Below are 284,382 nucleotides of genomic sequence, written 5' to 3' on the forward strand. Positions count from 1 at the left end.
CTTAACTCTTACCACAACATAAAAGACTTCTACAATCAAACATTTTAATTGATAATTGAACAAACATATGACCAAAACACACTTTATATACTCATATACAATTAACGCGAACGCAAACACTTAAATGAACACTCTTCTAAAAATACACAAATTTTAATTCATGACCAGTATTAAGCATGACTTTTACACTTGTAATTTGTGAAGATTGCAACTTCACATCAACTTACCATATATCCTCTTTTGCGGACACCCGTTTTTCAAATAATTTCATGGGCTAAAAAAGGAAACCCGGCCATCAAATACACCAACCACAACAACCATATTTTTCATGGTTATACCAACACCGAATTATTTTTTATTGTTTTCAAAAACATTAGAGTAAGAACTGTAAAAACTCGCAAACTATATAACAAGTAACTTGCTATTATAGGTAATTTCAATCCAAAAAAGTGTGAAATTTCAGAAAACACCTTTTATTATTGGTTTTATTTATGAAAATTAGTATTGGTATTATTATAATAAAAAAATTAAAATATTATATTATTTACGATAATTTTTCTTATTATCTTTTAAGACTTAGAAAACTTTAGGTCCATTTTCTACGTGGATTACCCTAAACAAAAACAAACAAGGGACTCTTTTATTAATTCTATGTAAGAAAGTGCATGAACGGACTACACATATAAGATTATATTCATTTTTTGTATAATTATATTTTGTGGACAACATATATAATATTGATGGAAAGAACAACTAGTGTAAATTAGTTAAATTTCTATATCAAAATAAATGCACATATCAATCAAAATTCAATATATCATTTAACAAATTCAGCCTAAAAATGGCCCATGATTTATGGGTCTCACCATCAAGAAATTTTTCTCATTCTTTTTTTTAGTCTGATTTTATCAAATTTGTCTCAATTTTATATTTTTTCTTTAGTTTTCATCTATATATTTAATTTTTTTTTATATCATCCATTCATAATATTTATTTTTTTGTCTTATTTTTTACACTTTCCTATTTATATATAGGGCAAATTAATAGTACTAGTATGTAACAATATTACAAACCTACATATATAGTTTTGATGTATATGTAGGTTTGTAATATTGTTACATACTATGTCTAGAAGGCTACAAGTTGCAATTTCACAACAAAAGGACGTGCTCTAACTTTAATGAATTGCTTGTCTATTTTTGAAAGTGCTTTTAATATATGTATTTATAAGCAATATCATTCATAGAATCAAACTTGAGTAATTTGCATGATATTGATATTTGGTTTTAATCAAATAGTAATGGGGATTTAAATGATAAGATATAGAAGTACATATTAAGAAAAGCTTGAATAATTGTACTATTAAAGACAAACAAAATCAATTATTGACGAATTAGTGAAAAATTTAAATAAGCACAAATTAAGTTTTACCGAGTTAATTTGAAGTTGTATACAAGTATATATTTTTCGATCAAATGAACACTCGTAAGTAGTTTATTATTATGTCAAATTAATTAGATATTTTAGCTCTTGAATATAAATAAATTTTGAGTTTCAAGTGGATTTTTTTTCATAGTTTGTACCACAAAAAAATGTGAAGGCAAATTGCATGCTTGGGCATTAGACAAAAGTACACGGCTTTTTGGTCCATTTGGGTTTATTCAATAATCTTCATACCACACATACGTATGTTAGGCCATCACTTTTCCATTTTAAAAGGTCCCATTTCATAATGAATTACTCCTTCCATCATAAAGAAATAACCATAAAGGTAAATGGGTAAAAATTAAGAAAATAAGTAAAATAATGTTCATTATAAAAAGGTATATTTTATCAATAAATAGAAAAAAATGTATTAATAATAAATTTAATTGTTTGGGTGGAGAGAATTGTACTCCATGATTTTATGAATTACGTATACATCTTCATAGGACTACTTCTATCAATTATGAAAATTGATAAACTACCACAAATCAATCACCTTGAACTAATTTTATTTTGATATAGGAGTAAATGAATTGTCAATTTTATATATATTATCTTTAACAAATAATTTATAGGACTATAATTAAGAACTAATTTGATAGTTAAATTAAAATTTTAAATTTAAATGAAATTACCTTTAAAATTTTAATTGGGAAAAATAATTCATTTCATATAGATTTCAGGTAATATTTGATACCAAAATTCGTAAATTTTATTTGAGAAGAATATATAATTAATTTACAATTATTGATTAATTAAAAGCCACAAATTATGTTGATAGAAAGAAAAAACAATAAATGATGACCGGCTCCCATTGTATAGGCATGTCTCAATGGAAGGGAGCATTGAGTGACGCAATGCTTTGGAGATTCTTTTCCTCCTCTAGGATTAGGGTGTCATGCATGCTTAAATTATAGACTAAAACAAATACTCAATTATTATTATTATTATTATTTTAATTTATGTGGTACTATTATGGAGTAGTAGTTTTCTTTCCCAAAATAATGATCTACTTTTTGGATAAGTTAAAATAATTTCTTAAAAAAATTACTATCAATGACTTTGGGATAGAATAAATGAAATTTGGATTGGTTTTGGGTTGTTAGTTTGTCAAAAAAATTAAAAAAAGTTTGTTTAATGGTTTTTCAACAAGTTGAAGAAGCTAATTTTATTAACCTTTATAAATGACAATTAATTTAATGACTTATTTTTCTTTCAATAAAAAGTCAATAATTAATACTTAATTTATGAAATATTTTTATGTTTCCAACAATCTAACTTTACTAGCTAGTTTAAAATCCAATAAAAACAACTAATATTTTTAATTAATTAAACAAGTTAATTTTAAAAGTCACCAATCAACACCTCTCCAAACCTTTAACTTTTTTGTTAGTTTAAAAGTTAATAACAACCAATACTTTCAACTGGTAAAACCAATCAATATAAAAAACACTAACCAACAACCTAACATGATTCTCCAAACACCCTCCTAGTTTAAGCTTGTAATACAATATCCTTAATCTTACTTAGGAAGAAATATATTTGATTGATTTTTATAGGATAATAAGAAAATAATAAGTTGATAGTATAATGTGAATAAATATGAATGAAATTAGGAAATAAAATATAAATATAACATAATTAATACAATTAGGGATGGAGCAAAGATTTTGGAAGCCTATTTGTTTTTACAATGTTTTTTAAGATAGGGCCATTTATTATATTAAAAGATAAAAAAGTTCCACTTCAAAAAAAATAATTTAAGACAAAATATATTGTAACAATCGAATATAAAAAAAGTTTACAAACAAATCATTTAAAAAATATTGTTTGAAAACTGAACCTGAACAATACCATTAAATTTAATATTTTAGGCTCCTTATTTCGAGCACCCTAAACAGTCAGCTACTCAAGATCCCCAAGAACTTCGGCCATGAATACCATAAATAAAAATTTAATATAGCAAAAGAAACAAATACAATTACATTAAATTTTAGACGATTTGATAAAGTTAATAATCTAATTCCAATAAAAGCTAAGGAGCTTATTCCTATAAATATGGTGGTGCGTGCCTACGTGGGACAGTTGCTAGTTGCTACATGTGGCTGCATGTGCAATTGACGTGAAGGTGTCAAACAGCTGCTGCTATTTATCTTAGTAACGTAATCCATATGTTTTACAATATTCATTACGATTAATATCTATTTGCACAATAATTAATAAACGTAATTTTATGAGATATTTTACTTTATTTATGTCATATATTAAAATTAACTAAAGCTTAATTTTGGTATGACATTTATCAATTTCGAATTTTAATATTTGGATAAGTTAACATTTTTTAATAACATTCTTGCATTTCATTAATTAATGAAACAATGAAATTCATTTATTCATTTAATCAATCAATTAGAAAAATTTTTTATAAAAGAAAAGAATTCAAATGTTATCGATAAAGAAAACAGTTGTCAAAAATTAAATATGTAACCAACATTGTGAGCATATATATAGGTGCTAGAGGGTGGTTTTGTTGCATGTACATTGTTCTGTTTTGTATTGGGTTTTAGTTTGGTGTTAAAATTGTACCCGTGTTGTATTCAAATCCGCTTGTTTTGAATGGTCTAACGCAATGTTGGGTCTTGGTTTTAATAGCTTTTTCCCCTCTTTAGATTTTTTTTTAATGTTGGCAATGCAAGCTTCCATTATTATGGTTTTATCAATGTCATCATCATCATCATACCCAGTGTATCCCGCTCATAGAAAACTATAGTCAGGGTCTAGGGAGGGAAGAAAGACGACAGCTCATACCCATAGAGGAGAGTGCGGTCACCCTCGGCTCGAGAAAGGTCTTCAAAGAGAGAGAAACCTGCAACTTACAAATAGAATAAATAAAATACGTACAAATAACTAAAAAAAGATAAAAGTAAAGAAGGAGGTAAAGAGCGATAGTTAAGGCAATAAATGATAACAAACGATGTGTAAAAGGGACGGGTTTAGTAATCTAAGACGTGGATAAGGCGCCGCCAACTGCCCCTATCTCTGATCAGGTCCTTGTAGAAGTAAAGTTCATGCATGTCACTTTTAATCTGTTCCTCCCACGTTCTCTTAGGTCTTCCTCGACTTCTCTTGCCCTTCACTATGATACATTCAATCCTTCTTAATGGGGCGTCGTGTGTCTTTCTTTGCACATGCCCAAACCATCTCAACCTGTTTTCCCGCATCTTTGCGGAGGTGTAACCCCTAACTTATCCCTGAACTCCTGGTTTCTTATCGTATCCATCATAGTATTACCGCACATCTACCTCAGCATACGCATTTTTGTTAGTTCCATCCTCTGTTCATGTACCTTCTATAATGGCCAGCATTCTGTCCCATAAAACAATGCCGGCCTAGTAGCAACGCGGTAAAATTTACTTTTTAATCTTATCGGGAACTTTTATCACAAAGCAGCCCAGTTGTTGCTCGCCACTTAAGTCAACCCGCTTGTATACGATTAGTAACGTCTCCATCAATCTCCCCATTACTCTGAATCACCGATCCTAAATATTTGAACTTGGACGTACATGCAACAACTTCTCCCCCTATGGTCACCTCTGGCTCTCCTATCGATTCTGTCCCACTAAAATTGCATCGCAAGTTTTCTATCTTCGTACGGCTTATGCGCAACCCCTAACCCTCCAAGGCTTTCCTTCGCTCTTCCAATTTACTATTAGCCTCCTCCTTTGTTTCTACGACCAAAACTATAACATGGGTGTAAAGCATGCACCATGGTACGATCTCCCAGATGGATTTAGAGATTTCCTCCATAATGACCGTAAAAATGAAAGGACTTAATGCTGATCTTTGATGTAGTCCCACTTAATTGGGAAAGACTCTGTCATACCCACTGATGTATGTGTGTTTGTCAACACTCTGTCATACATGTCCGGAATTACCTCAATGTACCTTCGTGAAATACCTCTATTCTTGAGGCTATCCCAAACGATGCTTCGTGGTATGCTATCGTACACCTTCTCCAGGTCGATGAACACCAGATATAATTCTTCTTTCGCTCCCTATACTTTTCCATCAGTCTTCTCAAAAGATGAATTGCCTCGGTGGTTGATCTTCCTGGCATGAATCCGAATTGGTTCTCTCTTGTTCCGGCTGTTGAGAGAACAATCAACACTCTCAACTGAGGTGATGAGAGTGTCTTTTAAGGTTCACAGTAGATATGAACCACTGGGTAGGTCTGAGTCGCTTTCCTGGCTATTTCACTATGTTCTCCTGCACAAGGTAGCAAACGAGGGCCGGAGAGGGGTCCTCCTAGGGTCCTCCTCTGATGATTAAGTCAGTAAAGGTCTTGAGAAGATTGTTGTTAAGGCTCAAGAGAATATTTTGTACGGGTTTCATACGTTACCCTTGGTGATGCGTAGCACCGTGTATTTATAGCAGTGGGCCTTAGGAGAGGATCTCAAAACCCTAATAGTCGTTTTGGCTTTTACCTTGAATGAAATATTTTTGGAAATCAGTGGAGACTGGAGAGAGAAGTAAATATCTCGTAAGCCTATGTGGCATTTGGTGGTTTGCTAATCTTTATACCGTTATCCCCACTCTCTGTCTTTTTTAGTACGTTTTTCTAGGTAGGGTATGAGGTAGGTGTGGTGCCTTGCCTTATACAAGTGTTGACAACTTTTTTTGAGTACGACTGCAGTTGTCTCATGCCACATTATTATATCCGTTGCTATCATCCTGCAGGATTAACCATCCAGCAAGTATTTATGTTCTTAAACTATCCTGCGGGTATTCGTGCTTCTTTATTTTCTGCAGGGTAAATCACCCTGCAGGTATTTATGCTCCTCCTTTAGGGTCTTAGGGTTAGACGTAATGTGTTCCAGCACATACATCTCTAATCACCGTCTCTCGTCTAATTCTTTTCTTAATCACTTTTTCCCACAGTTTCATAGTGTGGCTTAGAAATTTGATCTCTCTACTGTTCCCGCATACTTATGCATCAGCTTGTTTTTGAACTGTAGGATAAGTGTGCTAATCCTCCAATCTTCTGGCATCTTACTAGTCCTCAAGATGACAATAAAGAGGTTAGTAAGCAAATGTATTTATCAATGTATTTTCCACTTTTGAGAAAAAAAAATAAAAAATCATTCCTAGTTCCTAGAGTATAATTTGCAATATGAAGTAGATTATATGCAATAAAAATATGCTAAAACCTCAAAAAATTAAAGTAAATTATGAGTCACATAAAAACATTTAAGTAACTAATTATGTTGGTGTGCAAGGTTTATAATATATTAATATCTTTAATGGAATTTTACAATTTTACTTTTTTTTGTTTTTATAATTATGAGTCCGCCACAATTAATTTTTATATAAGTTTTGATCCTTTTTATCCATACTTATAACACATGTAGTGTCCAAACTTCTTATATAAATTCAGAAAAAAAAAGTTTTCTGCATTTTAAAATTGTCCCTACTTGTAAGTTGTAAGCTCATCATGCAGTATACAGTATACTCCATAATTATATACTTCTATCAAATTTAAATAAGGCAGATTTTAGACAGTTGGAAAAAGAACTATAATTGTCTTGTGTTCTTATTACATTTTTATTTCAACATTACTTTTCTTTTTTATTTCTGCTGTAATTCCCATATTATTGGCAATGATGCGATGATGCAATTATATAATTTTGACATTTAATTTGTACGTATGTATGATTTTAATTGTACGCATTTTGCTGTACCAATAATGTAACTATCAAACTATATATTACTCTCTCCGTCCACCTTGAAATGCACCAATTACATTATTTTATATATGAAATTTAGTAAAAAGAAAAATTAAGTTGAAAAATAACATAAAAGGCAAATAAATAATAAAAATGAGCAGTTAAGATTAAAATAGAAAATAAATTTATAGGTAAAATTTATTAAAAAGAAAAGAGTGATGCTATTTATTAAAAAGATAGTGTGCAAAATTATTATGACTTTAAAGTGCTCAAAGATTATATTATTTTACTGTATATCAATATATGTTATAGACTCTATCAGTATTGACATATAAAATTAGAGAAGTTGAAAAGCAATTTAAATTGCAATTATTTTTTGAGAAATGAAATTTCAACTTTAATTTTGTCCTTACAACTAGAGTCACCTTCCTTTATAAATTGAATTGTACATGCAAATTAAAACTTTAAATTGTGCATGCAAGAGATGTTTAGTTTATAAGTTTGTTTTATCTTTTAATTATTTAAAAAATCAAATATTAATTATGTTGAAGGACCAATTCAATTAATCTAAATATTAACCTTATAATTGAAACAATAAAAATGATTTTATACCTTTTATACGCTTTATCAATTGTTGCTAATTGCTAATATATTCCACTAATAGGAGTAAATGGTATTTTATATCATATATAATATATATATATATATATATATATATATATATATATATATATATATATATATATATATATATATATATATATATATATTAAAAAATTAACTCAATCAAAAGGCTCTCAATTTCTACCATCACATAATGCTTGCATGAATTATAATTAAATTTACAACCAAAAGTAAAATTCTCAATTTCTTTTTTTTAGGTGCATGATAATTCATAAACCAAAATTTCATACTGAGCTCCCTCCCTCTCGATAAGATTGCTAACACTTAACTTCACTATTTTTATTCTTATTCACATACTTTCTCTGTTCTGTTTTTGTTGCTATATTTATATGGGCACAAGAATTAAGAAAATATGAGTACAATATATAATAGAAAATTATACCCTCCATTTTAATTCTAAATTGAAAATGAAAAAAATAGGAAAATAACTTTTGTACTAAAAATAGGGATAAAGTAGATATTTATATAGTAGATATAAAAGTTAATGAGGTATAGAGTAGGATAAAAATAGGGGTAAAATAGATCTCTATATGGTTGTTTTATTACAAAAAATAGAAATGTAGCAAGTAATATAAAATTATCAAGAATGAAAAATGTAACAAGTATTGCGGAACGGAAGAAGTACATTCTCTTTTTTTTTTCTTTTATCAGTACAATTTACTTATCCCTACTAAATTACTTACACTTTTTTTTTTAATTTTTATCTATACATTTAATTTATTTTTTCATCTGATCAACACATTTCTCCAACTTTTTCTCCATAAAATAAAATTTTTTACCGCTATACTTATTTTCCTTATTTTTCACTACATTTGTACTTGAGACTAATTCTATACGACAAAGGAAGTATGTATATAAAGGTGGAGTACTAATTGCAATCTCTTGGAGATTGAGGGAAATATTAGCCTTCAGATGTGATATTACTATAGACTAACAGTACAGTGTCAAATCAAAATAGTTAAGTACTCCTATGACATAACATAGGTACAACTCAATATGATACTATACATAATTATTCTAGAACCAACTAGAATGCTTAATTGTACTTTAATTCTCAACATTAGTCTAAAAGAGTGTTAAGAGTTGGATCACAAGGGGACCATATACTAACCATGTTTAATTAATTATTAGTTAAGAACTAATTAATATTACTAATTTTAATAATTAAAATTACTATTAAACACCCACTAAAGTGCACCAACTCAATTGCAAGGGTGGCAAATGAAAATAATTACTAAGTAAGAAGTCTAATTAAGATATCATAATCATTCCTAATTGATACAAGGAGAATCAGCATCCAAGGAAAATTATTGTGATTTTCTACTTGTAAGTACTAGAAGTATATTTTACTATACTCTTGAACACTAAAAGCCAATGAGAAGAGAAGATTAAGAATAGGAAGGTAGGAATGGCCTCCCATTATATATCAGGGATGTTCAAGTCTAAGGAACCACAAAGTGTGCCATTCTAAAGATTCTTTTCTGATATAATCATTATTATTCGGTGTATCTCGCTCATAATAACTATAATCGATATATAAGGACCAATCAAAGAAGACAAATCATACCCATAAAAGAGTATGCAATCAAAGAGTCTATTGGCTCAAAAAAGACCTGCAAACAAAAGCAAGACAAGACAAGACAATGAGTTTAAATATTAAGGCTTACAAAATTACAGATATAAAAGCTGACATAAAGGCCAAAATAGAAAATAAGGTATAGGTGTAGGTGACTATTTAATGTTTAGGAAATCAATACGACATTTGCTAGTGATTTATCCTTAGTTAACTCCTTAGAAAGGCGCAATTTGCTTATGTCATTCTTAATTTGCTACTTTAACGTTTTCTTAGATCTATTGTGACTTCCTTTTCCGCCACCAATGATGCTTTCCACCCTTTTCACGAGTCCGTCAATGAGCTTCCTTTGCACATATATAAAATATCTCAATCTAATTTCCCGCATCTTTGCAAAGATGATTGTAACCCCTAACCTCTTTCTCAAAAACTAATTCTTATCCATATTGATATGTTCATGCATCCACCTTAGCGTTGGTGCACTCATTACAAGGGTTTTACAAATTACTCCTTTCATCCCAATAATATTGCAACACCAGTAATTGACATGAACACAAAATGTCATGGAGATATTAAAGTTGTGTGAATAATATCCGATAGAATATATAATATATCGTGGGACTTCAACTATCAAGTTAAACTTTTGATTAAGTTGATATTCTGACATAAAATTAAAGCCAATGTGACTAAAGATCTAAATCTCATCCACCCCTTATTAAAGTGAAAGGTTTAGTACCATGTATGAGATTCTCCCACTTGAGTATTTATTAAATTCACCCATCTTGAGTATAGTACATCTCTGAATTACTGGTCCTAAGTAATTAAACTTGACCGTTATTTACACAATTGCAAGATCTTCTCCCATTTGCCTTTCTCACTAGAATTGGCCAATGATGTCAAATATATTACGTTTAATTAAATTCAAACATACAAATTCTGTTTATAAATATAATTTTGAAATTTGCAAAAACTATAGAATTTAAGCAAGATGGGCAGATCACATGATGAACTGCATAATTGAACAGAAATTATGTTGCATTATCTAAATATTATAGCATAACGAAAAATCCATTTGTCAGCAGTATTCTCTGAATATTATCAGAGAAAGCCGTTCTATTCTTTTGAATAATTCTTAACAATCATACAACTCAATCCATTTCCTATAAAAATATCTGATATTTCATCTTGTATGAAACTAACTCACCATCAAACGTACAATTAATAGATCTGTCTATTCTTATGTATTGTACTTCGTTTTAACCTCCTAATAATGTACTTCGCTGTTTCATTTAATTGGACCTTTTGATAGATTAGTAAATAGAGTTAAGTGGAATCTTGTTTGAATTATTTAATTGAATACTTTCATAATATATAATTTTTATAATTTTTAGATGTGTATAGTTCTGCATATAAATGATCAAAATAAAACATTAATTTGCATAAAAAATCAAATGTAGCAAGTATAGTGAAACAGAGGAAGTACTATATAAGGAATAAAACATTAAATCTTTTTAACAACTCTCATTTCTAAGTGGTTGAATTTGGGCACTTGTTAATTTAATATGCGATTGAAAGATTATAAAAAGATGAAAATAGTACTACTACTTAAATTGTACAAAGGTACAATATACTCTTGTAAAAAAATACACCTCTACGCAGTACACATAACTCATAAGCAAATGATTTACTCAATATCTGTAATGTAGATAAGTTAAAACATATATAAATAGTTTTTAATTTAATATTTATAATGTAGCAAAATTAAAGAAACTTTAATGTATAGGATTTCAAAATCCTTTTGGGCAAATTTATTACCCTAATTATTTGGAAGTTAAACTAGTCTAATCTTTAAGTGTATATGTATTATGAGTTAATTAATTAACTCAACCAAGCGTTTAAACAAGCGTTTAAGCTGAAATTGCGCTCTATATATACTCTTATCACGTTGACTTCAGATACCATGTTAACAAATCAACTCAACTAAAAATTTAATTAAATTAATAGTTCTCCAAAATATATTACTCCCTCCTATTCAGCTTAGGTGTCCCATTTACTTTTGAGACACTGTTCATTTATCACTCTTAAATTGCATTTTATTATTAATCTATAAGTTAAAACATAGTCATGTGGGATCTTATTTGATTCGTTTTGACGTAAAGATTATTAATATCAACTTTTTATAATTTTTAATTATACATAACTCGATTTATTAAGGATTGAATAAGCACATTGGATAGAGTGCATAAAGTAAATGAGACACTTAAGATGAATAGGAGGGAGTATAATATTTCGTACCCTCAAATAATATGTTAAAAATTTAAATACATATATAGATTTCCTGTATTACTTTTTCGTTGATAAAATGTTATGTCCCCTATAATTCACATGGTTGTATTCCTTTCTTGGGATTATAAAATTAATTATGCTTGAAAGTTGAGAAAAGTAAAAGGAAATGAAGAGAAATAAAGGAATAAACCACCTAAAAGCTAAAAGAAACTCTTTAATTATAGAATCCTAATTTAAACATGGACAAATTTACTTTTTAATTTAGTTTATTTTGTTGCTCCTAATTAACTTTATTTATGTTTGCTATAATGATGTTGGTTCTTCATCTCTTTAGCACATGTATCAAACTATGATTTTTTGAGTGTAAAGTGAGCTCAATTTATGCACATGTATTTTAGCCTTTTCATTTTCTTCTAGGTTTGCTTATGACCGGAGCTAGCTAGCTATACTCATTTATTATATATATATATATATATATATATATATATATATATATATATATATATATATATATATATATATTGTTGCTAATGGAAAAGAATAGAGTTTATAATATTAGCATAAGTTATACTATCTATTATGTTACTCTATGATGCCCTACTATATAATAGTATTTTTATTAGAAGTGTGTGAAAACGATGCTATATTAGAGTTCGAACAATGTGTTTCAAACTCCAATATTGCCAAGATCGAATGTATGAGGTTTTGTGACAAACAAATTAAGCTATCAATGATATCGATGTTTGTAGGAGAAAGTAAAGCAATAAAATGACACAAAAATTTAACGAGGATCACCCAACTTAGGCTACGTCATCCGGTGTGTAGTATCTCTTATATTATCAAAGGAGTTTAAAGAACTCTCAAATATGGAGAATTACAATAGAGAAGAGATATAGGCTAGTGTTTGGCTTGGGGTGTATTTTGTGGATGATTATATGTGTGAATGAGATCTCACTAAGTAACATTAAGTACATTAAAAAAACTATGAATAAATGATAATGAAACATCCTCAAATACTTGAAGAGTAAAAAACAGCATCCTAGGAGTATCAGAGACTTTGCTCGACCAAAAGAGGGGCTTGCTCGGTTGAGCGGGCTACAGGAAGTTTCTGGTTGCATTCTGTATGCTCGCTCGACCCATTCTGAGCTCGCTCGGTCGAGCGAGCTGGTCGAGCTGCACTTCAGAAGGCTTCTGACAGTATTGCTCGACTTGCATAGTAGAGCATTTTGAATTAAACCTTTGCACTTCTTCATTAAATCCCATAACTCCCATGAATAACTCATACTTCATTACCTCATTAATCCATACTCTTAATCACCATCATAAACCACAATCATCCAGATTCAACTTAATACACCTACATTAACATACTTATTGGATTCTAAACTCAAGAGTCACACATAAATGCACACACCAAATGTGCACACAAAATATGCACTTAAGTCACACCATTCAAACAGTGTGAATCCAGCATAAATTATTCTCATAATATTTAATATTTTGTGTTTTTTTTGCTTTTAAAATTAAAACTTTTCTAAACCATAACCTTATCAGATACGTATATTTTATGACTACAATTCGAAATTATCCTTATGACGCCATAAAAATTATTTTTAAATTTCAAGCATTAAAATAAAATCATTAAAATAAATGTTAAGTAGTCAAATAAGAATTTCAAGCATTAAAAAATTTAAGGAGGGCCGACCCCGGCCTGCTAACGATATTGTCCACATTGATTCGAACACACTACGACAATTAATTGATAACAAGATTTAGAAACTTTAATGCGAGAGACAAGAGTAAAGTATTATAAATAGAATTATTAATTTGCGTATTATATTTTTAAAGTTGAACTTTTATGAATTACGATTTTAATGTTATTCTTTTGCAAATTATATTAAAATATTAATGTCTAAAGCATTCATATTAAATCATAGAATTTCGATTAATTTAGTGTTCGGAATTTTCGGTTAAATGAGTGGAGTTGCGCAGACACTGATACTTTGCTGAATAATTATCATATAAATACAATTGAAATTAGAAACTATAGGAGTAACATCTAAATTATATCATCATCATAAGATTTTAGGATGGGTTCCTCTCACATAATAGAAATATCAAAAATCTAATATATTCACCTATTATTGGAATAAAAATATTTGAGGTCATATATATTTTATATTTTTAAAAATATTTTAGGACTGAAATTTAGTAATTGAACTAAAAGTAAATAATATAATTTTATATAAAAAGTCTATTAATTAAAATGAACATGTACGGTCGAACATTTTGTACATATCAGCTTCATCATATACTTGTTTAATTCCAATCAAGTCATATATTTATCTCAAAATATTAAAGTTTACTACACCTTTTGTTTTTGTAAATTTGCACTATTTATATTAAAAAGATCTCGTATATTTAATTTATAGGTAAAAATTTAAAAATTAATAAGGATAAGGGAGTAATAACTTAAAAGTGGTTGTATTTGTGTCCAATAAATTTGGATCTCAATCATAATTAATTAGACTTGCAAGGAACATGAACTTCACCAACTTATAAATACAAGTGTAAATAATTTATATAACATGTGATGTGCTTTTACTAGAACATACCATTCCTCTACGTGCACTTTATATACAACTAACTAAATGCATTGGAGTATATTGGAAGGGAATAGTTTGGCTCTTTAGTTCAAAAAAGTATTACACATACTAGTTATTAAAATTTTAAATATTTATACAATGGGATTTATTCATATGGTTCTATATTCTCATTTTTTGAATTAATATCTTGATTATTTATGGTTAAATAGAAGCATTATGGGAGTAATTGATAAAGTTCTTAATTCTCATTTTGTAAATTAATAAAAAAAATAACCTAACACATTTTATGTATATATATATACACGCATGGTCAGAACTACATCGTGTCATTTAAACCCATTTAAATTTATAATTTTTAAAATTTTTCCCATAAAAATTAAAATTATTCTATTTTTACTTATAATGACATCTTAATGGATTAATTTAAAGCCAATAATATTATTTTGACCCAATGCACATATTTTATCATACTACCTCTATATATAAAATGGTGTTTAGCGAATGTTTTTTGAATCGGTAAAAACGCCAAAAAACATATTTTGGTACTAGATGAATCCGAATTTGATGACTTTTTAAACCCATCCGATATAAGGTCTGAATCCCAAGTAAACTACAACATAATTTACTTTTAGTAGGATATATTTAATGACATTTAATTTAAATATTACTACTTTAAATTTCTAATAGTATATATAGTGGATTTAGTGATGTATATTAGATCCTTTATTGGTATAATAAAAAATCATGTTAAAGATTTTTACGACATAGGATCTAGTGACATTTCTCATAAATATCACTCTAAACTATAGTAACAATTACATATGCCCCTAAAGGCCAAATAAAGTGTCACTAAATCACTTTATAATGGAATATAAAATAAAAACCAACAATCATTACACTAAAAATATAAATCAGTGGCAGTTTTTTAATGCTACTAAATCCAATATCACAAAAAGTTAAATTTGTTTGCGGTATTTAATTTTATTGTCATTACCATTATTTAATACCAATAATAATCTAAAAGATCCTTAGAGTTTAATAAAATTGCTTTCTTCAAACTAAAAAAAGAATCCAGATCTACAAAGAAATGTAACTTCAAACGAGCAAAAACATGTCTATAATCATGAGAGGAGCATTAATGCTTAACGTTCAAAATACTTTGTAACTGGATAACATTTTCTAATATTTTTCAAAAATATAATACCTATATATTTTTTTATACTATATACTATAGTTAAATATACATTATATTGAGCTAATCTTTATTCAAACATTAATTCTTAAAGCGTGTAATAATAACTACTATACTAAATTAGTATTCATTTTATTAATTAGTAATTACTCATTTTGTTTGTTTGTTTTTTTTTATTACAGTTTAGGCGGAAGAAATAAAAGGTTAGATGATAATCAAATTCATCATTTATTCAAAAAATAGTATATAATGTCCTATCCAATTGAGATAAGACTCGATTTTATTTGTTTCCATTTTACCAAAATATATATTCATCTAATTAGAAGCAACAAAATAATAAAATTTTAAGATTCAATATAATTAAGATAATGCTACTAATAGCAATTTACTAGTAATAAATTAACTACTAGCTAGATACGATAATTGCATTTTATTGTATATTTTTCTTCTTCATCATATCCAGTGTTTCACACTCATAGAAATACTATGATTAGAGTTTGGGGTGAAAAAGAATATAACAACCCATATCCATAAAGAAAGATGCAGCCAAAGATTATTATATATTTTTCTTGATACCATAAAATAAATCACATGGATTGTTGATCTCATAATTGTTAAAATGAAGTTGAACTTATTGTTAATGTCAAAATGTTATTGGGGAAATACGAAGTGTACACACTACATAATTTAAGGAGATATCATTTTAAAACCATAGATGAGGCGAGGAAGACTCCAATGACTTATAAAGTGTACATACCATCTTTAATTCATTGATAGGGGGCAAAAACCATCTCAACAGCCCTCACATGTGAACCCTCTTCGGCTCAAAGACCATGTTAAATTGAGTTGGGCATAATGTTAATGCCAATATATTATCGGGGAAATACGAAGTGCATATACTCCACAAGCCATAGAGATACCATCTCAAAATCATAATGGCAATGAGAGGAACGACTCCAAAGACTTACAAAGTGAACATACCATCTTTATTATTTATTATTAAATTATTAAAATTCACTTATTATTACTACTCATTTTTTTTGGTCTTTTATTTTTATTTGTAAATTTTCTTTAAGTGAGGGTCCAACAAATCGCAACTCACAACTTCTTTTTCTCCTTTAATAAGCATATAAATTGCTGTTTATATATTCTCTTTGTATCATATCTTTTGTATCATATTTTTTATAAGCGAGATATACTAAGTATTATGATAAGATGACATGCTAATCAATAATTTGAAGTCTTTGGAAATCATATGAAGTCATGAAAATGGGCAAGAGATGGCCAGCTTGAAAACAATTGGCATAGTTTTTGATTGTTCTGACTACTTATAACGGGAAGAGAATAATATTTGGGATTATTTATTAATTATTTGCAAGTAGCGAATTAAGATTAAATAAAAAAAAAAAAGACATTCTAAGATTAGTAGTAATAAAAACATTGTGATTGGCCAAAATCTGATTATTATCACATGATCTCTGCCATACTTTGCATCATGCTTTCACAATTGAATCCCCCACCTTAACGTGCAAGCTAATTATGTCCGTACCTTCTATTTTGTTGAATTTGTTACGTTTTGATTAAAAAAAATCTCATAATTTTAGTTAAAATATAACTAATTTAATAAAATGAAAGAAGTATTATTTTATTTCATATAAATTGAAAAGTATTTTTTTAAATATATGTATGAAATTTATAATTTTTTTTTATATAAACAAGTCAAGGTATAAATACATACAAGAAAACTTTTAAAATTTTATTTATTATTTTTTTTTTTTGTAATATTAATACAAAATAATGTTTACGACCCCTAGTTTTGGTAAATTTCATGGCTCAATAATATGGGCTTGACTGTTTTTACTTTTTAAATATGTTTTAGAAAATGAAAAATTTGTGTAAGATGTGAACTGTAAAAATAACTAATTTTAAACTCTTTTGTAAAGTTGGCTTTCTGAAGAGAGTGAAAATCAGCTCGTCTTATATGAAACTTTCGTCATAAGACGAGTCTTTATAATTACCTCATTTTTAAAATTAATCGCTTTAAAATTGTACTGTAAAATCATATTCCAATAGAAATGACTTTACCATGAGATAAATTCATTTAAGAATTTGTGATCTACCTATAATCATTGGGCAAATTAATAATAATAGCTTAGATGGTTCGAACACTCAAATTTGCTTGTGCGCTGAACCAAGTCGTTATATTACACAATTAATATAATGATACGAGTCTACAATATAGACGGATCTAACCTGGGCTTACTATTCCCCCGAAAAAATGACATATACTCTAACTGAGATAAGATACTATTCTATATAAAGAAATTTATGAAGCAAATACTACTTTTTTTTTCATCATCATCAAAAGTAGAGGTGCTCAAAACAAACCCGATTATTCGATATTCACCTGACCTTATAAACGAATTGATTTGACCCCACTTATAAATAAATTTACAATTACGTAAAAACCAATGTGAACACAAAACCCAATTTTAAACCGACCCGAAACACCTGACCTGAAATAAATCCGATGACCCAAATGAATACCTCCTATAGTCAAAAGTCAAAACCTTAATATTTTATTTTGAGAAAAAAAATCCATTTTGGTTGTTATTTTTGGATAATATTTCACAAAAGTATAAATTAAGTAGGAAAATAAGTCAATTTATACACTTAAAAAATAATCCCTCAGCCCCCAAGATATTGTTATACTTATTTCAAATATTATAAGTTTGATTGACACCTTTAAATTGTGTTAGTATTATTAAAAGTGAAAAAAAATAAATAGTGTAAATAAAAAATAAAGAAAATCCCTTGCTCTTATGCAGATGAAGAGTGGGCTGAGGACACCCTTCCTAGAAGGTGGGCTTCGGTTTCATATTCATGCAAATTAAGTAAAGCAAAATCCTTGTCTGAGATATTAGTTAGTTCTAGTGAATGAAAGAATTTTTATTTGCCCAAAAAAAAAAAAATAAAAAAAATGATGAGAACACTATCTATAATAGAAATTTTATTATAGAGATAAAGAGTTAAATTAAAATAGAAATTGTAACAATTTATTAGAGACAGAAGAAGTAATAAATTGGAATTATCTAAAATATACAAGAACAAAACTTATATAACAAATTCCACATTTTTTTTAATATAACAAATTCCATAAAACAATTACAATTTGACAAATTCTTATCTTTTTCTACAAATTGTTATACCATCACCAATTGGTACTAAACTAATGCTTATACGCTCATCTTCAAAGATAGCCCTATTGAAATTTCTGAGACTAACAGTTCTAGAATCAGTCTCTAAGGGATCAGCAACTTTCCCGTACCAAAGTACATTATCGATTACGATAACACCACCGACCCTTACGAGCTTTAACAACAACTCGAAGTACTCCATGTACGCTTTCTTATCTGCATCAATGAATGCAAAATCGTAGCTTCCAGCTTCTCCGTTCAAAATCAATGTATTCAAAGTATCTATGGCGAGACCATGTACAATCTTCACCTTATGAAGAACCCCAGCTCGCTCGTAGTATCTTCTTGCAACTTCAAGAGCCTTCTCGTCTCTCTCACAGGCGACTAAGTAACCCGATTCTGGAAGGGCGAGGGCAACAGCCAAGGAAGAGTAACCAGTGTAAACTCCAACCTCAATACACTTCTTTGCCCCGAGAATTTCGACTAGCATAGTGAGTAGCTGAGCTTGGTCGGGAGCAACCTGCATTTGGCTTCCACGCATTGTAGCAGTCTCTTCTCGCAGCTCCTGTAACACTTTTGGCTCTCTAGTATTGCTCAAAATATAGTCGTACAGCCTTGGATTCAAAGTAATCACTTGTTTGTTCACATACTTGTCATTGTTCACGGTAACAAAGTCATTGATCGAACAACAACTGATAATGTTCAAGGACTTGAGAGGGATGGATGTGACGATGAGGTTCTTCTTAGTTAGCGAACGAGGGACTGCCAGCACAGGCTTCACAAAAGAACAGCTTAACGTCATACTGGCTTGTCAGATGCAGATCCTACTGCCAAAAACGAGTCATGTTCATTTTCCCGTCAACTTTAATCTAACACGAATGGTTTGCAAGATATCAATTTTTTAGTCGGGGTAAGATTGGAGAATCAACTACATGGGAAGAAGGTTATCAATCCTTTCTGTAAGTGGTGAGAAACAAAACCTCGTCACTAGGGTAAAAGGAAAAGTCTTCATCCACCAGGTCAACCCATGATTCTGATTCTCAATTTTATTGGACGTCATTATTATCACTAGCCACTTTAGTTTAGAGATTCAATCAAGGAACATATTGTTGATCAGTATATGAAGTCTGATGCAATTATGCAAATACAGGCAGGGGGTAAAGGAGAAGATCAGACAAGAAACAAATTGCTTGTTTTCAATTTTACCAGGCTGCATGGTGAAGTATGTGAATTCAAAAGAGGCATCATTTTCTTGATCTCTTCTCTATATTATTTAATGCTTTTTCTTAAGCATGTAAAGTATACAATATCCAGCAGCAATTTGCATTTCTCAAAAAAACAACATGATTTGATTCTCTAACCTCATAATTCTAGGAGTACCAGCAATTTCATTAATACTATCAGTTCCTCCATGGCGAGGCATATATTTACGAACACGTAAAGCACATGGATAACCGCTACTAGTATTTTCTGTAGACTACACACAAATATTACCCATTTGTTTCATATTTTTTGTTACCACTCTCACATTAACAAACAATATGAAACGGAGAGAGTTATTTTCACTGTACGCAAACATAAGAACCTCAATGTAACTTCTCAGCATGTTCCAGATTGCCTATTGCAATTCACCGGTAAAATATCTTGAAGGATATTGTATCAACCAAAAACGAACACAATGTTCAAACTAAACAATGACCTAGTTCTATTATTGACGACTAAAATCCAATAAAATTGACCTAATAAAGAATCAAATTTAGCATGTCAAATAATTGAAAACAAAAGAAATCAGTCATCTGCATTGGAGTAATTAGCAATTGTAATTGTTAAAACACACTGATCAAGTCACTCAACATAGAAAGAGAAGGAAAGCTACGAAAGAAAAACTAAGAAGATAGCAATACTTGTAGGAAGCCACAGCAAAACTTGAAATTGGAAGAGCAGATTGCATAAAACCCTTCCAAAAACTTTGAAATTGGCAGAGCAGATTGCAAATCACGAATCACAGTATGAGTTCAAGAATTCGATATAGGTTTGAGAGTTGAGGAAACAGAATTGGGAATTTAGGGTTTATGTTTGGGAGTTGGGGAAAAGAGAATTTAGGATGTGATTGGCTGTTAGCTATGGTGGAATTGTAAACGTATAGCTTTCCCTATAATTTACTTCTAAATAAGACATTAACCAATTCTTCGAATATCTATAAAAAAATAAAAAATATAAAGCCCTAAATTTAATGATCATTTTATCACTTTTAGTACTTCTAGTCTAGTTGATTTATCAAAATGATGTAATATATTTGAATATCAAATAGCTAATCAATATTTTTTTTAAATATCTAATAGTTAATCACTTATGCCATTCTTAATATTTAAATATTTAAAGATCAGATAGCTAATCCATATAGCCAATAATGGAGTCATTCTATGGACATAATTTTTTTATAATTTACAGAGACTACTAAAAAAATCTTCTCCTTCATTAAATTTACTATATTTTTTTTAATATAAGTTCAAAGGAACAAATAAGCATCTAATAATTCAGTACCAACCAACCCAAGCTTTATACCTTATTTTTTTAAAAAAATCGAGTAAACCACCACCAATTCTTATAATTTCTTTTAACTTTCCCAAGGTATAAACATAATAACAGATCCTTCAAATCTTAGCTCATTACATAGCTAAAAATTAGTTAAGAGGCAGCCATTTTACCCTTCTTGGCGGGTGTCGGACGGGCATCATAGGTCTCTTTCTTTATTTTCGATATATCGACATTATTCTTCTTGTTTCTGCTGCGGCCGTTCTTTCTATTGTTGTTGTTACTGCCAATAGTCGTTGCGGGCTTGCTCTGAGCTCGTAATGCATCTTTTGCAAGCAGTTTTAACCTCCATAATGTAGTTTCAGACTGCACATGTGGAAAACAATGTAAACTAATATTGTGATGATTAAATTCCACTTCAATTAAGCATCAACATTCCGAACTAAGGCATCCAGTCGAGCGAGCTACTTTATGGTCGAAATTAGGGGTGTTTAATGGGCCGGATAACGGCCCTTTAAACTTAATATGGGCTTTAAATGAGCGGGGTTTTAAAAGCAAGGCCCGGCCTAACCCGACCAATTTTTATTCCTAATAATTATTTTAATCTCCATTTATCAACTTGTAACAATTAAATTATCATTTATAATAATTAAATTGATAAAATATTAATAATACTCATTGACATTGTTATTTATAATATTTAAATCCTACATTTATTATGCTATTTACCAAGACCTCTTTCCGACCTTTATTCAGCCCTTTTATAGCCCGCTTTATTTTAATTATAATAGAGCCCGTTTAGGTTCGGCCCATTTTTGATCCGGCTTTACAAAGACCTTCTAAAAAACGAGCCGGATAAGGGTTCTGGCCCATTAACAGCCCTAGTTGGAATATATCAGTCGAAATACAAAAGTAAATCGCATCAACAAAGAAAAGACTACTTGATCAACTACGGAATAAAATGTACAGAAGGAAATAGTACCAGAGCATCGACATCAAGGTCCACTTCTTCAGCATTTGGTGTGAAAGTGGGATTACTTTGGGCAACAACATCTAAAGCTCTACTGAGGTCCTCAACTGAGAGCTGCGTAAGGGCTACGGCTAGCTGCTTTTTCTCTTCCTTTGACATTTTCCTGAAATTCGATGAGCTAAAATTCAGCTATAGAAGATGCCAAAATATATAAAATTTAGATCATGTGAAAACCAATTAAAGTGGTGAAAACTGAAAACAAGTGTATATACAAGCTTAAAAGGTGTATACCTCAGTATGAACACCTTTTGCCACGACATGTATATCTCAGTCTCATTTTCAGTTTTCACTTCTTTAGTTGTTAATTCAGTTTGTACATAGATAGGAATTACTAATTTACCAGCGTCTTTGAACCAATTGTTCCCTAAGTTTATCCAACATCAAATTGGCGGCATTAAGCTGTATACAAGGATTTACGAGAGAAAAGAAAGTTAAGACCGAAGCAAATTACAGAAACCCAAAAGCAGGTTAGCATCTAGAGCATAAGCTAATCTACATTTACATCAGTACATAAAAAAAAAGAGTTTCAAAAACATTCATGTATGTTGAATATGTATAATTATTATCGATGTTTAACACCATTTCATTGCCCCAATGCCACCAATTGGCCAGGCTGGCCCAACCTAGGAGGGTTTAGGACAAAAGAGTCGAAGCTACGTAACCTTATCTTTGTAGTTTGTAATAACCGGTGTAACATGATTCGCAAATTAATTCGCTTTTCGAATTCGCGATTCGCTCAAAATGACATTTAAATAGCCCAAAACCAACCATAATTCGCTTTTTTTGATTCGCGATTTGAAAGGAGATTAGTGAATCATGTGAAAGTGGTAATAACAACGAAGTTGTTGGTAATTAACCCTTAATTGCAAACATCAAACAACCTAACATACTAACTACGAAGCACACATGATTTCAGTCATTCAGAGTATGTAATAGGGCATAATGTATAAGGCTTTTCTATTCTAAAAGCTCATTTGGGTCTGTTCTTTTAAAGAAAAACAGTAGAAAATGGAAATCAAATCATTAATATCTTGATTGTTAAAGAATATAGACAACATAAAGACATCTTTGTAACACGTACCAGAAATGTTATCAAACGACATTTTCAAGTACACCCCTATATTGTCTAGCATTTTAATTATTAAAAGAAATAATTGCTAGTAGTGGAACTCAGTGGAAGTTTAGTGAACACGAAGCATGTTTTCCGGCATCCAAGCCTAAATGTTTCAATGGAACAAATTCTAGTCATGGTGAATAAAAGGAACACACCTCACTGCTCATTTCCCTTGCCATTTCGGCGTAAGTAGCCTCTTGAGCTACCTTAGCATTCTCTTCTTCTCGTTTTACTTCCTACAACAACAAGCTGCTCATTAACAAAGTAAACCAATGAAAAAACATGCCAATGACATAAAACATTGATTAGAAACCCCTAACAAATAACAACTGGACTCATCATACTCATAGAAGCTATGATCAGGGTCTGGGGGTTATAGGAAGGGATAAAAGACAACTGACCATACCCTTTTTGGGGTGTTTGGCAATTGACTGTTGGTTATTGGCGATTGTCTTTTTTAGTTGGCTTGTTTGACCAGCTGAAAATGTTGGTTGTTTTTGTTGGCTTTTAAGCTAGTTGAAAAAGCCATTGTTTGTGGAGATGTTTTGTAAATTTAATTATTAGTTGTTGGCTGTTTATTAGAGAAAAAGTGGGTCAACAAGCCAAAAGCCAACTAAAAAAGCTAGCTGGAGCAGCCTTTTCATTTTGGCTTAAAACTCAGCTGAATTAAAAGTCATATTTACCAAAACTTTTTTGGCTGTTTGACCAACCAACAAGCTAAAAGTCAAAAGTCAACAAAAAAAACTAAGCCAAACCATATACCAAACACCCCCTTTAAAGAAGGTTCTGGTCAGTGAGACCCTCTCGCTTGATAAAAACATGTAAAAGAAAATAAATAAGGTGTCACCTCTTTTGTAACGTTTGGCAAAAACTTCAGCCACTTCTCTTCAAATTTGTCCAACAAGAATCTTGCCATGATATGGACATCATTCGTTTGATCATTATATACCATCGCATTCTTGAAAATCAATCTCACATCTGCACAAACCTCCCGTACATGCTTATAACCGCTACCATTCTTAGCTACCATTTTTTTCTTTATTGTACTAAAATCCATAGGTGTTTTAATAACCTGGAAGAGATAGATGAAAACTGAGGAGGTAGAAAATCCTGACAGCCAAGATATAACTCAAAAAGGCATGCAAAGTGACCAGACAAAGCAGACATGTAAATGAGTAAGAGTGTTCTGGGGACCCATTAACCAAAACTTACATCTCCAGAATGAAGCAACAACATTGTCAAAAACTCCTCCCTTACATTACAAAATTCTTATTTCGTCCATATGTGCTTTACAAACATTTCATTACCCCAACGGCATGTTTGGTAGGTGATAATGGGAATGAAAAACTAGTGTAATTTTGATTGAAAAATATTTTGGATACCTTAATGACCATGCTTGTTCAACTTTAATCATCTCATTTTTTTCATGAAATTCATTCCAATACATTACCATTGACAGAGATGGTATTAGGTGGTAATGAAAATTTGTAAACAAAAAAACTTTTTCGTGATCAAAGTTTCATTACCATGAGAATGATATAGAACTTTTGATGATATTTTACACAATATTACCACCATTTAATACCACTAACCAAACGGGCCGCAAATGCTTTATTCTGTTGAAAAAGAGGTTATTCTGTAGAAAAAGAGGTTATTAATCCTGATAACAAACATAATCGGCAACTTCACATGAATATTGACAAATACTTCCTAGTTATTCTATATATATTAGTAAAATTTGAACAAAAATAGAGCTTAAAAAGATATATCTAACAATAACATTCTTAAAAAATAATTAGCAAGTTAACAAAGACAAAATATTTAACGAAGCTTATTTCTAACAAGAATTAATTAACATATTTCTTAGAAAAAAAAGAGCACTATACAAACATTGAAATAAAAGGAGAAATGAAAAAGGATATGAATTTACCTCATAATAATCATACAAACAAAGGTTCACCACATCTACTGGCTCCAAAAAAGGCCTAGCCCACTTATGCTGGGTAATCTAAAACAAATACATGCAAAATGGGTTACACAACCATCATTTCCGGTTCATAACGTCCACAAGGTTACAAATTCGGAAACAAATATGACCATATCTTATTTTATCCTTAGGAAACCTACATGGAGATACTTCAAGAAACATCATGTGAGTTGATTTGGGCAGCAACCCTAACCCCCCTTTCCCTAGACACTAAGAAAATGATTAAAAAAAAAAAAGTTCCATATGATAGCATCGAACTTTCATGAAATGGCAGTGATAGCATTTTTGTACGATTTTTCCACATGGTAACGTCCAGTTTATACCTTATCTAATTGCCGACTGCCGTGGCATTTTACGTTAAATTCTTATCAATTTCCATTTAATTTATCATTTTAACGTTTCTACCCTTATTAAGTGTTGGTTGTTGTCTTTACATAGGAGTTAAAAGATTAATGTGAATAAGATACTTTTTCTAAATTTGCAAATAAGGAGTACATCAAAATAATTAGTACAATTTGCTTCAAACAAATAAACATAGAAACAAGAACACAAAAATCATCCACCTCATTTATTATACCGCCAAACTTATGTATAAGATTTTGCATTCGCTCTGAGGCAGATGCTTCCTTTCTGATATGAGCAGCATTTCTATCTTTACCATTGTTTTTGCACTTAGAGCCAGACTTGCCTTTTGAGTTGTTTGCTTGTTTTTTACCGTTGTTTGAGTAGAACTGCTCTATTTCATTAAGTTTCTTCTCTATCTGCATGTAGATATTTAATCGCAAATCAATGAAAGCGAATTGTAGATAATTTTGGGCTATTTTACGATCATTTTAAACGAATCGCGAATTTAAAAAACAAATTAACTTACAAATCATGTTAGACTGGTCTCTGACTTAGCTATTTTACATAAAATCTTTTATATTTTGAACCAAAATTAAAGTGTCAAGTGTCATAGCCATGTTCGAGTGCCAAAGCTCCAACACGGGTACTTGAGTTAAAGTCTAACAATCAGGTAATATGGATTAGAGCTACTCGATTGATGCATAGAAAATCCAAAACTGGGTATTTCTTTGTAGGCCTCTAAGCTAGCATTTTACACAACCAAAATTCCTTTTATGTTATGTTTAGGAATGATAATTTCATTTAAAAATATTAATTTGACTCAAATTTAGTATTTGAAAAACAAAAAAAATTCAAATTTGGATTTCAGTCGAATCTACAATTGTTATAAAATTGATTATAGATGAGGATTTGAAAATGACTTCCAAAATATTGTCATTCTCAAATTCTTATTTATGATTTTATAATTGAAATTTACAGTTTAAAATGAAATATTGATTTTCAAATGTAACCTTATTTTATTTTTGCTAAATTTCAAATTATTAAGCAACTTAAGCACTACAATTCAATTTCAAAACCAAACTCACCCCATTGACTCGTGAAATCACGCCATCAACACGATCATTGTAATCTTTCAAATCAACCGCATTATCACCCATTTTCTCAATTATCAATTGCATCCCTTCACCTGAAAATTTCATCAATATACAAAATAATTATAAAAAAACCATGAAACAAATACAAATATTCATTAAAATTTCATTTTAACAAAACCCTAATCAAATTGAACATATTTTCCAACATAAAACAAAAATTTCCTACCTTTTTCAAAGAATTGTTTTGATCATAAACAAAATCAAATTCTTCAGATAGATAAAACAACATTATGATACTAAATTACACCCCACAGAAAAATGAAAATCAAGAAATCAAGAAATTAGGAAAGTAATACAAAAGCATTGTGTCGATTCGACAACAAAAGAGATTCAGAAAGAAAAACAATAATATCAAAAGAAAATCATTCAAACAATTAAAATTAGATGAATTAGTACAAAAATACTTACAAAATGTAAAGCAGATTAAACCAGCAATTTCCCAATGACAATTGGAGAAAAAGATTTTGGGAGTGTAAAATCTAGTAGAGTTAGAAACTTGTTATGCAAATACTACTATTCATAGAAACATTTCCGTTTTTCTTGGCATTTTTTCTTATAACCGCCTATGAGAAAATTGTGAGTTGTGACTATCAAAAGGATTCTTTTAACAAACTTCCTAAAGATACTTTTCAAAAAAATATATACTTTTTTATTGTTTAAAGGAAAAAAAATATACACTAATTTTTAAATGGGACGGTTATACGGTGAGACCATTTCTATTAAGATGGCGCAATACACACTTTTTACCGTAAAACAATCAGTTATAATTATAAAATAATTAATTTTTTATAGTTTTAGAGTTAATACTTATAACCTTAAAAAAATTTGTGATAATATACTAGGGATAATGAGAGAGTAATACTAGTTTGTGGCAATAATTGCTATGTTTTTTAAATGAAATAAAAGAATTTGCCTATGTTTTTTTTTTTAAATTAAAGATATTATGTTTTTTTTTTTTTGGTAAAAGTTTAATAAACACTTGATCTATATTATTATAATATCGTGCACCTTTCCTTAATGTTTCATATTCAAGCTCATAGTTCTTAATCTTTACTCAACTTAGTCCCACTTTTTTAACTCACAATCCTTAAGGTTAATTTGTTGCACTATATTTGCATCCACTGAGTTCATATAAGACATACATAAAATATCGTTTTTTTAAAAAATAAAGATAATAACACGAATTCGTATTGTAAGTGGTATATTCTAAACAAATAATTTATTTGCTATTGCACAAATTGTATGAGGCGGATTCAATTCTCAATATGACTCGCCTCAATATATATGTTATTAAATACTGCAACTTATATAAATAATGAGAATATAAATTTCTTATTTGACATTATCTCACTTTGAGACGGTTATCCGACGCTGAGATTATAAACATTTTGTCTATTCAAAATCAAAACTAACAATATGATTACAAATTTAAAACGTATCATATGAAATTTATGATATGAATTATGAAGTTCATGTTACAAATGCTTAACTTTAACAAGTTCAATATCAAAAATAAGAGTTCCTAATGTTGAACCTTCTCCATTGGCAAGGCGTGTAGGGTTGAAAATTGTAGTGAACAGCCTTTGCCTATCAAAAAACTGGTACAACATAATCCAATAATTAGCTTAGAATTGAAAATAAAATATATAACAATAATAACAATGCCTGAAACGCAATATAAATTCGATTACATAACCCAACTCGATGACAAATACCAAAACCTTAAATCCAATTCATATCCACCGAGTGAACTAGTGACAAATAGTTACAATAATTTCAAAAATACATATATTTAATTGATCTTTCTTAAAATTTAATTTTCAAGCTCATACTATAAACAATTTGAAAAAGTATATAACATATCTTAAAGCTTAATTCAAGGTTTTAAGTAAATTAGTTCAGTGATAATATGGTATCAGAGTCAATATGACGAAAAGTCAAAATTTTGAATTCTAATGTTATCTCATGCTCCTTTATAAATGTCATTATTAGATCTATGTGTTTTGCACCCACATTCTAGCTTTAAGGTCTCTTTTGTTATGAGACATGATAGAGTAAAAAATATATTTTTAAACCTCAATTATCAGTTTAAACTATTAATTGAGTTGATTCTGTCGTACAAAAATCGCAAATTCATGTTAGAGAGAATAAGGAATAATTAAAGTTAAGATGACGATGACATACATTGGGTGGAAGAGGTTCTTGGGTTGTGTTTTGATAACCTTGTGATGGTGGAATGATTACTCTTCGAATACCTCCTACTTTCATTGTTCTTATGGCTGCTTCAATCCCTGAAATTACCTATTCACATGTTTACTACTATTCTTATATTTTCAAAAAAAGACACATAAAAAAATTGAAAATACAAAATCAGGCTTTGTTTCAACAGGAGTAAATATAGACTTTCTCGGGTAAAGTTGTAGGATTGATTCTCAACTAACTCTTCTTTTCTCTTAGCCAATCAACCTACCCAGTAATTTTTTTTTAAAAAAAATAATTTTGTGAGAGACGGTTTTTCAGAGAACATTCTTAATTATGCCGACCCGTGAAGAAAAATTTAAATTAAAAGTAGACACTAAGTTTTCACGTATAAGGTCTAAGAGACATCTTTCAGAGAGACAGTCTTTCAGGACACCGGCTGAAAAAAAAAAAAAAAAAGAATTGTAAAGAATTTTTATACATACATTGGTTGAGCCAAGGATGAAGATGAAAGGAATTGGTTCACCGGTTGAATCTTTGTGATCATAAGTTGAATCAAATCTCCATCCTTGTTTTGCTGCCAATCTTCCATAATAATGTATTGCTACCTTCTCATTCACAGTAAATTCTCATGTCAACCTAAATTTCATTTGTTCAAATCACCAGAATTGGAGGTGTTCGGTGTGAAAGAAAATATTTATTTAAAATTATTTTTTATTGTACATTTTGATTTAATAAAAAATTCAAATGAAAAATAATGGTGGATAATAGTTTTCCAAGGATTTTTGTGAGAAACAAGAGACGATCACTAAATTAAAGCCCGTATTTTTATATTCTCTTTAATTTATATTAATTTTATTTAGTCCATATATCTAATGTGTTTCTCAGATAGACTATTTTTTATGACAATTTGTGATAGTTTTCTATTTTAAACAATTCCCAACAATGAAAGAAACTAATTTTTTCTATTTTCTTATTAACTACTCCCTTCGTTCGGAAATTCTCACTTATCATTTTGGGGTTCTATTTGTTGTTTCATAAAAAAATTTTCCATATATATCATAAATTTTGGAAAAAAAATTACTTTATTCATCCTCATTTTAATATTCAATAATGTTCATGGTCCTCACCTATTATTTACTAATTTTATTTTAAAATTCTTATATTTCTTATGGTCTCCACATTTTCCAACTAATTTTATAAAAAAATATTTTTAATTAGTTGTGGTCTCTATATTTTTTCCACTAACTTTCTTTTAATATTTTTTTAATATTTATGATTCCTACTTTTATTTTATTAAATTTATTATTCAATAAAACAATATTTTTAATTATTTAAAAAATTTTATTTTTCTTAAATTATATGAACATTTCTTATTACAATACAAGTTATAAACCATGCATCTCTATTTCTCCTCCTTTTAGAATACTCTTATAGTTTTCCATCAAATCAAATAAAACATAAAATAATATATTGCATTTTAAAAAAAAAAAACTATTTTGAGGAAGTTTGCTTCACGCTTAGTCACTATTTGAAGCAAAATAATCAATACTAATGTTATATTTTCCTAATGTCATGACTCACGAAGCTATTTTAGGTGAAATTTGAAGGAATTAAAAAATTTATAATGTCATTAAGATTATATATATGTACTGTTGGAGTATATAATATATTTTGAATCTCAGATATTAACTTAAACTTTTAATTTAGCTGATTTTTTCACATAATATTAAAAGCCAATATAAAATTTAAGTTTTTAGTTGAAGTCCCAAAAGTCAGAATATACATATATTCTAACATGAACATTAGTCAACTATACACATGATTTTATCATGACATTAGGATCAATTGAAGCTATCAAAAATAGTTTAATTAGAAAGTATAACACAATCATGAAAAAAATTGTTTTCAAGTTATCATTAATAAAAAAAATCATAAAACGACAATCAAAAACAAAATTTAACAAGAATATCATTAATTTAAAAAATAAGTTGAAAAGAACATATTCCGACCCAATTCTAACCTGATCACCATCGATAGGGGTGGGGCCGGTACCAAAACGAAGGTCTAAGGCCTTGACTCCACCAGAATTTGGGATCTCAAAGAATTTAGCAATGGCTTCACTAGAATTAGTAGGAGTTAATGAAAAAGATTCACCAGAAAATGAGAAGAAAGTAGTAGATATAATGATACATTTCGAGAGTAATGATCTTCTATTACTATTTTTACTTGTTGATTGTTGTATTTGTATATGATTAGGATTGGATGAACAATTTATAATTGACACATTTTTTGATTGGTATGAATTGATGGTAGGATTGCAAGGTACATGGAAAGATATCATGGTCATGAATGTATCTAATAATCAATTCAACTCTTTTATCATTTTATCTCTGTTTTGTTATATGAATGGACAGGAATTGTTGTTGAAAGGGCTTTTAAAGATTGGGTTTATTTATATATAGTTCCCTTTTTCATTGTAGCCTTCTAGGTACCACTTTCTAATTAAAATTTTGGGTTCGACTCTCATGTAATTCATTTCTCGACCTATCATATAATTAAAAAAGGTTATTATAATATAATTTGCTTTTAGTAGAATATATTTAGTAATATTTAATTTAAGTGTCACTACTTTAAATTTTTAATAGTATACATAGTAGATTTAGTGACATTTATTAGACTCTTTAGCAGGATAATAAAAAAATATACTAAAGTTTTTTGCATCACAGAATTTAGTGACATTTCTAATAAATGTCACTATAAACTATAGTAACAATTATATATGTCCCTAAAGGCCATATAAAGTGTCACTAAATCGTTTTATAGTGAAACTTGAAATAAAACCAACACTTAATAAAAATTAGTGACTTTCTTTTTAATGTCACTAAATCCAATATCGTAAAAAATTAAATTTGTTGCAATGGGTTTATATGTGGTTCTATTTTCCAGAGTAACTAGGTACTAGTTAGAGGTGATCAAACACCGGGCCGGGCCGAGAGGCAAAAATCTGCCCATTGATGCGGGACGGGCCGGGCCAAAGTGCGGGCCAAAAAGTTCTTGCCCAAACCCGTACTTTGCGGGCTTTTGCGGGCCTATGTTATATATTATTTTTTTATTTTAAATTAATTTTAAGATAACCATGATTATTTCACTATAACTTAAAGCACTCATCCATAATGCTTTAAATTAAAAACTCTCATTTTTTTATTTAATAATTTCTAATCAATCACCGCGATTTGTAAATAACCAAAAAAAATAAAAATATAAAACTAAAATAAATAAAACCAAAAAAGACAAAGAAATTCACAAAATTACAAATACAATTGTTGCATATTATACATAATTTAAAACACAAATTAAAAATAATTGAAATAATCAAATACAATTGTTACATATTATACATAATATAAAACAAATTAAAATGCAAATCATGAACACACACTTTTTCGGGCCGGGCCGCGGGCCAAACACCAAATCCCAAAACCCGTCCCAAAAAAAATCGGGCCACTTATTTTCTACCCAAACCCGCCCATCGGGCCATATTTTGACACCCAAACCCTCACTTTTTCGGGCCGGGCCGCCCATGATCTCGTCTAGTACTAGTACTACTTTCCGGTTAAGGTTTATGATTCAAATATATTTCCTTCTCTCGACCTACTATCTAATCAACAAATGGATTTATACGTGGTTTGACAAATATTACTTTTGCGTGGCCTATTTTAAAAATAAAAATAAAATTAAAATGTATAAATTATTAGAGGTTTTTGTTTCTTTAATCCTTCATAATATTTTAAGAGGTATTTATTTTTATCACAAATCACAATGTATCAAATCTAAGGAGATAAAAGCGTAGAAGTATTTAGTCCAAATTAATAATCTTTCACAAATGTTATTAAAAAAATAAATAGGATGGAAATGTTACAATATAATTATCATTTGTATATATATACTAAGGTGAACTTTGGCCACAATTGTTATTGAAAATTGTTATATATATATATATATATATATATATATATATATATATATATATATATATATATATATATATATATATATATATATATATATATATATATATATATATATATATATATATATATATAATCTTTCACTAAAAATTATTTTAATTTTACATATATGTGCGATGATTTATCTGTCTACATAACAAAATTACTCAAACATTTTAAAATTTTGGTAATTTAATGCTCTCATGCATGAATCGTTTTTGTGATCGATGTTGACATGAAAAATTTTGCTTTCCGTCACTTAAATCTTGACTTCGCCAAATTTATATTAATGTATACTCCACTCTCTATCTCTAAAGTTTGTTACACAAAGTGATAAATTTCTTTCATAATATATATCATATTAATGTATATGTCGTTGTATACGTAAAACATTTATCACAAGTAATTCTGGTACAAAATCGTCGGAAAAAGATTAAATTAGTTCTAATTTGGGAGAAATTATTAAAATTAACTAGTAATCCGACAACATTCATCTGGGAGGATTGAAAAGGCATTGAACATATGTTGTAATATTGGTGCATGGGAAGGTCACGTGCGGTTAGAAGACACTTGTCAACCATAGAAAAACATTATAAGCTAGTGGGACATGTGTTAATAGGAAAAACAAAGTATGCCATGAAAAATAAAGGAAAAATCATCAAAGTAAAGAGGAACTTGACATGTCCAAGACAACTACAGTGGCATTCAAGGGAATTTTGGGGATTGATGAAATAACAGAAGAATGTTTTACATGCACAATCATAGGCTATAAATACTCATTAAGGAGCATATAAATGAAGTAATTAATTTCTACTATTAAGAAAAAAACACAAAGTACTCAAAGTAATTTATTGTTGAGGAGTTAATACCACTTATTTTCAAGTACCCACATTGATTTTCAGATGAATATTAATAGCATAATCACAAATCTAAAAGTAATTGCAATTGTTCTGATCAATCTTCAAAGAAACATTTGTCAGATATTAAATAAAAAAGAGCTCACGTCTAAATAAGTCCTAAGTAGTAATTCACCTTGTATCGACAACGCTACTGGAAGGACCTATTAAGCAACTTGACTTAAACTGATACTGACTTGGGCATCGGAGTGAGTCCCCGGAAAAACGTTTCGGGCCCTACTAACCCCTTGTTGCATTTTACAGGAACAGTCATCTTCTCGAACAATCTTACTGCATAGTTTGGCAAGATAGCAAAGACAGGCTTCCACCAGCACTTAATCTCTGATTAAATACAAAATAGGGGATTAAGTTCTTAATTAATTGTTCTACAAAAGTGGATAGGAGTCGTTATAATCATTATACCCGGTGTATACGTATATGTATATTTGTAATAAGGTAGCTAGTCCAAACAAAAAAATTTCTACTCAGCAATGGGTTCAAGTACAGGTTCCCAAACCTTACAAAATGACCTCTTCCCACCCAAATTTATCTTCACCAACCCCTCCAAACGACTCTCACCAGCAAAACCAGTAAACCCTAATACAGGAGACACCTTAAAACCGCCACGTGTCCTTCTACCAACAGTCTCATCACAATAAGAACAAATCAAATGCTCAAGAGCAGCCAGTTGCAAGTCAGTCAACCTAGAGTTGACTTTGTCAAATGGTACCAACAAGTAAATTTTACCACCAAGTAACCTATTATCAGCCCTCATTGCCGGTATCCGGCGAGTCTTCCGTAGGTCTTCTATCAAAGTAACTGCGAATCCTGGATTCTCAACCATTAACTCTGCCGCAGTTATTGGTTGCTCTACTAGTTTTACTTGCCCATGTGAATCTACCAATTTTGCTACATGATTTGTGTTTGAAGGATTATAGGGCTTCATGCATGAACTAAAATTTCCCATTTTTAATGTTTGTTGGGTGTTTTGGTAATTGGCTTTTTAATTGACTAATTTTTATTTTTGGCTGGTTAATTGGTCAAAAAACCAAAATAAAAAGTTGTTGTGATTGACTTTTGTTGACTTGTTGACCACTTCTTCTCTAATAAACAATAAATAGTGCTTAATGCATAATTCTAACATATATTATCTCTCAAAATAGACAATTTATCTTGCTAGTTAGAGTAAAAGCTAACCAAAAAAAATCTCAAACAAGCCATCACCTTTAGCTATGTTTATGTGTGGTTTTATTTTTAGTAAAGAAGAGTAAAATGAGGTTATATATATACAGATTAGGGGAACGCAAAAGGGTTGACATGATGTTGAGTGGTGGAGTTTGTGTGGTTAAGGTGGAATGTTCATAAGTCAAAGAGTAAAAATAGATTAAACGAGTGTTGACTTTTGAATAGTGGAGAAAGATATTTGATAAATGAAAAACATATGTGAGAAATTAATAAATTCTTTTCATATACTACTATTAAATACTGATGCCGCGTATATGTAAGAGTTGATCAATTAGTAATCATACTTTAAATTATACTCCCTCCGTCCTTTTTTGATCTTCCACTTTGGGTTTTTCATACATATTATGGAAGATAAAATTTTTGGGTTGTAGTATGTATTATTTTAATTTAATAGTAGTGTGAAGTAATGATTGTATTAGAAGTATGAGGTTGTAGTGGGTATTATTTTAATTAAATAGTAGTGTGAAGTAATGATTGTATTGGAAGTATGAGAGAGAAAATAAATATAAATAAAAGAAAAGGGGTACATTAAAAGAAAAGGGGTTTTAAGGTGGGATAAAAACTTTCTAAAAATAGAATGTATTCTAAAGTGGAAGAACTTTTGAAACTACCCGTTATAGTAATGTAAAAGATCAAAAAAGAACGGAGGGAGTAATTTATATAGTATTCAACTATTCTTATTTCCAAGGAGTAGCGTTATTACTTATTTAGAGCGGAACTAATAGTTTGTCTAAACAGATAAATAAAAATATTAAAAATCTAATATTATTGTCGTAGACTGTAAAATAAACTTAGTTAATTGGGTTGGTAGACAATATTTTATTGGTCGGAAAATTATATATTAAATATTTTATAAATAGACGAGATGTGCCATTAATTTGGTGTTATTAGAAAATCTAACTTATATGCTTCATATTGTTCAACATCTCACAAAATCTATGTTAAGTTTATAAAACTAACTCTTGATATAATATTCTGATTTCCTTATTTTCATTGAACTCAAGTTCAACTTTCAATCTTATCCCTTATCGGCTAAGATGCGTGAAAATAGGTTAAGATGGTTTGGACATGTGAAAAGAAAGTCAGTCGCCTCTCCCGTCAGAAGAATAGAAAGCTTAATAGTTGAGGGTAAGAGAAGTCAAGGAAAGACCTAAGAAAACGTGGGTGGAGCAAATCAAGAATGACTTGAGAATTGGTTAGTTGTCTTTCTTGCCTAATGTCTAGTTGTTGCTTTCCTGTTCATTTTGTCTTCTTACCCATTATATTTATTATTTTGTTTCAGAATTGGTTTACTACATATGGCGTTTTGTGCTAGGTAACTTTACTCTTGAGGCAATAATGTCACTCCAAATCCTTTTTATTCAGGGCTCTTTTCTTCTTTGGGTAAAATTGACCGCATTCCTTTAGTTTTCTCTTTGAAGGGAAGACGGGTATGGAGTGTCTGTCTTCTTTCCTTACCCAGACTTTATTTACAGACGGAATATTAGATTGATGATAATGACGATATTTTGTGAATAATTGTATCTCTAAGTGTAATTCTAGTTTTCTTACACCTAAGTATTGCGGTGGGAAGAATTTATACTTAAGAAAACACTTCAAATCAAGTTTCTAAGGACATTATCACTCATCAATTAATTGAATTAGATTAAATTTTATTTGGAATCTATATGTGATTGAAACGCCATAAATTAAATGTTATATAAAACAGTGTGTAAAAATGTAGGTGTAAATGTAAAATTTCATTTAGAATTTTCAAAAGTTCATCAAAGCTAATCATAATCACGAATTGGCAAAAATCAAATCAAATTTGTGTATTTTCTTTGTACAAATTATTGAAAAAATATGCTATCTAACCAACTAGTCCAATAACATTACACATATACTTCTATAAAACTACTATTAATTCTAATTTTCTAGCATATATAATCTAATAAATTAAATAATTTAGCAACCCTCTAAAATGGGTTCTAAAATAGGTTTCCACCCCTTAGAAAACCTCTTTTTTTGACCATTTTCACACACACTCTTATTCCTACCCAAATCCTTCACCAAATCCTCCAAACTCTCATCATTCCTTAATACAGGAGACACCTTAGACTTTCCACTTAACTTTCTACTCATCTTCCCATTACAAGAAGAAAAAGTCAAAGCCTCAATAGCAGCCATTTGAAAGTCAAACAACTTAGAGTTGACTTTTTCAACCGGCACAAGTAGGTATACTTTCTGACCTATCAACAAGTCATCAGCCCTCATAGCCGTTATCCGGTGACTCTTTCGAAGTTCTTCAACCGAAGCAGTGGCGAATCCAGGATTCTCGAGCATTAACTCAGCAACCGTTATAGGAAGTTGTACTTGTTTGATTTGCCCTAGTGAATCTATCAATTTTGCCTTGTTTTTTGAGTTGGATGATTTTTGGGTTTTGAAAAATGCATTGAAATATCCCATAGCTTTTTTATTTTAACTTAATAACAGTAGTGGATGAGCGGAATATACTGAATATGATGATAATCAGTTGAATAAGATTAATTTTATGAGCGAAATATATCGAGTACGACGATAGTTGAATATAAGAATGTTTTGTAGTTTTTGTGAGTTTGAGAGGGTGAGAGCAAAGTAAGGTTATATGTCTATATATAGTAATAGATATATATAGCTAATATGGAGTGGAGTACGTGTGGTATAGGATAGATATAAAAGTCAAAAGTAGGGTAAAAACGAGTGTTGAAGTTTGAATGATTAACTAGAATTTGGCTTATTTGTGATATGAGTGGAAACGTGTTATGGAGGAAATTGCTCTTTTAAACATTAATTTTTAGAAGTTGTATGATTAGTAGTCTCTTCGTCTCATTCATTTTATATTAATTGTTATTTTTGTTTGTTCTATTTATTTTACATTATTTATATTTTTGGATAATGGTCCATCACTTTTTAAATTTCATTCATACATTTTAATTTTCTTTTAATTTCATTCACACAATCTATTCTCTTTTCATATATTAACAATATCTACTTTATATTGAAAATCTCTCTCTTTCTCTTTAATGCAAATCTATCCGAACAGTCACAGAGCAGTAGTGAGTAGCTACTGACTTGTTTCAAACTCTTAGTTGAAAAGCGATTATCATCATTTTTTTTAAGATTTTCGGATTGATATTCACCTAATTTTCTTTTTTCTTTAGCGTATTCTATAATGGAATAAGGTCACTTGTCTCATTGTGTGTTTCTTAATTGTGTCGATTTTAATCAAGAAAAAGAAGAGAAATAACAAGCGCAAAGAGAGATAAAGTTTAATAATTTGCATTCAAGTGATTATAAAAGAAAATATATCGCAATTAATTTTAGATAAAGAGTGTAATTTTTATTAATTTGTACGTCACAAAAAATATAAAATTTAGTAAAAATTCAAAATAAAGTTCGGCTTTAGTAATATGATACATGCTCTAATTGATATAAAGCTCAATTCAATAAATTAAAACGTGGTAAGAACTCTGGAATATTAAGGATCATCCAAACAAAACCAATATTTATTTCTTCTGAAGAGTTTCCAAATTCTGAAGCTGATAAAATTTGTTAATTTTACTGCAACTTACAAAAAATTAATTTGATTCTCCATGCAGAAAAAGGCAGAAAATTCATAATCCCAGCCAATTAATTTAGAAAAACAAATTTCAAACTAAAAGATGAATAACATCAACCTCTTTTAACCTCAATTCATTCCCTAAACTTCTCATCCCTGTGTAGAATTTCGAATCTCATCGATCATATTATCTATTTGATGTACTGCGACATCCACTTGAACCCTTCCCCATAACCCATTTTACGGACAATACTGCACATGAAAACCTCCAGGGCTCGGACATTGGAATCGGAGAGGTTTACTTTCCCTTTGCCGGTTGTACAGTTGGATAAACCAAGATGGAAACGCAGCTCGTCCTCTGATGCGGCATATGGTATGTCAATCTTGTTACCGAGGATGAGAAATGGAACGCTAGCTAAGGCTTCATCGGATAGAAGGGCATCTAATTCTTTCTTTGATTCCACAAACCTCTCCTTATCGAACGCATCGACAAGGTACACCACTGCATCTACCTGCAGCGAAAAATACATATATATATTCATATTTTGCACCGTGTAAAATTTGGGCGTTAGAAAGGTGTTTATCGAGAATCCACAAGAAAAACCCTGGAACAGTTGACAGGCTAGAGCTGAGATCCAGCTTTAGGAATCGGAGTAATCATATTTTTGGGGTGAAACGTATGTATGTCGTGTCCAATAAACATGGACGCCAAGACCAAGACAAAAATCGGTCTACAAGTGTATACCGGCCACAGTACTGACTACACGTCCAAATATAGCCTGCCCACTTGAACAAGGTTAAAACAAAGTTGATTGACATGTTAGAAATACTTCACATGTGAGGAAGATCCCACATCGCTTAAATAGTGGGTTGTAGACATGTATATATAGCTTGACGGGTAATCCTCCTAATGCCATATAGTTTTGGTAAAGAGTGAACTTCATCAAGAGTGTATGTAAGTCAACACTCATTACCCGTGGGTTTGTGAGCCCGAGCCCATGGGTGCCCGTGGGTATATCCACACAAGTGGGCCCACAGGGTCATTAACGAAATTGTCACGGCCTAGCACGACAAACCATATTTTACTAAGAGTGAGGATAACTGTTGATGGTATTTAGAGCATCAAGCATGTAAATATTATGAGCTGGGTGGTTAAAGTGCTAAACTCGTAAGACTTTACTTTGTGGGATAAGACAGTATTCTAGACAGCCTCAGTCCTCATGACCGTCTCGTGAAGGGCAGTTATCTTTCGACACAACTGCTCTTCTGGCCAGATGAACTTAAGTCTATACAACAAAATCATCAAACTACCAAGTAAGTCGATTGATCTGTATTAGGTCTCTTGAAAAAATCATCGAAATTATTCCCATGGCAAGTTCATACTCTTGTGATCTCTCTTCTGCACCATTCCGGCATAACTAACGGGAAAATCACCATGAATAATACAAATATTCACTAATTTCCGTACAATAATATCAACTTTTGATTAACCATGAATAATACAAACTTAGGGAATGTTTGCCTAGAATAATACCAACTTTGGTTTATAGCATATTATTTGCAAAAAAACAAATTTAAATTAATGGTTAAACAAAAGTTGGTATCATTCTAAGAAAATACACACGTAAGTTGGTATTATTCATGGTCAATCAAAAGTTTGTATTATTGTAGGGAAATCAGCAATGCTTGTATTATTCACGACAACATTTACTAAATAATATCTCCGAGCCGACACCAACCCACTAGTTTGTCAGTTAAAGCTAGACTTATTGTCCCTCTTAAACAAACACATATGCTAACCACGGCTAATAAACAGAGAAAAACCATAGCAATGAATCAGGCAGGAAGAAAATAATACTAGCACCAGGACAACCTCAAATTACCAACCTAACTGCTAACATTAAACTGCACATACTATGATGCTTTACCATACCCTTCAAAATATCAAGAGATCAAGCCCGAAAGACCACATTAGTGCATTACCACAATCGATCGCAACAAAAATGACACTGCTATTTTCTCAACCAAACAAGAATCTCCAAAACCCTATAAACTAACTAGTGCCTCGTCAAACTGATTTAACAAACCATTTGGCTTCTAGATCTTAAAAAATAATTGCTCATCATGACATTCAACGTATTCGAATGATGCAAAATATGATGGCCGACCCCAATGAAACATATTTTGCTAGTTAGTCTGCCTTTTGGATTCACGATTTGCTCAAAATGGTTCAAAAATAACCTAAAACCGACCATAATTTGCTTTTTTTGATTCGCAATTCGCAAGGCGATTAGCGAATCATGTGACACTAGTCGACCCCAAGAAGTAGAGCATTATGATAAAATAAAATAAAATAAGCTTAAACATTTAAGCAAATATATTCACTATATTTACCTCACCCAAACAAAAAAGCAAGTAAAATCCATCTATTTGTATTCACTAGCAATCATCCAAATCACAGCTAGATGAACAAACAATTTTGAGCTTCAATAAATTGTAAATGACATCATGAATACATATCAGCTCAATATCAGACCAAGTGACCAACAAATGTACCTTAGCATAGTAATCCTTCCAAACTCGACGAGCAATTTGGTGACCTCCCAAATCAAAAGCTTTGAACTTGATTTTTCCAATGCTCAACTCTTCTGATGTGGGGTGCTGTGTTGGTTGATGTTGAACAAGCCTCTGCATTCACCGATTAGCTATAACAATAATCAAACACCAAATATCCTCCAAAAAGAACCTCCCATTAAAAATAACTTGAATTTACCATCATCCAACAAATTATACTACTCAAACATACTCAAAGACACCCATCCATATTACTCATAGAGTAGATCATATCACTTATCAAAACAAAAACTCATCATCATATCCATTGAAGAGAATTTTATCATCATCAAAATCATCCCAATGAGTCTGGGTCTGAAGAAGACTTTATATGAACGACAAATGGAATTGAAATTGAATTCATGTAGCAATCCTAATCTTTTCGGATTAGAGCTTTAGCATTGTTGTTGAATATTCATAGACATGAGAATGGCATTCCAAAATTCATAAAAATGAGATGGGCATTCACAAGCTCCTGTCAATTCCTCTTGATTAACAAATAGGTATTCCAAAAATCACAATTTTTTCCAAGAATATTCATTAACATGAGATGAGCATTCCAAATTGAATCTATCCCTGATATAATTCATAAAATTGAGATGAGAAATAAAAAAATTATTAATTTTCCCTTGATTAGCTAAATGGGTATTCCAAAAAGTTGAAAATTTTTCCAAAAATATTCATATACATGAAATGGGCATTCTAAAATTTCAATCTACCCCTAAAACATTTCATAAAATTGAGATGAAAAATAACAAAATCTATTCATTTTCTCTTGATTAGCAAATTGGGTATTCCAAAATATCATTTCCTATAAAATTCATGAACAAAAGAAGGGCATTCAAAAATTCAATCATTCCCTAACAAAAATCCATAAAAAATTGAAAAGGGCAACTACATAATTAAATAATTTGAACAGAAAATCAAGTAATCATGATAAAAAAAATCCACATTCAAGTTATTCGGATCAGAAAAACATCAATGAAAAAAGAGGCAAAGAGAAGGACCTCATCTTTGAGCATATGAAGAAGGGTAGTTTTCCCAGCATTATCAAGACCTAAGAACAAGATTTTAGCCTCTTTTTGCCATAACCCAAGAGAGGCTAAGATCCCATAAAACCAATCAAAAAGAAACATGATTTGTATTGGAAATTAAAATTTCTGGGATCTGAGCAAATTGAAACTCAACGTTGGATCAAGGAAACTTGGATGATCAAGGAAACTTCTTAGAAATAAATGCAGCCGACAAGTAGTTTCATTGGAAAGAAATGGAGTGATGCAAATGTCTGGAGAGAGAGAGAGAGAGAGAGAAATGGAGAGGTGATGCGATACTGGTGTAAGGCTGTGTCATGTCCTCGTGGGTAAACCGGGTGTTCGAACCCGTTTTAGGTACGGTATTACAAATCGAGTTATTTCGTACTCAATTTGATTTGATTTTTGACTTGTAAATAATTTCACCTCAGGGTTCCTTGAATTAATCTTAAATATTTAAAAAGTAAAAATTCAAACTAATAAAATAAAGGTTAATAGAAGTGCAAATAAAGTATTTTCTTCGTTTTTTTAGTATTTTTCACATTTAGAATATTTCACCTTAAGGAGAGAAAAATTTAATTAATGTTTTTGACGCATATTTAGAAGATAAAATATATTCATTTGAGATCTCGTTAGATTCGTCTAAATATATACTTTTTTATTATGTATTTTTTATAATTTTTTTGTTATATGTATTTAGAGATTTTGAAGTTTAAAATTTGCATTGAAAACTTTTCAAAAAGTAAATGAGAAGAACAAAAAGAAATGGAGAGATTAATTAATATACTTTAAAAGATATAAAATAAGAGTAACTAAAAAATTTAAATAAATAGTAAGGATGATTTTCTAGTATCAAGGAAAGTGTTCCCCCACCCCTAGGTTAATTTATACCTAATATGAGGAAATCAATTGTTATTTTATTTATTTTTCATTATTTTCTAACTAATTTTTTCACCTCTCTAACAATTAAATTCATTTAACTTTATATTTAATTAAGTATGTTTTTTTACTTTGATTTTTATTTACCTTTTAATATTTACACTCAATTCAAGCAAGCCCTTGAAATTATTATTTAATACTCCTATTACAATTTTTATTATCTATTTGCTCCCAGCACACCTAATGAATTAAAACCACCATTGCCACACCCCTTGAACCACCACAGCCCTACCTCCCCTCCCACACCAATATGCTAGGAACAAATACATCTTGAAGAAGATTATTAAAAATGATCAATATGTGAGATTATTGGTATTGGATGAGTAAAAGGTTAGATTTTTCTTAACAATTTTTTCGAATTTTTAATCATATCATTTTCGATTTTAATTGATCGGATCAAATTTAGATAACAAATTCTTGTTTGTGGGTCTGATCGTAAGATAGTCTTATATTAAACAAAAACTACCCAACTAAATTAATTACGTCATATTAGACGCTAAAATGGACACTTTGAATATTACACGTACACAATTAATTTAGTTATTTAAAAGTGTAACTTTTTGAATCTCATTGTAAAACAGACTAACACAAATATGGATAACCCTTTAGGTAAAAAGTTGATATATTTTGTACTCCTGTTACTTATTAATAACCATGTTAAAATTGTTAATTATGACAAACTTTCAAACCTTTTTCAAATACACATTTGTTTAGATCTCAAAAATACACTTTTAAAGGCCAAATAAATACACATTTTTCAAACTAATGAACACTAAAATAAATCAATTCCTATTTTATTTAATTTATATCGAAGATTCAAATTTAAAAGACGTGCATATGATACAAAATTCTATTTAATTTATGTTGTTGCAAAGCATTTTATTATTTGATATTATTTTATAAATAAAAAACAAGATAGTTTTAAAACACATTTACACTCTTCATTGCTATATTGAAGGTCAAAATTTATTAACCTTTGCTAAAAATATTTTTATTTAAATCAAATCAAATAACATTAAAATCTCATGTGATTTTTGCAAATAATCATTGATAGCATAATCCCTTAACATTGAATCCCACATGATTTTAGCAAATGATTATTGCTAACATATTCCCTTGCGAGTACTCTTCCTTATAAATACACTCATACAATAGTAAAGGCATTCATAAAGTGTCCTAATATTTCTATTTTTCTTGATAAAAAATTCATAAAATAATTAATTATATTGAATATGATGAAGAATTCTACTATTATTGTCATTTCTTTAATGCTCATATTCTTGGTCATTTTTCCTACTGGTAAGTATGTTTTTCATGTATAAAATATAATTATGTAAATTAATTAACTAACAACTAATAACTAACAACTTATCATATAAATTAACGCAAAGGAGGACTTAAATTTTTCCTTTTTATTTATTCTTAAATTGATTTTAGTTTGAAGCAAGGTTTATTAAATTATTATTTTTTTACATTTAAAGATGAAAAATTAAAGGTTAATTTAATAGTAGTAAAATAACTATCTAAATGAGGTGAATAATTTTTATTATTTAAAGGAATTAAGACTTCTAATACAATAGCGAAATCATCAAAGTTTTAAACACTTATTTAGTTATGATCTCCCTCTTATTATTTAAACACTCTTTAAGACAAGGATTGATTCTTACTATACATACAAATATACCAATTTTCTGATCTCCCTCTTGTCTGTACATTTTCTCTATCTAACCTCCGAATAAAAAAATTATAAATAAAAAAATTATAATTGATGAATAATATATATTTATTAATATATAATTAACGAGATAAAATGGAAATCAATGCAGGAAGCTTGGGTGAGATATGTAAAGATTTATATCCAACAACAGCAGCTTGCACAAGAAATGTATGTAGAGGATTGTGTAGGAATTCTAAGGTGTTTCAGCAGTTGATAGGTGCAATTTGTTCTAGTAAAAATTTATGTCAATGTATAGGTACATGCCCATACATATAATAAACCACACAATTCATATGAATAAATGTTAAATAAATATAAAAATAAATGTAAAATAAACGTTATGTTTATTTTTATAATCACAAAACTTACAATAATTGAATACAGTATGATTTCATATGAAATTATTTGTATTTTTTATTAGATGAAATTATTAATGATATTTACTATTGATTGTTGATCAAAATAATTTCTTATTATTATTACTAAGCCTTAAAGATAAGTATCATAGATATCGATATAAATAGTTATTAGCATCCGAGTGATTACTCCGTATCTTTTGATATTTTTGCCTGCTTTTTATTCCACTAATTTTAATCTTATGTGAAAATATTGTATTGATGACTATAATTATAACTATTGATCGACTATAACTATTCTAATATAGCTTTTAAAACTTTAACAACCAAATTAATTCACATATCTCATACAAATACATCACTTTACACAAAGACAAAGGACTTACTCTAACATACTTTCTCATTTTTTTTTCGGATTACAAGATATGCTTAGGAAAGGGAAGACTTGGTGGGAATTGAACTTGTAATTTTTTTTGAAAAGTAATATTTACTCTCTAAATGAAAAAACCCCGATTCTCACACTCTTAGTTAGCAACATAAAACTTAAAAAATATGAGAATTTTTTAGTCATACATTGTAAATTCAAAGTGACGGTAAAATAAGTAATAGCCTTAGTTAACTGTTCTTAGGATGCTTCACAACCACCACAGGGCACTTTACTTGTTTGGCACATTCCTGACTTACGCTTCCTAGAAGAGCCCTGCCATCACAATTTAGATTTAGCAGTTGGCTTATTTGACTAGATGGCTAAGCGGTAATTGTCGTCAATGATAATATTTGATAAAATAAAATATTATTTATTTTTATATATATTATATATTATTATAAAAGTGAGTCAATAACAAAAAAAACAATGATATTTGAAAAAAAAATTTTACAAAATAAGCTTAAAATTCACCTTTTCAATTGAACTAAAATCCAATATAAATCAGTTTTTAATTATTTGCCCGATCAATAAACAAAAACCAAATTCAATCAATTAATTATCCAAAATTCGAATCTTTAAGTCCGTCTATTATATTCCATACAATGATTAGAATATGTACATAGTTTATAGATGTAAAAACTTTTTTTTTCCAAATACTTTAAACAAAATATTATATTGCTTAGTTTGAGATAATTAGAAATAATATAAATATAATTACCTCTTAAAAAATCCGTAGTCATGGCTTCCCATAACCAGCATATGAGCACCTAGTTTTTCAACTGTTCCACATATGACGCTTTTGGGATCACCACTACCAACTTTCTTTTCCACCTTAATCTGATTAACATGAGAATATTAAGAAAATTATTGATATACAATAAATTTATTAAAAATATTCAAAGTAACACAAAAACTTGTATACGGCCGTCTCATGTGTACGACAAAAAAATTATATTCTTGCCGAATTTAAGCTTTAAAACACCTACTTTAAGCCTCAATTTTCCTATTTCAAAGGCAATTTAATTTTTTAACTATCGACTTCAATCTTTAAAACATTCATTCCACCACTTAAAATGTCAATTCTAACTCTTAAACTCCTACCACAACTGTTAATTTTATATTTTACTTTCCTACTCCAACCGTAAAATATCCTTTTTGAGACTTTGAATGTATATTCTAATGGTTTAAAATTTGTCAAATTCAAGACGTAAAATGCTTATTACAAGGTCCAAAATGTTCAATTAAAGTTTTAAAATGATAATTCTAAAATTATAGGCTGAATCTGTGAATGGTCAGATCGCCATCTCAAACGAAAATTATACATTAAGTATTTAAATTAGTAACCAAAAAAATAAATAGGTAATAGAAGAAGTATATACGTTAATGTTGGACTCCATACAAATTTTTTGGGCTTTAGTCATTACTGAATCAACAAGCTTCCTTGAGTAATTTTCCAAGGTTGCTACACCATCATTTCCAAACAAGTATCCTGCCAAACAATAAATGTATAATAGAAATTAGAAAATTAAGTACTCATTTCACAAATTTAAAATTTAAGAATATTTAAATTAGGAAAAATGAATTTTAGATATCATTCTTCAATTTTATACATTACACAAATATACTATCACTAACTGAGTTTTTAATTAAATGATTTTAGTCATAGCCTAGGCAAGACCCATGTTTAAATTTTTCCTACGTACAATATAATTTATTGTGTGCTAATTATATGAGCTTTTGAAACATTATTTTTCAACAAATATATTTTCCGTCATATCAAATATTAGGTTAAGAAATCAATCCAACTAAAAGCTTAGTTAATAATTGAGGCACGCACATATATTATATATTCAATCATGCTCTATCACGCTAAAAGCTTTTGAATTAGAAGTGTGAATATATCCCCTGAATTAGAAGTGTCAATATATCCCCTCATATTTACCGCACATAATTCCACTTAAAATAAGATTTATATTAAGTCACTGACTTGGGCTTATTTGCGTGAAAAATCATTATGCTTATATGACAAGGCCTCATAAATTATTAGCCTTTTTTTATTTTTATTTTAAGATCGTTTCATCGAGAGAACACAAATTAATAGAGGTGTTCAAAACATATTTAATGACCTAAAATTCACCCGACTCTACAATCGAACCGAAGATCGGAGATCGGACCGGTTCGAACCGGTCCGATCCCGGTCTAACCCGGTTTCCTTCCGGTCCGGTTCGGGTTTAGACTGGAAGTAATTTTTGTTACCAAAAAAAATTAAAAAATTGAAGATTTGAAAATAGTTGAGCAAATTAATTATCATATTAGAATATTTGAGTTAAGAAAATTATTTTGTGTTAGAAATAAAACATATAAAATTCTTTAAATAAGTATATACATGAAATTCTTAAATATTATTTCCCTTTAAAATTAGTTTTATGTACATTCGGTCTAACCTGAATTTTTTATTAACTAAATAAACAGCAAGTCTTGTATGAGACCGTCTCACCATGAGACGGGCCTATACAAGCAACCCAAAGTTAAACTTACAAAGCAGTTAACTAAATAAAAACAGTTTTTGATTAAATTTTAAAAAAATTTTAAATTAAATGAATCCATATTAAGCCGTCTCACAATAAAACGGTCAAGAATTTGTCTAATATATAATATAAATACACCCTAAAACTAGGAAAAGTGAGTTGAACTAACCAGCAACATCAAAAGCAGAGTAAGCAGGAGGAGGGGGCTTGACATAGAGAAGAATAAGAATAGTAGAATTTGAAGATTCTTGATTAGGAAGTGATATTATGTTATTAATACACCATGATAATGCATACATGCTTTCCTCGCTCTCATCTATGGCTACCACTATTTTCTTCTCTTCTCTTTTTTCTACTCCCATTTTTTTAATTACTTAATTATTTTTTCTATTTTAATTATATTATTTCTTTTTTTCTCACTCTAAAATTTGAATTTTTTAAAAAAGATAATAATTTAGCAAGTGAATAAAAAAAGAGATCTTTTGACTATATTTATAGAAAGGAAGATAAGGTGGTATTTTTTTGGTTTTCCATTAGCTTTCTTTTGTTTGTTTTAAACCCAAGGTTTTATGAGTTGTTTGGATTGTCTCTTTGTTGATTTTTCTTCCACTTGTTTAGTTAAAGTGTCTTAAGCTCCTTTACTTGAAAATGGTATCTATACTTTGTAATTAAATTATATATTTAAGAAAAATTAAATAAGAAAAAATCTAAAAATATAAAGAAAAATTAATTTATGTATAATTTAATGGCAATTTCATATTTTTAAAAATATTGTAACCTAACATACAAATCGTTCAATAAAACGCACTTTATATATGGTTAAATAGTCTAACTACAATAAATTATGAAAATTTGAGCTCCTTACGCTGAGATCGTTTCATTAAGCCCAATTATAATTAAATGAGATGATCTCTGACAAGAGCAGCAACAACAAATATAAGTTTAAATTCAAATCTAATTAAACTCAAAATTTATTTAGATGAAGATATCTAATGTTTATTTTCTATATCCTTAATTTATCTCATTTTTTATTTTAGTATATTTCAATGATATTGTCTCATTCTTACTTTTTGATATAAATCACCACTTTTTACTCTATACTTTCTCGTTTATTTGGTAATACTCCACTATAACTAACTGTATCTATTTTTTTTATATTTATGTGAAAATTACGAAATATAAAAGTATTATTTATTACAAATATAAGCAATGTGGGCCGAGTTTTGGGACCTCGGCTATTATGTTTTGTGTTTTATGTTATGTGAATACTGTGAATATAGTCTTCTTTTAAAATAAATGGGAATGAAAGATTGGAAGCAAGACAGGTGGCTACTTGCAAAATGCCAATTAATCCATTCAATCCACTCTCAAATGATTTAAACTACGTTAGCCAGGTGGCTACTCTCTGTCGGAAATGTTTAAAATTCATCTGATTGATATCAATCTAATCTAATTGAATTCGAAATAAGCATTTATGAAAATTAAAATTTAATTGTGAAGATATTTATATGTATTTAAAAATCAAAATCAAAATCAAATTAATTTAAAATATTATATTTAAAATTCACCTTAACATCCAAATAAACACCTATAATTACTCTCATCGGAGTGCTCTAAATTTGTTTGTATTGCTATTATGTTGTAATATATATATATATATATATATATATATATATATATATATATATATATATATATATATATATATATATATATATATATATATATATATATATATATTATCATGTCTCCTTCACACGAAATTTCTTTACGATATAAGTGTTGATGCACCACATGATTTTCATAACTTAGTGCTAATAATTTCTCTTGAAAAGAGAGATGAATAAGATTCAAACTCGTAAGCAAGTCGTAACCTAGATTTTTAATACCACAATTGATTATTCATAAGGTGATGATTAAAGCCTAAAATATATTATATTTCCTTCATTTCATAATACTTGTTATATTTTTCTTTTTCATCTGTTTTGTAACACCATAACATTTTATTTCTATTTCAAACCTCATTTACTCTTATACTTTATTATTATTTAAGGATAACAATGATATTTTGTTATCCAGCTGGTCTTGGACGAGACGACCTCATAATGAGACCGTCAATTTGGGTTGGCCCAATTCGCGCGTATAACAACCTGGACATTTTTTCCAGTTTCTGAGCATTTTTTAATTTTGATATCAAAGATATCAATTTTGACCTTAAAGGTATCAATTTGAAAATTGATACCTTTAAGCTCAAAATTAATAAATGCCAAAAAAATTAAAATATTGTTACACGCACAAATTAGGCCGATCCAAATTAACAGTCTCATAATAAAACCGTTTCGTTATAGTTTTTGTGTTTGTTATCAACCAATTACTTTGTTAATAGTTATGTCAAATCGAAATAATGCAAATATCATAGAAGGGAGGTAGTATAGTGGATTTGTTTTTCAATCACAAGAATCAAACTCTTCTATGTGTTTGGTATTTCCAAGTGGGTGATGCAATAGCTCCCACATTGATTGATGTGAAAGCGTAGAGAGACTAATGCGTTTCACTATCCTCATTAATGGGAGTTAAGTTGCGTAGATTCTAGATGGATAAAACGAGAAGAAAGTGTGTACACAAACATCACTTTCATACTTTTCATCAATTTTGATTAAATTTTGTTAAAAATAGTTTATTTAGTTTTAACTTTAATAATTATGCTTATTTAAACGAATTTTAAAATTAGCTTTTATTTAGCAAATTTTTATATATATTATTTCCCTTGCTAACATGATTTATATCTGACCATTATCCTGAATTGGCAAGATCTATATACAATTAATCAGAAAACTATTTAAATTTTGCTCATCAATTATTGAACATTCTCTATTATTTATCTCATGCAATTTTTTCTTTTCTTGAATTAGAACAACCCAAACTTCATGTCCTCATAATTATGTGTATGGTTAATTATCAAAAAGTATATTTATGAAGTAACAAAAGATTACTACTATTCTTGATTTTTGGGGATATTGGAGTATAAGGTTAGGGATGACATTGAAAATGGACAATATTCCCTAAATATCTAAAAAGTATATTTATGAAGTAACAAAAGATTATCCCATCAATTTTGTGAAGTTAATAAGTACTACTCCTATAATTTTATAAATTTTAATTACTTGATAGAAAATAAATAGAAAATAAGTACTACTCCTACAATATTCCCTAGAATCAGAAATTGTGTTCCTTTGAAAACTTTAATATAAGATCATCCCAAACTTTCCTCCTCGCGACATACTTTGCAACCCAAGCAATCCTACCATTTTCTCCCCTGATTTTGTTCCATCATATTCTTCCTCAAATTCTAAGCGATTATCGAAGCCAACAATCATCTTTGTTCCATCTGTCAAGGAACCAATTCAACCAAAAACTTAAGCTGATGGTTGAAGCCCCAGGATATGTTATATACTCTAACACCATCCTTTTCCTCTGATTTTCGAGTATAACAAACAAAACAACAACAGGTATAATCTTTCCTCTCTCTTACTTAGATTTCGAAGGTAATTGCAACAAATCATCTTCATTTTCTTTTCTTTTTCTTCTTGAGTCATTGATATTCCTTCTACCCTTGAATCAGTCGAACAACCATAACCATGGGCTTCATGATTGTTTTTCGAAAGCTGCAGAAAATATTCTGAAATTTGGGACTAGAATGCGAAACAGACATTGTTGTGTGCCGTTTGTTTCATTCAAAGCAGGGCCATTATCCTACTAATTAAGGTAATGGCTTTTGTTGTCAACTCTTATGTATTCACCTAGATTTCTTTTTGTACATATTCTTTTCTTTCTCTTGCATTTTATTTCATTTGCCTATTTTTCTATGAAGTTTCAATCAAAGATCAAAGTATTAAGCCAAGATTTGTATTATACTTGTTTTAATTATCTTTGGGCCAAATTAAGATTAGTAACAAGTAGTCTTTGTGGAAATGTTGGATTCTTGTGGAAATTATGAAATTAATTAGAAAATAACGGTGATGGTAAATATTGAATAACTTGATATTTTGGATGGATAATTAGATTTTTTTGAGTATTGGTGATTGTAGGTTTGAATGGCTACCTTTGTGTTAACAAAACATATATAAAGGGTTAATGATGTTAGATTGATTTTGATGGATTTTGATAATTAGTACAAAATTATGAAAATATTAGAGAATATGGGCGTTGTTGAGAAATTTTTAATACTAGTGTTGTTTAATATTAGTCAAGTGTGAAAATTGAGATTTATAGATTATTATTGAGGAATATTCGTAGAGATTAAATATTAGTTAATTGACATTCTTGAAATTGATTACTAAATTGTATTGGGGTATTGTTGAATTTCGACTAAGATGTGTAAATTGTGTCTTGATTAAAATTGGAGACTAGTTATATTGGGTAATTTGATATTTTTGAAAGGACTATTACATGATTATTGATTTCGGGTATGAATAATTGTGTTTAATTAAAATATATAAAGAGGATGATGAGTGTTGAGAAACCTTTAATAGAATGTGAACAATGCTAGACTCCCGAATCATAAAGTCTTTGTGAGGTTGCAACATTAGAATAAGAGTCATAGTTAAAATTAGTTGTAGAAGGAGATGTAATAAGTTATATGTTAGTTAATAGCATCGAACGCCTTTTAGTGATGTTGTGTTTGTCATGCTTAAGGATACGACTACGCGACGAGCCCTTTTAGTCAACTGCAGTGAATTGGTCTTGACTCTTGAAGCTATATTGTCGGTGAGTAGTAGCAGTCCCTTAAAGGGTCTGGCCAGACTACAATTTTGAAAATTGTTTTATTAAAGCTGTGAATTTTATAATGTTGAGACAAATTTGTTATGAATGATTATGCTGATATTGATATGGTCAATGAATCGGGCTCCGAGCTGGTCATTGACGGAGTAGAGGGAAAATCTCCCTTACTCCCTATTTTGAGGTGAATTGTCATTCAAATATTGATGAGCCTCACCTGAGAGTGAAATAGCCTTTGAGCTATGGATGTTCCCTTCAACTAGACTCCCTGTGCGCACATAGATCTAGGAAATTGATGTTGCTTTTAAACTTATATTTTGAATTAGTGTGTCTTGTTGTTTTGGATTGTTACTTCTCATTCAATTTAACCTGACCCTCTGGTGTTTCCATCTTTTAGACTGTCTACATATCGGAACCGGTCGGAAACGATGGGTTAACGGTGATGATTAAAGTTAAATGGATGTTAAATTGAGATGAGTACGTGAGAAATTATAGCTTTGTATTAGGTTTTGGTAAATGTATATTGGACTAGATTGTATTGGTTATGTTGGACTTATAGAGTGACTTTTATGATTACTTTGTATTTTAGCTAGATGTTTGGTTTGAGAGTTAGCTAAGTTAGTTACGTTGAAGAATTTATGGCAAGAAAAAAGTCAACAAAGCTGAATTGGAAAAGAAATGCATCCTTTCAACACTCCCTCTAAACTTGTGACTCTTTTGCTCAAGTTTTGAAAGTGTGATTTAAGTTTTTTAGGAAATAAAACCCGTGATAATCCTGTTTACTCAGTCAACGGTAAATCGGGTTGCTACATTGAAAGTGTGAGTAAATTATAAAGAAACAAAATTGTGGGCATGTTGCTCTCAACATATGTATAATTTCTGTGACATTTGCCTAAATATTCCTTAAATGATATCTTTTATTTTTTTTCATAAATAAAAAACATAAATGCTTGATGAACTTTCAACAAACAAAACAAAAAAATTTCATTATCTACATTTATAATCAGCACACTTTCTTGACTATGCACAAAAGCCTTAAAACCCTTATCCATAATAAATATCTAGATACTTATATAATGATTCTGGTTTAAGATAACCTAACAAGTCTTGTATGAATTTCTTTAATTACATGATGAGTTATATAATTAATCACTTTAAATTGTAAGTGATTATTTTAAGGTTATAAGTGATTATTTTTTGATCACTTTAAAATTATAAAAAGTGATTAATTTAAAGTTATTAGTGATCGTGTTAATATTATATGTGATTTCCTTAAGGTTACAAGTATCTCTCTTTAAGACTACAAAAAGTTATCAACTTTAAAACTTTAGTGATCAATTCAGGTTATAATTGGTCAATTTTAATTTTGTAAGTGAACATTTTAAAGTTATAAATGATCACTTTAAAACTGTAAGTGTATATTAGATCAGCACAATAAAATGGTTTCAAGTGTAAAGGTTAATCCATATTAAAACCCAAGTAAATGTGTGGGCTTTTGATACTCTATAAACCATTTCATATTTGGGCTTTTAAGCAAAACTCAATGTTTTTGAGTTTAGCCTAATTAGACTCAGTTGGAGCAAATTTGAAACAAATAAATAAAAAAATATAAAAAATTTACATTATAGCAAACTTTTGAAATTATTTTTCAAGATAAGTAGTTTTTATTCAGATTTGAGGTTTGGCTTATTCGCACTTAGTAACAATGAACACATGCAAGGGTTCAAAAAAGATAAAGGATATATTCGATGTTACTAACAGCGAACAAAGCTAAAACCTGGTCAAACAGGGTCAAAAATGAGAAAGTTTTTAGTACCCATCTGTTCACTGTTACTAACAGCTGACAAAGACTGGAGGTCAAAAATAGTCAAAGTCCAGGAAACAGACTATTTGACTTTTTTTGACCTCCAGTTTTTGTTCGCTGTTATTAATAGCAAACAGTCCCAAATTATAATTTTGGAAAAAAACTATTTGTTTTAGAAATTATTTTGTAAAGTTGGCCATTATGTGTATTTTATATATTTTTTTTATTATTTGTTTCAAATTTTCTCAGTTTGAGAGGGTACTTTTTGTTCTTTCATTGGATAATAAGTCATTGAAACGATTTCAAAAATAATACACAAATTCATTCAAGATGGATCAATCACGATTGTTATAAATTGGGATAAATAGCTTATCTAAATAAATTAAAATATCAACGTTAATAATTTATATAAATATTTATTTTTAATTGTTTAATATTTAAGACGTCATTTTAGATGTTAAAATTGAAAATTTAGATATCATAAATACCCACTTATCTAATTATGGCTCCTCGTTTGGTTATGTTTATTGTGAGACAATCTCATACAAGAAATGTTCAAAATAATTTTCATGTCAGGATCATTTTTTAAATTTGTGCGAATTAGAGTAAAAATAAAATTGGTTTAAAAAAAATATTCCTATAAGTGATAAGAACGAAATTCTTATATTAAAGGAGTGGGAGGAAAAACTTTGAAATGCTAAACCAATCTATAATACTAGAAAGTTATATGTATTTAATTTAAATGTTCATTTAAGAATTATTGGCTGACTTAAAAATTATTTTTTTTTGAACTTTTCATGTAATTTTACTTAGATTATAATATCATATATGATTCATTTCAATATATATAATAATACTTTCAACTCATTATAATTTTTAATTTTTAATTATGATCAACTCGCAACAAAAAGTATTACGATTTAAAATATTGCAAGAAATAGCTTAAAACAAAAATTAAGCATGTCAATTACGTAAATACTTGAGTCAACGTTGTGTGCATCAAGAAAACTCATTTTATGTTGGTTGCATAATGGTGGCCAAATGATTATGTAATCATCCATATTATAACAACCAAATGCCTATGTTTATAGACGTGACAACTCAATAATGAGAAAAAATTCGTCCAGTGGCTTTTATCATAAGTATAATAATGTTGAAAATAAAAAATAGAAAAAAATAATTAAAAGAGTGTAATTTATAAAAAATTGAAAAATATGTGTGAATGAAATAAAAAAGTAAGTTAAATATAATTAAAATTTTAAAAAAATAAATTATAATAAAATTAAAATTTACTATATTTAAGGAGATGAATTAAAATAGAAAATTTAACAAGAGTCATGAGAGTAGTATACTTTAAAATTAAAGGTTAAGATAGGAATCTAAAAATGTGGATGTGAGACCCACATAAATATATTAGTGAAAGTAATTGACGATAAGAACAATGGAAAGGATAAGCATTACTTTTTAAGCACTATTATTACACTATTGTTATAAATTAATTTAACATTTCATTTTTATTTTTTTAAAATTGTACTATTTAACTTAAAACCTTTTATATATTGAGTTAAAAAATGTTACTCATAAGAATAGAGAGAATATGTAGTAAATTATACTCCTTTATTATTATTATTGATATTCCCATAAAAATGTCTATTTAAGAAGAGAGAAATTTATACGTAACTTTTCATGTATATTTAGAAGTTAATATATATTAATGCAAGATTTTATTAATTTTATCTTGACATATAAATTATTATTATATATTTTTGATAATTTTTATTGAATATATTAATATTTAGGCAAAATGTTAAAAAACTACCTAGTATATACCCCATTTTGCAAAAAACTACCTTAAATAAAAATTTTTGCAAAAAACTACCTTATATATTACAATTGTTTGCAAAACACTACCTTATAACGGATTGTGGCCTTTGACCGCTATCTTTAACCATTGACCCGCATGTGAGACGCACGTGATGCATTACTGTATTTAATTTTTATTTTTATTTTATTTTTAATTTTTGTTTTTATTTTTATTTTTATTTTTATTTATTATTATTATTATTATTATTTTAAAAAAATAAAAATAATAATAATAATAATAATATAAAATAAAATAAAAATAAAAACAAAAGAAAAAAAAAATAATAATAATAATAAAATAAATAAAATAAAAATTTAAAAAAAATTTAAAATAAAATTATTTTTTTATATTTTATATTTATTATTATTATTATTATTATTATTATTATTATTTATTATTATTATTATTATTATTATTATTATTATTATTATTATTATTATTATTATTATTATTATTATTATTATTTTAAATAAAAAAATAATAATAATAAAAATTAAAATTAAATTAAAAATATAAATAAAAGTAAAAATAAAAAAAATAATAATAAATATAAAAATTAAAAAAATTAAAAAAACTAATTTTTTATATATTTTTTATTATTATTATAATTATTTTTTTTATTTTTAATTTTAGTTTTATTTTTATTTTTATTATTATTATTATTATTATTTTATTTTTTTTAATTTTAATTATTATTATTTTTTTTAATTTTTGTTTTTATATTTATTTTTTATTATTATTATTATTATTAATTTTTTTTTTAAATTTTTTTAAAAAAATAATAATAATAATAAAAATTTTAAATAAAATAAAAATAAAAACAAAAGTAAAAAAAATAAAAATTAATTTTATTTTAAATTTTTTTAAAATTTTTATTTTATTTATTTTATTATTATTTTTTTTATTATTATTTTACTTTTGTTTTTATTTTTATTTTATTTTAAATTATTATTATTATTATTATTATTATTATTATTATTATTTTTTTTTTTTTTTTATAAAAATTAATACTAATAATAATAATAGTAATAATAATAATAATAATAATAATAATAATAATAATAATAAATAATAATAATAATAATAAAAATAAAAGTTATATACAGTAATGCATCAGTGCGTCTCACATGCGGGTCAACGGTTAAAGATAGCGGTCAAAGGCCACAATCCGTTATAAGGTAGGTTTTTGCAAACAATTGTATTATATAAGGTAGTTTTTTGCAAAAATTTTTATTTAAGGTAGTTTTTTGCAAAATGGGGTATATACTAGGTAGTTTTTTAACATTATGCCTAATATTTATAGATATTTTGCCTCAAACATAATTTTTCATAATCAATCAATTGTATGAAACATAATTTCCAAGTACCTCCTATAATTTGAAATCGGTATTTTTTGGAGTTATAACTTGATAAAAAGTACTAGATTTGTTTTTAATGGATTGATATATTGGTTTGTTTTTATAATTTATTAATATAAATAGTATATAGAAGTAGATTTTTGTACTAAGGATTAGTTACATTACAAACCTATCACTTCGTCTCTATGGGAATTGTTACATCACGCTTAAGGGAAGATAATGACTCCACAAGCTTAACGACGTACCATTTCTTATCAAATAGGAGAAAATGGTTGAACGAGAGATTTCATTGAATAAATTTTCCCAACAGTTCTTGCAACATATTAACTCCGTTTGGAAATATTCGTAATTAATTGTGACATATACTATATATCGTAATTTTATTCTATCATGTCATCTTACACGAGAGTGGATTAGAAGCTAAAAGCGTGGATATAACACTGACACGTGCATATATCCTCCTCATACATAATAATACTTTTTCACTTCAAATGAGAGCTTGATGAAATTTAAATCAATAGCCTTTTATCATATTTGCTCTGATACAGTGTCTAAAAATATTTGGACCAACATTTAAAGAACATTGCAGTCGCAAGTGACGTCCACTCAACGTCATTTTTTATCGTTACAATCTACAGCGCTATATATGGTTAGCGACGACGCGTATAGTAACATCATGAATCTTGTCATTGATACATCACTAAACCCTTTTTGGCGACAAAGCAATGGCATATTTTGTCTTCGCTATTTCTCTGTGTTTTTGTGTAGAGAATTTAAAGAATATGCAAGATGAAAACTAATTATATAAATAACAATATTAAAAAATTAAAAGGACGAGGATAAAAAAAAATATAAGATATTTAACTTCACTTTCTAATTCTAAATGTTTCACATTTTGGGCCAAATTAGTCGAATTGATCTAGTCTTAATCCGATGGATCCGCTACTAGTATATTTATTTCCAAATATTATATTTTACCTGGTTTTTTAAATTTGCTACACAACAATTATAAAAATTTCTTTAATATGCGGAATATAATGTTTGGTTTGGAGTTAGCTCTAAAATTAGGGTACTCTCATGTCCACTTGGAGGGCAATGCTCTGAATGATATCTCAACCACAATAGGTCTTTTATCTTGCTATTAGATTTTCCATGTTCAATGTTACCTTTGTTAGTAGAAATAACAATATCGTTGCTTATGTTAGGTAGTTGGAGGAATTTAAAGGTGTTCATTCAAGTCATCGAAGTGAATTCAAAAAGGTGTTTAGATCGATTTGAAATTAAACTTTATGTTCATGTTATTTTTTTATAATTATAAATTATTCTTAAAGTCAGATAAAATCGAATTCAATCACAAAATCAAATAAGTTTTAGATTAGTAGATTTGTTTTGAAGACATTATGTGTTATTGTCAGAAAAGGTCTCTATGGCCCTCCCTTTCCCAAAATCTATGTACTTTGGCCAAGTTAATTTTAATATAAGTAATTAAGTATTTCCATTTTTTTTTAAATGGCATGCCAAATACTCCTAAAAATTAGTAAAACCGTAGAGAAGAGCGCATAGGCCTTGGGTGTTCTCCGCGTCCAATAACCCATCACATATTTGGAGATGCTTTAATTATTCGGTGAGACCGTGTTTTCATATACTCATACCTCATTAAATACTCCGCCTAATTTGTCTCATTTATTTTTTGATATTATTTATTTATCACTTTTAAATTATATTTTATTTTTAATCAATAATCATATTCTAAATTTTTGTACTCCTTTTTTTATTTGTTCATTTTAAGTTTTTTTATATTAGGAGAAAGAAATTTAAATTAGATTTTTGAATTATATATTATAGATAAAATATATGTGTGTGAGATCTTGTTAAATTTAACTTAATGCAAAGTTTTTTAATATGTATTTTTTACAATTTGTTATGATGTGTACTTATAGATATTGAGGCTTAAAATTTACCTTTAAATATGTATAAAAAGTAAAGTGGACAAACAAAAGAAATATATTAAGTAATTTATCACCTCAATTCCTATGATTAATTTATTACCTCAGTTTGAAATATAGAGAGTAATTTATACCTCAGTTCCTATGATTAATTGATTATATTATATAGATATGATTAAAAGGTAGAAAATATATGAATAAAAATAAAAAAAAATTAGTGAAAATATTATTCAAAATTGAAATGTTGGTTGGCATTGGCAATAGGATCTTTATCCTACTTTTGGTGTATAAATGAATTTTATGGAAGTAGAGCAACTATTATGGCAAAAGCTTCGAGCGTTTGCTATTGCAAGTTGTACATATTAAAGAGCAAGTTTGAAAATAAAATAAATAATGAAAATGATATAATATGTTTTAATAGAAGTATATAATTTTGTAATAAATTCCGTTAGCAAGATCTAAATATAAAATTTCTAATCTTAAAGAGTTATATTTAAAAATATAAAATAAGAGTATTAACTACCCGTGTTGTAGGTAGTAATAAACGGTGGTAATAGAAATGAAAAATTAGTGTAATTTTAGTTGAAAAATCTCTTGGCTGCCTTGATGGTCGTGCTTATCGAACTTCAATCATCTCATTTTCTTCATAAAATTCATTCCAATGCATTATCATTCGGAGAAGTAGTATGGGGTGGTAATAGAAATTTGTGAACAAAAAACCTTTTTTGATCAAAGTTTCATTACCATGCAAAATGATATGGAACTATGTTAATTAACACATAACTTGTACGTTGCTTATTCAGTTTAAACTTAATATTATTTTAAATAATGTAATAATCCTCATACTCCCTCTTCTTTCATTTATTATTCTCATTCACTTTTTTCACATATTCCAATTTAAATTTAAAAGTCAATAATTTGAATTGTGAGTTTTTAAAAATTCTAAAAAGTTAATATTTAGAAAATATATATTGAGACGAATCAATCTAGATCCCAAATGAATATATATTTTCATATAGATTGATGAGAAATCTTAGTCAACATTTGATACTAAAAATTGTGAATTCTATTTGAAAAGAATATATAAAAGCGGAGGGAGTTTACTCCCTCCGTTTCTTTTTGTTTGTCTACATTAAGTTATTCCACTTTATGAGAGAAAAACTTAAATTTGATTTTTAAAGTATATGTTCAAGACAAAATATATTTATGTGGGATTTTGTTAGATTCGTCTTAATGCAAAGAATTTTAATATATAAGCTTTACAATTTTTTATTATGCGTACTATAGGATATCGAGGTTTAAAATTTGCTTTAAAATACGTGAAAAGTAAAATGGATAAATAAAAAGAAACAAAAAGAGTATTATTTTAGACTATATATATAACATAACCCTTAAAAATACTTGTTTACGGTAGGATGAGGATGATATTAGGAAAAATACATCTAACAATATGATATAAAAATATTAGAGATTTAACAATGTCTAAATAAAAAAACTGAGCTATATTTTTAGCTTATATTCAATAACTACAAAAGACAAAAAGAAAATATTAATTCTCTTACACTTATTATATCAATTCAGTTTTTTGTCTCTAAACTTGTGATCAATAATTCTTAAGATTAATTGAACCATGATGAAGCTTAATTAAGTGATATATTCTGTACACTCCTTCAAAATTGTTATTAATTAATTGTGATATTTTCCCTTACAAAATATCATTAATAATAAAAATTTTAAAATGATAAAAAGGCTTAACATTATAAAAAAATGCAATTTATTTTAATATGAGACGGCTCTAATGGGACCCACTACTCACAACACCGTTTTTCTATGTTGTGGGTGGTGCAAACATTCTTCTAAAATTTGTGCACTTTGCTTTGTTTGGGAATATATTCCTTACAAATTTTTGACGTGTGTCGTGGAGCTAATGCATTATTATTATTATTATTATGAAAAATTATTGAGAATAATTCCCATTTTTTATATTTGTCTGTGAATAATTTTTATTTTTGATTATTTATGAAAAATCTAAATTTTTCACCTTAATTGCTTACAGCACCTCACCAAAATTATGACCGACTACAGCAGATTGAAAAGCTGAGTTTAATGTCTTCACTAAAATAACCTTTTTCAACATTCAATTCCATGCCATTTTGAATTATATCCTAATTCATTTCACCCCACAATTCTAGGGTTTATATTAAAACTCACACTTTACATTTTCCCAATTCTAGGGTTCATCAAAATTCACTCCCAAATTCAAAGAAGGGAGGTTGAATCCGGTTGTTTTTGATGCTGTTCTTCATAAAAATGGTAAGCTATTATTCTCATGGAGGTTTTGGTATTATTATTTGCGAATTTCTACTATTTTAATGCGCGAATTTATGTTTTATTTTCGAATGTAATCCCCAAATGTGCTAATTTTCGAATGTAAAGGGATGAACTGAATTTTCACTCCCCTAAATTTGGATTTAACAATGGAGAAATGGAGTAGAAGGAGGAAGAAGATGGCAGCAATAAGGAAGAGAACCGGTTAGAAACAGCCCTATCACCTGCGGTAGTCGATCACATTTTCGATGGGGGTGCTGTGAGCAAATAAGGTGAAAAGTTCGGATTATTCAGGAATCATCAAAAGTAGGGGTTATTAATAGGAAAACGTAAAAAGTAGGGATTATTCTCAAAAATTTTTCCTCATTATTATTATTATTATTATTATTATTATTATTATTATTATTTTCAATAAGGTATTCCATTTCAATAAAGAGATTTTATATAATGTTGGTGAAAAGTCAAGCAACAAGTTCAGCATCCAAACCTTTTTAAATCTTTTAAATAAAAAAATAGTCTCTGATAAATTTGGACAAAAAGCTAGATTCTATGATAATAAATATTAATATATCTAAAAACCTAAAGTCTAATTTACAAATTAAAATTGTTTTATTCTTACTAGCTTAAATAAAATAATGATTTTACGTAGGAAAAAGTGAGAATTATATTGTTTACTAGTAATAACATGAGAAAAGATCAAAAAAAATATTGCATCATGTAATAGTAGATCATTTAATGCAAAATGTGGCTACAACGTAACATGTTTGACTTCATTATTTGGTTACTTTTCCTTTCAAATTATTCTGCAAGACTTGAAACATTCTATAGCATTTAATGATGGTCTTCCACTCCTAAATTATATATCAAATGGTCAAATTTTCTTAAACGCGTCGTCTAATCTATCATACATGAATTACAACCCAAGAACAACTTGGGCAACTGCAAAGATGAGGAGACAAGAGAAGCAAACATGAATGAACATAGTTTAATCGTGTACTAGTATGCTTAGGTAAACTACCTATCTTAACTTTAACAACACCCAACTAGATTGATCCCTCCCCTTTTACAATATATTATAAAGTTTTAAAAAGTCGGTTTTTGTAATCTACTTTTTAATAATAACAAATGAGTTGTTCCTAATTGATCCTAAAAGCAAACGTATTTTGCAACATTATAATATTATCTAATAATATAATTTATAATCAATGAACATCAAATATTATAAGTTTGATGAATATATGTTTGCTGAATTAGTTGGTTAGTTTGACTAATTTGAAAATATCAAGATTTGTTTCAATTGAAGCTCAGATAAGATTTTGGGTTCCATTTATGCTACCCTATTTTTTAGCCTGTCATTTTTTCAGTCTACTATGTATGCAAAAGAGTTGACTATTATTGAAATGTAAAGTATAAATTAATTGTTGATTGTTGACTATTTATTGAAGAAAAAGTGAATCAAGTTATGTTAGCCTTTTTGTTATAATTTAGAAGCCAAAATCAATTGACTTTAAACTCATTTATTAATTTTTTTTATCGTCTGACCAACATAAAAATTAAAAGCCTAACAAAAAATTTATTTATTGGTCACACTTATAGAGTAAGTACTAATACTAATAATGTCATTAAAAAAAACAAAAATATTGTTGAAATACATTCACAATTTACTTTGTAAAATACTTAGTTGTTAAACAACAAATGGTACTTCCGGGAATGAGGAATCCAAGTGATGCAAACTCTGTTTTGTACTTCTACCTTAGATTCACAAACTAATTAGAGAGAGAAACAAACAGCTAAGACTGCCAAAGTGGATACAAACAATGGATAATACTTTATCCGTCCCTTATTTGTCTCATTTATTTATTTAATTTTAAAAAACTCTTACATAGAAAATAAAAAAGACAAATTTAACATTAATTTTCAATTCAGACAATTTTATGAGGAGACTTTTTTTTGATGGGCTGACCCATTAATTACAATAAAATATGACAGTTATAATTCTTAAAATTTAGCGTATTGTTTTGTAGATCACACTGTCTCTTAAAATTAAATTTAATTATTTTTTTTTAAATATATGCATAACTTGAATCTTAAAAAATAAAAAATTTTGAATGTTTATATGAACCGGGTGATGATGAGACGGTTTCATAAAAGATGCGCTGTAAATTCAATAGCAACTCTTGTGAGAGACCGTCTCAAAAAAGACGATCCCAAAATAAAGAAACCCACACTTTCTCTTTATTTTGTATCAATTAGATTATTTAACTTATATATCTAATAGATCTCTCGGAGAAACCATCTCTCCTAATAATTTGTGTAAATTCAAAAGGAGAGACTAGAGAGTAGCGCGCGCATATATATATATATATATATATATATATATATATATATATATATATATATATATATATATATATATATATATATATATATATATATCCATTTCCAAATACCCACTCAAAAGGATACTTTTGGAAATTCCCTCTTTCCTTTTGATTCCCCCTATTTAAACTCCCATTTCAGAACATCACATAGCAAACAACATCAACCTAAACATATTCATTGAAAACCCAAAATAAAAAACAGAGCAAAATCTTTTTTTTTTTAATATATTCAAGAAAATTATATTGATCATGGGAGAAATCATATTATATATGGATGAATTTGATTATTCATCATCCTCTTATTGTAGAATTTGTCATGAAGCTGAGTTTGAAAGCTGCAGAAAATTAGAAGTTCCTTGTGCTTGTTCAGGATCAGTCAAGGTAATTCACTATTTTTTTTTTAATTTTAATTTATGGGTTTTAATAATTATATATTTTTAATTCTTAACAGTCATAGAGTGTATAATAAGGGTCTGAGGAGGAATAAACTACAGGAAATTAATTAAACTGTTTTATTGGGTTGTAATTTTAGTTTTTTTTTTTTTATTTTTTGATGACAGTTTGCTCACAGAGAATGCATACAGAGATGGTGTGATGAAAAAGGAGATATAATTTGTGAAATTTGTTTACAGGTTTGTTTAATTTCCCCTGTTTTTCTCTGTTTAATAATTTTTTTTTTGAGTATATAAAAAATAATTTTTGTAAATTAATTCTTCTTATTCTGGCTTTTAAAACTGTTTTTTGATAATTAAATTCTGATTATAGTAGTAAAATTCTTGTATTTAATTTTTTCTTTTTTGTTGAATATGATGGTAATTGAGTTCTGGAATTTGAATTTTTGGACAAAGGATGATCAAACCCATAACTTTGACCCACCTTTCTGCAATTCTCAACTTATGTTTCTGTTGACTTTTTTGAGTGCATACTTTTTATTAGGAGTATAAAATATGGGTTCCCAAAGGCCATAATCATGTATTCATGTATGATATAACTGGGAATCAAGTCTTGTGTCCGCCCGGCTATAACCCGAGTCATTTGATCAAGTAACTTGCAACATGAGACTCATAATTGAAGTAGTTTTATCACGTATATAAAGCTTAAATGTTTGACGCATCATATATTGAATTTAATAAGAATGATTTCATTTTAGTTTTTACTTATTTTTATTCACATTTTATGATCAATGTTTTTATCAGATTGTATTTTCTTATTGGAAATTTAAGTTTTTAATTACTAAAAGTGGGTTGATATCATACAGAAATATGAACCAGGTTATACCGCAATACCGAAACAACCTAAGAAAGTTGCTATACGAGATCAAGTTGTGAGCATAAGGTAACATAAATTTCCCTCAAGATAAACTTAGATAAATTTTCGATTTAAACAGTATAGTAACTAAACTCGCAATTTACAATTATATTCTATTCTATTTTCTTATAAGTTACAAGGTACAATGTTGTAAACATGAATGTTACACCAAAACTTCCAATTAGATATTCACCATAAATAACTAAGTAGCCCTCTTAACAAACAATCAACCAAAATAGATGGTTCTCTAAACTAGTAATCTACCAAGCACCAAATTTGTAAACCTTGTTTGGGTAAAGATGGAAATAATTTTCATCAATTATTTTGTGCAAGTGAAATATATTCTTCTTGACTAATTATACAAATCCAAATTTTTTTGTCAATTTGTTAAATAACTCCCAAGTCCCACCTAAAAAATACTTGTAAAATGCATGCTTATTGAAGCTATGTGTTCCATTCATGTTCTCTTTACTATTAAAAATTTGGATAATATCTAGTGGTGCAACTTGCAATTGGCTTCTTTTTATTTTATTATTATTATTATTATTATTATTATTATTATTATTGTTGTTGTTTAAGACTTTTGTTTGTAACTTATTGCCAAGTACGAGAAATCCTAGGTATTAAAATAAAATACTTCATTTCACACATACTACCAATAATCAAATATTAGAAGTACTATTTGAACTTCATACTATATTCTTAGCTTTCTTTACTCTGCGTAGACAAAAGCCACTTAATATGTCTTAATATGTCTGATCAGATTAATTTAATAAATTGTAATCAAAATATATAATAACTTTTATCTTAAGGGTTTATAATTGTTTGTCATGTATTTGTATTCTAACGATATAAGTTTTATAATAGGGGAAGTTTGGAAGTTCCAAGAATAGAACAAGAAGAGCAAAATTCTGAGCTAATAGCCATAGCTGAATGTTCATTAGAAGCAGAAAGAAGTGCATCTTGTTGCAAAAGAGTAGCTCTTATTGTAAGTTTCTTATTTAGTAACTTTTTTATATTTTTTAAATTATTAAAAATCATAATTATACCCAATTCGTGCCAATTTTTTTTACATCAACCTAAATTAAGGATAACGTTGTACTGTTTTATCTTTTTGAGTTTGCCTCGTTGACTATTCTATGTAAAATCTTTTTTTCGTCAAAAGGGGCAAATTTTAAGAGACGAACAGAAGGAGTAATCAATAAAGTACTTTTGTGAGAAACTGTCTTTCAGTAAAACAAGCTCAAAATAAATAGTTTATATGCTGATAATTTATATTAATCGAACTATTTAACCTATAAATAAGGTATATCTCACAATAAGAGTATGAGATATCTCATAGGGGGAATTAATTAGCTTAGAATACATGTCTTAATCCTAAGAATGGTCCACAAATTGTGTTGGTCCATACATACAAAGAGCTGTTGCACACCATTAAATCATCTAATTTTTTTAATACAAAAAAATTGATGGGCATGCTAATCTGTTTGGCTAATGATAATGATCACTGAAGTCACTTTCTTAACCTTTTGCTAACCCATCTCTTAACCCATACTTACATTACATACATATTACATACCAATTACCAGCTGGCTCTTAAGCATCATCTTTTTTGTTTTAGTGCCTAATTCATTTCTACTTGCCTCATTAATTATATTTTTTCGTTCTGTCTCTTTGAATTTGCAAAATTTAATTTTTACTTGGTTCATTTTTTATAGACTTGTTTTGTCTTTTTAAGTTTAAAATACTTATTGAAAAAACGTTTTATATTTTAGTTATTTGTTAGAAATTTAAAATGGCAGAGAAAATACCTTTCAAAAAATAAAGCAACATCATCCTATTAACTATTTCTATTGCTTCAAAAAACTTTTGATACATTTCAGTCATATAATATAATTTCAAAGCGATAGATTTAATATAAATTGACAACACTTAATTAAAAGTCTTGCACATGTTTCAATCCTCTTTTGGAAATTTAAAGAAACATAAGGATGTACTTTTGTAGTTTAATATGTTTGTTAGTTTGTACAAGAGTGGTTTGAAATTATTTTGTGTAGTTTTATTGGCTTTAAATGCATTAATGAGTAGTGAAGAAAATAAAAATTCAAAACTCTATTAACTTTGATTGCGAATAATTTTGTTTAAGACCGTCCATATTGACTAATCGGAAAGGTTGGCTTACTTTATGAGCTACTTTGGTAAAAAGCCGTTTTTCGGTGAAATAATAGTTGGGTTATTCGACCAATATATATGACGCGTCTCAAGGTGAAACTGTCTCATACAAATTTTTTTTACTTTTTTTCTATAAGTTACCTTAAAATTAGTAGGGTTCTATCTTTTTGGTCAACGACCGCGTTCCTTTGCCTTCTCTTTGGAGGGGATACACCAATACAGTTATAGTCGTTTGTATGTCTTTTACCTTCAAACGCTAATTTTATAAGTGGGATTAGTTGGTATAATGGTATGGTATGATATAGGATGAGGTTAATTGTACATATTTTATCTTAAAATTTGTTTTGCCTTGAAAATTCTCAGTTTACGATTCTTCTATTGTTGAGACATCTGCTTGAAGTGCTACTTGGAGGAGCAGATCACCCATTCTCTCTTTTAACTGTAAGCTTTTTCAATTTTCCTCCTATTTTCAGTATATATATATATGACTAAAACTTCACAGATTCTTTCAATTTGACCCGACTTTAAAAATTCATTTACAACTATGTAAAAACCAATTGATTCGATGACCTAAATGAACACCTCTAATTTGTAAGAATCTGTAGGTACTAATCTTGCGAAGTTGTGGAGTAATTGTTCCAATGTACATAATCATTCGGGCAATTTCAGCAGTTCAAAACAACATCAGACGACATCGAATTCTTCATGTAACTATCTACGCCTTTTTAATTTAGTAATATCGTTCTTAACATTTTAAGGACCGTAACTAGCAAACAAAGGACTCTTCTTATATAGATAGTATATCCTTATCTATTCACTTCTAGCACGAGTATCAAATTCAAAATTTTAACTACGAAGATCTTTAAATTAATTATAATAATTAAAAAAAATATTTATTATTTTTGTAACTAATTTTCTTGAGAAATTCAACATAATTTATAATTTACAGTGGGCCTGCTAACCATAAATTATATTTATGTTGAATTTCTTAAGAAAATAAATATTTTTAATTTAATTATAGCCATTTTTTACTCTTTTAGAAACGGCATTGACTTTTAGAATATTTTTATGTTAATTTTTTTTCAAGTATAAATATATTTGTAAAATAATAAGTGACACTATAATTTTACAAGTTAAATTATATAGTGATTAAGAAAGATTTAATTTAAGCCATAATTAGTTTAATTTTGTTAGCTAATGAAATATTTGTTTTGGTGTGTTTATCAGGAAAATCTAATGCAAAATAGCAATGATGAAAGAAATATAGAAGACGAGGAACAACCACTTCAAAGATAGTATAAAAAAGACTTGCACAGTTCATTATTGTTTTCCAGCTTGTAACACACCAATGTACAGCAATATACTTGGAGACTATAATCTTGACTAATATACCAAACAAATTTACTTTTTACATAAATATTTCTTCATTTATTATTTGTAAATTGTAACTATGTTCTAGAATTGGAATAAAAAATCCAATTACATGTATTTTATATTGTTGCATCCACAATTATCCTTTGACTAAAAAAATTAGACTCGTCTTAAAAATAAAAATTTAACCCACATTTAATTATTCAGTTTTGATCAGCTTATAACTTTTGAGTGACTTTTGACTTCACCTATTGGTCGGAGAAACAATAAAAAAACATAATTGGTATTAGACTATTAGTCGAGTTTTTTAATAAAAAATCATGTTTTAAAATTTTTTTTATTGGTTTTTAGCTAGTTGATCGGCTTTTTCTTTAATAAAATCTAACATCTTTATTTACGATTAATTTAGCAAACAACGTAAACTATTAATGGTATCAACTAATCAAACAAGCTAACTATACTCATCAATTTAAGCCAATCGGACACTCTAATCGTCGAGTCAGGTTTTACATATTCATTATGTTACTTAATAATCTCCATTTTACATTTGAGTTATTATCGAGTCGGATTAATTTTAATTCAATTGAATATCTCTACTCGAAACTGTACGGCGGCGGAAAACAAACTTAGCTTGCTTCTTAACTTGGGACTTGGAGAAAGTAGATGAACAAACTCAACGAATTAACCTACTTTTTTGCTTGTTTTACGTGACACAAAAGATAGTCCCTAAATCTTGGAATGAACTTAAAGGTTATTTTGTAATTAAAAAAAAAAAACCTCCCAGGTCCCCGAAAAGTACTGTTAGATGAGCAGGCAAAATCTGGCAACAAACTACGTTACCTTCAATAAAAAAAAAATACTTTTTGACACAAATAAAATAATTGACTTTAAACTTTAATCCGCAACAAAAGAATAAAAAATTTAAGATTCTTAACACTTCCAAGAAGGAGGTGGGCGAGACTTAAGGGTTAAACAACTAATAGCTGATAATTGATTGGAGTGATTGATTTTATCAATTAGTGAAAATAATTGATATTAAATCCGCTACTTGAAGCATCTTGTTCAAAAATAGCTAATTTATAACAATTTGTTTCAAGGAGTTGATAAGTAATCAAACACTAACATTAACTGATTTGACCACTCAAGCAAGTATTTATTTATACTAAAATAAATTAAATTTATCCAATAAATTATTTTACCAAACAACCATTAAACTTTTAAGTAATAAGGATTGCAACAAATCTTGTGAGTTGATCACGAATGGCCTGGTTCTATACTGTAGTGCCCAAATTAGTAACCAAATACGATGTAGAATTTGTTATGTAGCCCAGCCCGACAACCCCCATTTCTTCCTTCGTCCCTCTATTCTTTACTTAGGCCCATTATTCATTGTCAATATCGGAAAATTTGAAAATAATAAGATAAAAAATTAAAAAAAGAACAAAATAGTATAACTTTCATCTTATTTTCAAAACTAAGCGTAAGAATTCCAAACCTATAGTTTGGGTCTGTTCGCAGTTAGTAACTGCGAACAAAGAGCTCCACAAATACTCTGTAGCTTCCTTTCGTTTTCATTTTCCTATTTCTCAAAACCCTAGCTTAATACTACTCGACACTCTCCTTTCAAAACCAATATTAGACTAGCTTGAATCCATCAATTGTTGTGTTCCTCTTTCAATTTGGCACTTCAAAATTAGTCTGGGATACTTTAGATCGCACAAAGGTAAATTTTTATGCGCTTTTTTAGTGTATATATATATATATATATATATATATATATATATATATATATATATATATATATATATATATATCTATTTTTAGGGTTTTGATAAAGTTTGGTGGTTTTGTCAAATGTAGGTTACTAGTTCTTTAAATCAACACTCTTCTTAATCATCCATAACTATTCAAGGTAATGTGTAATTGTTTTTATAGCTTTATGTTGTTTTTTGAAGTATTGTTGTTGATGAGCATACTGAAATAGTTAAATTTGATGTACATTATACATTATAAGAAATGTTGATGTTGGTATTAGAAATATCATTTATGAACCTATTAATTGATTTATTATTTGGATTTTATGTGCAGTATATATGTATGAACTTAGTTACATTATGGACTTTATTAATTTGTATACCAAAAAAGATTATAATCAAATGACTATAATGTACTTATATGGGCATGAAGTTGTTGATGATGTTGATTTTGTTTGTATTAATGTAGAAAATGACATCATTTCGCATCACTATAGTATGTTTTTGGAATGGTTGTAATCGAGAAAGTAATGACAAAGTTTATTATGTTGAGGGAAGACGTAGGTTGTTCGCATGCAACTCGAACATGGATTTGAACCAATTTAAACGTTTTATATGTTCTAAGATTGGATTGGACCCCACTAGAAGTACCTTAAATATAAGCTTTAAATATGACATGAGTGGAAAATTGCTTGCCTTTCCTGTTGAGGATGATGAGGCTTTGGATACTATGTGGGAGCATTCAAAGTCCACTCAAATTTCCTCTTTGGAGTTATATAGAAGAACTACCCTTAGGAAATGTAGTTGCTTCTAATCCTACTCCAACCCCTATGCCTATATCAACTCAGGAAACTCTTAATCCTTTTGTTCCTTCCGCATCTTGTACATTTTCTCAACCCCCTACGAATCAAGTTCCAATTGATTCAATGGTTAACTTAGGAGAAAGTGACAAGATGGGACCTTGGGATGATGGAAATGAGCGTAATGAGCTCATTGACGATCCTTCTGAAGATGATGTGGATGTCGATGAGGATGCGCTAGCAATTGACATGACCCTATGCAACATTCCTACAATCATTCCTCCTACACCTTATGCCCTATGTCCACCTCTAGACGAGTATAAGGAGGACAACTCATGGAGGACTTGGGCTTGTGATACTACTTACACCGAAGAAGGAGAGTTGGAGAAGGGTATGATGTTTGATAGCAAGGAAGCGTTGTTGGAAACTATCAGAGTGTATCATATTCGTAGAAATGTGGAGTACAGAACGGAGACCTCGAACAAAACTGTCCTTACCTTGAAGTGTAAGCGGGGCTGTTCATGGAGACTTAGGGCTACGTTTGATTCATATTTATCTTCATGGCGTATTGTTATGTATAAAGATAAGCATGGGTCTTGTGTTTTAGGTAGTGACACTGTTTCGGCTATTAATTGCAGGCACAGGGTGCGGCAGCAAAGATGCAGTACAGCCACGAGGAGCCGGTGAGGGAGATTGTGCAAGGCATGCTCGTCAGCACGCAGTTCCAGCACTTCATACCGGAAGTCGCTGCAGAGTCCTCACCGGCTACTACCCATACGCACGTCTCATCTCCTGCTTATGACTATCATATGGAGGAGATGGACCTTTCATACCCCATAGACGTTTCGGAGACCTCCAGAGCGACACCCAAACGCCTCTTACTACCATAGGAGGCGTAGGAGACCAACTCAATTGGATAGGGTAGATGAGGGTTATGAGCGTTAGCGTTTCGCTTTTGTGTATTTGGATCGACTATATATATATATATATATATATATATATATATATATATATATATATATATATATATATATATATATATATATATATATATATATATATATGTATATATGTATATATGTATATATATATATATATATATATATATATATATATATATGTATATATGTATATATATATATATATATATATATATATATATATATATATATGTATATATATATATATATATATATATATATATGTATATATATATATATATATATATATATATATATATATAAGTATGTGTGTGTGTGTGTGTGTGTCTATATATATATATATATATATATATATATATATATATATATATATATATATATATATATATATATATATATATATATATATATATATATATATACATATATATATACATATATACATATATATATATATATATATATATATATATATATACATATATATATACATATATACATATATATATATATATATATATATATATGTATATATATATATATATATATATATATATATATATATATATATATATATATATATATATATATATATATATATATATATATATGTATATATATATATATATATATATATATATATATATATATATATATATATATATATATATATACATATATATACATATATATATATATATATATATATATATATATATACATATATATATATATACATATATATATATATGTATATATATATATATATATATATATATATATATATATATATATATATATATATATATATATATATATATATATATATATATATGTATGTATGTATATGTGTGTGTGTGTTTATTTAGTTGTATATTTCAAACATTTGTATGTATTTAGTTGTATATATATGTTTATTTATTTTATCATAGCCTTCAAGCTTTGACTTATGTCGAAGTTTTGGCGATGAATCATTCCGCCTGAAACATACATTGAGTTGTAGTTACTTATTCTAATGTCACTAATGCAAATACAACAAATAACAACTCAAAAATTAGGAAAAAAATTATGTAATATAGCTGTTCGTAGTTACTAACTGCGAACAGGTCAAACAAAGTCAAACAGTTTTTCGCAGTTAGTTACTGCGAACAACTATTTTGTCTTTTTTGACCTGTTCGCAGCTAGTAATTACAAACAACCCCAACCCTAAGATTTGGAATATTCACGCTTACTTTTGGAATAAAGTTGAAAGTTGTACTAATTGGTTTATTTTTTTGATTTTTTGTCTTATTGTTTTCAAATTTTCTCAATATGGCATCAATGCTTCTTTATTTAAATTGTCTCGATGAGACCGTTTGAATTGGACTGGTCCAAATTATAATTATTTTTAAAAAAGATAAAAACAAAAAAAGCCTTAAGAACGGTTTTAGGAAATTAATGTAAATCAGTTAACAAATTTCCTTTATATAATTAGGTTACTTTTTTGGTCCATTTCATAATAAGACAGTCTCATACAAGGTGAATTGGTACTAACTGCTCCCTTCATTTTTTTTGTTTTTCTCGTTTACTTTTTACACAATTTCAAACCAATTTATAAACCCAATATCTCTAATTACACATAATAAAAAATTATAAAAAATGTATGAAAATAAAGTGTATATTAAGATGAATCTAACAAGATCTCAAATTAATATAATATTTCTTCTACATATCTCTCAAAAATCATAGTCAAACTTCTCTCTTTAAAAAGGAGTATTCTAAATGAGAAGAACATTAGAGAACGTAGGGAGTATTAGCCTATTACCTATAGTCATGCCCATATTCACACAAATATCCACGAGACAAATATTAAGCAAAACTCTCTTAAATTTCAGCCGCTCTTGTATGAGATTGTCTCATCATGAGACGAGCTCTTACAAAAGGTCCATTATGTTAAAAAGTTCTATTATTGGACTATTTAACCTAATTATAGAGCGCGTTTTAATGTGAAACCGTTTCATACAAAAACTTGACTAAATTTTACCCGTTAAATTTGGTAATAGTTAGAGCGAAACCCATATCTAAAAAAGTCTATGCTAATAAATTTGTCCATTTCTATTATTGAATATGATCCATTGATCCAACCTTTTTTAATCTTCATATTATTTCTCTTATTTTTAAATACTCTATTTCTATAACTTTAACTCATTATATCTAATTTCTTAATCTTCATATGATAAGCGTGACTTTGCTGGGACAAAAGAGTAGAAAATAGATAGGCTTCAACCCAAGAAGCAAATTCTGACCACTCATTGGCATACCCTAAAGATCCTTGCAGCGTGCAGACAATACATTACATTATAAGCTTATCCTCACCCTACTTAGTGAACATACATACAGCATAAACCAAGCTTCCTCTTCCTCTTCTTCTATACTTTCTGTATCTCACATCAATGGCTTCCTTTTCTGCTGTAAATGTTAAATTCCAGCCTACAATCTCATCTATTCACAAAATTTCCCAGGTAATTTTTATTTTATCTAAAAATATAACATATTTTACCGCTACAATTTCTTGTTAAATTCGTCTCGACATATTCTACAACTAATAGTTTAAGCTTTTAATTGCGATTTTGGTTGCCCAATGTTTCAATTTTGTTTCGTTAATTTTTAATTGTAAATTTCTTTTTTTTTTTTATGAAATGTTGATTAACAGTTAAATTAGGCTGAACTTGTTGTGAATGCCAACACATTAACGGGGAAACACGAGGTGTATATACTTCATAAGCCAAAGAGATATATATTATCCCAAAATCATAAGGCAATGGTGAATAGGAAGAACGGACTCCAATAACTTATAAAGTGTACACATCATTTCAATTTGTCGATATGAGATAAATCATCCCAATATTATCACTACTATTTTTTTTTATTGATTTTCAATGTCAACATCACTAATTGTCATATTAAATTGATAATGCTTGTCCATTTATATGATTATAAAACATTATACTTTTTCTGTTTCATTATACTTGCTATTGATAGTGACATATCTTCATTAAATATGTAATCATCAATAGTAAGTATTTCAGAACAGAAGTAGGTATAAGTGATGTAGAATACTAGAATGATAATGATAGAATTATGATATATACTTGAGTGGTATTACTTCTTTTCGATAATGTGCAACAAATTATTTGGATTGTACATGGTTTAATTCTCCCCTTTTATGTTAATTACTACCTCTGTTTTTATTAATAAATACACCTTCATCATTTCACGTGTGAATTTTTTTAGTAAAAATAGATGTAATATTAAATATCCTTGATAATTGATAATATGAATTTGGAGGGTATTTTTGGAAAAAAAAAGTTATTGCTAATATAATACTCGCTCAACGTCTTTGAGTTTGCACCTAAAGAATTTAAAAACTCTTATATATTTGAGTTTTAATTGTGCAAATTTAAAGTGACTATATATTATTTTTGACAATAAATTTAGAAGGGAAAACTATGGTAAACCATGAGTAGGATTAATTATATACGACTCTATATTGACTTCTTCTGTTCCTCTGATAAAGCACTATTTAACAGAAAATATTAGAGAAAAATAATGCTTTTTTGAAAGGTCAAAGGAAATCTATAAAAAAGAATAAATATCAAATGACTTTAGCAGTTATCAAAGACTTTATATTTATATTTTTGTCACACTTATTTGAATTAATACGCAGGGAAATGGAAGACTTTCAAGTATAGTATCCCTAGGATGGAACAAAAGCAGTCTACCAACGCTAAGGACTTCACGTCGTCTCCAAATTTGTTGTGTATGTTTCATTATTAATTTCTTATTTATGTGAAGTTGTACATGTTATTTGTTATTAAAATTTTTCGTTGTTTTTTCATTAACAGGCGTAAAAATTGTGTTTATCCGACCTTTTTAAAACCCACCTTAAGTAAAAGTCACTTAATGACTTGGGGTTAATGAAATGTTGAAATGTTCATGTTTCACCATTATCAAACAATTTGTTTCATATTCCTCAGTACCAAATTAGTTGTAGTCTTGTAGCATATGGAGTAATATTTTAGGCCGTTCAAAAAACATTCACATATTGATTTAAAATAGTAGGTTTATTGTGAGATTATATACGTATTTTGGAGCAATCTAAGTTATAGTTAATTTCTTGACATAGTATCAGAAGTTAATGTCACGGAATATTATATGTTCAAATTGCATCTACTCCTCAAAAGAAATATTTAACATCATGTATAAAAGCAGTTTGTGTTGCACTAACACTTTTAGCCTCCCCTGTGATGGGTGTAATAGGGTAAGTAACATATTCGAAAGACGACAACCACCAACTTAAACTTTTGGTTGACTTGATTTTAATGTGTAATTGTATCTTACGAGTATTAGCTTGTAGCGAGTTAGTTCATACTAACCATGAAAATAATTGGCAGGCAAAGAAGGAGACAGTTGACAAAGTTATTGCAATTGTAAAGGAGAAATTGGCATTGGCAGCTGATGTTGAGGTAACAGCTGAATCCGATTTCACTCAACTTGGTGCTGATTCCTTGGACACGGTAAGTACATCCACATTCACTTGTACGTAATTTTACCTTTGTATAACAAAAAAGTCGTTTTCGATTAATATAGATAGCTTATCCCTTATTTACATTCTGAAATGCATTAACTGTAAAAATAAATAACACCAACATGTATATTTACATTCTAAAATGAAATAGTTTATGCTTGAATATTTACTCATAAACAACAATAATAAGACACAATTCATCTTAAAATCAAATAAATATACTCTATTAAAAGCGAAAAATTAGATATGAAATGCAAAATTTGATTATACAATAAATGTTATCTTATAACTAATTTGGGCCATAATCTTTGGGCCCTAAATGATCAGGCACCCCAAATGTGCCTAGAATTGCCCATGTCAATAATCAAATGAATATATTAAAAGCGAAAAATTAAGTATAAACTATAAAACTTGATTATACAAAAAATGCATCTTAAAACTAATTTAGGCCCTAATTTTTGGCCCTAAACAATCGGGCACCCCGAATGTGCCTAGAATCGCCCATATCAATAAGGACAATGTTGCACATATTCAACCTCAAAACCCCATCCTAAGTTGTCAACTCAAAACTAAGGCGAAAAAAACAAGGTTTTAGCAATTTAATGCGACAATGTGTTACTTGATGACATTAAGATAATGAAATATTGTTCAACCACGCGCAGGTTGAGATCGTGATGGATCTAGAGGAACAATTCAATATCAATGTGGATGAAGATAAAGCTCAAGATATTACAACAATCCAACAAGCTGCAGATGTTATTGAGTCTCTTCTTGAGAAGAAAGCTTAATTAAAATCTATATTATTATCTAAATTATGTTCTCTAAGTTAGCTGCCCGTTTTAAGTCTTGAATGGGGCAGTTAGCTAGCTAGCTAGAGATTCTTGTTCTACTTATCCTAAGGCTTTTTTTGGCTTCCATTTCTCTCAATTCTTGTTGATTCTATTCGCACTCCCATTTTTGGACTCTATTGTTGTGAGCCTATGAGTTGTTTTGTTAGTCAAAAAGATTTGATTTTTTGATGTGTTCAAGACAATCTTAATGTTTCTCACTCGACATTTTCCTTTATTTTATTATCATTTTAGCTATTATCTCATCGATATTGGGTAGCAAATTGAGACGCAAGAAGAATCTAGACTCAAGTCTGTCTAAGTTACGGCCTTGGTCATTGATTAAGAGATGTGTATCATATAAATCAAAGACAATAATAGCCGAGTTAGTTCAATTTATCTTTTAAAATTAAGGCTCTGGCATAATTGTTTTTGTCTTTTGTTTCTAAAATGAGCTTATCATTTGCATAATGAATTTATAACAAGAAAAATTACGTAGAAAAATCTAAACTTTTATTGATTTTCCTATAATAATTCAAATTTTTGATTAACCATGAATAATTCCAATTTTAGTATCACTTACCAAAGAACATTGTTGTCCAAATGGTGATCGAAGTTTGCAAGTAATTGCTAACAAAAAAAAATAAAATATTAAAATTCATAAGATAAAATCAAAAAATAAACTTATTTAATTTCTCTTTTGAATTTTCTAAAATTTTTCAATTTTTTATAATTTAATTTTGCATTTACTTTTTTATTTTTTATGCAAAATAACTTGTTGTATAGGTAAGAACTAAGAAGTCATCTTGGTGCATTCTTAGTAAGCACCCCTTATAGTTGGAGTTATTCATATTTAATCAAAAGTTGAGATTATTGTAGGGAAATGAGTAAAATGTTAAATTATTCCGCATAATTTTCTTTATTATTTACTTCTTCCTTTTTTACTTACACACAAATATCTTTTTACACAATCTACTAGACTTGTTGAATTATTTATATGTAAAATTATATACAATTAAAAATTATAAAAATTTAATATTAAAATATTATAAGACGAGCTGAATGATACAAAATTTTATCAGATCTTATCCGAAAAAGACGGTATTTAGGATGGAGTGGTAGTGAAAATCCTCTTAATTATTGAACTGCACTTTACACTACTATTGTTGACTAAGCGCTGACTGGCCAATATAAAGTTCCTGCACAACACAATTCTCCAGCTTTTTCTCTCTAGTGATCTTCAAGGTTTTCGAACAGTCTAAATTGTAAGAACCCTAAGTCTTTATCTTTTCTTCTATACAATTTCATCTACATTTTAGTTAATTTTTTTTATATTGGCTTACTGGCATGTATGATCGTCTTATCTTTGTTTTAGGTTTCAGTTTGATTTAGTATAATCCTGATTTAGTTGATGAAATTAGGGGTTTCTGTGTTTTTTAATCTTTTGTCTGCAATTTCTGGGTAATAATTTGATTTCTGAACTTTGCAATACTTTACCCTCGTGCAAGTTCTACTGTCATGGAGTACTTTTTAGGGAAGTTGATCACTTACAAGCATTTTTGGCCCCCATTTAAGCTTTGATTTTCTTGTTTCTTAATTTTGATGGTAGAAAAATCATTTTCCTTGCATCTGTAGTGATGGAGTTAAAATTCTTGATCATAATATGTAATGCTTCTTTATAACTTTGTGTTAATCGAGAATCATGGGTTAGTCCATTTAAAATGATAATTGTGATATACTGATATATAGGGTCCGTCTCCGTTATTTTTTCAAATATCCGTTAAAGTTTAGAATCAACCCTTCATAAAGAGACCCCATTTCTTTCGATTTACCTAGGTCCAAAAAATACCAGAAACGGCACTAGTTGAGAGATTTTTCTTTCACTCTAGAATGAGGTTTGATACTCAACACCTAAAGGAATTATTAGTTCACTCCCCTTGCCCATATTAGAGATTCTCTAACCTATCCCTGAATCAAAAATCAAAAAAAAAAAATACTTTGTGTTGATTGTTTAGGTTTTTTGCCTGAATACATTCTAATTTATCCATATTTTGAATTTGAAAATCCGAGAAAGGGATAAGAAAACAAATGACAATGCTTAAGACTAGATCAGAGGAGGAGGTGGTAATGCTCGTGGACGCGGAGGAGGAAGAGGAAACGGAATCCGATGAAGATGAGAGTGAAAGCGAAGAAATATCAATAATGCATTATGCATCATCACAAAAGATATTATTAGTAGGAGAAGGCGATTTTTCGTTTTCCCTATGTTTAGCCCGAACATTCGGGACATCGTACAACATAGTCACTACATCTCTTGATTCTCTTGAGATGTTAGGAAAGAAATACAGCAATGGAGTAGAGAATGTAAGGGAATTGGAAGAGCGAGGGTGCATAGTAATCCATGGTGTTGATGCAACCGAAATGAGCCAACATTACTTTCTTTCTACTCAAAGATTTGATAGAATCATCTATAACTTCCCTCATGTTGGGTTTATGTTCCCCGAAAATAGTTCGTGTCAAATCGAGATGAACAAAAGGCTTGTGACAGAGTTCTTAAGGAATGCGAAACTACTACTGACGAAATCAGGAGAAGTACATGTAAGCCACAAGGAAGGACAGCCCTATAGCCAGTGGAACTTAGCCAAGAAGGCTGAGACAATTGGACTTAGATTCCACCTTAAGGTGCCTTTTCGGAGGGCGGACTACCCTGGATACTCGAACAAGCGTGCTGATGGTTTCTTCGCGGATGAGTCCTTCCCGTTGTTCCCTGCTTCCACCTTCATCTTTCACCTTGATGACATCTCTGCTTGAGACTTATGTCTCCAAAAATGGTTTTCTGGTAATAATTCCCCTGAACTTTTCTTGAAATTTAGTTTGTTGGGTTCGAATTATAATCAAGTATTTGGTAAAATAGTTTATTTGGCCATTTTAGCTTATTTTGATACAAATTGAGGGTTGGGTGGTCAAACTATCTGATGCTAATGTTTGATAAATTAACTGGTTAAAACAGTTTATTGTTATGAATAAACTGTTTTTGAACAAGCTGCTCATAGCAGTGGATTCACAATCAGTTGGTCAAACCAATTAATAAAATCAGCTAGTCAAATTAGCCGATATGATCAGCTACCAGCTATCAGCCGTTTGTCAAACACCCTTTATATTAAAATGGGTCGTTTGATCATGTGGTAGGTTTATGAGTCTTCTTTGGCTTATATATTTGATGATCTTTTTAGGGTTTCTAACCTATTATGTTTAAACTTAGTCAGTTGAAACTTGTGCAAGCATACAGCAAGTCATATAACTGTTTTCATCAATTCATTTGCCCGTTTGAGAAATTCAGCAACTGACCGGGAAGACTTCTCGTGCAGCGATGCAGGTTTCCGTTGTCCTTGATGAGGTTGTTTGTACCTTCTGGACGATGCAGCTCTGGATCGAGCCAAAGGACGCAATTTTCTTTTCTTTTCTATTTCTTATCGACTGTACAAGATGGGATTTGATCATTTGCATGAGCAGACACTAATCTTATTTGAAATATTGTTGAATGTATATAGATCATTGATCATTGACCATATTATCTCAACTTATCATAACCACAAAATCAATCTCTCTTCTTACGTAATCTGCTTCTTTCTTTGCTTTTTAAATGTTCTATTTGCAATTTACACGTTTACTAATGCACTAATTTAATCTTTAATATCTCTAATTGTGCATAATTAAAAATTATAAAAAATAGACATTAATACACCTTATGTTGAGATGAATCAAACAACATTCCATTTGACTATGTATTAATTTATAGATATAGATTAAGAAGAAATTTACAAATTAAGAATAATTGCAAAATAGCACTCAAAAAGCAAATATGACATTTGAAAAGAAACGGAAGAGTAAATAATATAAATTGTAAAATAAAGCAAAATCATCGGGGACACAAAAGTATAAAAATGTCGATATTCGTACAACAAATTCATATAATCTTATCATAAACGTTCAAATATCATTGTGGCATTTTACAACCTAATAGTAAACCCAATAAACAATATATTTTAGTTTGCACTTTTGACCAATAAATCACACCTCAATAAAAACAATGTCATGTACTTAAATTTTTATTTCTCTTCAAGAATGTCGAGTCAGTGCCAAGGACAACCTTGACCCAGCAAAGCAAATGTAGCAAAGTGAAATAATGCCGGAGATCATCTTTCACGGAACCTATGCTGGACCATTGTTTTGAATCGTCAACGCGCACATGTTCTTCTCGCCAGGGAGTTCTCGACATGCTCAAACACGCGAGTTCGTGTAGGTGCGCCAAATGCATTCTGGGAAATATTAATAGCCAGGAAGGGAAAGAAAGAAATGATGTCAAATGTGTGCAGATGAAAAACGTGCAAAAACGAGTTGCAGAATGTTGAATCTTTGTAATTTAACTCGTTAGTCACGATCTAGAGCTGATCAGATCGGCTTGGGGAAAAGCTCATTCAAGCCGACTTGATGATTAGCTCTAGACCGTCTTCAATTCGATTATCAAAAAAAATTTAAAACGGGAAGGGATATAAAACGAGTTATCGAAGGCATTAAGTTCTCGGAGAACAGAAATTACCATAACGAAGACCTTGGAAAAGAACAACCTCCATCCGTTGGTTCCTCCATTTCGGCAACACCACTACCGGTTGCAGATATCACTTTGTTATCGGGATTTCCTTCGCCCTCGTCTTTCTTAAGGGAGGTAGCATCTGCATTAATTTTAGAGGTATTTGAAACGCAATGCTTTTGCAGCCACCGGTCTGTCTCCCAAAGAAGATGCATGATGCTCTCTCTAGCCGAATACCCATGACTCTCATAAGGAAGAATTACTAATCGGCAAAGGGCTCCATGACCCTTCAAAGCGGTGTAGAATCGTTCCGACTAAAAAATTTTGCAAGTGAATGTAATAAGTAAAGGACAGTGATTCAATAAGATCTAAGCATTTCAAAACTAGCCTCGATAGTCCTACAGTGAATTGGATATTCAGCCGTGGAAAATTACAGTAAATGAATATTATTGTCAACTTCTTTGATATCCCACCTCTCCGACTAACTATAGTTTCTTCACGCCACTCATCTATCAAAGTTCTGACAATTCGTTTCATTAAATATGAAAGGGTCCATCAAATGGTTGTTGGGGGAACTATTGACTGCTTGACTAGCTAAAAGTGTTTGTTGATTTGCTAAAAATTTAGCCAGGTGTTCAAGCCAATTGTAATGGAGATGTTTGGTAAATTTTAGTTGTTTCGCTGTTGGTTGTTTGTTAAGAGAAAAAAGCGAGTCAAAAGGCCAAAATTCAATGAATAAGCTACTCACTATAGAAATTTGGTCCGGATTTTTAGTAGGCTTAAAAGCTATTTGTCCGAAACACTTTTTTGTTGTTTAACCAGCCAAAAATCAAAAAGTTAAAAGCTAGACAAAAATACAATAAAAAAGCCAATTTCCTTGCACACCCGAAGAATAACATGTATCATACAACATTCAACAGAATACAAAGGTGAAAATCAGACGGAAATTACCTGCATTGTCAATGTTCCTGAGTTGTTATCTTGTTCTCCATGAACAAGCAAAATGGGCCTCTTGATCTTACTAGCCGACATAAAAGGGCTCATTTCTATATAAGTGTTTGTCGCCTCCCAAAGTGTTCTATCCTCATTCTATAAAATCAAAAACATCAATACCAAAACACTCGTTGAAATAAATAGTATTTGACGATGACGGAAAACAAAATATGTACCTGAAATCCAAATGGTGTTAGAGTTCGATTATATGCTCCGGATCGAGCAATTCCACAGCAGAAAAGATGAGAAGCATGTGCCAAAAGGTTTGCAGTCATGAATGCTCCATAAGAGTGACCTCCAACAGCTATCTTGTCCGGATGAGCAACCTTCAAAAGCAAAGCATGCCTAAGTAAATGTATTCTAAATTTTGTCTATGCCATAATATATGCTCATTGCTTAGTTCATATAAATGGGACGGAGGGATTAAATGATCGACAAAAAAGCTTACCCCTCGTCGGATAACTTCTTGCACAGCAGCCTCGGCACTAGCAATGAGTTGTTCTACATACCTAGTGAAAAAATCTTCAGTCCGGAAAGGCTTTAAAAATATGCTTAAGGGATTGAACAGTAAAGAAATCTTCCAATGTCGATATTTATAACGATCGCTAAAGACAAGAAATCACATTGTAATTTGAAAATAAACATGATGGAGTAACACTGTATGCATGTTTACCGGTCATTAGCTTCTTCATCACCCTCGCCAATGATAGGAATGGTAGGTCCCGACAAAACAGCAAACCTGTTGATAGGCACGACTTGGTATATTCAGTCTAAATGATGGAGATATAATAACTTAACAAGGGCATACCAAGTAAATGTGCATAATCTCGAAGAGGATGACACAGACCTTCTAGCCAACCAGAGAAGGGGCGAGGTGGGACCTATGCTAGCAAACTCGTTGGGAGAACCGCGAACTTGCCCAGCGGCATCTTTACTTTTAAATTCTCCGGGATATGACCAGACGAGACATGGAAGAGGTCCATCTTTAGAGGAGTCATACCCCGGGGGCAAGTATAATGTAGCAGTAAGCTGCACCCCGTCACTACGTTGGTACTTGATCATTTCTTTATGTAACGAAGCTAGTTGAGGATAAGGGTGCGGGAAGTTCGTAATTTGGAACGGCCTCTTATCCGGCCAACTTTGCACGAAATACTGGGTGTTCTCGGTTTTTGATTCCTTTGAAGTAAGTATTCTCAATTGGTTAAGAAATATATCCCCTTCAATTTGATCGGACATCAAGGCAACCACCGTCTCATAATACTTTTTCTTGTCACTCTGCCATATTCTTTCTTTGTTGCCTGTATTACTGAAACAATTTTGTGTCGGGGTAAAAAGTAACTTATGTTAACTTCGTTATCGAGAAATTGACTGTAGAAATGCATTTTATCCTTTTAGCACTTACATGTCCAGCAAATCGAGAAAAGGTATGTTTCCTTCAGGTGTAGCACCATTACCATTCAGCAATAAATAAGTTGTATCATCTTCTTCCTTCCGAATCTTTGCAATGACATATGTTCCATCTGGAGTTCTTCGTGACATGGGAGAACCAGGATCAGAATATACATCTTCAAAGGACCTATCAAATAATATACGTGGACCGACATCTTCTCTCCCAGGAGATATCACCCAAGTTTTTAATCGCCGCGTTTTATACCAAGACTCGTACACTAGAGCTAGAGAATCATCACACCAGGATATTCCCCTGCGAAGGTATAGGACGGAAAATTGACCAAGGTTTCAGCCTCTGACCAAAAATTACATTATAACACCAGCATTTAAATTATCGAAAAATAAATAAGAGATTTAAAGATCTTCAACTTAGTATACACGACGATAGGAGGCAAAAAGTTTTTTTCCGAGCCAATATAAACATGGGAGAAACAAACAGTAATTGTTTTAAAGTGTAGTCAGGATTTAGAGGGGATAACCAATGACGAGAAATGAAATAACAGTTATACCCATATCGAAGATCAAGTTTATGTAAGATGGTGGGTTCTTCGCCTTCACTTGATTCAGCAGATTGCGTATAAATGATATCTCGAGGGGAAGCTTCCACCTTTGCATCACCTCCATCTTGTGTCTCCACCCTAAAGTTCCAATTAAAACATAAAAAAACTATCGATGCAAAAAGGGGAAATGCTTGGAAATTTCCATGCATGTAAACAATGAAAAGCAAGTTAATAGGCATGTGTTTTTCACAACATTATGTTATCGAAATGACCCGAAACTTCCCTAATTTTAGCATTTTTCTGTTTTCCACGAGAATGTTTATAAATGAATTACTCCATAAAACTAGAAACATAGAGCTTACTATATTGACTCATAGTTACTATTCATTTCTCAAGAGGAGACAGGGGGCGGTGGGTTCTCGCAAATACAAATAGAAGATTACCAGTAAATATCTGAAGGTCTATCAGCTCTCCAATTGATCGAACGCATCCCTTTCCGCACACTATTATGAGCAATAGGAATATCCTCTGCCAAAGGCAAATCACAGAGTTGTCTCACAAGCTTTCCCTCAGCCGTCCATACTTCAACCTTCTTCGGAAATCTTCCACAAGGTACTATGTAAGAGTATGGCCGGTGGATCGAACTTATCATTATGTATTTTTGATCCGGTGATGGGTCCAATGATGTGTACACAGCTGGTGGCCCAAAGAGTTTCACGGTTCCATTCAAAAAGACCATCACGAGTTGTGAAGTTGCGTAATAATCAAACAGATCTTCATCATATTCATCCTTTAGTAGATCCTGAAAGGTTCTAAGTTGTATAGTATTCTTTTGCTCATTCGATTGAATCTTAGGACCTGGTGGGACTAGAGGCTTCATCGGTGGATCTCCACGAGATGATGGAATGGTACAAACCAATAAAGTAGAGTCATCCACCCAAACAAAGCTAATAAGGAACACAGCAAACAATCAGTTGTGATTCTACCGAACTTTTTGAATTAAGTATGCAAGTCTCAAGAGATAAAAGAATACGTACTTGTCGAACACAGCATTTACATAGATATCTTCCGAGTTAAACAAAGGTTTTGCTTGTCCACTTTCTACATTGGCAACCCATAACTGAAGCTTGCCGATGCCACCATAATCCTGCATCGGCAAAAAGTCAAATTGGAGCAGGACTAGCCAATCATTAAACACTTTAAGTACCACACCATAAAACAGAAATTATGTGTTAGACAAACAAACATCTCAAGATGAGAATGATCTCAACGTGAATAAAATTGTGACTCTTTTGATCACATATTAATCTTCCATTATATCTACTTTAGCCAAAAAAATCCCAACCCCAATGTGGATGAGAACCAAAACTTTCTTTTTCCATCATATCAACCCTTTTTTTGACAATTATACTGTTCTCTTTCTGCTTTCTCTCTCTAAATGGTTTCGGAAAAAAATTCTCACATTTAACTACCTTTTGTCCAATCCCGTACTAGTATTCTTATGATCACAAAGCCTAACCAGAAAATATATTTGGAATGAAAGGAGTGTTCAGTTGTTTTGAATAATGGATAGATAGTAACATCCACCGAAGGGGCTAAAGACAATTATTGTCTTAAGAGCATATTTTAGGTACCACTGCATCAGCTTAAGTAACCTAGTCGAAATAAGACACTTACTGGCTCCTTGACCAGCTCTAGTAAGTTTCAAAGCAAAACATAAGATCACCCAGATATTCAGAACGACCACATCATAACATTGTTTTTTTTTTATCAGGGTACCCAATTGTAAAAAATAGCAAGATAATAAAGATCTTAAGTGAATGTGTACCCAGGTAACCTTTTGCTTTGGACACCAAGTTGGAAACTCTGCAGCTGAGAATACATAACCGATTCAAGAAAAAAGAGTAACAATCTTTGAAAATGCAGGTTTTAAAAGAGGATTAGTTGAGAAGCAAAATCGAAGAGGTTTAAGATTACATAACAGCAAGGTGTGGAAGATAACTACCTCATCAACCCGGACACTAAACGCTAAATGCTGACCATCATTGGACCTGGCAAAGCATAAGAAAGAAAATAAAACAAAACGCAAAGAAGTGCATTATTTATAACAACTGAAAGTCTCAAATATAAACTGTTGGTCCTACTACTTTTTTTTTGCAAAGAACTATTCAAGTGACTTTTTCATCCTCAATGCATTTTGTAAAAAAAAAAAAAAAGAAAAGAAAAGAAAACTTAACTCATAATTAGTAAATGAAATTAGGAAACTGGTCATTACCAGGTAACAAAATTGATCCTTGCACCAACAGGTAAGCCATGTACCTCTTTTTCTGGACCAAGAGTACCATCACTTGTCAATTGATGGATAGCAATCCCTGTGTAAAATGACCTGCACCAAAAATGAATAATTTGATTAACACCATGTGAAAACGCTTACTCAAAGTCACAAAAAACTAGAAAAATTACAACATCCGCAGCATTAATTACGAACATCCTACTATCCTATTAGCTTAATTATGCCATTATATTAACATTCACTTGTTGATTTTTTGTGTATCAAGTTCAATACTTTCCCAAGGATCGTGTAGTAGAGACAATTTCCCTAAATTGCAGAGCAAAGATCATAAGTTAAACCTCACTCGACCTCGACCCTATTAGCCCATGGTGAAGGGAAGCTTCACGACCACCATAGGATAATATTAATGTAGGTATCATATCATAGTATCTTTCTCTAAGAAGAAATAATTGTCATATTGTGCCAACCACTTGAAGTCATTTGTTGGAAGAACATATATATGCAGTCTTAGGAGAAAAACTGAAAGTCATAGTGCAAGATATCGTCCACATCACCACTATTGTAACTAATTGTAAAGGTTTTTCAAATTGTTTTAACAACAATATAAGTTGAGATAACCACAAAACTATCTGCATCACATCAACAACTAAAGTACTTTTGGGGACACTCCACATCCGAGAATTTGCACTATCCCGGAAGCTTGGATGAACTTTGGAGATTTAGAATGTTGTCTCCTGTGATTACTCTTAAAATATAATCCACTATTTGCTAAGAAGTTACATACACGGTGTGGCACAATGTCTATTTGGAAATAACTGACACACTTTATGGATAAAATTTGACATACTTCTTGAATCTTGCACATTCAAGCAATGCCCATGTCCACTTTATATTTATAGCTATGATTAATTCTGGTTCAGTAGGACTAAGCTTAGAACTATATGCTGATATACAACTACTTTTGTACTCTATGCCAGTCCTTTAAAAGGATGCTGAGCTTTTAAAAAAATCTTTAGTCGATTAAGCACTGATCGAAATAGCCAATACTTAAACCAAAGTTCTGATCTTAAAGCCTCAAGAAAAAGGGGGCACACAATGTTCTTTCAGATATGTACTCACATTCGACTTCGTGAATTGCTTTTTCCATCAATTCGAACACCTGCAAGCTTTTCTTCTGGTCTAGCAAGATCTATAAGAGGAGTTAAAGATCTTCGCTTTAGAAATAAAACTTTATCCCTATGGGGTGAAATCGACAATGCGGGCAATGGAGGCGCATCAACAATGTCTCTTATCTCAGGTGGAGGTAGTTGATATCCAACACTAGTAGCCAAATCATCTACAAGTCAAAATACAACAATTATACTATAAATTAGTACAAAACTATACCATAGAAATGAATATACTATAAATTATATTACTCGGACTCTTCATTTTGCTTCACGTACCCGTGTCCGATCCTTGATGCTCAGACATTAATATGGCACTTAGACACTTCATTTTAGGCGTAAAATTGAATATTTAGACATATGCGACACTTGGACACGTAACAGTATCCGACTTCAGTACTCAAGTCCAAGTAACATAGACTATAACAAATGGTATATTAAATTAATACAAAACTATACCATAGAATAATACTTTGTAACAAAATTAAATTCTAACACTAACTACACCCACAAGCACATACATGGGCAAATGGAACCTGCATAATGTAGCACCTAGAGAAGAAGCATGAAACATGTCTTCTACCAAGTTCATATATACTCCAACAGTCCAACACATTGGTTAAACCTTTTATTAAACATCAATACATATTATATGGTAAATACTAAATACAACTCATATATCAATCTCAATAATGTCACAAATATGATCAGTTAGCTCTAGAAATCCAAAGCTCCCACATTTGCAACCCAATAAAGCCAACATAGAGACCTTCAAGTTCAGCAACCAAAATTCAATACTTCAATCAATTCAAAAACTACCCCAACAAATTCTCAATTCTATACATACATTCTCATCAACAAAACACAATGTCCCCAAAATATTAGGGTCGGCTATATGAACCAATATATCAGTGGTCTTCCACATGAATTCTCATCATCCATTCTCATAAATTCAACTTGTTCCTTTCAAGTTCCTACCTTTAACCCATCAATTCCCCAAGCTTGAAACTTAAAAATTCATAAACCAAATCAAAAAATACCCCCAATTCAAAAAACTAAATGACAATCCAATACATAGAAATAAAACCCAATTCAATTCAAGACAAAAGAAACAAAACCCATGATACAAAATTCCAAAAAGTAGAAGAAATACCTTCATAATCGGATACAGAAGCAGACCCATTAAAACCACCAACAGAAACATTTTCCCCAGAAACTGCTTGAAGTCTACTCATTGTAGAGCCCAAAGGCTTCCCAGAAACAGTCCTAGAATTGTGGGAAGTTGACTTTAATGAAAATTTGAAGGGAGAAAAGGAGAGGAATGAAGGTGGAGAAAGAGTAAAACGATGACAAGAAGAAGAAAGATGATAATTGTTATGAATGGTGAAGGGAAGAGAAGAAAGACGATGGTAAACTTTATGAAGTCGCATCTTTAATCTCTTTTTAGTACACTATACTTTATTCGTTGGTTCAACCGTTCAAGTTAGAGAAATCTTCAAAGTAGGAAACTAGAGTGAAGTCAGAAGTGGCATAGTGTAATTGTGACACCACCATTACCATGGACTAATTTTGTGATGGGTTGAGTCTAAAAAAGGATTGATCAATTGTTTATTTTAAGAATTATTTGTAAATTTTAACTTTAAAATTTAGTATTTTTGCTAATTGCAGTTATAATGTTTATTTTTTATGAATTACAGTTATTAAAGTATTAAAATTTGCAGTTTTAGGCCAAAACACATAATTTTGACCATCTTGGTGGTCGGAATTTTAAATTAAGTGGTCGGAATTTTAATACTTTAATGGTTGTAATTCGCAAAAAGTAAACATCGAGGTTGTAATTCGCAAAAGTTCTAAACTTTATGGCTGTAATTTGCAATTTATTCTTCTTTTAATGAGGTGGTCTTCTTTCGAGAAAATTCATTTGCGTGCACTAAAAAAACTTGTGTTGATTTTTGAAACCAGTCTACAGTCTCTATGGGTAGCCAGTGTTACAAGTGTTATTGCTCAAAGTTTTTCTTGGATATATAATATAAAACTTAAAATAGTCTTTTCGGTTAAGTAATGCAAAATGAGTAAAGCAGATAAATATATATGTATTCTCCAGTTGTATTCGTGTCAATGTATAACTATTTAATATATATTTTTTAATTATTTTCAAAATTTATTCACACTATACTAGTTAGAGCAAAGTTTTTTTTATCATAGAAGTACATTTAAATAAAAATTGAAAACAAAAATGCAATTGATCGGGTATTTATGTAGAAATATATGTGAATACTGAATTAGAATAACATTTATAAAATAATTACTAGCTCCATTCGATAATCAACAAAATCAATAACTAATTGACATCCTTAGAATGAAAATACAAATATAATTTACACTTTATATTGTTTTACTACATTATTTCTAATTGAAAGGTGGAGTAGTCCTTTCTAATATTAAAAATATCCAAAAATCACTCAATTATTTTTTGATAATTTGTAGGAATATTTTGGCTAATTTTGAGAAGTATATTTCGAACACCTAGAAATATATCATATAATATCTAGAAAAAAAACTAATGACTAGTAAGTACACCTCAATTAAGACAATTTATAAAAAAAATCAATTAATAAATCCAAATAAAAGGCAAAAAAATCAACAAGAAAAAAAATATCAACTCGAGAAATAAAAAAAATCAACACAAACTACAACGTGGGAGGATAATAGTGATCAAATCATGATAAGAAATATGTGCTACACATTCATTCCTTAAACCACACAAATTATATATCATTCTAATTAATTCCATTTTATTTAATTCTCATTCTACAAAAACCCATCTTCAAATTAAAAAGAAACCAAAAATGGCAAGCATGAGTATTTCAATGACCCCAAAAATCTTGGTACCTAACTTGCCAAATTTAGAATCTCCAAAAATAGGTAACAGTATGGTTACATTTATGAGAAGAAGTCATGGGAGTCGGCTTGTAGCGGCTCGAGCGGCGCCGGATAAGCTGTCGCAGAATGTAGAGAAGAGTATTAAGGATGCTGAAGCCGCTTGCACAGATGACTCGGCTAGCAGCGAGTGTGCGGCGGCTTGGGATGTTGTTGAAGAAGTAAGTGCAGCAGCTAGCCATGCTAGGGATAAAGCTAATGCTACTAATCCTATTGAGGAATTTTGTAAGGATAATCCTGAAGACGAAGAATGTAGAATTTATGATAATTAATTAAGTTTTTATCATGAGTTTTAATTATCTTAAGTTATGATAATGGAGATATATGAATCATAAATATTGGTCATGTAATTATGTGAATGTTTTCCCAGACATCTTACCACGTCTGGTTTTTATTGGCCGTAATATTTGCATAATTACTGGTAACCGTTATTTATCAACTACAATATTGTGTTACTTTGTTTTCTTTATTGATAAGAAAAAACATACTCAAGTAAATTTTTTTTTTGGTTTGTCTTTAATGTATATTAATTAATAATATTAATTACTGATATGAATTATTATTATTATAGATAACTAAAGATATTGGCGGTTATAATAATGTATTGAATAGTGTCAAAATAAAAGGTTCAACACTGATAAAAAAACAAAGCAAGTAATACTAAAACTCGCATTTAAATTTAAAATTTTTAATTATAAATTTATCTTTCTTTTAGTTGCAACGCTTATTTAGTATTAATTTATTAATATTCTACAATACAATCTATGAGAAAATGATATAGCTAAGCTAAGTGATGCTATGTGTTTTGTAATATTTACTTTATTATTATTAATATTCACATTAATTTTATTTATTGTCTAACTAAAGATATTATAAATCAAAGTATGAAGAAAGTGTAGAATGTAAAAAGAGTGAACTCGGGTTCACCATGTTTTCTCTAGTATCAATATCAGCTCCAAATACGGTATTGATAAGGAAACTCAGGCAACCTCAAAAGACAGTTGGCCACACATACAAATGCAAGAGGAAAGAGCACAAGCATAAACTACTAAACAAAATGCATTCGATTGTGCAAGCAAATATAACTGAGAACTCTATTTTCCAACGTTCATCAATTCATCATAACGAATGAAAAACGTTACATAGCTGTATCATTACAATTGGTACGCCAACATTAGGCAACAATACATGCTCATGGATGAGTAAAGACCACCTCCAGAGCATTTCAAAAAAGAATTAAGCTCTTATAGAGAAGTTAGGCCGCACCGCATTCAAGATAATGCTTGGTACACAGTACCTAGTTTAGCCGCCTCGTGCTTCCCTTCTTGTAGCATCATGAAGCAACTCAACATCAACTCCATCTGGTGGTAGTTGGACATATCTAACAACTGATCCTCTTATAAAGCAGTTCCTCACTGATAACTACAGTAGTAAATAACTATAAGTGAATTTCTGTTGCAGATTGCAAGAGGGCGTAAAAATTTTTCATTAGGTGAGAAAAGCAAACAAGTATTCAATTGTACACAGAAAAGACCACAGCAAGTGTTATAAGTTCCATATCATTCATTTACTGTCAAGGTAAAGTAAATATGACATAACAAAGCAAAAATGTCCTATTACTGAGCATCTAAGGACAATAGGACACCTCCCAGTGTTACAGTGTCATTCAATATTCTTTCGCACAAAATAAACTTCTATAAACATTGAAAGTCGAGAAAGTGCACCTACGAACTTTCAGGTCTAATTATATAAGCCTAAATGAATAGAAGCTTTTATTCGATTAAGATTTCCCTTAAACTACCTCGTTGACAATCATTAGCCAAAATGGAAGAAATGAAGTGATTTTGACTACATGTCACATATTGGACAAGGAGCATAGGTATATTTTTGTTGGTTAATGGTCCTTAATTTCAGTAGCTACTTGATGAGAAGGAATAAGTTGCAAAAACACATCTGCAATATTTCCCTTCAATTATTCAATAACATGACTCGACACTAACAGTAACGTAAGAAAATATTCAGTTTGATTTTTTTTATTGCCAAATATCAAATGCAGCAGACATTAACTGAAGTTGAAGAATGAGAAACCAATTCACATTGTGCATGGCTTAAGCAATGACCAAATGTACACGGTTTTTTGCTCTACTGAGATCAATGGCAGAAAAAAAAAAAAAAAAAAAAAAAGAGGAAATAAGAGTTTATACATGCAAAACAATCTTCGATAATTTTAGTATAAGCCTTATGATATTTGATGCCTCATTTTTATGATTCTATCAGCAAGTATTGATTATTTAAACCCAAATTTTCCTCAATAGTCAAAATCGTGAATCATGGATAAGCCACATCAGTTTTTGTCCTTCTCAAGTTTCAATACGTATCCCCTTTTGTACCCAGTAGCCAGAGCTGACACAACATAAGAATCGCAGGAGTGATTGGCAAGCTCTGGCATCTTTTTATTGTCGATAGAAAAAAAGAACTTTAAAGGTATGCAGTCATTCATACCAGAGCAATGATAAAACAAAACCTAGACATAGAAATAAAATCAATATTGGATCCTGATCAAAACATATTCTCCAACAAATACATCCTAGCTACAGCACGTGTAGCACGGGCAGTAACAAGTTCACCAATAACATTATGGTTGAATGCTCTCCATATTTTCTCCTACTAAATCATTGGTCGACAAAGTCTCAACACAATCCATACAATACAAGTGATACAATCATTCAATAGTTAAAAAGAAATTCAATTGGCAGGGAGTAGAAAATACCATGTGAGGGTACTTGTCTTGGTCAACAACCCTAGTGTTCTCCAGCTTGATGTTGAGGTACTGATCAACAGAACGGAGAGTACCCCTTATGGAAAGATCGTTCTTAAGCTCCACAACAACTTCACGCCCCACAATTTCCTTGAAATAAGAGAAGAATAGCTACCCGCACAAAAAAATAAAGGAGTGAAAAATCACGTTCAGCAATAATGCAAGATCAATAGTTTGTACTTCCGAATAAAAGTTACCATTTTTTACAGCTTTCTTTGAGCTCTAGTTCCGTGATTAATCTGTAGCATATACAAAGCTATGTGAGGTCAGACCGTCCAAGGTATGAAACTTAACCAAAGCACTTGAACTTCACGTTATTATAAAGAAAAAGTGTTGGCATGAACCAAAACAGGAAGAGAATATACATTTCCTAATTCTTTGTATGTGAGAGTTTCCACATTGTTTGTTTTAGCTCATGTACCCAACCCCATGTCGTTGAGAGTAAGGCTTTGGCATATTGTTGCAATACATGACAATTATCACATAATGATAAGTAGATTGTCCCAAACACTCTTGAGACTTCAATCATCTCGTTTTATTTTTTGTATAGGTGTGATAAATCTCAGCCATCCCGGGTTCATGATCAGATAAATAATATCAGGCCTCGATCAATATAGGTTGCCACTTGCCACCTCAAGTCTCATCCTTTTATAATCACAAGGTGAGAAATTCCGTCAAATTTCTGAACAATGTTTCCTTAAATCACTACAAAACTAGCCAAATATAAACAACATTTTCAATAAACCAAAAATAACAGCACGTAAAATTGCGTATTCTTCAAATTTTATAGAAAAATATCATAATGAAAACTAAAATTAAAGATTTCGTGCCAATAAATCTAACGTCTAAATTATGGATTTCTTCACTGCATTAATAGCTAAAATAGATAAACCCTATCCTACAATCAATTTCAACCCCCATTAACATAATAATGTCAAAAATCAACTCATTGAAAACATACTATGATAATGAGAAGTTATATAATTAAAATATTCAGATAAGTGCACAAATGAAAATAATTTGGAAACAACGAAAATTGAAAACAACAAAAACCCAAATTGAAAGAAATTAACCTGAAAAATAGAAGAGTGCGCCACGAACACGAATTTGTTATTAAGATTACGAGAATATACTAGAATTTAGTGAATTTTCTTCGCTATACAGCAGAATTAGGGTTTAACATAAATATCTCTCTCACGGCCAGGCGCCAGGTCGAAAACTAATAATGCCGTAATGGGTGTTTGGTGGTTCAATTTTGTGTTGTTTTTTTATATGAACTTGTTGGTTGTTTAAAAAGTTATGGGGGAAATTGTCGGTTGTTTTGGTGGTTTGGTGGTTTAATTTGTGTTGTTTTTTTTTTTTGTTAATTGAACTTGTTGGTTCTTTAAAAATTATGAGGAAAATTGTTAAAAATAAATTAATATTTGTTCTATACGCTGAAAATAAACCTAACTATTTTTTTTATTCTTCATTTACAAAAAAAATTTAAAAATGTTTATAAATAATAAGTGAGTTTATTTTTAGCAAATATACCTAAAGGTGAGTTTATTAAAAAAGTAAATAATTGGTGAATTTATTTTCAATGAATCAAGTTGGTTTATTATTAACAATTTACCCAAAAATTAATTGTAAATGACAACAATTTATGCAAATAAATAAATAAATAATAAATATTTAATAGACTTTTTTCATTCATTTTAAGCTTATTAGCCACTTAATCTCAAATAAATATAGATAGTCAATAATTAATGGAGTACTTAACTTTATGTACAATTCTTAAGCAATTGACTTAAATCAAACCAACTTAAAAATGAATAAAAACAAACAACATTCTCAGGCTCAACATGGTCAAACAAGGAAAAAAAAAAAAAACCACCAACAACCATTTATAAAATACCTCAAAAAAATTATTTTATGGATTTTCATATGGCTTAATTGTGTACAAAGTATAAAAGTTATAAATAGTTAATATGTTAATTAAAAATCTAATAAAAACTAATAGCCAATAATCAATAATCACTGGTCAAACATCTCAATAAGTCTTAGTGTGTTACTACGGATAATGTAATGGTCCTATTCCTGTGGTTTGACGTTAACTTTTGCTGCCAAAAAAATTTGTACATAACTGAATCTGATACAGTTTTTGGTTGACATAAAATTGATTGTGTTTCCATGACAATGCAAAAAAAAATCAAAATATTAACTTTTATCATAATAATAAAATCGTTAGCTTAAACTCTCATAAGGACATAAAAATCTAATTACCGACAAAAATAACTCAGGAAAGAAGTACATGACTCCTCTTTAAAGAGACGACAAATTAACAATCGAAACATAGAAGAAAAAGATATTATAATAAAGAAGTTTTGTAAATTCAAATATTTTATGTAAATAATGAAAAAGTAAAAAATCAAAATGAAACAAATAAAAAATAGAGGTTATATATTGACAATAAAATATAGTTAATTATCTATATTCGCTAAAAAGTGTTTTTACATTAAAGTAAAAAGACTCTCTTATATTTAGTGTTACATACTCCTCCTACGCCCTAATAAGTCAGCCTTGTTTAAAGAGAATAAGAAAAAATAATTTAAAATTCTAAAATATAACATGAGACAAATAAAAAAGGTACAAAGATATTAGAATATTTTAAATAATATCATGCCATCATGAAGAATGTTCTTTCCTAATCCTTTGATAAGCTTTAAAAGGCCAATCTTCTTAACTCTTAAAACATAGAGAAAGCTATTCCACCTAAAAATCTTACTTTTAAAATCTAAAATCTCTTTGTTTCCCCTTTATAACAAACTATACTTTCCTTTATAACTGGCCATATTAGATTGATAGGACTATATGAGTAGTGTTACTAGTCACCAATCACCAATCACCAATCACCAATCACCAATAAAGGCAATGCTAAAAAGAAATTACTTCTACTTTGCAAGAATACCCTAAGACTAAGAAACATGGGCTCTTTAGCAAACACAATTAGAGGGCAGTAATTAAGCCTAATAATCATAGGATTAATAATTAGTGCAAAAAAGTTTATTAGCAAGAACACACATCACACATTATTCTTCATGGTTTTGTTATATCAACTGGCTTCAAAATTGATAATATTTTAATTTTTTGATTCGTAATTCGCGGAAAGATTAACGAATTACATGACACAAGTCAAAATATTAATAAATATAACTTTTGTATAGAAAACCAAAAGAGCATTGTGGTGTAAGTTGCTTGATCAAAATAGAATGATAAATAAGCTAAAGCTTTAACTAATATTTGGTGTTGATTGGTTTAGTTGACAGGTTTGATCAGATCGTAACAATAAGTATTATTGTTTGTAATTTAGACAACTATATGGTTTATTTGAAAAGTAGACCAACAATTCGAAAAAAACTTATCATTTTGGCTTAAGAGCGACTTTAATTTGCCTTTAAAATCATTTACTACTTATTTCTAAATTGTTTGACTAGGCAACAAATAAATTCAAAAGCCAATTAACAAAAAAGGGCCCTTCTATAAATCAAATTGGATTTCCATCAATTAAGGAGATAAACAACCCTCCAAGTTCCAACAATGTCAATTATACATCAAGAACACCAAATTTAAGGCCACAAAATTACAAATGCAACATAATTTTCATACCATAATGCCAAAACAGGGCATATGGAAAGCATCAAACAAATCTAAAAATAAACAATAACACACCGGAAAGGACCCAACAAAAAAAAATCACTCTTAAAACCAAAAGCACAAATAAGTTGATGATACTTTTGTAATACAACAATTAATCCACATATAGCAGCATTGCAGCAATAACTTTGTTCACCATTGATTTCTCTATTGATCTCAAAGAACCGCCATTATTCGCCACCACTGACAATCTTTGATGTTCAGCACTGAAACACATTCGAGATGGCGTTCAGGGGGTAAGGAATCTGCCATGGCTCAAGCATATTGTCAGGAATCTCGGGAATATCCATAGCAAATCCACTAATATCCTGCATAAACTGAAGCACTGAGTTCAAAGACCTCAATCTATCAGTCAACTCAACCATTTGAGCTCTTAAAACATTATTTTCCGATTGAATTCCAATATAAATCTGAGAAACAGCATCGATTTTATTCGAAATCTCCAAGTTTTGAGATTTCAACTGTTGAGCTTCTTTTATTAGTTCATCAACGTGTTGTTGCTTCCTCATCCTCGATCTACGAGCAGATTCACGGTTCGATATCATCCGCTTTCGTTTCCTTTCATCCATATTCGCATATCTCGGATCAGAATCCGATCCGGAACTTACCTGTTGAGGCTGCTGCATGATAATTAAATACTTAACCGCTTCTAAATCCGAAAAATCGTTGTATTCCTCGCTAAAAACTATTTTGGGGAGTTTTTTGAATTAGGGTTAGGGTTTGATTGAATCAAAAACAAAAAATAACTAAATCCATGAAATTGAGGCGATTAGTTCATGAGAAAACGTAGAACCAGTAGAGGAAAACAACTGAAAAGGAGTGGAGAATTCGAATCCTCCGCATCTGAATTTGATAGCTCATGTAGGCTCTATGAACATTGAATCGAATTTCAAAACATAAATTGATGAAACTAAACCCTGTATCTTATCTCGAATTAAAAAGGTGAAATTGGTGAAATTGATTGAAATAAATAGGACAAATTAAAGAGAGAGAGAAAAGAAAATTGATGAAATCAAGGATTAAGACTTATCTGAAAGGAGAGAGAATTGGGAATAACGCATTAAAGCACCCTAAGCAAAGATGACGAGAAAGAAGGTTTTTACAAATGCTAAACGTGGATTATATAGAAAAATCGAGAAGCTTTGCTGTCGTACGTTTCGTGGGAGCCGCTTCAATTTACTGTTGCTTCTCATTTGACCTAATACTTTAGATTTAAATTCTTTTATTTGTGATTGATTTTATTTACAAAAAATTTGACTCCAAGTCTAAACTTATGTAATTGGACAAATTTATACTCTCGCCAGTTTTGTTTGTTCTCATTCAAAATGTGGAAAGAAACCATAATAGTTAATAAGTATCGAAAGATTTTAATGTTGTGTAATTATTATTAGTTATGAGTAATGATTGAATGAAAAGTAATTATATAAGTCTTAAAAGCGATCACATAAATGTGATTATATAGACTTAAAACTAATCAAATAATGGGCTAGTCCATTTATTATGTCTTAAATATAGGACGACCGCATATAAAATTGTTTCGTTTTCTTTTATTTTTCTTGCTGAATAATTTTTATAATCTATAATTAGTTTTAGATGATAATTTTAGATTTTTGCAAATTGTTATAAGACACGCACTATGAGTATGAAGTGTGTTTTAGAGAAAAAGTGTAAAAAAATAAAACAATATATAAAAAAGTTAATGGAAATTCAGTACGCTAAAGTTTAAAAATTAAATTTAACTATTTAAATATTCACAATTTGGGTACAACTATTTTATAATCATTTGATCAAAATATAATGCTAAAAAATTTATTATAAGACGGAGATATAGCACAAAAGTCAAATTTATGATTCAATTATTGAATAATGAATGTTGTACTGATTGGCCAATTAAAAATAGTCATTTATTGGGGGTGGTGGAATTGTTTTTTGTGATTAAATTAAAATAGATTTTTATGGAAAAGATAGAGCACATTGGGTGGAGGTGTTAGTTGGGATAGAATTCTTGCAACTTTTACTAGTTGACACATCCTAACACGTCGTATGACGCCAGCTTAGCCTTTGGTGATGGTATTGGAATTTTTCTGTTTACGTTTCAAACAACATTGGATTATCGGGTTAATTTTGGATAAAATATTATGGATCGATTTAAAATTGTGTTGTGTTTTACATTATTTTTTATATAATTTTAAGTTTATTTTGAAGTTGAGTCAAGTCGAATTTGATTAAAAAGTAGGGTAAATATTGAGCCGTCAGGTCTGTTTTCAACACCTATACATATAGGAATATAAAAACCAACAGCAATTCATGAATTCTTGTATAAAACGTTTTTTATATGAGATGCATTTTATACATAGGTAGAATAGTATAATTAATACAAATTATTAGCATATAAATTTTTTGTCTTGAGACTGTCTCACTGAGAAATGATTTATGACACGGATAAAAATCTTTGAATAGTTCAAGAACAACGCTTACGGGTCATGTTGGGCTGAAAGCTGGCTTTTGATTTTACGAATACCTAGGTTGTGTTTGGTAGGATTGTAGGAGGAAATAGAGGATGAAAATGAAATTAAAAAACCAAAATATTGATATCCCATGTTTAGTTCAAGTGAATGGGAATAAAAACAAGTTTGAAAATGGTATTAAAACTTGGTCAATTCCCATCAAAATATTACCAGGGGTTGGTATTAGATGGGGTGGAATTGATGGAAGAATGTTAAAAAAACATGCATACCCTTGTTTATTGGTAAATTTTACAAAATAAATATGAGATATTACAATTCTCAAGTCATTTTTGAAAATGGTAAATTTGTAAATTTTTATTCTATTCTCAATCTCATTCTCGCCTATCATTATCATCATCTTACTCAATGTATCCCGCTCATAGAAAAATTATGGACAGGATTTGGGGAGGGAAGGACGGCGGCAACTCATACCCATGAAAGAGAGCGCGACCAAAGGAGTCCCATTCTCACCCATCAAACAAGAAATATTCATCAACATTATACCCAGTATATCCGCCTCATAAGAACTATGATCATGGTGGGAAGGGAAGAAAGACAATAACTCATACTCATAAAGGAGAGTGCAATCAAAGAGTCCATCAACTCAAGAAAAATCTTCAAAGATAGTGTAACTATCCGGAAGTCTGCAACTTACAACACGCGTTGACCATTAACAACAATTTAAGAAAGGATAATACAAAAATAAATAAATAAATACATATGAAGAAAATAAAAGTAAAAATAAGAAGGTAGTAAGATAGAAAGAGTAAAATTACGCTATGTAAAAGGCAAGGAACAATAAAATGACAGATAAGTGGGATATAATCAGTAATCGAAGACGTGAATAAGACGCCTTCAATTACCTCTATTTCTGATCAGATCCTTAGAGAAGTATAGCTCATACGGATCACTTTTTATCTATTTCTTCCACGTTCTCTAGGTCAATTAATTATTTCCATTAACATGGGATTGATAATTAAAATGTTTTTTCAAAGTTTAGTTTGAGAATTAATAAATTAACATGGGATTGACAATTAACTAATTTTCAACTATTAATTACTCAACAAGTCTTATGTGAGACCGTCTCATCGTAAGACGTGTCTATACAAGCAATTAAAAAATTAAACTTATATTGAAGTTAAGTAGATAAAAACATTTATTTTATTAAATTTTAAGAAATTTAAAATCAACGTGTATCTTAATAAAAAATTTATCTTAATTAATTGCCAATTTCAATCCCACCTCTATATCCTCAAATACCCATATTTGCACTTACCAAACACTTAGATTGAGAATTAATTTTTTTCAAATTTTAGTTGGAAAATTTTTTATGACAATAGACTTACTTATTTCAGATTTTCCAAAATAAATTGAGCAAACGCAAACCCAAACCCAAACACAAACACATTTGTCTCACTGTAAACAAACAACTCTTCCCATTTGTCTCGCCCTTTTTCCAGATCAAAACCTCAAATTCAGTAAAAAAAAAAAAAAAAACTTGCAGAATCTTAAAACAATCAAATTCCACATATCAAAGCTCAGTTCATCATTCAAATTTGCATCTGTGCAAGAATTTGAATTCAACTGTAGTGTAATACAAAATGGCGGCAGATGATGTACCCTTAGACGATAAAGCGAAGAGAATGAGAGATCTATTATCGAGCTTCTATTCAACGGATCAAACTTCTGTAACTAATTCAAATCCCGTTTCTTCAAAGTACGCTACATTGGATACCATCAATTCGCCTTCATTTGATCCTGACAATTACATGAATCTCTTGGTAGTTTCTCTCATACCTTTTTTGGTTATTGTGGTTTTGATTTGCTTCATTTAGCTAATTTTCGATGGAATTGTTTTTCTTTTGTTAGCATTTTGTGATACATAGTTTTTATTATGGATGCAATCTGGTGATTTAATTTGGAAAATGCTACTTTATGGTTAGAAAGGTTTGTAATTAGTTTAGGGTGTATAGTGGCTGGCTTTGAGATATAAGGTGAGAGCGGAAATGGATGATTATTTGCTACATAGATATAGATGGTTTAGAAAATTGTAGCAGCAGTAGTAGGCACGTACCGAAGGTAATAATTGATAAGAGTTGCGTTTCAATATCAAGATAAATCAATCTTCAGATACTTACAGTAAAAATGCTAAAATTGTTACTGAGTTTAGGTTTAGCACTTTACTGTATATATGTGCTGATATTGACTTGCAAATTAATGTTTGTTATCGACCTAGACTTCCTCCATAGTAATTAGCGGCTGACTTAAGCAATTAACTGATCATTCTTGATATTGATGTGCAAAATCTATGTGTTTTTTTACACTAGTTATTCGTAATACTAACAATAGAGATGAAGTCAAGATTTCCTGTTCTTGACTTAGAAGTAATTGATGTGATGAATATTATGATAAGGTCTCGACTCTGACTCGATCTATTTAGTGTAACATAATCCGCTAGCTAATTTGCTTTTAAAATTCGTGTTTCGCTCAAACTGCCTCCAAAATAGCCCAAAACTGCCATATTTTGTAGTGAATCACGTGACACCCGTCGTACAAAGGACGGTTATGCTCTTGTAGTTTCGATGCCATAACCGTACTAGTCTTTTTTCCCGTGCTTATTTGTGGCATAAGGGTTGCAACTTGCAAGGGGCTTAATGCTGTTATTTGGTTTATTGGATTTGTTGCTTTTAGCTTCTGCTTCATATTTAGTTTAAAACTTTGTATCGATAAAGAACTTCATTTTTCAAAATTATGATGATGAAATACTTTTAAACATATGTGTGTATGTGAATTAAATTAGTGAAATGATGTGTAAACAAGATGAGAAACCTTGTTACAAAATGATAAATTAAAGGGGTCACACGTTTTTTGGTATATTTTTTTGTATGATCAGATTAGTTAGGGGAACTCTCACCCTAAGCTAAAGGTATAGCAAAGAGGAACTCTCACTCTATTGCTTGGGGTAGTTTAGATAAGGGAACTCTCACCAAATCACAAACTACAAGTCTTAACTTTGGGAACTCTCACCAAAATTACTACTCTTCAAATTTGGAACACTCAAATTTGGACAATTAAAATTGACTAAACACAAGTCAAGTTCAATAAACAAAACACAAGTTTTTTGGCAAATTTCTGGATATCTTTTTCATTCATCAAAGTATGCTATATATAGCATTCTTACAACCTTCACTTGCCTAAATAAATTCAACAAAAGAAAATAAAAAGACAACAAAATAAAAGAGGATTAAGTGGCTAATCAATGTCCACATTAATCTCCATTACACACACTTAAGACTAATTAAACAAAGCTTAAAACTAGGATAAATGTTCAGCAATTAATCTCTCAAAAACTGTTCAATACCGTCATTCAAAGCTGCCCCTTGAATTTCAAAACCGCCGCTTTAAATGAGATTAAAAACCAGCTTTAAATCTCCTTAAAACATACCCCTTTGTATTCCAAAACTGCAGCTTTAAATGAGATTGAAAACCATCTTTAAATCTCCTTAAAACACGCCCCTTTGAATTCCAAAACTGTTTGGAATTTATTCCTTGTAACCGACATTAATTCACACGTGTATTGAAGCTTGAAAAACCCCCAATTACTTGATGCTTTCAACAAGGTTAATTACACTAAGTGAAGTGCATCCCCTTGTAAAAATTATTGGACCAAAACCGTGCTTAGGATTAAAGAAGGACTGGGACAAAAATAATTCCCTTGCATTGTTTTGGACTTGGACCTCACCTTGACCACTTGGACCATCTTGAACATTAGGACTTTGACCATATTGGTCATGAAATATGGTGAATAAGAAAAATTAATAATAATTGAATAAAGTTGTTGGATTTTTGAATCGTAGAATCGTGTTATGATTCTATCTCTTAAGGTTTTATTCTAGATCTTTCACATTAATTTGGATCGTAGAATCGTATGATCGAACATTAAAATCACAATTTTGATAACAATGGTGCAATGCATCGTAGATCTTGGAGATCACAAACTTTTCTTAGATGAAATTTACATAACATAGCGATGTTCTCTTTAATCTTAGTTGGCCACTGCCTTGAGGGAGGGTGAATGTAGGAAGAATAATTACCTTAACTGATGTTAGATTTTTCAAGAGTTTTTCTACTGTTTTTTTTTTCTAGGCTTATAGTTAAATGAAATAGCTTTGCTATTCTCCCGGTTATAACATGTAATATATGTAAATTTACCATGTATATGTTTCAGAATTTCTATTAACATGTAATTTTGTAAGTCTTGGAGGCATAGCTCATCTAGAAATTCTTACTTGTTACCTTTCTCTAAATTCCATTTGTAGGTACAAAAATCAAACTTGGAGACATTACTTCAACGGCATGTTGAAATGGCAGCTGAAATAAAAAATTTGGACACCGATTTGCAGATGTTAGTGTATGAGAACTACAATAAGTTTATTAGTGCCACAGAGACGATTAAAAGGCAAGTTATTATCTCATAAGAAATGACCATTTAGATGTAATATGATGGTTGTCTGATACTTTGATTATATTTTTGGTGTGTTTTAGATGTTATGAATTTTTGTAGCTTCTTTTTACATTTTGCCTTTGTCTTGTGTTGCTTGCTAGGCTGTTTCTGTGTTGTTTTCTCTATATTTTGTTAACTTATATTATGCAAAATTTGAGCTGCTATCTACAGATGTGATGAGTTATTTGTGCTGGCTTGCACATTATAGACTTTATTTACTACAACTTTCTACGGCTATCTTTGTTTTCCAAAAATTGCTTATTCACAACGTCTTAGTTTACATAATTCCATGAAAATTTTTGTTTATTTTATAGGATGAATAGCAACATTGTCGGCATGGAGGCAAATATGGAGCAGTTACTTGAGAAGGTAGTAAAGTAGTTTATTTGCGCAAATTGAAGGATCTTCTATTCCTAAGAAATTAAGATTTTTTAAAAAAATATTTTTCAACTTTTTTATGTCGCAGATTTTATCTGTGCAATCCAGGAGTGATGGGGTCAATACATCACTGTTTGAGAAAAGAGGGCATATAGAAAAGCTGCACCGTACTCGCAACCTTCTACGCAAAATCCAGGTATGGAAGTGAGTGGGCAGTGCCTTTATATTTTGTGTGATCTCGCGGATTCTACCTTCCCTTGTAAAGGGTGTTTGACACTTTTGCAGTGGTGTGAATTTGTTCTCTGCTGTAGAATTCTGTTAAGGACTCTGATGTTAAGTAGTAGTATTTTTCTTTGGATTCTGTGCATACTTCCTGTCACCTTTGTGCGATTCTGCAGTCAGCACTATAAGGTCACCTGGATGTTGTATGAAACGGAATTATAAGATATTACTCTTCAAAGTTCTGTGAACTTGAATGTACATGGAATATATATTGTTTCATGATGATCATGTATGCTGAAACCTAATAATCCATTCTTGTGTCGTAATATTTTGATGTTATTGTTTGCAAAAATTTATAGTCATAACAAAGCTGGCTGAAAGTTGTACGTTTTTTGAATAGAACAGTTCATATATGATTTACCTGAAAGACTCGGGAAGTGCATTAAATCTGAAGCTTATGCTGATGCAGTTAAGTTCTACACCGGTGCAATGCCCATTTTCAAGGTTTTCCTCTGCTTTGTACTTTTTGGTTGTACTTTTTTTGCGCTTGGCAACGTATGAAATTAATATTTCATAATGTCCTGTTCTCATTTTTTCCAATAGGCATATGGAGACTCGTCATTCCAAGACTGCAAGAAAGCATCTGAAGATGCAATTAGCATAATAATTAAGAATCTACAGGTAATTCAGTTAATGTTTTCCGCATACCTGAGTTTTGGGACCTAGAAGAGGATAATTACGGCCGATACCCGACTAAATTGAAAGATGAAAAGTAAATAGGGAATCTGGAAATCCGGATGGCCTGAAGAATGGTTCTTTTAATAAGTTACATAGGTGGTAGGATTTTAAAGCTGATTTTTATAAATCCTTGAGGACTACTTTGTGATTTCTTTTATACTTTCTTCTTCAGTAATTCTTTTTCTCAGCTAAGAAAAGTTTATATGTGCTGAATCTATGCCTACGGTATCATTTTTGGCGGGAGTTTGTAGTCAACAGCGGCTGACAGTTCTGTGAAGTTCTAAATAGCTATTACTAGTGAGACTGGCTTTGTATGCATGGTTCAAGTGCTATGTTGTTTTTCTGTGCCCCTTTGCGCCCCCCCCCTCTTAAATTAGCATACTTACCTAAACGAAGGGGATAATATAACAGAAAAAAGACAACTCTTCTTATGTAGTTTAGCCTTTTCTGTTGTTGCCTATCCTTGATTTTCAGAAGGACTACTTCATATCCAACGCTTTTTCTTCCTCAGGAAAAGCTTTTTTCGGACTCTGAATCCATCCAAGCTAGAGCTGAAGCTGTAATGCTTCTCAAGCAGCTAGATATTCCGGTGTGTTCTTGAATTCTTCTAGTATGTCAGCTTTTGTTGAAATTTGCAACATCTCAAGATCTGCATAATGCGCCCACTGCTGTTTTTTTTTCTGTGGTGTAATCCATTCAGTTTCCAATTGCTTTTTATCCCAACAGGTGGGCAACATGAAAGATCGATTATTTGAGAAGTTGGAGCAATCCCTTGTTGATGTGCAACTACACTTTGATGGAAAAATTGCTTATCCTGCAAACTCAGATGAGTCTGCCAAGCAAGAATCACCTGATCATAATTTTACCGCTCACGAGGTAAGCAGTGATTTTCTTCAATAGGGTAAACACTTGGGAATAGAGTACTAAATGCACACACAATTATGAATTTAGGATTGACATGCATGTGTTGCGTTTATGTCTCTCTAATTCTGAAATATCTGTTAGTCAAGATTAGTATTTGTCAATATTATCAGCATCAACTGAGGCTCATTCCTTCTTTGCCAATTTTATATTTACTTGTTTGTATTGTGGTTCTTTGTCTTTCTGTAGTTTTTTAACCTATGTACTACCAGGTTTCAACTTCTGAGTTGGTGGAGGCAATCCGTGCTTACAGAGTAATATTTCCTGATTCAGAACAGGAACTTATTAGAATCTCACATGATCTTGTTATCAAGTAATTTTAAGCTTGATTCCCCTTTATTAATTGGTTGAATCTATTTGAAGCTTAATCTCTACTTCCATTGTCAGCTATATGATAACCAATTGTTGATTCAGGCATTTTGAAACCATTGTGAAGCACATAAGGAACCAAATTTCTTCACTAGACTTGTTGGGAATGCTCAGTGAGTTCCATTTCTCTAGAATATGTCCAAATGATTGTTGGCTATAGTCTTGGAGGATTTTCAGCTTTTGTATAGATGTTTATGCACTCTTGTTAACTTTATTTAAATGTACATTAAAGTACAGAACCTATATAATGTATGTGGCTTCTACAGGCGAGATGTAACATATAGGGGCCTGTGTAAATAATGCTTATGGGTTGTGACTAATAGGACCTAAATTGAATTCTGATGAGTTAATATTCTGCCTGCCTGAGGTGAGACTTTGGTGCTAGGTCTACTTCAATATATGTCTGTTTATTGGCTATCTTTGGGATATGCATATTATGATTATTTCATATTATATGCCAATTCCCTTTTAATGATTTTCTTGCTGTAGTTAATAGTTGTTTAATTCTGGCATTGTCAGTTACTCTTTACATTCTATCTGTGGCAAACTAACCATAATCTCTTGGTCAAATTCTAATATGTTCTGGTTAACTGTTAACCAAACTTCTAATATGTAACGTGCTGATTTTTTTTTGGTGATTTTTGTTATTGTTCTCAGATCCATATGTGAAATGACTTCTTTACTGATTTATTTTCTTGTATAGGACTTGTTTGGGATGATGTGCTAATGATCGATGATGTGCTACCTGAAGCATCTCTTGCTGATGTTTGTTTGGAGGTTTGTCCTATGCTTCTCCTTTTTCTTAATATAACTTCTTGGTCTTTGAGCTATTAGAGCCTACATCATGTTCGGTACGTATTGTATTAAGGGATTTGTTCTTATTGTTTCGTATCTGTGATTGTGACCAGGCTGCCAACCATGCTGTCAAGGTGTACATTTCTGGCAGCTTTTCTCATCTCCTTCAGGAAATATCAAGTAATTCCTGTTTCACTTCATTTTATAATTTTGTATGTGTGTGCTTAAAATGTCCCGATTACTTTTGTGGGAGGAAAAAAACAATATTGAAGCTTTTTTCCTATAAAACAAATCAGAATAATATAATGATATGGTGCAAAAGGGTCGCAATTTAGCTTTTGTTCCTTTGTATTGTCCCCAACTCAGCATTTAGAAGAAGAGAAAAATGAAACAGCAAATAGACTTCAAGGATAATTGATCTAGATTATCACTTCATCTGCATTTTAGTTGAGATGTGCACTGTAGATATGCAAAGCAATGATGATATTATTGACAGGTTTACCCCTACGATTACGAAGAGAGAGAAACTGGGAAGGGAGGGAAAAGGTGGGTTTGTTATCAACTCCTGCCACTACCACCACCAGAACCATTGTCGGCCTGCCTTCTGCCATTGCCATAACCACCACCACGGACAACCTGCAGCAATGATGCCACCACTGCTATCGCCATCCAACTTTTGTAAAAAAATTCACCATGGCTATATACAGAGAACTTACCGAATACTGAATGTCTATTAAAGGAAGAAAATAGAAGTAAATACACAAGAACACCTGAGACATCGTTGTATAGGAGAAATAAATCAACTAATAGTAAAACAACAAATTCATATTCACCAAACTTTGGCGAGCCTCTCCAGTTATCCTAGGGAGAGGCTTTTATGGATGGGGTTAAGGATTTACTTTGAGGTTATAAATTAGATTTATACTAGAAAAATCATGGCATTGGGGCTATATACATATCCTTGAGAAAGTTATGAAAGGCACAGTGTATAAAAGGCTTTAGTGCCACAAGATACAAAAAAGCCTTATTTTAATAGACTCTCCCCTCACCACTCTCCACTACCTCCATAAAAACCAAATTAATATCCGTATTTAGAATAAAGAGGTCAAATAAGTCTAAAGCCCCATAAATCTGAGAACAAAAGAAGATTTGTGGTTGGAGAGAAAAGGCTTGACGTAACAATTGAGAAAGTGGAGGAGAGATAAAATCTTTAGGGAGGAAGAAGAGGGAGGAAAAAGACATGGTAGTGGTGTCACCTGTTAATGTGCTGATGGTGGTTGGTGGCTGTCGATGATGGGAAGGCACCAATGAAGACATGGGAGGAGAGGGAATGAAGATGTTTGGCTTTGGAGGAGAAAGAGTGAAGATGTGTTTTGAATAATTTTTGATTGTCAATGTTACTAATGTAGTAAGGGTACTTATTGTGTTAAATCAATTGAGTTTGGGTTTTGATGGGATATTAGATGGGTTGTCTGTTGGGTGTATGACTAGATGGGAATTATTAGTAAGGGTATAGTGGTAATCCAAAAGACGTTCTATATATGGTATGCCTAGCAACTAAAAAGGCCAAATGGGGAATGATAGTAACTAATAAAAAAATAAGTATGTTTCATTTGAATTTTTTTTTAAATGATGAGTTGAAATTGTTCATGTGGTCATTGATGATTGAAGGAACAAACTGTCGGTGAATATAATTGATCTCAACAATGTTTTGGTTTTCTATATATCGCTGTCCTGGAAACTCTGGGTTCCTGGGTACTATTGTAAAACTATATAGTGACTTAGTGATCAGATTGCTTGGGAAACAATTGACAAAAAGGTTTTACAAAATGGATGTGGTCTATGAATGAAAATGCCAAGATAAACTTAGATGATGGGAGATGGATTTAGCTGTATAACCTTCGACGAAAATCTACGTCACTGTAAGACTGTAGCATGGACTTGAAATTTTACTACATGGCATAGCTTACGCTCTTGAGATAGTGATTACGTTTTATTTGAATACATGTGTCTTAGGTAATGTTACTTTTCTGTGCTTGGTCGATGGTTTTATAATATATTTTTAAATTTGCAGATTCTCTGATGAAAGTTCAAAATAGCCAAAAGGAGACGGTGAAAGAAGAACATTCTTTGCAGATTATTCTGGAGGCGAGCAAGAAGGCAGTCATACAAGGGAGCATGGGTGTCTTGCTGGTAATATATTTGCTTACAACAGCTACCTTTATATATGTGTGCATGTATGTTACATGAACTTTGTAAAGCAGTCTTGCATTCTCCTCTCTGTTGATTTATCATGTTTCTGTGATTTCCTTTAGAACTTTCGTCACCTTCTTGATGATAGCCGGCCACTGCTAAATAGACTGAGGGACTTGATTGTTGATTGGGTTCAAGAAGGGTTTCAAGACTTCTTCATTTCACTTTATAATCGCTTTCTTTTGCTTTCGGGAAAAAGTAGTTCAGTTGCTCCAGATTTGGTTTTCCGAGACAGCATTCAAGGAGACAAGACTTATGCTGGTCTTGTTCTTGTTCTGGCTCAGCTCTCGGTTTTTATAGATCAAAATGCCATCCCAAGAATCACTGAGGCAAGTACCAATGAGTTTTTGAACCTTTTTTGGTTTATAATTTGTACGTTGATACTACTTTAATTACAATAAGGGGTGACCAATAATTGTTTGGTTGTTTTTCAGGAGATCGCAACTTCATTTTCTGGCGGAAGCGTCAGAGGTTATGAGAGTGGCCCTGCATTTGTTCCTGCAGAAATTTGCCGAATATATCGATCTGCTGCTGAAACGTTCCTGCACCTTGTAGGATTTTTAATCCCTTCACCTTTTAATTATTTGATATCATTGAAGTGACAATCTATTTCACCTACATTTTTTAGTCAGGATTAATATAAATTTTGAACTCAACTATAAAGGTTTTGCAATTCATATGGCATAATGGCAGTGATTCAAAAAATTTAAGGAAGAACTAAAGGGGTGGGGGGATGGGGGGGTTGGGGGAGGGGAGGGAGACTTGGTGGCCATCAGGGTGGTAGCCCTTTCTGATTTGGGCTAAGCTATTCTTTAACATACTTGGGATTCAAAATTTATGATGTTAGGAGTGGGAGCTGTATTCTTCCTAATCTATGAATCATTCTCCCTAACCTTTGAACTCTGTTAGCTGCTATGTTAGTTGCTTTTTAACTGGTTATCAGTAGCACCCACCGTTCACTGTATTTTTGTATTTTTTTGTGGACAAGGTGGATATTTGGCTAAATCAAACTAGTGCAATCTATCTATCTTTAATCCAATGACATGCTTGTTCTTCAAGGATTAGCCCGAATCTGTGTCAGCATATCTTCGCCTAATCACTCTTATGTATTGATCTCTACGTAATTGCATTGTTAAAACTGTAGGAAGTAGTAACGGTGGTCTTCCATTATGTGTCCATGCATGTGTATAAAATTTGTAAATTGAGAGTTTGAGATTGAGGCAAGTATAAGTATTTATATCCTAAAATGAATTTCATGGGAATTGGATTAGGAGTGTCTGCTTTTATTTTGTTGTGGGTTGAATAGCTGGGGTTAGCACGTGGCTGTGTTTCCCTTCACAATAAACCTTTTTTTAACATGTTTACCTTATACAAAAGGAGCTGATGGAAAAAGTCTAATCAAAGAAAACAAAACTTTTGAACAAGTATATCCCAGTTTACTTTAACCCCTAGTTTGCACTTATAAACAGTTATATTAATGCGGTCGATCCCTCTCTGTTCCTATTTTACTGTAATATCTGTTTTGTTATTGATATAATCCATTTTCCACTTTCAGTATATAAAAATGAAAACTCAGAGAGTATCGGTTCTCCTTAAGAAACGGTTTACAGCAACAAATTGGATCAAGGTTAGTAATCTTCATGTATGATTGCCTTTTTAGTGTGTTCGTAACAAATCTGATGTTCAGATTTTGGTGGTTTTCACTTGTTACAGCACAAGGCGCCCAGAGAAGTTCACATGTTTGTTGATTTACTTCTTCAAGAGGTTTGTTTTTTTATCCTTTGAAAAATTATTCTCAACCTTTTGATGCTATTCAACCAAAAGCTGAGTTGAGAATTGAGATGCTTTGTGCAATACTTGTTACCTACAAAGACCATGCTAATCTCATGTTTCTTGACTAGTACGTTGCCGGTTAAGAGAAATTGGTCCCACTCATCTGTAATGCCTGGGCAGTGATCAGAATGTACTGATCAGAATATACTTAAGAGAAGAACAGATTATAGCAGAACACGAAAATAGAGACAGAAAAAAGAAGATTGAAAGGAGAGAAAGCTTGTAGTATTATTTAGCTAGATGAGCAGAGTACCCATCCTGAACTTTTCGAGCGGTTCAGTAGCCCCCTAGTGTGTAAAAACACAAATGTGAATACATCCATCCAGCCCTCCTTATATACATAAGCAGAATCTACTAGAATATGTAATTGCCCAAAGTACCCATTACATAACAGAATGCAAAACAACCTTCCAGCTGGTATAACAAACTTGCCCACATCATTAGTGAATTGTAGAGCATGTTGGTCGGACCCTAGACCTTTTGAGTATGATGTGCTTGCGATGCCTTTGCTGTCGTTGCAGAATTAGTTTTTGGGCTCGAATCTGGCTGATCAGTACATGTTTTTGTTTTTAAAATAAATAAATGAGAGGGTACACATTCATTTCCATGTTGGAATTTCTTTGTTGCAGTTGGAAGGAGTACAGTCTGAGATAAAACAACTGTTACCTGAGGCACCCTCCCGTAAACATCGTCGTGCTGATAGCATTAGCAATGGGAGCACATCATCTTCACGTAGCACTCCATTGCGTGATGACCGTCAGCTAGCTCGATCCAACACTCAAAAGGCTAGGAGTCAGCTGCTTGAGTCTCATCTAGCCAAATTATTTAAGCAGAAAATGGAAATATTCACCAAAGTGGATGCCACACAGGTAAGACCTGAAATCCTGTGTGCATAATGTTGGTACAGCCGATGCTAGCTTGCAGCTAATGTGTGGGTATGGTATGGCATGTTTCAGGATTCTGTCGTAACCACAATAGTGAAACTTTGCCTAAAAAGTTTGCAAGAATTTGCTCGATTGCAAACTTTCAACAGGAGCGGATTTCAGCAGATTCAGTTGGACATACAGTTCTTGAGGATTTCTATAAAGGATAACGTGGAAGATGAAGCCGCGGTCGACTTTTTACTCGAGGAGGTAAGAAAATCTTATGCTGTGGCAAGAACGTTTTTGCAAGCCCCAGAGCTGATCAACATACATACACCACTTACCAGAGCAATCGTTGAGTGATTCTTTCTTGTCTTTGGCAAACAGATGAAAATTTCTGCCTCTGCCTTAAGATTTGGTTTCTGTGGTCTTGAATGGACCATAAGCTTTGTGGTTGCTTATTTGCGCATAAGTTCCGCATAAAAAAGTTCCAAGGAAGTTGCTATTGTGAGTTTTGTTTGTTTAACCAAATCATCAAAAACCATAGAGATTTTAAATTCTCAGTAAGTGTAATTCCATGCCTATCCCTTTGGTTATTTGGAATTCCTTTGGTTTTGAAAAATCTTACGACTTCATTAAATTTCTAAAAATTTAACGAAGGAGATAAATTCATAGGTATTAAAAGTCACATGGGATTTTTCAACCTACATCAAACAAACGATTTTTGTGTCTCTGAAGCGTTATACACTTATACCCCTTATTAAAATTTAGCATGGCATTATTCTGAACGCTGATATTTTAAATTGGATCTTCAACGTACTCCTGTTAATTTTTGTCACTAGCTCAAGAAAGTTGATGCACTTTGTGTATGTTGTGATATGAAACTGTTTGGCTATTCATGTAACTCGCCAGGTAGTTGTTGCTGCTGCTGAACGTTGTCTGGAAGCGATCTCCTTAGATCCTGCTGTTTTAGACAGACTTATACAAGTAAAGTTGGAAAAATCCAAGGAACAAACTCCTACAAACGATCCATAATTGTAAAAGATCTCTTTCGTAGCATTTCGTACTTGTAAATTTGTAAGAATTCTCTCGCCGATCTTCCATATACAAGTATTATTCTGTATGAGACCGTTCCCAGGTGTGGTAAGAATGGGTTATGACAAGAGTGGGCTTTTGCTGAATTCACTTAACAAAGCTGAGATTTGAGTCACACAATTATGTTGTGTGATCGTTATGGATGCATTGCTGAGAACATCATTCATCGCCGAGGATCAAAAATGTAATGTAGAGAGGATAAAATATCAAAAAATCAGATTTTGTCACTGTATTGTTTTTAACATTCAAATTTTAAGTCTTTTGTGTTTACATATGTTCTGTAATGGCTAAATAAGCACTATGTGATTACAATTTGCAGGGATGTGAAACTGTGAACCAAGTGTCGAGTTGAACATAAAACATGCTTGAGCTCTACAGAACTTTTATTAGTCTTTTACATCGAAAACTTTTGAATGAGTTGTGAGCTATTGCAATATTGGATTGGAGATGGATTGGGTAGGTTTAAGTTTGTACTCTTTATTTTATTAAGGTACTCTAAGATGCACCCTTGCGGAGCTATTGAAATTTACAAATAAGATAAAAAATGTTATTATAAATTAACTAAAAGGTAAAGGTAAAGAACACTCCCAGTATCCCGCATGAAGGAGGGTCCGGGTGGGGAGTTTTATTTTTTCTGAAGGATGCGGACAAATCATACAAGGTCCCCTAAGGAGGGAGTAAAGAGAGATGCGCGTAGTTAAAAAACCCTCCAATTGATACCTGCGCTCAGTAGGAATCGAACTCCAAATTTTTTGCTCCATATGCAAATGCTCATTTATTGAGCCACAAGCGCTTTTGGTAATTGACACAAATTCCCCACAAATAAGGTAGATAGTTGTGTTGAAATGAAAGCCAATTATGAAAAAATTCCATTAATGAATGTAATTATGTAGGTAATAAATTCAAATATTATCATTGTTGTTTATTTTTGACTTTTATACATTTTTAATGTAAAACCTCTAATTTCAACTATTAATATCATTATTTTGTTTTTTATAAGTTAATAATAAATAATTCTCATATAATTATAAGCAGAGACAAATCTAACGATACATACCAAATAACACCAATGAAATTATAATTCATTTAATATAATGAACAAAAATAAATGGTACATTTGTATTTTTGTTTTTAATTAATAACCTTATTTAAAAAGATTCTTCAAAATATTTTTTTGTTATAATTAAAATAATAATAATAATAATATAATAATAATAATAATAATAATAATAATATAATAATAATTAGTAATTATAATAAAAAAAAACATATTTGCCACGTACATCGCGCGCTTTTTTTCACCCAATTTCCCGCCAAATAGCCTAGTATCCTCCCCCTTACTCATTACTTTCCTCTCTCTTCCTCTGCCGCCATTCGTGAAACTCTTCTCTGTCTCTCTCTCTCTCTCTCTCTCTCTCTCTCTTCATTTTCTCTTATCAACGCCTGCGAAAATGCAATCAATGAACACCAATGACGTCAACTACGAACACGATCGAGGTATCCCAAATCAAACTCTTATTCTTAAGTTCTTTTTTTCAATCTAATTTTTTTTCTGTTTTTTTAATGATACAGGTCTTGCTAAAGATTTTCTCGTGAATTTTGCTGATATCCATGGAGAAGCGAAATATATGAATATTCTCGTAAATTTTCATTTCCCTTATTCAATTCCTTCTTTTTAGGGTTTATATCGACAATGCGTGATCCCGGAGTCTAGATTTTACCTTTTTTCTCATTTAAAGCGAAAGATGTGAAATATGTTATCAATTTCGGATTTTAGGGTTTATTTACTAAAATGCGTGTTCTCAGAGTTTAACTTTAATATTTTTTTTCTCATTTTATAGTGAATTATGTTAAATATTTTGTCAATTTTAGATTATAGGGTTTATCCCGAGTCAGGAAATGTGCGATTGTTAGGCTTTTGACTTTACTATTATTTTCATCGAAGTAATTGTTAATTTTGATTTCAGCAAGATGTGGCTAATCGGAAGGTTCGAGCTATAGAGATAGACCTAGAAGATTTATTCAGTGTATGGTTCTTTTTTTATGTCTATGTGAATTTGTTGACTCTTATATTTTGGAGACATTAACTTTGTTGAGTTTTGTAGTACAAGGATTCAGATGATGATTTTGTGAGGAAAGTAACAGAGAATACAAAAAGATATATTGGAATCTTTGCTGATGCCATCGATGAGCTTATGCCGGAGGCGACAGAGCCATTCCTTGATGATGATCACGACATTTTGATGACTCAGAGGTCCGAAGAAGGGACTGAGAATGCTGACGGATCTGATCCTTCTCAGAAAATGCCCCCGGAAATCAAGCGGTTCTAGTAAGGACTTTCTCTATTTAATGATCATCTTTTGCCTTGTGTCAGGATTGATAGTTAAGTTGAATGAATTCTTGTTTTAGCAAGTACGATTTTATGTTTGTGCATTGCGACTGGAAGTGAGTGTGACTTTCAGAATGTCGAATAAAGGAATTATTTTTGGATAATTATTTAGTTACTGAACACAGATAAGCATATTTGAGATGACTTGTGGATTAGAATTTGCTACAAATTCCATTTTTTTTCTTCTGGAGTCTTCGTACTTACAATTGGATGCATACTATTTTCTAAACCTCATTTCTTCAATTTTTATTTCTATTTTCTGTACTTTGTTACTTGTGAATAGTGATGAAGTTGTTTTGCCATTCTAGTGTCTAGATTAGGTTTTTCTCCTTATTTTCCATATTATATTCGTCAATTAAATTATGTGCTAGTTTAATGTAGATAATATTCTATTTCATGTGCGTAGTTTGTTTGGAAGTACAAGTACTTGTACTGAAACAGAGGGGAGTAGTTAAATGAAACTATGACATGAATGGAGGGACTATTTTTGGCATTTCATGGGAACTTCACCAGCTCACCATGTTTCAGTCTTCCAGGCTACAGGTCCAGGTCCTCTATGACAGTTACAATCATTCTCTTGATTGTGGACATGTTAAGAAAGAATTTAGTAGTTTAGTTTTAATTTTTATTTCCATATTCCGGTTCTACCTTGATTAGTGTATCGACAAGTGATTTTGGGTTTAATCTACGCCCTAAAAATCCCAAGTGGTTAAATTTGTTCTTTTGGATGAATTTTACTGTTTCCTGATGTTCATTTAATTTGGTATACAGTGAGGTTTACATACAAGCATCTTCAAAGGATCGACCATTTACTATTCGAGAAGTCAAGGCTTCTTACATCGGTCAGCTTGTCAGAATATCAGGGATCGTGACTCGCTGCTCAGATGTCAAGCCTTTGATGCAAGTGGCTGTTTATACATGCGAGGATTGTGGTTTTGAAATATATCAGGTAGTTTTGCCTATGATGTCTAACTGACTCTTTTCAGATTACAAATGGTGATGTCCTATGTAATACTAAAAGTGAAAGTACTAAATATGCTATAGCAGTGATTCTAAGTGCTGTATATACTATAACACTATTGTTTCGAGATTTTTTGATGTTGATATGCATAATATGCAACGTTGTTTTGCTTATTTCTTGATGATTTTATCATCTTACTCAACTTGTATGATGAACAGGAAGTAACAGCCAGAGTATTCATGCCTCTTTTTGAATGCCCATCAAGGCGATGTAAAACAAACAATACTAAAGGAAACCTTATTCTTCAGCTAAGAGCATCAAAATTCATGAAATTTCAAGAGGTAACTTTCTATAACAGATAGGTTAAATTAAAGCCATGTCATCTGTCCTCTTTAATGCTTATAGAAGTAGTAGCTATTTCTTGTTTCTCTTATTGATTTTTTGAATGACTCATTGAGTCTACTTTGAATGCTGTAACTTTCAGGCGAAGATTCAAGAGCTATCTGAACATGTTCCAAAAGGGCACATTCCAAGATCCATGACGGTCCATCTTAGAGGCGAACTTACTAGAAAGGTTGTGGCTTATCCAGCTTTTAGAATGTAAAAGTATTTATTTCAAGACCTTCCATAGTTCCATTTCTCTCAATGAGATTTTTATTTTATTGTATGAACCTCATTGACAGAAAACTTTTTATATAGACAATTTACTCGATAATTGTAACTGTAACTTTAACTATGAACTTCAAGAATATGTGTGAAACTATAAAGGTGGTTTCATAAGTTTTCAGGGTTCAGGATGCAGTTGTTTTTATATGTTGCATATGTAAGTTCATATCCCTCTAATCTTGTGTCAAACTTTCATTGATTAAATTTTCAGGTTGCACCTGGTGATGTTGTCGAACTTTCAGGAATATTTCTGCCAATCCCGTATACTGGATTTAGAGCTATGAGGGCTGGTTTAGTGGCAGACACATACTTGGAAGCTATGTCTGTCACTCACTTCAAACGAAAATATGAAGAGTAAGATACTTATATCACCCCACGTAAAACTTTAGTCCAATGAGCTGCTTTTATGTTTATTTCATACCTTCACCTCATTGTTGCCTAGACCAGTCTTGCAGAGATTTTGAATTGCTCTCAAATACTTGTCTCCATTATTTTCTTCATTTCCTTGTTTTGCTTTACACAGTTTTGGAGATTAAGATTTTGATTTTGTTTTTGGGTTTTTTTGGACAGGTATGAGCTGAGAAGTGATGAGGAAGAACTCATTGGTCGTTTATCTGAGGATGGGGAGATCTATAACAAGTTAGCACGATCATTGGCCCCTGAAATTTTTGGGCATGAAGATGTAAAGAAAGCCTTACTTCTGCTCCTTGTTGGAGCTCCTCACAGAAAATTAAAAGATGGAATGCAAGTAAGCACATGTAGAAATCTGTCTTTTTGTCCCGTCGTTATTTTGTCATTCTTCAAGTTAAGGAGTTCTCTATCTACCTGCGATTTGTAATGATATGTCTCTTGATTGCAGATTAGGGGAGACTTGCACATTTGCATGATGGGTGATCCCGGTGTTGCAAAAAGTCAGCTATTGAAACATATAATTAATGTAGCACCAAGGGGTGTATACACCACAGGGAGAGGAAGCAGTGGAGTTGGTCTTACTGCTGCTGTGCAAAGAGACCCAGTTACCAATGAAATGGTCCTTGAAGGCGGAGCACTGGTATCAATATTTCTATTGTAATCTGTTCACTGTTTTTTTTGGTGAAATTGATAAGCAAGTGTTTGTAAAAATGAAAACCTAAAACAAGTGCAGTTAAATGATAAGTTGATAAGTTCCCTCTTATTGGATGAAGTGTGTGATTTGTGATGCTGAGTCTAAGCTGTTTGATTTATTTGCACTTTATGAAATTCTTAGTGAGCTTGAAGTAGGATTCTTATGGTTTCTTTCTATTGATGCTGATGGTTTGACTTTTCCCAGGTGCTAGCAGATATGGGTATATGTGCTATTGATGAGTTTGACAAGATGGAAGAATCAGATCGCACAGCAATACATGAAGTAATGGAACAGCAGACAGTAAGCATTGCCAAAGCAGGGATCACAACATCATTAAATGCAAGGACAGCAGTTCTTGCTGCTGCTAATCCTGCTTGGTAAAGACAGGAATCAATTTTTCTAAATTTTTGCATAGTCTTGTGGCTTGAATAATCTCAGTTGAAATTGTTATTCTGGAATGTTTCAGGGGACGATATGATCTTCGAAGAACTCCCGCTGAAAATATCAATCTTCCTCCAGCCCTTTTGTCAAGATTCGATCTTTTATGGTTAATCTTAGACAAGGCAGACATGGATACGGATCTAGAATTGGCTAGACATGTGGTTTATGTTCACCAGAATAGGGAATCTCCTGCTCTTGGGTTCACTCCTCTGGAACCATCTGTTCTTAGGTAGACCAGTTCTACTACTATTTTCCTCCCCATTTAGCTATTTTGACCCTTTTCTTTTATTATGGTGCCTTGATGAGTCAATACAACAGATTTAAATGTTTAAATTAAAGTTTAGCGTGCATCTCTGTTCTGTGAATTTGCAAAACTTTGTAGTCTAAAGCTCTTTATATTAAGCTCAACTCTAAGCATTTGTTTGATGCATCTTTGTTGTTTTCTCCCGGTTAGTCCATATTTGAAGCTGGAAGTTATATTGCTTAAAAAATCATGTAGTTGGATACGATGCAAGAAAAACAATCCACTTTGTTGAATATCTGAACATTGATGTGTATAGCAATTGCATACTCTTACTCATTATACTTTGTTTTCAGGGCATACATAGCATCAGCAAGAAAAGTATCTCCTTCAGTGCCTAGGGATCTTGAGGAGTATATAGCCAGTGCATACTCTAGCATTAGACAAGAAGAAGCTCAGTCTGATACTCCACATTCTTACACAACTGTCAGAACACTACTTAGCATTTTGCGATTGTCTGCTGTAAGTCATTAAGCTAATATTTCAATATAGAAACATTGGCCTTGTTCGGTAATCTGTCTTTTTTATTACCTTGTATGATTGAATACTCGCCGCATAGTTACCCCATTATATGGCACAAAGATTAAAAAGTTGGGTATATTGGATTAAACTAGTGGGCATTTAGAAATAAGAGAGAGAATATAGAATAAAGATAGTGGGGTTATCGCCGAAAATAAAAATGGGGCGAATTCATTGGAGCGAACTAAAATTGTAAATGAGGCAAAATCATTTGGACGGAGGAAGTAGCTTTTAAGTTGGTTGAAAAGCTTATTTAAAGCCAAAATGAAAATCTCGTACGGGTAGCTTGTTTTATTGGCTTTTGCTTCTTGGTTTACTTTTTCTCTAATATGATGAACAATAGTCGATAGTTAATTTTGTCAAACATTTCTATTAACGGCTGGCTTGTATAACTAGCTTAACAAAATAAAAAACAAATGATGATAGCTGGTTAATTAGGCCAATTTGAATTAATCAACAGCCAAATACCCTATGGTCCCTATCAGTTTACCGTGCAATTCATTTGTGTGACTAACCGATAATTTATGTATCTGATCTGACACTTGTTGGATTCGACCTTGGAACCTCTAATTTTTTTGAAAGAAGCTGGACATAAAAAATTTTAGTTACGTTGTTGAGATTGATGTGCAGGCACTCGCAAGACTCCGATTTTCAAGTACTGTGGCACAGAGTGACGTTGACGAGGCACTCCGGCTGATGCAAATGTCAAAATTTTCATTATACTCTGATGAACGCCAAAAATCTGGTCTTGACGCCATATCTGACATATATTCAATTTTAAGAGATGAAGCCGCAAGGACCAACAGAATGGATATCAGCTATGCTCATGCTCTCAACTGGATTTCCAGAAAGGTATATTATATTTTACTAAACATACCACATTGTTTGTAGATTCTGCCCATTCAAATAAGCTTGCTGTCCAATATGTGAGAATATTTGAACCAGTGCAAAAATATGGTTTCGATCGCATAACGGATCACTGGATATTTTCTCAGTTATCTTGAAGTTGTGATAAACTTTGTGGTTGAAATACCGTGATACAGACCTAAGTTGCACTATGATTCGAGCTAGTATGACTTGGAACAATAATTTTCTTTTCATAGGATATCTAACTATGCATGACATATTTTGTGGTTTCTTATCTATTACAGGGATACAGCGAAGCCCAACTAAAGGAATGTTTAGAAGAATATGCAGCCTTGAATGTTTGGCAGATTCACCCCAATACCTTTGACATTCGATTTATTGATGCCTGAATCTGACAAAAATGTAATTTGATGTAGCACTTGGAATCAGTTAGCGCAAAATTATTGGTAGCCCTTAAAGCTGGGTTGTAACTTGTAATTTTATTACTTGTAAGTTGTGCGATTATAGATTTGAGTAATTTTAAGGTAGAATTTATTATTCATGAAGTTGAGAAATCAATATTTAATTAAATCAAATGCAACTCCTAAGAGTTTCTGAGTGAAAGTTGCTGATAATCAAAAGTTAACGACTGTTTAATCTACAGTCCTCTACTTTCGTGATTTTATGAGACATTGATGCCACGTATACGTAACAAATTACTGTACTTCTACGATTATAATTGAATGATACCACATATACGTTGGATCATTAAATTTATTGATAGGATGAACCATATTTTGTAAAAAGATACAAATTGGATTGGACCATTGTTTAAAGACAGATTAAACCATTTTACCAATTAAATTTCTCTTCCTTAATGTAATTTATAGTATTTTATTATGACATTTCATTTATCTACAGCTTCCTTTACACTGAAAAACTTGTGAAGCTACAAAAAAGCCCCCATTTTTCCTTGGAAAATGTCGTAAAATTACAAATATAGAATGGTCCAGGAATCATAATACAACACAGCATCAGAAGTAAAATGACAGCTTTTTCTCAATCTCGTCTTGCAAAATACTACACTGATCTAACAGTTGGCTAAGCCTATCAGCTGTCTTTTTATTTTCAGGAACCAACAGCAAACCGTTGTTCCTCGCTTGGATGTCACAGTTCTCGACAACTTCAGTTTCCGGTAACTGATTGCTCTCCTCCGAAACAAAATTGGGCATGGTGATTTCAAAGGTATTCTCATCAAATGCTATTGCACTCGCTCTCTGAAAACCTTTTGGCGATGACCTTACTCTTTTCGAACTATTAGGGCTGCGACTAACCTCAACCAACTCGTCCAATGAAGGATGAGCAATGTAGTGATGTTTCGGGGCTTCAAATTCCAACTTATTGATGATGGGAGAACTACGAGTTATGAGGGTATGTTCTAGAACATAAGCTTTACAGGAGAAGCTTGAACAGCTATTTAAATGCCAGTTAAACACTCGCCGGAAAATGGGCACCCAACTTGGAACCACCTTGTATTGTGTATCATGAAGCTCAAGCATCGTGTATTTTTGCACCATCAAACAACTTTCGTTTGTTGCCATCATCAAGTTCAACACGCTGCTTGATTTAGTCAAATATTTGATCAAACAATCCTGAAGAAGCTGTTTTTGATCTTCGATATCCTTTTCAGTACAGCAGCCTCGGCTCATCCATGACATGTCGTCAGAAAACGAAGGAAGTTTGCAATCTCTTAAAGAAGATATTAAGGGACCCACTACTTCAGGTGAGCTCCATCCTAAAGATGGCAAGAACTGCTTGACGACCCTGAACTCAACAGTGGAGTCATCCAACAAAAATACTTCAGGACAAGGCCAGCCAGTTGGATTCATGTTAGCAGCAGTTACAATATTATTTATAGATTGATCCAAAGCTTGATTAAAGGCTGAAATACACTGGTATGGTCCTACTTTATCACCCATGAGATGCAGCGCCTCCAAACATGAATTCAAATGAAAGGAAACCAACTCGCGTGTTGTCAAACAAGAAGGTACAGGTTGTGAACGTGATTCAGAAGCCAACCACCTTAGCCCTTCCTTCAACTTTTGATCACTAAAATATCCACTAAACTTCACATTATCCTCCTCATTTAGGTAAATTACAATAAATCTGCTGATACGAGACTTGTTGAGGTCCTTAAGACCAAGTTTATCAACAATGCTGCAGGAAAATTTAGCAGAGCTTTTTTCGACATTACTTACGATCAAAAGAGGAATGCCAGCATCAACAGGTAACAATGCCACAAGATTTTCTAGCTGGCCCTTTTGAGTATCCCACGAGAGGGTCTCTGATATAGGAAACAGGAGAGCATCAACTCCATCTAGCTTCTCGAAATTTCCTGGCTGTAAATCTTTGATTACAGAAAAGCAGCACCTCAAGTGACCTGAATGATCAGAAGCCCACTTTCTCCAAACCGATAAGCCTGGAGCAGAAACGACCAAATCATCCTCTGCTTCCTCTTTTCTAACTGGAATAAGCTTATAATGTAACCATTCTTCCAGAGATAAACATGATGCAGAACCTCTTGCTTCCAAATCACTTCTACCATGTTGCAACCAAGAAAACGTAATTACCTTCCAACATATGCAGTTTGAGTTTTCATTTTTTTTAGCCAGATTACTTGACACAACTTCTGAGACGTTCCATCTAGCCAATGATAACTGGCGCTTTTTGTATCTTTTGTTCATAGCTTGATCAATATTCAGCTTTGGGAACATTGTAGGTTTCTACAAGAAAAAGGAAGGTTAAAAAAATGGTGGTAAATATAAACAAGGAAAAAATAACAGAACATCCTGACTTCCTGTGACAAACCTCTTGGCACTGCCGAATAGGTGGCCCAAGATTAAGTGAACTTAGAGCAGCATTTGCAGAAATTCTATTTTGTTCACGGATATACTTCTTCCTTAGAAAGCGCCTCCTCCATAGCCTACAAAGAAAATGGAACGTCAAAAGAAGATATAAAATATACATCATCAACCTTTCAGTAAAACAGAGTATAACCTTAGCAACAGCCTAAGCTTAGCCTCAGAAACTTCCTTATCATGGTTATCAGCAACATCATCAACTTTCTCTTGAACATTACTAAACTCTTCTGTCGGCAATTCCTCTATGGAAACATCATCTTGTTTTAAACTCACGACACTAGGCTCAGCTTCAAAAGCAGTTGACAGTTTTCCAACATTTGCAGAAACCGCTACTGGTTGTAAAAACTTCAACTCAGACTGTGCAACAATATCTGGAGAACTTGCAACAGGTCCTTTCAAGCTATTATGCCTAGCTAATCCAAAACTGGATGACTTGGCAGCAGGAACAAATTGTTGTACAGAAAAATTCCGTGGAGAATCCTTGGGTGAAACTGGAGAAGGTTGGTTAAACATGCTCCGATTGTCAAAGCTTGCGAAATTCTTTACGTTATCTTTTGGAGAACCTGAAGAAGTCCGGTGATGGTTATCTACGAAAGGTTGACCAAATTTAGATTCTCCAATATCTACTTGAACTTGCATGCTTTTTGGTGATTCGAGAACTAATGGGATGTGTGTACTACGTCTTTCAAGAATTAGTGGAACTTGCATGCTACGTTTTAGTGATGACTCGGATTCAATGTCCATGAGTCCATCATCAGAAACAGGACTCATTTTTTGCACTGCTGTATGCTTAATCTTTCTATTCTCAGTTGATGAAAGCTCCTTACTAGGCTTGGGTGGCGATATTATCACTTGATGTGAAGATAATACATCCTTCAAGATGGTATCAGATTTCTTTCTGCAAACAAGTATCGAACATCGAGTGGGATAATCCTTTTCATCATTCAGAAATGGACCTTCTTTAACCATATACGGCTCTTCAAATTCCTTTATTGAGAATCCATGATACTCCAGAAGGCTCTCAATGTCCTCATCCTGATAAATGCACAGCATAAATAATCAAACAAAATCAACATCTTCCGGAATGGAAGCATGAAAATGTACCTCCATGCCAAGCCACTTGGAAACACGCGCCACAGGGACCCCTTGATTATATAGAAGACCAGAGTGTAGAGCAGCAAGTGCTTGTGTCCTCAACTGTTGGAAATGGCACAGTAGAAGTCAACCCAGGGAATAGTATTGACCAAAACCTCAATTATTTTACTTTGAATCAAATGATTCATCCACTCCACCAAACATAAGGAATTGGAATGGAAGTTTAAACATTTGGCAAAAATTTCTATGGAATATAATAAAAGAGATGAGATTTTCTGGATACTATAACTTACTATTGAAGTCATTGTCATATTAAACACAATCAGGCTCAAGCAAAACTCAAAAATTTATAATTTTCCATGGGCAATCTATGACTGACTTCTGAATGTGTTTAAGCCAATCAAACTTGAGCTACTTGAGTTGTTTAAAGATAATAAGTCTAAGTATAACATAAGTTTACCTAATACCTTTTTCAAGATTCATATTATCTATGGCTATATATTGTAATCACAAGAAAAAAAATTTCACGACAAAAATATAAAATGTTGGCCAAATGTAAAGACTCAACATGAAAAAACCTCTACGATCAAGCTTCAATCATAATTTTTGTATTGTATTTATTGCTATTCACGGATTTCAAAATTTTCACGATGATTATTCATCAAGTCTCAGCTTGACTTATCTACAAAACCAAGTTCTGCAACATGGTGCAATCGACAGTAGCAAAATATACTTCAAATTTCAAGAACAATTAAGCTTAAAAACATAGAATGTCTAAATCCATGAACAAGTCTAGTTATTTTCTCATATAAACTTACGCAGCACGCCATAGCTCCAACTAAAGCTACAAAATATATCCTCCAAACATCTCTTCACCAACCTAACAGTAGGAGTTCAGGAAAGCTAGGGTTACCTCCTCCTCATCATCAATTGGACATTTGATCCTATACTGTTAATCATTAATTTATATCGTAAGCAGTCTCATCCTCTTTCACCCCTTGATAGAAGACAACATGCATGCTTCCACCTAGATGCCCTATGCAAGGTCCTTACCTAAAGAATGCTTGCAATCTGCTTTACACAATTTTACTAGCAAGCCTTCTCCATCTCCATCAATAACATATTGCACAACATCTAACATAACTGTATTTCTACATGGACACTGTACCAAGGTGATCTTGAAAAGATCAAGTCACAAGGGTGGCACTGGTTGAAATTTGAAAAGAACATCTTGCCTTTCGGAAATAAAATTACAGACAGCATTCAATTTAGTGGAGGAAAGAAGTCACCTCCTCTAAAAATCTTTGTTACGGAGTACAAGCCAAGCAGCAAATTTTTTCAACTCAGAAAGAGATGGATTGAAAAGAATAAGAGAAAGCCTTCCCCTATGCTTTGTTAACTAAACTAATTGAATAAATGACACTTAATATACTAAGACATGTTATTTCGAGGAGCTTGGTCAAATTCATCACAAGGGGTGTCATCCATACGACCATATCAAAAACAGTATCTACCTGAAACTCAGCAATCACACATTCCACTTGACAAGTGAACACATTATTGTCAAGGTCTAACAAGGACAACTTCCACTGCTACTGTCTCCACATTTTTGGTTTATTTTTTTCCTAGCAGTTAAATACTACTATTAAGTAAAAAAAAAATGCATTATTACTCTTGAATAGTTTTATGATGGGTCCTTCTGTCTCAAACAAAAAATGATGATTAAAGACAAAGCTAAACTGCCATAATTCGTACAAGCTGCTGGTGGTGGATAATGCGCATTACATTAGTTCTGAGTCAACAAAGATTCTTCATCGCACAAGATTTAAAAAACTAGCAGCTCATTACATCATTACCTTTGAGAAGTGGGCATGCATTAGACATGCTTGGAGATAGCTGGCATTCCTTGCGTGCCGGAAGAAAGCAATAAAATTGACAGTTCTACAAGATCTGGAAGTCACAGATTACATTTGTTATAAAATTCCTCTGAAAAGAAAACTGCCATTAAACTTATTACTGGGAACAAACCTTGCAACATCACGGGCAAATAGAACTTCTAGTGTTTGCCTTATCTCAGGTGTCATTTGAGCTAGATCAAGTGAGAGCTCTGCAGGTTCTACCTAAACCAATTTCCCAACTAGAAAAATTAAGTGTTTATATAGTTAAAAATTAAAGGAAATGGTGAAAGTCATAAAAAGCAACAAATTGTCTTCAAGTATGGCATACTTTGTAACCCGGATGTTTGTCCAGCTTAAGAAGGGCATAATAGCCACGGAATTCCTTTTCTGTAGGAATAAAGATTCCTCTCTTCCTATGATCATCATACAGCTGAAACAATTCTACAGATGTTTTGTTCATCTGTTCAATATTGAGGTGAGCATCAAATCCTTCGGAAAATCCCTCTCCCTTTGAAAATTCACACAATTCATGCATAGCTAATATGTGAAGCCTTATCTGAAAATTTCAGAAATCACAATTAGACCCTAATTAAAATATTAGTCCTCAATTATCATCTCATTAAATTTTCCAACAAATGAATAAAGGATCAGTAAAAGGTCACATTCCTCAAGTCAATAGAAATTACACATTGACACAGAGATGTAAAAAGGAAAACATATCCACATCACAAAATCAAGAAGTTTTTAGCAATTTAAACAAATATGGAAAAGAACCAATTTCTAAGTCAAAGCCATAAATAAAAGAAAGTAATATATACATACATGTATAAAAAGAGATAGCCACGACACTCATGGGCCACTGAAATAACTCCCCTCCTACAAATAATATACCCCCAGCAATTACGAAATATGCAAAAGCTAATGTGGGCAATCATATACTGTATGTTAAAGAAGCACAAAAAAGAAAGTCACTGCCTTGAACTCTAACTATGGAAGTTTTACAAAGAAAACAAGCAGTCCCAGATGTTTCGTCTTTTGGAATATAAACCAATGGATCAGTCTCCATTTAGAAAACATTGACAGAACTCACAGACAAGAACATAAATACCGCCCAATAATCTTCACAAAGTTAACACATTCCAAATTAGACTGTAAGATATGCAAAGACAAGAAATAGAACAAACCATTTGTTCCAGCATAGTTATAGCCTTGTCATTAAAAATGTGCTGCATTCTCAGGTCCATTCGTATTGCCCGCATTCTATCCCACAAAAAATTATACAATCTAAGGAACTTATCATCATAAGGGTGGTCAAGCAAACCAAGAAGATAATCCATTGTCTTTTGCAAGATTGGCATCGGCCGAATTAATTCTGCTTCCCTTTCAGCAGTCCTGTTATACTGAAAAACAAAAAGGAAAAATCGCACAGAATTATGATCATGTGTTACCAATTTTTCAAAGGTCCTATATTTTCAAAACTATCTCAAGCACAACTTGCTTTTAGGGTAGCTGACATTACCTTCTTAACAGCAAGTGTCCTGCTAGTTTGATTTCTGTCCCCATCTAACCTCTCGTACTGGTCAAGATCTCCCTTCCTTTCTCGTTCTCCTCTCTCTGACTCTATACATCAAACAAGAATACAAAACAACAATTCTTAAAGTCAGAGGAATCAAGTTACATCTTGACAACTGAAAAAAACAGTCTAGCTTTTGCGGCTTCCTTTAAAGCAATTTGTCAATGGATTCGTGCGCGTTTCTCTTTCTCAATCTCAGGGTATCAAAAAGTTCAGTTGAGGGCTTCTTTTGGTGTTTTTGTGAGGCTATCTTCAGAAATACTAACTGATCATAATATTACTACTTTTTTTTATAAAGCAAATATTACTACTTCTTCTGGGTTATGATATGGCTCCTTAGGAGTTAGGGATACATATGCATTACAAAATTATCAAATTGGTATTGAGTTTGGAATTCATGACAAAATTAGGAGTTAGGGATACATATGCATTACAAAATTATCAAATTGGTATTGAGTTTGGAATTCACAACAAAATTAGGAGTTAGGGATACATATGCATAACAAATATTTTAGCTTTTTATGTGCAGCTCTAAAAGCTATGAGTATCATTTTCCTTTTTTGGCTCTCCAAAACTAAATTTGGAAAACCAAGTTCCATGAAATAATGAAGACAGCAATGTCAACTGCTTTTTGGAAAGGTTCAATAACAAAGATCACAGCTAAAAGGGAAACCTGGTATGTGTTGTTGATCCTTTGTCTAGATATTAAGGAGTCCAATAGCGTTATCTTCTTCCATGATAGGATTATACAGCATTTCATACACAAACGCGGAAAACATCAGTGAGATTTATGTATTAATGATAGGGAGGGAAGAACATCGGTGTGCTTGGGCCCTTGACTGTCCTAGGTGCTTCAATGAGAGGAAAAGTGTGAATGACTAATTAATTTAGACCAAAACTTTTCACTTGGGAGGCTTCAAGAATAGAATTGCATTGTTTGCTTCTATGTAGTATTATTCCATGGTTTTCTTTCCTCCCCAACACTTTAAGACTAGTGATACTGCCAGACACTAATTTTTTTTACGGATTTATTTTAAGATAACACTGGTCCACTTAACGCTGTATTTATCCTTCGATCTTAATTGATTTAAGTTTTTCTGTCTTCAAAATAAAGACTTTAAATAATGATATCAACAAAAACGCATAACAAGGCCTTTAAATAATTCATTTATACCTCTTATACATGAAGACTTGAGCATATAAGCACAACTAAATACACCGCACAACTGAACATCAGTAGTAACAAAAAAAGCTCAAAAACTTCTTCTATAGAGGAGTTAAAGCAATGCCAAAAGCTTGGCATATATATATAAACAATATTAAAACTTCAATAGAGAAGAATAATAGAAGTGGAAAAACACCATGTCTTCATCAAAACCTGGTGTTTTGTTAAAAAGCTGATAACATCATTTTTAATTTTTTATTATGCGTTTTAAAAGTTAAAATGGTTTCATGTGTCATGTTTTCTATTGGTGTTATGTTTGGTGATTATAGTAATGTTGATGTTAAGTTTAAGTATGAGGAGGGAGAAGTGAATGAATACCATATTAATAAAATAAATACTTGCAGCTCCAAAACTTCTTCATACATCTCTAACAGAAAATGCCTACACATTCATCTCAACTCTCAACACACATCTCATCTACTGCGATCTTCTTGCAACTCCTTAATTTACCCTGGCCACTTTCCTTTTTCACTTGAACCAATTGACCTTATATGTTTCCTTCTATGGTGATGACCCATCTTTTATTTCCTACTTGCAACCGACCATTTCTCCCTCTTCTCTCTCTTTCAATTAAATAAATACACCACTGCCTCCCATCACATCAACATTTCTATTAAATTAACAATTCAAAACCCAACAACTTATCTCCCAAAACTACATGCAATGTCAAGTGGGTATAACGTGACAGACTGAGTATAAAGGCCCAAATTCCTACCTATATAATAAATCATATCTAAATTTTACCCATAACATTTTCCCTTTTGATACTTGATTATGCTATGATGAATGATCACACTCGCAAATATCTCTGTCTCCATTCAAGTCATCCATATTAGATCCTATAAGTCACATCTAAGTTAGTTTCATTCACTAGTAAATTGACTCAAGGTACTAGAAAATTAGGCTGGGTGCACACAAAAAGAATTTTTGAAATCAGTTTTACTAAAGTTTGTTTCAAGTTAGGTTCATTTGCCAACAAGCCAAGCTTGAGCTAAAACTTATAGTTAAAAATAAACACCATGCATAAGCTCATAGAGCTCGATAATTAACGAAAAAGAACACATTTATGAGATTGTTACAAATCCTTTCTCCCAATGCCTATATTCCTAATTGAATGACTATGACAAACAACTTTTTTAAACACAGGCACGCAGCTAACCTAAGCCAAACATCATGATACAAACAAGTAACATTAGTCATAATTCATAAATGTTTGTAACATGCTTTACCGAGCATGAGACTGAGTCTTATAAGGCCAAGTCAAAAAGGATTTTAGAGTTTCAGAAGTGCAGGTTCAAAAAGTTATTGTTCAAACTGAAAACTTAATCATACCATGTCGAGCCACATACTCAAAACCGAGTTTGACTCGGCTCATGGCCAACCCTAATTGAAACATTCACTTAATGGTAACTCCTTATCTATAACAACAATAACATCACTCATTTCTGTTTATTAACATTATACATACGCAACAGAAAAAAATACAAAGTTGAATGACTATCCAAGTCAAACTGGTATCCGATGTTAATTGTAATATATGTTTCAGGTTTCCAATGTTAGACGCATTTTGCATTCCTCGTACAATCATTAATCCATATATTTTCACCCCCACGCTTATCATCCTACATTTGCCCCTTCCCCTCCTCAACCCAAATAAAGGAAACTTCAGCACCACCAATGGTAGATGTATTCCAGAGTAGGACTTGTCAATAATTCAAATTTGAGACACAGATATATCCTAAATTTGGACACAACCACAGATTCCACAATATTCGTATGTTAATGTAAAAATTCAGTAAAGTATGAACTATATTTAATTAAAAACTACATTTGAAATTAAAATATTAGAAAATTGATTTATTGTTGTTTTACTTTAAAACTAGAAAGGAACAAGGGCTTGAGATAGCAAGTGCTAGTGCTTGTTTTACATCAAAATGTAAGCTAAAAAGTAAAGATAACAAGGTAGCTGGGTCCAACACGTGTATCGAGTTGGCAATCCTGTTCATGTGGTGTCGACAAGGGTACAGTAGTAATATCTGTTTTGTCCTGGTAACTTATCCTACAGATCAGTGATGATGGTCTCACATCAGGATACTTGTAGAAGGGTTTCACGTGGCAAAAGAAAAGGAAAAAACTTCCATCAAAACTAGAATGACAACTATAAATTTTCCCTCAAAATTAAACATTCATTCAATCTATAACAGAATATGAAGGAAACAAAAATCAAATTCAGCACTCTGAGCTCAACAAATGAGAGGCAAGCATAAATATAAATAGAACCAAAAGATTTCTTAAACTGAAGATGGTTGATCAAACCAATTTCAGTTCTTAGATAGCACAATCAAAAGTAAGACAAAAGTCAACAACTAAACACCACTACTGAAATGTTTATCTATTATGTTAAGATGTATACCTGGACACATATCAGTACACAGCCCCACAATAATACTAGTCGATTGCGAGTTTTCATTATCAAGATCCAGGTCCTCCATTGATCCTGAAGAAAAATCCCCTGAAACATTTGTTTTCTCCATAGATGTACCATCAATTTTCATAGAAGAAACCCTTCCTTTAGAAATATTTTGACTATATTGGATTGAATTGTCCGGTCCACTTTCAACTAGTTCAGTCTTAAAGCGAGCTAATCGCCTTGCCTTGGCTTGTTGTTCTCTGAATTAACGTGGAAACACACAAACCGAATAAGAACGATGGGCATGTGAAAGAAAACTAAATACAATTAACATTTATGATGTACAAACTACAGAGTACACCACATTCTTTACCTAACAGAGTCATCTTCAATAGAAATTGAGTTTGACTGGATGGTTTGACCATCAGCAAAAGTAGATGATCTAGTTCGCTTTGGAACAGAGTGGCTAAAATGTCTGTTCATATAAGTGCTACCATTCATCTGATCATCAGACGGAGATACTTTGAGGCTATATTGTGAATCAGGCATTCCGACACCAGTTTTCCCACTCCTCATCTTTGGAGGAGATAAAGAGGACCTGAAAAAAAAACTTCGTGAGTTTTGCACCATTTAAAGAAGAGGGAGAGGGGCACTACAGAAAATTTGGAATCAACCTCTGCAACTACCTGTCTCAATCTCCTATTAATCCATTATCCATCCATAGCATCAAAGATCCTAACCACTACTCGAAAGACAGAAACACAGGCAGGCAGACAGACCAGAAAACAAAACAAAGTAAAAAAATTGGGAAAGCCCGTAGAGCAAAGGTCAAACAAAAGAAATTCATAACAAGTATAGGTAAGAAGTCAGATGCAGTTTATAAACAAACCCCACCCCCCCCCCCCCCCCCCCACCCAAATTATTCAAGGACTTGTCTTCTAAGTGCTACATCCTTCAGGAAAAAGCAAAGAAAGCCTTAAAATAGAGGAATATGAATATGAAATCCCATATTAATATCAATAAACGGGACAGGATAAAGAAAAACAAATTCCATTCAACCCTCTCTTTTACGACTTCAACCGTTCCCTTCTCCCCAGTTTGTAACCAAATAATAAAATCCACCTCTCAACCCCCCACCCCCACCCCCTTCTCCTCACAAAACCTCCTTCACCTAAGCAATTTAATTCCTCATAACAATGTTACCAAGAGTCCAAGTAGCAAAGATAGTACACTAACAAATGCAACCAGCAACATAGGGAACATGAATCTTGACCCCGATCACCTGACCCATCAGCAAAACACCTTAGAATCTTAGACATAATTGCAAGATGTCTTGGAGGAAACACTCATACCTGCATCAGGCTGATAATCCCCACCACATCAGTGGTATACCAGCCTTAATCTAGGTAACCAAAATATCTATAATGAAGCTGAAGGCACTCTATCTCAAACTTTAACCATATATGACTAGCAAATGAACCATATAGTAAGAGTCTCATTAAATAGAAGCGGAAAAAATAAATACATCCATGGAAAACTCCAATCGTATCCCTTTCTGCGAAAGAAGATGCTAAAAATTTTATTTTCAACCCAAATAAAAGCTTCAATATTGCAGAGATTTCCTCTTTCAAATGAATTTACCAATAGGGAAGGGGCAAGGAAAAGAACGATTATAAGATAGTTCAAAAAGATGTCGGTGTCGAGAAGTATGAACCCAATACAATTAGAACCATCATCTGGGTGACGCAACAAAGTGACATAGAAGGAAATAAGAAAAAGCATCAAACTCTCTTTTGCCATTCCCTCCTAGCAATAGAACATTCCACCATATATAGTTTCTTTCAAAAGAGAAACTTCCATGAGTGGAAGATTGCACTTAATAAACAGAATTTGAAAATATCATTTCCAAGATTTCATCAAAAAAAGAAAACGTCTGCAGACAACTACATTGAAATTTAATTTACTGAGAAAAATTAGGCACTGTTGAGTTGTTGTTCCAAATAGGCATTATATACTTTGCAAAAAGTAGTCTTGTTCTCTTCACGTGATGTTCACTTAACTCTATTTTCACTGATTTTAACTGTATCAACAAAAATAAACTGACTGCAGCAAATTAAAACTGAATTTTCGTAAACAGGAGCATATTTTTGATGATCAAATAGAATTTTGCAGGTATAGCCTTGTTTTTAGTGATCATTGTTTTTCTTCCTAATTACTAATTAACAATGACATTAACTAATTATATGGATTATAGCTGATTAAAACTGATATTTAGAGATTATTTTCTTAATCGAAGAGAACAGAGTCATAAACAAGTATGTAATCAATATCATGAAAAAATAAACAGTATATCACATATAATTCAGCAATAGAGCTATGAATCAAGATTGACCTTTGAGATTTGCTCCGAGAAGGTTGGGGGTTGGTGAGAAAATGATTATTGACAGCAGCTGAAGAAGTTGGCTGTCTTCTCTGTGTAGCTACATGACCATGAAGGTTAGAGGCAACATCTGCATTGCTAAATCAAAGATGAAATAAAATAAATTGGAGATATGCACAAATAAAGAACCGTTGTACTTGTAAAAGATGGAAAGGATTCAAAAAGCAAGTCAAACAAAAAATCCCACCATCAATCGCTAAGCAAAAGGTTAGCCATAAAGAAAGAAATCAGAGTAACCTCAAAACGCGACCTCCCACTCTCACTTGTAGTGTCGGCATTGTAATGTCATGAATTAGAAATTGACCCACAAAAGGACAAAGGGCAATATTGGTAGTAGGAATAGATGTCTCTAGAAGTAATATTTTAGTTTTGTTATTTTTATTAATTAGTACTTTGTTATTTCCTTCTAGAGAAGCCAACCCATTTCATGTATATATAAGGAAGAAGAGGGGAAGAAGAGGGGCATCATCTTTTGGAATGTGTAATGCCTTTGGCTATTTTGGAGTAAAAGCCACTCGAAGAACTTAATCAACAAATTTGTAATCTTTCCCTCAATCTCTCTTTTACTTAGTCACTGTTGCTACTACTATGATTCACCCTCAACAGCCCCTGCTCGATCATCAACAAATAGCCCCTGCTCCACCCACGAAACAGCCCCTGCACCACCCACCACCAGCAGCCGCATTACATGTAACTAAACAAAGAAAAACCTTATAAAATGTGAGAAAATATTGTCCATAACTATAGACAACAACAAAAGAACATTTCTCATATGTCACTAAGTGGTTCCTACTTAAGTGAGGTTTAGCGGTCTTATGTACACAGCGTTATTTCCATTGACCTTTGGTAATATCTACAACTTTACATAAATTAAAATTGCACATATTTTAATAGTCCATTGAAATCTGAAATCAAAGAGCTTGTATCTTTGGTGCCATCCTTGAAAAACCAAAAATCAATAATCCAACATGAATGTGTCCACGAACCCAAAAATCAATAAACTTGCAAACACTCTTAATGATATCAGGAAAAACAGAAAGGTGCATCCAAAAAATGGCGTCTTCTAAACATGTCAACAAGACTGTAAGGTAATGGATGTCATTGAGTGCTCTAATTTACTAAGGCTTTACAATCAGAATGCATTTGGCAACTGTCCACAAGCAGATGCGCATTACAAGTAAGTAAAGAGTGCGGATGCTATCTAATTCTTTGATTCCTTGATGTAAGTGAATCCAAATTCCAAACAATATGTTCCAAAGGCTTACCTAAATGTTGAACATATTGTCCAATAGTATACTCATTTACTTCAACTACAAGACATTCTTCCTAAAAAATTAAGATCAAACTGAGAGAACATTCACAAATTAGCAAAGTGACACAAATGAGCTATATGTAAAAAATATAGCTCGATGCTAGAGTACACCATTATGATTGAAGTTTCGTTGGAGTTGTCGACAATATTGAGACTCGAGGAAATTTAATGAAATAAACGTGATATCTTTGGCTTCAATAGGGGTACTAAATGAAATGATTTAATGTATTTGTTAAAACCAATTATTCACTTATTGAAGATTTTTGGCAAAAAATTTAACGCATCATTTCTTAGTGTCAAGGTCATAAGCAATAGTTTGTATATATTTACATAATATTTTTTTGAAAGGAGGTTATAATTGGCAATTTTGTGCAACTTGTGCAAGGAAAACCATTGATCACTTTGCCTTGCATGTCCTTGAGTTCTCTCTTTTCCACAATTGCGCTTATTTGACTTATTGTTGGATGAGATGCATTCAACTTCATTAGCCCAAAGTTACGGTTGTGACTCAAAAGGAAGAAGGCTTGGATCACTGTTAATTGACAATGTGACAGTAAAGGTAGCGTCAACACAACATTCACACCTAAGGATATACCAAAGGCCAAGAATACACATCCTTACTAGTCATTAGTCACTAGTCACTAATCAAGTACTTTTTTGTCTCTTTGAATTTGCTCCATTATGTAAATCAAAGTGGAAGGAAACTTAGGAGTAGTCATTAAAAAAAATTTTTTGATCCCAACTCTCAAATGAATAAAAAAATGATTGAAGAAAACACAAGACTGGTAACAGAGAGGACTTCAAAAACAGTCAAAAAATAGCACTTTTGCTGTTTTGAAATAAAATACTATTCATCGGCACATCAAAAAAGATTCTCATTAATGACAACTCTTTCTATAAGTGACTCAATTTTACCCAAGATATGACTCATATGAGAGTTTCATATTATCTGAGGAATCTGCCTCTCAACTTCAGTTTTATATAACCTATTGACTCTTATTTCTAGATTTAAATAAAGTTTACACTTAACAAGTATGTTCAAAAACAAGAGTTTCCACAAGCTTAATCTCATAACTATCATCAAAACCTCACATAAATTGAAGATATAATAAGGGGAAAACAAAAGAAGGATTGGGATATGCTTACCCTGCCATTGAATCACCAACCGGATCCAGCAGAAAATCATCATTGTACTGAATAGGAGGTGATCTAGACCTTTCCGGGTTTTGAAATTGCGGAAAATTAGAAGGTATGTTAGTTGCACAATCTTGTAAAGTAGACGGAAAGGGTCTCTTATGATTTTGACCAACAAATTCTCCAGGTACTGAATTTCGCTTATCATGCCTATTTAAAAAAGAAGTTTGATGTTCAGATAAAAGAGAATCTGAATAACCACCAATTAGACATTTCTACAATGGGAAGAAGAAACAGTAAAACATCTTGAAAAACTAACTATTAAAAAGAATGTCATCTGACTAGGGAAGAAAACTGTCATAATCTGATATTACCTGATTGGTGAATCATATTGTTGAGATGAACTTGTTACTTGACGGTCAGTAACCCCAGAAGGGGGTGATCGCGCTCTTGTAGGATAATCAAAGGCGCTAAAATGGAAGAAAAAGAACCTCAAAATCAATAGTTAACTTCTAAAAAAAACTTTAAAATAACATTTTTAAAGGATAATAAACATACATTGGTACATAAACATATTATACTCATTTGTGCCTCAGTCAGGTTGATATTTTTTTTCTATTACATATTATCAAAGAACAAAAATGCTTTCGTCTCACAGATAATATAATGTGCTTTCAAAAAAATACAATTCAAAAAAAGTCATCTCTATGGAGAAATAAGTGCTATTAAAAGATCTTACTTGTTTGGTGCAGCATATTGTACAGGACCAGTTACAAGACGGTCATTGACGAAGGAAGTTGGCGACCGTACTCTCGCATGGCCATCAAAGGTCCTACATTGGATGAAATTATTTCCAAAGTGGTATTATAAGGTAACCCTAACATGAACAATGAACTACAAAATGTTGTATCCATTTCTGCAATAATGATACATGAGGATTGAGATACCTGGGACTCAGAAACCGGGGACCAGCGGACAAATTAGGATCTGGAAAAGGAGAAACAGAGGGAGCTGGGGAAGGAGGTTGAGGAAAATTGCCGAAAGAGGTTTGCCCACTTGGAGGAGCTGTAGGCCCCGAATTCTTCCCAAATCCAAATGACATCCCCCTCTTTCTCTATCTTCAATCACAATAACACTGGCTACCAATTTAATCCTTCCAATGACCAACAAGGTGTTTTCTTAACCTAAAAAACAAAATTTTTGGCTCGTGAAAAGATGATTATGAATTAAAATATTACATTACAAATATGTTAAATTTTCACTATAATAAGCTTCATATCAGTAAAAAAAACTTCCACAAATTAGCAACATGATTTCAAATCATTCCACTTTAGTAGCACGAATTTCACATCACATAAGTGATCGAAACAGGTATTAGAAACCGACGAAAGCTGAATCATTAATGAGCTTCAAAAGATGAAATGAAGCTATAAATTCGATCACATAAAAGCAAATTTCACCATTACAAATTACAAACCCTAAAAATTCAGAAAAATCAAAATTACGATACAGCTAAACCCTAATCCCAGATTTCAACATAATCAATCAGAAATCAGTCGAAAGTGGTTTAAGCAATAACATTGCCCCCTCTTTATCTCTTTTCACTCGCAACCACAGTTATTCACACCGAACGGCGTTTAGAAACATTCGTACCAGAACGGTACGGACATGAGGAACAGATCACCGGGGGCAACATTCCGATTGCTAACATCAGAAACTTTAAGCCCTCCAGATTGGTGTTGAGGATAAGAAAAGATGATTCTGATGAACTAGAACCCTAACAAAAGAGCACAAGAAAATACAAGAAAGGAGGATGAAGAAAACTTACCTTTAATGGTGGTTGAGTACTTAGAGAGGTTCCTTTGAGGTTTTTACAAATACGCAGCTCTTTATTCAATTCCTTCCTAATTCAAGTACACAAGAGAGAAAGAGGATGAAAATTGTTTTGGGATAATTTGTTACACAAAATGGCAACTTCAAAGATTTTTAAGACGAGAATTTAAGGATAAAAATGTCTTATATTGCATGGGACTTGAAAGAATGAAATGAAAGCGAAAATTTTACTACAAATTCTACCCTCTCGAACCTTAATTTAAAAGACTTTTTCATGAGTTATTTTCATTTTTTATTCTCATTCTTTTTAAACAAAAATTTAGACTTTTTTTAAAGTTACGTTCCCTCTCTCAAATCTCATATGCCAAACACTTCCTTAATTGTGGGTGCTAAGAAAGGTGGCACAGGTATGATCGTCACCCAAAAGATCTGTTAGACTAAAATTATATGCATTTAATTTTTCAAATATTTAGGTGTAAGTTAATCATTGAGGAATTCGAGTAATTAAAATGTTAAGCTCCCTAGGAATTTAGATGGAAAACTATTTTCTAAGACAAATTGTCAAAGTTACATTAGTAATCTTTACGTAGAAATAAATCAAATAAAATTTTATTTGATTATGATTTAGTTTTCAAAATAAGATTACTATCTAAATAAAAATTTATCGATGAATAATAACAAAAAAACAAATGAAAAAATTACATAAAATAGAGAGAGTATTATGTAATGTTATAGCTATAAGATAAGATATCTTAATAGTGTATTTTTTTGTTAAAATTTAATAGTTAGTTTTCATTTATCATATGCGGTTAAAACACCTTTTCAATTTATAGTTATCAAATACAAGCTAAATAAATAAAAATTGAAGGGAAAAAATAGTAGAGTATAACGCAAATTTGTGGACGTAAAACTCAAAACTTCACAAACAGGTTACGCTGATCGAGTCTTGATTAGATATAGTTCGATAAGTTATTCATGTTGAGTTGAAATTTGATGGGCCTAGATTTTGTTTTCAATTTTTTTTAAAATTATAGGCCTACATTTTGTTGACAAATTATTTACGACTCGTCTTGAGACCATCTCACCATGAGATGGACCCATATAATTATCCCATTATTTTAATTAATTACTTTAAGATCGTAAGTGATCGTTTTAAGGTTATAAGTAGTCAATCTAAAACTATAAAAATAATTATTTTATTATTTTTAAATTTTAAATAATCACTTTAACTTTATAAATGAGCACTTTAAGAAATATATATTGGGCCAGCCCAATAGAGATAGTCTCACTGAGGCTGTTTCATTTAAGAGTCAGTGAATTCTTTATTAACACTGTCTTACCGTGAGACGACTTAATATAGGTTAGCCCAATTTTTAATTTCTTAAAATTTAATAAAAAAAACTGTTTTCAGCTAGTCTCTTAAGAGACTGTCTTTTTGAGAGACGTATTTCAAGCACAACCCATTAAAGATTAATGCCTACTTATATTTTCCTCATTGCTTACTTACCGTATCCTCAATGCCTACTTTCAATATCTTAAATGTCTACTTACATGATTCTTAATACCTACCTACAATATTCTAAAAAATATATATGGGTCGGCCTAACTGAAAAATGGTATCTTTAAGATACTGTCTCTCACAAGAATTTGTGAACTGTTCTTATCTAGATAACTACTATGTAAGTTTAACTTTGGGCTGCTTGTATGGACCCGTCTCACAGTGAGACGGTCTCATACAAGACTTGCTAGATTTTGTTTTAAATTTATTATTTTGAAATTATGGGCCTAGGTTTAAGACCCGGCCCATGGCTCGGTCCTCGTGACCATGACCCGCCCTTTGTAAATATGAAGCAATATTAGACAACTCGAAAACCCTACCTCCATCAATCGTTCTCTTTTCCCTTCAAAGTTACAATTTTTTTGTCTCTGAAATCTCGAAGCTTTTGACTCTACAGTAATGGCGGGAGGAAAAATCAGGAAAGATAAACAGAAAGGAGGTGGCAGTCATTTTCAAGGAGGAATCCCATTCCATAAATCTAAAGGACAACATATTCTGAAAAATCCAATGTTGGTAGAATCAATTGTTCAAAAAGCTGGGCTTAAACCTACTGATGTTATTCTGGAAATTGGTCCTGGTACTGGAAATCTTACTAAGAAGCTTCTAGAAGCTGGTAAAAAAGTTATTGCTGTTGAATTGGATCCTCGTATGGTTCTTGAACTTAAACGACGTTTTCAGGGTACCCCTTTGTCTAATCGCTTAGAGGTCAGTTATCAATTCCCATTTTTTTTGTGTTGATTGAAGATATATATTTTTGGTGATTAATTATTATTTTGTTGAAATTTTGATTTTACTTTTTGTTGGTTTTTTCATCGAAAAATTGATTTTTTTGGTGCGTGTATCGTTGAAATATTGATTTTATTGAAAGTAATAAAATGTGTGGACGAGATAAAAGGATAATTCAAATGTATAGATGTAAATCAAAGAAAAAGCACGGCTATGGCAAAAATAGAAATGTAGCAAAACTGGGACAAACCAAAATGGAAATGTTGCCAAACCCGTGTGATGAACGGAGTAAATTGCCGGTGATGTGTCATTTGAAGTGGCCACTGCACACTCAAAGTGGTTGACAGATATTGGCATATTGCCGGTAGTGGTAGTGTGAATTATATAGGGGGTGAATAGTGGCCGTAAGCAATCATTTATTATCCTTATGCAGTCATGCTCTCCCCCTTTCTTTTATGGGCTTTTAGACGAGCGTTATAGTATCTTCATATTGTCGGGAGAACTCTGAAATTAGTGAGAGGATGAAATACTTAGCTTTGAAAGGCATAAGGCGCACAAAGACACATAAGGGTCTTGAAGCCTAGGTATAAGGTGCAAGGAGAAAATATGTGCTTTGTAGATGAGACACACTTTTTTGCTCAAAAGCTTATAAAATAATTCCAAACATATTTCATAATTAGAAGTAAGAACAATATGATATTCATATTTTAATCGGATTAAAGGCGTAAAGGGTCTCAGAGCTTAGGTGCAAGGCAAAAGCATGTGCATGCTGCAGTAGGGAAGAAGATATTTTTTGCTCAAAAGCTTATTAAACGATTCTAAATCATATGTTATTGTTGCTCTAGGCCATTAGTAAAGATAAATTAAAAGATAAGGTAGAACTTCTTATGGAGAATGTTTTTAGAGCCTAACTTGTAGTAAAACTACAATTAGGTAGAAATTGATCCAGAGAAGAATGTTCTTACATGAGTTTATCCTGCTCTTTTGGATGTATTTTTTGAGGTTTAGTTATTTTATCTTAATTTTTTGTTTCTTCTTGATTCTTTTGATGAGATGACCTTGACAAATCGGATGAATTTTGAGTTTTTTCTTGTTGAATATATTTTCATAACCCCTTTTTATTACTAAATATGATACCATATCTGTCTTAATCCCTTTTGTATTAATATCTTCTCAAAACTCCAGACATCATTTATTTTCTCATCCTCCCCAACCCCTCACCCCATCTCAATGTACCCACAAAGCATCCTATAAACTCCTGCTTCACTCATACTTAATAAAAATGCTCCTTCTAAGTTTTAAGCATATGTTATCTGCTTCTACCTCATGTTTACACTCACAAAGTGCATCGAGTAAAATATGAAATGGTGTCTCATGATCTCATTCAACTTAAACTAATCTAATCTGTTATTGTTATGAATTGCTTCTTGAATAGAATGAGCACATATACATTATTTGAAAATTACTGTAACTGGTTATGGAAATGAATGTTTTTGCATAATTTAAATCAATTTTTAGCAATTATTAAACTCAGAAAACTTACCTAGAATAATAATCATGAAATCGTTATTGTCTATATCCTAGTTAATTTCTATTTAGTTGAAAGAATCAAGTGCTTGATTAGAATCCTTACTGTAAGATGAGAGGGTTTCACTTACTGTGTTGAAAGCCAGAGATTTTTTAGGAGATGGACTCTTACAGACAGATTTTAGTAGTTTGGTGAGAGAGATTTAGATTTGATAAAATTGTTGGTGAGGGATTGAATTTGGAGCTTTTGCTTAGTGTTGGAACTATTCATTTCTGATAGACTACAATAACAGGATTTTGGAACTGTTTATTTCTGTTAGGGTAGACAGACAAGACCATGCAACTCCTCATTTCTGTTAGAATAGACTACTTGGTCTTAAGTATCTATATCTGCTTGGTTTCATCAGTGCTATATATCTGCACTCATTAGGGGTTTTTTAACTATTAGAGCATAAATGCTGAACTTTTTGTTTGTTTTTACACCTCCAGTGATAAAATAGTTCTTGGTTAAGAGTGTAATAGTATGTATGCAAATAAAAAATTTGACATGCTAAAATCTGAAAGTGCTTATTAATTTTGCAACATCGTAATATAGAAATGTGGCTTGTACGTGAGACATTGATCAATTGTCTCTGGATGTTGATTCAACAGGTTATCCAAGGAGACGTACTTAAGTGCGATCTTCCATACTTTGATATTTGCGTAGCCAACATCCCTTACCAAATCTCTTCTCCACTTGTGTTCAAATTGTTGGACATCAATCAAAAGCAAAACTTTCGATGTGCAATCATAATGTTCCAAAGAGAATTCGCGATGAGGCTGGTTGCGCAACCCGGTGACAAGCTATATTGCCGTCTCTCAGTGAACACACAGCTTCTTGCTCGGGTCTTCCATCTCCTTAAAGTAGGAAAAAACAATTTCAGGCCTCCACCTAAGGTGGACTCATCCGTTGTTAGAATAGAACCTAGGAGACCTCTTCCTATTCCAGCAGGTAAGCTTAAGGAGTGGAATGGGATGCTCTCACTTTGTTTCAGTCGAAAAAACAAGACTCTTGGGTCAATTTTTGGTCAGAAAAAGATTCTTGAGGTTCTCGAGAAGAACTATCGGACCTTAGAGTCTTTAGGGCAATTAAAGAATGATTTGGAGCCAATTGATATGTCCGTCTTAGCTGATGAGAAAGACGACCAAAGAGCGTTTCTTGATCAAGATATGGACATGGAGGGTGGAAAAGCCGATGAAGATGAAATGGAAATTGAAGGTTCAGATGCAGACTCCGACAATGATGTGCAGGTCAATGATTCTGATTTTAAAGCCAAAGTGATCGGTGTGCTAAAGCAGTATGACTATGCTGACAAAAGGTCGTCAAAACTCACACAAAATGAGTTCATACACTTGCTGTCGGTTTTCAACCAAGCTGGTATTCACTTTACTAGTAGTAAATAGTGTTCTTGTTTGAATGAGGCACCGAATTTTGATTCTTGTTTTTATTGTTCCCTATTTAATATTATAGTTTGTGTGGCTACAATTTTAGATCAAAAATTTTTTTCATTCCATTTTGTTTGCATATTTGTCATCTCATTATGATACTTCCATGGGAGCACTGTGGTAGATAAGAAAGGTATTGTGTGATCAATTTAGTAGGGTGTGTAAATTTACTTCCCTGAATCAATTAAGCAAATTGTGTGAATTTTGTGTGCGTATTTGTCCTCATATTTTGAGAATTTGTGTGGGACAAATTTGTTTTTGGATTTCGTAAATGCTTGAATTGGGTTAAAAATAAAATCAAAATCGAACATAATTTACTTTTCTTAATTTGCAGCTCGAACTTCTTTGGGGTTATCAAATTAGGTGACAATGAAGAGTAGATCTTGTATGAACTTAATCTGTATAAAAATAATGTGCACCAAAGAGTCTGAGTTAGGAAGTGTGATTAAGAGGAGTATACAATAGGAGTATCGGATTGTGCCTGTGAATGGAAGATTATAAATGGTGCACAATAAAAATAGTATTGAGTATGGATTAAATTCATATTAAACTTTTTCGATAAGAGTTGAAAATTCTCATACTATAAGTGATATTTTTTTCATACATTTATCTCTTAGTTTTTTCTTCAAATAAATTTTATAAACCATACAAATTTAGTTGCTAGGGTTAGATGAAAAGTAAGTTGTTTTTTGTCTTTTGAGTGAGCTGAAAAAGGATAATATGATGATTAGATCATATTGATGTCGCCAAAAAATTCAAAATGTAGCAAAAAATAGGATATGGCAAAATTAAAACAAGACTAAGAATTAAGGAGGAAATAGGAGGAGATACTGAGAAACGAACACAAGATTTACTTGAAAAAAATAATACCTATTTTAATCGAGACAAAACTTAAGTAAGCAATATTATTTTTAGTTCGCCTCATGGCTGGTTCTAGAGATATCCCAAATAGTCAATTGAAAGGCCTATTTTAAAAGACATCGCAAAAATAAATAGAATTTATAAAATCTTTACTCTGCCGCTGATTGGGTAAATTGATTTTGTTGAAGCACGAGTTACACGAGACATCGTTTGGCTTTAACTAGTTAGATTATTAATATTAACTAGCACTTTAATTAAGTTTCTAAATTAAGCAAAAAAAATGAACCAGCCGTTATCAACAAATATCGTCACATGAATTTGGTTGGTTCAGAAAAAAAAAAGGGTCATAGTGATCGCCCAAAATGTGTAGTTTATACTCCATAAAATAGCTGGATTGCTGCAAGTTCAGTGGCGGTACTTGGATAAAATTTTAGCGAGGCAAGATTACTATAATAAATTTGTTCGTTTTTTAAATGGTTTTCTATCAAGTTTAAGATTAAGTTCTATGAATATAAAGATCAATAATTATAACACGTTTAAAGTCATATTTGTATTATAAGTGAATATATATTAGTGAAATAAAAGTCAAACTGAGAAAACATAGCTAAAATTAAAAAAATTATATAGTTTAAAGTAATAAAGAAAAAGAAATATAAGAATTAATTCCATGACTTTGGGGTTACTAGTTACCTACTTACCTTAGTCGGATATAGGGTAAATATTTTACTGTTTCTCTCCAAAATAAAATTCTTTTCCTAATTTTTTTCATACTATTATATTCTTTATCATATTATCTTTCACTTTTACTTATCTTCATTTACATGGATTGATTTTTATTTGTCCTTAAATATTTAACCTCAATATAAGCATACCCTATGTATGAAAAAATAAAGTAAAGCATATCACATACTAAGATTACTTACGTGATTATTATCCTTGTTCTTATTAGCTAAAAAAGAGCTAACAAAAAAAATAAATTTGTAGAAATATTAAATATTATTGATTTTTTTTATAAACTTTCTTTCTTTATTCTATTTATTTTAGACATATATTTAAAATATATTGTACTAGGACAATTAAGATGTATTGTAAAACCAGTAATTTTGTCTAATAGAAAAGCTTTTCCGCAAAAATCTACCTCTTGTAAGTTCGCCAGTGTGTAAGTTTATCTGTCTATATATTTAGTTTCACAAATTATTATTGAACTAGACTTGTCGGAGATCTTTTTTCGTAGAGATAACCTTAAATAATGAGTTCATATTCTTAGAATATGTATCATATGAGCTATTTTAAATCATTATTCTTTCGAAAAGATCGTTTTCTACATCAATTTGTGATTATTATATGAGATATCTCTTTGTGAGATTCGTATCATATATGAGTTAAATAGTCCAACTAATACTCCCTCCGATCCTTTAATTTAGTCCCATTTCCTTGGGCACGCATATTAAGGGTTGTGTGGAGTCCATGTAAAAGGTGGTAGTTGGGTATTTTTAAGTAAGTGGATTAATTATTAATGATTCCCTCTTTTTGATTAATAAAGTACATAGAATGAATTTTGGAGGGAAAATTAGGTTTGACATTGTTTGAGACTTAATTGAAATTAATACATTTCCGAAATTTTTATAATTACACAACCATTAAACTACTTAATTTAAATTACAGAAAATTACATCAAATAAATTACAAAAACCGTCAAAATCATAAAATAAGCTAAGTCTTCAATACTTCCTTGATTTCTTCAACGTTTTTTGAACGACAATTGAAAACGAGCAACCCTCTCGCCACATGCGCATGCGGATATTAAATCTTTCGTTGACTTCAGATTTATAAAAAAACAAACACGGTATGCATTTAGTGTCCAAAATTAATTAAATAACTACAAAAAATCTAAATGTTTTCATTTTGAAAGGAAGCCATCAATGACAGTGGAACAAAAATAAGCTGATCAAAAGATTGAAACCATGAAACTGGAAGATTGAAAAAAAATGAAAAGAAGCCAACAATGAAAAGAAGATAAATACAGTAAAGGGAGAACAAGCCATCAATCCAATGAGTTGACAATTAGTAACACAGTAAAGGGAAACCAAAAAAATAATGTCAATGTCACCAAGGTTAAAAAAAATGGCGCCCATAGATAACAAATTATGTATATAAGACAGCATTAAGTGAAGATATCAGACACTTCATTTAATTTCCACCAACTTCAATACAGTATATACAATGGGAAAAAAAAAGATGTAGATAATTTAACTAAGACCCAAATAATGCATGAGCTTTTAACGTCAGCAAACAGTAATGGGAAGCTACAACACGGGTTCATCAATGAAATTGCGAAGAAGTACGATTTGCATAAGAGGAAAATCGGAAGAATATGGAGACAGATTCGGGATCAAAAAAAAAACAAAGTTCCAATTAATGTCAACAATAAGAAGACAGTGACCAACGGTAGACCTGCAGTCCCCTTTGATGAAAACAAATTCAAATCAATTGAAAAAGTGAAGAAGACAACTTTAAGATCACTTTCAAGGGCCATGGAAGTTAGCTACAGCACAGTATGCAGATGGAAAAAAAACAGGTACTTTCGAAAGCACACCAACGCAATCAAACCGTTACTTACAGACAAAAATAAACTCGACAGGTTAATTTTTTGTCTTAGTAGTTGCATTTTAGATGAGCAAACAAGCAACTTCACATTTAATGAAATGACAAATGTAGTCCACATTGATGAAAAGTTGTTTTACATTACAAGGATACAACAAACATTTTATCTAACTCCAGATGAAATACAGCCACATAGAGAAATCCAATCTAAAAGATTTATCCCCAAGATCATGTTTATGTGTCGTTGCAAGACCAATCTTTTCTATTGAAGGTGAGATGATATTTGATGGAAAGATAGACATTTTTCCTTTCACACATGAAATGGCAGCACAAAGGAGTTCAAAAAACAGGAAGAGAGGAGAGCCAGAGACCAAACCAATACAATCAATCACTAAAGATCACACAAGAGACATGATTGTGCACAAGATACTACCAGCAATTAGAATTAAATGGCCATCACATTTAAGCAAAACAATTTTCATTCAACAGGACAATGCTAAACCACACATTTTAGATGATGATGAGGTGTTTAGAGAGGTGGCTACACTTGATGGATTTAACTTCCACTTAGTGCAACAACCTCCTAACTCACCGGATATGAATGTGCTTGACTTAGGGTTCTTTAGGTCAATACAATCTTTACAGCATAAAAAATCAGCATACAACTACGCACAATTAGTTAACGCAGTGACTACAGCATTTGACAATCTTACACCAAATGCATTGAAGAATGTATGGATCACATTACAAGCATGTAAAATTGAAGTTATTAAGAAACTAGGTGGTATGGATTATGAAATTCCACACATGAGCAAAGCAAAACTTGAAAGGGAAGGGAGACTCCCACATTGTTTGGGGGTACAGCAGGAAACAATTTACCAGGCACTAAGATATCTGGACACAAAGGTGGATAAAACTACATTGGAGGGCATTTTATTTTACTTGGGGATCAAAGACGAATCAGTTTTCCATCAACTTCATTTAACAAGAGCAAGCACAGAAGCAACAACAGAACCAACAACAGAAGCAACAACAGAAGCAACAAGATAAGCAACATCGTATATTCCGGCAAGAAATGAAGCAACAACAGAAGCAACAATAGAAGAAACACCAGCATGAACACCAGCAACATGTAAATATGACACACATGAGTATACTTTTGGGTTACCTTTTGTACTCACTTTTGGGTTACAGTGTAAGGTAAATGTTTAGGTCTAAACACGATGTAGAAATTAAATAGGGGAGATGTTTAGCCGTAAACATTTAGAAGGAAATGTCATGTAACAATTTATTGATGGCTTCAAAAACAAAATGAAAAACAAATTCATCTCAGAGAACAATTTGAACTCATCACAGATAACCCAAATTCCATACTAATTGTCTCCTACATCTGGTAAGAACATGGTCTCCTAAACATAATGTTTGGTGGCTTATGAACTGAAAACCCTAGATTGGTGGCAAAATGAATGGATTTAGGGATTTTGTAGCTATAATCAATTGTTTACCCTCAAAAAAAAATCATAGGGCAACAAAAACAGAACACGAAAGACATGCATACCATACATAGCACATAAACAAAATCATCATTGGTCATAGAGGAAAGATGTATCCATACGAGAAAATGGGCCTCGAACATCAAAATCAGACACCAAATCATCATCATCCAATGATTCTTCATCTGAGGAAGGGAACAAGTTCTCAATGTATAGATCTTGAAGATTCAGTTGTAAATCAAACATTCCCTGTATTTCTTCATCTTCAGAAGTTATACTTCTTCCCCAGTTAGGATCCGTTTCATCAGAAGTCGTACACGATGCAGGTAGGCGATTGTAGAAATCGAACCACGAGTTAGGAGATCCAATCGTAGGATCACTTTCTTGGGACGAAGACAAACAAGAAAGACAAGACGTTGGTGAGGCCATGTTCGAAAAAACCCAGAAAACTTAAGAAAAAATTCAGATTTAAAAAACCCCTAAAAGCATTAGGGTTTCAAAGAAGACGAAGATGGTGGAAAAAAAATGAAGATGAAGATAATAAACCGTAAACCAAGGTATTCTTGATGATGAAGATGAAGATCATTGAAGAACACGAAGAGTTATACACAGTTTGAGGATGGAGATGAGAGAGAGGGAGGGATGGGTAGGGATTCAGAGTAGGTGAGGTTATAAAAGGGAGGGAATGATTAAGTGAGGTTACAATGTTAATTATTTTAGGTTAGTAGGGTTTACGGGGGTAAATTCGTAATTACGTGTGTGAACTAAGGGTATTTAAGTAAAAAAGGATTGTCAAAAATAGAAATGGGACTAATTCAAAGGTTTTGCCAAATAAGAAAATGAGACTAAATTAAAAGATCGGAGGGAGTATAAAATAAGAGTATATAAACTTCTTATTTTGAAGCTCTTTCACCGAAAGATAGTCTCTCACACAAGAATAGCGGATTTAGTTTTTGAAGTGATCCTTTTTCTTGTATTAAAGGTTATATTTTTTGTGTATATATTGGACTTGTACAAAATAAATAGTTCACTTTTATTGTGATACGTAAATAATAGAGTGGTTTTGCACGAATGTGAAGTGTTTGATTGTATAAGCCTTTAAGTGTGAAACTGTTAAATAAATATTATTTTAAAAATAATTTTTGCTTTTATTAAATTATTTCTTTTGACTGTTTAGAATTTGAAAAAAATATAAACTAATACAATTTTAAAAATTATTATCTAAATTTTTATTATGGAGAATTCTATGTAAGCCTTTAGTTTACCAAGCTAGAGCCAAATCCCTTAAGATATTTAACATAGGATACGTGGCTTTCAAGTTTCAACCACCAAGTTAAAGTGACACTTAACTGGTTCTTTTTGGTTCTTAATTACTACAACTAAGAGTCTTTTTCATTAATTCACATGATGCAATAAGCGTTCTAATTATAATTCTATGTTTTACTTTTTTTTAAAGAAATTTGAATGTGTAATTTATTTTAAAAATGTATTGAAATATAAATTGAAAATTACTTTTTTTTTAACGAACATTGAGCTGAAATGCATAATGAAACCATTTTTTATTACAAACTCTACTAGTATCTAACTATTTTTCAATAAAACCCCCAAAAAAACTATTTTTTAATAAAAATCTTTGTGTATATAACACCAATTAATTAAAACATATCTTGTGGCATGTACTAGTAATTTATTTATATTTTCCTAAAAAATTCTACATAGATAGGAATATGTAAGAATGAGAATTTATTTTACAAAAATAAGTCAAGTCACGAAAAAAGTCACTAAAAATATGGTAGAGAAAAAAAATAATAAAAATGACATACTTTTATTTTTTAATTGTCATTCACTATACCAATTACTCCTTATAAGAAAATATGATACCCATTACTAAAACGTATCACCTATAGTTAGTAATAGATGGGACATCATTCATTTCACAATGTTCATGACATTTTAATTTTTTTCATATTTTTAATTAAAATTCAAATTTTAATATCTAAAAATATAATTTGTAAAAAAGTTAAAAAAAATATTAATATATATTAAAATTTTATATATCGATACCACATATGTATAACTTTTTCATTCTTTTGTTAATTACATAGTAAAATGAGTAAAATAAAAATTTAAGTGAAAATTAAATTTATGATCTTACAAAACTTAGTAGTAAACTATTAATAGCCTAACACAAATTGGTATATTAAGTGAAACATATATCGACTATATGAGATTATTTAGTCCAAGTTAATCTAATTTCTTACCAACTTTAACAATACCCCACCAAACAATACCTTAATTAACTATGATCTCCTTAAGAAAAATACTTATCAAACCTTGGAGTAGATGTTTTTTTTGAGTAGATAGTCGTCATGTTGGGTTTGAATTAGAGTTTTGGACATTTTTATTTGTCGATTTCCATTACAAATATTGCACTTTTTTTTCTTCAATTTAAATCTTTATAGTAGTTTTTGAATAAAACTCATTTTTTATAAGTATTTTGTTCTAAATGCTAGTTATTTATAGTTTTGTTAAAATTTTAGATTATAATGAATTAAAGTAAAAATGAATCGTTAATTATGTGAAATTTTTATTTATGTGAAGTTGCAATAATATTGTTTTATATAAAGAATCAATGGAATATAACCTCTTTATAGTCACCAACACAAGGCTATAAAATGAATAAAATTACGTACATTCAACTGAAAAAACTCATCCTAGGTGGGAGCCATTTAATGGTATTTGGACAATAAAATGTTGTTGTATTGTTGTTAAAAGTTGAAACGTATTTTTGTATACAACACTCTCATTGATTTAAGAGTTGTGGAAATTTGATGAGACGATCTCAAATAAGAAGCTCATAGGAGAACGTAGGAGAAACAAATAAAAAAATGGCTTGCATGAGTTACACTTCTCTAAAGACTTGACAAGGGATAGAGGTACTTGGAGGTGTCTTATTCATGTTTTAGACTATTGGTACTCTCTCGTTATTAATCTTGTTCATGTCCTTTGACTTATCATTCTTTCACTCTTTTTTTACCTAGTATTTTATTATTTTATTTCATTGTTTTATTTATTAAGTAATTGTCTCATGTAAGGTCAAGCTTGTGTGGTAAGATTTAGGCTTTTGATTTCAACTTCACTCAGTTATTTTCGTTGTAAGAACCTCTCTTTAACTAGAGTCAAGGAACTTTTAGTCGCATCTTCCTTTATAGGTAATATGTATTATTGGCCTTTTGTTTTCTCAGCTACTGATCATAATTTCTATGAGCGAGATACAATCGGTACAATGAGAATAATAACAATAACCCAAATATAAAATGTGTCTCTCGATAAGACCGTCTTATACAACAATTTATGATAAAATAAAGTCTTAGAATTAATTCCCAACTACAAATACAAAAATCTCTAACTACCATATACCAAAATGCAAAAACCTCCACCCTTTTTTCTCTCCTTCATCACCCCTCACCAAACACCCAACAATGTCGTGTAAATCCTTCTCCCCAAAATTCCTCCTCTTTCTCTTCCTTCTCTCAGCCATTCCCATAAGCATTCTCATAACGCTTGAAAGGGCCCCACCTTCAACACACGTGTACCAATACCACAGCACCAGCTGGCTCAGAGAATCTGCCACATGGGACGATATCAACCGCAGATTCATCGTCTCAGGATTAGAAGGTAGTGTAGGAGAAGTCAAAGTACCTGATGATCATCATGATGATGATATATTAAATGAAATCACAATCGTTAAAGACGTTGAATTGGCTGGAAATGCTTCTGTTGGTGTTTCAATCGATCGGTCGAGAAATCGTTTGCTTGTTGTTGTAACTGATTTGATTGGAAATCGTTATAGTGGACTCGCTGCATACGATCTTTCCTCTTGGAAACGTTTGTTCCTTACTCACCTTACAAAACCTGGTAATTTTTTTTCTTTTCTTTTTTTTAAAATTTATTTTAATTAAATTCAGCCCTTATTTTTTGTTTGGACTTTTTAAGGTTGATAAAATAATACTCCCTTCTATTCATCTTAAATGTCCTGATTATTTTATGTGCTCTATCTAATACACTTATTCAATCCTTAATATATCTAATTATATATATTTAAAAATTATAAAAAGTTAAAATTAATAAATTTTACATTAAAACAAATCAAATAAGATCTCACATGATTATATTTTAACTTATAGATTAATATTAAAATACAATTTAAGTTTGATCGATGAATAGTATTCCAAAAATAAATGGGATATCTGAGTTGAATAGAAGGGTGTAAATTTATTAGTAGCAAATAGTAGTGGGATGTTTTTTTAAAGGTTGAATAATTGGTAATAAAAAAAGCACAAATTCTTGTATGAGACAGTTTTACCGTGAGATATATATATTTTATATTTGGATTAAATAGCATAATAATAGAAACTTTTAGTATAATATACCTTTTGTATGAATTCGTTTTACGGTGAGACGGTTTCATATAAGAAGGGCTAAAGAATAAATAAAGGTAAAGGTAAAGGACGCTTTTAGTATCCGCACAAGGTAGGGGTTGAAGAAAGAAAGAAAATAAATTCTACGAATAAAATAAAATTAAAAAAAAGTTAAAATTTAAAAAGAGAATTAATAGAAATTAATGGTCATTATATTTATAAAAATGAGGTAAAATGAGTGAGATGAACCTACATAATGATGTTAAATAAGTGAAACGAAGGGATAAGAGTACATGTATTACTTATTTTGAATTAATATCTTTGAGAAAATAGTTTTTTTAAAGGAAAAAAATAATCACTTTAATTCACTATTAATGTCCTATTTGCTTTTTGGACATTTTTTACTTTTAATTTGAATTTTGTTATTAATTTATAAGTTAAAACATAGTCAAATGAGATCTTGTTTGATTCGTCTAAATGCAAGGATTATTTATATCAACTTTTCATAATTTTTAGTGTTGCACAATTAGAGATATTAACAATCGAATAAGTGCATTGGATAGAGTGTATAAAGTAAATGAGAAATTAGTAGTAAATTAAAGGGAATATATATTTGATAATAAATGAAAGAGAGAGATTGATTTGTATGGACAAAATTAAAAAAAGAGTCAAAAGTTTTTTATGATAATGTGTGAAAAATTGTGAGTTTAGTTTTGTAATTCTTTTTATCTTAGGAATTCAAAATTTACATGTAAGAATTATACCACATGTTATTGTTTATATAAATAATATGAATGTTCAACTTAAAGAATTCATTATTCTATCTTAATTAATTTAAGCAATTTCACAGACAATTAAATATTTTTTTGACCTTATTTACTATATAAATAGGAGATGAAAAATCCATGGCGGATGATGTAGCAATTGATGAAGAAGGTAATGCATACGTAACCGATGCTAAAAGTAGCAAACTTTGGAAGGTCAATGTAGATGGAAAGTTGTTATCTACAATAAGAAGTCCACTTTTTACCTCTAAAGAATGGTACAAAAATTTGGTAGCACTTAATGGAATTGTGTACCACCAAGATGGTTATTTGCTTGTAGTTCACACATTTTCCGGAAATTTATATAAGATCGATTTCAAAGAAGGAGAAAAAGTTAATTTAGTGAAGATCGTCAAAGGATCACTTAGATTTGGCGATGGATTAGAGCTTCTATCTCCGACTAGGCTTGTGGTCGCTGGAAATCCTGCAGGGCGTTTGGTGGAGAGCACGGATGGATGGAAAACAGCATCGGTTATCAAAAGTTTTTCTGGTATAATACATCGGTTAGCCACATCTGCAACGATAAAGGATGGAAAGGTTTACTTGAATCATATGATTGGGTTGGGATATCCTAAGAGAAAACATATTATTGTGGAAGCTGATTTTTATCTTAAAAATGAATTGGTTTAATGTCATATTGAAATATTTATATTAGGGTTTTACCAATAGGTTATTCACTTATTTATAAGGAAGTTTTAATGATCATTTATTGGTTTAAACGCTTTCATTGTAAGAATTTATATTTCGATTTTATTTAAACATTTACCGATTTAACGTCTTATAGATCATATTAGTTTATATTTTAATTTTTTTTATTTTATTTAAATATAATATTTTCAAAATTATAAATTTATGATTAATGTGTTTTTATTTATTATGTCATTTTGTAAGCCTATATAAATTGTCTTATTTAATAGAGTATACTATTTTACAAAAATAGTTTCGATTAGATAGATTTTTTGGTCGTATAATCTTTATGAATATGATTTATCGTTTTTTATTTCTTTTTACACTATAATCTGATTTTTATGAGCGTAATATACTAGATATGATGATAAGCAGAAAAATATTGGTGAACTACTAGTTATTATCACTTGAAATGACGATATTTAGTATGGTTGGCCATGGTATAGCTGATTTTGGTTTGTGGTTGAAAAGGTTTGAACTTTTAATGCAAAGGCCAAAATAGTTTGAGGATGTGAGAGTTAGCATTGACAAGTACTCCTAAATTAAATTGAATTGAATTAGTTAGTAATAAAAATATGTGAATTTATTAGTAAAATGAGGATGTGATTGAGTAATAAATTTATACTAATAATTTATGTAGAATTATGTGACGAAAAACCTAAAAAATTCTTACATTTTCTCTTAAGATTTCTACATAAAAATAGGTAATATAATAATTTTAGTGACATAAATGAGTAATTATTTATACACCTTCTCTTTTTATTATACTTATAGGCTATAGCATAAGGATTTTGCTGTTGTTTAATATTTAAATTTATTTTATATTTTGACTTTTTTAATGGAAGAATAAATATAGTTAAATGAAATTTTTTTTTATTTAATTGTATTTTTTATAAATATAATTTTTTATAAATTTTTATTTATGTATAATTTTAAAAAAATAATTAAAATAAAGTGTATAGCTTAAGAAAAAAAAACAATAATGCAAGTACAATGAAGGAAAAGAATTACGAAAATTAGGGAGTTTGATGAAAATTTAAATTTGACTTTTAAAACATTTTGCAACCTGCAGGTGGATTATTTGACCGAGACAGATCATGAAATTGCAGTGGATGGGACTTTACATCTGGGCTCTGATGCTAATAGTTGAGAGAGTGTGTTACTAAACATGGGTTATCTATCAGGTTAATAGATTAACTTTATGTAGTGGCTTACAAATCACGGTTAATGATTAGAAATTTTTGAACGAATAAAGAGTTGGTCTCTTAGTGACACTACAGTCACTACACCAATAAAAACACATAAATTCTTAATAAATCACTAAATTACTATAAAAAGACAAAATAAATATTAATAAAGTAAGCAAAATAAAAAAAACCACAAATTAAAATTCTAAAAGCCCTATCCTATCAAATACTTCCATATAAGGTAATAAGGGTGATTTGTCAATATTATAAATCACTGTTATTTACTTAGAGTACCTCCCAATACAAATGATTTTACAAATTCTCAAATGAGGCAGTCCCACGGTGAGACTATTGCTATTGAGCTAGTCTAATGTACACTTATTGTCTTAAAATGATCAATCAAAAAAATGGGCTGATAATATTGGCTCATCTTATGGTGAGACAGTCTCATATTAGACTTTCTAATACAACACGTCTTGTACGAGACCATATAATTAACACATTTTTCTAATTGAACACTTTAAGATAATAATTGATCATCCTAAATCATAAAAAGTGATCAGATGATTAATTTAAAACAATAAATTATAATATATATTAATAAGTGATTCTTGTGAGAGACGTTCTTTTTAAGAGACCATTTCTAATTGGGGCGGCCTATTATATGTTTTTAAAAAATATTGTAAGTAGGCATTAAGAATCATGTTAGTGGACATTTAAGATATTAAAAGTAGACATTAATAATACAATAAGTAAGCATTAAGGATAACATAAGTAGGTATTAAAAATACAATAAATAGACATTAATCTTTAATGGGTTGAACTTAAAATACGTCACTCAAAGAAACGTTTCTATCGTGAGGCCTGAACCCTCAACCTGTCCAACATTTATGTGAAAGACGAATATAGGAAAATTTGAAATCTTTAAGTCAAAAAATCAAAAAAATAAACCAAATAATCCAACTTTCAAACTTATTCAAAAAATAAGCGTGAAATTTCCAAATTTGAGGTTTGGAGCTGTTCGCAGTTAGTAACTGCGAACAGCATGCTCCACAAAAACAGGTCAAAATAGTTGTTCGTAGTTACTAACTGCGAACAACTATTTTGTCTTTTTTGACCTGTTCACAGTTACTAACTGCGAACAGCTCCAAACCTCAGGTTTGAAAATTTTACGCTTACTTTTGAAATTTTTGAAAGTTGGATTATTTGGCTTATTTTCTTAATTTTTTGACTTAAACATTTCAAATTTTCAATTTATAGACCCAATATTTCAATTTCAACATGGGCCCGACTGAAACAAGCAACAAATAAATTTTTTTGAAGAAAGCGCTTTTCAATGCCATCAAAAAATAAAAACACATTCTAAAGGAAAAGAAATATGTAAAAAGTTCAAAATCGATGATTCAATTTTTAAATTTTTGGCCTGCTCGTAAAATAAAATTTTGGAAATACAGTATTCAAAAATATTTAAGGTTTGATTTACTAAACTAATTTGTTAGACTAAAAAAAAGCTAAAAGAATAGTATGAATGTTTGATTTGCACATGTAAAAATATTTTGAATTAGTAGTAAAGAGAAATAAAGTGTTTTTTTAAGAAAAAAGTAGATATTTAGTAATAAACGAAGGGAGGGTAAATTGTGTGAACAAAAGTTTAAAAAAAATAATTTATATGGATGAGATTAAAAAAATTGTAAATCATTATCAAAAGATAAAAAGATAAAACAAACCAAAATAGCAAATTATGCTAAATAAATAGCTCATGTAAGTTAAAGATTAGAAGTGATATATTTATATTTATTGTTGGAGTACTATTCAAGAAGAATAGTTTTGTTCAATGTGATTATTCTTGATAATAATCAAGTTTGGTTTTAATTACAACAAGTATTACTTTTTCTATGTAAAATTTTCGGTTATATTATTATTTCTCTCTTTTTTTTAAGTCTACACTGTAAAAAAAAAAAAATAAAACAAAGACAAAAAGTACTTTGACTTGAAATCCTTTTCTTTCTACAACTTTTCTACCTCCTATTTAATCCCACTAATTATTTATTCTTAATAAAATAATAGAAAAATTGACATTAATAATTTAATTTTTTGCTCATTCGCTGTGAATGATCCATCTTTAAATTGTTTGTAATAATCTAATTTTTTCCCTTAATTTTCTCAGAGTAATCCAATCTTTATCAATCAACATAACTCATTATTATTTATTATTAATAATATGATATGTTATGGGCAAATATATGATAAATATTAAATTATTTAAAAATTTAATTATTCACACCAAATAAATCAAATGTTGAATTATTATTTTCAATTTTTTATAAAAGAATTCACTAAATATTGCAAAATTAACAAAAATGGATTGAATGTTATTAGTATACAAGTTTGGTAATTAAAATCTCAACTTCTCACCTTGACCATGTCAAAAAAATTCCTTTTGACACGCTCACATTCTTTTGCATTAGACAACTCACTCCACCATCCATTACCCAAAAACTTCAACTTAAAAGTGTATAAACTTAAAATAACACAGAAAATCAATCCAAAAATTCCTGTATCTTTATATTTTCAGATGCATTTCTCTGTTCTTCAAGCTAACCCCAGAAAATATGATGGAGAAACATAGAAGTTTTTCATGGAAATCCACTAAATTTTTGGTTTTTTCTGTAACTCTATCTTTCTCTTTAGTGTTCTTATCATTTTTCTCTTTCTGGGTTTTAAGAACCTCCCCTTTCATTCACCAAGAATCTTATGTGCTATTCAATACACCCACTATAAATTCAAATCTTAATTCACTCAATATTCAATCTTTAACTGATTCATCTGATTTTTTGAACAATTCCCAGTTCAAAGAACATCAAATTGTATCTGGGTTTGTTCATAATACTTCAATTGAAGTGAATGCTAGTAATAAAGATGAAGTTGGTAGGAAGAAGTTAACTGGATTAAGTCCAAATTTCTCAGTTAATGGAGTAAAAGTTGTGAACTTGGGTAAGACCCATTTGAGGGAACCTCAAAATTCATCTGGGTTTGTGAAATCTTTTAATTTGAAGGAAGAAAGTGGTGAAGTTAGTAGTAATAACGAGATTAAAAAGGAAAAAAGGGCAAAAAAATTGAGTTTAGATGGTAAGTTTGTGGAGAATGAAGAGAATATGAGTAAAGATTGTGATATTTCCAAAGGGAGGTGGGTGTTTGATGAAAGCTACCCATTGTACACAAATTTCTCATGCCCTTTCATTGATGAAGGGTTTGATTGTCAAGGAAATGGAAGGTTGGACAAAGATTACATGAAGTGGAGATGGCAACCTCAAGATTGTGACCTTCCAAGGTAATTTTAGGTACTATCTAATTTTCCGATCTTTTGCATGAAAAAAAAAAGATTTTACTAGATGTTAGTGTTTCTACTAGACTAATCTAGAAAATATTATATCATTATGTGCTTGTTTGGTTGATATAGAATTATGCATCAAGTAGAGAATTAGAATTATAAAGTTTTACTCTTTCAATTTGCTACACTTTTTTTGAGTGAAGTGTAGCAAATTTAAAGAGATAGAAGAGTATTTGGATGACATAAACGTTGAAATGCCTATTTCTTAGGTTAGTGAAACTTCCCATGGAAGGATCTTAGTATGAGAACTTCTTTTGAGATGCAACTTTTATGGAAAGTACAACTTCTCATGTGCAATTAAACCACCACTAACCCACTATGTCATCTAGGTTTTATCGGGTGTAGGTGCAATCAGCTCTCTTGTGGGTCTTGTTGTGCATACAATAACAAATTTATCATGATGGGCCTGGTAGTGTATAGGAAAAATTGATATTAATAATTCAACCTTTTGTTCTGCTCGTCCCTTGTAAGTAATCTCACCTTTAGATTATTTTCTAATAATCAAACATTTGCCCTTCATACGCTATGAATAATTCTACCTTTTTTTCGTTTGCTGGTAGCATACGCTATTATTACCTATCATTAGTAATTTGGTATGTTATGGGCAAATGTATAACAAAGGTTAAATTATTAGAAAATGTTGTAAATGTGACTTTAATTTTATTAATCAAACATATAAAATATAGTTACATAAACTTAGTAGGTTACAAAACATATGACAAGTTCAAACCTTTGCTTTACATACACCAAATGTGAACTTCATTATCGGGAACACCATATATCGAACATAGTAACAAGAAGATTTTGTATGTGAACTTGATATTAATTCTAGGTGAGATGATCTTTCCTAAAACATTATTTTCCTCCCTACTACGGTGCTTGGGAAAATAAACCGAAAATATGTTCTGAGTTACAAAGAGTTACACTAAATTCCTAGCACAAGGAACTTAGAACGACATGAGAAAACTTAAGTGGAAGAAGAAATGGAAATTTACAATCGAGGATTGCAAGTTCTCTATGTAAAGTACTAGAGAAGAAAAGAAAAATCAAAAATTGCATGTAGATTCCATGTACATCTCATGTAAGATATAACTTACACATGCCTTCTATATTTATAGAAAAGCATACAACCATTCATAAAGTAATATGTCACTTCATGAACCGCAACATCGATTCACAAATCAATGTCGATATTAAATCAATTCATCCCAATAATTCAGTTAATATAACCATATTAACCGTAGGTAGTTATTGCATAACTAACAAAATCGAATAAAACTAACATTGCAAAAAACCAGCCCGAATGTCGCGGGCCACAACAAAAGTCGCGAACTGTGACCAGGCCAATTCGCGAGCCGCGACCTGTGCTTATACTAAAACATAAACCTTTTGCAATCTTAGGATATTTCCAATTAATTATTAATTTAATTAATTTATTTGATTTAATTAATTATAATTTCCGATGACCATTATATACTCTAAATGACAACAAAAAATAATCAAAAGGTGGGATTATTCACAGCAGATAGATAAAAGGTTGAATTATTAATGTCAATTTTCCTAGAGTATAATATATGTGACTACGTGAGGATTCAACTATTTGCTTAAGCTGTTGGTTGAGCTAGTTCATTGTCATCTTGGTTTGAAAATTTCCAAATAATTAAGGCTGGTTTGGAATTAGGTTCAATGCGACAAATATGCTGAAATTGATTAGAGGAAAGAGGCTAGTCTTTGCTGGTGATTCAATCAACAGGAATCAATGGGAATCCATGCTTTGTTTACTCATGGGAGCTGTCAAAGATCCTAGTAAGGTCTATGAGACACGAGGCCGGAGAATCACAAAGACTAAGGGGGCATATAGTTTTAGATTTGTGGTAAGCATTGTGCTCGACTTTTCAATTGTGCACCGAATCACGAACTTTTTGTGCTCATCATTTGCTTTTGCACTGCAGGATTATCAGTGTACAGTTGAATTCTATGTGACACATTTCTTAGTCCGAGAAAGCAAGGCAAGGATAGGGAAGAAGCGTAAAGAAACACTGCGAATCGATAGCATTGCTAAAGATTCGGCAAAATGGAGAGGAGCTGATATCTTGATTTTTAACACCGGGAATTGGTGGACTCATTTCAAAACCAAAGCAGGGTGAGTGCTAGTTCGACATTCGATGCCTGTTTTCCCGAATTTCATGATCTAACTAGTTTTGTACTTTGGTTTTTTTGATTGAATGTCTTAGCTCCGAAATTGAGCTTTTGAAGACTTGACTTTGGTTAGTTTCTTGAGGACCGAGGCCTACGACCCACCAAAAAATCTAAATCATACTGAATTTCATAAGAAAAACCGTAAAAATGTAGAATATCTTAAGTAAACATTGTTATGTGGTATGACCCCTCCAATTTTTCAATATTTTTGTCGAATCATCATTCAATTTTAAGGACCCCCATAGTTAAAATCCCGAGTCCACCACTGATCGAGGTTGTGTTTTGTATTTAAGGAAACCAACATGTATTTACTTCCAAATAAATCAAGTTCCGAACCTAAGTTTCATTCATTCATTTAGATCATTGATGGAAAACTTAAAGAAAAGGAAAATAGAGATGGAGAGGAAGAGAAAGGTGAAGAAAATGGGAAAATGTGACATTTCTTGTTTCAGGAAGAAACATCTTATCTACTTTCAACTTCAAAAATAAAATTTTCACTCAAGCTCATTGGTTTCGGACTATAAAGGACTACATTAAAATGACTCGTTAGATCAGATGCGATTCTTATTTATGTCAAGGTCATATTATGTTAGCTACCAAAAGTCAATCGAAAAAAATGTCTTTGTTCTCATTGATAAGGCTAAGATTGCATACATCCAACCCCTTCAAACCTCGCTTTGATAGGAGCCACTTAACGGCATCAGTACCATCAATTATAAGCTAAGGAAAACGGGAAATGTAACTGTAGGAAAATAAGAATTAGAATAAAATAAAGATATTATTTTAGAATATTATGTTTTAAGAAGGTAATATCTTTTTTAATATTTAGGATATTAAGGTTATTTTGTTTCCTATTATTTAGGTTTAGGTTAATATTTTGTTTCCTTATTTTTAGTCCTAATCTCATGTATAAATAGAGGTGTTCCTCTCATTGATAAATCAATACAAATCAAGTATTCAAAACTTAAATCAGTCTTATTTCTGCATTATGATTTTCTACAGTAATTGTACTAGAAAATGATTTTCGTCTAACCAAACACACCCTTATGTCTAGGCAGCTCGAAAACTATTATGTACTTGTACCGTGTTTTGAACTAATGGTTGCAATACGAATGCATACAGGATTAACTATTACCAAGAAGGCAAAGAAGTTTATTCCCATCTTGATGCTTTAACAGCGTACCGAAAAGCTCTAGTGACTTGGGGTATGTGGGTTGATAAACATATAAATCCGCTCAAAACCCACGTTTTCTTTCGAAGTACAGCACCAGCACATTTCAGGTCCGTTCTTGACCCTAGCAAATATCAAGTTAATAGTCATCTGTACATGATTTTGTCTAGTAACTGTCTGGTTTTCTGAACAGTGGGGGGCAATGGAATACTGGTGGACATTGTAGAGAAGCGCGAACTCCCCTGAACGAAATGTATGTAGACAATCCAGAGAGGGATCTTATTGCTCAGGAGGTCATCAACTCGATGAAAACCGCAGTTACTTTTGTGAATGTTACTGGATTGTCGTCATATCGGATAGATGGTCATCCCTCGAAGTATGGGAGAAACCCGGGAAAGAAGGGATCTTCGGTGGAAGATTGCAGTCATTGGTGTCTTCCTGGGGTGCCAGATGCTTGGAATCAGCTGATTTATCATCAGTTGCTGTTGAAACAAGAGAAGAATGTGCATACTAGCTTATGAATGCTTATGTTAGGTTCAGTGTCACGTGATTCGCTAGTCTCCTCGCAAATTGCAATACAAAAAAGACAGTAATTGTCGGTTTTGAGCTATTTCTTGGCATCTTTAAAAGAATCGCGTGAATTCAAAAAGTGAATCAGATGCGAAATTATGTTGCATTGGTTGGGCTTCCATGCTACTCCATTATATCTCTACAAAGCGGACAAGTGTATCTTAGAAATTTCAAAAAATAGCTTTGGGGAGGATGTTAGAGGGTTGCAAACTTGTAATGGTGTTGTAAATGATATTATACACATTCACTTATTCTTTCATTTTTTATTTTACTTTTGAACTTTGTTTTAAGCTAAAATGAAAAGGTGCTTTAGCAGTTTCAACTTTTAACTTCTATAATCAAGAACTGTTATTAAAGAATATCAAAAGTTTTTATTAATAACTGAGTTATACAACTAGCTAAATAGCAAACAAAATACCATCAATATATCAGTTGACCAAACAAAGTCAAAGTCAAGGTCAAAGTTAGCAATCTAGTATTTCACACAAGGTAAGGTACGGGAGAGAAGGGTAGCAGGCAAATCATACCCGTGCCCTTCAAATGAGTGGGCAAGGAAAGATGCTGTCATTCAAATAAATCATACTAGTTGATCAAACAAGTCAATTAAATTACTCAACAGTCAATCGCCAAACATCTCTCATGTTTGGTTTTATGATTTATTATTAAGGATATAGGATTTGTCTAGATTAATACAATCCATGAAAATTGCAATTTCCTGTTGAACAAATATACAGTGAAATACAAGATCAATAAGAAGTTGATATCTCGATCAACAAATTTTAAATAATTTGGGCATTTACAATTGTTTTAAATAGTAAATTGTAAAAAAAATAATTCTTACAGATTGAGAATCATACGAATAAAACTTTAAATGAGAAAAAAAAAATTAGTCTTAGAAATACTAATATACAATTAAAGTACATCAAACTTTATCATCTTCATCCCTAATAATCTGAATATTATAATGATGTTGATCTTCAATTTCCCTCCTATTAAATATAATCATACTTATCCACAAAATTGCTTTAATTATTCTGGCCATCCCAATTGCAACAGTCAAATAATACAAACATAACCCAATAAAATCACCTAAACCAACATTCATTAACATTTCCCTCTTAATCTCCACCACAACCACCAATGACTCCACCTCATCTCTCAATCTCCACCATGACAAGGCCCCGAAAAGCGCTGCGAGGGCCCACCTTTCCACCAACTTCTCCTCTTGGGTCCCACCAAATATAGTATCATCCACAACGGGTCGGACTATTGTCCTAGCCCAATGGATCATGGTCTCATGTAGGCCCAAAAAGAAAATCAATTTACTTAACGTTGACTTTTTATATCCAAATCCGGCCCCATCAAACTCCGCCTTAATTGTAGCCTCAATCCCTAACCCTACACACACTTGTAAAGTGCATAGGAAGATCCACGCTGCATGGAGCCGGGGCCTAAAAATAGGGCTTGGGTGCTCAGTTATTAGACTAATCCGACCAGTTAACGCGTGGATTAATGTTGCAAGGGTAATTAAAGATAAAAGGGCATGTAGGAGGTTAGGATTTGTGTTTAGAAAAATTGAGAAAAGATAGGATTTAGGTGGAGATAATGAGGCTAATGATAAAAAATAATGAGCACTAGAAAGTCTAGCTAAAAGAAGAAATGATAAAGGTAAAAGAAGACTTAGAAGAGTTATTGAAATCACATAAAATAGTTGTACAATAATAAATTGATCAATGATCTCAAATTTGGCAAAATTTACCTTCTTTTTCCATGCTTTCCAACCCATTTTCTATGTAGTTTTTATCAAAAGAAAGATGAATGAGACAAACACAAACTTGAAAGTTTTTTTGGGCAATTTTTGATCAAAAAGAAGATTGAATTCAAAAGTTTATATATGAAATGAAGTTTGGTAAGGAAGATGGTAATGGTGGTTGCCACGATTAATTAGATGTTAGTTGACTTGAAATTATTTGTCATATTATAAGGAATATAATCACTTCAAGATATAATAAATGTATGTTGTACGTTTTTTGGATTTATTTGGAAAATGATTGTAGGCCGGAACTGTTAGCAGGTTCGATTATGCGAAAGTATCGATCGATTTGCTAGTTGTTAACCCAGTTGTTTATATGAAAATATCCAGTAAAATACGTGTTGACTCTTAGATTTTTAGAGGAAAAAGTGATTCAAAAAAGTAAAAATCAATGAAAAAACTAATCATAATCGTTTTTGATTTTAGCTTTAAAGTCAATTTTTCAGCTAGTTTATATGTAATTTATCAAAAATCTTTTTAGTTAATTAACTGATTAAAAATTATAAGCTAAAAATGAACTAAAAAATCATTTACAAACATATTCTAAATTAAAATTCATGAATCATGATAGTACTATGTGTAAGCATGTCCAATAAGGTTAATATAATAATCAACGGTACAAATTGAATCATGTGATGCTTTACCAGCATTGTTGTTAACAACTTCCTACAAGGAAACATTAATTAATAAGGATGAAAAGTAATGGCTTGATTATGATTTATGAACTAATAATGTATAGTCAATTTTTTTTTAGGTAATAATGTATAGTCAATTAATTATGGTATAATATTATCCAATTGAACCTATTAAAGTAGGATTAATGACATAGTACTCTTATTTTAAGTTGCATTGCATTGATTAATTAAACTTTTATTTTGACAACTATTTAGAAATTAAATATAAATAAATACCTAATCGTATAAAGATTTAAACCTTAGATTGAGTTAAAAAATCAAAGTTAAATTTTTAAATAAGTTATTGGTCACATTAATCTGATTTTTTTCTTAAGAAAATCAAATTCCAAAAGCGTAATTTTTAATATCTTAAAATTAAATTTAATAATAAAGGAATTGTAAATTGCATTTATATAGCAAAAGGGAACTAAAAAGAAGAAAACCTAAGTGGCAACAATAAAAAGGAAATTGAAAAAGATTAATATGCAATTCAAATAATTGAATTTTATAATATAGAGAAAGCAAAGGCAAATCCACAATACTAGTGTATATAATTAATTGAATAAAGTACATTCGGGAACTCGGCTACTATTTTTATGTAATATTATATGTTATTTGATTTAATATTAATTGAATGACATGGGCTATAACTTAAACGATTCTAGAAATCGATTGGGGGCGTTGGGAAGTCAATAGAATTTGTTAATCCATGATTATCAAGACAAAAAAAGTCATTAATTATTAATGATGCATAAATCATAATGATATAATTAATCAAAAATAGAAGGATGAGTCCAAAGTTTGAAAGGGATTTGATATTATGGTAGCTTTTAAGTTATTGCCTACTCTGGTTCCTCTATGGTGTGCTCTTGTCCTTATTATATTTTTTGTCTCTATATTTGATGATTAGAAATTGGCCCTGTTATTTAGGTTGGCTTTGTTTTGGAAGCAATAATAGGCTTCAACGGCTAAATGAAAATTAAATTTATGATATTTTTTAAAAAGTGATATTTATTATCTATTTGCGATATTATATTTTTAGTATTAAAATCAATAATTGATATTCTATATAGCCTTAAAAAATTACAACGACATAATACTGCCCACATATTAAGAAAATGGTAGAGATAATTAAATTTTGCGGATGAAATTTAATAAAAAATTGTGTGAATAAGAGTTAAAGATATAGTGAAATTAAAGGAACATACTAAATTAAAAGTGTTGCAATCTCTTAGATACATTGAAAAAGTGTAAGAAAATTTGTTTCAAGTTTTCATGAATTGTTTTGGGTAAATTCTTATGGTTATGCACTATTGAATAAGTGTTAGTATTATTACTGTTTTTCAGTGTCATAATCTCCAAATAAAAAGTTTATATTTTAATTTTCTTTTAAATTTGTATTAATTGAGGTGTTGAGCAATTTAACCTATTATATAAGGCGCATCTTACGATAAGACAGTCTCATACAACAATTTATAATTATTGTTTGAATAAATGCTGAAAAGTGGTTAAAAATTGAATTTAAGATATTAGTATAACAAACAATTTGAAACAAAAAGTTAGTACTTATGGGCCTAATTAAAACAATATTTTTCTAAGGCTAATAGTTTTTAATGATAATACCTTTGTAAAATGAGAATTTTTTATAGTCCAACTTCAACACCAAAATAAAGATGAATAAAAATAAATATTGAAAAAGCAAAAACATAATTACAATACAAGATAAGTTACATTTTCATAAATAGAAGTATAATCAAATAAATGGTGCATCGTTAATTGTTAAATAAAAAATTGTGCTAAAATCAATAAAGTTTGGTAAGATAGATGAAACTATGAAAGACATTCATAACTTAAGCTGTAATTCTACATAATTCTATCTTAAAACGAAAATTTGGCCTTTGCTTGTTTAACCAGTTATTTCTTACATACTTTTGGGATTTCGTTCATTTATTTCCTTTTGTTATTAATTTACATGACAAAATTACATATTTTATCCGTCTTTTTAAATTTGTGTCATATAAATTAAAAAGTATTGTGGATTGAGAAATTATAGGGGTATCATGGATCCATCTTTTTGAAACTTACACCAAACATATGATTGGTGTAAGAACTTATACCGGTAGATTGAAGAAGGAGAAAATTAGGTGAGAATCGCATTCCCTATTTTTTTTTTTTAAAAAATTATACTTACTCTCTAAATGAGATAAGACTCAATTCTCATATTTTTAAGAGTTATTTATCAGATATTAAAGATAAAATACGAAATATTAACTATTAATAATTGATGTGCGATTTGATGATACATTCTCAATTTGACTACCACTATTTTAAGTATTGTAATTAATACGTACGTGTGTGGGATTACCACTATTTTAAGCATTGTAATTAATTAATTATACTGTGCTAGGATAGATGTAATTGATCAAATTTGAATTTTATGTCATTTTAATTTTAAATAATAATTGATGGAAAAAGGGGTTATTATGTACTTTAAGTAATTTCCTAAATTGTTGTATAATTTTATACACAGTGTAATTTTGCAGTATAGTTTTCTAAATTGTGTAAGTCTAAATTTCTACGTGGTGCAATTCTAGAATTTTATCAGACGATATATAATGTTCTACACAGTACATTATATATTTTCCATTATAATTTTTTAAACAGTGCATTTATATACAACTGTGTAATTTGAATAATTTTGATTTATTGCATCCATTAGTGTATGAATTTTTCCGAAGATATAAATTTGTAAATATGATAAGTGTAAAAAAATGCAAATCAGTCAAATTCTAATACTAACCAATGTAATTTTGCAGCATGATTTCTAAATTGTGTAATTCTAATTACATAGTAGTATAATTTTTTAAGCGGTGTAATTCAAGAATTTTATCAGACGATATATAATGTTCTACACAATACATAATATATTTCCTGCATTATAATTTTTTAAACAGTGCATTTATATACAACTGTGTTATAATGTTCTACACAGTACACAATATATTTTCCGCATTATAATTTTTTAAACAGTGAATTTATATATAACTATATAATTAAAATAATTGTGATTTATTGCATCCATCCACGTAGATACCATATTTACATTTATATACAACTCTTTATTTAATTATTATTAGTGCATCATGAGAGGTTTGTAAGTATATTTTTATTCAAATTTGACGTGCTTGTAGTAAGCAAGATTCCTTTCAGTAGCATACTTTATCCGTTGTATTATATTTCCTATATTTTTCTTTTTTACATTTTAAATTACTTAATATTACTATTTTATCATAAAATTACTATTTAAATATATATTTTGTCCCATCTCATTTAGTTTTACACTTACCATCATTTATTCCCGATTGAACTTATGTTTTTAACACCTGACAATACAAGGATAGCAAAATGTCAATTTTAATAGCGAATTTATTTGATAGCAATATAACTTTTAATAGCAACTTAAAAGACGTATATATAGAGGTCGTTTGGACTGAGTGCAAATATTTAAAAAGGATAAAAAAGTTAAACTAACGGAACAAAGGTAATTAGGAATGCAAATTAAGTAATTAAATAAAATTATAAAAGAGGTAGAATGAGAGTAAAGTAAAAAAGATGAATAAAAAAGGAGGATATTTCCCTCATTTGGAGGAAAATAATTCCTCCACCCTTCACTAGGGTAAATTTATACCTTAAAGAAAGGATCTAATCACTATTTTATTCATTTTTCATTACTTTCTAACAATTCTTCCACTTTTTTAACAATTAAATTCCTTTAGGTAGTGTTTGGCAACATAAAATTCATTTGAAAATAGGGGATCGAATTTTGGCTTTGAAATTCAAGAATTGTAAATGACACCTATATACTTAGAATTTGCAAATTTGATACTTGACCAATTTTTCATTGTTTTCGAAAATCCATGGAATTGACCTAATTCCACATTTTCAAATTCAAGATTTAACAAACGTAGTATTTGGGCCAATTCAACATTTGAAAATGAATTCCAAGTTGCCAAACATACCATTAGTCATTTTCTAATTAACTTTATTTTCCCCTTAAATATTTATACTAAATTTAAATAAAAAATTAATAAAAAATTTGTTGGTTGCATGTAATTGCGCCTAATTATCAAAGCATGGGGTGATCCAAAATTCCAAACATTTGTTGCACACTTGTCACTTGCATGATAGGGCATGGTTGTAACTTATCTATACTATAATACTCCATAAGAGTTTATTATCCCTTTTAACTTTATTAAAAATTTGTTGTCTTGTCTAAAGAATGAACTCATATATATATATATATAAGGTATGAGCTGCCGTCTTTCTTTCCTTTCTATAGTTTTTTATGAGCGAAATACATCGGATATGATGATGATGATAAAATAAAAAATATTTAAAAATAAAAAAGAAAATATATAAGAGAGACATTATATACAAAAGAGGGTGCAATGATATAGCCTATGTGAGCAAATCTATAAGCTATGTGATAGAATGTGAGTGGTTCTACAATCAATTTAGTTTTGAGTAAATATTATCAAACATTTTGGTCTCTTTCTTTCTACTTTGTACAAAACAAGAAAAAGTAGCAAATCTAGCTATGGATGCTTCTTCAACTATTTCTACCTCTTTAAGGAACAATTATTCCATCTCTCAAAACCATGTTTCCAAAAAAAGGTATTTTCATTCTTAGTTTTTGTATATAATTAATCATCATTATTCAGTATTTTGTTCAGAAAAAATAAAGCATTTTTAGGATGCATGCAGCAAATGACTTTTGGCCTTCATTAACCAACATCATAATTGATCAGAACATGTATAAGATGTCTAATTACACATTATTAATTTACTTATTTTATCCAAAATTGTGGGAAAATCTAAAATTAACAGAGCCTAAAAAATTATTGTGTATTTTTTTCCTTGAACAAAACTAAGCTATTGTAGTTTATCACCATGCAAATATGTTTTCATGAGTATTTTCTACACTTAATGTGTCCCATTTTACTTTTCATCATTTTTTAAACGGTCAAATGGGGATCACATGTAAAAGAAAAAGATATAGTATTTTTATATTTTAATATAGGTAAAGTGAGATTAGTAGGTGTAAAGACGTGAAAAAGTTTAATAAGGGTAAATTGATAAAGTAAGCATATCTAAAACAAAATTGAGATATTTAAATTGGTAATAAGTTACAAGCTACAATGTAGTATATTGTGTCGCCTCAACCACAACCATCAACTTAAATTTTTGGTTAAAGTCCCATAATTTTTTATATACTGTTATTTCTGCTATTTATTTATAATATTTTAAAAAAGTAATGTAGCAATTTTCGTGGGACGGATTTTTTTTGGCTTTATTTTCTTTTGCATTCTTGATTTTGCACATGGATAAATGTGTAGATTGATTTGAGTCACTTGATTTCAGAAAGATGGAGGATAAAAATATAGAGAAAAGAGTAGTAAGGATTAAAATTGATGAAAAAGAAGATGAACAACAAAAGAAAATTTGGATTCCTTCTGATTCTTGGTCTTGGAGAAAATATGGACAAAAGCTCCTCAAAGGATCCCTTCATCCAAAGTTAGTAATGAATTACTTCCTCTCAAGCAAGAAATAAGTGATTCTGGCTATATGCAAAAATGTTCGATCAAATTTCGTAAATTAAAGAGCCTCAATTATGAGTTTATATTGACTTAAATTATTTGTACTTTATTATAATAATATGCTTTATAACTCGTTTTATATGAGATTATTTCACTATAAAATAGGCCTATAAGACGGTAGCCCATTTCTATAATTGATCACTTTAAATTTGTAAGCAATCTTTTTAATACACTAGATATACATGAGTCAACCTAATATAAATTGTCTTATTATGAGAACGTCTCATTAAAGAAGAATTTATGTATGGTGTTTATTTATAATAAATAGGGTCACTAAAATAATTGTGTAGTTTTACTCTACTCCAAATCAACTTGCAAACTTAATCAAGAATCAATAAGAAAAATTTATTTCTCATCGCCGACTTTTCAAATCTTTCTTAATATCATAAGAAAGGGAAAATTTTCAAAAAATGAAGCTTAATTCTATTTTATGGGTAAAAGAAAATCTTATATATTATTTGTTTTTGATGTAGAGGTTATTATAGATGCAGCACAACAAAGGGATGCTCAGCTAAGAAACAAGTGGAGAGGTGCAAAGAAGATGCTTCCTTTCTCATCATAACTTACACTTCAACCCATAACCATCCTAGCCCATTAAACCAAAAAACTTCAAAAAAGAGGGCCCAACTTATAGCCCAAACTCAAATCGTTGACGCCCATAATAGGCCCATGTTAAATCTTCATGATCAAAGTTACCATGGCTGTTTCAATCCAACTAATAGCCCGAATGAGACCAAAGAAAAGGAAAAACAAGATGAAGAAAAGCCTTATTTGGTGTTACTTGACACTTTTACCCCTTTTGAATCACAATATGAACAATCCTTAGTTGATTACCCACATCTCAAGAGTTTAAAAGTACAAGAAAAATGTGACTTTCTTGATGCTATTGATGATGTAGATGGTTTTTAATGAAAAAAATCATGTACTTCATCTTCGCTTTAACGAGTTTAGAGTTGATTACTCACAAGCCGGACTTTTGGACCCAATGGTTTTAGGCCGCATGTAGGTCAATAGAGATGATTGGTTCGCAAGCCTAAATTTTGGGCCGACTAGGATTTTGGGCCACATACGGGTTGTTGGGTTGGGCCTTTGATAGAAGATAAGCATCCTTATCTTGATCGATGAACAAGTCTTTTGTGTTATTTGTTCTCTCTTTTATTTAGGTAGAGCACATAGTAGTAGAATTTAGAAGTGTGCTAAACACAATGTAATGTAACAAGTTTTTAGTTTTGTAATTAGTTGGAGAAATGTTTCCTAGTACAATAATGTGGTAGTTTTTGTATGCTTCCTAAATGATGATTACTAGAGTTGTTTAAATTTAATTTGATTGATTAAAATAAATTATAATTTGACTCGATCTGAAGTAACTCGCATACAAAAATTAAATCAGACTGTCATAATATTAGTTAATACATACACTTTGATATCAACCGGTTTAAAATATCATACTCAAAATCCATTAAAATATTCGAATGTATACCTCGGCTTTAGCCTAGCGGTCTAGCAAGAGTTTGAGCAGCGTACACTTAGTAGATAGGAAAGGTATCGTATCCCAAGGGAGTGGGGAGACAACATACATTTACTGCTTGTGGTAGAATATCTTGGGCTATGTGATCCGCCAAATTTCGTATGTGATGTCTCACCAAACTTTCCATTCACCTTAACGAATAACAATGGCATGTTCATACCTCATTTAGGATGTTAGAGTTTTTTCATCTAAAAAATATAAAATAAATAAAATAAAGAAGTAAATTTTTTAGTCCTTTATTAAAAATCTTTTTTCAAACGGATTATTAATTATTGGGGATGTGATAAAAGATTAAAAATTGTGTGTATAGAAATTAATAAAGAGGAAAATATATGGATGAAAAATTAAGGATGAACAAATTGGCGGATAGCAAATGCCAAATGCAACAAATTAATTTAGACGTGCAAAAAAAGAAAAATGTGATAAATTTTATTTTTTTTGGTTACATTATAAGTTGAGGGAGGGGAGGGGAGGGTTAAGGGATGGGGCAAACAAAATCAAATTCAACTTCATCTAAAAATAAAGTGGTACATATTTCAATTAAGATGAATCTCAATTTTCAAACTTTGTATTAATTTTAAATTAAATTAAATTAGATTAAATTTATAAATATTTAATCAAATTAAATTAAGCTAAATTGTGGAATCTATTAGCAAAAAGTTACACTTCCTGCATCCTTGTTTAAGGGTATATATTTACTCTAGTGAAATGGAGGAAAATTGTTTTCAACCTCCAAATTAAGATTGTTGATCTTTCTTTTCCTTTATCTTTCTTATATCATTATATTTTTTATTCTTAATCTCCCATTCAAAATCAGATTTTCGTAAATTTTAGTGTTATATCATCATCATACTCAGTATATCCCGCTTATAGAAAACTATAGTCAGGATCTGAAGAGAGAGAAAAAACGGCAGCTCATACCCATAGAGGAGAATATTATATATAACACTAAATATAAATCATGATAAACGTATTAAACTTCATAAAAAGATGTTTGAATAAAGTAAAAGAAGATGGAGGATTTACAAGTCCAAAACCAATTTTGATTCGTATTTCCAAATCAAACCGATTCATTTACAAGAAGCCCTTTTCGAAAACCAACCCATTTCACAAAACAATCAAACAAATGGAAATGGTGATCATAGAACCACTTTATTACCTCAAAAATTTTACACAATTAAGTCACAAATACATTTAACACAAATTCTAGTGAAAGACGGTCTCTTTGAAAGACCTCTCTAATTTGGTCAACCCATTATCATCTTTTAGTATAATTAAACTTTAATGGGCTGAGCCTGAGAGACGTCTTTCAAAAAGACGGTCTCTCAGGAGACCGGCTGTACATTTAATTATATATATATAGGTACATACATATAACGATAACAACTACGACATCAATTTGGTGGATTTTACGTTGCAGTGTAACAGTCTAAGAGCTTACTAATCCATCTCGATTCTCAATTACCGAGGGCATTCAGACACGGAGCTGCCTATAAGCTCATATGATTCATACTTCTATAGTTCTATATGCTACAAATGATCAAGTAGTATACACCCAGTAGGAGTCCTCGAGGCCTCGAAGGTAGTAGTTCCGACCACTTGAGGTCGGGCCCACTCGCAAATGAGAACACGTTGAGCAGGGGATATCGAGAAACGAATGGAAATATGTATCTGTGTACTTATATCAGCAGCTAGTAGGTTGACTCTGAACATTACCCTGGACCGTCTTGTAGCACTGAAGGCTGCAAAGGGGCAACTTTGTCTTCGAATCTCGGTACTTGTATGGATTAGTACATGATGGTCCAGCACATTTTTCCCGCGGTGGAGGGTAACTGAAAATCCATTCCGAAATATCACATGAATGTTATAATCGAGTTAGAAATAACAAAATGAGCTAAGAGCATAGCATTGAAGATGGGTTATATAAGTATTGCGGACATTAAAGGTACGATTAGAGTATAATACGAGGCGACACATAGCAACCGAACAAGTCAATAACAATGCCAAAATCTAAACCCTTAATGCCTTAGTGGGATTAACAAAACGAACCTACAAAGATATTCTCTATCCAACCTCCCTCGATCCGTGTTGTGTATAGGAGTATTCAACGGGCCGGGCCCCCATTTTGAGCCCATATCCGGCCCATTTTTAGAAGGGCTTTGTAAAGGCCGAGCCGAAAAGGGGCTCTACTATAATTAAAAAGAAGTGGGCTATAAAAGGCTCAATAAACGTCAAAAACAGGCCTTTGTAAATAGCATAATTAATGTATAATTTAATTATAAATGACAATGTCAATGTGTTATTAATACTTTTTCAATTTAAGTATTATAGATGATAAATTAATTGTTATATATTGATGAATGAGGATTTAAATAATTTCTAGTAATAAAAACGGCCGGCCCTTATTATGTTTAAAGGGCCCTTATCCAATGTTGAATCATAGCATAAACCCAGCTCAAGAAGGCAAAAGCAACAAACTTGCAGTACTTGCACCCACAGCCTTAAATGACTACTAAACACCTTAAACAAAAGCGGAGAATAAAACACGACAGAAAATATGTACCTGTGAGGTTTCGAGTCAAAAATACTTGGCAGACCGATTTCGTTAGGAAATGTAACAGTAGTCCCACTAGGTCCCATAACCAACCTGATACTGTTCGTTGCACGCATAATTTCATCAGCAGCCTTTTCCTGCATCAAACAATATAATATACTCAATTACTTCTCACAAGCTATAACCATCTTAAAAGAGAAAATTAACTAATGCTTTTTTTCAATTTTTTAACTATTGAGGTTTTTTCTGAGGATTTATCTGAGAATCTTTCTCTAGCCAAGGGACTCTTTGGCCGCACTCTCCTTATCCTGATCATATGAGCGGAATATACTGGGTATGATGATGATGCATTTAGTATCTAATACCTGGGCAAGCTCTTCTACGCGTTTCTTCTTTTTCTCTTCCCGCTTTTTCCTATTGGAGTCTTGGCCAAGAATTCTTCGAATTGCCTCGGCCTGAAACAACACATACATACTCAGCACACTTAAAATGTCGACAAAATACAAAAACCAAAAAAATGAGATTAAAGGACCTCCGACTCCCTAGCGGCCTTCTCATTTTGCATTTTACGTCTTTGAGCGGCCTCGGCTTTCTTCAATTGTTGATCCACTTCTGAAAGCTGTTCCTTTGGCTCTGTTGAGCGGATTATATCAAAGAAAATTAAAACATATGACAGAGAGATGATAGCCAGAACAAGTTCAAAATTCATACTTCTAGACGGCGCTGGAGGTAATCCATTTGGAAACTCGACTGCACTTCCACCAGGTACGGAGGCGTCTCTTCCTGACTGAAGTGCCTTCTGACGTGTTGTGAGTGTCATTTCTCGCCTCGGCTCAACAAGTGGATCGGCAGGTTCCTTCCTTGATTTCTTATTCTTCTTGCTCTCAGGCTCACCATCAGATGCGGGTTCTTCCTCTTCTTCATAGTCGGTATCCTCAGACGGAGATCTCTTCTTTCCGTCTTTACCCAACCGTGAAGAAGCACCAACTTCGGTATTTGGCGGAATACCTGAAAATTTAGATAATCTTCGGTGCTTTCGGCTAGCTTCTTCATCATCATCTCCAAATCCGGTATAAAATTTAGCATTTTTTAGTTTTTCCAAGTATCTGAGCTCATCGTCATTTTCATAATCATCAAAACCATCAACTGCACGTTTCTTGGATGCACGTTTGCTCTTACGCGCTGAATCCGATTTGTCACTTTGCTTTACCGAGCTATTCTTCCCAGCCCCTTTCGTTGCAGATCCGTCTCTTCCAAGAGTGAAACCTACTTTGGAGAAATCCTTCCAAGGGATTCCTTGTAATCCAACTTTCTTATCCCTAGACAACGGGTTGTCTACTTCTACATTATCCTGAAAAAACATATTATACAGATCCAATTAATCCAAGACCTTTAGTGTGCTACTCATCAAAATTCCCATTTCGAACATGCTTGAAATGAGCAGATATAACTTCAAAATGACAAAGAAGAAAGTGCAGTTTTCAAGTCATTCCATCGCTAAATGAAGCGTAGAGCATGTTATAATAAAAATAGGAGAAACTGTAGAAAATAAACCAATATTTGCTCGATCCGCTGAAAAAAGACCCAACTATTGTTTATTTTTTAATAAACCCACGTATTCGGTATAATTGCTGGAAATAAACTCAATTATTGTAAATCCCTAATTTTTATCACAAATTTTTGTGAGACGGTTTCTTTGAGAGACCATGTCTAATTGGTTTAAAATATTATGAGTAGGCATTAAGAATGATGTAAGTAGACATTTAAGATATTGAAAGTAGAGATTAAGTATACGGTAAGTAAGCATTAAAGATAAAGTAAGTAGACATTAAGAATACAGTAAGTAGGCATTAATCTTTACAAAGAAGTTTTGAAGATAGTTATAAACAATAGCTCGGTTTGTTTTTAGCAAATATACCTAATAGGTAGGTTTATATAAAACTAAATAGTATATTAGTTTATTTTCAACGGATCGAACAAAGGTTGGTTTATTCTGTACGGTTAGCATGAATACATAAGAAATGTAGACCAAAATAGATAATCTTCGATGTATAACATTTGCAAAACACCTACAATGTTACCCATCATCAACCATCAAGTTAGAAAATGAAGAATAGATATATAGCATAGATTGGCATAGACTAGAATAAACCAAGTAAAGAACCATAAAAAATAAAATAATTTACACAAAAAACAGCTACATGAAAATCACCTACTTTATGGACGGACTTTTGACGAGCTAAGGTAGCATCTGGAACACGAGAACTCTTTGAATTGGCGTCAATCGTGCGCGTTACTCCTCCAACTTTTAGCTTAACTTTTTTGACCTTAGTATCACTTCCCAAACCATCCTGTGATGGTCCACCGCTGTCGTCAGCCTTTCTATTTAATGCCATGGTCTTCTGTGGTTCCATGCTTTCTTTCGCTCGGCTTGTATTTTTCCAATTAGCGGGAGCAAGAACTCCTTCGCTGCTTCTTTTATTACTCGAGCCACTTTGTCCTTGCTCTGAAGCATCTCTAAGGCCACTATTAGCGTATAACTCGTCAAGTCCTATATCTACTTTCTTATTCGTTCGGTGTTGTTTTTCACCATCGGCTCCACTACCTCCGGGCAATCTTGATACACATTGACTAAGACTAAGCTCTTTCCTTCTCGAGTTGTGGCCACCACCACTGTTCTCATCACTAGAACCCGCTTTTATGTCATCGGAAGGAGGTGTTGAAGACAAGGATAAAATATCACGCCCATCGGATAATGGTTGAGATTCAGGACGAGGGCGCCTAGAAGTATGACTCCTCCTTTTTCTTATAGTGTTCCCAATTCCTTCAAGTCGAGAAGAAGTAAACTCATCCATTTTGGAAAAGAATGTTCAAAAGAACTTCCAATACAACCTACTACTACCAACTATAGGAAGTAAAGATGCCCATATAATCAATGAAACACTACAACACAAATACAATAGAAGTGAATTAGTCAACAAATCAAAATTAATGCTAACCCATACTTATTCCAAAAAGAAACACAAAACATCATATGTTAAGATAGATGTTAAAACCATATAAAATCGTGGGATTTCAAAAGTATGAAAACTCGGCGTAATAGGCTAATAGCTTCATCAAAGTAGCGTTTTACAAACATTTGTTATACCGAAACCCTAAAAAGATTTACCATTTACATAAACACACGAAAAATCTAGAATTGAACCGGCAATAACCTAGCAATTGTAAATTTGTAATGGAATTGTAAAATTCACATTTGGACTGAAAGAATTCAGACATTTTATGTGATAACTTGAAACGTTGGTTTTGGGCAAAAGCTAATGGAATAGTTTATCAAATAACTAAGTATACAAGTACTAATCAAGTTGCAGCAACATATAACGGCATCAAAATCATCAATCTATGCAAAACTCCAAGTAGAGAGATGTCCATTCGAGTCATCGGGTTGATTTCTGCTCTGTTGTTTCGGTTCGGTTCAAAATGGGGTTTCTATCCACATTGGTTTTTACATAATTGTAAATCCATTTTCAAGTCGAGTCAAATCGGGTTCAGTTACAAGGTCGGGGTGAATATTGGGTCATCAGCTCTGTTTTGAAGACCTCTAACTTGGAAAACTGAAGTTCATTGTCAATATCCATATGCAAGAAAAAATTGAGTGCACAAACAAGAAGCCACAAGAGAGCACTAACACAAATTATACACAAACCACAATTACTAAAATCAGCAAAAACCCTAATTAACACAAAACCCTAATCGACACAAATCAGATCCTATAACGTTTTCTTGAGCTCAAATACCATACAATAGAGCAAAGACCAACCTAAACCCAATTGACTAGAACATCAAAAAATCCACCAAAAAGATTCATATCATATTTCTTATGCCAAAAATACAAGAATAAACTAAAAATAAGCAAAATAAAATAGACGTAACAAGAACATTAACATAAGGCATATAACAAACAATCTAACCCCAATGGACAAACAAATTAAGAACTCACCAAAAAAAGCTTCATCAAATTATATACAACAATGACATTAGTCTTAATCACAATCACAAAGGATAGAGGTCTACTATCAACAAAACCCATATAACTCCATCAAATACTATCACCAAACAAAACCCAGATGGAAAATACAATAACAAACACTGTCTCAAAGATTGGAACTTTGAAGGAGTACTTTATGAAATAAGATCATGAAATAAACCCATATAAAAACAAACTAAAAAATCCCAAATACAATAGATGTACTAAAAAAATTACCTTAAAGATTGGAACTTTGAAGGCGCATTTCATGAAATAAGATCATGACAAAAAACAAACTAAAAAATCCCAAATACAATAGATATAGTAAAAAAAATTTACCATAAAGATTAGAGCTTTGAAGGAGTACAAAGAATAAAAAAAGGGAAAAAGAAGGGGTGAGAGAGAAGGGAAATGATAAGGGAAGAAAGAGGAAGAAAAAATATAGACTTGAAGAAGAGAAATGGGTAAATGGGAGAAAAAGGGCAAGTATTTTTTTTGCATAATATTAATAATTTTAAGTGAAGAAGAAAAGGTGTAATCTTCACCATTTTTCAGTTCTTCATTAAAGTTTTTTACAAAAAAAAAATCCTAAAAACATAGAGTGAGGAATTAACACACCCTACAAAACACCTTTGCTTGATTCTCTCTCCTCAAGCAGTGAGATTTTTCCTTTCTCTCTCTAAATGTGTAATTTTTGATTTTTTTTTTCAGCCTTCTACTGTAACACCCCTGAATTTCTAACCCCTTAAACGAAACCAAAACCGCAAAGGACGGGAGGAAAATCGGGTGTTATATAAAAAGAAAAAGGAAAAGAATTTAGATAAACGTTAAAGGTAAACTTTAAAGAGGTGAGTGGAAATTTCGGCAGCATCTGCCCTAAAACTGTGCGCCTTTGTAGGAAAACAAAAGTTATTTAGAATCTAATAAAGTAAAGGCATCAACGGCCTATCAAAACTATATCACGGCGGAATGATTCATCGTCGGCTTCTCAAATCAACATGCCAACTTGCCAAGCATGGATCGTGGTTTCGGTGTCAACGCTTGCGTTTTAAACCGACTTGACTCTTTAAAACCATACAAGTTATAAACTACGCAGCGGAGATAACTTATACAAAAAGAAGGACATGTGCCTCAAACCAAAAACATAAACAAATTTAAATGCAAAGAAACTACATGTAGCGTCAAAAACAAATATAACATTGCACGCTTCAAGGTTCTCACTCATTCCCCCCGTATGCAATGCATAGAAGCTCCATCACCTGTAATGTGTCTTTGATGTCCCCGCTACTCAACGTAAGACCATAAACCAATGAATCATAGCAGGGCCATCAAAGACGAGCCATCAACAAAGAAAACAAACAGTACACGTCAGTAACTAACATCATATCATAATAGGGTATAATTAGAATCAATAGAGTATCTCATAATAGGAGGGTGATTTCACAACACTCCAAGTGCCAATCACAACCACTAAACACCACTTCCTACTTCTCACTATCATTTCTATCTTCTTCACTTCTTTTCGACTTTATAACTTCTCGATATCACTTGAACCAAGAGCTTAACCACTTTCAAATATCTATATATATGTGATTAGACGCCACCATATTGGGGTTTGCAAGACCCACATGGCAACACCTCAACCAAAGGGTGGTGACGGGCCATACCGGCGTCCGATGGTAAAGTATGATCATACCCCCGTACAGCGACCATATACAGATGATCCTACCTCCGGGAACTAAAGCCACAGGGGTACCAAACCAGTGGAGCCAACATACCAAAACGTATGTGACTAGAGGCCACCATATTGGGGTTTGCAAGACCCACATGGCAACACCTCAACCAAGGGCGGTGACGGGCCATACCGGCGCCCAATGGTAAAGTATGAACATACCCCCGTACAGTGACCATATATAGATGATCCTACCTCCGGGAACTAAACCACTGAGGTACCCTAACCAGGGGAGCCACAATAATTGGACAAATCTGTTATCTCATCAATAAGGGACTCATTCCCATTACAACCAACAACTTTCTTACTCCATCACTAAGGGACTCCTTCCCATTCATAAAACATAAATCAACCACATTAATAAGGGGATCATTCCCTATTCAACTAACATAAATCAATCTCAATAACAAGGGAGTTATTTCCATTCAAACTAACGTAAGTCAAACTCATCAATAAGAAAGCCATTCACTATTCAAACTAACAATTAACTATATCATTAATAAGGAACTCGCTCCCCTTTCAAACAAATAATAACCAATTTAATAACATGGGAATCGAATCATTCCTATTCAAAATAGCAATAACCAATCTTATCAATAAGGAACCCATTCACTATTCTAACTGACAATAATCAAATCTCATTAATAAGGGAATCACTCCCATTCTAAATCAGCATCAGCATTTAGCCATACTTGAATCTTTTTCTATCGGTAAACTTGAAAATCATATAATCAATAACTTCGATATTTAATTCGACGATGCCTAACAAAACTCCCGCATTCAACACAAATGAAATTGCTCATGTACTAAGACACCATCAAAATAGCACACAACCATTATTTTCATTTATACTTCAAACTCTAAGTCATAAATATGTTCAATTCATCAAACACACTCTTACCCACAAAAAGATTCAATGAAAATAATACAAAGTTCAACACTTTTCATTCATATTTCTAAAACCCAATTCATAAGTACATTCAAATCATCAATCCAATTCTTACCCATAACAAGATTCAAACACAATCATACAAAATCAACACCAAACTCATAAACTTAATAAAATCCCAATTAAAACTAGAGAATTAATTAGAGAATAGAAGAGATGGCTTACAAAGAGTGAGAATAAGAAGTGGACCAAGAGATGGGTGGTCCTTATGGTGGTGGCTCACGTGTGTGGTGGTGGACCACAATTTTTAATATATATATATATATATATATATATATATATATATATATATATATATATATATATATATATATATATATATATATATGTTAGCATTTAAATTTGTATATGAAAGAAATTTCTTAAAACTAATTCAAAAATAATTTAATATAATTATAAAATCTCTAAAATTTATTAAAATATTAAATAATTATGTCATTAAAATCTTAGGTTGTTACATCTACCATACGGATTGTCAAAGAATGCAAGTATGCTTTTCCAGAATTTCTCAAATTAAATAGTTCTACTGTTGAATTATCTTTATCCGATTGATTGACTATTTACAATAAAAAAAATGATTATTTTATTATAATGATTATTTAAGAAAATAGACTAATTATATGAACTCATCTTATTGTAAGACAGACTCTAAGACAGACTCTAATTAATTACTTTAAGATTGAAAAACCTTATATAGTTCAAGGGATCTTTACTGCTCAAATTCAAACCAACAGTTTATAGTACTTCCTTTGGTCTTAATTAAATATAATAAGTTTTTACGCAATCTGGGTTAATATTTTAATTATAACACACACATATTATATATATATATATATATATATATATATATATATATATATATATATATATATATATATATATATATATATATATATATATATATATATATATATATATATATATATATATATATATATATATATATAATTAATCTTTATGGCTAAATTACAAACAAGTGAAAATATATAGCTAAATTACCTATAAAGAATATACTCCTAAAAATATGATTATTGCATTTATATAGAACCGAAAATGGATCATTTATTTGCAATGGAAAATAAAAAGGGAAATGAATTCATTTTTATCGTCTGTAAAAATAATTAATTTATTTTTCCATTTATTTATAAAAATTCTTGAAAAAATAATTAATTCAATTTCATTTTTAATTACAAGAATTAATTAGCGTACAACAAATAAAGAAAAAATTAGGATTAGTTTTTATTTTATTTTATTACACACTTGGATTTGCTGATCCGCCATTCTCCTACTTACACATTCATCTTGTTTTCCCAATTCTCCAAAATTAGGGTTTTACGAAATCCAAATCTAGGGCTTTTCGCCATAGAATCAAGCTAGAACTCCATATCTCAACCATGTCGAAGCGCAAATTCGGTTTCGAAGGCTTCGGAATCAACCGTCAACAGACCTACAACTTCGAACGATCTCAGCAACCTCAACGTTTATACGTACCTCCTTCTTCATCTTCGCGCCCGCATGACCATTACGAAGACACAGATGTTGATAACATTGAATTCGATGAAGATAACAACAACAATGCCCCCGATGCCGGAGATCCTACCGGCGACGAAGAAATTGATCCCCTCGACGCATTTATGGAGGGAATTCATAAAGAAATGAGTCAAGCACCGCCTCCAAAGCCGAAGGAGAAGTTGGATAAGTATAAATATGATGAGGATGAAGATGATGATCCAATGGAGATTTTTTTGAGAGCTAAAAAAGATGTTGGTTTAACTTTGGCGACGGATGCACTTCGTGCAGGGTATGATTCTGATGAAGAGGTATACGCTGCCGCAAAAGCTGTGGATGCTGGAATGGTTGAATATGATTCTGATGATAATCCGGTTGTTCTTGATAAAAAGAAGATTGAGCCTATTCCTGCTTTGGATCATAGTGAGATTGACTATGAGCCTTTTAGTAAGGATTTTTATGAGGAGAAACCCTCCATTTCTGGTAATTTTTCTTTTGTTTTTGAACTTATTTTGCCAATTGAAATTTAAATACTTTGAATTGTGCTAAATTTGATTTAGGCCATATTATAATTTAGAGTTTGAAGATTTCACTTATCATAATAGAATTATTTAGTCAAGAATGTTGTTTTGTCAACAATGTATTGAAGTGGCAATCATGCCCGTTTCTTAATGCACTTGCTCTAGGAAAAATTGTCGAAAATAATCTAACCTTTCACTCATTGAATAATCCCACCTATTGATTATTTTCTATTGATCTCATCTTTTTAATATGTAGTTATGTACTTACTCCCAACATACCCGGGAGTGGTGGGGCTTTGGTGGTTTAGATCACTAGGTATGTTGAGAGTAAATGCATAATAAAGGTATGAATTATTTGTATTGATGATAGCTGTTGGTTTCTTTCTGCTAGGTATGAGTGAACAAGAGGTTACAGAATATCGGACAAGTTTGAAAATTCGTGTCTCTGGTTTTGATGTTCCAAGGCCAGTTAAAACTTTTGAGGACTGTGGTTTCCCTCCACCACTGATGAATGCAATCTCAAAGCAAGGCTATGAGAAGCCTACTAACATTCAATGTCAAGCTTTGCCAATAGTACTTTCTGGGAGTGATATTATTGGTATTGCAAAGACAGGTTCTGGAAAAACAGCTTCTTTTGTGCTTCCGATGATTGTGCATATAATGGATCAGCCCGAGCTTGACAAAGGAGAAGGACCAATTGGAGTGATATGTGCACCGACTAGAGAATTAGCTCATCAGATATATTTGGAAACTAGGAAATTTGCAAAACCTTACGGGTTACGTGTATCTGCAGTTTATGGTGGAATGTCCAAGCTTGATCAGTTTAAAGAACTTAAGGCCGGAGCTGAAATTGTTGTTGCCACTCCGGGAAGACTGATTGATTTGTTGAAAATGAAGGCATTAACAATGAAGAGAGCAACCTATCTGGTGCTTGATGAAGCAGATCGCATGTTTGACCTTGGTTTTGAGCCACAGATAAGGTCTATTGTTGGTCAGATTAGGCCTGACCGTCAGACTTTACTCTTCTCGGCCACAATGCCCCGAAAAGTTGAAAAGTTGGCTCGAGAAATTCTTTCAAATCCTGTACGTGTTGCAGTGGGCGAGATAGGCATGGCAAATGAGGATATAACACAAATTGTTCAAGTGCTTCCATCAGATGCAGAGAAGTTGCCCTGGCTCCTAGAGAAGTTGCAAGGAATGATTGATGAAGGTGATGTTTTGGTGTTTGCCTCTAAAAAGGCCTCTGTTGATGAACTTGAGTCTCAGCTTGCACTGAAAGGGTTCAAAGTTGCTGCTCTTCATGGTGATAAAGATCAGGCATCTCGTATGGAGATACTGCAGAAATTTAAGTCTGGAACCTACCATGTACTTATTGCTACTGATGTTGCTGCTCGAGGTCTTGATATCAAGTCAATCAAGTCAGTTGTCAACTTTGACATTGCGAAAGATATGGATATGCATGTACATCGTATTGGTAGAACAGGCCGTGCCGGTGATAAAGACGGCACCGCATATACTCTTATCACCCTAAAGGAAGCCAGGTTTGCAGGCGAATTGGTCAATAGTTTGATTGCTGCTGGTCAGAATGTGTCCATGGAACTAATGGATCTCGCCATGAAGGTAATTTTACTTTCTTTTTTCGAAAGCTGCAAAGTTGATCTTGAATTGTTGAGACTTACCATAACAATATTGTGGTATATTTGTTTTGATCTGTCCTATTTGATGACGTATTGATGCTATATGTATAATATTGTGACTATTCCATTGTCTGTTGAATCTTGATTAAGGTGTTTGGAATTATGATATTCTTTCTCTTATATGATCTCTAAAACTAGGATTGCGACCATGAATTACTACTGTACGTAGTTTTATTAGAGCCGATTTTACACTAAAAATAGGCAGACCAATAAAATTCTGGTGAATGTAAGCTTCAAATGTTTCTGTTGACATTTTCAATACAATACTCCTATGCTTCAGGGATTTTGTTGCTATTGTTTGGAACCTAGAACAAAATTGTTGGTTTTGCAGTAGTGCTTTTTGCATGTAAAGGGATGCTCAACAGTCCCTTCGTATTTTGCGACGTACTAGTATTATAAATAGTGTCTGCCTTTTGTTGACTTATCGTATCAATCATGTTTTAGGATGGAAGATTCAGGTCTAAACGTGATTCAAGAAAGGGAGGTATGACTTGAGTCAGCTGGCCATCTTTCAATACAGTTCCTGATTCAGATTTTTATGCTTTAGTTTTTCTTTTTTGTCACTGAATTTTTTTTGACATCAACTGTTTGTAATTTGCAAGTCAACTTTGGGGAATTCGTGGATAGTAGTAATAGAGTACAACCTTCATTCTATTTCGATTTTTCTGAACGATGTTTATGACATTTACATGCAGGTGGAAGGAAAGGAAAAGGAAGAGGAGGCGGCGGAGGTGGTCGAGGTGTACGTGGTGTCGATTTTGGTTTGGGCATTGGGTATAATGCAGAACCCAGCAACACTCCCTCTCCTACAGCCAGTCGTACTGCAGCTGTTAATTCACTAAGAACAGGTATGATGGCACAGTTCAAGAGCAGCTTTGTGGCTGCTTCATCCAATTCTCCTAATCAGGTGATTAGCAGTGCCTATCAACGGCCAGCATTATCTGGTTTTGTTTCGGGTGGTACTATTGGTGGGGACTCCAATAGACCTCCGGCAACCTCTGCAGTGAATCCCCATCCCGCAACAGGAGGGAACATTGGTAGTCAAAATTCTGATCGGAAGATCAGTGAAAGGTGAGCCTATTCTTTCGTACTTAATTTCTTTTTTCGACTAAAACCATTTTTGAGTTGCCCTAGCCGGCAAGATAGTAAGCGCACTTGGATTGCATGATAATTGTATATCTCTAGAGTCGACACGGTAGAATTAGTCCTGATGTTGATTATGTTATATCTCAATAATGCAGTACGAGTCAAAAGGCAAGAGAAAGGCGAAGACCCTCGGGCTGGGACAGAGAGCGGAAATGAAGTGTTTATGAACATCTTTTTTGCTTTGTAGTACCAAAAAAAAAGGTCACTCGTAATGTAACATTGTTCTTGCTTGGTATAAAACTCTTCAATTTTAGGTTCAATATTTTTGGCTTTAATTTTATCTTGCTACACTCTTCAGTGCCACAGTAGTATATTGCACAAAGCTTAAGGAATTGTGGACTACTTGAATATCCTGGTATATAAGGAAAATTAAAATATATGGATGATAATTAAAAAAAAATGGAGGTATTGTTTTGCATAAAAGGAATTTGTAGCAAAGTATAAGGGACAAATTAAAAAGAAAAATATTACAAATTTAAAATGAGAGAAGAGATAATTATTTAAAATAAAAATATTGCAAAATTAAATAGACAGATTTAAATAAAAAACACAAATTTTTGTGAGAGATCATCTCTAATGGGACTGGTCCATTATATATTTTTTAAATTATTGTGAGTAGGCGTTAAGAATGATATAAGTAGACATTTAAGATATTAAAAGTATGCATTAAGATTAAGGTAAGGAAGCATTAGAATAATGTAAATAGACATTAAGAATACGATAAAATATGCTTTAGTATAGGAAAATTGTTAAACGAACTTGGATTCCCTCCAAACGATTCTTGTGGGTTGTAAGTTGTTTTGTGACTATTAGGCAACAATGCATTAGCATTTTTGAAAACCCAATTTAACACGTGGAGATTTTTTATATTAACTTAAATTGTTACATTTTCCATAGTTTTTAAAAATTTGTATACATGTTGGCATGTTGCATAAGTTTACATATCTCTTTTAAATATTTACAACAACGTTACTATAAAAACACAAGACTAATTATTGTGAAAAATAATAAGAATGACATGGAATAAACCAAGGGAAAGAAAATAGTTCTATATATGAAGAGAAAAAAATATAATAATAATAAAGGAAATAAAGTGAGAAATATAGTTTTTGAGGATTATCACCTTAATTAATATTTTATATATTTAATAAATATTTGGAAATAGATAGGTTGAAAATTCAGTAAACGGAATTTAATTCAATGTTTTATTTTTCAATTCAAATACAAATCAAACGAAATCAAGTTGATTAGAATTAATTTCTTAGTCAAATTCAAACTAAATTTTCTACTAAAAAAACAAATTTAAACTTCAATTTAAATTAGAAAATCAAAATACTAAATCCGAATGACTTGAAAATAATAGTGGCAAAGTGGGCATGCTGCATTGCCGTGTAGTGAAAGGTTTTACTCAGCTAGTAATTTAGCATAATGTTAGAAATGATATCCTATTTTATTTCGAAATTTTGATTTTTGATTTTTAGTAGCTTTAAATCTGATTCAAAGAAAAATGTTTTTGTTTTTAAATTCTTTATCCAATTCCAAACCAAAATTATGAAAAGTATAAATCATATTCTTATACGTTTTGAATTTATTTATTTACGATTTTTATTCCAATAAATTTCCCCTTCAAAATAAGAATATAAATACGTAAATAACCTAGTGTATAGGTTAAAAAATAAAAAATGATACTTAGAAAGATATATACTTCAAAATTGTTAAATTATTCAAATTAGAGTAAATTTTTTTTAAAATATTATGTGATAAATTTAAATTTAAAGGAACAATAGAGTACTAATTTATAAGTAGGTTGAAAGAATCAAACTAATGGCGTTATTTGGTAGAAATATTGAGCGTCCACAGTCATTAAATAATAAGAAATTATCAATGGTATTTTTAAATTTTTGCAATTTATCATAGTATTCTTAAGTTTTTTCGATCAGCAATAATACCCTTGTGTTATTAATCGTTTTACAACTATAATCTTTTCTTATTTTTTCCGTCAAAAAATTGTCCAAAACCGTTAAGCTTTTTTCTTTTTCTTTTATTTTTCAATTTAAAACATAAAAAAACAAAAGAAAAAAAAAGTTAACGGTTTTGAACGATTTTAGACGGAAAAAATAAAAAAGGTTATGGTTGTAAGAAGCTCAATAATACAAGAATACCATTGATAATCGAAAAAACTTAGAAGTATTATTGATAAAGTGCAAAAACTTACGGTACTATTGATAATTTCCTTTAAATAATTAATACTGCTGAATATATTTTGTAACTGAAATATTAACATTTTGAGAAAACCATTAATCAATCTGCCGTCTTAGCTCAGTGGTAGAGCGCGTGGCTTTTAACCACGTGGTCGTGGGTTCGATCCCCACAGACGGCGTTTATTTTGTTTTTTTGTTTTTTTTCATTTCGAAACCTCTGAGCGTTTTTTTTTTCTTTTTTTTTTTTGGTTTTTCTTTCGACTCCTACCACCTGCAAACGGAGTGAAACCCCAATTCGTTACTGCTGCAGCACACTCTTCATTCGATTCCTCCATATTTCTCTTCAAGCTATTTCTCCAGATTTTCATTTAAATCGTAATTTTAGGCGTCCAAAGGTAAGTTCTTTTACAAATTTTGATAAAATTAATAAAATTTCTGGACTGGTTTTGATTGATATTCATTCAGATTTGTCGTTTATTGGTCTTACTCATTTTTTTTCTGTTCAAATTCATTGCTTTTTTCTAGTTTTGTTGTTAAACATTATTGTTTTTCAATTGGGTTTTTTATTTAATTTTTCCGGTGGCAACTATTCAGTACAGTCAAACAGTCCGTTTGGGGTAACCCGTTCCCGGTTGTCCGTTACAACCATTGGCTTCTTTTGCTTCACAAACCTAATTTTCATTGGATAGTCAATATCTTTCATGCCTAAACATGGTTATTTGTTGATGGTGAAATTCTTTGAACTTTGAATGCCAAAACTTTTGGTGGGATTTGCAATTGGGTAATTGAGAACTCTTATAAGCAATTACAATGTAAAATTGTTTTGGTTTAGGTCTTGAGGATTTAGAATTTTGGGTGATGTTCAGAAACATTGTTCACCTAATCTGCTAATTAATCTGTTCTATGAATTTGGCAAAACTCAATTTCTGGGGATATGGCTTTGGCATTGTTGTTTTATGAATTGGAATTCGCTCAAAATGGCCTAAATTCTTTTTTTTCAATTGAATTTTGTCAGAGATTAGCGAATTAGATAATACGGGTAAACGCATTTAAAAATAATTATGCTGATTCTAGTTTGCTTGGTGGCATTGTTTTTCATGTAGTAGTAGAAGTATATTACACAGAGCAATCAATAAACTAGACTTCTTTATTGTTTTTGACTAGAATTTCTATTTTCTTGGTTGCTCGTTTATGTAGTCTTTATGGTTAAAATTGTTGATCAGGGGTGAATAGCTTGATTATTGAAGGGAAAGAGGAGAAGAAGCGAAGGTTCGAGAAACGGTTGAACTTTTATTGAGGTCGTAATTGACATTATTTTGATCCCATCGCCAAGTATTGTCACATTTTACATAGAGATTGGATGTATGATATGATTTGCAGTTTTGGCAAACATCGATCTGTCTATAGAGCTCTTATATCTAGATTTGTTAAAGCAGGACTTATTGACCAAGCGATTGAAACTTTTGACAAGATGATTAGTTCGAACTGTCGAGTTTTTAGTATAGATTACAATCGTTTTATTGGGGTGCTTATTAAGCAGTCCCGTCTTGATTTAGCCGAGTATTATTACAATACTATGATTCCACAAGGGTTTTCTTTGATTTCTTTTACGTATTCGAGATTTATATGTGCCTTGTGTGAGGTGAAGAATTTCGAGCTGATTGAGATTCTTCTAAAAGACATGGAAAAGCTGGGATCTGTTGCGGACATATGGGCCTACAATATTTATCTACATTTGTTGTGCCAGGAAAATCAAACAGATTCAGCTTTAAGCTTATTTGAGGACATGATGCAGAAAGGAAGACAACCTGATGTTGTAACATATACTGTACTTGTCAATGGATTGTGTAAGGTAGGACAATTTGACAATGCAATTGAGATTTGGCATACAATGAAAAAGAATGGATTGCATCCAGACGATAAAGCGTGTAGGGCTTTGGTTCTTGGTTTATGTGGTGGTGGTAAAGTTAATTTAGCTTACGATCTTATAGTAGATGTGATAAAACGTGGAGCGCCTGTAAGCATATTGGTCTATAATACTCTTATAAGTGGGTTTTGTAAGATTGGTCAGATTGATAAAGCACTAGCTATCAAATCATACATGAAGGCGAATGGATGTGAGCCAGATCGAGTCACGTTCAATATAATTCTGGGGTATTGCTGTGATCACCTTTTGCTCGTGAAGGCTGAAAAACTGATGGAGACGATGGAAAGGAATGGGCTGGAACCTGATATATATAGCTACAACCAATTTCTGAAGGGTCTTTGTAAAGCGAATCGTCTGGACAAGGCCTACTTGTTGCTCGATGTGATGGAAGTGAAAGGATTATGTGACGTTGTCTCGTATAATACCATAATTCAGGGACTATGTAATGCCCATAATATCATAAGGGCTTACAAGATTTTTGAGGAAATGTGTCGCAAAGGAATTGCCCCGAATACTATGACATTTACCATTCTCATAAAATTTTTTCTTAGAGAAGGTAGTTCCAGTATTGCGGAGCAGCTTCTTAATCAAATGACAGGAATGGGCATTCTTCCGGATTGCGTTCTGTATACCACTCTTATTGATCATCTTTGCAAGACAGGAAAAGTCGACGTGGCTCAGAGGTTTTTCTACGACATGGTAGAGAGTGGGACAACTCCTGATGTAGTTTCATACAATACTATTATAAGTGGGCTTTGCAAAGCTTCTAGAACGGAAGAAGCTATGAGTTTGTTCACCAATATGCAAAAGCAAGGTCCTTATCCGGACGAGGCGACATTCAAATGGATTATAAAAGGGCAGATACAGGAAAACAAAATTCCAGGGGCTTGTGTTTTGTGGGACCAAATGATGGAAAAGGGATTTACTCTAGATGGGTTAACCTCTAAAAGGCTAATTAATGCACTCAATTCGAAAGGAAATTCATAATCAAGTGGGACTTTTCTTAACTATCGGCGAGGAACTTATTGATTTGGGCACAAGTAGCTTTTCAGTTATGTCTGTTTATTCATCAGCAACGTCTGGAAAAACTGTACACGGGGAAGTTAAGACACGCCACTGGTTAGAATCTTCGCTCATTTTACAATTACTATATAGTTGCAGCTAAACTGGTTGCCTTTGATTGATAAGATTGTTTATTTTGACATTTTCAGGTTTCATTGGTATATTTTCCTTGAGGTTCAACTCAAATTTAGTAACAATGGAAGTATGTTTGAAGCAGGGATGATCTATCTCACTGCAGCCAATAGCTATGGTTGGTTGTTGTCTCTTCCCTTGTTTATTCATCAGCTAAACTGTATAGTGTCGTTATTTTTCTATGAGAAAATTATTTGGTCGTCAAATGATCTTTTAGTTGAATAAACATTCTCCACATGAAAGCATCTTCTTATATTGTATTCTTTGCCCAGACAGAGGTGTTCAAAACAAACTCAATGATCCGAAATTTACCCGACCTTGTAACCGACCCTGATTTGACCCGACTTTAAAAATGATTTACAATTATGTAAAAAACAATATGGACGCAAAACCCGATTTCAGACCGACCCGAAACACTTAATCCGAAATCAACCCGATAACCCGAATGAATACCTACTCGATATGTCCCATTTGCTTCTGCAATTTGCATGTGTGCCTATGCAGTAATTCAATAATTATTTTTTCTAAGTGTGCATCATAAAAACTTACAAAAAGTTCACTTCATAAATTATAAAAAGTTGATATTAATAGAATTTATATTGAGACGAATCATACAAGATCTTACTTGACTATGTTTTAACTTATAGATTAATAATAAAATTCAAACTAAGAGTGATTGGTGAATAATACAAAATCTCAATTGGGACTTATGAAAATCCATCATGGTTCATTGACTTGAGGGATTTTCTTGATTATGTTGAGCATGGGGTAATTGAAATCACCCTACAACGTTCTTCCATTAAGGCGGGTACAACATGTATAAAGTTTCTATTCTTTATCAAAACCAGCTACCTCTGTGTATATATTTGTGTGTTTGCGCCTTTAATTTTTTTCTTTTTGATGCTGAAGGTTTCATCTCTAAAAGGACTTGATCAATTGAGGCTTCTTTGGTGAACGAATTTCATTGTACGTATTGGGTTGGGCCATAATGGAAAATGATGCAAAGGCTCTTATTGATTATTTGTATCGGATAACTCATCCTGCCATGCTCACTACAAAAAGTTTCATGTTTTCTTTTGGTAAGTGACTCAAAACTTTATTGTTTAATAAAGGTACGGTGATAGTTAATCGTTATTCAAGCATGTTTTCACTCGACTATTATCATTATCAAATCTGAACAAGAATGTATCAAAGCTTGTGATTAGCACTACGTAGAAACGAATGGAGAAGAGGATTTTTGTTGTCGATCAGAGATGCATTCAAAATTCGTTTTTTGTTTTTTTATTTGTTTTTGAAGTGGATTTAGTATTTTTTGTTCATATTGTTGTTGTCGAACTTTCTTATTTCGACTTGAAAATCTTAATCCAAATACATGTTCGACAACTTATGTGTGAGATGTTATTTTACCTTAATCCATTAAATACTTCTCATTTAAGCAGATTTGGGATTGGGTGTACGCAACATTATCTTGTTTCAGATTAGCCCTTGATTAAAAACATCATTTGCAACTTTAAATAGTCTACTACATTCGGAAATAAAACGCTATGAGTTTTTGACTCCATCATAATAAAACCAAACATACAACATGTAAAGGGTTAAATTCAAGCATAACTAATGTACTTATAGGAAATCGGGTTTGATTTTGCAGCATTTGTGTGACATATTATGCTATAAAAGACGGTGGCACTGCCATCGCGTCATAGATTGTTGGAAGCGCTCTCAAGATGAGAAGTTGTTCATCAAATCATGCTGCAAAGAAGATAGCAATCAACAAGGGTGGCATCGTCTCAAAGATTTTGGTAACGAGCTCGAACAAATATCAAAGATTTGAATCATTGTATGAGTTTCATGTTTCATCGACATAATTAACCATGCATTACCCGATGTTATCGAGTACTCTATGTAAATTAGTCTATCTTTTGGATTTTTTGTATGGAATAACTAACGAGCTACTCTTGTGAGAGCTCGTCTCCGGTAAGACGACCTCAAAACAATCGCACAGTGATACCATCTCATTTTGCAACAACTAATAGATGGGGTGTTATCTTCAGAGTTTTCTAGAGCTTTCTTCAAATTTAATGGTGGATGCTGATTACTCTCTTCTGTCTCGACGATATCTTTCACCTTTTTATTCATACGGTTCAATTATTTTAATCAAACTGGAGTATATCTTCGGAATGAGGTAGTATAATGTTTGTCTGATATTCCTTCTTTGTCATCAAATGAATGAGGCAGCTTGATAAAGATTATTGATTCATGATCTTTAAGTTTGGTTGAAAGTTGTGGTTTGGTAAGAAATTTGAGAGATTTATATTTTCTTCAGCTTGTCAGAGTTTTTTCGGTGAAACATCGTAAATTAGTAAATCACGTAAATACACGGTTTGTATTAGTTCAGCCGTCTACGATTTTTATAACTTACATTTTAAAGTATTGTTTGTATTTATTTTAAGTATGTTTATTCAGTTATTAATAGCGAAATAAAATGACAATAACATTATTATAATTGACAAACACATATATCAATATCGAAGAATTATAAGTAAGCAATAAATATGTACATTAGTACATATTCAATGTGAAGCATTGAACTATATGCTATATTTCTGACTAAATTGCCTAAACCAACTTAGGTGCTTATTTAATAAATACACATGACAATCTATAATATAATAATATATTATTTTATTAAATTATCATGTATAATTATAAAATTGTATTTGTTTTGTTTTTCTTATATTTATAATTAATTGCATGAATCATATAAATAGTACATCATCAACTTAATTATCATTCATACAATTATAAAATAATATTGATCAATTTAAAAAAAAGTATATAAATATTTTTCTTTTATATTTTCATAAAAATATATAAATATTCTTTAATCACCTATGTAAGTCTAAAATCAACAAATCAAGCATTTTCTTACCCAATCCCCTCGCTAACCCCTAAACCCTCCCGAAACCCTTTTCTTTTCAAAAATATGTTCCCATCAATGAAACACAAATTGAAGCTTACAACCATCGCCACCCATTTCAACTCCGGCGAATCTCAGTTCCTCCGGCGACTCTCCACGGAATCATCTTCATCTTTGGTGAAAAATTCCAGTAGCCAGTATATTAATAATCAAAAACTCTATAAGAGGTTATCAGCAGTGGGCGGTACAGGTGAAAAGATACGAAAAGTTTTACACTCCATCAAAAGAAATGGGGGGAATTTCACTAAATCTGATCTTATTGATTGTCTTAAAGCTTTTCGTAAGTATGGCAGATATCATCATTGCCATGAGGTTAGCTTTGCTTTATAACTTCGTTTTTCTGTGGTTTAAAATAATGCAATTTGGTTTTTGAATTTGAGCTTTCCTGAGATGTTAATTATTGATATTTTGAGATGCATATCTGTTTATATTGGGTATTTAATGCTTAAAGTTTCTATCATTTGGGTGTTTTTTTTGAGTTATGTACAATTGATTTGGTGTTGACTGTTATTCTGATTGGTGTTACTTCAAATAGGTAATGTAATCATTTCTTCTGATGTTTGTTCCACCCATTAATGGTTTTATTTTAATTACTTCCGATAGTTAGTATTGTAGTGATTGATGAAGTGAAATGCTTGAAATATGAATAATATATAGATTTTACCTTAATGGATGTAAATTTAGGCAAATTTGTGACCAACTGACAGCAATGGACCCAAATATTCTTCGTTAACGGATTTGGGACTTCTTTTATGATCTTGAGGTAACCCACAAAGTAAGGACACTTGCAGGAGGTTTCCCCTTTCATCCGTCCTCCTTTTAAGGGCATTGGCCTACACTTTCGGGGTGTGAAAGATGGTTTTGAGTGCCCCATTTATTTTTAAGGTATTGGTTTTGGGAGTTGAGGCCATAGAAATTTCTACATGTGGTTGTGGCTCATGCCTTACCCTTTAGTTTCACCTGGGTGCATCGGGTATGGGTTTCACCCATAGTGTAAAAACAAGGCTGTATTGTATCTTATTGGTCGTATCGTAAAGGTTTCCAAATTTATCGAATCGATATTGCCCGTATCGTAAAAACACCGAATTTTAGGCTGTTTCAAGTGATGTTTCATGGTTTAGGCTGAAATTTGGCGATACGATAACTGCATCATCCCGTTATGTGTCTATTGTCGCAATCGCTACCGCATTTTAATGTTTATTCTTCTGGTGTTGAAGAAACTATTGATTGACAGCTTTTCTAATTGCAATTTGCAGCTACTAACATGTTTGATAGTTGGCATGCACTTCTAAGTTTCTTTTTCGTTATTTGGCGTGGCGTGGGTCTGATTTGACGTCTGTATCTTTGTTTTTCGCAGATACTTGAATGGATGGATAAAGGTAAAACTAAATTTTCCTCGAGCGAGTATGCATTGCATTTGAGTATAATGAGTAAAGTTAAGGGAATCGATGAAGTTGAGAAATATTTTGATAGCATTCCTCCTTATGCTAAGAACCATCATGTGTATGGAGCTCTTTTAAGTTGCTACTGTGCTGAAAAGATGACCGATAAAGCATTGGCTCTTTTCAAAAAGATGGATGAGCTTAACTATACGTCGAATTGTCTCGCCTTCAATAATATGATGAGTCTATATATGAAAGTAGGCAATCCCGAGAAGGTATCTCGTCTTGTAGAAGAGATGAAGGAGAAAAATATCCCGCTTACCAACCACACTTACTACACCTGGATTCAAAGTTGTCGATTCCCGGTTGATCTTGAGCGTTTAGAACGAGTTAAGCAGGACGCTGAAGAAAATGACTCGGTAAAGGATGACTGGCAAATATATAGCCACCTCGCTGGTGTCTATATCGAGGGTGGTGACTATGAAAAGGCTAATACTGCTCTGAATAAGGTGGCGGAGCTTTTGGACGATCCAAAAAATGGTGAACGTAATGGATTTCATTATCTGATTAGCAAGTATTCTCGTCTTGGTAATTTAAAGGCGATCAATCAGTCATGGGATAAACTGAAGTCTAGATTCAAATTTAATAACATGAGCTACCTTGTTATGCTTCAAGCTTTATCAAAACTCGAGGATATTGAACGCCTCAAAAAGTGCTTAAACGAGTGGGAGTCAGGTCATAAAATTTATGACGATAAGCTACCTACGGTTGTTATAAGCGCTTACTTGAGGCATGACATGCTCGAAGAGGCCGAGCATCTTCTGAAAGATGTTAAAGATAAAGGCGATAAGATGATAAAGATTGCACATATCAATTTCCTGAACTACTTCTTGGAGAAACGTAAGTTTGATTCCGCTCTTAAACATTTGGATGCTGCAATGGAAGTTAACTGGAAGCCGATGGTTAAAAAGCTCGATCCTTTGTTCGAGCATTTTAAGGAACAGAAAGATGTTGACAGTGCGGAAGAATTGTGCAAAAAGTTGGAGAAAGTTCAGTTAATCAACTCACAAGCATACTCGTGGTTGCTGACAACTTATGCAGATGCCGGTAAAACTGCTCCGGATATGCGCGAGAGGATGAAGGTAAACGGTGTCGAGATTAGTACTGAGCATGAGGCATTGCTCCAGAAGATATGCTAAGAGGCCTTTTCACAGTTTTTCTGTTGGTGATTTCATTAGTGTTGTTGAAGGATGTAGGCCTGATTTGAAGAATGGGAAATATCTGCTTTTGTGAACTTTAAAATTTTTTTTTGGTTTAAGGGAAAACATTTCTTTTACATAATTTATTTTTCAATGGGAAAAGCAATGAGATCAAATAATAATGTTAATTGCTAAAATCACGACTGTTACATATGATATTCTAACACTTTTGCATACTTTTTTCTACATTAGTGTTTGATACATTTTTTACGAGTGGGTTATAAGATTTTAGTTTTCATATAAAATTTATTCTGATATAATGTTTTGTAGATGTAAAATTAATATTTTTAGATACAGTATATAAATCTTTATCAAATAATTAACTGATACCATAAAATTTATAAATCATAAAAATCTATTAAATTGATTGAAATAACTTGTAAGAGTGGACTAGTGGTTAAAGCCATTATCAATTTCAAAAGAGTTGTTCAAGTTTGTTCTAATTAATAAAATCAAATATTAGTGGATATCCAACATATAAAAACCAAATTAACAAAAATATTTATGTATAGAGTCAAAATGATTCAAACAATTTTTCATATTTAAAACCCGTCAAACACTTGATATACAACTCTTGCAAAGTGAGGATAGAAAAAGTATTAATAGTATTTATGTGTTTTCTGAATCAGCCAAATAAAAATATTAAGAGTAGTTTAGTTGTTAAAAAATAATATATTATTTCAATTTACAAATATACTGTACGTAAATATCTTATCAATCTGATTAATGTCTATATGCCGATCCATTCAAATCAAATCAAAACATACTTTATTTTATTTTGATCATTAGATCAATTTTAAACTTGTCTGATTGTTATTCTCCACATATTTTAAATTGTTAGACACGTCCTCTCAAAAACCCTCATAAACCCCCAATTTGCTGCCATGAAAACAACATACTAAAAGCTGATGAAATGAAGCATTCAACCATTAACATCCGTCTCATATTCATTGGTTTTCGAAGATTAAGACTTTTTTCTACATCTGAAAAACCACCAACTAATCCCAACTCCAACAATGTCATCAGCGAATGTGAATCATTCTCTAAGCGGTCTAATCGAATCCAATACAACAAAATAAACAAATACTATCTTAGCAGAAGATTATTGTCTGTATTGTCCACTGGTGAGAAACTTTCGGATGTTTTGGATGAGCTCTCCAGAAATTCCAGCAAGATTTTGAATGAAACCCAAATTTTTGATTGCCTTAAGATGTTTCGTAGCTATGGCAAATACCAACATTGCCTTGAGGTATAATTGATCCTCTCCATTTGTTTAACGTACTTTTTTTGCTTGTTTGATGAAGATTTCTTATGGGTATTTTAGAAATTTTGTGGGTTTTTGGTTTTGGTCTCTTTTTTGTTGGTTATGTTGCCCTTATTTATTTTTTAGAATAAACTAAAGATTTGAACTTTATTATTTGATAACACATAGACTATTAGACATAGTCCTTTGATTTTGTTATGATAGAGCAAAATTCTCTATTAAATTATAATTTATACTACTCTGTCTAGTTGAATTTGCTGCAAACATGGTATTATTTAAGGGAAGGTGAGAACATGGTAATAAATGAAGATATATTGAATTGTAATTTGTATGGATGACATTAACGGCACTTGGTATTAAACAGTAATAACGAGAATGAAAACTAGTGTAATTTTGGTTGAAAAATCTCTTACTACCTTGATGGTCATGCTTGTCCAAGTTTAATTATCTTATTTTTTTCATAAATTTCATTTCAATTCATTACTATTAGGAGAGGTTGTATAAGATGGTAAGGAAATTTGTAAAAAAAAAAAACTTTTATAATCAAAGTTTCGTTACCAGGGGAATAACATAACTTTTGATGAAAATTTATTCTATAAATTATTACCACTATTTAGTACCACAAATAGATGGAAGAAACATAGGTAGAATGAGGTTGTGGATGAGTTGAGTATGGAGAATAAGTTTGTGGATAGGAGTAGTAGAGAGGATATGGGGCCATAATAAAAATATAAGGGGCCGTTTGGTTCGCACAAGGGAATCGGAATGGAATCAGGAAAGGGAATGAAGGAGAAAGAAATGGATTCCCCTAATTTAGCCTAGTTGTTTGGTTGTGTTCAGGAAACGGAATGAACTGCTGAATGATTCCCTTTGTGACTGTTTGGTTCAAGCTAAGGAATCAAAATTTGATTTTTTAAATTCTTTTATATTTTCTCCAAAAATAAGTAGTTGTTATATGATAAACTTGAAAAAATTATTTTTTGAAAAAACATAACTCTAAATAATAACAACGTAGCTCGATTAATTACATATAATGACTTGTTTGTAGATCAAAATACATACGAAAAGTGTTCTAGTCCTTTTCAAAATCATTCATGGAACCACAACATTAGATCTAAGCATTACTATTTCCTCCAAGAAGACTCTTAACATAATCACTTTTCAAAGCGTCGGGACACTTTGAAAATATGAGGAGCTTGTTTGGTTGTGAGGTTAGAATGTTAGCCACTTCAAAAACTTGGTTAGGAGTTACACCTTCTAAATTAAAAGATAGTAGTTCCTCTAACACTTTCTCAGTCTGTTCAACTACTTTTTGCTCACGATCATCAGTGCGGGCCATCACATTTGCCATAGTTGAAAGATGAACATTCATGTCTTTCATGAATGCTTGTAAGCTAGCCAACTCATTAGAACTACCTTCACCAGCATTTCCTCTCTTACTTCTTTTATTAGAAGTTTTTTCAGTTTTCATTTTTTTAGCAGGAGGAGAAGTAACAGTTTGAGTGGCATTACCACTAGCATCAATTCCCTCATCATCACTTGAATCAAGTGTAACTTGTGGAGGGGCAACGTTTTGCAAATTCTGTATTGCTTCAACATAATCTTCAGCTGGTTTTCCGGTAGCGTAATCCTTGCCGTAAACATTCATTAGTTCATGAAAGTGCGGAAATGAAACTCCAAACAGGTTTTTGCAATTCGGATGATTCTGAACCAAACATTCAAATGTACAACATCATCAAAAAATCTCAAACATAATTGAACCATACTGTTCAAAGTAAACAATGTCAAATGTACAAAGGTTGGCATACCTTGCAATACTCGTCATAAACAGCCCGATCTACAGAAATCATTTTTTTTTCATCATCCCAGACGAATCCACTTGTATTTAACATTTGAGAAATAGCCCTAAACTTGGCTACAAGTGTCTTAAGTCGAGAATCAATGTGTGGCAGAGCCTTCAAACCACAACCAGGAAGAGCCTTACCTATGAGCTCCTCTAAGCGAACCATGTAGCCGCTTCTAAATCCATTTTCACACCTCCAGTGAGGATCAACAGCTAACTCTGACAAGGCTTCCACAAGAGCCTTATCTTCTTGGGCAGTCCAAAATCGTTTGTTTTTTCCCCTTCCACCTCCACTAGCACTACTTTCATCCATCCTCTATAACATTCAATACAAATAAACAAAATTGAACTATACTGATCATAGTAAACAAAATTGCATGTATATAAAAATGGAATGAACCAACAAATATTCAATACAAGAAATAAACATACAAGTCTGAAAATCAAATACAAGAAATGGAGGTTTTAAATAAAAATGAATAACATCACAAAGTAAGTCTGCGTTGTCTAGCCCTCCAATCATTGAACATATGTTGGGCCATTGTATTTCGGAAATTCGTCCATGGATCGGTTACAGCAATGGAGGTTATGTACTCCACATCATCTTCCTCATTAACATCACCATCATTATCATCACCATCATTATCATCACTATCATTTTCCTCAAACAAGTCCTCATCATCAAATTCTGCAAGCATGTATCTCTTTACCAAATTATGTAATAAAGCACAAGCAAGTACAATTCGACCATGTGTTTGTAAACTAAACCAAGAAGGACTTCTAAGAATCCCCCATCTTCCCTTGAGTAATCCAAAGCATCTCTCAATCACATTTCTAGCTTTTGCATGCCTTAAGTTGAAATATTCTTCGGCGGTTTGGGGTTGTCGGGGGCCATTATTCCATTCTCTAAGATGATAAAGATGCCCTCTATAGGGTGCAAGGAATCCTTCTCCATTAGTATATCCTCCATCACATAGATAATAACAACCTTGACAAATTAAAAAAAAAATATTACTCTCTTACTAAGTTAATCTCAAATAAAATCTAGTACGTCAATCAAATTACCTTTTGGAACTTTCAACCCATTAGGCCTAGAAATAGCATCTCGAAGAATCCGACCATCGTGTGCCGACCCCTCCCAACCAGGTAAGACATATATAAATTCCATCTCGGGTGAACATACTCCTAATACATTCATAGCAAGGGTACCTTTTCTAGTCCGATATTTGGATCGCTCATCACAAGGAACATTCACTAGAATCATTGTACCATCAAGGGCACCTAATGAATTCTACAAAACAAACAATATCACTTTACAATATGTAATAGTATCTCCATTTTATCTCAAATTAAAGTGTTGGTTTTTATTTACCTTGAAATATTTCCATCTTTCATCGTTGCAATCCTCTTGTATTGGTGTTGGTTTCTTAAGAAGAATATCATGTAACTTTAAGATTGCTAACAAACAAGCATGAAATTGTCTACTAATAGTTTCACCACTTCTATAAAAATGTGCACCCATCATTCTATTTTTCTTATGGTGAGCTAATGTGTATAAGAAACCCGCAACCATCTCTTCCAAACATGTGTTTCTTGTTTCATTTAATCCACCAATATCTCTAACCATCTCTAAAAGAACACCAAATGTGTATCGATTTATACGAAGATAGTTCCTACACAAAGTGTCACTTTCTCTAATCATTCTATTCAAGTTGTGCAATCTCATTTTTCTCCTAGTTTTTTTATCAAGCTTAACATAATGGGAATCGTATATAGTTTTTCTCATCGAGTACAACATCAAATGTAGCAACACAACACAATTAATCATAGTAATTATGAACCGAATACAATCCCAATTTCTCTTCCTTTTCAAAGAAGTACCAATGCTAGCCATTTTCTGTACAAATGAACATCAATAAGAACATCAAAGAATTACCAAGCACCTTGTTTCCATGTATTCTTGAAAACCAAACAAACAAACAAACAATGATACATAATCAAGTTTCTAAAATCCCAATTTTTAATCATACTAAAACAACATCAATAATCCCAATTTCTAAAATCCCAAGTTTCTAAAACAACATCAATTTGGATATCAACAATCAACAAGATTCAACAATCAACAGCAACACGATATAGTTAATGATACAGCAACAAGATTCATCAATTTAATCATACACCAATACTGCTTCAACAATCAACACCATACAAGATTCAAACATCAATTTAAATGGGAAATCAACAAGCATCAACAAGCATCAACACAGTGAACTCAAATTTGGTTTCAACAGCAACAAGATTCAAGCAACTGAAAACGAAGATTCAACTTTTAATGGAACAATACTGTTAATGAAAACGAAGATTCAAGCAACAAGATTCAAGCAACTGAAAACGAAGATTCAACTGTTAATGGAACAACACTGTTAATGAAAACGAAGAATCAAGCAACAAGATTCAAGCAACAGCATCAATAGCTAAATCTAAAACGAACGATTTCAACAGCATCAACAACATCAATGGAACTCAAATGGGAAAACGAACGAAGGAGCAGAAAACGAAATCTAAAACCTAAAATTGGAGATTCCGTTAATGGAGAAAGAAGAAAAAGCAACAAAAAAGCAAACGAAAACAGCAGCAGAAATCTAAAAAAGGAGAAAGAAGAAAAAGGAAGACTCACCTGTTAATGGAGATTCCGTTAATGGAGGCGCAGCAGCAGCAGCAAGGAGGCGCGAGGAGGGAGGCGCGAGGAAGGAGGCAGCAGCAGCAGTAGGGAGGCGAGGAAGGAAGCAGGAGCTGAATGGGGAAGGGAATGGAATGGGAAAGTGGAGGGGGAGGTGGGGAATGGGGATTACGTGATTTAGGTTAACCAAAACCTAAAATTGGGTAAACGGAATGATTCAAAATGCGAACCAAACAACATCAAAGGGAATGGGGTATTTTCATTCCCTTTCCCTTTCCTTAATACCCCCAACCAAACGCCCCCTAAATGTAGCTACGTCAACACTGTTCAGAACGGAAAATGTAGCAGAATTAACGAAATAATAGAGTATTTTGCTAATTTAATCAATGTGACAAGTAAATTTTGTTGTATGTAGATGTAGTAGTTCAAGTGTTGCAAATGTGACTTGAATCAAAATTGCAAACGGGACTTGAATCACAATGATTTTGGCTCGTTCATTTGGAACCTTGATATGGCTAGATTCCCATGCTTGTATGGAGAAGAGTTATGTTGGATCAAGCCTTGGTTACTTGAACCCTTGTTTTATGGTTAAGTGTTTTGTGTATAGCTTGATAGGGAAAACCCATTTGATGAAGCATGAATATTGTTGATCTTGAGTAGCAATGGCGAAATTAGGAATATTAGAGGCCTTATCAATTAAGCTAACATCAATCTTATATTTTTTATTCGATATATAAATATATAGTTTTTTCTGAAACTAGGGGTAATGCTTGCTACTAGGTGCATTCGCCATTGTTGAGAAGGGTATTCGATGCATAGTGTTCAAAACAGATTCGATGACCAGATATGTACTCAACCTTGTAACCCAACCCGACTTAACCCGACTTCAAAATGAATTTAAAATTAAGTAAAAATCAATATGGACACAACCCTGATTTTGAACTGGCATGAAACACGTGACTCAAAATCAACCCGATGACCCGAATAAACACCTCTAATAGTGTTCATTGTGAAGTGGGTTTTTTCGGTAAAGTCTTAATGGATGATGATTTTGTTGTTTTGTAAGCATTTTACTGCTAAATGCATACATCTTCTGGGACTGATTTTGTGCATTTCTGACTGTATGTCTGCTTCACAATAAAAAACCTGTGCTCCTTAAATCTTGTTGCATTGCTTCATACAGATACTGGAATGGTTAGACGAAGGTAAATTTTATCATACAGACCGGGAATATGCACTGCGCGTAAATATAATATACAAAGTTAAGGGCTTAAACGAAGCCGAAAAGTACTTTGACGGTCTTCCTCCTAACGCGAAGAAAAAATCGACCTATGGGGCTCTTTTAAATTGCTACTGTTCGGAAAATATGACTGATAAAGCACTTGGTCTGTTTGAAAAGATGGACGAGATGAACTATGCGTCTAACGACAATGCGTTTAGCAACCTTATGTGTCTCTATCTTAAAGTAGACCATCCCGAGAAAGTGCCTCCTCTTGTAGAGGAGATGAAGCGGAGAAACATTCCGCTACACAGTTTCTCGTACCAAACGTGGATTGAGAGCTATGCACGTGTGAATGATCTTGAAGGCGTAGAACGAGTTATGGGTGAGGTTCGAAATAACGAGCATCTTAAGAATGACGGGAAAATATATAGCTGCCACGCCTTGGTGTATATCAAGGTTGGTTTGCATCGGAAAGCTGTTCTATCGTTGAAAAAGACCGAGGAAATTATAGATGGTTCGGTTAATGTTGATCACGCTTTATACCGGTCTCTGATTGCCCATTATGCCGATGTTGGTGATTCAGTGTCGGTTTCTAGAGTGTGGGACAAGCTTAAGTTAAAGTTCAAAGCTTGTAACAATGCAAATTACTTAGCAATGCTTCAAGCTCTGTCCAAGCTCGACAATCTCGAGCATCTAAAGATGTGCTACAAGGAGTGGAGCTCGAGGTATAAGATTTACGATTCCAGGTTATCGAGTTGCGTTATAAAGTTTTACTTGGCATGTGACATGTTTGATGAGGCTGAAATCGTGCTAAACGATGCTGTAGATAGAGCCGGACAAAAATTATGGCCTCTTCATGTCCCGTTTGTGGATTACTTCTTGGAAAAACGCGAGATTGATTCTGCTCTGAAGCATTTAGAAGTGGCGTTGGCTGATCAATGGCCTTGGCAGCGATATGCAGAAAAGTTCGATCAATTTTTCGAGTATTTTACTGAAAAGAAGGATGCTGATGGTGCTGAGAAACTATCCCAAATGTTGCAAAAAACTTGTCCTCTGCCTCTTACTGTCCAATTGGGTTTGCTTCAGAGTTATGCAGCTGCCGGGATACCAATGCCTGCAATGCATCAAAGGATGGCGCTATGTGGATTGTCGAATTGAGATCGGAACCAAGCATGAGGAAGGTATAATCTGATCGAGTTAGGAGTAGGAGGTGTTCAAAACAGACTCGATGATTCAATATTTACCTGACCTTGGAACCTAATCTGATTTAACCCGACTTCAAAATGAATTTTAAATAATGTATAATCAATATACACACAAGACCCGATGTTAAACCGGCCTGAACACCTGATCTGTAACTGACTCGATGACTCGAATGAACAACTCTAGTATGAAGTATTGACTTTTTTACCTCTAGATTGTCCTTGGACTCCAAGTCTAGATATTAGAATTCATAATCTTGCCAGACCCGAAGCGGATCAATCTAGACCCAACCTAATGACCTAAATTTTTGGTTTAGGAATTAGGACTGAAGCCAGATATTGATAAGTTGATACATATTGACACAGATAAAATGTTGGGACTGCTGTATGTGTTTATTTACAGTTTATACTTTTTTAGGCATTTGTATAAAACATTGCTTGTTGACTAAAAGAAGTTATAATCTTTCCTTTGAGATTTTATCTAATCTTCATGAAGTTCATCAATAGAAAGATTCTCAACCGTTCATCTAAAACATGATCTAGATCTTCTCTGAGGCTTAATGTGATCGTGCACCTTCATGTTGGTGGTTTAATATTTGCTAACATTGGACTATATGTAACTTGCTCCCGTTGAATGCCCAATGCATCAAGTCTGTTTTTTTATTCTTAGGTAGGGACAATCTCCCATAAGTATGAGGGTGAGGGACAATTAATCTTACCATAAAATTAATCTCTTACCATAAGGACAAAAAGGAAAGATTTCAATTACTAGGTTAATTTAAACTAGAGAAATAAGCTTTGAAAAGCATAATCTTAACCCTTGGAAAGAAAATCTGTATAGATGCTTTTCCCCGAGGTCTCCATGGCGAATATTGATTTGTTGTAGTTGTAGGTGATTTTCAAAAAAAAGTCTTAAATGTCACACAGTGACTAAAGGTGTTCATAATAGACCCTATGGTCCGAAATTTACCCGATATTATAACTGAATCCGACTTTAAAAATGATTTACAATCATACAAAAACAATATAGACGAAAGCCCGATTTCAAACCGACCCGAAACATCTAATTCCAAATTAACCCGTTAATCCAAATGAACACCTCTTATAACTCACAATTTTTGGAAAATATGATGGACAAAAGCTTGCATAGCCAGGAATCTTTAAAGTAGCAGTCTCTTGACAAAACATGGAGCTGAAAGGTTTTTGATTAGGGCAAAAAACCAGCACTTTTCATTTTGCAAGATGTCAGTGTCGAAGAGACTTCGGGTAGTTTTCAGCAGAGCCCGAGAGGAACATACAACAGGCTAGAATTCTTCCGACAAAACGACTAAATGTTAAAGTTTACAATATTTGCATTTATCAACTCTTCTAACAAAACCTCGGAGATAAAACTTTTGCATTTATAGAGTACAGCCGTAGTCTATAACTTCTGTTCAAGAGTCACATCCATGATCCCAATGGCAGATTTGGGGACATAATGGTCATCGGTGTCCACCTCCTCGATTTCCTGAACAGTCGAATTCAAAAATAAAAGTCATTAGTTAGTACAACGAAGAACACAAAGAAAAACAATGGAACGGGAACAAAAATGGCAGCGGTTTACCTGGACAACTTCCTCTCCCTTGATAACTCTTCCGAAAACAGTAATTTTCTCATTAAGATCAGGAATGGGTGCTGTTGTTATATAGAGCTCAAATCCTTTATTGTCATGCTTTGCCTTAGAGGTTCCAAGCATAAATGCCTCGTGTTTTACGCTGCATAGCAACGGTGTCGTTAGTAACAAAGCACAATTAATAAAATAAAGGAAAAATTACCCAGAACAATCCAACCTTTTACTAATTTTCCTTAAATAATCCCAATTTTGATTAACCATGAATAGTTCCAACTTTAAGAGGTGTTTGTTAAGAATGTACCAAGATAACCTCTTACCTATACAACAAGGCATTTTGCATATAAAAGTAAATTTATTTTTTAATCTTAACTTTTAGTATTTTTATTATTTTTGAATTTTTATCTTATTTTTCTTTTTTTGGTAGCAATTAACCTGCAAAAACCGATTGCTATTTGAGCAACAATGTTTTTAAGTAAGTAATAATAAATTAGAATTATTCATGGTTAATCAAAAGCTGAGATTACTATAGAAAAATCAATAAAAGGTTAGATTATTCTAGGTTTTCCTTAAAGGAACGAGAAAGTTCTAAGCTAGTAAACCTTCTATCAAGTTGGCTGTAGTGCTTCCCCTTAAGGGTCCATTCTTCAGCAGGTCCGATACTGTGGATATCCCCCGCCTGTATCACGTAATGCTTTATCACGCGATGGAATTGCATCCCTTTGAAATGTCCCTTCTGACTGCAAACAAATTCAATTACTCGATAATCTACCATTCGAAAGCTGATGTTCTGATAATTCCTAAACAAACTGAAATCAAAACGGCGTGGCAAATCAATAGAAACATAACTTATGATGACATTCTGATAGTTACCGGATTAATAAAACATAATTCGCTAGCTGGTTCGCCTTTAAATTAGCATTTCGCTTAAAATGGTTCAAATCACTAAAACATAATTCGCTAGTTAATGACTTAGTCCGCCTTCTGGATTCATGATTCACTCAAAATGGTTTAAAAATAGCCTAAAATCGACCATAATTCGCTTTTTTAGATTCGCAATTCGCAAAGAGATTAACGAATCATGTGACATTGGTTCAAATACAGCCTAAAACCGATCATAATTCGCTTGTTTCGATTCATCATTCGCGAAACAATTAGCGAATCATGTGACACTGTACCCGATCATCAAAAATCAGTCTTGAATATCATAACTACTTCTATGTCCCAAAACCGAAAAGGTACAACATGCTCACGTATCTAGAATGCGCTTGACCTTTACAATGTGTGGTGTCAAAACAGTCATATAAAAGTATAGAATAACTTAACCATAACTCACCATAACTCAATAAAGTCATCAACAATTTCAGGAGATCCATCCTTGAATAGTTCCACACCAATGGTTCCTTTTGAAGTATGGATGATCTAGCATAAGACATAAAGACAATAATGAAATATAGAAGTTGAAATAAATAAACAAGGTTTTATGAAACTTATATATAACCCCACTAAGAAATAAACAAGGTCTCATCGGACTTAAATACAGTCATGCTGAGATATACAAGGGCTAGAAAAATGACAAGTACCAAGAAGGAAAGAAAAAATGTTATTAATAGAAAATAAACATATGACCATTGATTTGTTAAGTAAGAGTCCTATCAGCTACTCCACCACAATAATGTGTTGTTTCGATAAGTTTTTTAATATGAGGCCCTTCAAGTTTCAGGGCCATGTGCGGTTGGGCACCTCGCATAGCCCCTAAACCGCCCTTGTAGGGACTACAAGAATAGGTGTCACCTTTACATAAATAATGGTTATGATTGAAATTCCGGATATGTCAAGACCCAATTTGAAGAAGCGGGAGGCGGTAGCTCAATAGTTGATCTTACCACCTCCCAATCCTGAGGTCTCAAGGTTGAGCTTCGCTCCCCCTACAAATACCCCGTTTAGTGTTGTGCTCCCGAGCGAGGAAAGGCAAGCAAGGCTCCACTTTACCAAAATGATATATCAAAAAAAAACTTTTTTTTTAATTAAAAAACCCCAAATTATGAAAACTCTCTTATGGAAGCATTTTTTGTTGAGGTGTTAAAAGTTGTGACAAGGATCTAATTCCAGAACGGCAAAATCCATTCCCTTAAGAAATTACCAATGACTAATGAGAAACAAACATACCGCATATTTTGGAACTTCAGCATTCTTTGGATCACTGAGACCCTGGTGAATAAGAAATGAAAAAAGTTCATAAGAATTTAAGCAAGTGAAAATTGAGATTGCCACACGAATTAATATTAGAATGATGACCAGAACGCAGTGATCTATACTAGTTATACAAGGGATTATAGAAAATATTTAAAAGTAATACTAACATTTTTACCTTACGACTTCCAAAACGGATCTGCTCTGCAGTGTTCACTGATCTGCCAAAAAGTGGCATCCAAAAAAGGAATTGCTCAGTTACGAGAAGCATTGCTTAATTATGCTCCCATCCTAAAAAATAATCCTGAATTCTGAAGCTTAAAGCAAATTAAAGCAGTAAATTAACCCGATACAAACATTAACCTGATACCAACAACAATGCCAAAGTCTTAATCCCAAAACATTAACCCGACACCAAAAAGTAAAAAAGAGATTGTCCAACATACACTGACCAGCTTAGTGCTATGTTACTCAAGCTTCTCGGGCCAAGCTATCTCATGAAATTTCTATTTTTGGAGCAAATAAAGTGTTAAATGTCAACTTTCCATAATAAGCCACATCAAGGATTGAGGACCAGAAAGGTTCTGGGGTTCAATGAAGGTTAAAGAAGTATGTATCATATATTTAATGTACTACAGGCAAGAAACCCATATTCGATTTCACAAAATTTGTTCCGAGAAATGCAAAATAAACCGAAAAGCTTCCAAATTCAGCTAGAACCAGATTGAAATTTGTCCAACAACAAACATACTGCTCTCCCCGACTCCCCCCAACTTGGCCAACTTCAATTTTAACTCGAAACCATACATGTAATGCAAGAAATTACAACTGAAATGTGTTTAAGTAAATACAAATTTGTAGAAGAAACATCCCCAAATCAAGCAACAATTAGAGACAAAACAACCCCAATAAAACATACTAGTTTTCCCTCCAACTTCACCAGCTCCAAATCTCAATTTCAGCTAACATTTAAACACAAGATTAGCACAAAATATTCAAAATACAGCCACAATCAGACAACATTCACCTTAGCAAACACAAATTCTTATGAGACGGTCTCACCCTGAGACGTTCTCCATACATGGGTTGAATAATTCAACTAATATAATTAGTATGAGCTTCTTGTTTTGAGTTCTTCTCACCGAGAGACGGTCTCTCATAAGAGTAGCTACTTAACAAATCAAGCTACATCTATACCCTTTTGCAAACTCAACAATTTTCCCATCAAAAAAACATGCATTATCAAGCTCCAATTACAGCAAACAAATGATCCCAATTATTAACTAAATTTCTCTCAACCAAATTGCACAAACCCAATTCAAGTTAATATCTTTTTCACCACAAATCCCACAAACTAATAATTAAAACCATAAAATTCACAAATTTCTCCAAAAAACAGTTACATATGGGAAAAAAAAAAGTCACCCACCTCTGAGAAAAATGCCTATAAGCAGAGAAAATGAAGAAAACAACCATGAAAACAATTAAGCTGAACAAAATAATTGTTGTAATACTGATCCGACTTGGTGCTTTCTTCTTCTTGCTTTGCTGCAATAAAGCTTGTGGCTTTATTCTTGCCATCTACCCCTTCTTTAATTTCCCAAATTTCAAATCTTTCTAAATACCCAAAAAGAAAAAGATAAAAATTAAGCAATCAGAATGATGAACAATATTTATTTCCATAATTAGGGTTGATATTAATTCTCCAAAATTTAAAGAAAAAGAAAAATTTAGAGAATTTAAGACATACCCAAGTTGAAATTCAGCAAAAATTGGGCGTAATGAAATCTAAAAGCTCTCCCTTGAGATTAGAATCCGCCCACAAAAATTAATTTGTTGAAATTTCCCTTTCTTAAAAAATGATGAAAACTTTGTTTGGTTTTGTTTTAAGTTTGTACAGAAGATATTAGTTGGCGTAAAAGGGTGAAAAGAACTAATTGATTTATGGAATTACTTGTTTGTCAGATGGAGAGGATTCTGGGTTGGTTGATATGGTTTGGGAGTAATTTTCAATTTTTGAAATTTCCTTTGAGGTTAGTAGACTCTAGACAATATTCAAAGTGTGATGATGTAATATTTCAAATTACATCAATGACTAATTGAAAAAAAATACACTTTTTTTGGAATTTTATAGGTAAACAAAAAGACTTTCACAATTTGTAAATTTCTACAATATGAACGCAAAATTTATATAATTAATTTATTTTTTTAAATGATTACTTAAAAATTTTAAGTGAATATTTAAAAATTATAAAAAATATTTTACAATTATAAAAAATGATGACTTTAGAATTTTAACTAATCACTTTAATGATTATAGATTTAGAATTGTAAGTAATCACTTTTATGATTATAGATTATCATTTTAAAACAGTAAATATACATTGAATCAACTCAGTCTCCCTTAAATTAACTAAAATAATATATTGTATTTCGTATTAAAAAATTTACTTTTAATTATTTAATATTTAAGACATTATTTTAGATATTAAAATTGACACTCTTGATATTAAAATTAATTTAATTTCATGTATTAAGTAAAAGTATGAACTATGAAGTTTAAGAGTTAAAAGTTTTGGTAGTGTTAACATTGTATAGGGAGTAATTTTTTCCAAGAGAAAATGACTCTCCTCAACTACTCTCTGTATAAAAGAAAATTGATCATCAATGTTTTTTTTGGAAGAAGTCCAAAAAGACAAATCTCTAAACAAATTCACTTACACAAATTCCAATTCTTTTCAGGAAAAAAAATTTTCAATTAAGTTTTAACTTTAATCCAATAGGAGTAAAGATATGATGTTAAATTTTGCCAAAGAGTCTCCAAATAAAGTATATAACTTGTAATTTAACACTAAATATAACAAAAACAATAAAGTTTTCAACCAATAAAATAATTTGTTTATTAGCTAACTCTTATTTAAAATTAAATCTTACAAAAATATAATAATTTTAACTTTTCTAAAATGCATTTTTGATATTAGGTTTTTATATCAACGTGTTGCTCAAGTAAGAATTTCAAAGTTTTAACTATTTGGTGTATACTATATAGACTTGTGGTTGTGGTTTTAGAAAACTCAATGCAAACCTAAGAAAAGGAGCTTCATAGCCTACGTTATATAGGAAAAAAATATTGGTTAATACATTAAGGAAATAACAATTTACAAAGTTTTTTTTTAGGGTTTTATTAAAAAAATTTAAAGGAAAGAGGAATATTCAATCTGCATAATGTCTCGGAAGCTAGCTCTACTTCTATCTAATATCTAACATCCGATTTTCTGGATCGGATATTTTTGCACGCCTCTACTATCTATCATGTATATCTTGATCGTGTGTCTCAACTCTCGAGTCTGGGAAGCCAAAATTTAAGAATATTAAAAGAATCCCCTTTCAAAATTGAGACAAACACAATGTGGAAGTTTTGGTAGCTGAAAGCCATGAACTTCAATCAGGAAGAATTTCCTTGTCAAAGGGATTCCACATCTTCCTCTTGTCTTTCCAAAACAATGGTAGCAAGAGCAAGTCTATATGCCGTAGAACTCAAATTTCTGACCAAGACGAATATCTCCTTCCTCCTCTTCTTTGCGGGGAAGCGACTCCACTGTTCGTGTCTAAACCGAGCAAGCAGCACTGCTTCACAAAAAGCCACTGCAGCTGGTCTCTTGCTGCATGTTCGGAATGCAAGAAACTTTTATTACTTGCAGATATCGTAATGCAAAAATACAAAATCATCTAGGCAACCGGCAGAGCCGGTACTGAGTTTCGAGTGGCCCAAGGCAAGATAATAATTGTGGGCCCCTAATTATACAGAAGTGAAAGAGTAGGAATCTCATGATTAGATAAATATGAATTTGGGTTAGGCTTGTTTTAGTTGTCTGAGATGGGCCCGGGGCGCAAGCCTCACTTGCCCCCTCATAGGGTCGACCCTGAAGCAACGTCATCATCGATAATCATGGATTTGTGTTTCACAAGTGGAGTTTGATGAATTATGCTAGTCACGTCCGCAAAAGCTCAATGGATGGAAAACTAAGCTAAGAAGTAGAGGTAGCCATGGAAAGAATCACAAACCTTCCTCGAACAAATCCGGTGGTGACAAAGCCGATTGGCGCCCTATAAGCTTCCCTAGCAGCAGGATCCTCAGGCAACTGAAAATCCCACTTACCGGATGGTAACTCTTTGAAGTAAGAGCCAAAATGAGCATGAGGCACTTGGATGCCCTCGTCATTTACTAACCTGCGAGGATGAAGCACCGATTTTCCATTAAAATATGAGAAGCCTAATGAACTTCCACATATTTTCCATTATCAACAAACAAGGAAACTGTAGCAGAAGCTAATAACTAGAGCGAGCAATAAAAAAGCTTTCATATTACATTAAGAACAATGAATAATATTTACCTAGAGGTTAAAGACGTTATGTCAGAAAAACGAGGCGCACAAACAACTGCTCTCTCATCGAAAACTCCTTCCTTAAAAGCATGCAAGACAACTCTAAGATAACACAATCTCCTGTCAGTAGTCAAACTGGTCAAGTTTGAGCCCTGGCTGATCTTGGCTTCATTCATCATTACATGTGAAAATCTCGGCCTATCTATCCCTTTGGGATATATCAGCAAATTTTCACCAGACACTTCCTTCAAGAAAGAATTTAACATTCTGGACGTCCTTGCCACGGAAACTTCAGAAAAACCACAGTTATTACTGAGTGGTACGTCATTAAGTTTGCCATCCAGATTTCCCGAATAATCTCCATTACCCTCCAGATTGCTCAAAAACCATTTGCTATTCCAAGGAAGTTGTATAGGAATTCTTAACGGTCTTGTGGCAAAAGATTGATTTTCCATTGTCTTGTCAAATGCCGCTGCTGCTTTTTCCATCATGTAATAGTTTGCATTGCAATCAGGAAAATCTTGTGGAAAACACGGCAACCCAACCTGCAAGAAAGATGGAAAAAGTTTGAAAACATGATGGTAGAAAAACTAAACAAGAGTTAAAATTAACTAGGGATGCATACATCACAAGCAATCCAATGCTTCTCTCTCAAACCGATTGCATGAGCTCCACCAGATATCAAAGGAATCCAGAGAGCCTTAACCCAACAAATAGGAAGTATAATAGTCCACCTGAAAGGTGAGGGAAAGAGGGATATCATTAGGATTCCAACAGAGCCAAAAAAGTAGCTAGGAGAATCTTTCAATTAAGTGTAGAAAGTTGAAACTACGAGGTGTTCAACACAGACCCGATGACCCGATATTTACCCGACCTTGGAACCGAACCCAACTTCAAAATGAATATAAAATAAATAAAAATCAACGTGGACACAAGACACAATTTTGAACCGACCCGACACATCTGACCCGAAAATGACCCAATGACCCGAATGAACACCTCTAGCTGAAACCACGAAAATGATCATAGTCATCAATTTGTTAATCCTGAGTGGCCATAAACTCTAATGACCGAACCACAAGTACAACAAGATAGATCTCAAATATTAACAAGGTTTTTACAGCATTAAACTAGATTAGGTTGTTGAATTGAATAAGCACATCAAGGTCATAAGATATTCTCTAAGCCTATTGAGTAGTACAATTAACAAGTCTCTCCTCTTAAAAACCTCTAATTATATCCCGTGTTTCACCTCCCCCCTATTTAGTTTAACTAGCAGTGTCCTCAAATCAAATAAACTCATTAACCACTAGTCTTTTGTCCCTTCTGAGTTCTCAATCATGCCCCCTCTCTAAACACCATCATAAGACAATGGAGTTAAGCATAAGGTGTCACTACAAGTGTAAAGTAAAAAGCTGGAGCAATATAGAGTTCTTTAGTCAAAGAATGTCATATCAGAATACTAAGCAACCTATGCATCTCAAAAGCAGAAAGTTGAGTACACCGAGTTTCTTACAAACAAGCATGGAGGTAAGGAAAGCTACCCAATATGGAGGCTTGCTTCATCAGCATTTTTCAGTAGCATGATTGGACACAAATTTGAATATGAACCCTCGGTAGTCTCAAAAATCGTTGAAGCTGTACTCTTCGAGCAAAAGAAATCCAAAGACTTTTGATGCCTCTTTGAACAGAGAATATGCTCTTCCATGGGTGGATTAACCCCGTTACTGGCATCCCACAAGTCCTTACACATAAATAAAGAGGAAGTGCTTTCATCTTTTGACAGTGAGGTAGAAAGTACTCCTTCCTTCATAATTAGGTTTCCTGTAGAGTTCTGTTCACACTTGTCTTGCATGGACTCCTTTGGATCTTTGGATAAATGGGCAACTGGAAGTACTTCAGCCTTTTTGTGACATGAGAATCGTGGGTCAACAACTGTAAGTAAGACTGCCGTGCCAGGAGAAAAGGACTCTTCCTTCCCAAGATCTCCATCGGTATACTCTGTGGTTGAACCAGTCTCCACTGAACTGCCAGTAGCAGGCAACATATATTTATTCATCAGCACTAGAAGATTATGGAGAAATTGAAGACACCAACAAAGATAACTCACAAAGTAATAGGACGCAGCAGCTTTTGCAGAAGTTGAAATGATTTCAGTCCCATGACTTCTAATGTAGCAAATTTCCCGTCAAGGGACACACAACCAATCACAACACCTGTGTCGTTCATCTAAATACAGCATACAATACAAGTCAGACACTCAGACCTCCTATTACAGAAAAGCACATCCAAGAAAATCAAAGCAATTCCTGAGCTACTGAATGTAATACTTAGTTAAATATCAATCAAGCTTTCCTACAGAAATTATAAGGCACCAACACACATTGGTGTTTCCTACCGGACTGTTTGGTAATCGGTACTAAATGGTGGGAATGGTAATGGAAAGTTAGTGTAACTTCGGTTGGAATGTCTCTTGAAAAATTTAATACTCATGCTTATTCTTCTTCAACAATCTCATTTTCTTCACAAAATTCATTTCAAATTCCAATGCATTACCATTTAAGCATGTGGTATTAGGTGGTAATGAAAAATTGTGAAGAAAAAAACTCTTTTATGATCAAACTTTCATTACCATGGGAATGACATAATACATATCATGAAAATTTACATTATAAGTCATTTCCATCACCACCAATTAGTACCGTTAACCAAACGGTTCGTAAAAGAAACAGAACTTATAAAGAAATCAAGTCAAAATTAATAAGGAAAAGGAGTTCTAAGACTAAAAAAATATAATTGTGTCAACAGGTGATTACCATCTTTTGACAAGCGAGTTTTAGACAATCAAGTCCTTCATCAAAAGCTGATGGATGCATCCATATCCAAAGTTGACGTAAGCAAGAGCTTGATTTAATCTCTATACTATCCTCAGTTACTCTATCATTCGTACCAACTATGCTTTGTTGCTGCAATGGTCGCCACATAAATGTCACAGGGCATATTGCTTTATAACTATCCTGTTTGGCATGATGAAGCTGCAGAGGAAACAAGACAAATCATGTCTACTATCATAAAATTTCACGCAGACATCCAGATTTCAGGTGATGCTACCAACCATAGCACGTCCATATATTTCTCCAGAAAGCAACCGAGTGCAGTTATCTTCACAACGATCTGTTGGAGAAGGACGCAATAACATGCTAAGAATTGATGACAACGTATCCTGTAAAATTGTTAAAAATATTTCAGTAACTCAGAAACACATCCAGCGTGAACATAAGATTACGCAGAATCTTTTCACAGTTATAAAACAAAAAATTGACGAGCTTTTGAGGTCCTTTTTCTTCTTAGCTACTCTTCTCCAGTTTTATCACCTCAGTAGTCGAACATTATGTTAAGAACTTCATAGTAAAATCATGTCAAAGGATGTGAGAAATGCCTGCCTCTGGGCCGTCCAACTGAACAGCACTGTAGTAGCTTGCGTCATGCACAACAGCCCCTTGTCTGTGCCACTTTAAAAGTGCCCTTGATCCCTTTCCTCTTCACAATATCAAAACACAAATTGCAGCTTTAGTATAAAGACCAAACTCAGCAAATATGTCGTCACAGAAAAATCTAAGGGTTTTTCCTTAGGAAATGAAAGAACCAAAGTGCCAATTGCAAACCTGCAAAGGTTCAAAACAACACCCAATATCCTAACTAAATCCAAGACAAAAGAAAAAAGCAAAATTTAGCATGTAATCAATTTGAACAAACAAACTGCATAATAAAACTCATTTTCTGAACCCATTAGTTAAATATACTACATCCTCTTTTTCCTTTGGATTTTATTAAAACTAAAAGAGTAACAGAAAGTGTAAGTCTAAGATGTACAAGAACATGGCTTTCAATCTCACGACCAACTGATTGACTTACTATCCATTTCCAAGCCTAAATAAAACACATGATCCTAAAATCCAGAAAACCCTTGTATGACTATTAATTCATAAAAGCAAAAAACGAAAAATACAGCAAATGTAACAATAAATACTTCTTGAGCAATTTGATCAAAAATCCGCGACCTCATTCTGCCGTAACTAATCTTCACAAACTGAAGCTAATTAAGGTTTTAAATCACCTTCCCATGAAATTTAAAGTTAATTACATATATTGATTAGATAACTGATAACACGGATTGGTGAAAACATAATTGTTAGCAGTTTATCTATCATTTGATTTTTTTTTATTGATTTAAAGGTCAGAGAAGTGAGTATTTTTTAGCATTCAATTTTTTACATAAATCAAATAATGTACTCTTACTAAACATATTGCGATGTTTACTTGACTTCAATCTTATATCAAAGAATATCAATTGCCCACATTCTATAATCAACATTATAAAAATTCCAATGGCTTTTGCTACTATAACCTTCCAACCACTAATTCAGTTGTTTTTTTCGATATTGCACAACCCAAAATCTTTGCAACCGAAAGAAACAATACAAATCTTACAATTTCACCACCGCAAAGATACATACAAAGCATCCTAAAATTGGTCAAAATCTTTAAGTAACAACTTTACTCAAGAGCAAACGAAATAAAAAAAATCGCAACTATTAATTTTCAAATTCATTTTTCATCGACATCATAAAACAATAACACAACAAACAATAAAAGAATAATAATAATTATATAGGAGGAAAAACAGAAGAATTTAATAGAATACCGTCCGTGCAATCCAGAAGGAAGATAAAATCCCCAAAGCTTCTCCATCGTAAAACGCTTAGCATGCCAAACATGAGTGCGCAACCTCTTTGTTCCATCTCCCGAAACACTAAACCCGAATTCTGGATTCTTCTTTGTTAACTCAATTTTTCTCCGAACTCTACGAGGCAACTTCTTTTGCTCATTGTCATTCTGATTTTTACTCTCTTCCTTATCTTTTGAAGTCGAATGTTTCCAAAAACGTCGGTTCTTGGACTCGAAACCCGTGGTTCGACGGCGTTTGCTGCGTCGAGAACGAAAGTCATTGCCGAGGCGATTTGAGACGATTGTGTGGAGGGACTCGATCTCGGCAGCTCTACATTCAGCATATTTTCGGACGTCTAGGGTTCGTGGAGGCGCCAATAAAGCTTGACGCCGAAGCTTGGCGGCGTCAGTGTCCATAATAAGCGGAACAGGAGACTAATTTTGGAAGTTACTTCGTGATCACCTCAAAGACAAAAAGATGCTTTTTCATTTGGCACAAAGTTGTCTATGATCCACAAATTAATCAACAAAATCAGAATTCTTAACGCATTAAACATACTTCAATTACTCACATTATAATCAATAATTGCACTTCAATGATCCACATTTTAATCACAAATTTCAATCAAATACATGTATAACAAGCATACTAAAAAAATGCAAAATCAGTAGTTCAATCAAATTAATCAGAATACTATGCCCATTAGTCATATCTACATAACCCACAATTTTAATCACAATTATCAATCAAATACATGTATAGCAAGCAAATCAAAAATGAAAAATCAGTACTTTAATCAAAATATCAGAACTTTAATCAAATTATCTATAAAAAGTAATAAATCAATACTAAGTTAAATTAATCCTAAATCCTTTATACAAGAACCTAATCAAATTAACCTAAAACAAAAAAGCAAAGCTTAAAGCTAGTTACCTAGCTTCCCGACTACCGTAAGAAAGGGTAGGCAACAGAAATGGCGGCAAGAGCGGTGGTGGTGATGTATTTATCCTCTACTTGAGTACCCAAGCAATAACCCAAAATATAAATCAATTAATTTACTTAATCCAGCCAAAAAATCAGAAAGTTAACCAAAGAAGAAGTTATTCGGGATTTTTCAGATTAAAGATTGAAAATTGGAAGGCATTTAAGAATTAAGAATTGTATTAATGGAGGGATTAAGGGGGTAATGATGATGAATTTTATAGATAAACCGCACTCCAGTGACCTGCAGGTCGGTGGCAACAATCGGGCTGGCTGGTGGGATGGCGGATTGGCAGGGCTTGGCTTGGTCGGACGGCAAACGACAGACGGCCACAAAACGGCAGCTTTGAGCCAGAAGAATGAAGAAAGGAGGAAATAGAAGTAAAACAGAAGGGGTTTTGTGGGGGTTTAACAATTTGTATTTCTCATTTTCTACTAACGTACTCAAGAGTAAATTGGTTTTTGTCTCAAATAAGGAAGATAGAATCTCTGAGTTGTAGTGGGTATTATTTTAATTAAATAGTAGTGTGAAATAATAATTGTATTGGAAGTATGAGGTTGTAGTAGGTATTATTTTAATTAAATAGTAGTGTGAAGTAATGATTGTATTGGAAGTATGAGGTTGTAGTGGGTATTATTTTAATTAAATAGTAGTGTGAAGTAATGATTGTATTGAAAGTATGAGAGAGAAAATAGTTATAAATAAAAGAAAAGGGGTACATTAAAAGAAAAGGATGGGTTTTAAGGGGTAAAAGTGTGATAAAAACTTTCTAAAAATATAAAGTATTCTAAAGTGAAAAAACTTTTGAAACTACTCGTTATAATAATGTGGAAGATTATAATTTATTTATTTTCTTAATAACTATATTTTTTAAATAAAGCAATAATTTTAGAAGAGGGATTTTTTTACATATAGAGGATTTTTTGTGCTTTTTTTTATAAAAAGAGGTTGATAATAATAAAGAAATTAAAAAATTCTAAAAATATGTCAAAAAATATCAAAATTAGTCTCATATTATAGATATCAAAAAAATATGATTATTCAAAAAAATTTTAAAATTTATTTATTTCAGAAAATAGTTACTTAAAAAAATAAGTATATTTTCAATAAATCGAAACACTATCAGAGGGAAGATTTATATTTCTCTTTGTTTTTTTATACCCAGCAATCATTACCTGAAGAGTTTTTTGAAAAAAAAAATTATGACCGTTTGAGAGAATGGGTCACTCGATGACCTATTAATACCCTTGCTTCTTCGGACAAATGACCCAATATGGGTCTTTGAACAGTGGAAAACTAAAGTTTGTGCATATAAACATTAAATTAGATCATTGTTAACCCTATTGTTGTAATGACTAATGAGTGAACCGTATTGTTGTATAACAAATTTAGTACATTTCAATAGTAACAAAGAATAGATCCCAATCAAAACCAACAAAAAGAGAAGGCAAAAAATATTAAAATACAACATATAAATTGCTATCGATCTAAAGCCGGTCGTCCATGGGAGTAAACGGCACACCTTGACGCATAGAGACACGATATCCCACAAAAACAGATAAGCAGAAAGCGACAACGGAGAATAAGAGAGAAAAGGCAACAGCAGCGTCCCAGGAGCTTGTTGTGGTGGACTTGGTTGCAGAAAGCACAGATCCTCCGGAGATTAAATCCAACGGTAGCCAATCACAGCTGACTGTATAATGGCCTGATCCATGCCATGGGTTACCGTCCACTGGATACCAAAAAGCAGCTGAGAACTTGCTCGTCTCGCCAATCTTGAACTGGACATCCTGTAATCAAAAGAGGAACATTTTAATGCCAACTACAGACAAACATCGAGCTTGATATGTTGCCTATGTACTTATCGTATGTTTCAAAAAGTTTACTTGGTCCTCGACGTACTTGGGTGCTAGTAGGGCTAACTAATTGAAGTTAAAAAAATATAACATTACGTACTGCAAAGAAACTAGAGATTCTATCATGCGTGTGTAACAAATGAGCTACTCATAGCAGACTCCGGACACATTGTGTGATATCCCTGATTGACCTTTAAAGAAAATGATCGACAAAAAAGAATTGATAGACTACCCATATGAACAAAGTGCATCTTCTTTTCATGGGAACCCATTTACTAAGAACTCCACAGTTAAGCGTGTTTAGTGGGGAGTAATCTTAGGATGAGTGACCTCCTAAGAAGTTTTCTCGAGTGCGCATGAATGTGGCCAAAATGCGCTGAAAAGACTTATGTTGGTTTGTGGGGCCAGTCTAAAACTTCAATGGATAGTCACCAATGGTTTGATGGAACCGGGGTGTTACACATTGACTGATGTTTCATACATTGAACTTTGTTGCAAAGGTAAGTTGCATGAATATAGAAACAACAGGGTGTAATCCTAATAGTTACTCCCTCGATCCTGACCAAAAATCTTTCAGAATATTTTGGGCATATGGGGCAAACTTTAAAAGACTGCAGAGTCACTTTAATAAAAAGTATGCTTTCCATACACAAGGGTAGGCAGTGCAACTCAAGTCTGAGAACTATGAAAGTTTTACTCTTAAAGCCCACATACTCTCATGCACCAAGCACAACCCCCCTCTCTCTATCTCTTCCCCCTTTTAATAGAATATGTTACAGCAGTTTGTTCAAAATGAAAGGAAACAGGATAGTGGGATACTAGAAACGTATGACAATCGTGTGGGAAGTTCTAGAGCCTAGCAAAACAATAATAATAGAATATTGAATTACCTGTTGAAACCGATCCATAGTCCTCAATGGTCGTGAAAATTCAAAATAATATGTGCCTTTCTGTCCATTTGATGCATATGGGCTGTCTTCATCCACAAAACCTGTCAATGCGAGCACAAGTATTACAAACATTCATCAAAAGATATTACAAAAGCACCATACAAGTTTTTGGCTAATCACACATCAACAAAGTCGATATTTTATGTGCTTTGATGTATGAGAAGACAAATGAAAGAATGAACCAAAAACCTGAGTGAATATTGAGGCTGCTGTGCCACCAAGCTCCTTTCCAATCATTCTCAGCAGTATTATTGGCTCCTGAAGGAAAATAGCAACACTATATATCATGTTTTACAAACCTCAAAAGAAAAAAGCAGTAGAGGCCAAAAAGATGGAGATAGGAAATGTATTAAAGACGTTGATTAAAATGGCCAGCGTAGCTTTCATGTGCAAGTACTCTTGATAATTGTCTTTCTTTTAAGGTGTATTTTAGCTCTTTATCTTTTCGTTTATGTTATCGTGATTGTAACAGGGTGGTTCATCGTTTAGCTAGATGGGCTGTTTCTAGGGCTTGTGATGAGGTGTCGGTTGATGTTGCCCCTGCCTGGCTTGAGGATGCTTTGTATTCTGATTTAATTCAATCTGAGTATTAGCCTTCCTTTTCTTTCAAAAAAAGTTTGCAATAAAATGAACGAATGTGGGGATGGAAACGGTGTCTTCCAAGAGAAAGCACCACCAAATTACGGTTCTATTTAGTTTGGTTATAATTGTGAAAAGTTCTAGAGCTTTGCATGTCTGAACAAATTTTCTACGGTATAGATAGGAGGGAAATATTCATTTGATCAATGAAGAAACCTAAAGTACAAACTTATCACATAGAATTTAGAATACTTCCTCTCAAGGAACAATACAAGATAAACATAAAAAGCAACTGGAAAAGTCATATTTGCCCTTGAGTTACTAAAATTTTGAACCTGCGGGTCCATGTCCATCAAGGTATCGACAATGTGGGTTCCAGGCATACACATCGACCAAATGACCAAACCTACAGAAAAGAAAATCAAAGAAATCAAAGAAAGACAAGGTTTGATATACTCTAGGACCATCGCACAGCTTAGCTACTCGCAATGAACATACGGAAACATGAAGCACTAAACCTGTCATTTCCGGTTCCAACGTCTAACAAGTTTCCACCATATAGACGACCAGGAATAGCAGTTCCTATTGAGAAATGCATAAGGTCAACTTCATATCCACGGCATGTCTTATTGGTGCAAGAGTCGGGAGATGCCTTACAACCACCCATCTAAAACAAAATGCAAACTTTGCAGTCATTATCGGATAACAGACGGAATATGAGAAAGACAACGGCAAAACAAGTTCATAGAGATGCTCACATTATGATAAGTAGCATTCTCGCCAATCTGAAACATGAGAGCAACAGAAGGACATTTGTTATTATTGCTGCATCAGTATAAGGAAATAGTCAGCATATGCCCATCCACCTAGATAACATAAGCAGATTAAAAGGGCGTCCGCCATCGAACTCAGCAATGACAATAACACAAAACAGGCAAAAATCAAGGCTCTTTTTGTAAAGGAACCAACTCAACCAAAAGCTTAAGTTGATGGTTGAGGCCCCAAAATATGTTATATATTCTAACACGCCTCCTCACACGAGAGCCCATTGGGTTAGAAGTGTGGATGCGCATAGGCGCTGAGTATTCCGCTTTAAATGAGAGGTGGTTGAGATTCGAACCCGTGACCTTTTGTCACGTTGGCTTCTAATACCTTGTCAAGGAACCAACTCAGCCAAAAGTTTAAGTTGGTGGTTGAGGCCCCATGATATATTATATATTCTAACATTTTTAGGGAGTGAATGAAGCAATTTCAAGTTCATAGATACAGCAAAAGCTCAAACAATTAATCTTAAGTTGAAGCAAATTTTACCCATATGTCAAATTCCCTCTCCATCAACAAATCCATCAAGTATTGCACATCTATATAGTTATATAACAATGCTAATTAATTTAGCAACAAATAAATCATATTCTAGAAATGGCATACTCCATAAAACAAAGCCATTAGAAGTTACCTTTTGGAATAAGCATATTCTCCATCAACTTGCAACAGAAAGAACACATCTTTACCATCATGTAGTGCCTAAAAAATAAAGAGCAAGAACAAGATCACTATATCATACTAGATCAATCAATACTCATAATACACCAGCTCAAAAACTAATTTCAAATTTCACTTAAAACATTTTAAATCAAATTATTAATTTAAATCAACAACCCACATTATGCATAATCATCAAAAATGAAAATTTCATCAAATAATTGAACTTCACATCAAAACACAATACAAGAATCAATGTATCAGATAACATAAGATCAAGAATAATCCATGATGCATAAACCATCAAAGCTCACATTGAAAACCCAAAAACAAAATTAAACTTTGGATCAAAAAAACTACCTTAAGAGTCATTTTTCCACCCTTATAAGCATCATCTTCATGAGGGTCAAGAGCAGGAAGGAGAGAAAATTCAAACCCACCAATGTCTTGCCAATCATCTGGGTGCCCATCAAGAGTGACAACACCAGGTCGAAACTGAGCCACGATTTGAGTGCCCGAATCAGATGACTCGCAGCTCCACTCGCCCGATTCGGTGTGTGAGTTGACAAGTGCAATTAGTAGCGTGAAAGAAACTACAGATACTAGTACAAAAGGAGGTCGAAACATCCTCTTTTTTGGGGTGGAAAAGAACAAGGGAAAAAAGAGCCCAAATGGATTTTGTTATTGGGGATTGTTGGAAATGGCCTAGCATACCTATGTTGACCAATGTCTTGTACTACTACAACATAGGTTAATATTAATCGAATAATTATCTATCATACAATCTACTAATTGATAAACATTTTTGCCATTTGTTACTTCATGAATTAATTTTTTGCCATTTATAAATTTGTCACTTTATGAATCAATTATTTTGTTATTTGTCACTTTATCTAAGTATTTGTGTCACCAACTTAATTTACTAGCCTTTGTATTCTTACACTATTTAATTACCTCTATTAGTCTTAAAGTAAAACACTATTAACCTTTTGACAATTTGCTATTTCATGCTATTTGGAATTGGAATAGTTCTTTTACTTTAGTGCAAGTGCAAATGTCTCTTTTATTTTCTAATTACCTCAACTAATGTTAGAGTAAAACACTACTAAACTTTTGCGATTTGCTATTTCATGGTATTTGAAATTGGAATAGTTTTTTTACTTTAGTGTAGGGTTGGCAAAAGTTGACTCGACCTGCTAACTCGAGCTAAATCTAACACGAAATAAGTGGATTTGGGTTGAGTTAAATCAATAAGTATAAGCTAAACTTAGTTCATTTAATATTTTCTTATTTTTCATAGTAAATACAAAATAAACAACAAAAAAACATAAAGTTAAAATTAAAGCCTAAAAATTAGATTTAACCAATGTTAAAAACCTTAAAACGATAACAAAAAAATTATAAAAGGGTTAAGTGGGTCGAAATCAGGCCAACCTGATCTGTTGCAGGTCAAGTCAAGATTGTGATATATTTCTACATTGATGATTATTATTATTATAGCAATATAATAATAATTCTTATTCATATTGACATTTAGTATTATTGATTGATACTAACATTTAGTATTATTATTATGTGATACAACATTAAAAGCTTATACCACTATAAATATACACTCATTACTTGATAATATTAGATATCACTTAAAATATTGGTCAGATAACAAAGCAATATTTATTTGTTGATGCAAAAATGAGTTTACCATTTAAAAAACTTTCTAAGATTAAAGAATCAAAGGGTTTGTTCGAAATTAAGGCTAAAGTCATATATACATGGAAATCAATGGAAGATATGGGTTAGAGACAAGGTAAATAAACTGCGTTACACATAAATCATAATCTTGATGGATGACGAGGTAAATTATTTTGTCATTTAACAAAATGAATTATGTAATTTATCAACCAATTTAAAAGGTTTACTCTCACTAATTACTACTATAATACTGTATCAATCAATGTCTATTATATTTTTTTTTTCCAATCTCAGTGTATTACAATTCAAGTCTTTATTGTTTACTATAATTATGAAACCTATGGATCTCGAATAAGGGAGGAAAAATCATATTCCTTGAGCAACTTTAAAATTTAGAAAAATAGGAGTGCTTAAAAGGTTTCAGAACATGAATATAAAATTGATTTCGCAAAGTATACTTCCTTAAAAATATGTTACGATTTAGTAGTACCACCTTATGAGATAAAATTTATGCCTTTTAATAAAATTTTAGCAGAAGAATGTGACCCCATTCTTCTTATAGGTAATTTTCCTCTTTATTTTCATAATTTTATACTCAATTTGGTTATATAAAATTAAGATATAATATAATATATATATATATATATATATATATATATATATATATAATTATAAAATATTGCTTAATAGTAAGTATTAAAATAAATATTTTTAACGAAATCCGTGCATAGCACGGGTATAATCCTAATTTTTACTCTAAAATTGATGTATGTCAAAAATAAATTTGATCGGGTTGATTAGACATCAATTCAATTTACCGTAAGAGATAAGGAGATCGTGGCCGGTTAAAGTATTGACTCAAGATATACTTGCAAATGAAGACAAAGGACCAAAACCATGACATATGCAATCAAAACAAGTATACAAATTAATAATACAAACCAAGAAAAGATAAATAATACTTATTAAATAAAGGAACCAGCAATAAATATATCAAAGATAACTATTAGCAATGTAAACGTGTCCAACTAGTTTTATCCTTAGTTAATTTCTCAAACTAATAACACAGTCAAAAGCGAAATATAAATAACAATCATAAAGTTACACGCAAGACAAAGGAGGTTGTGGCGAGTGAGAACATTGGCTCGAAAAAGATCTACAAATGAAGGCATATGACTTAGATCTCGCTATAAGCAAGACAAGTAGCAAGGCAAAAAAAGTCACAATTCTCAAGATTAATAACACAAACTCAAAAAATATAAATAGCGACCATAAAAGCACTAACAATAAACATCACAAAGATAACTATCGATGTTTTATGACATGAATTCGATGTCTCCAACAAGTTTTAAGTTCCTATAATAACGTAACTCACCTATGTCATTTTTAATATGTTTTTCCTACATTTTAAATACTGAGCATGTGATGAACAATTTGATCAGGTATAATAAATACAATTTTTTAAGTTGGGTGAAGTAGTATTATTATGAATTAATTTTTTTTTATCAAATATTGTCATCAACTATAATCGAATTGTTTTTCATATAAACAATATAATAGTCCGCCGATCATTACCATAACTTTTAAAAGTTGACATCAATGTTTCCAACTTGATGAGTTCAATTAACTAACTATGATAACAATAAACTAGCCTTCGCTAACCAAACTTGACCTTTAATTTCAATTTATATAAGAAGGTAAAACAAATATACCAACTCCAACACCTCCCTCACCATTCTCTCGCCCTAGTCCTACACAAGATCCTCAGCCCTCCCCAGCCCCACTCAACCTATACTAAGCCTCCTTTCCCCTCACCCAGTGCGCTAACTTTCCTCCACCCCTCTCCCTTGCAATGAGCACCAATTCGATTCTTACCATTTGATGATGTGTCAACTCTCATTCAATGTCTTTCATTCGGGCCTCCTAATTTCTTTACAATTTTCAACAACTCTTATAAGATATCAATTCAATTTTTTTTAAGAAACAACCCTCTTAGAACGACTTAATATATATTTAAAAAAACTTATTTATTACATGCATTTATGATATATATATATGTGTGTGTGTGAAGTAGTTCATTGTGGTATATGGAGTAAGTGTAAAATATGTGAAATAGTTAAATAGGAGTTTATGTTTATATTATATATATAAAGTGTATTTGTTTATGTAGATGTTTACTGTACATCAAGTAGGTGTTTATGAGATATGAAGTAGATTTATGGTATCTGAAGTATGCGTTTATGATAAGTCAAATATGTATTTATGTTATGTCGATTAGGTGTTTATTATTTTTTTTTTGTTTTTTTTTAATTATTTTTGTTAAAATTTTGGGCTGGTCCAAAGAAATGGTCCTTCAAATAGACTAGAATCTCTCAAATTAGAATGTTTCAGGGTTTTCACAAATTTTAATAAGACGGTCTCATAATTAAACCATCCTCATTTGCCTGATGTATGTACGTTTAGCGTGTTAAAGTGACCACCTACAATCTTAAAAATTGATCAATTAGAATAATAGGCTAATTATATGGCCCATCACATGGTAACACGATCTCGAGTTGCAATGTTTTTGTTAAACACAATTTGTGGGATACTTGGTATGATATATATAGAGGTAGTCTAAGTAAATAACGGTGATTTGTAATAATAGTAAATATGGAAGAATTTTTGATAGGGTAAGGCTTTTATGATTTTTATTTGTTTTTTTTTTTATTTTGTTTATATTATTAATATTTATTTTATGTTTTTATGATGATTTATAAATGACCTAAATTGATTTGAAATTTTTGATGATTTATATATAGTTGAACAATAAATAATACTATGTTAAATCGGATCACTTAGTGAGTAGTTCATTCGTGCAAGCAGTCCAGAGAAAAACCACCCCAAAAACCTTAAGCTCTACCATTGACGCATTTTTTGTTCCATCTACGGATGCTTAATCACAACTAGATCTGGTTTTTCTCTATCCCCTCTTCCACACTAAACTAGATTTTCGGCAATGGCGGCACATCTCAATTCGTTTCTCTCATTCTTACTACTACTTCACATCACTTCAGCTTATGCCGATTCTATTTATGGATGTGGCGGATTTGTAGAGGTATTCCTTTTGCTAAGTTTTGAATCTTAGTTGTTGAATCAAAAAGTTTCAATTTTAATATTAGTTGAAATCTCAATCAAATTGTTTAAATTGAGTTCATGAAATGTGCATCGACATTTGATTTTTGTTGTGCTTAACTAAATAATGTTTTTGTGGTGCTATATTTGATTTTAGGCGAGTTCGAGCTTGATCAAGTCGAGGAATCCGGGAGATGCGAAATTGGATTACTCTCATATCACGGTATTGTTTGGTGTTTACTCTTTTTTTTTTTTTTTAAGTTGACTTATTTAAAGATTTTTAATTTTTTTTGTGCTGTGATTTAGTTTAAGACCTGTGATTGAGTTTAATGCCATTTTTTAATGCTATGTGGCAGTTCCCTTTAGTGAATAAATTATCAAGTAAATGGCCTTGTGAATTGTGATACTTGATTGGTTTTAGATTAGCATGTGACATGATATGCTGTTGGAGTTTTTGGAGTTCTTTGTACTGATTGTATAACGTTGTATTCCCTTCTCGTATGACTGTATGGATTTTGTTGTTTGTGTGTACGGATGCGGAAAGTTGAACACTTGCTTGCTGTATATTTTACACTTATTTATTGGGGTGGGAGTTTATATATGGAAGATATTATGGATTTTAACAAATAACAACAGTGTAAATATAAGGCTTCAGGCTATGATGGACGGAAAATATATAGAAGAGCGATGGGCTACTTTTGATAAATTTGGTTGATATTAGCAAAGCTAAAAACTGAAGTTGAGAAGAAATTGTGTGAAGCAACCAGTGTTTGACAGTTGTCACATTCAAGGATTTTTTTTGATAGTCCCTGGATGAGGTTACCATCTTCTGTTGGTAATTCAGAACTCTTAAGTATCTCAACACGCTGGTGCATTTTTTTATTTGGCTCTACGTACTTCTGGGGTTTTATTTACTTGCCATGTTGCATGGTAGATACTATTGGTATAACAATTTTGTCTCATAATTTCTCCCCAATATATAAGAACTAACATAGTTAACTAAGATCTCATTAGATTTGTCAATTTTCACAATGTATATATTCTCACAATATCAACTATTTATGCTTTCTTGCTATGAATAATGTAAGATATTATGGATCAAAAAATACATTGGATAGTTTATACTGAGAAAAATTTTCAAACTAATAAACCTAAGGTAATATCTTATAGAAGGCGCTATGAAAACGAAACTCTTGCAGTTGTAATGTTTCTTTTTGGGGCCTTGTTTACTTGGAGTCAGTGTAATGATAACTCGACAGTTAATTCGCTTTTTCTGATTCGTGATTCGCAAGAATATTAGTGAATCATGTGATAGTGCTTGGAGTTATGATTCGATTTGAAGTAACTGTGTTGTTCATCATGAATTTTGGATGAAAGATGTGTATAAAATTTTTCATTAAGTAGCCAAATCTGACTGACTCTTAGGTACTGAAGTTGAGAACACTTTTCCTGAAATAATTATTGGAAAGCTCCTTTGGTGCACATAAACCTGTCTTTTTCTATGTGCCTTATCTGTATCTTTAGCTGATTATGTTACTCTCTGAAAGAACTAAATATTTTTCCAAAGCAAGTTAATGACTTGTTTTTCTTGTAGTTTATAACGGCGTTATACTGCAGTAGTGGGACTAACTTTTACATTCAATGCTTTTGTTTATAATCAGTCACAACAATGAGCCTTATCATTGATTTTTCCTTCTGCTGATACTACTAATGGTTTTGTCCTCACTCCTCAGTTTAGCTGAATGCAACACAGTTGTACTTGTACCTAAATCATAGTGTATAGTATTTTCTCATGTTATTATGTTTTGTTTTTTGTTTTTGCTAAAATTTTCTTTTCCTCAATATATTTTACTCTTCATTATAATAAAATTAAATGCACATTTTATAATTTATTTTTAAATGGTTACTTTGACATCTTTTCATGATCTTTTAAACTTGTGTGGTGAAAAATTGATTTGGCTGACAATTTGTTTTTTTTTTTTGTCTCAGGTTGAGCTTCAAACTCTGGATGGGCTGGTTAAAGACAGGACTCAGTGTGCTCCTAATGGCTACTATTTTATACCTGTTTATGACAAGGTGATTTGAAATTATTGTAAAACAAACCACAAAAGAAAGAGGGAAGGGATTTGAGAAGTGAAAAACGGTTTGGTTTGTATATGGTTGATACAATTGTTTTTGGTAATAGTGGAACCCAATTTTCTATGAGCTTATATTTGTTCAAATTTTTTGAGAAGGTTAGCTGTTCAATTTGAAGGTTGGACATGTCACCCGAGTTTCTTAGGAGAAACTCTAGCTATATAATTGTCTTTGGGACAGTGATTCTGAATCCTGATTGGTAGGGTCTATTGCTTCTGTGGTTCACACGGTTTTTTCCTTGTAAAACGTCGATAGAAGGATAGAGGAAGAAGATTCAAGTATTGAATCAGTTGTTACTCCCTCTGTTACTCTCAATTTGCACCTCTTTCCATTTTAGTTTGTCCCACTCATTTTACACCCTTTTCTTTTTTTTTTTTGGCAATGACTCCACTTTCTTTCTTTAAATCTCATCCACAAACTTATTTTCTCTCTCCAATTTAACCGCTCATTCTATCATACACTTGTTTTTTGTCTTATTCTCCAACCAAATTTCACTTTGCACTAAATTCCACCAAAAATAATTTGGGTGCATTCTCATAGGGGCGGAGGGAGTACTTTGAAGCTTTAATAGAGGGTTCTCTTTTGAGTTTTGACACTTGGTTAGGATACTAATTCAGTAAAATATAAACAGCTGCTAATAACACCTAAATTTTCCAACAGGCCGCCTGTTATCAAAACCCTAAACAAATACTATTTTGCTGGCTTCTTATACCCCACCTTTAATGCGTGCAGGGATCCTTCATAGTTAAGGTGCAAGGGCCTAAAGGATGGTCATGGGATCCAGAAAAGGTTTAGCTCTAATCTAGTGCATAGTGGAATTTGTTTTAAGCAATTTCTCTTTTGTTGCATTATGGTTCTTCAAAAACATTTACAGTTGCTTTGATCTATGCTGAATTTGTTAATTGTAGGTTCCTGTTGTTGTTGACGGCAAGGGATGTAATGCAAATGAAGATATCAACTTTCGGTTCACAGGGTTAGTTAGTTTCTTTAATTCGATTATTATTTTGATCTTTTTAATTTAGCTATTCCTATGCGTGTATTAGTTGATATTCAAGATTTTATATTGGGATGTTTTTGACATTCTCTTGGCCTGTCATAGGTTTTCTTTATCGGGTAGAGTTCTAGGGGCTGTTGGTGGCCAGAGTTGTCCATTGAAAAATGGAGGTCCATCAAATGTAGCTGTAGAGCTTCTATCTTCATCTGGTGATCTCATTTCTACGGCATTGACATCAACATCTGGAGATTACTTTTTCAAGAATATAACTCCTGGTTTGTACCGGTCCTTGCTATGTATCCATCTCTACTATGCATCTCTTTTTGTAATTTGCTTCTCAAGCAGTCAAGCTCACTTCGCTTGGTTAGTTGAACATTGCATATTATATTGAAGCTCTAGGGTAATGTTAGATTGAGTTTTTGAAGATCATTCTTCATTTCCCAACGTAATCATCTAATTGATCAATTGTAAGCTCAAAAACCTTTGGTTGGAGAAATATTTTATGATGTATTTCTTTTAACTGCTAGCTAACAAAGTGAATTTGTAAAAATATGAAATTTTAGTCTTTACTATAGTAAAATGGCTTTCATAGTCTTTTGGTTTTGGATATAATTGATTATAGTGAGTCTTTGTTAGTACAAGGGAAAGACTGTTAATATGACACGTCTAGCCCGCCTACACGGCGCCAGTTAGTGGCCTTGAGTTAATGCAATGTTTTTGTTGTTATTATATGGTGGACTTTTTGAATGGGAAATTATCAAATGACGACTTTCATTCCCCATAGAAGTGTGACAACCTTTTTTTGAGAAAGAACAATAGAGTGATCTATTGAGATGGGAGATACATAATGTTTTGGATCCTTGTAAAAGAGTGATGGTATTGGTAGTATTATTTCAATCTACTAGGTTTGTTGGAATTGGTGAAATAGTGTTCATGCACTTTAATATTTTGCTGGCAGAACCTTGACACAATTATATACATCAATTCTCCTCCTCCCTTTTACCATGTTTTCACTTGAAAACAATCAATGCTCTACTAGTCATGCAACAATGTCAGTGTAGTATAGCTTCTTAGTTTTGAATACCAGCTAGAGAATCAACAAATATTTCAACGTGCATTATGTGTGGACGTGTGGACAATCAGGAATTCCAGTTTCAAGGAATGTGTGGCTTGTTTTTTTGGCAGTGCACGATGAAGTGCATTTTTTCGCCGTCACCCTTAGTTTGGTTATGGTAAACTCAGATGCCATTGGAATTTTATGTTTGCTCTTTATCCTTTCCATTTGAAGCCAGGCACTCTAAGTGAATTTTTAGTCATTTGCCAAATGAATTTTTTCTTTCCTATTGGAGGAGCATTGGTGTCATTCTTATATGTTTTAAGATTCTATCTTTAGCTTCGTCACTCTGAGCCATCTTGACCAATGATCAAATCACAATTTTCTAATTATGTGTTGCTCTGGTGCAGGGAAGTACAGATTGCAAGCTTCCCACCCTGATATGAATGTAGAAGTTATAGGTTCTACTGAGGTCATATGCTTCCATAAATTTCTTTGGTTCATTTCGCAATGCCTTGGCTCTACTAGTTGCTTGTAGAGAAGGATCCAGTTATAATCTTTCTTTTGATATGCAGGTAGAGTTGGGGTTTGAGAACGGTGTCATCGGCGATATTTTCTCTGTTCCAGGGTATGAAATTCGCGGCCATGTCGTAGCTCAGGTATATAGTTTCTTCTATGAGACTGTTAGTTGTTCCAAGAAATTGAAGTTTCTTTAGCTTTGTTTGTTAATGATTTGGATTTTGGACCGTGTAACAACAGACGCGTCTGTGATGTTCTTGTAGTTGCTATAATCAATTTGTATAAACTATTTCTTTTTTCTTGTCTAATCAGCTTCAACAATCCTAATATCAAGCTTATGTCTGCATCTAGGGAAATCCGATCTTGGGAGTTCAGATTTATTTATATTCAGATGATGTTCTGGAAGTTGAATGTCCCCAGGGCGCTGGTCATGGTCCAGGGCAAAGAAACGCTCTTTGTCATTCTGTATCTGATGCAGATGGAAAGTTCACATTCAAATCTATTCCGTGTGGTAAGTCACATTAACTTTTTTCTCTTTTATGGGTTTGTTTTATCGTGGGAGCAATACTTTTACTTTTCCATTTACACTTAACTTGATCTGTTTGTGCTCATATGAGAACAAACTGCCTGCTTATTATCACGAATACATGATCTTATCCATGGGTGTGATAACTTTAGTTTGCTTGTTACTCTTTTCTTGATTTTTTTGAACTTTGTAGATTTGAAGACAAACTACTAATTCGTTCTTCTGAATTTATAATCACAAACAATAATTTCAACCGAGTATGTTGTCAACTGTAGGTTCACTGCTGATGCTTACCTCCCTCCTCTTTCATGTTGCCAATAGCTGTTTATTGGGATTCTAGTTGAGCTTAGTGATATTCAGGCATTTCTTGGCACACAAAAATTTATGATGAAAAGGATGATTTTTGTGACGCTTTTTATTCCCCCCTTTTTTCCAGTTTAGATTCTCTAAATCTGTTTAGTAAATGGCTCTAATGCACTTTGAGTGAGTTATTGCAATAGAAGTTACTGCTCGAGGTATATATGGAAAGTGTCCAGTGATGAGTCATTTGGCACTACGGATGCGTTTGTGTACATCTTTAGCTGATAGTGATCTGTCAGTGTGCCTAATATCATAGTCAAAGCCCAGAGACAAAGTTGAGACCGAGAAACTGTCATTAAACGATATCCATCTGTTGCTGAAATTTTATTGATTATTGCTTTGAACCTTTTATTTTGACTGATTGAATTCATATGTATATGTTATTGATATTTTTGTCTCGCCTAAAATTACTTTGCAAAATTTTCTCTGATTTCTGCAGGGGTTTATGAGCTAGTTCCTTATTATAAGGGTGAAAACACAGTTTTTGACGTATCACCACCTACTGTGGCTATCGCTGTCGAGCATTCTCATGTTACTGTACCACAAAAGTTTCAGGTGTGATGACTTAATGTGGAACAGTTGTTTGTTTAAATTTGCATTTTTCATTTACACATCTGGAAATTTATATACACGTACATAATTAAATACATATATGCTTTTGTTTGTGTATATATGATGTGTATTGAATCATGTGTGCGTGCGTGTGGAGAGAGAGAAACCGGGTAGGGGGACATCCCTTGTAATAAGAATATTTATTTATTATGCAGACTATTACGTCTCTTGAATGTGCAAGTGTCTACAGAAAATATGTGTCGTTCATTTCCAAGTGATTGATTGCGTAATATTAAATGCAGTAAACCTCTTTGTACCTGTCGTTCCTGATTCAGTGTAGGTAGCGTTCCACATTCCCATTTCATAATCGTGTTTCATTTCGTATTACATTTCGTGTAATAACGTTTGCTGCCTAAGAAAGTTAAATAAATAACCGATAAAATAAACTTGCAAAATTTGAAGCCAGCAAAACCCCCTTTTTTCCTAAATATGTTTGTTTTGTGGATTCAAGAAGTCAACTCCTATATTTTCCTTTTCAATTGCCTGTTTTAAGTTGGCCATTTCTTTTTGATTGTTATGGTCTATGCCTTTATGGTTGTAATATATGGATGATCTGTGGGTTTACTAAACTGAACTAAACAGCTGAATTGATTGGACTGGCGAAACTATCTTGAAACGAGCTTAACTGAATTGATGCCACCCTTCCAGAAAACATACCTTTCCTTTTTATGACTATTAACACTCTACAGATTAGTTGCGTTTTATTTATTCTTCTTAGAGGGGAGAAAATGCTAAATAAGGAATGAGGAAGTAGGATTCTGACATGCCAATCAGTAGAATGTTTGAAAAGAGAACATGATTTGTCTTTTAAGTCCCGTGTTTGAAACTACTTTTTTTGTTGTGTGATAAAACCTCTTGATTTTTTAAATCCTCTTGATCCTTGTTTTGGAGTTTTTGGCCATAATCCTACATTTCAGGTTCAGTTGTCCATAACTCCTATCTGATGTGTGGCTTTCATATTATCTCTGTAGGTGACTGGATTCTCAATTGGCGGCAGAGTGGTGGATGGGACTGGTGCTGGAGTAGATGGTGCTAAAGTTTTAGTAGATGGTCAAGAGAGATCTGTCACTGATGAAAATGGATATTACAAGCTTGATCAGGTATCCTTAGCAAGTGAAGAGATGAATTTGTTTCCTTATTATAGTATGGTAAAAAATTTCAGCAGCAAGCAATGCATTTACTGTAGATGGTTGCAGATTTCATCTAATCATTCTATAAATACTTCTACAAAGATTATGCACTGACAAGTTCATCAAATTTGATAAAAACTGTTTAGGTTAACTAATTCTCTCTTTTTCACTCGAATATTTTCATTCATTTGGCTAAAGTTAATCGTTGAAGAACTTATTCTTTACCTTGCCGAGAGTCAATCTTTAGCCTCGACAATAATGCCATGAAGTGTTGTGTTACATCTAACTAATATGGTTCATAATAGCATTATATTTCTGATTTATGAACTAGTGTATCATCAGTTTGCTGACATCCAAAGTTCCTATGCACACAACATTTTTTTATGCTTATGCATATATTTTATCTGATGTAATATTGGTTATTGGTTTTTCTCTTGTATGGTAATGGCCTCCTATCCAATCCGGGCTTTCTCATATATGTTTGCTCTGGATCGTGCAACTATTATAAGATATTGTGAAGTTGTACTCCTTTTGCCTACCACTTATATTTAAATGAGATATCCAAAAACGTGTTCAAGTTTATAATAAAGATTTAGAAAAGCATTTAAATGTCTACATTCTACATGGCCCAACGCTCATAAATCAAATGATGATTGGGTATAAGTGTGAAGTTGCAGATGATGTTTGCAATCAAAAGTCATTAACAACATCTTTGTTTTTACAAGGGTAATGTTGTGTATGTCTGATCCCATCAAACCTCTCCTAGGTGGAAACCACTCAATACCTTTGGAGTAATTGAATATTGTAATGGCATTTTTAATATGGTATAGCTGTACACGTGAAAGGAAAAGTGAGACACATTATAAGAAATGATTTTTCTGATTTCTTTCTTTCTCAAACCATAAGATGTAATCTACCAGGTTATAAATCGTTAGACTTCATGTTTACAGTTTATACGTCTGTTTAAATAGTTTTGAAAGCATATAGGTCCTGTAAGGCTGTAACTGTTCCTTTTTACTGCTGCTTTTTTCTATTGCTGCTGGAAGCATGGCTTTCGCATGTTTGTTTGATTTAGTGGTCAATATACTTTGTTGATGGTGCTCTTCCTTCAGGTTACTTCTAACCGTTATGCCATAGAAGCTAATAAGAAGCATTACAAGTTTGAAACTTTGAGGGATTTCCTAGTAAGAAACTAATATATCTTTCAAAGCTTATTTCTTTGCGTTAACCTTTTTCAAATAGCATGGTGGAGCCCAGTTAATATGATTTACAGATTTTTGTGATTATTTGTGTTTACAACTAGGTTCTACCCAATATGGCTTCTATTCCTGATATCAGAGCTGTGTCTTATGATGTCTGTGGTTTCGTGCGAATAGCTGAAGCTGGCTATAAGGCTAAGGTAGTTTCATATTTTCTCTCTTTCAAATCTATTTGACTTTTCTGTAAAAAAATTATAATTGTTATGTCATTCAGCTCCAGTAGGTAGGAACATTAATGCATACTTTTGTATCATCTTGGTTTGTTCACGTTCCTGTTTCTAATTCTAAGTTGTTTGGTAGCTACCTTGAGAAGTTCATTCGGAGGCCTGAGAGCTGAGTGATGTTTGAGGAGTAGAATTACCATGTTTTTGGGGCAGTGGATGGGTTTATAAGCTGAAATCTTGAATTGAGATTCTTCGGCATTTGTGGTGAACAAGGAATCGTGTATGGTGATTCTCAAATTGAAAAACATGATAAGGCTAGAGTAAAATTGAGACCGACAATTAATTGACATCTGCTTGTAAATATCTCATCTGCCTCCAACTAAGACTACTATGTTGCTCTTTTGAGTTTCCGTAACGTGGCAAATTTCTGCTGACATGATTCTTTTCATGCTTATCATCGTGGTAAGTTATAAAATCTCTATACTGTGGTGATGCGACTGATATTTTGCACTATGAATTTAATATACAACTTTTGCAAGTTCAGACTAGTTCAAACAAGTTCCAAAATTCCAATATCTTCTCATTGTCGTCTGGAACCTATCTATTTCTTTCACTTGCCATTTTGTCCATTCTTAATGGCGGCATAAATTTGCTCATCGTAGTGAGGAAAGCTAAATAGACAAAGTGTCTCATTTTTGAGTTTGCATTATGTCAAGCTTTCTGACCTGCAACAAACTCTCCAACAGCAAACAACCAAAACAGCAAGCAATTGAGAATTACAGAAAAGAAGAAAAGAAAAGCAGAGAACAGAGAAAAGTAGAGAAAAGATCGCTTGTATTATGTATAGAGAGCAGTGTGCCCCCCTGAGTTCTTCGACTGACTCAGTAACTCCAAGTGTGAATACACCTCTATATTGTACTACAAGCCTACCTAGATCTTAATTCTCTATTTCATTATATAGGCAAGTACAATCCTCTAGAATTGTACAGCTCAAACATGTAAAACAGAAATTGTATATATAAAAACAGAAAGATGTTTTCTCAACAAAATTCTTGATGAAGTTACTTTTTACCCCTTCTAGTATAGACTTGCTGAATTCTGGGCTTTTCGTTAGTCATGACACATTACCTTCAACATCCTAGGCTAACCCATTTTTAGGTCTCATATTGGGTACTTTGTGGGGACTGAAATCAGAAAAGGTAGGTTTAATGCTTTAGGTTACAGATAGCATAGGCAGGAATAGGATGAAATGAGCAAGCCTTGTAATGTAAGGACAAATTTCCTATATCTTTTGGCTTTGTACTTTCAAGTTTCCAAGTAACACACCAACAAATTACAACAATTCCAAAGCATCAATTCCAACAATATGGGATCGGCTACTTGATCCAAAATGTTTTAATGTGAGATCGTCATTGACAAAGATTGTATATTTTTTTTGAAGAAATAATCATTCTGACTGTACTGAATTTTTGCATAAAGATATAAATATTGCTATGTTTTCTCTATCATGGACAGTGTCTCGGTCCCAAAGTTTCAAGCATTTACGTGTTAGACTCTCACTCTCTCAGACATGTGTTGGACACCGACACTTAGTTCTGTCCAGTTGTCGTAGATGAAAGGGTTATAGATTGTAACAAAGACCATAGAATTCTAAAAGGCGTATTCATTTTTGTTTGTTCGACATTAATTTCAAACTTTGGGAAGAGGTATTGCGGCTGTGCAGGAAACCATTTGTACCTTTCTCGCTTATGAAGGTTTCTATTCGCATAAGAGTAGACTTGAGAGTTCTTACTTCTTTAAGTGTATTTCTTATCCTCCATGTTGTGTGAGACTGGTCGTTCAGAGCAGTACCTGTATATGTCATGTTCTGATATGAAAGGGTTCATAGCTGTGGCGTGTGGCGATGTCATATTTATCTGTTTCTACGGGATTATCTTCCTTTTTTTTTTTTTTTTTTTTTTCCATTTTGGTACTTTGATCTCCTAGGTTGAGGAATATTTCTATGAGAAAAAGAAATAATCTACAAACAACATCACTAAGGGTCATGAGGTCACTGACATATTTGTGTGTTTAATTGTTTGTAAATAAAGTGATTTCAGAGAGCTAGGTTTGGTTCATCTATTATCATGCTTGTTACAGTACAACTCATCATTTGCCACTGATTTTTCTGGAAACGGATTTATCTTTTCTGATTTAGCATATGTTGGGACCCTATATATGCCTGAGTTTCCTTACAGATCTTGCTAATTCTACTTTTTTTTTTTTTCTGGATTCAGGTAGCTTTAACCCATGGACCCGAGAGCGTTAAACCTCAAGTGACCCAGGCAGATGAAAATGGAAAATTCTGTTTTCAGGTATGCTTGATATTATTCACACTCGTGTTTACCTTTATTTCCAAGATTTTCATCCAGATGACTAGTGTTCTTCATGCTGTTAGTTCATATGGTTATGCAAATTTTCATCCAGGTGACTTCTGTGATGATGATGATGATATATTGCCTCAATCGTTTTGTCTATATTTTTTTGCTTTGTTCTTGTTATTTTTCCTGCTATTTGGAGATTGATGTTTATGGATTTCATTGCATTGTTTTCTGATCTTGTGGTATGTGTGAAATGACTGTACCATAATTTTGCACTTCTCTGTTACGTTGTTATTTAGTATGATTTTTGTAAATTGCTCTCCAGTGTGAACATTTAGTAATTTACTTTTACCTTATTAGGTTCCACCAGGTGACTACCGTTTGTCTGCCTTGGCATCTTCCCCTGAGAATACTCCAGAAATCGTGTTTTTGCCTCCTTATACTGATGTCAGCATTAGAAGTCCAATCCTGAATATTGAATTTTCTCAGGTAGGTAGTCTCTTCTTGAAAGTGTTCATACATCGTATTTCATTCTCCTTTATTTTTTGTGTCAATCTTCTGATGTTAGTTACATGTTCTAATTTCTGAGTCTGATCACCCCGAAAAGGCTTATTTTTAATCATATTGGTGCTGAGCACTGGACTGCATAGGAAACATTTAAAATCAAATTGGAAGTTGGGTTTTTCTTTTCTATTGACACTTCATTAACATGACTTTTATTATCAAATTCAGGCATATTTTTTCATATTCTGCATTTTGAACGGAAAAGTAAAATTCAGCATTTTCTGATGTATGTTTGTGGAATTTTCAGGCACAAGTAAATATTTATGGAGAGGTTGTGTGTAAGGAGAAATGTGGCTCATCTATTTCCATCACACTAGTGAGATTAGGTACAAAAAGTAACAAGAGGATGGTCAGGTTGACTGATGAGAATAACAAGTTCACCTTTTCAAATGTCTTCCCTGGAAAGTACAGGATTGAGGTAAAATAGTTGCATTGAGCCTTCTGAAATTTGCAATTGCTATAGCTCTTTTGTAATTTTCATTAACTAGATGCCAGGATTGTTTAAACTGCATCAGAAATTGAAAATTTGAAATCATTGTTTTACTCATGCAAGCCATATTGTCCAGATTTGTTTTGCACTTGAGTTTTATCCTGCTATGCTACCTGTTCAATGAAAGATGGTTCTTTAGATATTTGAGGGTTTGATTCCTTTTTTTGTTGCTTTTTCTGGTTATCTGATACTTGGTAAATTGCCAACTTTTTCTGTATGATTCAGTTTTTTTGATCAGTATACATAATAATAATGGGGGCATTTCTCTTTTTACTTGAATTGCTAATTTTACCTTGTATTTTAAATGGAGATTGGATGTAGCTTTTCAAAGATGAATATTCGTCGTTTTTGTAAACAGTTGTTGATTTACAATCACTTGCATCCAGATTTGGAGTCCTCATCCGTTTGGGGATAAGCCTTTTGCATTGTTATATTCTTCAGACTTGTGCATCACTTTTCCATAGAATATTTGAAAATTGTTATTTGGATGCTTATTTCAAGCGTTATGATGGAGTTTCTCTCATGCTATCTATGTGTATCCTTCTTTAAACAAATATTGAAAAAAGTGATTGTAAATTTACTTGGATGACATTTATCGTAACTCCTATCTGGTTATGTTTCTATTAATTAGGCCAAGTATGCTCCTTCTGATTCCCTGGAGGCAGATAGATGGTGTTGGGAGCATAGCTCTACTGATGTCGTTGTTGGTACAGAGGATCTTGAAGGGATAGTGTTTTCTCAGAAAGGTTACTGGCTTGATGTCACTTCTTCACATGATGTAGATGCTCGGTTGATCCAGCCAGAAGGAGAGCCTGTACTTATAAAAATTAAGGTGGCTGTTCTGAGCAAATATACTTGGTTGGATTCCAAACTTAATTTTATGGTCATTAATTTGCTGTACTCTTAACAATGGGCCCTTTATTTTCAATTGCAGAAAGGATCTCAACGCTTTTGTGTGGAGTCGCCTGGGATTAATAAATTAGAGTTTGTCAACACTTGCATTTTCTTTGGGAGCTCTTCCATTGATATTGATACAGGAAATCTAACGGTATGGTGCTTATTCTTCTATACTATATGATTTTTTAATTCCTTTCTGCTCAATCTCTCTTTGTACTCATTTTCTTTTACAATTTTGTCTGTAGCCTGTTTATTTGAAAGCAGAAAAATATCTTTTGAAAGGACAAATAAGTGTTGATCGTACCTCAGTTACACCAATTAATCTTCCAGAGAGCATTTTAATTGATGTCTTAGACAATGGAAATAGTGTTGACGGGACAATTGCCAGACTTGTACCAAATCAAAATGAAGACTCAAATGTTTTTGTGTATGAATATTCTATGTGGGTTAATCGTGGGGCGAAAATCACTTTAATTCCAAGTGACTCAAGGTATTTCTAAATTATGTCTTTCCATCAAGTCTTGAAGCAATCAGATGCAATTTTCTGTGTTTAGGAATGTCATCTTATGATGCATGGTTTGTCTGCTTATAGTCTTTATTTCTGTGTATACCAATGTTGATTTATGTTTTAATGCGTAAGCTTGATCACATAATTCTTCCTTAGTTAATTAAGAGTCTTGCTAGAAACGCTTCTCTCTAACCATGAAGCTAGTATTCTGAAGATAAAGAAGTTTGCAATGATAGAAGATGGATAACATCATAATAGCGTGACACATGTGGAATGTGCAAATAAAGGGAATCTTTCTTTCTTTCTTCTGTTTGTTTTGATAGAGGGAGTTTTTCTCATCCTTGATGCTTTAAAGGTCTTTGAAATTAACTTTCTTAACATATTGTCTTGTCATCAATTTCATCCTCGAATGTTAGCTCTCATTTTTAATGCTATATGATATACTATCTCGAAGATCATTAGCCTCTTTTTTGGTGGCAAATCTTTTTTCCTAGACATTCGTGCTACTGTTTCTCAGAGGGCTGCGCCGTGTGGCTTTGATCTCTGACTGTGTTGATTCTTTATCACGTGATGTGGATTGTTCCATAATTTCTGTTATAATCTAGATTCATGCTTTGATTGAATGTGAAAAATTCAAAATTTTGAAGTTGTCACAGTGATTACCAAGCTGAAAACCTTCCTATGATCTTGCCTTTGGCAGCGCGTGTGTTACAAGCCTACAACTGTGATGAATTTATTTTCGAATCTTAATAACGCCAACCTTGTAGGTCAATGTCATTCCTATAATGAAACTCCTTTTCCCTTTCTAATAATGAGTTTCCTTTTTGATAAAATTGGACAACGAATATTTTAATACTGTTGCGTAATATTACCAATTTGATAATGTTCAGTGTATCTTTGTTTTTATCCATGTTTTGAATTGTTAGTAACTATGTTTAATGTTGCTTTCAATTATTATATGTAGGCCAATTTGAGCAATCCTTTGTCATTGGGGAAGTGTTGGGGATTGGGTGTTTGTAACAACCTTTTGCTGGATGTGATGTTTGAGATCGTTTAAGTGACAAAGAAATGTTGAGCAACCTGATACTTTATCCTGCATTTACAATGCACGTGAGCTGGCCCAGTTGGATAAAACCCCCTTGATGCCTAAGTCAGTACTTCTGTAGCAAAAGGGTTTGTCACTTGTCACTATAGTTTTCTTGAATCTCTAGTGGCATAAATTCAGGAAAATCAGTGTCTGTTTGGTGATGTGAGATCCTTTATGAGAGATTCATTCATCATGCTATGGATTTTTTGTGAGTACTTTAGAGGTAGAAATTCATTAATGTCTACTTGGTGGGCTAAGCGTAGTATTTATATGAGTGTTGGGGTAAAACCTAGGAGTTTCGTGGTCATACTTTAACATGTGACCAATGGTAGGTATATGTGTGGAAATTTTGATGTGACAGCTTATCCTCCAAGTCTAATCTTTGTCACAGAGGGTCCCTCCTTGATGACCTTGGCTATAACAGTACACATGCTGATAATGGAATGCCATGTAATTATGCTTCTTCTGGAGCATTCTGACCCTCTCTTAATCTTATGTTTGATTCTGCAGAACCTTGACTTCAACCGCAGCTTCAAGCACAAATGGAATAAAAAAGATTTTGTTCTACCCTAGACAACATCAGGTAAGCTTGGTGTACATTGCTGTAAACTTTTACCTATTGTGGCTTTCTAATCCATCCATCTTCGCCAGATCTCAGTTTCACATGATGGTTGTCAGAACTCTGTTCCTTTGTTTACTGGCCGCTCGGGCCTTTATATTGAAGGATCTGTCTCTCCCTCAATTTCTGGTGTAACTGTCAGGATTGTGGCTGATGGAGACAGCCAAAATGCTCTACTTAAGAAAGGTGAAATTGCTCTTGAAACATCAACTGGACCTGATGGTATCTTCATAGCTGGCCCTTTGTATGATGACATAAGTTACAACATTGAAGCTTCTAAGGTTAGTTATCTTCCGGTTTTTTTTTTTTTTAAATTATAGTTGTGAAATGGGCTAGTTTGCTTCTAAAGGATAGCGTAAAATGTCACATATACTGCAATTTTAATTAGTCATACCCACCTAATATATATATTGAAATATGACCTTATTAGCTATAAAATCGCTCCCTAAAAAGGAAAAATATAACCAATAACTAGAAATAATGTGACTCATGAAGTGCAAAACATAAAAGTAAACTAGAGCAAAAATTGACAATTATTTTAGATTTGCAGCCTGGAAGATTTGAAATTCAAACTTCTTACAACGTGCTTAGAGGATTTTCTGACCGAGCTATCATCAATCTAAGCTTATTTATTCAATGTAAAAGTATATATTTTTTCGGAGAAAAAAACTAATAGGGGTAGCGCTTGCTCTTCCCCTTTGCTACAATGTAGCATTGTCTATACTATGGTGTATTTACGTATTGATGCAATATGTGTTTTAGTGGGTTTAGTCATTTTATCCTTAATGATGACGAGTTGATGAAAATATGAATGTTTAAGGATAACAGTTCCTTGCCAATTTGTTCCAATAGTGTTTTTATTTGTAGATTATTGTTTGCTATTTTTGTGCTTACTTGGTGGATCATAATGTGTTTTCTATTTGTGCAGCCTGGCTATCATTTAAAATTTGTTGGGCCTAATTTCTTTTCCTGCCAGAAGCTTGGTCAAATTTATGTACACATACACTCTAATGAAGTCACTGAAGAGCCTTTTCCTTCAGCTTTATTGTCCTTAAGCGGCGATGATGGTTACAGAAACAACTCCATTACAGGAGTTGGTGGATATTTTACTTTTGAGAATTTATTTCCTGGTAGTTTCTATCTCCGTCCTTTGCTAAAGGTATATGCTGAAAACACTGCTCTCTTACCATTTTAAAAAAGATAGTTAATGTGGTTTGATCTTTTGAGCTGACTGCTGTCTCTGTAGTTACATCTATAGATTTTTTTATTTTTATTTTTTATTTATTTATTTTTTTTTCTGGTCATTACTATTCTGGTCCTGCCTCTTTGCCATTACAAGGGCTAGCTTTGTACATCTGATTCCCCTACCCTGCTTAGGAGGGAGTGACTTTAGTGGAAATGGGGCATTGTAATGTTGCTGTGCTGCTCGCGTGATATCTTTTGAGAATGATGAATTTTCATTTCACTGAGTTTATTGTGTTTGAAATGAATCTGGCATCACATATTCATATAATTCCTTGTTAACATATTGTTTGTGATGAGTACCTTCTTCTCATGCCGGAGGTTGGGATTTGAGAAGGGTGGCACCAATGATCCACCCACCGTAGATAGTCCTTAGTTAGATAATTAAGTGTTGGTTTTTGATTGTCCTGATTAGCTTTTTGATCGTCCAACTTTCTGGTGTTAACTGAAGAATATGATGCTTTCAGGAATATGCTTTCTCTCCTCGTGCACAACCAATTGAACTTGGATCTGGGGAGTCTAAAGAAGTTGTCTTTGAGGCTACTCGTGTTGCTTACAGGTTTGGAACTCTCTTGGATGGATTTACTTCCATATATGCCACTTTCTCTGACAGAAGAGGTTTATCTTATCTTATTTATAATAGTTGCAGTTCAGAGTGCATATGGATTATGAATTTCAGGTTTTAATTGCGTTTATGATTGCAAAATCAGGATAATATTATGTAGTACGTGCTCCTCACACACACTAATATTTAATCTGTAAAGTCATAAGCGTGATTGTGGAATAGAAGAAAGACTCATGAAAACAGAGCACTGGTATTAAAAGAGCTTGCACAGGCAGTAAGAAAAGAAATAAGAACACACTTTGTATCTGCTGCATGATGGATGGATATACTGGAAACTAGTCTATTTGGCATCCTTTATCCTGAATAGATGGAAAAGGATATTCCAAGCAAGTTTTCATAATGGTCTTTCCATACCTTATGAGATGGTTTTTTTCTTGTTAATTGTCTGGATAGGGAAGTATATGCAAAAAATCTGTGCCAGTCAGCAAGATGTGGTTTCTACTTGGCTTTTTTTTAGTATAGCATTGTACATGATTTTACCCAGATTAAATCTTGTCACTCTTCTCAGTAACATACTACTTCTTGGATCTAACTGTTGTATTTCCGACAGTGCTATGGGTGTGGTGACTTTGTTGTCCGGACAACCTAAGGAGGGTATTCCAATTGAGGCACGCGCAGAGTCAAAAGGCTACTTTGAGGAAACAACTACTGATTCATCTGGATTCTACCGATTGCGTGGACTTCTCCCAGACACAACCTATGTGATCAAGGTAGCTAAAAGGAGTGATTTGTCCAGTGCTGGGATTGAGCGTGCATCTCCAGAATCTATTACTGTGAATGTAAGCCTCATGCTTTTGCCAATTGCTATGCAATGGCCTAAAATCTGCATTGTTATTTCAAAACTTCATAAATTTGGCTGAAGGGGTAATGCCTTTTCCCTGTGAAAACTAAAGAATTCTTTTTGTATCCAAAATTGATATTTAAATTGAGGCTCTTCGCCTTGTTGGTTTTTCGTAGGATTTTGTTTCTATGACTCTTCAACAGTTTGTGTTTTCTTTCATTTATTTTGGTGACCTGCTGTTGATAGAGTTTGCTCTTTTAGCTTTTCTGTTGTATTACGCATTACTACTCTGTCCCTATTAGATTGGTACTGATAGTGATATTTCCCCTTACAATGTCACTATCAGTAGCAATCTCAAAGGAACGAAGGGAGTATTATAGAAATCTCCATTCTGGAATCATTAAGAGACTACTTATGTCTCCTTAAAAAGCTTTGCTTATCGCTTAGAAATAATTTCACGGTTCACTTTATTGTTGTTACCATTGGATATATTTAATTTGCGGTGTTATGTTCTTAGGTTGGCTCTGAGGATATCAAGGGGCTGGATTTTGTAGTTTTTGAAGAGCCTGAGCAAAGTATTTTGAGTTGCCATGTTGAGGGTGAAATTATTGCGGAATTAGATTCACATCTTTTCGTGGAGGTTAAGTCAGGAATTGAGCCATCTAAGGTTGAGTCTTCCTTCCCTCTGCCACTATCTCGCTTCTTCCAGGTTAAAGATTTGCCCAAGGGTAAGCACCTGCTGCGGCTTCGATCAAATCTCCCATCAAGCAGCTATAAATTTATTTCCGACGTAATTGAGGTCGACTTAGAAAAGCATAGACACGTTCATGTTGGCCCTCTTCGATACAGAATAGAAGAGGATATTCAAACACAGGTTTGTTTCAGTTTTTAAGTAATAAACTCTGGATCGGTTAATGTGTGCTTCAGATCTATGGCAGTTCTTTGTTTATAAAAATCACTTGTTTGTCACAGGAATTAACAGCAGCCCCAGTTTTTCCTCTTGTAGTTGGAGTTTCAGTTATACTTCTTTTTATGACTATGCCACGGTAATGCTATTTCCTCCTTGCCCTCCAGTCAGATTCATTCTTCGTCTTGAGACTATTGTAACTAAAATGCATTTCGATAAACAGATTGTATTGACGTTTTTTTGGCTATTATTGTACAGATTAAAAGATTTGGTCTCAGGCATAGTCGTGTCAGGACCCACTTTTACGGCAAAAAAAGAACCAAGGAAGCCAGTTCTACGCAAAAAGACGTACTGAGATATCCTCGGACTTTGAATAGTAAGTGAAGTACAGTTCACAAGATTGATATCACGAATTGATGAAGAGCTGAATTGTGTGAGACCGAAACAGTGGACGAGCTCCTCGAAGAAAGAACTTAGGTACACAAATATGGCTTCTGCATAAGTTGTAGAAGCCGATCAGGTGGACATTCTTTGTAACGTAACTTATTCCTCTCAGCGATTTTGCCTACAAGATATCTTAGAGTTTATATGACATGACGCCTAGGCCACAGCCACAATGTTGACTCGATCCGATGCTTATTGTTTGACCATGATGTTTAGTTGTGGGCTCCACAATTTTCCGATCAAATGCAATTCCTTTTAATCAGTTGTACGCTTCGATCGATACTTATCTTGCTTGAGATAATACAATGAATAAATCAGAAACCACTGTCGAGGATTAGATGATGTGCATTAGTTTTGGCTGGCAGGTTTTGTGCTTACGGATTTAACTGTTACTACAGTTTTAGATTCTTAGATAAACAATGAGTTTTTATTGGTGGGAACACTAGTGCTTTTGCAACATTACTACCGTTTTATATTTATGTTCATCATTCCTCCATGAAAAGGGACACGAGGCAATTAATGGTCAAATTGAGGAAAAAAGAGTATATTACACATACAATCGAGGAAAAATTAAGCAATCGGATATCAATATTTTCGTTATTTAAATTTTTTTTTAAACTAAAAATAAAGAAAAGCTAATTTTTTTTGTTTAAGCAAATGGAAAGTTTTAATTTTATTAAAGGAGGCAGGTGTATTATTCCCAAAATGAACAAATTGTCTCGTTATTCAATATGCAAATCGTCTTAAATTTTTCTCTGTCCTATGGGTTTTGCTATTTTTTACTTTATATTTTTTATTTTTAGTTTTTTTAAATTTTTTAAAGTTTTCATCCATAACATTAATTTATCCTTTCATTTCAAAATTTTATTTTTATCTTCTATAAACTATCTAATTTCCTTCATTAGATTGCTCTTAAATTGTAATTATTGAAGAAAAGTAAAAGTAATGGAAGGGAGTAGTTTTACTTGGTTACCGATTAATTTGGATATCCGGTATCGAAAATGGGATATCCCGGAGCATGATATCCCAAATTAAATAGGTAGGTGTAGTCTAGAAGTTTCTATGTTTTGACTTTTTGACTTATGGAAATTTTTGTTTTTTATGGAAGTATTTCTATTTTGTCTCACCTTTCTAGTCTACGGAATTGTTGTATTTTTGTCTTTGACCTTCCGTACATTAGTAACTTCAGTATTTTCATATTTTAAAGTATTGAGTAGAACCGTAGAAGTATTGAATAGTGTCTAAAAAAATATTGAATAAAGCCATCTAAAATAAATTTGATGTATAATTAAATTAGGTTTTGTCTTGATTTTAAAAGTTGATTTATATTGATGTAAAATTTAATTTGGACATAAGATTTAATTTTAACTCATAAAAACGAATTCAATAATACGAATTATATAGTTATTACGTGAGATTTTACAGTAGTAATATGTCGGATAAACTACATTATTCTATCAATTGCAGCAAATTTTTAATTTTTTGTCACAAAAGTATGAGAAAATGAAAAAGTTGATATTACTACCATCACCATGTGCAAGTGGTGAAGTAATTGTTAGATTTTAAAGTAAGTATCATTATCAACCCATTACTCAATCATTCCATTTAATTCATTAGTTTATTATATATATATATATATATATATATATATATATATATATATGGTCAAGTTTCAATGAAAACCAAGCTTATATGAGAACTGTGAGAACCAATCTCTTCGATAAAAATGTGTTATTTTTGAACAAAAAAATGTTATTTTTGATTTTAAAAAAATCTGCTGCTTTGTAACAAAAAAGTGTTACTTTGAGAAAAAAAATATAAATACATAGTAATACGTTTTTTGTAAAATGTAATACCTTTTTATGTTAAAAGTAACACCTTATTGTGAGTTTTTTTCAGAATTTTCTCTTAAAGTAATACTTTTTGCCCAAAAGTATAATTTTTGTTTTCAAAAAAAAGTTACACTTTTTTGCCTAAAAGTAACACCAATTTAGTGAATAGGTAACACACTTTTGTCAAGCAGATTAGTTCTCACGGTTCTCAAATAAGGATGGTTCTCACTTGAACTTCTTTATATATATATATATATATATATATATATATATATATATATATATATATATATATATATATATATATAGGATCAAATAAGAAAGATTTTAAAATAAGAAGCTTGAGAAAGATTTTTGTTTGATTTTGTTTTGTAACTATATATATATATATATATATATATATATATATATATATATATATGTATATATATATATATATATATAAAAGGATACTATAAAGTAAGAACATTTTAAAAATTTATGTCATAGTTACTTTTTGTGTAACATAGTTACTTTTACAATTATGTGTTTATGGCTCAATCGTGACTTATAAATGTTTTTATTTTAGTGAAATAAAGGGTGTAAAGTCCTTCTTACCCTTCTCATTGGATCCCTTCCCAATATATATATATATATATATATATATATATATATATATATATATATATATATATATATATATATATATATATATAGGGTCAATTTCAGATGAGAACCAAGATTATATGAGAACCATGACAATCAATCTCTCCGATAAAAATGTGTTACTTTCTCACAGAAAAGGTGTTACTTTTAGACAAAAATGTTACTTTTGTTTTACAAAAATATGTTACTTCTTAGCAAAAAAAGTGTTACTTTCAGAAAAAAATATAATTACAAAGTAACATATTTTTTCGAAAAGCAACACCTTTTTATATAAAAAGTAACACCTTTTTGTGAGTTTTTTTCAGAATTTTTTCTTAAAGTAACATTTATTTGCCTAAAAGTATCATCTTTTCTTTTCAAAAAAAGTAACACTTTTTTGCCTAATGGTAACACGTTTTCAGTGAACAAGTAACACTTATTTGTCAGGCAGATTAGTTCTCACGATTCTCATATAAGGATGATTCTCACTTGAACTTCTTCATAATGATTTTTCTGTGTAACATAGTTACTTTTACAATTATATGTTTTTGACTCAATCGTGACCATAGATTTTTTTTATTTTAGTGAAATCAAGGATGTAAAGTTCTTCTTAATATTTCAAATGCATAACAATTTTGAAATTTCAAAGGAACATAATAATTCATGATAAAAATGCCATATGACATCTATAACATAGTAAAAATAAATTAAATGCATAACAATTTTAATCAAACAAAATTCTATATGGAAAAAGTCACGATCATTATAAAGGAGATCTAACGTTAAAGTTTTCCCTCTATCATATCGCTACTTGATACAGAGTGATTTTGAAATAGAGATAAATTTGATAGTATTAACTATATTTGCAGAAGTGGCACTCATGATGAAATCATACACCTTTTTACTATCGATTGATAACACGACTCCAATATAAAGAGCATAAATTTTATTCATAACTAAAAACGAAAAAAACAAAAATAAAGAGATTAGGGCCTATCATCAACCATAAGGTTGATAGTAGCCCCAAAATTTATATTTTTTATTTAAACAATTACATTTCATGATGATTTCAAAAAATGAGAAATGTCACGTGGTAACCCTAAGGTATTGAGTTTTCCACGTGGTAACCAAAGCTTTTTAAAAATCCACGCGGTAGCCTTATGGTTTACCTGATTCTTTCTCCGTGACCTTTTAACACAGAAAACGTTAACAAACTTTTATTACGAATCTTAAACCTTGTTGTAAACCTATTTATTCGTTTCACAAGATCAAATCGCATCAGTTTCATAAATTTTCCCCAATATATAAACATTAACTCTACCATCGTTCCTCCAAATCACATTTTCCCCTCCAAATTCAAACCCTAATTCATTCAATTCATCTTCTACTATCAAATTAAGATTCCATTGTGAATTTGATCTGATGTAATGAATAAATAGGCATACAACAAGGTTTAAGCTTTGTAATTAATATTTGCCAACGTTTTCTTTGTAAAAAGGACACGGATAAAGAATTTGATAAACCTCAGGATTATCGCGTGAATTTTTAAAAAGTTTTGGGTACCACGTGAAATTTTTATTTTGTTGATTTGGTTTATAAAAGAATGAATAAATATAATTAAATACAGAAAACACAATATAGAGCAAACATAATAAATTGCACATTTCCTTATTTAAGTTTATCCGATACAATACCACTGTCTTTTGTAGTGATTTCACTCTTTTTCTTCCACAACATTCATTAACTTATTTTCTCCGTCCATCTTATATTTTCATCTACTACTTCCTCCGTTCTTTTTTGATCTTCCACATTACTATAACAGGTAGTTTCAAAAGTTCTTCCACTTTAGAATACTTTCTATTTTTAGAAAGTTTTTATCCAACTTTTACCCCTTAAAAAACCCTCATTTTCTTTTAATGTACCCCTTTTCTTTTATTTATAATTATTTTCTCTCTCATACTTCCAATACAATTATTATTTCACACTACTATTTAATTAAAATAATACCCATTACAACCTCATACTTCATACTTCCATTACAATCATTACTTCACACTACTATTTAATTAAAATAATACCCATTATAACCTCGTACTTCCAATACAATCATTACTTCACACTACTATTTAATTAAAATAATACCCACTACAACCCAAAGATTCTAGCTTCTTTAATATGTGTGAAAAACCCAAAGTGAGAGATTAAAAAATAACGGAGGAAGTATTACTTTTTAACCCTGATTATATCTTATTTTCGTCCACTATTTTCTTACTTGCTTCTGCACGCTTGCTAGTGCGCTATTACAATTCTTAATATATCTAATTATATGTAATTAAAAATTATAACTTATGGAGACAAATCAAACAATATTTCATTTGACTATATTTTATTTTATAAATTATAAATAAAAAAAAATTCAGAGTAATGAGTGAATAAAACAGAGTATTTTCTTTAATCACTATAAAACAATGGTAGTATTTTCTTTAAATAAATAAAAATGAAAAAAGAAAAACCCTTCATATTCAATGTCTTAACCAACTAAACCTACTATCACAAAAATGAAAGACATATATGATAAGGCCAAAAAACTATCTAATTGAGCTCAAGCTATTTTTACTCTTTTGACTCTCTCACTTCTCACTAGACTCTTTTACCCTTTCTCTCTCTTCCCCACCTCATTTTCTATTTTTCTTATCTTCTTCTCCTTCCTCTTCCCAAATTTTCTCTTTCCAAAATCTATTGAATGGCTTCTTCTACTCCTCCTCATTGCTCAATCACTACCTCCTCTAAACCTCTTCACAATTACCCTCACAAAACCCTTCAACAACAACCTCACAATCATCCTCAAACGCGTCGTTTTACATCCCAAAAAGTCTCTGCTTCTCCACTTCCTTCTACTTCTCTCTCTAAAGCTTCCACCTTTCTCTCTCCTCTACCTACCCCCAACAAAACCCATCTCTCTCCTGACTTTTCTGGTAAGAAGTCAACCCGTTTTGTATCTAAACATCATTATAATCGCCAAAGATCCTACCTTTCTGCCCGGCAATCCTCTTTTGCTGAAGATATCCTGTTTCAAGCTACTCATTCTGATGTTGATGAACACCAATTTGAGAATCTGTTATTGGGTTTTCAATTGAAGCTTTCTGGGTCTGAAGATTACTGTTTTCTTCTTAGAGAGTTTGGGAATAGAGGGGATTATTCAAAAGCTGTTCTTTGTTATCAATTTGCTGTTCAAAGAGAGAGGAAAGCTAGTGAGAAAGGTAAGTTAGCTAGTACTATGATTAGTGTAATGGGTAGATTAGGAAAAGTTGATTTAGCTAGAATTGTTTTTGATAATGCTGTTAATGATGGTTATGGTAATACTGTGTATACTTATTCTGCTTTAATTAGTGCTTATGGGAAAAGTGGGTTATGTCAAGATGCGATTAGGGTTTTTGAAATGATGAAAACTCATGGGTTGAAACCTAATTTGGTATCTTATAATGCTGTTATTGATGCTTGTGCAAAATCTGGGATTAATTTTGATGTTGTTAGTGGTATTTATGATGATATGTTGAGCAATGGTGTTGACCCGGATCGAATTACTTTTAATTCTATGCTTGCTGTTTGTAAATGTGGGTTGTGGAAAGAGGCTTTGAGGTTGGTTACTGAGATGGGAATTAGAGGGATTGATCAAGATGTTTTTACTTACAATACTTTGTTGGATGTTATTTGTAAAGTTGGGAAGATGGATATAGCATTTGATATCATGTCTGAAATGACTTCCAAGAATTTAATGCCTAATGTAGTTACTTATAGTACTGTTATTGATGGGTTTGCAAAGGCGGGTAGGTATGAGGACGCGTTGAGTATGCTCGAGGAGATGAAATGTTCCGGTATTGCTCTTGATCGTGTTTGTTATAATGCGTCGTTGTCTATGTATTTGAAGTTAGGTAGGTTTAAGGATGCTTTGAATGTTTGTAAGGAAATGGAGAGTGTAGGAATTAGGAAGGATGTAGTGACTTATAATGCATTGTTGAGTGGATTTGGGAAACAAGGTAAGTATGATGAAGTTAAAGAAGTGTTTGAGAAGATGAAAAATCAACGCATTTTGCCGAATGTGTTGACATATTCTACACTAATTGATGTGTATTCGAAAGGAGGTCTATATAGGGAGGCAATGGAGGTGTTTAGAGAGTTTAAGGAAGCCGGTTTGAAGGCAGATGTTGTTCTTTATAGTGGTCTTATTGATGCTTTGTGTAAGAATGGACTACTGAAATCAGCTGTTCTTTTACTCAATGAGATGACGAAGGAAGGTATCGAACCTAATGTAGTCACCTACAACACAATTATTGATGCATTTGGCCGATCTGCCAGAGCTGAATACTTGGTTGATGCTATTGATCCGGTGGATCGTAACACTTCAATGATATTGTCTTGTACTGTTACTGCACGCAATCTCGAAGGTAGTGAGAATAACGAAGTTATGAAGATCTTTGGGCAGCTAGCAATAGAAAGCTCTCAGAATTCCAGGGAATTTAGTGAGAGTAAGCAGGAGCTCTTATGTATCTTAGGAATCTTCCAGAAGATGCATGAGCTTAAGATAAAGCCTAATGTGGTGACCTTTTCAGCTATTTTAAATGCTTGCAGGTAGCTTTCTTTCCTTATTGGTGAATTTTTCTTTTTATACAAGCATTAGACTTTAAGAGCTTTCTATCCTTGTTCATTAGGCTAAACTAGTTTTAATATATGCAATCTGCAGCCGTTGTAACTCATTGGAAGATGCTTCTATGTTATTAGAAGAACTCCGCTTACTTGATGATCGAGTCTATGGTGTTGCACATGGTCTACTTACGGGATCCAGGGATACAATCTGGCTGCAAGCCTTATCTTTGTTTGATGAAGTTAAGCAGTTGGATACATCAACTGCATCTGCCTTCTATAATGCTCTTACTGATGTTTTGTGGCATTTTGGTCAAGTAAGTACAACTCACTATGCATATGATTGACTTCCATGTACTTGCAAATGCAAAAATGAAGAGGGTGGGGTTGGCTCTTTTTTATGTTACCCGAACACAATACATGTGGCCACCATACCACACATGTTAGATCCGACCTTGTGTATTCGAACACGGTTACCTTGTTGTAACCCTCATACAAACCCAAAGGATGGTCACTAATTCTCTTTCTCCAATGTGGGACAACCCAAATAGACACTTAACACTCCTCCTCACGTGTGTGGTAAGATTAAATGCCCAGTTATTAAGGCCCAACAATAAACTGAGCTCTAATACCATTGTAGAATTTAGAAAATGGGTTTGGACAACCCAAACAAGAAGTAGAAGAGATAACTCACATACCAACCTAAAGAGGTTCACTACTAAAACTAATTGGTAGTGGACTAGTAGTAGCAGTTAATTATGTAGTTTATAAAGTGATGCATACTATTTTTGTTTTCTGATGTGACCCAACTCACATGTGGGTAACATATGGGCACTTAAACAATTATTTGTCTTATATCTTGATGTAAAACAAGCAATAACACTTGCTATCTTTAGGCTTTGTTCCTTTCAATTTGTTTATTTTTTTCTTTCGTTTAAAATATCGAGTGGAATAAAAATCAATTAATATACTTTTGGGGATTCAAGGCACTGGCATTGATGTTGTCTTAACCGTTGATGGCATTATATCTTGCAATTTTGTGGCGTTTAAGATTGGATGTTTTACATCAGTTGATTTATGAAAAATCTTATATTTATCATTTAACTAGCTTCGGCACTCATTTATAGATCCTTGTATTGAACGATTATATTTAGCACTTCTTCAGATTATTCATTCATTTTCAGTTTGAATCTCTAATAGATTTTCCAAATTTGTGACCTTTGTTTTATTTTTCATTGTCTTCTCAGAAAAGGGGAGCCCAGCTAGTTGTGCTGGAGGGAAAGAACAGGAATGTATGGGAGAATGTTTGGTCCACATCTTGCTTAGATTTGCACTTGATGTCTTCCGGTGCTGCTCGCGCCATGGTTCATGCTTGGTTGCTAAATATACGCTCAGTTGTGTTAAAAGGGCATGAGCTTCCAAAGCTTTTAAGGTAAATGCTACATAAATCAGTCTGCACTCTAATCTCTAAACTTTGTACATAGTTATCTATTTGATTTATAATGAGAAAATTATCCGAACTTATATTTCCCCTTCAGCGTGCTCACCTCTTCTCACCCCGTCATTGCTCTTGCCTAGAGGTGTTCAACGGGCCGGATTGGGTCAAAATTTTAATGGGGCGGCTCATGCCAAATTTAAATGGACGGGTCGTGTTGGGTCAAAGCCGTCTAAACCCAACTTACTTTGACCCGATTTTCAAAAGTTCATATAATAGTTTTTTATTCTACTTTATGGCTGTTGGGTCGACCCACCTATGTATATAATAACATCATATAAAAATATAAAAAAAAAATTTGCAACCAATTCCTATAACAACAAGTCTTGTATGAGACCGTCTCATCGTGAGACGGGCACATACAAGCAACCTAAAGTTAAATTTATATAGTAGTTACCTAAATAGAAACAGTTTTTTTTTTTTTTTTTCCATTAAATTTTAAGAAATTATAATTGGGCTAGCCCATATTAAGCCGGCTTACTGTGAGACGGTCTTAATAAAAAAATTTGTCTTCCTATAATTATCTGACTGGCCCGCTCCAACCCTTTACACCAAGGCCCGTTAATGGCTAGACTCGTTATTGTCCCCACCCGCTAATGACCCGTTAAAATGTGACCCGATCCTTTACCTGTTGGGTCGACCCGCCGCGTTAAACACCTCTACTCTTGCCAATAATCCAACCATCAATGTAAACACAAGAGAAAAATTGTTAACTATTTACCCAATAGTACTTAAAATTTACGAATACTAAACCCATCCTTAAGCCTTAGTGAAGGATGACAGCATTCTTATGGGAACTTATGCGTAGATTGCCTGATTTATTACCGTATACGAACATGTGTTGGCGAAATGGTGAATCACTTACAAATTTACTGATGAGTTTTTGTTTTCAACTTTTCTTTCCAGTATTCTAACCGGGTGGGGAAAACACAGCAAAGTCGTTGGCGATGGAACACTGAAGCGAGCCATCGAGGGCCTGCTCAGTGGCATAGGTGCTCCGTTCCATTTGGCCGAGACCAACCTTGGGAGATTTATATCACACGGAACCGCTGTCACCGCCTGGCTGAAGAAGTCTGGAACTCTTCAGGTGTTGCTACTTCAAGACGTTCGAACTCAACCTGAGAACCGAAGGTTGGATCAAATGCCTAACGTGCAGCTCCTCCCTTCGTAGATGTCGAATCTGGAATCTCTCATTTAGTGTCCTATCTGACACCTCCGCTCCATTTCGATTCGTCACCAACCTAAGGTTTGTGATCTAATATATTATCGGTGAATGTGGATGATGCGGCAAATCAAAAAGGGAAAGTGGTGGAATCTGTACATTATGCATCTGCCTTTGCCATTGTCTTTATATACCGTGTAATTAGTATAACACAATCAAGGAATGGCTCGTGTTTTCACTCTATCATCTCTCAAAAACTACTTAATGGGCAATTTTCGGGCTACTAAATGCGCAGATCCTTTCAGAGATGTCGAAGCTCTAGTTGCACAAACAGTGATAATCTGGTTACTTGGCCTCCGGTGACTCGGGAATTTTTTCGGAGACATTTTTTGTTGTGGATACAAGGAAAGTAATGGAAAATGGTTATGTACTTGTGTATAATTGTGCATTGCTTCTTAAGATATTCGATCCTTCGTTTAACGAGACGAAAAAAAAAAATCCTTGAAACTACTTGGATACCGCTTTGTTAATACTCCTTTCGGTTCCACCCATTTGGCTGCAATCGTTGCAAAAAGCTTATTTGCAAATTAGCAAATTGAATGAAACGAGATAATATACTCAACTAGTCACTGACTAGTAGGGAATTTTTGAAAAAGTCGAGCGAAAAAAATAAAAATGAATTCAATAACTGAAAAATCAAACTATTTCAAAAACTAAGCGTGAAACTCTCAGACCTAGGGTTTGGACTGTTCGCAGTTAGTAACTGCGAACAGGTCAAAAAAAACAAAATAGCTGTTCGCAGTTACTAACTGCGAACAGCAAAAAGACAAAATAGCTGTTCGCAGTTATTAACTGCGAACAACTATTTGACCTAAAAAAAAAAAAAATTTTTTTTTTTTTTTTTGCTGTTCGCAGTTAGTAACTGCGAACAGCTATTTTGTCTTTTTTGACATGTTCGCAGTTATTAACTGCGAACAGCCCCAAACCTTAGGTCTGGGAGTTTCACGCTCAGTTTTTGAAATAGTTTGGTTTTTCGGTTATTGAATTCATTTTTTTTTTTCGCTAAACTTTTTCAAAAATTCACTAGTAGGCCTGTGCATCGGGCCGGGCCTTAGAAAATAAGAAACGGGTTTTAAAAGTTACCAAAACCATATCAAAATATTCATTTGTATTAATAAAATTGTTCGATTTTTATTTTGGTTCATTTTAATAATTTGTCCCATTTTTTTTAGATAGGATTTCATTATTTTTACTTTATATATTTTTTCTTATGTTTATATACTACGTTTATGTACTTTACTACTTTAACTCATTATATTTAACTTTTTAATCTCTGTGTCAAAAGCAAATAATTTTATAAAGGTGTTTATTCAAACATTTCAAGAATCCAAGGCATATTATTGATCACACAAAATGTTAGCTAGAAACTTCCTTAACGATCTACAATGTGACTTGCACATTCTCAACCACTACTAATACAACTCCAACAAATTTTAACTACTGTCCGGCCCAAGCTAGTAGCTAGTTAAAAACTATATTCTCAATATTTTTTGAAATATACTATTTGATTTAAATAATATTATTTAATTTTAGAAAACTTTCACATATTTAAATTAAACAATGTAATTTTTATAGGAATAAAGTAAGTAATTATAAGCACTAGTTAAATCAATGGTCTGATGATTTATTATACTAATTGCAGTAAGAAATTAATTTCCCATTTAATTTGGTTGTAATTTTAATGAGACATGGCAGAAGATTAGGTTAGGTTGCCTTAGATTGTATAATAAAGTGGTCTAAGTTTGAAAATTTAGAGTTGGGGCAGTTGAGATCTTTTTTCTCCGCAAAATCTCTACTCATTTTTACGCCCTTCAATTATGATTTATGAGGATCAATTTTCTTAAAATCAAAATTTTATCTATAATTAATTATTTGCAGATTCTTGTATGAGACGGTTTCACCATTAGACGTGCATATACTTAAATTACATAACCCAATAATAGAAACTTTTATTATAATAGACCTTTTGTAGAACTTGTCTCATAATGAGACAGTCTCATACAAAAGAAGTTGTTAATTATTTTGACAGTGGACTAGTGGAGTAGTGGGTATAGTCTATCACGTGTATAAGGAAAGTTCCAAAGCTCAACCATGTGAGAGCTAGTGTGTTTGTTTTTCTTGAAAAAATTATACATACACTTAATTGTAATTTTTTAAAGTTTGCTATTGAGAGTAATATATCATATATTAAGAGGAAAAATACACTTTTGAGTAGCAAATTTTAAAAAATAAAAAAATATAATTAGAGTACTCAGCATTAGGTATAACATTTATTTAAAAATTACAGAGTTGGCCAAAAAAGGAAAAGATCAGGTGAAAATAAAACTCGTGTTCTTACAATACATATTAAGAGTAATAAAAATGCTGAAAAATGACAAGTGTCATTCTTAAGAAGCCTTAACAAATGAAATTATTTGAGTGGATGATAGTTGCTTACATAACAATATTTACCTAATTTAGAATCCTGATTTTTTTAGATTGAAACTAAATTAAGCAAACTATTTATTTAATTTATTAAAGCAATTTTATATACCTAACCTAGAATTTGGTATATTTAATTGAATAAAAAGTGATAATTTTTTAAAAAATTAGTACTTAATTTTTGCATTAAATAATTCATGAATTCGATAAATTTAGTCAATATATAATTGCATTATTCTTTGAAATTATAGATTTATATATCTATACTCATAAACCGTGCATTGTAGGAGTTTCTATACTATTTAAGTTTATCTTTATTATTTATCTCACAAATAAAAAATTTTAAAATTATCCAAAATATTTGTTTTTTAATCAATATAATGTCATCATCATACCCAGTATATCCTACTTTTAAAAAACTATGGTCAGAGTCTGGGAAGGAAAGAAAGACAAAAGTTCACACCCATAGAGGAGAGTGCGGTCAAAGAGTCCCTCGGATCGAAAAAGATATTCAAAGCTAGAGAAATACAACTAACAAATAAAATAAATAGTTTTTGAATCAATACTTGAACTATACTTTCGAACTTAAGCATGACTCAATTAACTTTGACAGCAGATCCAATCCGGATTATTTCAACGAACGAATGATTATGCTCGAAACTAAATAAGGTCAACCCCTAAGTAGGGACAACCCTAGGTTTTTAAGGGACCGAGGTAAAAGATTATTTATGGGTCTCTAAACTATTATATTGTATACATAGAAAAGTTCAACCCTTAAAACTAATTAAAAACTAAAATTTATGGGTGGACCCCAGGCATAGGCACGTCTTGCCCTTACTTAGGGCAGCCCTGCCCCTAAGTAGTGCCTTCACAAAATTATGATAAATTTTTTTGTTGTGCTACACATGTGGGTTCATTTTGATAACGTACTATCAATTGGTACCAGGTAGAAAATTTCGGTAAATTTTATATTGATCATATTATTTCTGATTTTTGGACCTGGCATCATGTTAATTTAAATGAGAATACCACACTTTAACTTACTAAAGCTATAAATCTTTTAGCTTGATTGAAAATGTCACTTTTTTCAAACCTGCTAAATATATATTAATACGTCATCTATTTTAATACACGTTAAAGAATTAAATTAATTAAAAGCTAAAGAAAAAGTCTAGTATGGAGTTAATCCACACTAACACACTAATATTAGCGTGGACCAATATTTACACTGCCCTCCACTCTTATATTCTTATACTTCACCCCACTCCACTCCACTCTACACTACTCTACTCTTATACTCTTACACAGTTACACTCCATTCCACAAAACTCTTAAAAAAAATTTTAAAAATTAAAAAAAAATAAAATTAAAAAAGTTAGAAATTAAAAATTAAAATTAAAATTAAAAAAATTAAAAATTTAAAAATCTAAAAATTTAAAAATTAAAAAATTTAAAAAATTAAAATAAAATTAAAATTAAAAAAATAACATAAAATTATTTTTTTAAAAAGCTTTTTTTCCAGTTACTTTGGAGTATGTAATAAAAAGTGAAAAGAGTGAAGAGAGTAGGAATATGAGTGTTAAAACTTGCTTCACGCTATTTTAGTATGTACCAAGTCCACACAAGTGTTTCTAAAAGCTTATACATTTAATTGAGTTGCGTTTTTGTATGATAATATTAGAAGGCAGAGTAATAAAAGATAATGTTTCGAATTTGATCCTCCGCTCAGGTCAAGTGGAATAGTTAACGCCAAGATGTGGAGGATCTATATTACATCCACACTTCTAGTTTAAAAGCCGCTTACAAAAAGAGAAATAATAAAATGAGTCTAAACCTTTGGTTAAATTGGTTCGTAAACGAAAACTTGTGTAGCCATTATAAAAATTAATTTAAAGAAAGAGAATGTACAAATTAGTCTAACTATTCCACAGAAATTTTTAATAATGAGAAGCTAAAAAGTAAAATTGCTTAAATTAGTACTTCACATGTATTCCTATTTGTGCGGAAATTATCAGATTATTGTATGATAATGATTAATGAGTGATAGAGTTAGAGCACAGACAACTGTAAATTGATTATGAGTGTAAATATTTAACGAGTAAATAAAAGTCAAAGCAGAAAAATAAAATTAAATTAGATAGAAAATTAAAGGAATTTGATTGTAAAGAAGGTGGAGGTATTGGTTAGAAGGTAATAAAAATGGATAAAACAACAATTATTTCCCCCATATTGGAGTATAAATTTATCTTAGGGGAGGGTGGAGGATACTTTCCTCCAAATGAGGAAAATTATCATCCTTTTTTATTCATCGTTTAAAGTTTACTCTCATTTTACATCTTTCACAAGTATTTCAATTGCTTCATTTGCATCTCCACTTACCTTTATTTCACTAGTTTGATTTTTTTACCTCTTAAATATTTATACTCAATCCAAGCGACCACTAAGTGTACGTTTACATTTCCTAGTTTTAAAGCTTTTGAAATCTATCTATCTCTAAATCTTCTTATAAAAAAATCATTAGATATAAGTAGATGTTAACTTTTTCTGTCAGCTAGAAAGTAACTCAACTAAAAGCTTAAATTGATAGTTACAGACTTACATCCAATATTGTTATTAGAATGATCGATAATGAATAAGGTCGAAATCAGTAAAATTGAATCATTATATCTTACTGTAGGAATTACAGCTCTAGAAAATGTTATATACTCTAAAACGTACCCTACTAGCTCATAATAGTCATTCGAATTTAAAATGTAGATACAATATATATGTGTATAATAATAATACGTATCATGCATTTTGAAGTGTTACATACCTAATAGGGTAAGAGTAGCAACCAGCAACTTTATCAGTCTTATAGTGGGTAGAAAGTTGGTGTGTGTAGGTAATATTTCTTAATCAAATTGAATTAAAATAGTCACCAAAATCAAATGTTTAGTTATTTTAATCAAACTATGGCAATCAGTTTCAAATTTAGTTATCGCTGGCTGTTTGCCACACACAATTCCACATTTGCATTTCTCATAGGTCATAGTTAGCCTAGTATACTATGTACTACATATATCCTTATCAAAATAATGTCTCCGAGGTAGGGTTAATGATAGTATTGTCGTTTTCCAACCCTTATTTTCCTATAAATAGGGGTAGACTCTCATGAACTTGTATGCAATTAATCAAAGGACAAGTGTAAGAGTGTGTTTTAGTGAGTGAGTTAAAATCATGGGGAGGTTTTGGAAAGCTTTAGGGATGTCTGTTCTAGTGTTGACACTTGGGGTTTTCTTTGTAGGGTTAGTGGAAGGAAGGAGATTGGAAGAAACAACCAATGTGGGTAAGGAGGGTTGTGAAGAAGGTGGTTATGGTGGAGGTGTTGGTAAAGGTGGTGGATATGGAGGTGGAATTGGTCATGGTGGTGGTTATGGAGGTGGAGTAGGAGGAGGTCATGGAGGTGGTATAGGAGGAGGACATGGAGGTGGCGTCGAAGGTGGTCATGGTGGTGGTATTGGAGTAGGGCATGGAGGTGGTTATGGCAGCGGTGCTGGTGGAGGCTATGGAAGTGGACATGAAGGTGGTGGTATAGGAGGTGGTTACAAAGGAGGTCATGAAGGTGGTGTAGGAGGAGGCATTGGTGGTGGCTATGGAGGAGGTGGTGCAGGAGGTGGCACTGGGGGTGGCTATGGAGGAGGTCATGGAGTAGGAGGAGGTGTTGGTGGTGGTTATGGAGGTGGCCATAAAGGTGGTGTTGGTGGTGGTTATGGAGGTGGCCATCAAGGTGGTGTAGGTGGTGGATATGGAGGAGGTATAGGAGGTGGCCATGGAGGTGGAGTTGGTGGTGGATATGGAGGAGGTATAGGAGGTGGCCATGAAGGTGGTGGATACAAAGGTGGTGTCGGTGGTGGTTATGGAGGAGGAAAAGGTGGGGGTGTTGGCGGTGGAGTAGGTGGAGGGGCCGGTGGTGGCTATGAAGGAGGACATGGAAGTGGAGTTGGTGGGGGCTATGGAGGTGGAATTGGAGGAGGTCATGGAAGTGGAGCTGGAGGCGGAGTTGGTGGCGGATATGGTCACGAAGGTGGTGCTAGTGGGGGATATGGAGGTGGCATTGGAGGAGGGCACGGAAGTGGAGTTGGTGGTGGATATGGCCCCGGAGGTGGTGCAGGCGGAGGGGGCGGTGGATATGGCCACGGAGGTGGTGTAGGTGGAGGCATTGGTGGCGGTTATGGAAGTGGCCATGAAGGAGGATATGGTGGTGGTTATGGAAGTGGCCATGAAAGAGGATATGGTGGTGGTTATGAAGGCGGTGTTGGTAGTGGTACAGGTGGTAGCTATGGAGGTGGTGCAGGTGAAGGACAAGGAGGAGGACATGGAGGTGGTGGTTACTAAGAGAGAGATTATTAGTCATGGAAATTGGAAATCAAGAAGTGGATCAGTACCAAATCACCATCCTTTTAAAGCTCAAATCAATAATATAGTAGTTGTTAGTTAGGCATTCTAAAAGCCTTGCATGGATGTGTGCACGTGCACATGCACATGCATTCATTTTATAGTATCCCCTGCTTATGATTATGAGCTTTTAGGTAAGAAAATAACTTGTATTGTACCTTATGATGTATGTTTGTTTTTGTAATGTTACGACATGTTGAGCATTTGGAATATATTATTATATTTAGGGCTAATTCTGAGTTTATAAGGGTTAGAAGTGAAAGATAAATTATAGGCCTTAATGATTATTTCCTTCATTTCACATTATTTGCTCTTCATGCTGTCAATTCTCCACATAAAATATCATTATCTTATGTAACTTAAACATAACGAAAGAAGTATATAAAGCAAATATTAGAAATTTATTTCAATAATACCGAAAAATAAAATAATGTACGTAGAACTACAAAAGACAACTCATTGACTGGGTGACAAAAATAATACAACTAAAAAATTTTATTATTGTAAATATTTGATATTACATCTCTAAATAAACATATAAATAATGCATTACATAAAAAAAAAAACCAATAGAGAAAATTTCTTAAATTGTTAATAACTTATTACGTATAGTCACTGTCTATAAATTTAAAAACTTCTTAAAGTAATATGAAAAAGATTGAATATTTGAATTATAAAAAAAAAATTAATATTAATAATAAAAAATTCTCAATTTGTTAATAACTTATCACTGACTGGAAAGCAGTATGATAGACCGTCCGATCATGTCACTCAAATACATGTTGGTTAGTCGGTAGGAGTAAGAAATTTTTTATTATAATTTTATTTTTTTATCTGTATAAAACAGCTAAAATATCATGCTTAGCACTTTCGAATACCCGGAAATGATTTCTACATAAATTTATGCTCATTACTTTCGAATATCCAAAATTGATTTAAATGTTATCAACTAAAATATACAATATTGGATATCAAAAATTATTTCAGATAATCAGATTTCAGTTTGAAATCTAATACTTATGTATTGGTAGTTATTTATATTTTCAAGTCGGATATCCATTCCCAACTGGATTTTTAATCAATTATATATCCTAAAATTAAAATTGAATATCAAATCGAATTATTAGATTTTTAGATAATCAAATAATTGTGTCCGACCCTAGGGCGGCTACCAGTGGAGGTGGAAGAAGGGTAGAAATATTTTTATTTTTATTTTCAAATTTTTTAAAAAATAATATTATAGCGAATCTTTAAAAACTTAAAATGTTTGAAAACAAACCAAATAAAATTTTTCGTTTTCTTTTCTCTTATATTACCTGGATTAAATTGTTTTGGCTAGAATTTCATCTAGTAGTAAAATTTCATAATACAAAAATAATCATATGAGACGATCTTACTTTAAAGTAGATTTGATATATGAGTTAAATAGTCTAATTAATACAAAATATGAGAATATAAATTCTTTATTTTAAAGTTGTTTCATTAAGAGAGTGTTTGTCACTAGAGTAGTTGTTCATAAATTTTTTAAGTATAATACATAAATACTTATACCAAAAACACGAAATTAAAGGTTCAAAAAATAAAAACTACTTTTATGTGAGACCATGTCAAAATAAGACGTTACAAAATAACGAATTAATGATTTTCTTTTTAATATAAATTTATATTAACTGAACTATTTAGTTCATATATATAACACGTTTCATATTGAGATGCCAAGATGGTTTTAAAAAAGTCAAAATTCTTTATTAAAACTGTTTTATATTTAACATTAAGGACAACAATCTCTTTTGTACGAGATCGTCTCACCATGAGACGGGTCTGTATAATTAACTCATTACTTTAATTAATTACTTTAAGATCATAAGTGATCTTTTTAAGATTATAAGTAATCACTCTAAAACTATAAAAAGTAATTTTTTAAAATTACAAGTAATCACTTTAACATTATAAGTGATCACTCTAAGACAAAAAATATATATTGGGCCAGTCTAATAAAAATGGTCTCACCGTAAGACCGTTTCAATATATATTGGGCCAGTCTAATAGAATTGGTCTCACCGTAAGACCGTTTCATTTAAGAATTAGGGTAAGTAAAAATGCAAAAACATGAAGAAACGAAACATACTTAACGGCCCAACAGAATGTTCAAGAGAAATCTACAATATTCGCAACTAATTCTGTCATAACCACAATGAGTTGAGTGATCTGATGACCAAACAACCCACTATCCAAATCTTGTTTACTTATTAGTTATTATGTCTGAGTTTCGCTTGAATTGAGTGTAGATATTTAAGGGGTAAATAAAAATCAAAGTAAGAAAACAAAGTTAAATAGATAGAAAATTATGAATTTGATTGTTAGAGGTACAAGAATTGGTTAGAAGGTAATGAAAATGGATAAAACAACAATTATTTCCCTCATATTGAGGTATAAATCTACCCTAAGGGAGGGTGGGAGAATAATTTCTTCAAATTAGAAAAATCATTATCCTTTTTTATTCATTTTTTTTAGTTTAATCTCATTCTATATCTTTCACAAAAATTTTAATTACTTCATTTGTACCTCAAGTTAACTTTATTTCACTAATTTAATTTTTTTTACCTCTTAAAAATTTATACTCAATCCAAGTGAACCCAAAATCCTAATTAGTCACTTTGTTACTACTCACAAATCACGATAATTACTCTGATTATAGTTATTATGAACGGAATATACTAGGTAAAATAATAATAATCATTTTTTATCACCCAACCTACAATATACTCAAAAATATAGTTCACGTAGTTATGTACCTATTTTTATTTATCACGTATACTATTAAGAGTTAATTGAAATCAATTTTTCTATTTTCAAAATGCTAAAATTTCATATATTCAATCTGTAAACCCTACTTAAATGAACCACTTATATTGATAAATGATTCTTTAAGTTTGATTAATACAAATAATTTACTCGTTGTTAAGGGGTGACGCATTGTAACTCGAGCAGCCACTTACACGGTTACATCCCTAAAATTTCATTAATGATTTTTATTTTAAATTATTTTTTTATCTGTTTTCAATACAATCATAATTACTTTATATCTCTTAAATATATTAATATATTTTTTATTTTTAAAGATTTTATTTTTCCTAATATATATGTGTAAATCACATACAAATAATTAAAGATAATAAATTGAAAGGAACAAAAGAGCATTCCATTAATTCCTGACGACAAACAAGAAGAAAAAAAAAATTCAAAAAAGATAGGAAAACAGTGGCTCTTTTATTTGCTCATTATTAAAGTAGTATAACAAAGTCAACATGCAGGAAATGTCTGGAATGTTTGAGTTTAAGCGTATGAAAGTATTGTTAATCCAATGTATTTCGCTCATAGTTACTATGATTAGGATTTAGTTACTATGGTTAGGATTTAGAGAGGGAAGGACGTTGACAACTCATACTCATAAAGAAGAGCGCGATCAAAAGAGTCTCCCAACTCGAAAAAGATTAAGAGAAGTTTTTGCAATAGGAAAGATAAAAAATACATATAGATAAAATAAATAAGTAAAAGCAATTAAAAAATAAAATTAAAATAAAAATAATTTTACTATATTATATGTATTGTTGATTTATTTATTTTGAGTAGCGGCTAAAAAAAGTGCTTGAAATAGATATGTAGATACTATGATGAAGAAATACTTATTTTGTGGGTTAATTGACTACGTGTTTCTTTTTTTTTTTTTATAAAAAAAAGGTATAGAAATGATCTGTTTACTATCTTTTTTCGAACTCTAACTTTATACAGAAATATTAAATTGATGACTATAACTACGTGATAAAGAAAATATAAGACCAGACAAAAAAATGTATCAAATTAAGAGGAACTAGTGCCTTATAAATTCCATACCCTAATATCTTTTTCCCTCAAGTGGGGAGAGGCTTCATCTTTTAGATGACTTGGAAAAATATTGTTACTATAACCAGATAATCTAATTTTCAAAGAAATATCATATGTTTTATAGCTTAACTAGATAGATTCCCATGCCAAGTACGATTTATAAATTATTTAAATAAAAAATTAGTAATCCTATATGTGTAATTAAGTTATTCTATGACTCTTAACTTCTTTAGTATATTGAAACTATAAATTAGTTTGTTTCGAAAACTGTAAAAGTATTACTATTAGATTGAGATACATATTATTAATATATTACTCCATCTCTTCTTTTAAGTCCTTTCACTTTGGGTTTTCACAAATATTAAGAAAGATAGAAACTTTGGTTGTAGTGAGTATTATTTTAATTAAATAGTAGTGTGAAGTAATAATTGTATTGAAAGTATGAGAGAGAAAATAATTATAAATAAAAGTAAAACAAAAAAGAAATTGATTTTATTAAATTAATTAAAAATGAAAAAGAACTTTAAAATGGAGGTAAATTAACCAACTTTCCAAATTGGGAAAGTTTGGAGCTCTACAATTAAAAAAAAGGAGGGAACTTAATCCCTCCATACAAAAACCAGAAAATCAGAAATTACATACAAAAATCAGCATTGGCCAAATTAAACTAACATGGATCAGCAACTACATGTACTCTAATAAGAAATTACATCAAACAATCTGGAAAAATGACCTTACGAATTCCAATTTAGCCTATATAAAGGCTGCTGTTCACTAATTATCTTCAATTATCTTAATCAAAGTAACCTAGCAAAACAAATTTCAGTTTGTTCACCTCCTAACAGTACCTCAAAACATATTTAAGAAGCTTCAAAGATCAGTAGCTTCAAAAATCAAAAACAGATTAGTAAAACAGCCCACAAAGCCTTCACTTATCTTCATCAACGTAACCCAGGAAAACAAATTTCAGTTTGTTCACAGTTTCTAAAAACCAAAATCAGCAACAAAGCTTTTCTTAACAGTCCACAAATTCTTCAAATATCTTCCAAAACAGTAGCCAAACAGTTTGTGAAAATGATCATCGCATCATTAGCCTTCAATAGCTTCAGGAAGTGAAGATGAGCAACAGGGGGCTTGGTACTTTGGATCGAATTCATACGCTCCGGAGTCCAATTCTGAATCAGAAGAAGAGCCACAAAATATGGAAGAAATAGAACCACAACAACAAAATCAGCCTAAGCCAAGACTCAACAATGATTTAAGGCAACTTATTTTCCAAGAGATGTTGTCACTAAAAGTTAGTGACTCACTTCCTCATGGTACATTCAAACGCATAGCTCAAAAATACGGCTACACACAGAGAACCATCTGAGATTAATGGAAACGAGCAATGCAAACCAAGGAAGCAAACAAACCATACATTGTGGAATCCAAGTACAAAAATTATGGAAGAAAAAGAGTGGTCGTACCACCAAACTTACTTGAGTCTAGACCCATTGGCGAATGCACTTGCATTAGAGATGCTGCAACATGTTTAGATTTGGCACCGTCAACGGTGTGGAGGTTGATAAAAAGAGGCGAGATAAAGGCTCATTCAAATCCACTACACCCGGCTTTAACCGATGCCAACCAAATAAGGAGGGTGGAGTGGATTTTGAGCCTTATCCAAGAACACACCATTCAAAGACACCCGATTTACAAAGTAATGTACGATTATATTCACATTGACGAGAAGTGGTTTTATTTAACCAAGAAAACGCAAAGAGTTTATTTAGCACACAAAGAAAAGGTCCTATATAAGGCAGCAAAGTCTCAAAGTTCATACCTAAGGCCATGTTCTTAGGGGCCGTTGCTAGGCCTAGATGGAATCATATGGGCAAATGTACGTTTGATGGGAAAATTGGAATTTTCACTTTCATCAATAGGGTGGCAGCACAAAGAGACTCAAAGAATCGACCAAGGGGTTCAATAGAAATTAAACCAACCGAATCAGTTAATCAAGAAGTTTATAGGAGTATGCTCATACAACAATTGATTCCGACTATACTAAGAAAATGGCCAAGTGAAGGACCTTCTATTATTTTTATTCAACAAGATAATGCAAGGGTTCATATCACAAACGATGATCCAATATGGCAACAACACAATAGGCAAGGGGGTTTAACTTTCATTCTTACTCAACAACCTCCTAATAGTCCGGATTGTAATATTCTAGACTTGAGTTTCTTTAGGAGCATACAATCACTTGTGCATAAAAAGATGCCCAAAACATGACAGAATTAATCACAGCGGTTGAGGATGCATTCGGAGAGTTACATTCAAAAACCTTAACTAATGTGTGGATTTCATTACAACACCATTTAAATGAGATTCTAAAAGTTGAGGGGTTTAATGACTACATACAACCACTCTTTGGAAAGAAGGTCGAAGAAGACAATGGCAGGTTAAGGATTCAAGTGAGAATCCTAACACAATTGGTTAGAGAAGCTGTAGCTTTTCTTAATCCAAACAGGGATCAGCAACAAACACAAGCATTAATAGAAAATGAGGATGCTACACAAACAACAGAGATCATTCAAGAAGCTTATGATCAGGCAATTGAAGAAACTCAAGGATGACAAACATCAAAGCCCCTCAGTTTATTTTGTTCAAATCATCATTAAAATTGTAACTTTAAAAACTTAGGAGCAACAATTTGTCAATCACAACCCATATTAATGATTATTGTGCATGTTTTGGATTAGTCATTTATTATTTTACATAATTTCAGAAAAAAAACCCCCTGATTCTTCATAGAGGTTATGAAACCTCTCAGATTATAATTGTTCATTAACAAATGAAGTAACTGAACATGCTAAAAAATCAAGTGACGAGTTTTGGTTTACCAAATGTTACTCAACAAAGTAATTAAAGTAATTTTTTCAGAATTTAGAGGTTCAACAAATTGACATCACAGGGGCTTGTACACATGAAACCAGCAGCAAATATCAACCCTTAAATCAGATCGGAAAAAAATCAACAATATACAGCAAACAGCAACATAATACCAATAGTAAGAACCAAAAAAACCCCAAAATATAAACCTAAACATAAATCAGAAGAAAATAAACATAAGAACACAATATCAACAAAATTTCATCAAACATAAATTAAAGATCATCATAATCCAGCAGCAAACAACAACACATAAAACCATCTCCAATATGTCAAATTTAAGTACAAAAAAAAAAAACAAACGAAAAATCAGAATAACCTTACAATCATCAGACACGTTTTTTGGGGTGCAATTTTGCCCTAGAAGCAATAACATCTTCAGGAGTGTCAGGGACAACCAATTGATTTGATCTTCTTTCACATTATTTGGAGTTAATGGATTTAATTCAGATGGGGAGTCACACATCCATTCAACAATTATTGGTGTTGGTTCCTTTTCAACAGAAGGAGAAGTTGGTGGAGATTCATGAAACAAAGATATGGCATCATCTTCAAGAAACTTGTGATATGCCTCAAGCTCTTGTTTTGACCACTTCAAAATTTCATTTGAGTAAGAATGAGAACGACCATGGAGGGAACAAGAACACAACTCACCATAATCGCATAAACCATCATAAAGATATGAAGGAATTGTAGAGTCAATCTTAGATTCGTTGCTTTCCATTGCAAAGACTTAAAGGTTCAAGAAGAAGATAATGGTGGATTCCAGAACAGGGGGCATGCCATTTCAAAACTTTGCCAAAACAAACAAAACGAATCTCAAAATGATGAGAATAAACCGATCTACATTTTAATGCAGTTAAAATGCACTATAAATGAAGAACAAACAGGGGGAAAAGGCCACTTGAAGCCATGAAAATGGTTTTCAAGAAGAGAGAGAGAAATGACCGTTCAAAAGGAGGAGGAAGAGTAAGAAACTAGTAGGGGTAATATTGAAAACCCAACGCCCAAGACAATTAAAGAATCAGAAAGATTATTCCGGGTACAAAAAAAGAAAAGGGGGGTTTTAAGGGGTAAAAGTGGAATAAAAACTTTCTAAAAATAGAAAATATTTTAAAGTGGAAGAACTAATGAAACTACCCGTTCCCTCCATGGTCTATAGTAAGGTGAATGAAAGAACTTAAAAGAACGGAGGGAGTACTATATAAAACATAATCATAAAATTATGCACTAAATAATAAGATTATAAGTACTTACATAAAATAATAGAAAATTTCTACACATAAAAAATAATATAAAAATAATGTAAATGTTAAATGTTTTTGAAAAACCTTATAATAAGTTTTAAGCCTAAAGAATATATTTTTTTACTATAATAATTAACATATAACTTAATCTAAGTATTTATGTATTATAAACTTGTCAAATATAGGAGATAAAATTATCATTTGAAATTTTACCGATATCTTTTCCTAATTATTAATTATTATTTACTTAAATAATTAATGTGTAATCTATTTAACTTTTGCAGTTTTTTTAATATAGTTATGTAAGTAATATACAAGATTATCTATGAAAAACTTTCAAAATTATTTTCTTTTCTTAATTTATTACAAATTTTTTTTAATGAAAATTAATAATTTACATAAATAATTAATATGTTATTCGTTAATTATCCATTGTAATTAAAAGATATTACATATTTTAGATGATTGTATATGGTAAAAAAATTAGTAAATAAGGTAAAGTTTTAAAATCTTTTGTAACAAATCAATTAAATAAATCTAATCAAAAAGATATTACTTGATATGCTAAAAAATATTTTCCTAATAAGAAATTGAAAAGAGCGAAAATTTTTTAATTGTAAAGTCGACATGTGTCTTAATCGTTTCTTCATTAGTATATTGTATAATAAATAGATAGGGTAAATTATTGTAATAAATACAATCCATATTATTTTTGTTATATAATTTATTTGTAATACTTCTATATAACAATTTAATCTAAATTTTATTCTCATTATAATAGAAGAATAAGATTGTAATTCATAAAAAACTGAAAGACTAGAAAATAAGATTGTGTAAATATAATAATAGAGGTAAAAAAAATTATGTCATTTATTTATGTTTATATAACTTACGTTCATTTAATAAATTACATGCATGCTCATATTAAGATTAATCTAGCTACATAATATATATTTTTATTAAAACATTTTTTAAAATTATGATAAATTATTTATTTAATGTAATTTATGTTTGTTTGGTTATTTACTTCCACTTTGGACCTACATTAATGGGGATAATTAGATGAAGTACTTGGACAAAGTATATGATGAGGGACGAAGAGTATTTTGAATTTGTCTCACATTATAAAGAAGACAAATGTTTTCTGACCAATTCGTCTTATAATTTTCTTTACTCGCGGATTTGTGTTTTTTTATTTTGTATGCTCATTTGACTCTCATTAATCCATTATTTTTTCTATTTTTTATTACTTATAAATTTTCATTATATTTTTATTACATAAAAGTATGGAAAAATGAGGGTGAGTGTGTGAGCTAAGCTACGTTAAATAATGGACGAATGATGAATTAATGTATTATGGTTACGTAATAAAGAAGTGCATACGTGTCACTTAATCTTGCTGTTTGCTAAGAACATTCTAGTACTAGTATACTTCCACACTATATTAACCTAATTCCAAAGGTAGTAACAGTATTCTCATTTATAAGCTTTGTTTGTGTTCATATCAATACCTACCCATAATTTTAATTTAAACAAAATAATTTTATTCATAAGGTAATAATAAAAATAATTTTAATGATTTAATATTAACACTTTTCTCATTAATAAATGGTTGATACAATTGATGAAGTTGAATAATAGTGCAAAATTGCAAATAGTTAGAATGAAATTAGCAATAAATAATCTAAACAAACAACAAACAAATCTACAAAGCTCACCAAATTGAGTACGTAATCACTTAGATTAGTGTTTATGTTTAAAGAACGAGAGCTTATTATTTATTTGTTAAATAGATCCATGTTTTAAGAGTCAGAACAATATTTTAATCACCGTTATTAAAAAATAAAATTAAACTAAAAAATTTATTGTATATAAAATACTCCATAACTATTGACAAAAGGAGACATTCTTGAATCTTGATTATATTTATTATTTTCGTCTCTTTAAATTGCTACACAATACTCTCTTTTATTAAATTTGTCTTATAGGTACTCGATGTAGAAAATAAAAAAATGAAATAGAAATAAATATTGTGGAATATTAAGAGAAATGTATGGATGTGATGAAAAGAAAGTTAAATGTATCGATGAAAATAATATAAGTCATTATCAAAATTAAAAACGCCGCAAATTTCATCAGACGAATTAAAAAGAAAAAAATGACAAAATTTCATAGCTAGAGGTTCTATGTTAATAATAATCATCATCTCAATAAGTCTCGCCCAAAAAAGAATCTAGAGGGGAGGAAAAAAAAATATACCAATACCGTTATCAAAAAAGTTAGTGAATATCTTAATAAGCACTCACTTTAATAATTAATTAATTACAAATAAATCATAAATGCCATGTAATTATGTGATGATGATGATCCATGTCCCATGATGATGCCATGATATGTTCCAGTATCTCCTACCACCTACTAGGTAGCCAACGCACATCCATAAAAAGAAGCCATTAAAATAATACTCCTACCAATGTTCACTTACTCATCTAGAAAAACCTTTCTCTTTTCAACTTTGAATCTTACTTCTCCAATAAGTTTATTTTGACAAATGGGTCCCACTTCATCTTCTACATCTCTATTTATACATTCCTATGGCTTCCTCTCATCTTACAACGCAAAATTTCATCACATAAATTATTAATTAACACATTCCTCCTTAATTCCCTTCTTAATAGTTCAAATTGTTATAAAATCATTAATCATTTTTTTGAAAAATAACCCATTTTCATTCATAATTTCTTGTTTAATTGTATATATAGCACACACAAATTCATTTCAGACACTAATTTATTCTTTGCACTAAAAAAAATTGTGTCTTTATTGTTTATGATATAATCCCCTCTGTTTTTTTTTTCTCTGGTTTTTCTGTTTTTCAATGGCTCCTCCAAATGACCCAGTTATTCCAATTAGCTTAATCAAATCCAAATCATTAAACCCATATTTTGATCTATCAGAAGATGGGAAATTTACTGTTAAAGGTGTAACTTTACTGTCTGAAATCCCAAATAATGTCTCTTTTACTGATTTTTCCTCCATTTGTAAATACTCTGATTCTGATGCTCCATTTCCTATCCTTCAAAGGGTACAATCCACCTCTCATCGAGGCGGGTTCTTCGGGTTTCAAGTCGAAGAACCCGCCCATAGAGTAATGAACTCTTTAGGAAGATTCCATGACAGGAATTTCCTAAGCATTTTTAGGTTCAAAACATGGTGGTCTACTCAATGCGTAGGAAAATGTGGGTCTGATTTACAAATGGAAACTCAATGGGTTTTATTTGATGTCCCTGAAATTAGGTCATATGTACTTATTGTGCCCTTAATTGAGGGTAGTTTTAGGGCTGCCCTTAACCCTGGGGATGATGGGCATGTCATGATTTGTGCTGAAAGTGGTTCTAGTAATGTTAAAGAATCAATTTTTAAGGCTATAGCTTATGTTCATGTATGTGATAACCCTTATAATATAATGAAAGAGGCATTTAGTGCTTTAAGGGTATACCTTAACACATTTAGTCTCTTAGAAGAGAAGGGTACCCCTACAATTATGGATAGATTTGGTTGGTGTACTTGGGATGCATTTTATTTATCAGTTGAACCTAAGGGTATTTTTCATGGGGTAGATGAGTTTTCAAAAGGGGGTTTGCCAATTAGGTTTTTGATTATTGATGATGGGTGGCAAAGTATTAATTGTGATGATGATAACCCATATGAAGATAGAAAAGGTCTTGTTCTTGGTGGGGAGCAAATGACTGCTAGACTTCATAGATTTAATGAAGGAGAAAAGTTTAGAAATTACAAAGGTGGGTCGTTGTTAGGGCCTAATTCCCCCCCGTACAACCCTATGAAACCGAAATTGATCATCTCGAAAGCTATCGAGATCGAGCATGCTGAGAAAGATCGAGCGAGGGTGGCTCAATCGGGTGTTACACCCGATCTGTCCACCCTCGATGAGAAGATTAAAGTTCTTAAGCAAGAACTAGATGGGTTGTTAGAAGGAGAAAAGGGTAGTGAAAATGATCAAAATAGTGAAGTAAAGGAATGTGGAATGAAAGCTTTTACCAAGGATCTTAAGAGTAAGTTTAAGGGTTTAGATGATATTTGGGTATGGCATGCTCTATGTGGTGCTTGGGGGGGTGTTAGGCCTAAAACAACACATTTTAATGTAAGTGTAATACCTTGTAAATTGTCACCTGGTTTAGCAGGAACAATGGATGATCTTGCAGTGGATAAAATTGTTGAAGGTGGAATTGGACTTGTTCATCCTGATCAAGCTGCTGAATTTTATGATTTTATGCATTCTTACCTTTCTAGTGTTGGAATCACTGGTGTTAAGGTTGATGTCATTCATGTAAGTATTTGATTCATTACTCTTAAAACTGTTTTATATAATGTTTTCTTTTTAGTTTTGTCTTCTACGATAACATTTCATTACTCTAATGTCGTTTAGTGACTGACATGAATTGGGTTTCGGGTTTGATTTATACAACATTAAGTTGATGCTATGTTACTTAGACTCGGGTATTGATATCGGATATTGGTACGTGTGTCGGATACGTTTAAATATTTAATTTTACATCTTAAATGAAGTGTCTAAGTGCTATGCAAATTTTCGAGCATAAAGGATCAAATATGGGTACATGAAATAAAATGAAGAGTTCGAGTAATATAGGCTCTGACGGTTAAGCTTTACCTGATGGTTAGAATAGAATCTAAAATTAAGCTTGAGCTTATGGTTAGAAATGTTAGAAACTCAAATTATGGGTTTGAATTTGATCCACTCCATCTATGTGACATGTGTTGTATTTACACTTTTACCCCTCTAAAACTTTTGTATTAAAGGGTATGATGGAGTAAGGTTTTAATCATCAAATTAAACTCATAGTTGATGCATTATGTCTAACATAGGGATGTAAGTAAGAGTATTTATCTGATTTTGTTTGGCTAAAATTGCAGACACTTGAATATGTTTCAGAGCAATTTGGAGGAAGGGTAGAGTTAGCAAAGAAATATTACAATGGTTTATCAAAATCCTTAAGGAAGAACTTCAAAGGCACCAACCTTCTTTCTAGCATGGAGCAATGCAATGACTTCTTATTCCTTGGAACCAAACAAATATCCATGGGAAGAGTAGGTAAAAATGGACTTTTCCTTAAACTATTTTCCTTTACCAATAATTATATTATCAATAGAATATGTTATATATTCTAACACGCACCCTCACAAAAGAGCTATTTGGGTTAGAAGTGTAGATGCTGCATAAAACCCTCCTTATACCTAACATCAAACATTCCAATATAATTTTCTAATGTTGAGGCATATTTGCTTGTACTTATGATATTTCTAATGTTAAAAATGAATTAAAATAGGTGATGATTTTTGGTTCCAAGACCCAAATGGAGACCCAAATGGGGTGTTTTGGCTACAAGGAGTACATATGATCCATTGCTCATATAACAGTTTATGGATGGGTCAAGTTTTCCATCCTGATTGGGATATGTTCCAAAGTGATCATGTTTGTGCCAAGTTTCATGCTGGATCTCGAGCCATTTGTGGTGGACCAATCTATGTTAGTGACTCTCTTGGAGGCCATGACTTTGATCTTCTTAAGAAGCTAGTTTACCCTGATGGAACCATCCCTAAATGTCAGCATTTTGCACTCCCAACTAGGGATGTTCTCTTCGAGAATCCTCTCTTTGATCAAAAAACCATTCTTAAAATATGGAACTTCAACAAGGTATTGCACTTTTCTAAGGTTATTTTTAGAAACTTTTGGTGGAGTTTATTTGAAACTCATTACTATAAATATCAGGTGTTTATTCGAGTTATGAGGTTGATTTTTGTAGGTAATTTCGAAGAGAAAGAGTTTTGAAATACAATGACAAATCTCTTCTACTTTAAAGTTTTTTTGTCGTTTTTATATAACTGATAGCATTTTGCGACTTTTTCACATTTTCTTTTGTCTAATATCATAGACAATAACACTAACTATTGTTCAATCATGTGTTTTGAAGTATGGTGCTGTTCTTGGAGCATTTAATTGCCAAGGAGCAGGGTGGGATAGACAAGAAAGAAGGATTAAGGGCTACAAGGAATGTTACAAGACCATGGAAGGTCTAGTACATGTAAATGACATAGAGTGGGACCAAACATTACAAGGCATAGAGATGGGTTGTGCTGAGGAGTATGCTGTCTACATCAATCAAAAAGACTCACTTCTCTTAGTCACACCCAAATCCGACCCAATTCAAGTCAAGTTAAACCCTTCATCTTTCGAGCTTTTCACTTTTGTTCCAATCAAAAAATTAGGACGATTTGTTAGGTTCGCGTCAATTGGCTTAACCAACATGTTTAATAGCGGAGGAACGATCCGAGAACTCGAGTTTGAGGACTTGAGTGCTAAGATGAAGGTTAAAGGAGTTGGGAGTTTCCTAGCTTACTCAAATGAGGCACCAAAGAAGTGTATTGTTAATGGTGAGGAGGTGCAATTTGAGTGGTCTAATAAGAAGAACAAGTTGGTGTTTGATTTGCCTTGGATTGAAGAAAATGGTGGTGTTTCCCAAGTTATTGTTCAATTTTGATCATGGGATATTGGAGAGTTTGAAGTTACTAATGATTATTATAAATTGTTTTCATTGTTTTTAATTTTATGTAATTTGATTTTGATTGTATTTTAATTTGTATGGAGTGATTGATATTTTTCACAAAGGTGAACATTGATTTTTTTTAATAAGAGCTAGAGTGGAAAGTTTGTATCATATTTTTACTTACCTGTTCATTAAAAAAACCCTAATTTATATAGAGTTTTCTTCACGGAGCGGCATGGTCGTCGATTAGCAAGTGCAAACCAAGTGAGCTATCGTGTAGAATCATAAGTTTTTTTTTTAATTTTGAAACAGTGACTTTTTTGTATAGGGTTGATTTCAATTTAAAAATAATTTATATTTTTTGCTATTTAGTATGAGTTATTAATGGTTTTTTATAAAGTAGGTAAAGTATCAACAATAATAAATAAAAAGAATATTGTATTTTCTTTAAAAAAAAAGAACTATTGTATTATTTATCACATCTAAAATTTTTGAAAGCTTCTTAAATTTTTTGCTTTGGGTATTCGTGTAGCCAACTTTAGATGTAACTAAGGCTTAGACAAGATGTGGTGTTCAACTTATTGATTAGAGTAATTAATTTGTTAGAATAATAGCTAAAATTGTAATCCCTATCTTATATCCTCTAACAATCTAATCAACATAAATAAAGGATTACTTACACTTGATTGGTTTGTTGGGAGTTTTTCCACCCCTTGATTAAGGATAAGTTTTCTAGATTGTTGTATAAAAATAGAAGGATTAGCATTGGCAAGCACATAATCAAATTTAAGACAAGCACACAATAAAAAAGGCACTTTGGTTTTTCCTATATCGTTTCGATTTTATCAGATGTTTTCATACTCTTGAGTTTTATTTAATCATAACTTTAAAGCAAAATTTTAACTTATACTTACTCCATTTAGTTCTTTTTCATTGCTCTCCTTAATTCATTGAAATTTCAACATTTTTGATTGGCTTAATATTGCAATCTCAGTGCAACATAACAACAATCAGTACGTAATTGAATAGAATAGAACAAGTACATTTATTTATTTATTTTTCTATTCTCTCAAAACAGAAAAAGAAGAACATTACATAATTGTCTATTAGATATTCACAAAACTTATTCATTAATAATTTACATAAACCATACAAAAACACAACCGCCATTTTTTTGTTAATTTAGACTTTATTACTAAAATAATCAAAACACTACAATATAAAAGATCGAAATGGTCGTTAATAGGATGGGAAAAAAATCATTAGAACAAAACCCTAGATCACCCAAAAAAAACATATAGAGTGGACTATATTTGGCATTTAGTACAACACCAAAACCAACTAGCTGCATATATAATAAAAACTTACTTCCATCATTCTATTATACTTGCTTTATTTGACTTTTTACGCAATTTAATGTGTTATTTTGTTCATTTATATGTTGAATTATACACATCTAAAAATTATAAAAAGTTAATACTATTAAAGTATGCGATTAAAGTAAAAAGATTTCACGAATAAAAAACCCTAAATACCCCATGAATTTCACGTTTCCGACTACTCTTTTCTCCCGTCGACCCGTCGAGTCCAGATCCAAAAGACCACACTGCACACTCCACGGAGTATTTCCAAATCTTCTTCTCTATTTTTTATTTGATTGATTCTTTTTTCATCCATAAGCAACTTATTTATTCTTTTCAATTTATTAAAAACACTTTCACCCTAATTCCTAATCGAATATATTCTCTTTTCATTCCATTAATTTATATTTTTCTCTTTTCTTCACTGATTTTTAATTCAATTTAAACCCATTTCCTTCAACCAGTTCAATTATACATTGCAGATTGAGCAATTTTGGAGGTTAGTTTCACCATTTCCCCCTTGTTGAATCTTTATCCTTTGTGGGT

The 284,382-nt window shown here is 31.9% G+C and overlaps 36 protein-coding genes, 1 long non-coding RNA gene and 1 other non-coding gene across 53 annotated transcripts in view; 23 read left to right on the forward strand and 15 right to left on the reverse strand.

Moving 5' to 3' along the window:
- Positions 1–18,620: 18,620 nt before the first annotated feature.
- LOC130800058 (uncharacterized) lies at positions 18,621–20,910 on the reverse strand. 2 transcript variants are annotated; one of them, XM_057663404.1, is made up of 2 exons: positions 20,651–20,910; positions 18,621–19,570 (listed from the first exon to the last, which is right to left on the reverse strand). In XM_057663404.1, the coding sequence occupies exon 2, from the start codon at positions 19,546–19,548 to the stop codon at positions 18,733–18,735; it is 816 nt and encodes a 271-aa protein (XP_057519387.1). In that variant the 5' UTR covers positions 19,549–19,570; positions 20,651–20,910; the 3' UTR covers positions 18,621–18,732. The 2 variants fall into 2 exon arrangements, with proteins under 2 accessions (XP_057519387.1, XP_057519386.1); XM_057663403.1 differs by having other exon boundaries at positions 18,621–19,573.
- Positions 20,911–21,171: 261 nt separating this feature from the next.
- On the reverse strand, positions 21,172–27,451 carry LOC130800059 (transcription factor GTE1-like). The gene is made up of 9 exons (XM_057663405.1): positions 27,320–27,451; positions 26,843–26,943; positions 25,976–26,173; positions 25,356–25,433; positions 24,273–24,497; positions 23,581–23,661; positions 22,652–22,710; positions 22,264–22,414; positions 21,172–21,647 (listed from the first exon to the last, which is right to left on the reverse strand). The coding sequence occupies exons 2-9, from the start codon at positions 26,933–26,935 to the stop codon at positions 21,435–21,437; spliced, it is 1,098 nt and encodes a 365-aa protein (XP_057519388.1). The 5' UTR covers positions 26,936–26,943; positions 27,320–27,451; the 3' UTR covers positions 21,172–21,434.
- Positions 27,452–28,224: 773 nt separating this feature from the next.
- Positions 28,225–31,526, reverse strand: LOC130800122 (peptidyl-prolyl cis-trans isomerase FKBP17-1, chloroplastic). Its single transcript, XM_057663477.1, has 4 exons — positions 31,134–31,526; positions 29,596–29,718; positions 29,096–29,212; positions 28,225–28,509 (listed from the first exon to the last, which is right to left on the reverse strand). The coding sequence occupies exons 1-4, from the start codon at positions 31,458–31,460 to the stop codon at positions 28,387–28,389; spliced, it is 690 nt and encodes a 229-aa protein (XP_057519460.1). The 5' UTR covers positions 31,461–31,526; the 3' UTR covers positions 28,225–28,386.
- Positions 31,527–38,757: 7,231 nt separating this feature from the next.
- Positions 38,758–42,901, reverse strand: LOC130799120 (GTP-binding protein SAR1A-like). Its single transcript, XM_057662193.1, has 3 exons — positions 42,459–42,901; positions 41,395–41,526; positions 38,758–39,350 (listed from the first exon to the last, which is right to left on the reverse strand). The coding sequence occupies exons 1-3, from the start codon at positions 42,585–42,587 to the stop codon at positions 39,030–39,032; spliced, it is 582 nt and encodes a 193-aa protein (XP_057518176.1). The 5' UTR covers positions 42,588–42,901; the 3' UTR covers positions 38,758–39,029.
- Positions 42,902–45,812: 2,911 nt separating this feature from the next.
- On the reverse strand, positions 45,813–49,062 carry LOC130799121 (uncharacterized). Its single transcript, XM_057662194.1, has 4 exons — positions 48,619–49,062; positions 47,301–47,410; positions 46,640–46,758; positions 45,813–46,194 (listed from the first exon to the last, which is right to left on the reverse strand). Exons 1-4 carry the CDS (start codon positions 48,809–48,811, stop codon positions 46,110–46,112), a joined length of 507 nt encoding a protein of 168 aa, XP_057518177.1. The 5' UTR covers positions 48,812–49,062; the 3' UTR covers positions 45,813–46,109.
- A 1,729-nt stretch (positions 49,063–50,791) lies between these two features.
- On the forward strand, positions 50,792–54,136 carry LOC130799720 (uncharacterized). 2 transcript variants are annotated; one of them, XR_009039328.1, is made up of 3 exons: positions 51,299–51,958; positions 52,072–52,214; positions 53,626–54,136. It is a non-coding gene; the product is annotated as an uncharacterized LOC130799720 (long non-coding RNA). The 2 variants fall into 2 exon arrangements; XR_009039327.1 differs by having other exon boundaries at positions 50,792–52,214.
- A 10,846-nt stretch (positions 54,137–64,982) lies between these two features.
- LOC130799855 (uncharacterized) lies at positions 64,983–69,877 on the forward strand. The gene is made up of 7 exons (XM_057663119.1): positions 64,983–65,290; positions 65,470–65,541; positions 66,168–66,244; positions 67,085–67,205; positions 68,753–68,830; positions 68,995–69,096; positions 69,617–69,877. Exons 1-7 carry the CDS (start codon positions 65,159–65,161, stop codon positions 69,683–69,685), a joined length of 651 nt encoding a protein of 216 aa, XP_057519102.1. The 5' UTR covers positions 64,983–65,158; the 3' UTR covers positions 69,686–69,877.
- A 5,546-nt stretch (positions 69,878–75,423) lies between these two features.
- LOC130799915 (acyl carrier protein 1, chloroplastic-like) lies at positions 75,424–78,855 on the forward strand. Its single transcript, XM_057663210.1, has 4 exons — positions 75,424–75,756; positions 76,962–77,054; positions 77,689–77,811; positions 78,485–78,855. The coding sequence occupies exons 1-4, from the start codon at positions 75,688–75,690 to the stop codon at positions 78,608–78,610; spliced, it is 411 nt and encodes a 136-aa protein (XP_057519193.1). The 5' UTR covers positions 75,424–75,687; the 3' UTR covers positions 78,611–78,855.
- Positions 78,856–79,766: 911 nt separating this feature from the next.
- On the forward strand, positions 79,767–82,268 carry LOC130799760 (uncharacterized protein At4g26485-like). 2 transcript variants are annotated; one of them, XM_057662982.1, is made up of 3 exons: positions 79,767–79,914; positions 80,724–81,488; positions 82,018–82,268. In XM_057662982.1, exon 2 carries the CDS (start codon positions 80,738–80,740, stop codon positions 81,458–81,460), a length of 723 nt encoding a protein of 240 aa, XP_057518965.1. In that variant the 5' UTR covers positions 79,767–79,914; positions 80,724–80,737; the 3' UTR covers positions 81,461–81,488; positions 82,018–82,268. The 2 variants fall into 2 exon arrangements, with proteins under 2 accessions (XP_057518965.1, XP_057518966.1); XM_057662983.1 differs by having other exon boundaries at positions 79,796–79,914; positions 80,720–81,488; positions 82,018–82,220.
- On the reverse strand, positions 82,017–91,205 carry LOC130799759 (probable glutamyl endopeptidase, chloroplastic). Its single transcript, XM_057662981.1, has 15 exons — positions 90,795–91,205; positions 89,595–89,811; positions 88,458–88,568; positions 88,188–88,233; positions 87,220–87,329; positions 86,626–87,129; positions 86,192–86,320; positions 85,636–85,935; positions 85,081–85,539; positions 84,907–84,972; positions 84,682–84,742; positions 84,410–84,559; positions 84,192–84,329; positions 83,250–83,554; positions 82,017–82,968 (listed from the first exon to the last, which is right to left on the reverse strand). Coding segments are annotated over exons 1-15 (2,874 nt in total). The 5' UTR covers positions 91,072–91,205; the 3' UTR covers positions 82,017–82,967.
- Positions 91,206–92,341: 1,136 nt separating this feature from the next.
- On the forward strand, positions 92,342–93,036 carry LOC130799761 (calvin cycle protein CP12-1, chloroplastic-like). The gene has a single exon (XM_057662984.1). It carries the CDS (start codon positions 92,491–92,493, stop codon positions 92,851–92,853), a length of 363 nt encoding a protein of 120 aa, XP_057518967.1. The 5' UTR covers positions 92,342–92,490; the 3' UTR covers positions 92,854–93,036.
- A 586-nt stretch (positions 93,037–93,622) lies between these two features.
- LOC130799762 (sm-like protein LSM2) lies at positions 93,623–96,699 on the reverse strand. Of its 2 annotated transcripts, XM_057662987.1 has the most exons (5): positions 96,473–96,699; positions 95,765–96,044; positions 95,597–95,638; positions 95,352–95,510; positions 93,623–94,003 (listed from the first exon to the last, which is right to left on the reverse strand). In XM_057662987.1, the coding sequence occupies exons 3-5, from the start codon at positions 95,597–95,599 to the stop codon at positions 93,884–93,886; spliced, it is 282 nt and encodes a 93-aa protein (XP_057518970.1). In that variant the 5' UTR covers positions 95,600–95,638; positions 95,765–96,044; positions 96,473–96,699; the 3' UTR covers positions 93,623–93,883. The 2 variants fall into 2 exon arrangements, with proteins under 2 accessions (XP_057518970.1, XP_057518969.1); XM_057662986.1 differs by lacking the exon at positions 95,765–96,044 and having other exon boundaries at positions 96,473–96,695.
- Positions 96,700–98,899: 2,200 nt separating this feature from the next.
- LOC130799763 (bZIP transcription factor 53-like) lies at positions 98,900–100,333 on the reverse strand. Its single transcript, XM_057662988.1, has one exon. It carries the CDS (start codon positions 99,719–99,721, stop codon positions 99,296–99,298), a length of 426 nt encoding a protein of 141 aa, XP_057518971.1. The 5' UTR covers positions 99,722–100,333; the 3' UTR covers positions 98,900–99,295.
- Positions 100,334–102,910: 2,577 nt separating this feature from the next.
- On the forward strand, positions 102,911–115,979 carry LOC130799764 (vacuolar protein sorting-associated protein 51 homolog). Its single transcript, XM_057662989.1, has 20 exons — positions 102,911–103,383; positions 105,922–106,061; positions 106,421–106,475; positions 106,573–106,680; positions 107,112–107,210; positions 107,310–107,387; positions 107,956–108,033; positions 108,171–108,320; positions 108,578–108,678; positions 108,780–108,847; positions 109,438–109,511; positions 109,643–109,709; positions 111,604–111,722; positions 111,845–112,111; positions 112,217–112,333; positions 113,338–113,409; positions 113,496–113,546; positions 114,245–114,484; positions 114,572–114,748; positions 115,391–115,979. The coding sequence occupies exons 1-20, from the start codon at positions 103,204–103,206 to the stop codon at positions 115,511–115,513; spliced, it is 2,364 nt and encodes a 787-aa protein (XP_057518972.1). The 5' UTR covers positions 102,911–103,203; the 3' UTR covers positions 115,514–115,979.
- A 943-nt stretch (positions 115,980–116,922) lies between these two features.
- LOC130800382 (DNA replication licensing factor MCM7) lies at positions 116,923–123,425 on the forward strand. The gene is made up of 15 exons (XM_057663869.1): positions 116,923–117,070; positions 117,146–117,213; positions 117,541–117,600; positions 117,679–117,902; positions 118,734–118,911; positions 119,142–119,264; positions 119,408–119,497; positions 119,801–119,943; positions 120,160–120,337; positions 120,449–120,640; positions 120,899–121,071; positions 121,161–121,364; positions 121,733–121,898; positions 122,586–122,807; positions 123,107–123,425. Exons 1-15 carry the CDS (start codon positions 117,025–117,027, stop codon positions 123,209–123,211), a joined length of 2,172 nt encoding a protein of 723 aa, XP_057519852.1. The 5' UTR covers positions 116,923–117,024; the 3' UTR covers positions 123,212–123,425.
- A 148-nt stretch (positions 123,426–123,573) lies between these two features.
- LOC130800381 (SAC3 family protein B) lies at positions 123,574–140,861 on the reverse strand. Of its 3 annotated transcripts, XM_057663866.1 has the most exons (17): positions 140,638–140,861; positions 139,757–139,993; positions 139,549–139,641; positions 139,184–139,279; positions 138,822–139,019; positions 136,316–136,441; positions 134,297–134,521; positions 133,927–134,183; positions 130,235–130,335; positions 129,900–130,115; positions 129,044–129,271; positions 128,846–128,937; positions 128,674–128,767; positions 126,827–126,919; positions 125,859–126,757; positions 125,670–125,784; positions 123,574–125,584 (listed from the first exon to the last, which is right to left on the reverse strand). In XM_057663866.1, the coding sequence occupies exons 2-17, from the start codon at positions 139,909–139,911 to the stop codon at positions 123,836–123,838; spliced, it is 4,737 nt and encodes a 1,578-aa protein (XP_057519849.1). In that variant the 5' UTR covers positions 139,912–139,993; positions 140,638–140,861; the 3' UTR covers positions 123,574–123,835. The 3 variants fall into 3 exon arrangements, with proteins under 3 accessions (XP_057519849.1, XP_057519851.1, XP_057519850.1); XM_057663868.1 differs by lacking the exons at positions 139,757–139,993; positions 140,638–140,861 and having other exon boundaries at positions 136,316–136,403; XM_057663867.1 differs by lacking the exons at positions 139,757–139,993; positions 140,638–140,861 and having other exon boundaries at positions 136,316–136,433.
- Positions 140,862–142,506: 1,645 nt separating this feature from the next.
- Positions 142,507–146,140, forward strand: LOC130799923 (ribosomal RNA small subunit methyltransferase). Its single transcript, XM_057663223.1, has 2 exons — positions 142,507–142,905; positions 145,105–146,140. Exons 1-2 carry the CDS (start codon positions 142,600–142,602, stop codon positions 145,894–145,896), a joined length of 1,098 nt encoding a protein of 365 aa, XP_057519206.1. The 5' UTR covers positions 142,507–142,599; the 3' UTR covers positions 145,897–146,140.
- Positions 146,141–149,066: 2,926 nt separating this feature from the next.
- Positions 149,067–149,672, forward strand: LOC130800270 (uncharacterized). Its single transcript, XM_057663727.1, has one exon. The coding sequence runs from the start codon at positions 149,067–149,069 to the stop codon at positions 149,670–149,672; it is 606 nt and encodes a 201-aa protein (XP_057519710.1).
- A 4,649-nt stretch (positions 149,673–154,321) lies between these two features.
- Positions 154,322–156,922, forward strand: LOC130799683 (uncharacterized). Its single transcript, XM_057662864.1, has 2 exons — positions 154,322–154,814; positions 156,209–156,922. The coding sequence occupies exons 1-2, from the start codon at positions 154,379–154,381 to the stop codon at positions 156,769–156,771; spliced, it is 999 nt and encodes a 332-aa protein (XP_057518847.1). The 5' UTR covers positions 154,322–154,378; the 3' UTR covers positions 156,772–156,922.
- A 3,511-nt stretch (positions 156,923–160,433) lies between these two features.
- LOC130799926 (protein trichome birefringence-like 6) lies at positions 160,434–165,637 on the forward strand. The gene is made up of 5 exons (XM_057663226.1): positions 160,434–161,346; positions 163,088–163,280; positions 163,359–163,549; positions 164,728–164,886; positions 164,970–165,637. Exons 1-5 carry the CDS (start codon positions 160,628–160,630, stop codon positions 165,295–165,297), a joined length of 1,590 nt encoding a protein of 529 aa, XP_057519209.1. The 5' UTR covers positions 160,434–160,627; the 3' UTR covers positions 165,298–165,637.
- A 502-nt stretch (positions 165,638–166,139) lies between these two features.
- On the reverse strand, positions 166,140–167,260 carry LOC130799747 (uncharacterized). Its single transcript, XM_057662964.1, has one exon. It carries the CDS (start codon positions 167,130–167,132, stop codon positions 166,269–166,271), a length of 864 nt encoding a protein of 287 aa, XP_057518947.1. The 5' UTR covers positions 167,133–167,260; the 3' UTR covers positions 166,140–166,268.
- A 5,163-nt stretch (positions 167,261–172,423) lies between these two features.
- Positions 172,424–174,431, forward strand: LOC130799903 (probable WRKY transcription factor 69). The gene is made up of 3 exons (XM_057663191.1): positions 172,424–172,507; positions 173,255–173,407; positions 173,964–174,431. Exons 1-3 carry the CDS (start codon positions 172,431–172,433, stop codon positions 174,397–174,399), a joined length of 666 nt encoding a protein of 221 aa, XP_057519174.1. The 5' UTR covers positions 172,424–172,430; the 3' UTR covers positions 174,400–174,431.
- A 1,640-nt stretch (positions 174,432–176,071) lies between these two features.
- On the reverse strand, positions 176,072–182,158 carry LOC130799813 (uncharacterized). 3 transcript variants are annotated; one of them, XM_057663054.1, is made up of 7 exons: positions 181,837–182,158; positions 179,789–180,515; positions 178,284–178,923; positions 178,105–178,205; positions 177,938–178,027; positions 177,582–177,709; positions 176,072–176,850 (listed from the first exon to the last, which is right to left on the reverse strand). In XM_057663054.1, exons 2-7 carry the CDS (start codon positions 180,425–180,427, stop codon positions 176,703–176,705), a joined length of 1,746 nt encoding a protein of 581 aa, XP_057519037.1. In that variant the 5' UTR covers positions 180,428–180,515; positions 181,837–182,158; the 3' UTR covers positions 176,072–176,702. The 3 variants fall into 3 exon arrangements, with proteins under 3 accessions (XP_057519037.1, XP_057519039.1, XP_057519038.1); XM_057663056.1 differs by having other exon boundaries at positions 176,123–176,850; positions 181,939–182,138; XM_057663055.1 differs by lacking the exon at positions 181,837–182,158 and adding an exon at positions 181,573–181,801 and having other exon boundaries at positions 176,123–176,850.
- A 3,365-nt stretch (positions 182,159–185,523) lies between these two features.
- On the forward strand, positions 185,524–189,428 carry LOC130799856 (DEAD-box ATP-dependent RNA helicase 24). 2 transcript variants are annotated; one of them, XM_057663120.1, is made up of 5 exons: positions 185,524–186,272; positions 186,702–187,930; positions 188,452–188,491; positions 188,703–189,078; positions 189,249–189,428. In XM_057663120.1, exons 1-5 carry the CDS (start codon positions 185,675–185,677, stop codon positions 189,307–189,309), a joined length of 2,304 nt encoding a protein of 767 aa, XP_057519103.1. In that variant the 5' UTR covers positions 185,524–185,674; the 3' UTR covers positions 189,310–189,428. The 2 variants fall into 2 exon arrangements, with proteins under 2 accessions (XP_057519103.1, XP_057519104.1); XM_057663121.1 differs by lacking the exons at positions 188,452–188,491; positions 189,249–189,428 and having other exon boundaries at positions 185,526–186,272; positions 188,703–188,988.
- A 2,033-nt stretch (positions 189,429–191,461) lies between these two features.
- On the forward strand, positions 191,462–191,533 carry TRNAK-UUU (transfer RNA lysine (anticodon UUU)). Its single transcript has one exon. It is a non-coding gene; the product is annotated as a tRNA-Lys (tRNA).
- A 46-nt stretch (positions 191,534–191,579) lies between these two features.
- On the forward strand, positions 191,580–196,535 carry LOC130799899 (pentatricopeptide repeat-containing protein At1g13040, mitochondrial). Of its 2 annotated transcripts, XM_057663186.1 has the most exons (5): positions 191,580–191,749; positions 192,578–194,400; positions 194,493–194,593; positions 195,385–195,554; positions 196,124–196,535. In XM_057663186.1, exon 2 carries the CDS (start codon positions 192,715–192,717, stop codon positions 194,266–194,268), a length of 1,554 nt encoding a protein of 517 aa, XP_057519169.1. In that variant the 5' UTR covers positions 191,580–191,749; positions 192,578–192,714; the 3' UTR covers positions 194,269–194,400; positions 194,493–194,593; positions 195,385–195,554; positions 196,124–196,535. The 2 variants fall into 2 exon arrangements, with proteins under 2 accessions (XP_057519169.1, XP_057519170.1); XM_057663187.1 differs by having other exon boundaries at positions 191,580–194,400.
- An 834-nt stretch (positions 196,536–197,369) lies between these two features.
- Positions 197,370–200,230, forward strand: LOC130800074 (pentatricopeptide repeat-containing protein At1g02370, mitochondrial-like). The gene is made up of 2 exons (XM_057663425.1): positions 197,370–197,764; positions 198,810–200,230. Exons 1-2 carry the CDS (start codon positions 197,459–197,461, stop codon positions 200,031–200,033), a joined length of 1,530 nt encoding a protein of 509 aa, XP_057519408.1. The 5' UTR covers positions 197,370–197,458; the 3' UTR covers positions 200,034–200,230.
- Positions 200,231–200,916: 686 nt separating this feature from the next.
- On the forward strand, positions 200,917–208,782 carry LOC130800545 (pentatricopeptide repeat-containing protein At4g01990, mitochondrial-like). Its single transcript, XM_057664142.1, has 2 exons — positions 200,917–201,342; positions 207,064–208,782. The coding sequence occupies exons 1-2, from the start codon at positions 201,007–201,009 to the stop codon at positions 208,258–208,260; spliced, it is 1,533 nt and encodes a 510-aa protein (XP_057520125.1). The 5' UTR covers positions 200,917–201,006; the 3' UTR covers positions 208,261–208,782.
- Positions 201,353–207,032, reverse strand: LOC130800546 (protein ANTAGONIST OF LIKE HETEROCHROMATIN PROTEIN 1-like). Of its 2 annotated transcripts, XM_057664143.1 has the most exons (4): positions 205,878–207,028; positions 204,573–205,097; positions 204,266–204,491; positions 203,556–204,188 (listed from the first exon to the last, which is right to left on the reverse strand). In XM_057664143.1, the coding sequence occupies exons 2-4, from the start codon at positions 205,092–205,094 to the stop codon at positions 203,686–203,688; spliced, it is 1,251 nt and encodes a 416-aa protein (XP_057520126.1). In that variant the 5' UTR covers positions 205,095–205,097; positions 205,878–207,028; the 3' UTR covers positions 203,556–203,685. The 2 variants fall into 2 exon arrangements, with proteins under 2 accessions (XP_057520127.1, XP_057520126.1); XM_057664144.1 differs by lacking the exons at positions 203,556–204,188; positions 204,266–204,491; positions 204,573–205,097 and adding exons at positions 201,353–203,062; positions 203,166–203,516 and having other exon boundaries at positions 205,878–207,032.
- A 348-nt stretch (positions 208,783–209,130) lies between the features above and the next one.
- LOC130800547 (peptidyl-prolyl cis-trans isomerase CYP21-4-like) lies at positions 209,131–214,163 on the reverse strand. Its single transcript, XM_057664145.1, has 8 exons — positions 213,857–214,163; positions 213,536–213,723; positions 212,285–212,327; positions 212,083–212,124; positions 211,250–211,335; positions 210,516–210,653; positions 209,908–210,058; positions 209,131–209,811 (listed from the first exon to the last, which is right to left on the reverse strand). The coding sequence occupies exons 2-8, from the start codon at positions 213,685–213,687 to the stop codon at positions 209,725–209,727; spliced, it is 699 nt and encodes a 232-aa protein (XP_057520128.1). The 5' UTR covers positions 213,688–213,723; positions 213,857–214,163; the 3' UTR covers positions 209,131–209,724.
- Positions 214,164–215,190: 1,027 nt separating this feature from the next.
- LOC130799894 (ribonucleases P/MRP protein subunit POP1) lies at positions 215,191–222,637 on the reverse strand. 4 transcript variants are annotated; one of them, XM_057663174.1, is made up of 11 exons: positions 222,154–222,637; positions 221,197–221,682; positions 219,935–220,031; positions 219,607–219,714; positions 219,308–219,526; positions 218,602–218,720; positions 218,036–218,518; positions 217,117–217,225; positions 216,501–217,036; positions 216,172–216,336; positions 215,191–215,768 (listed from the first exon to the last, which is right to left on the reverse strand). In XM_057663174.1, the coding sequence occupies exons 2-11, from the start codon at positions 221,634–221,636 to the stop codon at positions 215,570–215,572; spliced, it is 2,475 nt and encodes an 824-aa protein (XP_057519157.1). In that variant the 5' UTR covers positions 221,637–221,682; positions 222,154–222,637; the 3' UTR covers positions 215,191–215,569. The 4 variants fall into 4 exon arrangements, with proteins under 4 accessions (XP_057519157.1, XP_057519156.1, XP_057519158.1 ...); XM_057663173.1 differs by having other exon boundaries at positions 221,197–221,724; positions 222,154–222,636; XM_057663175.1 differs by lacking the exon at positions 222,154–222,637 and having other exon boundaries at positions 219,931–220,031; positions 221,197–221,336.
- A 676-nt stretch (positions 222,638–223,313) lies between these two features.
- On the reverse strand, positions 223,314–227,780 carry LOC130799925 (uncharacterized). Its single transcript, XM_057663225.1, has 8 exons — positions 227,430–227,780; positions 227,044–227,111; positions 226,346–226,412; positions 226,106–226,254; positions 225,923–225,993; positions 225,198–225,266; positions 224,949–225,049; positions 223,314–223,992 (listed from the first exon to the last, which is right to left on the reverse strand). The coding sequence occupies exons 1-8, from the start codon at positions 227,694–227,696 to the stop codon at positions 223,690–223,692; spliced, it is 1,095 nt and encodes a 364-aa protein (XP_057519208.1). The 5' UTR covers positions 227,697–227,780; the 3' UTR covers positions 223,314–223,689.
- A 3,795-nt stretch (positions 227,781–231,575) lies between these two features.
- LOC130799119 (uncharacterized) lies at positions 231,576–251,593 on the forward strand. The gene is made up of 27 exons (XM_057662192.1): positions 231,576–231,858; positions 232,033–232,098; positions 233,865–233,951; positions 234,744–234,800; positions 234,920–234,984; positions 235,111–235,280; positions 236,470–236,531; positions 236,635–236,718; positions 236,930–237,089; positions 237,904–238,019; positions 239,048–239,176; positions 240,319–240,390; positions 240,510–240,605; positions 242,906–242,983; positions 243,350–243,478; positions 243,801–243,971; positions 244,675–244,875; positions 244,978–245,091; positions 245,186–245,430; positions 247,046–247,118; positions 247,187–247,435; positions 248,083–248,313; positions 248,864–248,955; positions 249,572–249,800; positions 250,320–250,676; positions 250,775–250,848; positions 250,968–251,593. The coding sequence occupies exons 1-27, from the start codon at positions 231,760–231,762 to the stop codon at positions 251,062–251,064; spliced, it is 3,603 nt and encodes a 1,200-aa protein (XP_057518175.1). The 5' UTR covers positions 231,576–231,759; the 3' UTR covers positions 251,065–251,593.
- Positions 251,594–256,183: 4,590 nt separating this feature from the next.
- LOC130799715 (pentatricopeptide repeat-containing protein GUN1, chloroplastic) lies at positions 256,184–261,417 on the forward strand. The gene is made up of 4 exons (XM_057662920.1): positions 256,184–258,238; positions 258,351–258,567; positions 259,498–259,682; positions 260,652–261,417. Exons 1-4 carry the CDS (start codon positions 256,353–256,355, stop codon positions 260,914–260,916), a joined length of 2,553 nt encoding a protein of 850 aa, XP_057518903.1. The 5' UTR covers positions 256,184–256,352; the 3' UTR covers positions 260,917–261,417.
- Positions 261,418–266,607: 5,190 nt separating this feature from the next.
- LOC130800271 (glycine-rich cell wall structural protein-like) lies at positions 266,608–267,765 on the forward strand. The gene has a single exon (XM_057663728.1). It carries the CDS (start codon positions 266,608–266,610, stop codon positions 267,763–267,765), a length of 1,158 nt encoding a protein of 385 aa, XP_057519711.1.
- A 5,335-nt stretch (positions 267,766–273,100) lies between these two features.
- Positions 273,101–273,984, forward strand: LOC130800272 (uncharacterized). Its single transcript, XM_057663729.1, has 2 exons — positions 273,101–273,447; positions 273,567–273,984. Exons 1-2 carry the CDS (start codon positions 273,101–273,103, stop codon positions 273,982–273,984), a joined length of 765 nt encoding a protein of 254 aa, XP_057519712.1.
- Positions 273,985–278,367: 4,383 nt separating this feature from the next.
- Positions 278,368–282,840, forward strand: LOC130800081 (stachyose synthase). Its single transcript, XM_057663433.1, has 4 exons — positions 278,368–280,239; positions 280,845–281,022; positions 281,258–281,625; positions 281,903–282,840. Exons 1-4 carry the CDS (start codon positions 278,770–278,772, stop codon positions 282,467–282,469), a joined length of 2,583 nt encoding a protein of 860 aa, XP_057519416.1. The 5' UTR covers positions 278,368–278,769; the 3' UTR covers positions 282,470–282,840.
- Positions 282,841–284,051: 1,211 nt separating this feature from the next.
- Positions 284,052–284,382, forward strand: part of LOC130799864 (dihydroorotase, mitochondrial-like) — a 7,488-nt gene continuing 7,157 nt past the window's right edge. For both annotated transcript variants that reach the window (XM_057663134.1, XM_057663132.1), the window contains exon 1: positions 284,052–284,335. The gene's annotated coding sequence lies outside the window, so the exon portion shown is untranslated. The remainder of the gene's footprint in view (positions 284,336–284,382) is intronic.

The sequence above is a fragment of the Amaranthus tricolor genome, chromosome 14 (assembly GCF_026212465.1).
Source record: "Amaranthus tricolor cultivar Red isolate AtriRed21 chromosome 14, ASM2621246v1, whole genome shotgun sequence".
NCBI lineage: Eukaryota > Viridiplantae > Streptophyta > Magnoliopsida > Caryophyllales > Amaranthaceae > Amaranthus > Amaranthus tricolor.

Coding starts and splice junctions, on each gene's coding strand:
- LOC130799760 (XM_057662982.1), top strand. CDS start 80,738: ATGACAATGCTTAAGACTAGATCAGAGGAGGAGGTGGTAATGCTCGTG.
- LOC130799747 (XM_057662964.1), bottom strand. CDS start 167,132: ATGGGTTGGAAAGCATGGAAAAAGAAGGTAAATTTTGCCAAATTTGAG.
- LOC130799762 (XM_057662987.1), bottom strand. Junction 94,004..95,351: donor AAGACAAGTACCCTCACATG/GTATTTTCTACT, acceptor TTACTACTGTAG/TTATCAGTGAGGAACTGCTT.
- LOC130800074 (XM_057663425.1), top strand. CDS start 197,459: ATGTTCCCATCAATGAAACACAAATTGAAGCTTACAACCATCGCCACC. Junction 197,765..198,809: donor GATATCATCATTGCCATGAG/GTTAGCTTTGCT, acceptor TGTTTTTCGCAG/ATACTTGAATGGATGGATAA.
- LOC130799899 (XM_057663187.1), top strand. CDS start 192,715: ATGTATGATATGATTTGCAGTTTTGGCAAACATCGATCTGTCTATAGA.
- LOC130800545 (XM_057664142.1), top strand. CDS start 201,007: ATGAAGCATTCAACCATTAACATCCGTCTCATATTCATTGGTTTTCGA. Junction 201,343..207,063: donor AATACCAACATTGCCTTGAG/GTATAATTGATC, acceptor TGCTTCATACAG/ATACTGGAATGGTTAGACGA.
- LOC130799925 (XM_057663225.1), bottom strand. CDS start 227,696: ATGTTTCGACCTCCTTTTGTACTAGTATCTGTAGTTTCTTTCACGCTA. Junction 225,994..226,105: donor GTTGGAACCGGAAATGACAG/GTTTAGTGCTTC, acceptor TCTTTTCTGTAG/GTTTGGTCATTTGGTCGATG. Junction 223,993..224,948: donor CTATGGATCGGTTTCAACAG/GTAATTCAATAT, acceptor TTTTGATTACAG/GATGTCCAGTTCAAGATTGG.
- LOC130799121 (XM_057662194.1), bottom strand. CDS start 48,811: ATGGGAGTAGAAAAAAGAGAAGAGAAGAAAATAGTGGTAGCCATAGAT. Junction 46,759..47,300: donor GTATGGAGTCCAACATTAAC/GTATATACTTCT, acceptor CATGTTAATCAG/ATTAAGGTGGAAAAGAAAGT. Junction 46,195..46,639: donor GACTACGGATTTTTTAAGAG/GTAATTATATTT, acceptor TTGTGATGGCAG/GGCTCTTCTAGGAAGCGTAA.
- LOC130800381 (XM_057663866.1), bottom strand. CDS start 139,911: ATGTCATTTGGATTTGGGAAGAATTCGGGGCCTACAGCTCCTCCAAGT. Junction 129,272..129,899: donor TAACTATGCTGGAACAAATG/GTTTGTTCTATT, acceptor TGAAATTTTCAG/ATAAGGCTTCACATATTAGC. Junction 125,785..125,858: donor AAGCTTAGGCTGTTGCTAAG/GTTATACTCTGT, acceptor TTTTCTTTGTAG/GCTATGGAGGAGGCGCTTTC.
- LOC130799715 (XM_057662920.1), top strand. CDS start 256,353: ATGGCTTCTTCTACTCCTCCTCATTGCTCAATCACTACCTCCTCTAAA. Junction 258,239..258,350: donor GCTATTTTAAATGCTTGCAG/GTAGCTTTCTTT, acceptor TGCAATCTGCAG/CCGTTGTAACTCATTGGAAG. Junction 258,568..259,497: donor TTTTGTGGCATTTTGGTCAA/GTAAGTACAACT, acceptor TTGTCTTCTCAG/AAAAGGGGAGCCCAGCTAGT.
- LOC130799119 (XM_057662192.1), top strand. CDS start 231,760: ATGGCGGCACATCTCAATTCGTTTCTCTCATTCTTACTACTACTTCAC. Junction 231,859..232,032: donor GATGTGGCGGATTTGTAGAG/GTATTCCTTTTG, acceptor ATTTGATTTTAG/GCGAGTTCGAGCTTGATCAA. Junction 249,801..250,319: donor CAGAATCTATTACTGTGAAT/GTAAGCCTCATG, acceptor TTATGTTCTTAG/GTTGGCTCTGAGGATATCAA.
- LOC130799764 (XM_057662989.1), top strand. CDS start 103,204: ATGGCGGCAGATGATGTACCCTTAGACGATAAAGCGAAGAGAATGAGA. Junction 103,384..105,921: donor ACAATTACATGAATCTCTTG/GTAGTTTCTCTC, acceptor TTCCATTTGTAG/GTACAAAAATCAAACTTGGA. Junction 107,211..107,309: donor GTGCAATGCCCATTTTCAAG/GTTTTCCTCTGC, acceptor TTTTTCCAATAG/GCATATGGAGACTCGTCATT.
- LOC130799856 (XM_057663120.1), top strand. CDS start 185,675: ATGTCGAAGCGCAAATTCGGTTTCGAAGGCTTCGGAATCAACCGTCAA. Junction 186,273..186,701: donor GGAGAAACCCTCCATTTCTG/GTAATTTTTCTT, acceptor TCTTTCTGCTAG/GTATGAGTGAACAAGAGGTT. Junction 189,079..189,248: donor GATCGGAAGATCAGTGAAAG/GTGAGCCTATTC, acceptor TCAATAATGCAG/TACGAGTCAAAAGGCAAGAG.
- LOC130800059 (XM_057663405.1), bottom strand. CDS start 26,935: ATGCAATTGATAATTGAGAAAATGGGTGATAATGCGGTTGATTTGAAA. Junction 26,174..26,842: donor TGATTTCACGAGTCAATGGG/GTGAGTTTGGTT, acceptor ATCTACATGCAG/ATAGAGAAGAAACTTAATGA. Junction 22,711..23,580: donor CAAGGGAAATGAGCAGTGAG/GTGTGTTCCTTT, acceptor CCTTGTATACAG/CTTAATGCCGCCAATTTGAT.
- LOC130799855 (XM_057663119.1), top strand. CDS start 65,159: ATGGGAGAAATCATATTATATATGGATGAATTTGATTATTCATCATCC. Junction 65,291..65,469: donor CTTGTTCAGGATCAGTCAAG/GTAATTCACTAT, acceptor TTTTGATGACAG/TTTGCTCACAGAGAATGCAT. Junction 68,831..68,994: donor ACCCATTCTCTCTTTTAACT/GTAAGCTTTTTC, acceptor AAGAATCTGTAG/GTACTAATCTTGCGAAGTTG.
- LOC130799761 (XM_057662984.1), top strand. CDS start 92,491: ATGGCAAGCATGAGTATTTCAATGACCCCAAAAATCTTGGTACCTAAC.
- LOC130799763 (XM_057662988.1), bottom strand. CDS start 99,721: ATGCAGCAGCCTCAACAGGTAAGTTCCGGATCGGATTCTGATCCGAGA.
- LOC130799903 (XM_057663191.1), top strand. CDS start 172,431: ATGGATGCTTCTTCAACTATTTCTACCTCTTTAAGGAACAATTATTCC. Junction 172,508..173,254: donor AACCATGTTTCCAAAAAAAG/GTATTTTCATTC, acceptor ACTTGATTTCAG/AAAGATGGAGGATAAAAATA. Junction 173,408..173,963: donor AAAGGATCCCTTCATCCAAA/GTTAGTAATGAA, acceptor TTTTTGATGTAG/AGGTTATTATAGATGCAGCA.
- LOC130800272 (XM_057663729.1), top strand. CDS start 273,101: ATGCAAACCAAGGAAGCAAACAAACCATACATTGTGGAATCCAAGTAC. Junction 273,448..273,566: donor ATTCACATTGACGAGAAGTG/GTTTTATTTAAC, acceptor GGCCGTTGCTAG/GCCTAGATGGAATCATATGG.
- LOC130799683 (XM_057662864.1), top strand. CDS start 154,379: ATGTCGTGTAAATCCTTCTCCCCAAAATTCCTCCTCTTTCTCTTCCTT. Junction 154,815..156,208: donor TACTCACCTTACAAAACCTG/GTAATTTTTTTT, acceptor CTATATAAATAG/GAGATGAAAAATCCATGGCG.
- LOC130799923 (XM_057663223.1), top strand. CDS start 142,600: ATGGCGGGAGGAAAAATCAGGAAAGATAAACAGAAAGGAGGTGGCAGT. Junction 142,906..145,104: donor CTTTGTCTAATCGCTTAGAG/GTCAGTTATCAA, acceptor TTGATTCAACAG/GTTATCCAAGGAGACGTACT.
- LOC130799120 (XM_057662193.1), bottom strand. CDS start 42,587: ATGTTTCTTTTTGATTGGTTTTATGGGATCTTAGCCTCTCTTGGGTTA. Junction 41,527..42,458: donor TTCATATGCTCAAAGATGAG/GTCCTTCTCTTT, acceptor CGGTGAATGCAG/AGGCTTGTTCAACATCAACC. Junction 39,351..41,394: donor GGAAGGATTACTATGCTAAG/GTACATTTGTTG, acceptor TTTTCGCTGCAG/GTAGATGCAGTGGTGTACCT.
- LOC130799926 (XM_057663226.1), top strand. CDS start 160,628: ATGATGGAGAAACATAGAAGTTTTTCATGGAAATCCACTAAATTTTTG. Junction 161,347..163,087: donor CAAGATTGTGACCTTCCAAG/GTAATTTTAGGT, acceptor GTTTGGAATTAG/GTTCAATGCGACAAATATGC. Junction 163,550..164,727: donor CATTTCAAAACCAAAGCAGG/GTGAGTGCTAGT, acceptor GAATGCATACAG/GATTAACTATTACCAAGAAG.
- LOC130799915 (XM_057663210.1), top strand. CDS start 75,688: ATGGCTTCCTTTTCTGCTGTAAATGTTAAATTCCAGCCTACAATCTCA. Junction 75,757..76,961: donor CTATTCACAAAATTTCCCAG/GTAATTTTTATT, acceptor ATTAATACGCAG/GGAAATGGAAGACTTTCAAG. Junction 77,812..78,484: donor GTGCTGATTCCTTGGACACG/GTAAGTACATCC, acceptor AACCACGCGCAG/GTTGAGATCGTGATGGATCT.
- LOC130800122 (XM_057663477.1), bottom strand. CDS start 31,460: ATGACCATGATATCTTTCCATGTACCTTGCAATCCTACCATCAATTCA. Junction 29,719..31,133: donor CCCCTATCGATGGTGATCAG/GTTAGAATTGGG, acceptor GTGAATGAGAAG/GTAGCAATACATTATTATGG. Junction 28,510..29,095: donor AAGAACCTCTTCCACCCAAT/GTATGTCATCGT, acceptor ATGTTGTACCAG/TTTTTTGATAGGCAAAGGCT.
- LOC130800081 (XM_057663433.1), top strand. CDS start 278,770: ATGGCTCCTCCAAATGACCCAGTTATTCCAATTAGCTTAATCAAATCC. Junction 280,240..280,844: donor TTAAGGTTGATGTCATTCAT/GTAAGTATTTGA, acceptor CTAAAATTGCAG/ACACTTGAATATGTTTCAGA. Junction 281,023..281,257: donor AATATCCATGGGAAGAGTAG/GTAAAAATGGAC, acceptor GAATTAAAATAG/GTGATGATTTTTGGTTCCAA.
- LOC130799759 (XM_057662981.1), bottom strand. CDS start 91,071: ATGCGACTTCATAAAGTTTACCATCGTCTTTCTTCTCTTCCCTTCACC. Junction 89,812..90,794: donor TTCTGTATCCGATTATGAAG/GTATTTCTTCTA, acceptor TTTGACTTGTAG/ATGATTTGGCTACTAGTGTT. Junction 88,234..88,457: donor AGGATCAATTTTGTTACCTG/GTAATGACCAGT, acceptor ATGCTTTGCCAG/GTCCAATGATGGTCAGCATT.
- LOC130800271 (XM_057663728.1), top strand. CDS start 266,608: ATGGGGAGGTTTTGGAAAGCTTTAGGGATGTCTGTTCTAGTGTTGACA.
- LOC130800382 (XM_057663869.1), top strand. CDS start 117,025: ATGCAATCAATGAACACCAATGACGTCAACTACGAACACGATCGAG. Junction 120,338..120,448: donor AATTAAAAGATGGAATGCAA/GTAAGCACATGT, acceptor TCTTGATTGCAG/ATTAGGGGAGACTTGCACAT. Junction 122,808..123,106: donor TCAACTGGATTTCCAGAAAG/GTATATTATATT, acceptor TATCTATTACAG/GGATACAGCGAAGCCCAACT.
- LOC130800547 (XM_057664145.1), bottom strand. CDS start 213,687: ATGGCAAGAATAAAGCCACAAGCTTTATTGCAGCAAAGCAAGAAGAAG. Junction 212,328..213,535: donor TATAGGCATTTTTCTCAGAG/GTGGGTGACTTT, acceptor ACTTTTTGGCAG/ATCAGTGAACACTGCAGAGC. Junction 210,059..210,515: donor TACAGCCAACTTGATAGAAG/GTTTACTAGCTT, acceptor GTTGCTATGCAG/CGTAAAACACGAGGCATTTA.
- LOC130799813 (XM_057663054.1), bottom strand. CDS start 180,427: ATGGATGAGTTTACTTCTTCTCGACTTGAAGGAATTGGGAACACTATA. Junction 178,924..179,788: donor GTCAAAAGTCCGTCCATAAA/GTAGGTGATTTT, acceptor ATGTTTTTTCAG/GATAATGTAGAAGTAGACAA. Junction 178,028..178,104: donor AGGCCGCTAGGGAGTCGGAG/GTCCTTTAATCT, acceptor GTGTTGTTTCAG/GCCGAGGCAATTCGAAGAAT.
- LOC130800058 (XM_057663404.1), bottom strand. CDS start 19,548: ATGACGTTAAGCTGTTCTTTTGTGAAGCCTGTGCTGGCAGTCCCTCGT.
- LOC130800546 (XM_057664143.1), bottom strand. CDS start 205,094: ATGGCTAGCATTGGTACTTCTTTGAAAAGGAAGAGAAATTGGGATTGT. Junction 204,492..204,572: donor AAAGATGGAAATATTTCAAG/GTAAATAAAAAC, acceptor TTTGTTTTGTAG/AATTCATTAGGTGCCCTTGA. Junction 204,189..204,265: donor TGGGTTGAAAGTTCCAAAAG/GTAATTTGATTG, acceptor TAATTTGTCAAG/GTTGTTATTATCTATGTGAT.
- LOC130800270 (XM_057663727.1), top strand. CDS start 149,067: ATGCATGAGCTTTTAACGTCAGCAAACAGTAATGGGAAGCTACAACAC.
- LOC130799894 (XM_057663174.1), bottom strand. CDS start 221,636: ATGGACACTGACGCCGCCAAGCTTCGGCGTCAAGCTTTATTGGCGCCT. Junction 218,519..218,601: donor CTGCTGCGTCCTATTACTTT/GTGAGTTATCTT, acceptor TGCTACTGGCAG/TTCAGTGGAGACTGGTTCAA. Junction 215,769..216,171: donor ACCGGATTTGTTCGAGGAAG/GTTTGTGATTCT, acceptor CCGAACATGCAG/CAAGAGACCAGCTGCAGTGG.